Source organism: Chlamydotis macqueenii, chromosome 1 (genome assembly GCF_036417535.1).
Source record: "Chlamydotis macqueenii isolate bChlMac1 chromosome 1, bChlMac1.mat, whole genome shotgun sequence".
Classification (NCBI taxonomy): domain Eukaryota; kingdom Metazoa; phylum Chordata; class Aves; order Otidiformes; family Otididae; genus Chlamydotis; species Chlamydotis macqueenii.
The window spans coordinates 138,971,268-139,259,625 of record NC_141556.1 but is presented as its reverse complement, the minus strand read 5'-3'; the positions used below and the strand labels follow the sequence as shown (position 1 = coordinate 139,259,625).

At 37.4% G+C, this 288,358-nt stretch overlaps 2 protein-coding genes and 1 long non-coding RNA gene across 15 annotated transcripts; 2 read left to right on the top strand and 1 right to left on the bottom strand.

Annotated features, from left to right (window-relative positions):
- Positions 1 to 64,803: 64,803 nt before the first annotated feature.
- Positions 64,804 to 84,370, top strand: LOC147602294 (uncharacterized). Its single transcript, XR_015261252.1, has 3 exons — positions 64,804 to 64,870; positions 65,437 to 65,532; positions 82,671 to 84,370. It is a non-coding gene; the product is annotated as an uncharacterized LOC147602294 (long non-coding RNA).
- Positions 84,371 to 86,061: 1,691 nt separating this feature from the next.
- PUDP (pseudouridine 5'-phosphatase) lies at positions 86,062 to 167,796 on the bottom strand. Of its 2 annotated transcripts, none has more exons than XM_086768403.1 (4): positions 167,626 to 167,796; positions 133,171 to 133,389; positions 121,004 to 121,233; positions 86,062 to 86,461 (listed from the first exon to the last, which is right to left on the bottom strand). In XM_086768403.1, the coding sequence occupies exons 1-4, from the start codon at positions 167,696 to 167,698 to the stop codon at positions 86,285 to 86,287; spliced, it is 699 nt and encodes a 232-aa protein (XP_086624529.1). In that variant the 5' UTR covers positions 167,699 to 167,796; the 3' UTR covers positions 86,062 to 86,284. The 2 variants fall into 2 exon arrangements, with proteins under 2 accessions (XP_086624529.1, XP_086624538.1); XM_086768412.1 differs by lacking the exon at positions 167,626 to 167,796 and adding an exon at positions 166,574 to 166,601.
- STS (steroid sulfatase) lies at positions 167,038 to 278,932 on the top strand. Of its 12 annotated transcripts, none has more exons than XM_086768313.1 (14): positions 167,038 to 167,075; positions 167,450 to 167,656; positions 168,450 to 168,633; positions 181,907 to 182,044; positions 193,381 to 193,533; positions 195,204 to 195,325; positions 197,773 to 197,895; positions 202,803 to 203,226; positions 212,088 to 212,224; positions 237,372 to 237,509; positions 247,681 to 247,840; positions 248,404 to 248,463; positions 250,455 to 250,576; positions 277,824 to 278,932. In XM_086768313.1, the coding sequence occupies exons 5-14, from the start codon at positions 193,388 to 193,390 to the stop codon at positions 278,204 to 278,206; spliced, it is 1,815 nt and encodes a 604-aa protein (XP_086624439.1). In that variant the 5' UTR covers positions 167,038 to 167,075; positions 167,450 to 167,656; positions 168,450 to 168,633; positions 181,907 to 182,044; positions 193,381 to 193,387; the 3' UTR covers positions 278,207 to 278,932. The 12 variants fall into 12 exon arrangements, 11 of the variants coding, with proteins under 11 accessions (XP_086624439.1, XP_086624447.1, XP_086624432.1 ...); XR_015261248.1 differs by adding an exon at positions 254,514 to 254,598 and having other exon boundaries at positions 167,047 to 167,656; positions 277,824 to 277,955; XM_086768329.1 differs by lacking the exons at positions 167,038 to 167,075; positions 167,450 to 167,656 and adding an exon at positions 168,058 to 168,192.
- The last annotated feature ends 9,426 nt before the right edge of the window (positions 278,933 to 288,358 follow it).

Below are 288,358 nucleotides of genomic sequence, written 5' to 3'. Positions count from 1 at the left end.
AGAAGATATGGTCTTACACATCAATTGCCAAAATCTTTCCCTACAGAAAGGAAACCGTTCAAGAAGAGAAATATAATTTTTCTCTTCTTAAACACGCCGTAACAGTAGTTACTAGATACAAATTTGTGGGCTTAAATTTAAAATATATGTTAGTACATGGTGCTGTTGAAAATCCAATGTTGCATGAATTCTTTGTTTTTGAAAATAAGAAAGTAAATCACTGTTCCAAAGAAAAGAGAAAAAAAGGAACAGCCGCAGGAGATGAACACTACACCACTGGAATAAAAGATGGAAATCCAGTATCTATCAGCCTTTTTATTTCAATGCCATTTAAATTGAGATTAAATATTTTTTTTTAAATATACATCAGGGACAAAATAATTCTTAAAATTGATTCAGATTTTTTTTTTTTAAAGAACGATGGTAAAAGTGTACAAAAGTTAACTAGTATTTGATTAATATTTCTTCTTTTTATTTCCAGTTTTAATGGTGTACTCAGAGCTTACAATTTATAACAAGTTTTCCACTTTTACAGTAGTCCACATGGACACAAAGAGAACAACAGCTTTCAAAATAGGCTAAATTAGATTAGTAGCTCTTCATTATTTTAAAAGAATAGGTTGAAAGTCACTCTTAGAAATCAGTGACTAAAAAAAAGGAAAAAAAGGCCAAGACCCATTTCAGCGTGGAACTCAACTCTTGAATGAGTTTAATCAGAGAAGGGATGACTTTTAGGAGTTTAGAATAACTGTGAACTAATATTTTAGCTACTTTATGTCTGCAAAGTATGCAAATAAAGAACTGTGTAATCTACTTATTCTGAATTCTGAGTATGTATTAGATACTATTACGTACTATCTATGGAGCTAAAATCATCATCAGCAACTGGTATTTTTGTGCACAATGTTCCAGAAGGGCAAAATATTGGTATTGTTTTCGGAAGTATCTTCCTCCTGAAATAGATAGAACATGCATTACAATGACTTACTAAACTGATTTTCCAGAGCAAGCCATTACTTAAGGATTCTGTTCCCGCAGGAATTTTACTTTTAAGAAAACTAAGTGATATTTATCTGAACTTATATTTCCAGTATGATATATATCTTGTTCATTACTCATTGTACACCATTTCTGAAAAGAATTTTGAGAGATTATACATAATATTGGCTGTCATAGGATTCAGCACCGCAGAGCACCTGTTTAAAAAGTCTAATAGTGTTAAAAAAGAGATTAATTATATGCCATTTTCTTAAATCCCATGTCATACACCAAAAGCTGAGGATGGTACAGTCAGAATGAGAAAATAAGCTTACTGTAGTAAATACTAGCAATTAAAGAACGTTAAATGATCAACTAATGTCTGTAGGGTCTCAGAGCTCCATGACAGCACTTTCTGGTATTACTGAATCTCTTCCTGAGTGGTCACCATAACATTAACAGAAGGTGCCGGGAATTAAAGAACTCGTGACAAAATATTTCAGCTTGTATAATGTATCTGAACTGTTAAAATTGCTTTGAAAATTAAGTGGGTACATATTCTTGTATGTCTATTAAATGATAAAAAGACCTACTGAAAGACAGTTATGTGTCTGCTCTCTGGGAGAGATTAAAATTGGGAATGTATGTACAACAAAGTATAAGACTCAAATATTCAACCTGAGGGTTGACCAGAAGATGAACTAGTACAAATTCTAAATTTTATTTCTGACCTTTGCTCATGTAAAAACATGCTGAGACAAATTAAAATCTTTCCTAAAAATCTCTGATCTAAAAACTTGTTCCAATTTATCTTTGGGATTCAAGGCCACAGTTGTATATCCAGGCTACACCTCTAATTACAGGTTTAAATGTTTAAAAAGAATACTTTTGCATCATTTTAAGCTTTTACAGAAACCTTTAACCCTGATTATGTAAAGCTTCTAGTTTCTTGTCTTTCTATTAAGGAAAAGAAATGCATTAGAATATTAGCCCTTGATATATTCCAACTCCTAATGTGCTGTAGCATGCCATACTGCACACACTGTGATAAGACTGACCTTTTGTATGAAACCATGACACTTTTTAATAGGGTAACATCCCAACTGTTCTATTTGCTGGAGTTTTACATCAGAATTACCCTGGAAACCTTATGCTGCATGACCTCAGAAGTAGACCAGAATGGAAAAACCCACTGCTTATTCTTAGCAACCAGTTCAGAAATTGTATGCATTTTAACATTATTACAACAAAAACTCTTTAAAGTCAAGGTTGGTAAAATACATTAAAATGGTATGAAAATATGTACAGTAGATTATACAATAGAATTGAACAAGTTTTGACTATTTCCTTCTAGGTCGAGCTGATACATGCTAGTTAAAAAAAAAATTCTCTTTATGATTTAATACAGCCAGTAGTCAGTAAAATAATTAAGGCTTCTGTAAAATCAGTTTGTGACTACTTAACAATAAGATTCCTAAACATTTAGTGTTAAATCCATGAATGTTGACTGAGTCTTGGTATTAAAATTTTTAGATGCTCTCCAGTAGTGGAATCTCAAACTTGAATTTAGATAGTTATGTTATAAACCTAACTAAAATTAACAGTGAGAGAACTGGGAAACCTGAGCTTCATATACTCATGGTATATCATGCAGGTGTATCACACCAATTCTGCCTGTGCTGTCCAGCCTGGCTGCCCATAAGTCAGCTCCAGCTTAGAAAGCATTAACAGAAGGTGACAGGGGTCACAATTACCAGACCTAACTACCAACTGCTCCTCAACATAGCTGAAACTATAGCATGATGGTGGCACAGCTCTTTGACCAAAGTTGATCTGTATATCAGAGCAAAGGTGAAACATAGATCTTTCTACACCAGCTGGTCAACAAACAATCTAAGGATAGGATCCATTTTGTGAAGCCTACCTACTAACTGGATGTTTTCCTCAGCAGAAAATACCAAAAGCTTAACTCTCACCCTTACAAAGAAATATAGACCATAATATCAAAATTATCACAAATATTTCTGCTAAACAGTATTAGTTTGATAACTATATAGCTTACTTTCCAATTAGCTTGATGGAATTGTAATCATCTTGCTTAAGTGATTAATTATGTCATATTTCATTTTTGTTTGTTGTCGTTCATAACCGTCATAAAAGCATATTTAAGTAATCTCTTCTGTCAGTAATGAATTGGGGAGATACTAAGGAAGAGTACCCAAGAGAATCAGCAGTTCCACCTGGGAAGATAGGCATTGCTTTTTATTCAGCCCTCTAGTTCTCACATTCATCAGCCTGTAGAACTGTCAGCCATTAAAATTTGCATTTGCACTGTTAGCTAAAGGAACAAATGGAAGAAAACTAGGCAGTACAAAAGACTAGATTTCAAAATTTATTCTATTGTGGCATGGCTATCATTTTGTCTGGAGGATCATTATCTTATCTTGCTAACATTTTAGGCAATATGAATTCCCTGAACTAGATGCATAAGTCTTACTAGACTAGAGAGAGTTCTGAGGGTGGGACCTATAACATACTATCTGCAGAAAAGCAAAGGAAGAAGTTACACAGTGATTAGTAGCTTCTAAGCAAACCTTTTAAAAGCATGACAGCTTCTTTTGATTTACCTTAATAAAATAGAAAAGATTAGAAGGCTTCTGTTTTCCAGAAATAATTTCCTTGATTTGAGGGTGTTTCTTTAAAAAAAAAAAAAAAAAAGGAAAATTAAGATTGTGGAAAAACTCAGAGCACACTGAAGTTCAAATCTCTATCATTTTAAGAGTTTCAGGAATTTGTGGGAAAGTTTAGCATTTTTTCTAATCGTATTAAGAACTTGTGATTCTTGATGATTGCCTACAGAAGCTATCCAGTGTTCCACAGAATCCTATTTTCTGAAGCACAATTGTCAAGCAAAGGCAAACTAATGGTAACATTAATATTCTTTACATGCTCCAATATTGTGATGATGAATGCCATAAAGAAGCCTATAAATAAAAAAAATAATGAAGCAATAACATAAATGGAGGTCATGGGTGTTCTTTCCACCTCCCTCACTATTATTAGCGAAGCACTTAAACATGTCCTTAGCTTTAGGTATGTGAATAGTCACATCAAAGTTAATAGCACTATTCACATGTTTAAAATTAAACATTTGCATAAAGGCTTTCCAGACTTAAAAGCTTTAACTGAAATATTTTACCAAAACAGAACTCATCTTTGTTTTAAGAACAAGAGCAGTGACATGAAAATAAGTTTCCAAGCCCTATGTCATCAGCCACTCTGACCTGCCATCTAGAAAAGCAGTGATGGCAGGTGGAGTAATCAGTCAGAGGTCACACTGGAAACCTATTACTATAATCACAAAATGGCTTTTTTTTTTTTCTTATCCTTTAGAAACTGAGTGTCTACAAAAAGATTTCCTCTCAAGGAGAAGTGCTGAAAAGGAGGGACTGTAGATCTACAACGTATTTACTTAAGAATGTTGGAGTGTAGTTGACACTTTGTGTTGGCCAAGACCTGAAATGCTGTACTTCAGGAAGTGGCCAGAGAGACAGGTTTCTGCTTTTCAGTGCCTCACTGACACTTGTCTAGACCCCTCAAAATCAACACCTACGTTAAGAGCTTGTTCTCATGGTAGCTTTCCATCATTATGACATTATTTATTGGAGCAAGAGGTATAGATACCTGCTAGGGTAGAGATGAGACATATGTATTGCTTATCTGAGTGACTGAGCATCTCACTTAAACAAGGGTGTCTAAAGAAATCATGGAATCATAGAATGTCAAGATTGGAAGAGACTTCCAAGATCATCAAGTCCAACCATCAGCCTAACATCACCATGCCCTGAAGTGCTATGTCTACACGTTCTTTGAACACCTCCAGGGATGGTGACTCCACCACTTCCTTTGGCAGCCTGTTCCAATGCCTGACCACTCTTTCAGTAAAGAAGTGTTTCCTAATATGCAATCTAAACCTCCCCTGCTGAAACTTGAGGCCATTTGGTCTTGTCCATCACAAGTTATTTGGGAGAACAGACCAACACCTGCCTCCCTACAACCTCCTTTCTGGTAGATGTAGAGAGCGATGAGGTCTCCCCTCAGCCTCCTCTTCTCCAGAGTAAACAATCCCAGTTCCCTCAGCCACTCCCCATAAGACTTGTTCTCCAGACCCCTCACCAGCTTCACTGCCTTTCTCTGGACACGCTCCCGCAACTCAACATCCTTCTTGTACTGAGGGGCCCAAAACTGCACACAGTACTCGAGGTGCAGCCTCACCAGTGCCGAGTACAGGGGCACGATCCCTTCCCTACTCCTGCTGACCACACTGTTCCTGATGCAAGCCAGAATGCTGTTGGCCTTCTTGGTCACCTGGCACACTGCTGGTTCAAGTTCAGGTGGCTGTCAACCAGCACCCCAGGTCCCTTTCTGCTGAGCAGCTTTCCAGACACTCTTCCCCAAGCGTGTAGTGTTGCATGGGGTTGTTGTGACACATGTGCAGGACCCAGCACTTGTTGAGCCTCATACAGTTCACCTCAGCCCGTCAGTTCACCTGGTCTAGATCCCTCTGCAGATCCTTCCTACCCTCGAGCAGATCAACACTCCCGCCCAGTTTGTTGTCATCTGCAAACTTATTGAGGGAGCACTCAATCCCCTCATCCAGATTGTTGATAAATATATTCAACAGAACTGGCCCAGTACTGAGCCCTGGGGAACACCGCTTGTGACCAGCCGCCAACTGGATTTAACTCCAGTCACCACAACTCTATGGGCTCAGCCATCCAGCCAGTTTTTAACCCATCACAGGGTACACCTCTCCAAACCATGAGCTGCCAGCTTCTCTAGGAGAATGCTGTGGGAAACAGTGTCAAAGGCTTTGCTGAAGTCCAGGTAGATAACACCCACAGCCTTCCCTAAGTGGGTCATCTGGTCACAGAAGGAGATGAGTTTGGTCAAGCAGGATCTGCCCTTCATCAACCCATGCTGGCTGGGCCTGATCCCCTGGTTGTTCTGCATGTGCCAGATGAGAGCACTCAAGATGAACTGGTCCATAACCTTCCCCAGCACTGAGGTCAGGCTGACAGGCCTGTAGTTACCTGGATCCCCCTTCTGTCCCTTCTTGTAGATGGGCGTCACATTGGCAAGCCTTCAGTCATCTGGGATCTCTCCTGTTAAACAGGACTGCTGATGAATGATGGAGAGTGGCTTGTAAAGCTCCTTTGCCAGCTCCCACAGCACCCTCGGGTGAATCCCATCCGGCCCCATAGACCTGTGTGTGTCGAGGTATCGTAGCAGGTTGATAACTGCTTCCTCCTGCATTGTGGGAGTTTCATCCAGCCCTTCTTCCCTGTCTTGCAGTCCAGGGGCCGAACACCCTGGGGATAACTGGTCTGACTTTTAAAGACTGAGGCAAAGAAGGAATTAAGAAATTAGAGCCTAAGGAGTAAAAAGGGAGAGAACTGCCAAATTTCTCCCCTGTGTAACTCTTCTGATATCAATCTTTCTCCGAGTTGTTTTGGTTCTTGAAAAGTTGACTGAAATAAGAACTTCTCCTGATTCTAGCAATATTTCAGAAACTTATTTTCCAACCCAACACATGAAGGACAGTTTTAGTTTTGATAGAATTTAAATGCCTGTACATTGTATACATCGTCCATACAATTCCTTAAAGAAAGTGTTAACCTTGCAATGTATTTATCATGTTTGAGCACCGCAACAAACATTAACGAGTTAAAAAAATAATGTGTTGCTATTAAGCTCTTATTGCTATTAAGCAATACACTGAATGGTCAAAAGGCTGTAATATGTTCCTGCTCAGAGAATAATAGACGTATAATCTGCTTGTGTTTATTCTGTTGTACTACCCTAGGTAAAACAGATTTTGGAAAACAGCCAGATGAACTTTATAGATCTGATCCTCCATTGGGCTGATTAACTGTAATAACATGGATGTGTTAACTGTCAGACCTTTACTGGGTGATGAATTACATAGCTCTTACGCCTGCAGTTGCTGTTGCCTGACCCAATAATATACTAGAAAATAATGTAAATATCATTTAGCACCTGAGATGTTCTAAATATGACCATTTTAAAAAGCTAACCTGAATTTATTTATTTAAGAAAGTTATACCAAGAAAAAATATACATGTGGAAATAAATAATTCAGACCAAATCTGACTTCTGTTATCCCAATCAGAAAACTGCATAAATCTGGAGGAATAGTGTGGCTTCTGTTGCAGAATTTATCTAATTTTTAAGTTTTTTTTTTTTTTGTGAGAGATTGCCATGTTGCCAGTCAGAATGCAGCTCTAACTTTTCATGCTTATCTTATCCTAAACAATTTTAGGTTGAAAACTCTTCTTCCTCTTCTAAAGAAACATCTTAGCCAATATGACTTGATATCCCATGTCTCACATCCCACCCTAGCATCTGTTTATATATAGAACACACTTCAGTTTCAGATTTTGTCATAGGACCACTATATCATGGGCTCCAAGAAAAAGTCAATGCTCACACACTGAAGGAGCAGCTGGCAGCTGGTTTTAGGTTTTTGTTTTGGGTTTGTTTTTTTTTTTTTTTAAGTTGGGGATATATGAATTTCCCCTATTCAGAATATCTTTCTGAATTAGTTCAATTTCAAACTGCACTGAAGGCCAAAAATGATGTTAAAGAGGAGCATATTCACTAGGACTCACTTAAGTCAACAAAGTCGATTGAGTTATCTGACTTGAACCAGCTGGGATATCAGCCTCTAATTTTTGAGATTCGTGTTGTAGCAATTCTGGAGGTATATGCTTTGCAAACTATGGTGAATAATTATCATATTACATATTGTTCATTTTTTTTTAAAAGATACCTTGAGAAAATGATGTTAATTTTAAATAATATTCTCAAAAATATATTATGTTTTATTTATTTAACACTTTAAAATTACAGTTCAGCAATTTTATGGGAGCTTAAATTTCTTGCTGTGTCTTTCTGACTGGGTAGGAAGCAGAGAGGAAAAGGCATGTTTTTTCTTATTTTCTTTCTACTGCTGTGGACTATAGAGACCGGTGACTAAGAAGAATTACTGAAACATCGACTTTTCTGAGCAGTTTGAATAAAAATTTTTTTTTTTATTCTAGTAAATCCAGAAACTGCCTACAGTTTAAAACTCAAAACAAATTCCAAGCAATTAAGTATACACTTTAGAAAAGCAGACATCATTCAGACTAACAACACCTTTCTGCTTCATCTATTTCACTAACAGTTATTCCCCTTTTTTCTTCTGGTGTTTCACTTAACATTTTTTTTATATGAGGTAATAGTTATAGGAGAAAAACCAAACCAAACCAAACCAGAAATAAGAAGAGAAAAATATAGCCAAGAAACCAATTAGCATGATGTCACCTTAAAGAAACTTTGAGAGAATACAGTTATGAACTGGTACAGCTGCACTTCAACATGATCTGTTGCTACAGAGTAGTATTAGTCTTCAACTATTCTACTGTCACATGTATAAGCACTCAGGCAAATTATATGAGTTTAAAAGACTTTCTAGTTAACCTACAGAAAACAATCAAAATTACAAAAATAGGGTATTTGAAAGGAAGAGCCATGTCTGCAATATACATTTGTCCTATAACTTATTTCTACTATTCTTTTATTCTTGTCTTCACCTAAAATCATACCGCAAAACATCGAGTATCAGCAAATGGTAGACTTTTTAAAACTATATGTGAAGAAAAGTCTAAGGACTTGGAAAATACAGTTGTACAAGGAGGGAAAAAAAAGGTATGCATATATACATACAGTTTTTCCAGAGTATTTTTTTCCACTTCTAACTTTCCCATTTTTTTTCTACATTTGACTTCTGAAATGTTTTGGTTAGCTTTTTCTTTGCTATTCTTACAACATATCTTGGATACATGCTAAATCGAAATAAAATATTGAATTTGTGATTTCACTGTTCTGTTAATCTGTAATTTTAAAATCTCATATTAAATTGATATTCATTCATTAAATGTATTTTATACGTGTTGAGAGTAAGTCAAGAAAAAAAGAAAAATCTAACTGGCAATATTTTCATTGAAATACATTTATTTGCAATTATGTGAAAAGGTTCCCTAAAGCTGTTAAAAAAGGTCAGCCTACCAGGTCCTAAAAATGGCCCTGAGGATATCCTTCACTGAGATTTAATAAAGCTATTAAAAAATTGAGGAGGAAAGTTATATTTTAAATGTTTTTTTCCTTCCTTTTAGTTTGAATTTCAACCTGTCCTTTACACTGGAAATAAAAGAAATGAAAGCAGTCTCTTGATTATCATCAAATGTCACTCATTTAATCTGATATCTAGGTCTATCTTTTAAAATTTCCTTTTTGAGGTGTTGACATTGATCTTCTTCAGACAATTTTAATGATGAAGTAATCAACATACTATGAGATACTGAGGTTTCAACTTTTCCTTTTGAGGAACACATATTGCCTGAAATGTAAGTGAAAATATATTTTCCCACAGCCTCTCCTGTCTTCAAATTTGGCCACAGATGTATAGATCAACAATGGTAGATTTTCTTTTCTGAGCACAAGCAGAAAAGGAGGAAACACTTAAATAAATTGTTATACTTACAATATAATCAATCAGACAATTATAAATGTCTGTGGCATATAGTGATAAAAGTAGCCACCATATGTTTCTGAAGGAATCACATAAAATACCTCGTTTGCTTCTTTCGATCAGTTAACTAACCCAACGGCAAGCAGGTAAATACCAGATGTGATTGACATACTTTGACTTCAGGAAGGGCTAGTTTAAAGGATATTTCTCATAATAATTCTAAAATCTATGGTCTGACTCAAACCACCATAAATTAAATACACAACTGCTTGAATATATCACACTCATTGGTTTGCTATCTAAATGGACATGTAATTAAAGTGGGATCTCCAAAGAGTCAGAATAACTCATTATTTTCAGTAATGACTTTGATGATGGAGAGCTGAATATAATTACAAAATATTACCACAATAAATGGTTAATAAATCACAAGTTTTATTTGACAGTACCATCATCCTACTGGAAAAAAAAATTACAAATCTCATATAAAAGAAACAAAAGGCAGTTATGTCATCTGATACATTGCTAATGAAGCCTCAAAAGAAATACTGCATCTAAATTTCAGCCTTGCATTTCAAGATTTTGGACAAGCTAGGTAATGTCCAATCACGGACAACAAAAAATAGCTAAGAAAAGAAACTGAAAGAACTGGACTTGTTAAATATACAGTTAAATACATAAGTAAGTTTAAATATGCAAAAATTAAAGAGCAGGGACAGGACAATAGTTTTCCACTAACTGACTAATATACAGATACAGAAATGTTAAAGATTTTTTCCATGTTCTTAGGGCCTGAACTAGAAGAAAACTATCCTTTTTATTTCCCTTATAAGAAAAATTCAGAAGACATATTAGAAAATATAAGGCTCTTTAGACTGTTCCAGATATTAATGAGAAAGGTTATACCTTCATAAAAGGTTATGAAAAAGAGGTTAGACAAATATCTTCCAGAAAGGTTTCACTGTACGTGATACTATTTCAGTGCACAGACATGGCTAAATTATCTGCAATTGTCTCTTTTCTAGCTGTGATTTTCCTGACACTGTAACCCAACAATTATCTCAGTTATCAGAAAAATGTTCATTAAAGGAAAGAGATGCTGAACAGTATCCACAAAACACCAAGGTTCGTAACATTACAATCTACGATGCTAATGATGCCTGTCAAAATAGGCCTGTTTTTAACATCGTGTGGCCTGGTGTCATTTTCTTTTAATTTTGCTCAACTTTAACTGATGGCATTTTCAATGCTCAGAATGTTGTTCTAACAGATCAACTAAAACGGATCTGTCTTTTAGATAACGGCTGGGAGATTGTCTCCATTATGAAAATATTTTCCTGATTTTTTTTCTCGAACTGTCTGCAGAGGTCTAGAGCCCTCCCCACCCCCATTTTAGAAAAGGAAATTTATGTAATGGACTCTGCTGTGAATTTTTATCGGTTACAGCTCATTGCTATTCGAAGGTCAAACAAGTTTAGGTCTGGGTGTCTACACTGAGGGAACTTGCTTTCCCTGTACCTTGAATATCTTTCCCTTACATCTTATTTTCTTCTTTTTTGATGCTCACTCACTACTTTCCTTTCCTTTTCAGGGCAGTACAGTGAAAGAAGCCATCACCAGAACAAAAGGCAGACAGAAGAGGGACTGCACTTGTAATACACTTGGAGATAGCATCCTTCATAGAAGCTGAGAACAGCAGCTGAGAGGATGTCAGGGACAACGAGTATCAGAAGCCATGAGAATGAGAAAGAAGAAGCCATGGGAATGAGAAACAAGAGGCCATGGGATTGAGAAACAAGGGACTTCCTGAGAGAAGGAAAACGATATAAAGGACACCTGGTGGTGGATGGGCGATCAGAGGGTATATATGCACATAAGCTGTAACAATAAATGATTTGCGCTTAGCATGCAGTGGGGGTCCGTGACTACGTTCCCACAAGAGGAGGTCATGGTAGACAAAGCTCTCCAGTCCAGTTCTGGGCTCCCCGGTACAAGAGAGATGTGGACATACTGGAGAGTCCAACAAAGGGCCACAGATCTGATTAAGGGACTGGAGCATCTCTTCTATGAGGAAAGGATGACACAGCTGGGATTGTTTGCCCTGAAGAGGAGAAGGTTCAGGGGGTTCTCATCAGTATATATAAATAGTTGAAGGGAGACTGTAAAGGAAATAGAGCCAGCCTCTTCAGTGGTGCCCAGTGACAAGACAAGCAATGGTAGACAGAAACTGAAAGACAGAAGGCTCTGTCTGAGCATTAGGAAACACTTTTTTTACTGTAAAGGTGAACAAGTACTGGCATAGGCTGCTCAGAGAGGTGGCAGAGTCTTCCTTTTTAGAGATATTCAAAAGCTGTCTGGACACAGTCCTGGATAACAGACTCCAGGTGGCCATGCTTGCACCGAGGGGTTGGACCAGATGAGCTCCAGAGTTACCTTCCAACCTCAACCTTTCTGTGATTCTGTGACATGGAACAAAGCCCAGGCGGGCGCTGGCTGCCATCTCCTGCCCCACTGCTAGGAACATTCTGCCCACTCTTGACCTTTGAGAGGAAGAGGGAAAAGGAAAAGGAGCATGCTGCAAATCCAGCCCTCATGGATTTCTTCTGAATTCAACCACAACCATTTTTGTCTTGTTTTGTTGTTTTGTTTTTGTCACTTATTATAAGGGAAATTTACAGTTTCTTCAAAACCAGTTCTCTCAAATATTTCACTATATTTTCTCAGGTTATAATTTCATGTAGACATCAAGTAAGAATGGAGGAGGCAAACTATGGAAAAATAGATCAAATTAACTAACAAGAAGAATCTGATAGCCTTAATTGCTTGTTCAAATGAATCTCCATGATATGTACTTTTGTCACAATTTATTTATTTATTCTTAATAATTTAAAGAACTAAACAAACTTAATCACATAAAAAGTTAATTCCCATATTCTTTACTACCAATTTCTAAGAGACTGAAAGCAGATCAGATTAAAATATTCAGAAAGAGATTGCTCTTCCAAAATTCCCAGATCACTTAGGCAGACAAAATGTTTCTTGGACTTTTGGAACAAGAGGCTAGCACAGATTCAAATTCATTTCCATAATTTGTGCTATCAGACATATTTCCACTTATTTCCATTAAATTTTGCCAAATGGCTCATCCCACATGCACAATTTATCTTTTATTTCAGATACTGAATTCTGCTATTTATTTTCCCTTTCAGAATCTCTCTTTTGAAAAATATCAAGAAACTTGTTGACTTAAGAATGACAAGATGTTTAAAGCTGAAGAAAAGTGGTAACAAGCATTCTTAGCATGAAGATAAGATGCTAAAGCTAAAATATTTTCCTGTGTTAGAAAGTCTCAAATGAATATGAGTTAAGCCTAAAAATCAATATGAAATTCATATATTTCAACATTTCAATAGTTCCTATGCAGCTACCACATAAAATTTGGTTTCTTCTTAGAGGTAGTTGGTAGTAAATATGGACTAAATCCAGTGGCTTGAAAATTACCTGTACTGAGCCAAAAATTCCATTTATACCACTCTTAATCTATTTCTAGATTCAAAGGAGTGTCACTCCTTATCATAAAAAAAAAAAATAAAACTGAACTGAAATAGTATTTTGGAATTCCAGTACTCAATTCAAATATTTTTGCTTTGTATAGTACATTTGTTATAATACAGTACATATTATTTTTCCAGATAAAGTAACATTTATGCTTTGAGAGTAACAATTAAAATGACCCCCAAAAAAAGTTTTCTCATATGACATAATTAAATAACAGCTTTTTACTTATTGCTGCTCAAGGGTTTAAACTGGTTATTGAAATAAACCTTGTTTTCCATATTCCAGTATTTATTAATTCTTTATTTTATTTTTTTATTTGTACCCAGCTGTTCAGCATAATTTAGACTACTTAGACATAAGATATGTGAAGATCTGATCTTAGTCTCAGTACCTTACTACTTTTATTCAGTTTGTTAAAGGAATCTTTAAATCAAGCAATGTGGTTTAATGTCAAGACTTTAACATATACCTGGAGTATTTGCTGCCAAACAATGTTTCTCTGTTAGATGAGTTTGCCTGACTTTTTTTTTTATTTATTCCAGCAGCAATCAAGGAAAAGGAATCTTAGTCAATCAAACATAATAAGACTGAAAAAAAAAAAAGAAGGAATGAGTTGCTAGGAAATTAATCTAACAAAAACAAAACTTTTCCTACAGAGACAACACCCATTGAGTTTTAAAAGTGATAATCAAGATACAGTAACAACTGAAGAAGTCAGAGGGTTTGGAACGTGTGAGAAGGTCATGGCATTCATGCAAACATGTAAAGAAAGTGGCAGGAAAATAAGCAGACGTTAAAATACTTTGCTAAAATATTTCCCAAATGCAAAAGTGCTGGTTTGTTTTTTTCCTTTTATAGCCTTGATGGAGATCTCATGTCCCTCTTTCCACCCTATACTCATTTGGAATAAGGACATCAGGAAGCACTCAGCCATGACCCATCCCTTAATCCACTGCTTAAACTAGTGGAAATTTCTTCAAAATTCTAAAATTCTCCAAATTCTAGATTTTTTTTTGCCTTAAAGCTGCTGAGAAGTTCCTTCTTTTGTCTTAAGAAGTAAAACCTGTGAGTTGATACTAAGAGACACAGCTTTAACACGCACAGTCGTAGTGATAATCAGTTGCCTTGAAGTCCCTAGCACTTGATCTCAATCTCACAAAATAAACACTTTTACTAACAGCTGTTTCTGAAGCTGACACACCTAGTTCTCTGGCAGATACATTGTAACAGAATTTCAATGAAAAGCTTTTCACAGCTGAGCTTTGGTGACATTTGGATTTAAACTCAAATGTTTTGATTAAGAATGGAGGTAACTGATCACAGACATTAAAAAATCTCAGCTTCATCCAGCTGTTCCATCTCGTGTTTCCTGTATGATTGCTTGAATGATGTTCTTTTTTCTTTCTGCCAGCTGTGTTGTATTTATAGACTTTAATAAAATTTTAACAATTGTTACATACATACCTTCTGACTCACTATCTTAATTTACTTTCTTGTTAGTGAAGTATTTAATAAATCTAGTTTCCTATTTTGACGTCACTACTGTTTCACAGCTCTTATAGAGTTGTTTTTAAGTGCCTATTGTTGCCATAATAATTAATCTTTGTGTCTCTAGCTTTTTCTTTTAAATTGTTTTTAGAAATTTATTATTATGATTTTGAAATTTATCTATCACAAAGAAAATTTATGATAGTCTTCATGATATATGTTTGATCTGAGTACGAGGATATTAACGCCTAATTGTTCAAATGTTTGGAACTCACTTTATCTGTACTTGTAAACTAAATATGGACAGATTGCAACCCCAAATACTGCCAAATAAGCATCCATATTATTAACTTGTTAGCACTATTCTCAGGACATTTTGGGTCTGGACTATCTAGCACCCTCTCAGGAGGTGCTTGGGCATCGACAGTGCTTAGACTAATTGGGCTCTCTGGGTCAGGAACAATATTAACCCACTTTATCGATCGGTATAGAGGCTGCTCATAAATATATGTGGTGTTAGAGAGAGGAGGATTTTTCAGAGAGTTTATTGTTTTGACGTATTTTCACTTTAACTTCACGCAAAGATTCCAAAGGTCTACTGAGCATCCAAAACAGGAGGCCATATTCCAAAAGCAATTTAATCAGTACCAAGTAGAAGGGAATAAATCCTTTTCCTCATTAGGATTACTGCGAGTTTCACGTCTTAGTTTTTCCCAAACCCGTAGAACATAGCTATCCATTAATATTTTTATTAGGCCTAGCAAAGATGCTGGAAAGAGGTGTGAGATCAGTAATTTGATACACAATTAATCCTAAATAACATGTCTGATGACAGCCTTATAGGGCATTTATGGAAATTTAATCATAATTCAGAAGTGGTCCAGCAGATAAAAGCATCTGTCTTAACTTCATTTAAAGTATGTGGAAAATCATATCTAAGTAATAGGATTGTAGGACAACCCATGTTGAAATGACCTTGGGAGATTATGTAGTCCCACCTTCTGCTCAAAGTAAGCTTGAGGTGAGACCAGGTTACTTAGGTAATTTAAATGAAAATTATGTTGAACTTGTTTTTCAGTTTGGTTTCCCTCCTTTTCCAGAAACCTTTCAATTGAGATTGAAGCAAGAAACTAATTTTCAATTTTTTTCATAGCATTATTAGTGCTTTTAAAAAATAAATAATTCTCAATACTTTAACTTTATATTGCCAATATTTCAACCTAAAATAAAAGCAAAGTATTATCTGTAATATAATAACAAATTCCAACTACAATGTGCTTTTCTCAATAACACTGTTTTTTCTAAGAAGATCATAATTTATTTCTCATCAATCTTAGTCCCTAACTGAAGAGTGTTAGAGTTAGTACACAATGTTTTTGTGAACACTTATTTTAAGAATCACTTTTCTATCAGCTAGTTGAATTTTTATATATTAGATGAGGTATACTTTTATGGTCACTCAAAAAGACCACATGTTAAGTAAAAACATTGACAAGAAAAAAAGATCCAGAGGAGGAGAAAATCTCCACCTACTGGGCTACTCGGTGCTAGTACTTCAATATATGAAGGACAGGGAAAAATGCACAGTGCAAGGCTAATTCTGAATATCTCCTCAGCTACATGAAATACTGACAGAATCCTCTGAGAGACATGAGGCTTGATCCTCTAAATGTAATGTGTGTTGCTGTCAAGGACAACTGAAGATGCTGTATTATTTGCAAATAAGTATTTGTACTTGTAATGCAAAAAAAAAAAAAACCACCAAACCCCACTTCACATCAAGAAACTGTGATTCATAGACCATCTTTGATGATACACAAAAAGCTCTAGCTTTGTTAATATTATCTCATTACATTGTTCTTTCAGCTATTTGAAGCATAAAGTAAGGTTTATATATGATTTTTGGATTCTTGCATTTCTATTTGCATTGACCACAAGATAGTAATGAATTATATGAATAGAAATTTTATAGCAGGTAAGATACTACCTTTGTATCTTCAGTCACAGTAGACATTTTCTTGCCATAGGCGATATTGTCATAGAAATTAATTACTAATGCAAAAAAAAAAAAAACAAAAATTGTTTTCAAGTGAGTTTATTCAAAGCAGAAAAAGATTTCCCAAAGAGGAAGATTCATGGTAGAAGTGTTGTGTCCAGGATCATATAACAGTGAGGCATCCACGCTCATAAAATTTGGTGGCTTTCTACGATGGCATTACAGTGTTGCCGGATAAGGAAAGAGCAACTGATGTCATCTACCTGGACTTGTGCAAAGCATTTGATGCTGTCCCATGTGACATCCTTTTCTCTAAACTTGAGAGACATGGATTTGACGGGTGCACCACTCAGTGAATAAGAAATTGTCTGGATGGCCATACTCAAAGAGTTGTGGTCAACAGTTCAATGTTCAGTCGAAACCGGTGACAAGTAGTGTTCCTCAGGGGTCGCTACTGGGACTAGTCCTGTTTAACATCTTTGCTGGTGACAAGGACAGTGGGATGGAGTGCACCTTCAGCAAGTTCATGGATTACATCAAGCTGTGTGGTGTGGTCGACCTGCTGGATGGAAGGGATGCCATCCAGAGGGACCTCGACAGGCTGGAGAGGTGGGCCTGTGAGAACCTCATGAAGTTCAACCAGGGCAAGTGCAAGGTCCTGCATGTGGGTTGGGGCAATCCCAAGTGCAGTACAGGCTGGGTGGAGAATGGATTGAGAGCAGCCATGAGGAGAAGGACTTGGGGATACTAGTGGTTGAGAAGCTCAACGTGTATCTTGAGCTGCATCAAAAGAAGCGTCACCAGAAAGTCAAGGAAGGGGATTCTGCCCCTCTATTCTGCTCTCGTGAGACCCCACCTGGAGTACTGTGTCCAGTTCTGGAGCCCCCAACATAAGAAGGACGTGTTGGAGAACGTCCAGAGGAGGGCCACGAAGATGATCAGAGGGCTGGAGCACCTCTCCTATGAGGACAGGCTGAGAGAGCTGGAGCTGTTCAGGCTGGAGAAGAGGAGGCTCCAGGGAGACCTTATTGTGGCCTTTCAATACTTAAAAGGGGCTTCTAAGGAAGATGGGGAGAAACATTTTAGCAACACCTGTGGCAACAGGACAAGAGGTAATGGTTTTAAAATAGAAGGATGTAGATTTATATTAGATATAAGGAAGACATTATTTACTGTGAGGGTGGTGGAACACTGGAAGATATTTCCCAGAGAGGTTGTAGGTGCCTCATCCCTGGAAACATTCAAGGCTAGGTTGAAGGGGCTCTGAGCAACCTGATCTAGTTGAAGATGTCCGTGCTTCTTGCAGGGGGTTTGGACTAGATGACCTTTAAACGTCCCTTCCAACCCAAACTCTTCTATGATTCTATGATCTATAGAGTACTTGTATTCAACTCTTTTACATAACTACAGATATGAATGGATTAAGGTGAAATGCATCAGAGAAAAAGAATATTCCAAAACAAATAATTTATGAAATTTTAATCTGTTCTGCTCTATAGGTGACAAATAATAATATGAGTTTCTGAGTTAAAACCTTTTATTTAGCATATTGATAGATAATAAATGGTGTTCCATTTTAGAGAAATCATGTTAACTTGTCAAAGATTTATATAAAAGTTTAGTCCTGTTCTGGGTAGGTTTAGGCAGATATAATAGAGCTACAAAGTCAAAACAGGACACTAGCTTTTTCAGCTCCATGCTTAGAATCACTTGCACTCTGTTATGGGCTCTTTGGCGGGAAGAGACCCCCAAAAAAAAGCTCTGTAGAAGCAAAACTCAAGGATAAAATTCATTTTGGAGTAAACTCTCAACACTAAAATTTATGAAAAGTTTTTTAAAACCCTTGAAACTAAAATTTAGAGAAAGATATTCCTTTAGTCTTCCACTGGCCTTAGCAAGCCAAAAATAGGTTCTTGTACTGACTGGAAGTACAAGCAGTTTAACTCAAAATATGATTTACACATTTTCTGAGCTTTCTGTGAGAAGTAGAAGCCTATTCAGCAGTCATCATATATCACAGATGCTGTATATTCAGAAAATGTAAGAATATTCAGAAACAATAAAATAATGAATCTTTGATATTATTTCAATACAAAAGGATCTTGAGGATCTTGACATAAGTTACAGAGATTATTTAAATAAAAAATATTCTTTAATGCAATAATACATAATTCAGTAATCAAAAATATTTAATTCAATGGCCAATGTCATAGGAACATAATGCCACAGTATGGGTTTTACAGCTTGATAAACTGAGGCAAAAATACATTAAGAGATTTACCCCGAATCACAAAACAACAAATTACCGATAGGTTGAAAAAAAAAAAAACAAAAACAAACCCCCCAAAAATCAACGTAATTTATTTGGGATATGCACAGTCTTATTAATCTGAGTAGTTTCCTTCACTTAAACAAGAAGAAGCTTCCCATGATATCTTGTGAATGATGAAGATGTGGTTATGCTGAGGACTTATGGATGCCTGGGAACAACATATCTTAATGGTTTCTATGTTCTAGAGGCTGGGTCCTACAAACCAGTCAATACCTCACACAACATTTCTGCTAGCCAGAGTATATACTTCTATGCATGCAAGGGTCTTCTTTTCATTCTTTGAATTCTGGGATTCCCATTCACTGAGGCTTCAAGTGGTACTTGTTCTGAAGCTTAGTTAAAGCTACCTGAGCTGTGAGATGTCCTAGCTGTAGCTTCCCTGCCATGTATTTTGTACAATTCACCACAGGGTGAATTGAACACCACAGGGAATAATAATTCTTGAGTTTCATTACAAAATAAACAAAAAAAAAACCTCCCCAAAAAGTAAAAAAAAAAATCTGTGTGGCTCCCCTTTTGGCTGAGGTACAGGAGATCCTAGGAGACTGCCTCCTTTTCCTGATACAGAATTCACAACAGACACTGTGCTATCAGCTGTGAACACATTCAAAGTATGGATGAGGACTTCATTTTTCTCTATGATACAAAAGAGCTTCCTTACGTAAGAGACGCACAGAAAACTTACCTAGAAATGAGAGGGCTGCCTTGTGGCCTACCTTGTGTGAACGTCTACAGTAAAAAGCCAAGGTCAAGGCAGCATCAACAATGTGGTTCAGGCTTGAGGGCATGGGAAGACATGAAAGGAGCACTATGAACTGGCTTTAACTAGTATGGTTCTGGTCATCATACAGTCTGCAGGGAAAAGACTTTAATGCAGTCCCTTAATTTTCTGCCAGGGAAGGCAGTTGGCTCACTCAGGAGTAGAATCCGAATGTCAGCTGACATATAAGAATAGGACTGACTGGGGCTTGTGTTTGAAGCAAAACTGGAACCCACATTAGTATAAACATGTAGCAGCTGTGCAATCAGCTGTACCGTAGGTTAAATTCACAACAAAATTTGCAATTGTGTAAGTTTCTGTAGCTGGATAATTTTGTCTGTTAATATCTTTTCTCTCCTTTCCATACCAAAAAAAAGAAAAAGTCTGAAGAATATCCCAAAAGGTAAACTCCCAAAACAATTTCCTACACTGAAAGATAAGCCTCACTGGGTAGAAGACACAGATCATTTGGCTATGACTAGAGCTTTCAAGATAAACTGCAGAGATTGTTTTTAAGAGAAAAAAAGCTAAAAGAACAATATTGAAATAAGATTAATGAGATTAAGCTCCTGAAACAACAGCGGTGTGCAAAATACTGTTGAAATAAAAGTTTATCTGTCATCAATGAGAGAAAAATGTCTTATGTTTCTACAGTTTGGAGCAAGGTCTGTCTAACTGACAAGATTAGAAATTATGTCATTTTGCTTTAGAAACTATGCAGAAATTTGGGGATAATATATAAAAACAGGCTCCTCTTCTTGGCTACTTAACTTAAAAGATAGTTAAAAACAATAATTTCTCAAGCTGCACATATGCATTTCAAACCCATGCATAAATATTCATAAATTGCAGACATTGAGTGAAAACAGCACAGAAAAGCTCTCTTGAGCTCTGAGGGTCAACAGGATTTTTTGAATGTTCACAGGGAATTAACTTATCAGAGATCAAAAGAATATTCATAGACACTCATCAGAAAAATATTTTCTTATCACTTCTCTCTCCACAAGCACTGTTACATAGCAACTTTCCTCCCTAGGAGTACCAATTCCCTCAGGACTTCAGTCTTACATTCACAAGTTTCACAATCCTTCAAGGTAGGAAACGCGTGAATGTGTTATACAGGAAATTTTATTTATGGATTAGGATATTATTTGTTTTAAAAAAAATGGACTGGACAATGTAATGAAAACTGCATTATTGAGACCAGTCTCATCTTGGCAGGGGTATGGCATAGACAATATCACAGTAGTACTGATTGACTATTCCCCACAGCTGAAATTTTGCAAATATGAAGAATGAATTTATAGAAAGAAATGCAAGGGGAAAACTCTTTAATATAAGTCAATATTGTTGACAACTCACTTGGATTTGTTACTAGTTAAAGAGTTTCTCCAATGGAGGTGGCGTACTCTAGAGAGATATCAGTTCAGATGGGAAATAAATAAATAGAGAAGGACTGCAATGGGATGCTCTAGTAAGGTAATTCCGTAAAATGTGTGAGCTGTAAGCCAAATCAAATTGTTTAACACCATCCAGTACTAGTAGCTCTTAGCACATAACTCTAAATTTGTCAATGGTAAAATAAACTCTGCAGCCTAATCTCCTCTGTGGGTTTTTTGTTTGTTTGTTTGTTTTCTTTTTTATTTATTATTTTCTGGTACTAATTCTTAATCCTCCATCTCTAATAAAATGAGCTCTCTACAAACAAAGCATAAGCTCTGACTAAGCCTAGTATTACTGCCAGTGACAGTGGCTCATCTCTAAAATTGGAACCAGAGAAGAAAAGAGCAATAGGGGTCTTAAGTCTCAAAGGAGTATGATTGAATTGCATCAGAAGAGGGTAAGTGCATGACTCACAATTTTCTGACATCATTACCAGCTGTTGCAGAAAGAGTGTAGTTCATGGTCTAGGCTCTGACATAGGGCCTAGGATGTTGGTTTCTGGTCCTAATCCTGCTCTCAGGTGATCAAAATACTTTTAAAAACTATTTTCCACTTTTTTTTTCCCTGTCATACTTTTTACATTGCCACTTCTTTGTTGAGCAGGCTATAGGGATCTCATTGTAATAGGAAAAAAAAAAATGTTAATAATAGATTTAAACAAATCAGTGAGTTGCTAGTTCAGCAACTTGGGGCAAATAATTTTTAAAAAATCAGCTGTCTTAAGTTAATATTATCCTCATGTTCTCAAATAGATAGTAGATTTTTATTAGATCTAAAGACATTCTGCACGGTGAGGGTGGTGGAACACTGGAACAGGTTGCCCATCCCTGGAAACATTTGAGGTTTGGTGGAACAGGGCTCTGAGCAACCTGATCTAGTTGAAGATGTCCCTGCTTCTTGCAGGGGAGGTTGAACTAAATGATCTTTAAAGGTCTCTTCCAAGCCAAACTATTCTATGATTCTGTGGCTCTATGACGAGGCTTTGAGCAACTTGGTCTAGTGGAAGGTGTCCCTGCCCATAGCAGGGAGGCTGGAACTAGTTGCAAGCCAAATCATTCTATGATTCTATGATATACAAATGTCAACAGTATTTCTAATGAAAATGAAATGCACATTATGTTTACTGCTGTTAAAATCACTGTAAAACATTTAATTTGTCCTCTCAGAATTTGGCCAAAGATTGGTAAACCTGCATAAAAGCTAACAGTAACCTCTTGTAAAATACCTAGGGAGACTCTTTCTGTTCTAAGACCATAGTATTTCCCTTAGGTTTATGAGAAATACCTGGTGCTGGCTGCATTTGTAAATGATACATTGTGTTAGATAGTATTTCATTCTTAACAAATATGGCAATTACTGTGTCTCTCTTCCCTGAAGAGTGACTAGGGCTGCCCAGGTAAGTAGCAATGTACTGTTATGGCCCCTTATAAAATAATTTAACACTGCTGAAAAACAGTAGCATCCATCACTAAATGGATTAATAATAGCTATTTCTCAGTTTCCTTCTCATTCACAATGTTGGAAAATAGCACCTTTAGACATTCTTATTTTCATCTGCTAGCAGAAGTGTGTTTACTGACAGTTGACGTTACAGTAGTTATCTTACATTTGCCAAACCCAACTTTGATCTTTCTCAGTGACTATTCCAGAATGTTGTCATATATTACAGTGAAATGAAGAAAATCTAATCCATGACACTGAGAATTAATATCAAGAAAGTGTATGAAAGTTCAGTACATTACCTGTAAAAAACAACAGGACAAAGTACTTAAGAGGTGGTTGATGTCTCAATCTGTAGTACCTGAAGAGCCAAAAGGAGAAGTAGCACTGGGAATCTCAGATTCTTGCAAGCTCTTCCAGATTTCACCTGCAGATGTTGCTGATGGACAATAGAGCTGCTGCCTTCTACCACAGAATTCAGTAGAATTTTTGAGTTCATTGTAATGATGCAGTTTCATTAATATGCACACAGTACACCTTTAGTATGGCACTCTACCACTATATAACTTTCTTCCATTTACATTGCTTCCAAAGCACCATGATTTGAAATGATGTAGCTTCTGGACACAGACAGTATACTTTTTAAAAGTATAAGTTCAGTTTCTGTCACTGGCATGTGGCATGATAAAGGACATGTGTACTCCTTCTCTGAGACTCCACTTTCCATTTTAAAATACACAGAAAGGCAACCGTTTCCTCATCAAACAAGGAAACAATGGCAAAGTTTGATATAAGTATTGACTGATTTTGAGAAAGTGTCTAGAATTGTGTCCACAACATAAGCACATCCAAAAGAGATAAAAACTTTATCTTAATCAGGAGCTATGAGGAGTGGTTCAAAAGATTTTGACCTTTTTCCTGTTGTAACTGTGAAGCCCAAGAAGATATTTTGCCTTCAAAATCCCTATAGTCTCACTGCCTGCCATTAGCTAGAGAACAACATTCTTTCTCCCTAGAGAAGACCTTGTCTGCAGTATTATACTCTGCACAGTGCAGAGCACATTTTTGGCAATGACTGATCATAATAAAGGCATATGACTTCTGAATATGGCAGTTAAATGGGTATAAAAACTGACTCTACTGGGTAAAGGAGAACAGGCAATTTCCAAAAAGTTCTGCTCCTGATGTGTGTTAAAGTTTCTGGCTGTGTAGGTTGAGTGGACTGCAGCACCCACAGAGGTTTGTGAGGTTTGTGCCAGAATGCACTGATGAGTGAAAGTTTGGGAGCAAGCTTCAGAGGAAAAGAATGAAGTATTTTCAAAAGTATTCCAGATGACTGAGGATGTACATGACAAGTCATTTTGAAAGTCAGAGTAGTTAGCTGAAAATCCTCCACAAACCTCTTACTTCTGTAGACATAGATACATGTCCCTATATACATATTCACTCCACACCTTAAGCATTGTTGCTCGTTGTTCTTTTCATTGAGAAAAACATTTTTCTCAGTGTTACGCACAATAATGGATTGGGACACAGCTATGTAAAAGACAGTTTTGATTTAAAAACGGACAACTGTGCTCTTCTGGGATAATACAAATTCTGGAGTCAAAAGGAAAAAACATGAAGTAAGGAATAAAAAGAGGAAATATAAAAAAACCTACCAAAAAAAAAAAAAAAGATGACAGATAGCAGTCTGATTCACTTTACATACATCTTTCTGGGGAAACTACAGCCATAAGCAGAACAGCGTTTGTAACACTGATACCTCACCCCGCTTCTTAGAGTTACCTGCAAGACAAATCTCTAAGTGATGTATAAAAAATAATTAGAGGTGAAATCCATGACACTTAAGCATCTAAAAGCTGTATCTCTGAATCTGAGTTAGTATATCTATATCTATTAGCATATCTTATCTATTCCTATAAGAGAGCTGCTTATAGGAAAGACGGAGAAACTCTTTAGCAGGGCTTGTTGTGATAGGAGGCAGGGTAGTGGTTTTAAAATAGAACAAATCAGATTTAGACTGGACAGAAGGAAAAACATTTTTACAGTGAGGGTGGTGGAACACTGGAGCAGATTGCCCAGAAAGGTGGTGGATGCCCCATCCCTGGAAACATTCAAGGCCAGGCTGGACGGGGCTCTGAGCAACCTGATCTAGTCAGGGATGTCCCTGCTCCTTGCAGGGGGGTTGGACTAGATGACCTTTGAAGGTCCCTTCCAATCCTAACTATTCTATGAATCTACGATTCTATGATTCTATCTCGATTTCTTTCATAATCTGTAGTGAGAATTAGATAATGGGAATGACTTATCCTTTCTTAAAATAAAATGAGTGTAAACCGATGTAGCTAGTTGGTTTTTGAATTGATGATAAAGAGGGTCTGGTGGACCAACTAAGACTTATCCTTTTCAGGTTGGGGCTGCTAGACTAGGTAAGATGAATGCCACCATGCATCTTTAAATGCATGTGGAGAATAAGACCTCAATAACTGCAGCAACGGTCACCAAAAAGAGCTGAAAGCTCTGAAAAGATGAATGAGAGGCAAAGCTGAAGGCATAAACCATGAATGAGAGAGAGAGATAGATAGTAAGAGGAGCATACAAACAAGAAACCAATGACTTTCTCTAAAGGTATTTGAAACATGGCAAATTTAGCTTAAGTGGTTAAATTTCTCACTGTTGAGGTAAAGCTTATAGTGATTTGGTTTTCGGTTGAGGTTTTTTTACATTTGAGACATGACTTGTTATGCGTTAACCAAATTCCTGTGTTCAGGTGCAAAATGAGATGAAGTTTTGCTTTTTCATGTGTATGTAAACTGCCCTACTTCTTCTAAGATCAGTAGAGCCATACCAACATAATTCTGCTAAGGACCTCTCTACAGCCTTAAAAATAGGAGTGTTGTGGTTTAAGCCCAGAAGACAACCGAGCCCCACACAGCCACTCGCTCACACTCTGGTGAGATGAAGGAGAGAACTGGAAGAGTAAAAGTGAGAAAACTCATGGGTTGAGATAAAGACAGTTTAATAAATAAAGTAAAAACCACGCACACAAGCAAAGGAAAACAAGGAATTATTTCACTGCTTCCCATCAGCAGGTATGTGTTCAGCCATCTCCAGGAAAGCAGGAAATCATGTGCATGATTACTTGGGAAGACAAATCGCTCCAAAGGTCTCCCCCTTCATTCTTCTTTCCCCAGCTTTATAAGCTGAGCATGACATTATATGGTATGGAATATCCCTTTGATCAGTTGGGGACAGCTAACCCAGCTGTGTTCCCTCCCAGGTTCTCATGCACTCCCAGCCTACTCACTGGTGGAGTGATGTGAGAAGCAGAGAAGGCCTTGACTCTGTGCAAGCACTGCTCAGCAGTAACTAGAACATCTCTCTGTTACCAACACTGTTTTCAGCACAAATCCAAAACATAGTCCTGTACTAGCTAGTATGAAAAAAATTAACTGTATCCTAGCTGAAACCAGCACAAGGAAGAAGGATCACAGTTGTGAAAAACAAATAACTGAGCGAAAAAAAAAAAAGACAGCATTCAAATGCAAGATTAAGTACAAAAAAAAAAATTATTCATAATCAAAGCACCATACAAAAGGGATGTTAGTGATGTACTTTAAAGAAATTATTCTAGCAACACAAAAGGAAATCAACTGAGAGATATGGAAAGGCAACTATTCACATGGAAATTTAAATTTCATTTCTATTTGATACAGAGTTGCTATGATATTTTCTTGGAAGTACTACTTTTCAGAGGTTAAATCAAAATGGAATAATTCTTACTGACTCTGAAGAAACTGCACATGCTACAGTGATGCTCATGAAGATGCACAATGAAAAGCAGAATGATGCCTAGGGGAAAACTAGACTAGCCCACAAAGGTGTCTATCTTTATTGGAAGAGTAAAGGCAAGAGTATTTAGCAGGCACATATTTATGAGTGCTTGTTTATGTAAATGTTTGAAAGGGAAGCATAACCCAAAAGTGGATATGCCCTACTAAATCCATTATTAACTCTCCCAGATACAGCAACCTTAATGTTTCACATGAGCAGATACCTCTTCAGACTCATGTGGAGAAACAGGCTCTCCTGCATCCCATCATCTATCATAATCCATGTCTATCTGATGATAAATTGCTCTCACCAAAAGGGCCCTATTGTTGATTAAATGTGTGATGTGCATATTTCAGCAGCTTGTATTTAAAGGCTGAGGTTTTGTACATTTTTGCTTTCTTCCCTCACTCTTTTTAGAAATAATGAACATATTCTCGAAGCAACATCTTTAACCTTCATTTTGACTCCTCAAAGATACTGTGCCAGCTTCTCTAGTCAGTTACGTTATAGTATCAAATTGAGGTTACTGTCACAGCAACATCTGTCACAGAGGACAGATGTCTTGTAAAGAGTAGGAAGCTATGTTTCAAAAGTCAAAAGGTCCCATGATCTATAGCAATATAAGATATGCACTTCTGGAAACTAACTTTGCTTTTCAGGTGCTTTTTTCTAACAAGATGAGGCTAAAAAAAAGCGTAAAGGTGAAATTGACTTAAAAATGAATTCTTTATGCAAATGCCACATTTTACTTTCAAATTCCTAGGTACAATTATCCATCATGTTCCAGAAAAATTGTGATAACTAAAAAAAGCAGATAATGGATAAGTACTGTAGCAGATCAATTATAGTGAATGCTAAAAATTACTTCTTTACAAACTCATTCTCAGCCCCTTCTGTTCTTTTGATTTATGTGTCATATGACTTCTTAATCTCTAGATTTTATCCTTTTTTGGAGATACTCCACTAAGCAGCTTACATTTAAGGGAGAGTGGGAAATGGAATTGGCTTTATTTCTGTACAAGGCAGATTGTATCTTCCCCAAAGACTTTTTTATGGTAGTTCTTTGAAAAAGATACTGCTTGTGCTCTGTGGATACCTGTAGTGTTCATCCAAATTAGTCTTGATGTTATACAAGAAGTTTCTCATTAAAGGTATAGGCAACAACTGTTTGCTTTTTCCTTCAAAGATTATATCAGCAACATAACATATCAAAACTACGTAGCAAAACTGTGATGTTTCTGTGAAATGAGGAGACAGATGAAGGAATGCTTTTGGTTGAATGGATGAATAGTAGCTCTCAAAACTTGCTGGAACAAACAAATATCTTGAACTATTTTAGCACGGAACTTACAGAACAGTATCAGGTTATCACTGTGTGCCAAGATCTAATGCTGAGGTCAAAAGGCTGTATCCTACAATCAGGTTTAAAGGAGCTGGTCATACAAAACACAACTGCATGTAACTTCACAAATATGCCTGCCCACAGTACTTGTAAGAACATCTTACAAAGTTCTAAATAATTTATTTTTCTCTTTTATGTATATCTAATTTTGAAAATTTAGAATTAACACTTACTGCATAGATGTTCAATCTAATTCCAGTTAAAAAGCCAGAAAGTACATTCCAAGTCAATTAACTGGAGGTAGATTTGTGTTCTGTGTATTTCATCAAGTTATCATCTCTTAGAACCTAACAGATAATGAGGAAAAGTGTTTTCATTCAGATACCTTATTTAGCATTAGTAAGAAAATCCTTGCATGTCTGTGCTTCATGAGTACCTGCAACACTTTGTAAGGGTATAGCATTAAAAAAAAAAAAAAAAGATTGCAGAAAAGAGGGCAGACTTCACATTAAGGCCCTCTGGGTCTTCTGTCAATATCTTGCAATTGTAGACAGATATTAGTCTCTCAAGATCTCATTCCTACTACACATTCTGCCTGCTGTGTCAGCACTTATTACTGAGGCAGTCATTACAACTTGTTTAATGTATTCATGAAACAACCAAATCTATTATGTGAGGATTCACAAAGAGTAAAGAGGTTTCAGATGAAAACAAAATTGAAAAGTAATCATTGTTTTCTGTGACAATGTCTGTTTTCTTTGTGGTCACCAGCAATGGCTGATATATGAGAGCTCTATGTACAAAAAAAAAAAAAAAAAAGACCCCTATCCACCTCCTCAACTGTAATTTGAACAAGAATTATTTTATTGGGCAGATTATATTGTAATGGCCTTTCCATTAATGGATGGAGTTATAACCTGCAAAAATAAAAACATTTCCATCTAGAAAAGTAAAAGCAGTAAATTTCAGTGATTCTAGTTATGGTGAGACCTGGTTTGCACCAGTCAAAACTTAAGATTAATATATGCTAGCAAATCTGAAAAAAAAAAAAAGAAATCTGACAAAAAAAAAAAAAGGAAGAAGAACAAAAAAAACCCTCTCACTATGTAATTTCTGACTAATTGGTGATGAAGAACACTAGCTCGTTAACATTGTAGTGGGAACTTTCTAATTATCCACAGGACAGAATATTAACTAGGTCAAGTTCCAATCACACAAGTTACATATCACTATAGCATTCAATCACTCCGTCATAATTCCTTCTACCTAGTTCTTGGAAAGACTGTGTTCTTACTGCTTCTCAAGAAATATCATGCCAGCATCTGATTTTTAAAAAATTGAGCCATTTCTGCTATATTCTTTGTAGTGTTTTTCAATGGACAATTTCCAGTGGAAAAACAAAATCAATCCAGGACAGGAGTGTTGTAACTAGAGAGAAAACATATCACATAATTATTTGGTGCGATATTCTGCATATATAGTGCAATACTTATTAATATTTCCAGTGTTTAAAATATTTATCCTGACTACTAAAGATCCTCCTTCATGTAACATAGAAGCTCAGTACATACTGAGAAAACACAGTGCAAAGAAATCTATTTGCTTTATGGCTAAAATGCATTGAGTGCTGTACAATGGTACCACAAGATATCGGTGTAATATATGAGATACATATACGCATATAATATCATTACCAATATACATAGTAATCTAACTAGTTTTTTATCTTCTTAAGCATTGCTTTGATAGGTTGCAACTGTTATTTTGTATTTAAATAGTTTAGGGAAAACAAGAGCAAAGAACTTACGCAACTATTTTTTAACATTGCAGAGAAGTCTGCATTACATTATCCAAAAACTGATTTTCAATACAGATACTTGGTATTTCTTATTCTTCTTGCTTTCTCTCCATTTTATTACTGAAAGTATGCAAGTAGTGAGAAAGAAAGGGGAGGGGAAAATTAAAATCAATAAACCAGAAATGAATACATGACTCTTTCACTTTTCTGTTTCTTAGCAAGATAAGACTTCAGAATTAAGAACACTTAGATCATTTAATTGTTGCATTAAATGTTTTTTACCAGCTCTGTCACTTATATAACCTTGTATTCTACTTTCCAAAAATATAAGTAGGACAAGTCCTTTGGTCAAAAAGCTCAAAATCAGGCAAATATCAAATGTACAGCAGCTGTTCTGCCTGCACTAGGTTCCACTAACTAGGGAGACTTCAGTATTAGACTGCAATGACGTTGGGAGGAGTCAGAAATAATCACTGCCATTTGACTTGCTTAGAGACTCCATTAAAATGCTCCCACTGGGAATCACATTTGCCTACCTCCTAAAGCCAAGATATTGACACCTACACCTGGGTCAATCTGGACATGCAGGAAGAACGGCTTCGTGAAGCTGTAGGGGCTTTGCTGAGTAAAAAAGGACTCCCTGGAAGAGTCATCAGAGCTCTATTTACAAAAAAAAAAAAAGCTAACACAGGAAGAGATGTAATGAAAATGCAGGTGAAATAACTTTTTTTCCCCTTTTTTTAGTTGTACTTTTTGTCCCTGACATCTTTGTTTCAGAAGGTTTCCAGGTAATACCATCTTGTATATACAATATTCAAGCAGTATGAGGGAAAGGTGAAAAAATCCACCAACGTAGCTTCTGACCTTTTCCCAGTATTTAATGCTGCTGCAAATAAAAAAGATGAACTCATTCTGGAGAGAAAGAAAAACTTCCTTCTGTTCTGTCATACAAAAGCAGTATTTTTTTTCAATTAATCAGCTGAAAGCTAAACTGAAATTATTCTTTTTTCAAGCATAAGTCCTCTAGTAAAGAGGTGTGGTAGAGAGACAGATCACCTTTGTCAATCACCATCTGAAAACTGGCCACTGAGTAAAACTGTTATCTTGTTTCCTTGTGGTTGATAAGTCAGTTCCACGAACCTCACAGAAGACACATAGAAAATGAGATAAATGAGATAAATCCCTCCCTTTTATCTAAACTCATGAAAAGAAAGTTGAGTTTAAAAGATGACTTAAACTTTAAAGATTTAGTTATTTGTTCTCCAAAAGAAGGGAGACAGAAAAACATGCAGAAATCTAAACAAAGGGAGCTGCCTTTCTCAAATTGTGATTGAAGTAGCATTGTGTCTTTGAGTATTGATTAGTATTAATTGGCATCAATCTGTACATGCGTTTTTATTCTATGTTAAACTATCATCCTGTTTGCAATACAGATCATGCTCTGATACTATCAGGAAGTCTTAGAGCTGGCCCTATTTAATATTATTGAAGACTCCTACACCCTTTCACTTGGCCTGTCTCTCCTGAAGTGATGTAGCTGTTTATAACACTGGGATTTACGGAGAAGTTTTCAAACTATTTATATGGCATTAATTCTGTTTTTTTCTTCCATCTTTGTAAGTCAGGTTGGTCTAGACATATTAATTTACAATTCAAGTCTGAAAACAGAGGTTTTTAGTCTTAAATAATCTGAACTCTCTTTCCAGTCAATCAGTGGTACTAAACCTTAAACCTCAATGCCTTTTTCTACAAACATCTACAAAGATATATACAAGCTAACTTTTTAAAGTAATATAAAAACATACAGTGCTAAGCCTTTATATTGTGGGATATACACTTCATGCAATGGAGCATGATAAGAGAGCTCCTCATGCAAGATGCTTACCAACTTGGTTTATCCACTCAGTGCTACACAAAGATTGATCATCTGGAGCCTTCCAGCTAAACAGCAGCCTTACCCCTAACTGCGCCTGAGCTGGAGCTGTCTGCCCTTCAGGGCTGATGGGGAAGGCCTCCACTCACTTTCCCTCCTTTCGTGTATAATCTGCTTCCTAAGTAGGACAAGCATTAATATGCTTTCCTGAGAATTGATAAGAAAGTCTTCCCAATTAGCACTTATCACCACTTTAGATGGCAGTGCAGAAGGGAGGGAAAGATTATACATCTTGGAGCACAACTCATTGTTTTGAGGTTAACAGTGACAGACACGTAACCAAAAGTTAGTTATAAGTAAAAGCCCAGCAAAAATGCATGGTTGTGTTCCCTGTTATATAACATTTTGAATATTTATTAGCAAGTTTAAACAGACCTAAATCTTGCACTGCTACATAACGTAAAATGTTTATAACAAATAGAAACCATCACCATAGGCAGTCAGACTTCAAGGTTCTTGTGTTTTTCTATGGCACACAGCTCTGACACCAAATGGGCATTTATCAAATCACAGCTTCACTCTATAGTAAATTCTGAATGATGATGCTAATTTTTTTTTGTGCTAAATTTTGATGATGTTAAATAATGATGATGAGATTCAACCTGTATTTATGTTGCAAGGTGTGTGTGAGGTCCCTGAGAGCACCACCAGCCCTCTGTGTCCCTGCCCAGCCCGCCTCAGGGCTTTTCCCACCCTGCCCAGGGTCCAGGATCCCACATCAGCCCCCTGGGGTCAGCAGCCCCTGCCCCAGTGACACCACAGCAGGGCTGGTCTCCAGCTCCCCACAGCCTTGCCCTTCCCAGGCATCGGCCCCAGCGAGCTGGGCCCACCCACAGACATGTGTCCAGGCCCAGCTTCAGCCTGTCCCCAGGGAGGTGCCCGATATTTGGGACCGGGGTTGCCCTCGTGCCCCGCAGCTGCCCTGTTCCTGGCCGGGGCTCAGACAGGCCCTGGCTGCCAGGCCCTGCCATCACCCACCATGGGGAGTCCCCACTACTACTGGCTCCTGGGAGCCATCAGTGCCAAGGGGTCATGGCAGTGAGCTATGGTTATTTTGGGTATGTCCAACAGACAGAGTGAATAAACGAAAACCAACAGGACATTTCAGGTCTTCTTTATCTATGATTCAAAGAGGAAGATAGATAATTGTTTTCCTTTTGTAAGTAATCTTCCCAACTGAATAGATGAAGACATTTTCTCAATATTTTTAAAGATAATTGAAACCTCCAGAAAATCCTCCATCCCTCTGAAGAACCATATACCAAATAAAAGAACAAATGTAGGCCTCCATAGTTTTTTATTTTGTCCCTAGCAGATTGCCAGTTGCTGCAATCAATCCTTTGTTTTTACACACACCACTTGGAATTTTTTTTTTAATAGAATCCAGTGGGACTGCATATTGGAGAACCATATCCATCACATTGAAAGACCAAGACTTCATGTATAAACCAAGCCTCTCACCTCAAAACAACAGAAAAAATCAAAAGCCAATGAAAGAGTTGATAGGAGAATGACTTTTCCAGTACAGTCCTTCTTTTTTTTTTTTTTGCTTTTAACATCATAAATTGTTCATTCTTTGAAACAGAGGAGTCTGAATGCATTGCTTCACAGACACAGTGAATACTACAAAATACAAGAAGTCTCTTAATATTTCTATCATTCCTAATGAGCAGAATATTCTGCATTAACCTTTCCCCATCATTGGCTTGAAAAGCTATCAAAACTAGGCCAGGGCAAGAAGTATGGAGCTTGGCAGTCCTCAAATCTCTGGTGAACTATTTCAGGGAGTGCTAATTACAATGCAATAGTGAGAGCAGGAGCCGCTCATCACTGCAGAAGCACAAGTCAGCATTTGTAAATGGTTCACTCTGACAGCTGTCTGCTATCTGCACTCCATCTCCCTTTTAATGTACTAAAGCACATCCAATAGCAAATTCCTTGCCCTTTTTGCACATTTACCATTAAATGCACGTAGTCTTGTTTGATTTGCCCACATAGCTAGTTAAAATGGTGGTCCATATGCTTATCATAGCTGCACACATAGTTAATTAATTAATCAACATGCAAGTAAAATACAAAACCAGATGTTCCTACAGGCACCTAGGAATAGTCTGTCCCTACAGCATCTTTAACCATATCATTGGACTGGTTCATACTTCTTTCAATGTCCTTATTTTTATGTCTCTCACATATAATGTTGATGAAAGTTAAAAGACAAATTAATATTCTTTGTTTTATAAATTATTTGCTCACAAGAAGGAAAAGTCTCCTTGAACTTTTTTTTAAAGCTAGCTGAAAAAGTTAGCAGTGGAGTAAAAGTTGAATCAAGCTTAGTTAAAAGGACAACTCATTACTGAAGATTTTACAGTTAATGGCGATAACATGAGAAGCATCATTCCAGAGGACTTGCAAGACGAAAAAACATGCTAATCTTTAACCAGGATCACTCAATGACTAAATGGTGTTTGGTGTTCATTAAATGGAGAGGTAGCTCATAATCTTTAACTGATGAATGATTAAACTAACACTGAGTTGTTAGATTAAATTTTGGATGATTGGAAAAACTTTTAACCAGAGGCAAGTCAAATCAGTAGAAAGTAAATTAAATTATCTCAGGGGAAAATAAATTGCTTTAATGGTCATTATATAAGGGTCTTCATTAATCTCTTTATTCTTGGTTTTGTTTTGAATACTTTTTTTTTTTTCTGACAGAGTCTGATACACTAAATAAGAGATCATCCTGCCATCTGTAAAATATTACGAAAAGGAAGCAGGATTTTAAAGTTTATTCCACCTCTGCTTTTGTTTGTTAGTAGACAGAAATGAACAATCTCTGTCATCTTGAAAATCATTGGCCACTGGAGATACAGAGACAAACTTTGTGTGTTTCTTTTATATATGTCCCAAGTTACCCAGCAAACATATAGAGTTCTTTATAAGAAGGAATGACTGCAGAGTTTTGATTGCCATGGTTATTACATTCTCAGTACAACTTTCTCCTGGGAAATGGAACAAGAGGTCCCTGGTTGTTTCTGCCAAACTTCAATATATGTTTATGGCATGAAGCACAACATAATTCATAACATTAAAGAAGAAAAAATAGAGGGGAAGAGCTACTGTACAAGAGGACAGAATGAAAAAGAATTTTGAAGGTATACATCCTTCAAAAGTGGGAAGAGAAAACAACTAAGAATAAAATTGAGATTTCAAAAGTTCCTGATTTTGACCTAGTTCTATTTCCATGAAATCCTTTGTTGGTAGTCTTAATGGGAATAGAAGTAAACCAATGCTGAGCACTTAAAGTATAGCATGGTGAGAAAACAGTCAATGGGGAACATTTTTTCTCTGTCTTTTCTAATCTAAGATCCATAAATATGAAACTAAATTATTTTATTTCAGATTTAAAACAAGAAAAAGTATGATTTCTTCACACAATGAGTAGTTAAGTTATATTTTTACTACAGGATGTTGTGGAAGCAAAATCTTTATGACTCAACAAACTCGCAGCAGAAAATCCATCAGGATTATTAAACACAAAACCAATACCTCTCACTTCAGGCACTCACTCTTACCCCTGTTACAAATTCCTGAAGACTGGGAGAATATCTCAGTAAAATATTATAATCTGATTTTTCTGATCTTATATTATTCACTTATTATTCTCCTAGTATTTAGTATTAAATTGTTGGAGACAGGAGCCTGAGCAGTAGGAAATTTCAGCTTGATTTATGCAACTGTCACATGTTTCTGAAAATAAATAAATATGTCTACCTGAAGTTGATGCCTTTCTCAGATGACAATTTTTTTTTCATTACAAGTGATCAAATATTTAGGATCGAATATATCTTAGAAATTTATTTTGTTGTTTTAGTGTGTTTGGGCAACTCAAAGCATTTAATCATTGTAATTGAAATTACTTTCAGTCATATTCTTGCAGACTGTAAACTGAGAATCAAAAACAATTTGAATTCTCACAGTCAAGGATATAAAGGAACTGCTACTTTATGTACCCATAATATTACAAGCTGTTTGAAGAACTAGGAAAAAAAGAAAAACAAACATTACCTTATTCCATTCAGTTCAAGATAATCTATTCTTGAATGCAATAGGTTTCTCTGGCCTGGAAGACTGAACTTTCCTTTTATGTTTTAAGGGTACCGATCACTCAGGAAGAAGTTCTGTTCCAGACATGTAGTAGTAATGTAATTGAAATAGCTAGTGCCCTTGTAATACACATCAAGTAATTCACATGTTTTCACTTTATGAACCACATTTTTTTGTCTGAAGCTAGCTGGCAAAAAGAATAGAATTATACTGGTAACAGTACTGACAGTAAAGTCTTTGAGCTTGCAACAAGGAGAACAGCTTTGATGTGCTCTTGTCAGGCAATGGATGTAAAAGAAACATGGTGAACTCATAAAGGCAGATGAATTAAAGAAAGTGCATGCCATGAGAAGTTATACTATGCTGATGTAGCAATAGAAAACTAACTCATTTCAGATTTTACTGAAGTTCTGCAGTTGTTAAAAGCATAAAAATGCCAGCTGTTTTGAATTTTCCAATGAATCAGATTTTTTAATTTTAAACATTTCCACAAAATAGTATCAATTAATAAAACCTTCAGGAGTGCAAGTAGAATTAATTCTAAGTTTTTCCTGGTTTCGTGTCGGCTCACATGCCACACCACCAAAGAACTAGACCAAGTTAATTCTGCTAAATAGAAGAGGACTGATCCATGACCCTGAAATTAAGTGGCAAGAACTGATTCCCATCTGCGCTCGTTAAAGCTAGTCTTGTGTAAAGCAAATTGCCCATGTATGTACTGAAAAGGACTCTGCCTTGAATCTCCCCTGGGTCCTTTGTGCTCTATTTGACAAAATTAGTATTTTTTTTCTGGAAATGTGGGGTATGAGGCCCTACGGGTTGCTTGAGCATACAAAGTTGTTGGGAGAGACCTGGAGGACTGTCTAAGGGAAAAAAAAAACAAGACTGGTGGTCTCGGCATTGTCAGTAGTGCCTTTTGAGATCTGTCAGAGCCATGAGTGCAGCACCCGGCTCTGCCACCCTTTCCCTCTCCTCAGGCTCTGGCTGCCTGCGCTTAAGCCAGCTCTGCTGCAGCCTGGCTGGGTAACCTGGGATCAAACTGCTGGGACTGAGACAGGGCAGGAAACCCTTGGAAATTACTTGTCAGGGTCTACCCCTGGACCTTGGCTCAGGAGGTGCACCTGAGCTCCATGCCATTGGTGCTTGCCTTAGCTATGCCTAGCATAGGCTTGAACCTTGCCAATCCTGCTCTGACTCACCACCTTGGCATCCGTTAGCCTTGGACCTGCCTTGTCACTACAGACTTATCCAGCAATCACTGGATGGTGGCTGGCCCTGATATCATTGCCCTGCTTTTCTTGCAGGCTCTTGTTGCTCAGGCTGTTGTCCCATGTGCCTTGCTGTCACTTTGGCTCCCTATTCCCTTTCCCTTGCAGAGCAGCCAGCCCTTGCTGCTGCCTGGCATAGGTTCCCAGAGCACAGCCGCACAGGACCACATCTAGGAATTGTGTTAGCGAGCGCAACTCAGAGCAAGCCTAAACGGAAACAGGAAAAAAATTAACAGCTGAGTTGCGTGGGTAATCAGTGCATGTGTCCTCAAGCTTATTCCCTGTCCCCTTTTTCTCTAGCAAACCCGCCTGGTCTGTGATTCTGCCTTGCTTCACAGTGCAGAGCCCTTCAATACTGCACAGCTGGGAGCCTGGCATCTGCAAACCCCTCGCTGTGCTTGCTCCAGCCTCCACTTCCACGTTGGCAGCAGATGGCCTACAAATGGTGAGCCTGTGCCTCACACACTCGCAGGGGAATTGTCTCTCTATAGCATGCCTCCAGCCTTCTGGAGCAGAGACCTTGCCTGAACACAGCAGCTCATTTCCAGAGTAGATTTTCTGAGGAAATCAGATCACCGATATAAAGGAAGACAATGTAGGGTAAAATCTTGTTTTAACATGAGGTAAGGATGAAGTTTGGCTATTTCTGGCATTTTCAAGGTATTAGTTCCTGGAGGTACAGCAAGGAATCTAGAAGGAGTGAAAGCCCAGCTGTGAATTAGGGTTAATCAGGCTTCTAATTTCTAACACTAAGATGCTAATCCTAAGAGATTCACTAAGCTGGATCCTGTGGGCTCAGTTTCAAAGGGTTTGAGGATTTTTGAGTAATCTGTGGCTCAAAAAAATATTCATCTCCCAGTGCTCCTTTGTTAGTGCTGACATTAAGCTAGGAGTCTGGAGGGCCTTGAATGGACCAAAAACACCTTGAGGGCTTCCCACTGAGTACTTCTTCATACAGGAGAAGCCTTGTATAGAGCCAAATGCTGGATGAATGCCATTGATCAGTAAATCCTATCATCATATCTGATTACTAGATAGGTAAAATAGTGTTTCACTCTACAGTGCTGTAGATGAACTTGGAATAAATACATAATATAGCATGATAATTTGTTTCTTACATAAAAATTAATTAATTATTTGAATAAACTATTTGGAAAACATTATTCCAGTATTTCTAGCTAAAGTTAGAGATTTTTTTCATCAAATTCATTCTTTTTGGCTAATAGGAATTTTTTATCCAGAAAAGAATAATTTTGAGTTGAAAGCCAAAATTGAAAGAAGAAAATAAGATGGATATAAAGAGTTTAACAGCTACTGGTTCTCAAATTAAAATATAATTTAAAGTTGAAATCCAAAATCTTTTTTTTTTTTCCCCAAAAATGTGGCAAAGAGAAAACACTGGGAGTTGGACTTGATCATCCTTATGGATCCCTTCCATCTTGAGATATTCTATGATACTATGATTTCATAACACTACTTTGAGGACATTTGCAATATTTATAGAATGTATAGAAATAGCACCTTACTGCTGGTTTTGAATGTGGTTGATTTCTCAATCAAAAAATTACTCATTTTCTTAACTATAACCTTTCTTAATTAGCCTGTAAGTAACAACTTAATAACAGTAATTTAATTAAAAATGACATTTTTGAACAGTTGAGGCACACTGAGTAAAAGCCACATTTACTTAATTCCAGCTACAGTAAAGAAAGAAAAGTCTAATAATATCTAAAGTAAAAAGTCACTCTGGACATTGCCAGAAGACTGTCAGAGTACACTTTTACACCTGATTAAACTAAGGTTTTGCTAGTATCAGGAGTCATAATATACTAATCACAACATCTGTAATTAAGCCGTTTATCTCACCAGCTAATGAAAGACGTTCACAAATGCCTCAATGTAATGAGGATAGCGTGGGCTTTTTGAGCACAGAGAGTTTTTAATATGATAGTTCATGTCTATATTGTATTGTGGGTTTTAGTCAGGTGGGAGATACAGGCGATCACTAAGAACGCATAAAACTGCTACTGAGATAGCAATGCATTGAATTGACATGACACAATTCTATAAATTGCATGTGTCAGAAGTAAGAAATGGCTGATTTTTTTTTTCTGCTGCAATATTTTCCATTGGAAAATGCCAATTCAGCAAAATCAACTCATTCCACAAGAATATCCATTTCATTGACACTCCTGTTGAAGCACTGTACAAATGATTCATTTCAATAAGGTCAAAGAAATAGATCATTTTGACTTCTATATTAATATAATACAATCATTTGTGTCATAAAAACAAAACATTTCAGCCTTACCAAAACAAACTTATTTTAAGTACACTTAAGTGGAACTTTTTTATAAAGCCAAATAAAATGTTTTCAGTTTCCTAGAATGCTACTTTTGAGTTCCATATTTTTAATTCCTTTTAGTTCAAAAAATGCCACTGTCAAATATTATAAGTGTTGGGCTTTATGAAACTATTATTCCATGCTCTGATGAGCTATGCCTAGAGGAGAAAAAATTAAGACTTCAAGAAACCAGTAATAGGATCGCAGTTGTCTATAATGACTAATACTTCTGAGTGTTTGATTTGGCTTTGAAAGTGCCAGTTTCTCAGAAAGGGATGGGCCATATACACCAGGCTTTCTCTTTAACATGTGGTTTGTAAACTTCTCCAGGCTCCCCACAACTGACGTAACCAAAATAATTTATGTCTTAGTTAAGAAATAAAGTTAAGTAAAGAGGTAAAGTTAAATAAAGTTTATATGTTAGGTAAAATAATTTGCTTCCAGGACTTCAAATAAGGAGCATATACAAATGCAGTACAGGGGACTGTAATTAAACCCAATTTCAAGATCCATTAACTGTTTTTCAACCCTATCAATTTCTGGTTCACCCTCAATTTTTTTCCCCTTCAGTGGAGCTGTAGACTGTTTCAGAAGTTCTTTACATAAATTGCATCACATTTATAAATTTAGTTTTCTCAACTGCCTTTCACAGAACCCTTTTAAACAGCCTAGACAAACCCTACATTTTAAATTACTGAATACCAAGTCAGTATTCACTGAAGGCAACAGTAACGTACTCCATAAACCTCTTTTTTACAGATTTTGCTGTTTTCCTCAGAATGCAAGCTTTCATGTAAAAATAAATTCTCACACCCTTTGGATGTGGAAACAGCCTTCATTCTCTAAATCGGTAGATTTCTGCCATGTTCAGTCTGCAGTCAAGACAGACTGAACAATATAACACCTGCAGACATGTGGATGTCTTTCATTTGAACAGAATTTTAACTTCAGACTCAGTGTTTGACTCTTTAAATGCTTAGGGCTCAATTTTCAGTTTGTAAGAAACTGCAGAGAGTTTGCGACCAGAATAATAGTTTAGTTTCCAGTTATTCCTATTTCAGCAGGAGTAAATCTGATACCACTTACTTCCCAACGTACCTGCATGGAACTACAGTCTCATCACCTCGATAAGCACCCCAGGGAGCAGCTTTCTGCCCAGCTTGTGCTGCAATTGCAGTAAGGCTATTCTGGCAGGGAGAGAGCAAGTTCCTTCAGCCTCTTTCCTGCACAGCTCTGTCGAGGGAATTATAGCCTTGTCCCAAGGTTCACAAGGCAATTTAACAAATAGATTCCAGGTGGCCAAACCTGTATTTTTACTTGCAGTATCTGACACATACACGGAATGCTATGCAATCTCACTCAGAACAAATAATAAAAATGTCTTTTTGTTTTGTTTTGTTTTACACAGGTAAGTAAAAACAAAATCAAACTGAACTGCATGCAAATGAATTTTGCCCTTCATTCTACACAGTTCTTAAGTCCAGTCATAGTGATAATTATTTTTACAGTGCTAAAGACTCACTGACTTCTCATGGAAAGTAATGACAAACATTCAACACTGGGAAATAATCTGCCCCCTCATGAATTATAATGACAAACAGCCGCCACTCTATACTGATTGAAACAGTGATTAAAACAATTTTGCTTATGTTTCACACCTAGGACAAAAATATTTTATATAGATTTTCTTGCAAAAGAAGACAGGCTATCTTGAAAGATGTGTGAGTATCTAATATTATTTCTGACAGCATATTATGCATTTAAGATATTTAAAGTAGAAAATATTTGAGACAAAATTTAATGTAGTATTAAAATTATAAGGGAACTTTCTGAAAACACTGTAAAATAAAATAAAGCTGAGATTGTCTATTGGATTCCAAGTGATACGGATAAGTATCTGAAGTGTGATGCCATACCTCCAAACTCAACTTATGCTTATGCTATATGACTGCTTAGGCTCCATGTATTCCCATTTTTGAGGACTGTTCACATCTTGTGGCTCTTAATTTCTTTAGGCACCAAAAATTAACCTAAATTTCCCTGAACCAGTGACCCAGACAGACTCAGGAGAGTGTCCCTGCTCTGAGAAGGTATTTACCTCCATATTGCTGGGCACAGATAAGTTAGTTTTGATGAAGCCTGTGACAGACGCCTGAGAGGTTAGATGTGGTTAAATATTTCCCACACAGGATGTGGAAAATTTGAGCACGAGGTTTTGTTAAGCCTGAAGAGCATGCACTCCCAAAGGACCACCAGTCTGTGGGTTATCCTTGGTAAAGATTGCCAGGAAGAGTGACTTTTTGGTCAGGATAGGCATTTCTGTAACTATAAAATTAATCATGTGCTATTTAAATTTTTCACACTTCACACAGAAAAAAGGAGTGTAAGTAATATAAAGAAAACATACAGTATGACTACAACATTTTTTTTTTTTAAAAGTAACTTAAATAAAATGGCATACTCCTGATATCATTTTTGGGTGACTTCCAAAAAGAGGCTCTTAAATATCACTAGAAGTCTCAGAAAGTCCTCAAAAGGATAACACATATTAACCAAATTCATTAGTTTGATTAGGCAGGGCTAACAGCCCATATCGCAGAAGAGGTAGAGATTAGGAGAACAAGGTTGTATGGATACAATTGTCTACTCACAGAATATAAGCTTAAATCTAAATCAAGAAATTAACACTCAAAAATTCTTTTCCTGTCATTTGATCACTGTGGTGGAAATAGCACTCTTCCAATTAGAAACCTGAACAGGTTGTGAATTTTAGATTCAAAAATTAATATCAAATATTGTGTCCAAAATAATAACTAGAACCAATCTTCACAGAAAATTATGCTTTCAACTAAATGAAGGTATTTTTGTTTCAAGAATTTCATAGCATAACTTTTAAAATCTAAGTTTTGTTACTCTGGTGAGTTGACCTCAGCCAACTGCTAGACACCCACCCAGACACTCTCTCACTCCCCCTCTTCAATAGGACAGGGGGAGAAAATAAGATGAAAAAGCTCATGAGTTGAGACAAAGACAGGGAGACCCTGTACCAGTTACTGTCACAGATAAAACAGATTTGACTTGGGGAAAATTAATTTAATTTATCAGCAATTAAAATAGATATGGATGGTGAGATTAAATTAAAAAAAAAAAAAAAAAAAAAACCAACCCAAAAACCCTAAACAACTTTCCCTCTACCCCTTTGTCCCAGGCTTAACTTCACTCCTTCATTCTCAGCTCTTTGGCCTCACCTCTTCCTGAGAAGCAGCACAGGGGGGATGGGGAATGGGAGTTATGGTCAATTCATAACAGTTCCTCTCTGCCACTCCTTCTTCCTCACACTCTGCCCTTGCTCCTGTGTAAGCTCCTCTCCATGGGCTGCAGCTAGTGCCAGGAACCTGTTCCAGTGGGGTCTCCACTGGCTGCAGCTTCCTTCAAGGGAATATCCATCTGCTGCAGCTTGGGGTTCTCCACGGGCTGCCGTGTGGATCTCTGCTTCACCATGGCTCTCCATAGGCTTCAGAGGGACAACCTATTTCACCTCAGCCTCTCCAAGGGCCGCAGGAGAATCTCGCCTCTGTCATCTGGAGCACCTTCTCTCCCTCTTTTTTCACCGACCTTGGTTGTCTGCATAGTTGTTTCTCACTTTTTTTTTTCTTACTCCTTTCTTTCACAGAGTGCCATGCAGTGTTTTGCCCTTTCTTAAATATGTTTTCCCAGAGGTTCTGCTAGCGTCACTGGGACAACTGGCTAGAGTGTCCAGCATGGAGCAGCCCCTGACCTTTTCTCGCAGAGGTCAGCCCTGCTGTCACCCCCTTCTACCAACACCTGTACACCTACACCCAATGCAGTTGACAAATACTTCCTGAAAAACAGAAAATAGTTTTGAATTAGCGTTTTTACTTCTTCACTAAAAACTTCCCAGAAAGGAATGAGTTGTTTTTACATCATACTGAAACTTTCTTCCTTCCTTGCATTTTAGTGCTCACAAGATTACTTTTTTTCTTTTTCCATTTGCCAAAAGAAAAAGCAGACTTTTTCCTGTCTGTGATTAAAAGCACCATAAAATTGTAGTTTAAGAACCATAAAATTACGGCTTAAAAATCCCCATGCATTCTATTCTATATTCTGCAAATGTTTCTAATTAGCTGATTGTCCGAAGTGGTAAGATTCATTAACAAAAGACAGGTGTTTTGTTTTCCTAATTAGAGGTCAAAAATCTCTGGAACAGTGACAAACACTAACAGACGTAGGACATACCTATAAGGCACAAGAAGCATACTGCTCATAGCCATTGGAATATGTGCAAGGGAAAATGTATATTTATTTTTAGAAGAAAGAGCCAATAGAGGCTGTTAGAAACAAGGATTCCACTCCAGCTTTTTCAGCAGATAACATAATTCTAATGACACATAACTCCTTTTTTTCTAAGTACAAGAATAATTAATAGGTTAGGACTGAACAGAAAATGAAGAGTACCTGCTGGTCTGTTTATTCCTGTGACACTAATAACTCCAACAGTGTCCCATCTTTGTAAGACTTAACTGAGATACACACTGTTTTGCCATTTGTGCAATTAATAAAATTAATTTCAGCAGAGAATGACCCCCAAAATAATTCTGTTCTCAGGAATGGGAAGGAGGAAAAGCTATAGATTAGGAACAGAGAAACAGAGACTGATGGAGGACAAGTTTAAAAATTACAAATGTAAAATAATTCACCTTTGTGTCTCCTTCTGTGCTTGATGGTGCATTTCAGACTGATTTTAGATGTGAAGAGCTGCAGTAGCTGACCTTGAAAACCTAAAGAAAAGTTGTACCAGTTTTCCCTTCAACCATGTGTCAAAGAGGTTTAGTTCCTAATTCCAGACAAGGTGAGGTAATTGTTTTGACTATGATATATGCAGAGTTCCTTATTTGGGAAAAGACAGTAGCATTTGTTCTGTATTTTCAATCTGTCTAGAAGAGTGCACAAAGCAACTGTAGTCTATAACTACAGCCTCTTCGGTAATAATGCAGCCAATAACAATATATTATATCATCTGTACTATATAAAACCTAACTTTTCTTTCAGGAGCCAGATGCACTGTTCAACAATCACTAGGAGCAAGAGAGTTTTACACTTTTAAACCTCAATGCCTAAGTTCTAGCTGATCTAGCTGATTTTATGACTTCAATATCTGTGTACTCCAATTGGTTTCAAATACCTTTTTTAAAAAGCATTTATTTGATTTGAGTTGCAGAGGCAATTTAGCAGCAACCTTACACTGCTATTTTTAGTCTCACTTTAGATTAAACCAAACCTTGTTCATTCAAGCAAATCTACACCACTAGGTTGATTATAATTTGGATTAGTGACAGTAGCTACCGTTTCACTGGCAATGCTGAAGAACTAGAAAGGCACAAAGGGCAAGATTTTCAAAGTGGACTTGAATGTGTGTTTGAGTTGTTAGGTGCCACTGGTAATGATGAGATCCAAATTATTTACCACCTACAATCCTAAATTTTTCTTTATGCAGTGAATAATTGAACAGATTTTATGCTTGCTTTACAGCTAAGTTTGAGACTGATCTGCGAAACAACCGTTCTTATTATTCCTCTTTCCTACATACTCTGATTTGGTAGGAATGTTCAGAGCTTCTGCCTGCATAAATAATGCCAAGAAACTACTTCTCAATAAGTAATTAGAGTTTGTATATGAAGTATGGAAGATCAGATTAAATTCCTTTCTTTACTCTTTGATCTGGAGTATGAATTTGTACTTCAGTTTCTCACATCCTCCTTCCTTGAAGGTAATCTAGCACAGGCAGCAACCTACTTATTCTTACTCTGCTCTGCTTTTTGCATGCTAAAACACTTGCTTTGCCAGAAAATAACAATGACAGTGTGGACAGATGATTAGCACAATCACCGGCGCTCCAGAGCCTTATTAACATCGTCCTCACTGCAGAGAAGTTTAACAAGAGAGACTTTGCCACACCATAATATACCTCAGAGACGTATAGAGTCAATTCATGCATTAAAGCATATTTCACATGGCTCAAATGAAGATTAAAATTAATAGAATATGGGAAACCAAAATCTTAATTAGGAGAAAAATCTGTCAAGTGTCCGAAGTGGGAATACTGTTACGCAGCCAGAAAGACTTCTCCCTAAAAGTCAGATGTCTAGTTACTGGAGTCATCAGTTAGACTCTGTCCATAGTGTTTCCTAGTAGTTGGTGTACATGACTCCCTAGTGAGCATATGGATTTACCTAAGCCTCATATCTAGGTGTCTGCCACCTCCTGTGCTCATAAAGTATATATACCTATACATTCACGGACCTTGTACATATATTCTTATTCATGTATTATCAGGGCCTTGAGAGCACCACCAGGCCTTATTGTCCCTGTTCAGTACCAGCTGCTCCCCACTCCATCGTCCATGGGCCCAGGAGCCCTGTTTCAGCCCATTCTGGGATCATCTGGGTGCTCGTCTCCAGCCCCCTCTCTGTCCCTGTCTTCTGGCACAACCTTGGCTCTATTCTGCAGGTAGCTCATCTCCTGGGTGCCCACCTCCTTTTACCCCTCACTAGTGCCCCTGGATGGCCTCTGGCCCTGCCTTATTACTTGTCATGCCTGGGGTTGTCAATGACCTTGTTACGAGCACCTGGTGCTCCCCACTTGTGCAGGCCCTGTGGGGCTGGCCCCATTGGAGAGGGTACAACCTGTGATGGGGTCACCTTCGGCTCCCAGCTCCCTGTCCCTCGGAGCTGCTGGCCCTCACTGTGCTCTTACAGTAGTACATAAGTAAATAAGCGTATGAGCTTAATCGAGAGGTGTGTATTTCATTAACTACATTTGCATGATATTGTGACACTTAGACTAAATTTCTGTTGAAATTATAGATCCAGCTACCTACTGAAAAACAAGTCCACCAAAGTTCCTCAGGGAGGACAAAATAAACCCGAGTTAATCTAGGCCTGAAGAGAGACAACAGCTGGAAGCACATGTTTGATTTCCAAATGAGATTCTTGATTAGGGGAACAATTCACCTGTATAGAGTATGTCAGTAAATCCTCACTGGGAGAAAAAATGTGACAGAAAGCTCCTTAGTCTTGAACGGACAGAGAAAAGCTTAGTATCCAATGGGAATTGTTTGCATATTTCTAAAAGGCTGAAAGTTATAGGCTTCTTTCCAGAGCATACAGAAGTGTCTGTTATATTCCCTCACTTCTTAGGTATCTAAGCGTGAAACCAAATGTTTCAAAGATGTCACCAACTTAACCTCTTTTCTGCCCTTTTTGACTGAAAAGAGCATTTAGGCACAAAACCTGTACAAACATTCATCTTGAGTTTCATTTGGGGTGTGTAGCCAGCTAACAATATCCTGGGCTTCAAGGGTTATGGGCACTGTGCTAACACCAAGAAACACATTGAGGTTCTTTGTCTTTGGATAGCTGTCCCTGAAGCTTGGCAGCCAACTCTGAAAACATCTTGGTTTTCTCCCAGGAGTTGATAGTCAATTAGAGCTACTTCACACAAAAAAAAAATCTAAAAACCTCAGACATACTCAGGTGTATACCTACCTAAATATCAAGTTTCTACTACGATCCATATAATCAATGCCACTTACTTCTCCTTATAGTCATGTTTCTGCCACCAGACAGCAAAGTCAGTGCTGCCTTCAAGTCAGTAAGCTGCTCAGAGCTCAGCTCAACCTGAAGCTTATTTAGTCCTCCAAATCAGTCTTGCCAGTGGCCTGAATCAATAGCAGATATCAAATATACCTAAAGACAGAATCTTCCTAAAGCACTGCTGAACATCTGATTGCGTTACTCTAGAAAAGTTATATATCTAAAATATAGTAATTTGACACTGTAATTGTGAAAACAAGAGAGAATTCCTGCCTAACCAGAGCTAGACAAATGACAGACCTGTTCCTTCCCAGCAGTTCAGCCCTGGCTTGCCGAAGGCAGTTGCCTTCTGAAAAATCTTGGCTTTGGCATGTACCTTGTGGCAACAAGACAACTAGGAATTGGCACTGCAAAGCCAAAATGCCTTCAAGGACTTGGACCTACAATGTTATTTCCCCTAGATTACTTGTTTTCTTCAGGTATGTGTTTCAGTGGATTTCTGAGCTTCATCTGGGAGCACAGGAAATTACCATATCTATTGAAGTTTCTGATGCCTGAGACCTTTGTTACAATATGCTCCAAAATGTGTTTCAGAAATATGCTCTGTGACCTCCACTGGTCATAAATTGCACTCTGTCTGACAAATGGAATAACTACTAACTTGAAATGTTTGTAAATTGTCTATAATTCTACTAGGTTTTGCAATTAAGGTAGGTCTACACATCTTTTGTCTTAACAGTACTCCCCCTCTACTCAAATATAAAATTTGTATATTTTGATGCTAAAACACACTGCAGGCTACTGTGGCACTCCAGTTAGGTGAAGAGAACAGAGTGGCCCTTTTTTTCACATTTATTGCTATTTGTCTGAAACTCTCCTGGTATTTTACAGGCAATAGAGAAAGCAATGAACCTTATTTTCTGAAACATCTGCAGTTCAAGGGCTTTGTTTGTTTAAAAGAAAGGTTTGTCCTTTGTAAAAGAAATTATAATCATACATCTTGCCTACTCTGTTCTCACCATTGGTTCCAATATACACAATAAAGAATTCAGATGTAGCAGAAACTTCCAAGTTACTAAATCCTTCTTTTCATTTAAATCTTGTATTTTAATAAAACACTCCTTGATGAAACTCAGAAACTACTGGCCAATTAATAGATACATCATATTAAGCATCACTGTAGAATGCAGGAAACATTTTAGGACATGCTAGACACTTATAAAGTCATGAGATTCCAGAAAAGATTCAGATCAGAAAAAAAAATGCCGTTCTCCAAGTAAGTTTTAAAATAGTCTTGACTTAGCAGATGTCCTCCATGAATCCTGGATATTTAAAACTCCATTAAAGAATCTACTTTTTTTTTTCATCTGGGAACTGGTTAAATTAAAGAGTAGAAAGCTCTCAATTTATTAAGTATCTGGTAATTAGAATCATAGAATCATAGAATCATAGAATGGTTAGAGTTGGAAGGGACCTACAAAGGTCACCTAGTCCAACCTGCCTGCAAGGAGCAGGGACATCCCCAACAAGATCAGGTTGCTCAGAGCTTCATGCAGCCTGGCCTTGAACGTTTCCAGGGATGGGGCATCCACCACCTCTCTGGGCAACGTGTTCCAGTGTTCTATAACTCACATTGTAAAAAATTTATTCCTAATTTCCAATCTAAATCTACCCCCCTCTATTTTAAAACCATTACCCCTCGTCCTATTGCAACAGGCCCTACTGAACAGCCTCTCCCCATCTTTCCTATAGACCCCCTTGAGGTACTGGAAGACCCTGAGGTACAGGTCTCCCCAGAGCCTCCTCTTCTACAGGCTGAACAGCACCAACTCTCTCAGCCTGTCCTCATAAGAAAGGTGCTCCAGCCCTCTTACCACCTTTGTGGCCCTCCTCTGGACCTTCTCCAACTGGTCCATGTCCTTCTTATGTTGGGGGCTCCAGAACTGGACACAGTACTCCAGGTGGGGTCTCACCAGGGCAGAGTAGAGGGGGAGAATCACCTCCCTCGACCTGCTGGCCACGCTCCTCTTGATGCAGCCCAGGATGCGGTTGGCCTTCTGGGCCACAAGGGCGCATTGCCGGCTCATGTTGAGCTTCTCATCCACCAGCACTCCCAAGTCCTTCTCCTCAGGGCTGCTCTCAATCCATTCCCCGCCCAGCCTGTATTTGTGCCTGGGATTGCCACTGCCCAGGTGCAGGACCTTGCACTTGGCCTGATTGAACTTCATGAGGTTCTCACAGGCCCACCTCTCCAGCCTGTCCAGGTCCCTCTGGATGGCATCCCTCCCTTCTAGCGTGTCAACGGCACCACACAGCTTGGTGTCATCAGCAAACTTGCTGTATCTCATCTTATTAAGCACTGTTTTTTTCATGGCTTTGTATCCCATTTTCAATGTAAGACATGATCAATGAATTATTATTTTGAAATTATTTGAAACACTGCTAACAAATTGAAAGGTATTTTGTCTCAAAACTGGATGAAAATATATTGTTTTAAAGAGAGAGGCAATATCAGAAAAAGGAGTGGAGGAGTGACAAAGTTGACCAGGTTCAGTTCAGTTGTTGATGCCATGTTTAATAACACTCTCAGTTATTAAATTCTGGGAACCAACGGGTCTACATGTAAGTCAGTTATGATCTTCAACGTGAACAAAAATAAATAGGACAAGGTCTAAGTTCAAAAGTGGATCAGTAACTTTTACCTGGAGCTGGCAGAAAATGGCATCAATAAATCTTATACTTCAGTTGACTTAGCGTGATGCTTTTATTTGTGTCAAAATGAAATAAGCTTTGTGTGCTACTTGGATTTTAAGGTATTTGGACATAGGCTTTTTTCCCCTGTTTTTGTTTTGTCCTCAGAAAAAGTTCTATTGTAATCCATACTAATTAAGTCAGGCAGAAAATACAAATCAGTGACTTTGAAACAGCAGCAGTCTCTCCTGAAAATGACAGGACCTGGGGACATGCAAGTCTGTAAAGGCACACAGTCATCTTCAAGCATGGCACAGAATTCTTTAATGATTATTCACTGCAGTTATATACTTGATATGATGACTCAAAATAATGATTTGGTGAATGGAAGAGTAGACTAAATAGACTGATAACATCAGAAATTCGTAAGTTCCAAGGCAGAAGATCTAAATTTGTCTTGAAAGTTATTTGGCATGCTTCCTAGTACCATATAGTCGTGTAGGATATTAAAGAAATTAAAACAAAGTAATTCATAAAATAGATTGTGAGTTTAAAAAAAAAATCACAGAATGATTGGGATGCTTGATATTATCAAATAAATGTAAACTATTCCAACACAAGAACTGCCTCAAACCTGTCAAACTCAGAGTCTTTTGTGGATATTCACAGAGTACCCTGTGAGATTTTACCTTCTCAATAAATTAAAACATTATTAAAGCTGCACTAATTATCTGTATGCTTTCACTGTCACATGATTATACTCTTTAAAGCAAAATAGCAACAAGAACATCTTGCTGTGTCAGGATAATAAAGTCTTCATTACACTCTACTCTAGTTCAATTTTTCTTCTTTTTTTTTTTTTTTTAAATGGGGAAAGGTATAGCGATCTTTGCTAATGTTAATATGCAGTGGAGAGACTTAAAATAAGCATGTACTCTAGGGATATGCATTAAAAAATAAGCTCATGCATTTTTCACCCTGGAGGAGGTGTTAGGTTTGTGGGTCACTGATTCAGCAAGATTGAGATAGAAGAAGGTGACCTGGACACCAACTGTTGCAATAGCTAGAGAGAGAGGTTAAAGAAGAGCTGGTTAACCTTTACAACACTAACCACTATATATAAATTCTTTTAACAAAACTCTGCTTCCTGAAGGTGATGGCATTCAGTGCCTTTCCCATACCAAAGCATTCTACTTCCCTGAGAAGCTAGAATTTTGTCTTTAGTAACAATTCAGACTTCCTTTTTTTTTCTTTTTTTTTTTTCCCCTGCCCAAAGGCTGGTTAAAAAGGCTAACAAGAAGGAACAACCACCACATTGCTGCCAAGAATACTAATTGACTATTTATGATTGAAGTGAGCCATGGCCCAAGCATGCTTCCCACAGTTTTCTTTTGTATCTAGGGACAAGAGCAAGGTTTTACTCACAAGTGTTTCCAAGATTTCTACAGATTCCAGTGAGGACAGAGTTAAAAGCATTTCTTTTTTCTCCCTTTTAAGTTAAGCTTCTTTTCCACTTGGGAAATTGACATTTGTTCCCTTGTCCATCAACTTCATCAGGTTTCTGAAAAGATGCTGGTGAAAATACGATCACAAGCTCTCCTCTCATTACCTTATAGCCTCACATGATATGAAAGAAAGTATGTGGATGGTCTTGTGAGATATTCCTTAATAACTCTTCTTTGGGACAGACAGGCAATAAATAAAATTGAAATCTACATATAGTTATTTTACATTCCTAGAGCTTCTAAGTTAAGATACTTAATGGTCCAGACAATGCTTTTTAAGTCAAATTATATATTTATTTCTTATGATCTTCATTTTTTCAGATGAGAAAAATGGCTGGAAAATCAGTGAAGCAAAATTTTGCTTCCGATCTTGACATCATAGTACTGGGAGTGTTAACTTACCTCTGCCATGGTAGAAAACAGTGGTTGGAGTAGCATTTTGGAAGTCCTTCTCTCAGAATTATTGAAGATCTCTCTGAAGAACGACTAGAACTGAGACTCAGAAGCCCCTTGAATGTAGTCATCAGCAAATTATTTGTTGACAGAGTTTATACTGGAAAACTGATTAAAAAACACAACAAAACAAAACCACACTTCTGGTTATGAGAAATTCAAGCAGTAGTTTTGGATTACTAAAAGAGAAAAGGGTAAAAAATGAAATATTGAAATAGCTCATCCTAGTAATTCCGAAACACTGGTTTTTGTTCATGTAAAAGTGAAATTATTTTGGCGAATAGAATGATCCCTAGGAAACCTAATTAAGCAATCTAGTCTCATCTTCTTCACTTACCTAATTCAAAATAGGTCCTTTGACCAATTTTTCTCATTGTGTTAATGATTTATTTTAATATTAGTCTGAAAACATTTTTATATGAAATCAGTTTCAATATAAGCTATGCAAACAACTCAGTATTTCTTACAGCCCAACTGGTAGTTGCTGTAAGGAAGAAGAAGGCTTCAGAGACCGAGATAAAAATATAGGCTTTGTACTGGGTTTCCAATATGACATTCTAACAAGATAACCACTTGGTTGGAAGAGGAAAGGGAGATCACATTCATATTTCTCGTGTGGCATGTGGCCACATTGATCTAAACTTTTACTTTTCCTAGAAATATCCAGGGAGGGAAAAAAAAAGTGTCTTAAACCACTAGCTTTTAAATGAGTTGCTGGTCAAGAAACAAAGTTTAGAGTGATCCTTAACTGGTCTCTTTTTTTAGCTCTTTCATTCTTCTTAGGTCTGCCTGAAAATTATTACTATAAAACTAACTTACATTACCAGTAGTCACCATTCTCATTTTCCAGAGGGAAAAAAAAAATCCATTATTTTCCTGTATAAAATTAACATATTTTAGGCAAATTTTACTTAAATATTGATACACCTCCAACTTGTTTTATCATAGTACTGGGCTTTGCATTTAGACTGGGAAGTGGTGAATCTTAAAGTCCTTCTCAGTTTTTCCAAGCAATGAATTCCATTATTTTACTCTGAGCTCCAAAAATATGATGACTCACCTCATTTCTCATGGAGTTAGGTAGCTGAATTCTGAAGGTCAGAGTAACCCTGGCCCTGCTCAGTCAGAGACTGGAAAACACTAGATGAAACATTAAATGTGACTCAGTGTTCATTCTGTAAGGAGTTGGTGCCAAAAGTAGAACAGTGGGTGTGGGTACTTACTGTGTTCAGGCTTCAGTAAGCTTCATTGTTATAATTAATTCATGAGATAAGGAAGGTATACATGATTAAGGTCATTTCATCACCAAACAAAAAGTTGAGAAGAGATGTCTTAGTTCTGATGTTCGTGTATAAGTTGCTATTTATAAGTCTGAGTTCAGAGGGGATTCTAGAAACCAAAGGCTGTTTTGATGATTTGTGCTACATGTCTTCAAATGGAGAAGCAAATATGATGGAAAGCTCCCTAGGGGTTTTCTTCTGCCTGCAGGCATAACCTCTCTCTTACCTGGATTTAGTTTCAATTAACTCCTTGTCAGCTGTGTGCTGAGCTCAGCCTGGCACCAGACCAGTCAGCAGCCTTCATAAGTTGTGACAAATAAACAGATTTGAATATAATCTGAACAGTGTTCCAAAGTCCATCAAATTCTAGCCTTTCTTCCATGTTTGGTTGCTAACCACAGGTATCCTGATTCAGCATTACGCTGTATTTTCACATGGTTATTTATGCTCCCACACAGTGTCTGCAAAAGGTGCCTTCTCTAATCTGATCGTATATTGCATCAATTTTTTTTTTCAGTGGCAGTGAATGGATCTCTAGATATTTGGTTTATATGCTTGTATAGTTTACATTGTTTTACTTTCTACTTTTCTTTAGGTTTGCTAAGTAACATCTAAATCAGTGTATCCCCAAGACATGTAAATCACAATAATCTATATACATATTTATTATTGTAAAAAGGTTTGACCCAGGTGGCTCATTTAAATGCAATCATAAAAATATGTTTATCCAGAACAAGGTGCCTCTTAGAATGTATTTGAAAACTGCCTGGAGCTGACCTGACAAAATAAAAATTTTTAAATGTTACCTCTAGTCATGATCTGATATTACAATACATTTTATTTACTGTCACTTGAAAGTCAGCTTCTGCTTTACTTTCACAGGGTTGTTTGGTATGTCAGAAACTGTGATAAAAGACATTACTTAGGAAGAAGCTATCTGCCAAAAAAATCAGCATCTCATTCAAGAAAAGCCTGATGATGAAACAAACTTTTTAAAATAAGCTCAAAACTCTAATCAGGAGAGTGCCTTAGGGTACCTTGGTGATCTGGACTTAAGCTAATGGAATGGGAACCTAGACAGGTATTCGTAGTATGGGAAAGAGATTTATCTCAGAAATTACATAAGAAGTCCTTGTATGTAGCTAATATGTTCTTACAGACAATGTCTGTCCATAAAACTTTGCATGAATATTCCAGAAGCCTAGGAAAAATCTTTACAGAATTCCTCAGCACATATAGGCTTATTTTTTCTTTCACTAGTTAACACCTGAGAAGGTCCTAAGAAACCTAGAGTGGCAGCCAGTTTCTGCTTACTTATCAAGTAGGATATAAGGAAGTTATTGAGCTAGTTGTAGAGGCCCATCATGCAGAAGATGGTCTTCACAAAAATCAGAATGGAAGATGGGAATGACATCTCCCCTTCCAACAACATTTTACTGAGTAGTCTAAGATACCACTTCCCTCCAAACAATGAGTTATTTTTGCTATACTGATTGTACAAGTTAATATCAACCTAGTATTGTAATGTTAACAATTTCCAAGTGTGTTTGTTACTACTGGAAAGGGTTTTTTTTGTGCCTTTTAGATATTACAGAGGAATGCAAAATACAGTGCAGACTGAGTTGTTTACTGGCTTTTGTCTAACATAGCAGTGAGGATATTGCATGATAAATTGTGCCCTAAGAAAAACTTAGAGGAAGCACTGAATGTTACAGCTTGTCTTTGAGAATTCATGAAGACCAGGTGACATCCCAGATGCCTGCAGAAGGTGCCTTGAGGAGGATCCCTATTGATATACTATTAACTGGTCATTTTCTAAGCAGTGTGTAGCAATTTAATGCAGTTTTATGTTAAGGAGAAGGAAAGAACCAGTAAAGTTTCAATCTGTATCTTTTCTTTTTTTTTTTTTTTTTTTTGGTGACAATTATCGTATTCCCATGAGCAAGAGGGAAAGTAGATTAAATTAACCAAAAGCAAGTACAGAATCTACTAAAAGTGGTAAATATCAGTAGCATAGTGGCATAAATACCAGTGGCAGAGCAGAATCTAGCTACTGCAGGACTGTGGATATGCTTATTTTCTAGGTCTGTTAGTGCTTAGTATTTTCATTAATAACAAAGACAGTGGAATAAAGTGATGAGAAAACGTTAAAATTCCTGACATATTGCTTCCTGACATGTTCACGAAGGAATGTTCCTTCCTGACATTCTTCAGGAAGGCAACTCAGGCCCTTTGGAAGACATCCTCAAAGTTCAAAATGACCTCTGCAATTTGCCATGATCATCAGTTGATACTAATGATAACACTAAATGGACAGTATCTATTAGATAGACAAGCAAAGGAGAGTGAGATTACAGTAAGAGATAGCTAATGAGCACTAGTAGCAATCGAAAGGCCTTTGCTGGGTATTATATATTGATTTCACATTGCCATTTAGGAAAAATTTTGAACCAAAATGACACCATCAAAATCACTAAAAAATTTTGAAAATTTGAATGTGAAGATGGGTTAAAGGAATTTGCCTCTGACTAAAAAAAAACTCAGACTGAATCTTCCAGTATAAAAGGTTGCTATTAATGAGCATGATCAATTGTTCTTTATATCCCCTGAGTGCAGTACATTAAGCATTCAGCTTAATTTACAGCAAATAAAATTTTTGATAGATCAGAAAACATGCTTCTAAGTATAAGGATAGTTAAAACTCAGAACAGGCTGTTTAAAGGGCTGCAGCAACAGTATATTTTCAAGTTTTAAAAGAAGTCATATGAACTTCTGTCAGGGACAGAAGTTGAATTGAGGTAAGGGTTGCTGGTTTTTGTGGTTTTTTTTTTTTTTATTTCTGTGCTTTTCCTTTTTAGGAAGGTTTCTATTTAACAGACAAAATTTACTTTTTTGTTTGACATTGTTTTTCCCACAAGCCCGTGACAATTTTTCAGGTTCAAAGCATCACATCCCATTTATCAAGCAATCTGGGAGCTACTAGGCTTATAGAAAATTCCCTCTATCTTGCTAAGCTGTTCTTGACACAGCAGTAATAATGAAGCCAATATGTTTTTGCTTGATCAGCTATTGGTAATCACTAACACACAGAAAGATTCTAAATAAAAATATTTTTAAAAAGCATATAGATGATAAACATAAATTATAGAAATGGAGGCAGAAATGATCAGTTATTAGTATATTCGAAGCATTAAAGGGAATCTTAATGTAAAAGTAATGTAGGATTGAGTGAAAAATCTTTAGAAAATATTTTAAAACCCCGTGAAAACTACAGAACAAAAGATGTCAACCTTTGAAACATTATCTGAGGAATATCATGTAGCCAGAAGGGTATCAACAAAGCCTGAAGGATATATCTAAGAGGGAAACAAAGAAGCTTTAGAACTGCATGCAATTCTTAATTAAACTGTCGATCATGCTGAAGCTATCAGTCAAAAACACAGGAAGACGATACACACGGAGAAGAAACGATAAGTCTTCCACAAGAAGAAGGAGGAGCTGTAGAGTGGAATTCTGTGAGACTGAGAAATGATCTAAATACTCTATAGCATAAAAAAAAAAAAAAGTTTTTTTTTTTTCATCATGTCAGGAATAGAAAATTCTGTATTTGGAAAGTCAGAAGGCCAATAAATTTGGGCAAAATGTTTCCATCACATGGAACAAAGTGGAAAACACCAGCATTCAGAGAAGTTGGTGGAAATGGACACACACTAGTATTTTGAGTTCAAGAGAATTCTGAACTTATTATTGCTCTGATAATTTATGAGTACATTAAATGTTTTACCCTATCACATTGCCAAGTGTAACTGTAAGTAAAGAGATAGTCCTGCACCAAAATCCCCTTCTAATTCATTTTACATCACAGTATTGGAACATGGATTAAGAATTTTTAAAATCTATTGCGATTTTTTTTCCACAGGTGCACACTGCTGAAATGCTAAAATTTCTTATTTTGCAATAAAAAAGCATGAAAACAAAGAAACTAAAATGATTTACTTAACTGCATCTTCTTGAATTACCATCTCTGCAACATTTTCTTGTCATACAGAAAACCACTTCAGTTTCTGTCCTGTCAGAGATCCAACTTTCCTTTTATTGTGCCACAACAAATACATTTTAAGGAACTGTGTCTATCTTTTAACATCCATCATTCTTTTATTGTTCTGATAAAGAAATTATATACAGAGACAAAATTTTCAGTTCAGCAGGAAAAAAATAGGATAAACTTAGTAAAGAAACAAGATCTCTGAGACAACTATAGAACTGCAGAAGAGAAGGAAACTGAAAAAAAAAAAAAGCAAAAAAAGTACAGTTACTTTTAGATGTCCAAACTGAGAAAACTGCAGTATATTTTTACACCAGAAAAGTGCTCAGTATTCTCCGGAACATGAAATATCTTCAGCTGAGCCGCAAGAAATCCTAATTGCTTTTGATTTTGAAAAAATCCATACTTTCTGCAGAAGAAATGACACTTTTCCCCATCACTTTTGAACAAGTCTTTTATAAAAATCCACATGAGCATCTGTGAAGGAGTACAGCATTTCATCTATACAAGCTGAGTTCATCAACTTAGCTTGATACCAGAAGAGCATCATCAAATTAAACCCAGGCAGTAATTTAAACCTATTTAAAACAAATAAAAATAGTTATTTTCTTGTCCTACTTAAAATACTTGTGATTTTATTTATTAAATTTACAAGACTTTTTTTTTATTTATTTATTCTACCTAGTACTAGGATTAGATCACCACTGTTGCTCTCCTCACAAGCTATTTTAGTATAAACTGGAAATGTGTAATGGCAAATAAATCCCACTGTTGCTTTTTCATGCAGGTGTATCCTGTGAATATGAATTGTAATCTTTCCATATTCTCAGTCTTTTCATTTTATCATTTAACATCACTGAAATTCAAGATGTAATTGTAAGGTTTTAGCCAGGGGAGAAAGGATGAAGGCAGCCAAACAGGGACTTAGATCTTGAGGGAAAGAAGGGGAAACACTGCACTGCATCCTTCTACAGGGCTTTACATGTTCAAAGTGCTGTACAAGCATTCATTAGTGAAAATTGTCTCCTTTCATCCTCTCACACTAATTACTGAGAGAAGTAGCAAAATGTTAGTAGCGCTAATGTGCATATACGCTGCACAATATAGTACTCTACCACGTATTAATTAGCATGAGGGTAGGAGAGAATATTTTATTGGAAATATTCCAGGAAGGCAAAAGCAGGAGGAAGGGGAAAGATGTTCCAAAGTACTTGAAGGTAACAAGACATAAAAGCCAAATAAAATAGCAAATCTGAAGAAAATAGCTGGCTGCAGTGTTTTGAGGGGTTTTTTTATTGTCATAGGGAAAGGGGAAGTATTTTTTTAATGATGGATCTCAATTCATTCTCATTCAATTTGTTGCCTGTATTCACAGAAAAGTGCAACTGTCTCTTGGCTGAATCTCAATTAAATATCATTAGTTAGTAATCTTCCATTATAACTCTGTTTGTTTGTTCCCCATAGTGAGCTTGTAAATCACACAAGTTGAGCACTATGTCTTTCCCAGATGCTGTGCTGGGTGAAGATTGTGGTGTCTCAAATATTTCTTGGAATTTCTCTCTTCCCCTAGGCAGTCTCTAATTGGAATTTTAATGTGATTTTCCACTGGTTTGTTTTATTTTACAAGTCTTTGGCAACATTTCTTTTTTATTTTAATCAATTTTTCCTCACTAATTTTCTTTTTCAATGCGAAATGCAAAACTTCATAATACTTTTAAGAATAACATCTGTTCATTTCCATAGGGAAAATCTTCTTTTCTCTGTTATTTTCCCATTCCACTGGTAAATAATGAGTGAGGAGAACTGCACTTTTCTGTCAGAAGGGAGGGAAATAAGAATTTTTTCCCCTATATCTATATGAAGCTAAAGTTACATAGTTATTTAAAATTCTACTAGAGAAGTTGTAATGAAATATTTTCAAACAAACAAAAGCAAGAAATTATAACTGTTGAAAGATATAGTCTAAATACCATCAAATATTATGATTCTAAACAAGTATTTTCATTAAATAAAAATAGCCATTCCTGTACCTCAGTCTTAAGTTCTTCAAAGCCTTCAAATATGCAGTTAAATTTTTCAGTAAAAATTATAGTTAGTCTAGTAGGAGGTAGCTTTTCTTCCACCACCTTCTTTGAGGTTTCAGATCTTCATAGTATGGAATACTTAAAAATGTAATTCACATCTGTGTTCTGAAGTTTTTAAGCAAATGAAGGAAGACAGAATATCCTAGCAAAAGTCAGAGTTAATTAAGAGAAGAAAGCAGTCATGTGGAAAACCTTATTACCATATATGATATAAAAACATGAATAAGGACTTGACAAAATAGAGTAATAATCCGATGTTTGTTCACCCAGAGATGCAAGGGCATGCCTTTAACATTGGAAATTGATTAAACGGACTAATATACTGTAAATATTAGTTATTCACATTCCTTCTTACTTATTTGTCAGAAGGCTTCTTCCCTGGCAAAATTTCTTCTTTTTTTTTTCTTTTTTCTTTCTTTCTTTCTTTTTTTTTTTTTTTAAAAGCTTAATTCAGTTTCTACCTCTTTCATGTCCCTGTCAGTAAAATGGCTAATTGCTATCAATTGGTCTGGTATATTTCTTCCATAAGTACTTCATAATCTATTGCTTAAGTGCTGTCTTAATCATATCCCAAATGTGGTATATTTTGGACCAAAGAGGTAACAAGCACAGTTAGTTCTCTCTAAAGCCCCAATACACATCTATGATATTACATAAACAATTGATAAAAAGCAAATATCACTAATAAATGGTGCTGATCAATATATCTATGCATTTCAAAGAACTGAATTTAGGATGATGGTCTCTTGTGTTCTGTAGTGAGTCTCCAGGATACGGAGATATCTATGGTCATTTTCTAGGATTTTTTGTGCTTTCTAATTATCTATCTTTCCCAAGGGAATCAAAAATTCATCTCCATTGTAGAAAAATATAAGATTACTAGTATACTGCACTGAGCTCTCCTACTACTGTAGCAGAGTCATATTTGGCATGCAAGTAAAATTATTTATTTACAAGATTTCAGTGACTTTGTCAACTGTGAACATTAGAGCTTGGAACACAGTAAAATAAACAAATAAATGGAAATATTTAGATGACATAATCTTCTTCTTTTACATCATATATCCCATATTCGCTTGCATCTTAACAATGCTGCTGGTAAGAAAAAGCTCCAAATACTTTTCTTACCTGAAAGAGGACATTAAAATATCAGCCATAAATTAAGTAAAACAATGAACATTTCTTCCTTGTTCATATGCTCAAATAAGAGAACTGTACAATGTAACTGTTGTGGAGGTGTTGTTGGTTTGGTGGGATTTTTTTCCCTCTTTTGATACTTTAAGAACATTATTTCAAAAGTATGAAATAATAAAATAGATAGATATATTTTGTTCTCTGACATATTCAGAGAGGTTTATTTAAATATATACATACACCCTGAGAATATGGATACTGTTTTAAGAAGACTCAAGAGACACATTTAGGACCTCATGTTACCATCAGACTTACTGCCCAAAGTATCAAAAAGTGGACAATTTTATCTTTTGAAGGTGATTTTGCTTTCATTGTTTGTACATTGACTTTCTTAGACTACAGCATTTATTCTATAGAGATGATTCTACAAAATACTACAGTTAAAAAAACATGCAAGGCATTCATAAGCACATACAAGAGATGCCATCTAAAACAAGCATCACCCCTAAGAAATTGTCAGACAGGATATCTATTGGAAACTAGTATCATAAAAATCCATACAACTTTTATCACAAAGTCATTCATATCTTGCACACACCATCCCTGGGATTCCAGCATCTGGAAAAAAGCCAGTGGGAAAACCTAGACTCAGAAATCGTTAGTATTTTCCATTACTGGAGACATCAGCTCGCAGTGACTTTGCTCCAGTTCTGTGCTGTGCATTGTGCCATAGTTTCTTTGCTCTATTTATTAAGCTGGCAACACAGGCAGTGTTAACTCTAGCATTGCAATTCTGTTTGTAGTCAAAATTGGCTTTTCCCATCAGAAAAGCTAAGCTGAGAAGGTGGCAGCATACTGATCATTTCTCAACAACTCTCTATCCAAACTTTCTCAGGGAATGTGAGAGAGGAAGGAGACTTTTCAGTGTGCAACCAGTGAATGCACTGTTCAACTGGAAAACCAAGCTTTCAGTCAGCGTAGATCTTATCCTCTCTTCTAACCTGGGGATCTGGCAGGTCCAGTGTAGTAGAAGGAGAAGTAGTGGCAATGGAAAACTGCCTGTGAAGGCGGTGGTGGAGAGGGGAGATGCTCAAAAGAGCAAGGACGCCAAGGTCCTGTCAGCAAAACTTTTCATGTTGTTTTTTTTTGTGTTTCTATGTCCTGTTACACCATATGCAACTGTGCAAGATCCATTCAAACTGTCATAGGCAGAAGCAGTTTATTTACACTTATAGAATAAATAAAGATATTTGGATGTCATCTAGCCCATTCCCTGGTCAAAAGACAGGGTCCACTCAAAGGATTCAATAGGTGGAGCTGACGGCAATATTGAGCCGCAGTCAGCTCAACATGTCATGTCAGCATCTGCTCTGACAGGACGACATGAGACATAAAGATCTAATCACAAATACACACTGTCTTCACGGTTCTTTGCTAGTTGCATCTATACTAGTAAATTAAGCCTGGCTAAGGCACAGTCTGAAGTACAGGCATTTGAGCATCCCTCCCATCCAGCGGTTAGCTTGCTTTTGGGCATTGTTGTGGCTTGTGCCAAATAACCTTCTTCTGAACCCTATTCAAGAGATACCACAAGTCAGAGATGCTTCCCAGTGTGCAAACAGTAGACCCTATGGAAAGATGAGAGTTTAGTTAAGCTGTGCTGCACCAGGACGACAGAAGAGGATGCAGCGAGCTATTTTTATATTGGCACAGTTATAGTCAGTAGGAAAATGAGCCACAAATCTAATTTTCCTTAAACTTTTATCATCCTTTGTGGTCTAGGATTGATAATTTATTTCTTTCAGCTCCAATTTCCATACTTCCTGTTGCAGAAGCAAGGTTACATCTTGTCCATCTGTAAACTCATATTTCCAACATCACTCATGGATTTTCAGTACTCAGACCACATAAAAAGGAGGTTCACAGCAGGACCTGAGTCTGGGTCCATATTCTTGGAATTCCGTTCCAATAACTGAATCTCAAGGTTCACAGCAGGACCTGAGTCTGGGTCCATATTCTTGGAATTCCGTTCCAATAACTGAATCTCAAGACTCCCTATTCTACCTAATAAGCATTTACTGCTTGACTCTGTCTTCATGGCAAGTCATTAAAAAGGTGATGTTGCATTTGTATCCCACATCCTTTAGTGCACTCTGAAATCTGTCAAATCATTCGTGTTTCCATATCCACAGCATTTCACAAACAACCCAGGACAACTTGACTGCATGAATTACATGTCAAAGAGGCACAGCACAGTCCCCATAATGTGAAGATAACAGCACACCCAAGGTTGCCTGTGACAATCAGATGCAAGTATAGGGAGGTGTTTATTTATTTTTCAGGAAAAAAAAAAAAAGAAGTTTATGCACTACGATAAGGAGATTGTACGTTATGTATACCTGTGCAACAACTGCATTTTGAAATAATTACTGAACATTCATATTTTGTTCCAAGTAGTTCCATATCATGCTTTAATTCTGCCAAAGGCCATCAGGATACTTCATAATGTTGACTTCTTCCTATTCAATAATCACAAGAGCCACTGCACCATCAATACACAATTATATAACATTCCTATGGCAACTACAGCAACTGCTTACATGGAAAATTAATATTAGGAAAGTAACATATTTTTAGCCATCTTCTAATATGATTTTGCTGCTGGAAATCCCAGAGGAATGATACCACTGTGAGATGGTGCAGCTCCCCGTGGCACTTCAAGGACTGCTCTTTGAAACTGAGAACTGCTATGTTAAGTGGCCACTAGGAGCCTAATTAACATTTTCACTTAGTACTACTCTCTTAATCTGAGAGTCAAATCAGAGTTCTATCCCAAGGCATTGCTTCTAAAACAATAAAAAAAAAATGAAATACTTGCCATCTTCCAATGAGCTGCTAACTGCTATTTGCCTCCAAAACCCAGAAATCAGCATCACTCTCAGTGGAGAAAAAAAAAATCATAATAAAAATAATAAATTAATAAAGCTGTTGTGTGTCAGTATATTGTCTCTAATTATCTATGCTTTCCGTTCGCTCTGTCAGTGTCATTTTCAAATGTTCTAAAGCACTGCTGAAGAGCAAGAGACAGGTGAAGATCCCTTGTAATCTTAATTTAAAAACATCATTATCTTTACAGTGATTTCAAGACCTCAGTCCATCAATCCTTACACAAAATCCTGAAAGAGCAACATATTAGATTATCTAGGTGCTGATTAGGCAGTATTATGTCATTGTGCACCAATTGACATCTAGTGCATTACATTTCATAGAATCATAACATCATAGAACGGTTTGGGTTGGAAGGGACAATAAAGATCCTCTAGTTCCAACCCCCCTGCCCTGGGTAGGGACACCTTCCACTAGATCAGGTATCTCAACGTCTTGTCCAACTTGGCCTTGAACACTCCCAGGGACAGGGCATCCAGAACTTCTCTGGGCAAGCTGTTCCAGTGCCTCACCACCCTCACAGTAAATAATTTCTTCCTTATATCTAACATAAATCTACCCTCTTTCAGTTTAAAGCTATTACACCTTGTCCTATCTCAATAGGTCCTGTTAAAAAGTTTCTCCCCATCTTTCTTGTAGGCCCCCCTGAGGTACTGGAAGACCGCTATCAGGTCTCCCCGGAGCCTCCTCTTCTCCAGGCTGAACAGCCTCAACTCTCTCTGCCTGTCCTCGTAGGAAAGGTGCTCCAGCCCTCTGATCATCTTCCTTTTGCAAACTATAGGTGCAAAGTTTGGGGCTGCGCTAGCCCTGATGTTGAGTAGGCAGATATATGTTTCATGTAACAAACTGTTGTCTGTTTGTATTTTTTTTAGCCTAGTAGCTAGGCAGATACGAAACTCAAGTATCTACTCTATCATTTAGGAACAGTTTTTGAATTTGCTACAGTCCCTTGAGGATTTTGGGCCTTCTAAACTCATCAAGGATTTATGAGACATAAATACTATATTATGTCTGTGACAGATGATTTTTACTCCCCACTGACAACCCCTGGCCAGTCTAAGAACTGAGGAATGTTGTTGGATGAGAAATAGATATTGTAATGCATTGCCTGAAGGAAGTTATACCAGAGAGAGAAATGCAGGAGGACCTTATCCATGGATGGTCATACAACTGTAAAATAGACATGTATTTAGATATTGTGATGGTAGAATATTGTTTGAATTGTAATGAATACTAAAACTGCTTTTTGGTCAACAACTTTGTTAACTGCACAAAATTCCACATTGTGCAGGACATCTAAGGAAAAGATTCAGATCCTAAATTAATATTAAAAAGCTCCATTGGCACAGAGGAAGTCACAATAGTTTATACCAACTGAGAATCTATCACAAAAATGAGATGTGGCTAATGGTTGTGAAGTGCACCTCTTTTTGTAAATTATGCAAGACAAAAATGTTTTATTTTTAGTAGTAATATTGTAAAAGACAATTTATATATACATGATATTAATGGCATCAGACATTAAGCTCTGACTGATTACTTTTCCCCGCTTGCATACCAATGCATGATTTGATATATAACTGATATCTCAGATGAGTATCTGTTCTTTCACCTTCTTTATGTATCTAAGATGATTTCTCTTTTTCTCTTTTGTAGATTTTGTTTGTTTGCCTTGATATTTTTAGGGTCTGCACATTTATTCTGGGAACAGGTTTTGTTTGTCAGAATGAGTCATACCAACTGTCTTTCTCTCATCCATACAAGCACACAAGCAGAACTGAAATATCCCTTATGTCTTCAGAGCAGGAAGACATTCTCTTGGTACCATATAATTCATTTCATCTAATAGAGCTCTTATCACAGGTGTACAGTGAACAAGAGCTGCTTCTGAGTCCTTTACAGGTGGGTTTGGTTTTGGTTTGTTTTCTTTTCAGTCCCAATGGAGATAATCTTTACTAGATTCACATTTCTTTTATGACCTGTGGGCTAATGCAAATGCTGTTGAGCTCCTTACTGTTTAGGAAAATACGTATTTATTTATGCTTACATAATTTTTCCCTGATTCTCACATGGAGACGTTAATATTCAGTGCATGACCATACACTGCTTTATAGACAGTGTGTTATATGTCTCCATTGAGAATTTTATGTTTCATGATTTTTGTAATAACACTCAAGTTTTTAGTACTACTGTCCATTTTTGTATGCAAGTAATATTTCATTCAGTTGCATCTTTCTATATTTCCCTTGAACTGAAATGTACGCATGATTGTTCTTAGTTATTGTAACTGTAATATCTCTTGCACTTAAGACAGTGGTACTTATGCTTCCTTGACACATGTACATGCATGTGATGTACACATGTAATCGACAGGAAAGAGGCAATTCCTAAAGACAACATATTGGAAATATTTCTTGTTTTATAAGTATGTGTAGCTATCTTAATCAGCATTTTTACTTTTTTTTTAGAGATATATTTATGGATAAAACCTCACAGTAAAACTGCAGCTATTCACTAGAATGAGAAAGTAGATTTCTTTGGATAATTAAATCAGCATAACCACTGTAAGTATAAGTTACTTTTTTATTTTCTTTTTTTTTTTTTTTTTTTTAAATTTCAGTCATGGTCACAATATGTAAGATAACCTTCCTGTTCCACTTTCAACTCCCACATATCATTCAATTTTTCTCCTTAAACTGGATTAGAATCTCTTGAGTGGAAGCAATCACCTTGAGTTTTTAAATCCTCTGTTAAAGAAAGAAGGTCTCTGAAACAGAGTGGAAGGAAACATCTTCAAGTTTTTCTGTTCTTTGTTGTGAAATCTGCCAATCATTTTCCAGTGAGAATGTGAAAATAGGAGGAGGAGGTTAGCAGGGCAACAAAAAACATGTCAGAAAATACACATGCATTTCTGTTTGTATTTTACTTTTTTAACTTCATGGTCATAAGATCAAAACTATAATTGGTTTAAATATGTGTAATTTGCAGTCTTTTAGCCCTTTCAGTTTATATGCACTGCTCTGTGTGAGGTAGACTCACAAGGACATTATCCTCACCTAGTGTAAATCACAATAGTGATTGTATGTACAAAGTCTGTAAATAAATATATTTTTGAAACTTCAGAGTCACAGGCATATACTGAAATCACAGGCATACATGGAAATGTAGCTTTCAGCCTTCTTATCATCTCCAGATTTGTCCACTGGTTCTAGCTGAAGTTGGGAAACTGAGCTTGTATGAGTTGCATGTGGAAGGATTGAGAGAGAGATGTAGAAGGGAAAGCAAATGTATAATGCATATGCATCAGTTCAGTGCACAAAAGTGATCTGATGAATACCTTATCGGTCTGTTTTACAAGTGTGCCCTGATTCCCTCAGTGTGCATTGTTTAAATTCAAGGTTTGTGCATCCTGTATGGCATACCCAGACTGTATCAACACCTCAGAGTGGTTTGTTTCATTCCCAGCACCGGAATGTGATGCTTCTACACATTTTGCAGAGTAAAATGAGCCCTGATGTTAAGACACACAAAGAGGATAATGCTGTGAACTTCAAAGTGTATTGGCTCATTTCCTTCATTTCTTCTCATTGCTTAAAATTCAAATACGTATGAGAATTTTTATCAGCTTAGTTACAATGTTACTGTTAATCACTTGATGAAAAAGTTGCAGATCTCATGCACAGCTAATGCAGGCTAAGACACAGCAGCTGGGTTATGAGGACTACATCAGTGGATGTATTATAATTTACATTTCGGCTGCCTTCTTGAATGCAGCTTGAATGTAAAGGGAAGGATGGAGATGAGTTGATTTCTCTAAGAAGTGACAGGGAGAACATCTGTCTTTATGGAAGAGTGATACTTCCAAAAGTGTACCTTAAAAATACCTCCCTTAGGAATGGCATGTTCTAACCACAGAGGAAGCCATACCTCCTCATCCATAGATTACTCCAACAAAGAAAGCATAAGTAGTGCCTGAAAACTTACAGGTACAAAAGCTTCAGCAGGAATGAGAGTCTTAAGTGAATCAGCTGCATTCATTTTCAGGTCAAAAAGAAGTGTATATTGAGAAGGATTCTTGTCTCTCAAGCAATGGTTAGCTGATTCATAACTACTGTCATGAAATGTACAAAGCTAAGGATACAAAATATTATGGGCACGTCCATGGAGCTACACATTTGTCCAATGTCTGACTTCAGCTCCAGAGGTGGAGGAGTTCCATGAAAACTGAAAGACTATCATTAAAGGTAAGCAGTGTGTGTACAAAAGCATGTATCCTGATCTGTGTCACTAACAAGACATTCTGCCAGCAAGAATCACCAACAAAAGCCATCTTTTTTTATGCACTGAAGAATACATGCTCTCAGATCTTTTCCAAATCAAACATACTCTTATAATTTATTTTAGATTTACATGTTTTTACTTCTCTAAGCTTGGGCATATTGAAAAACTAAATTAATTTAGCTTTCCAATCAAATTACTTTTTAAAGTTTTCACACCATAGTTAAGTTTTTTTTTTTCTGTAAATTCTACAGCTTTATCTTATAAATGCCTCAAACCCTGGGTTATCTTTTTAACATTATTTAAAAAGTTTCACAACAGGATTTTTTTTTTTCATCTTGAAATGTCTAAGTCCATCAAATTGGGTCATATAATCTCATTTCTAAGGAAACACTGAAGAATTAAACAATCAAAACAACAATTTAAGCAATCAAAATTTAGGATGCTAAATTTCACAAATTATTTAAAGAGTACAAAATTATGACAGATACACCGGCTGCTATATCTTTTAATTTTAACATTGCTCTTCTTTATTCTTTTTCTTGACTTCAAAAAAAAATGAATAGTATTCCAATAAAGAAGTTTGTGTTTACTTCGGAAATCTGACATGACAATCTGATAAAATTATTTTAATCACTGAAGCACTGTCTAACTAATCCATATTTAACTGATGGTTTAGTTAAATCAGAAGTATCAGGATCTACATCCTTCACCAGCAAGGGTGAATCTAGTGGCAGTGTTGCCAGGATGCTCTAAGAGCATAAGAAAAATGGTGTTTGTAGGGAAAGGAAATAACAAGCAAGAGGCACATGTAAGGAGATTTGCTGCCAAATTAACATTGTGATTATAAGTATTAAAAGCCTACAGAGATAAATGATGATAGTTTGCAGCCATTTTTTGTATAGCACAGAGAATGAAATAAACCCAGAGCAGTGAGTTGACAGAGCTCCTGTCGAGCAAAGGTATGGTCTGGGTCCTCATGCCTGTGAAGAGTAACTTACATGATTCCCAGCACACAGCTTCAGATCTCAGGTCTCTCGGCTTAGGGAGCTGCCATGTATAAAAACGCTGTAACTGTTTTGCATCTATGAAAATACAAACTGCAAATTCAAGTATATGAAAACCTGTACATCTTAGAAGATCCACTACAGAAGGTTACATTTTCTGTTTCTGTTGGTGAGGGCAGAAGCAATACCTTCTGTTTTATCAAAATGAGGAGAAAAGTGTCTCAGCAGAGTATTTTGGAGTCCGTAGCCCTTTGGAGGAGAATGACATTTTCTGTGGAACAATTGTGCTACACTATTAGCACAATATACAGATTAAAATACATGAGGCAGGTACATACTCAAGGCCATAATATATGCATGATGGAATAGATAAGAAATGTCACTGTAGCACAAAGAAGTTAGTAGAGGTGTTTCTCCTAAAATCTTTCAGATCCAGGGGAAGAGGGGAGGGAGGCTTCTTTTATATCAAAAGGTCATTTTGGTCTGGCAGTCTAGAGCTATTCTGCAAGAAAATCCCATTTGCCCTCCATTTTTTTCCATTCTTTCAAGTCAGTGTCTTTAGCACTCAAAACCAGGTGGAAGGAAATGTTTACTTCGGAATGTTAAGTGATTGCTTTTTTTTTTTTTTTTTTTTACAAAAAAAAAAATGGTATGCTAAAATAGATATATTATGAACACATACACGCATATAATGTACATATATACACATACATAGTATTTCTTATGTTGACTTATGAACTATTTAAAATAATCCTATATTAGCTTGATTAATTTAAATATAACATAGTGAATTTGATAAAATTTAGAAACAGTAGTCCCCACTCATCAAACTTTTAAATATCATTACAGATGAGCTAGACAAAATATTTTCCACTTCCCATCAACTCTAATATGACCATCTAATGCATTTTTTTAAATTATATGTGCTTTAATAAAAATAAATAAAAGGGTCGGGAGATTTTTTTAAGCGAAATAAGAAAATTACCCCTTGAATTCTTGCCTCCCCTCCCCCAGTCATGGTTTTTTCATTTTTGTAACTATGCTATTAAAAATGATTGCAAAAGGATTAATATTTTTATAGAGCTTTTATATCAGTGGTTGCATTATATCACTATGGGGGCAACACTTTCATTTACCTTACTATTTCTTTCTCCAAACTGAAAAAAAATGATGGTTTGTCTTTTCTTGGGGGAGGTAAAATGATGGCTATATTGCCACCACTGTTCTCAACATTCTTGCGAGCAGGGATATTTCTGAAATTCCTATTTGGACAAAAAAAAAATCCCCATAAAACCCAAATCCATGAAAATTCATTGTCAAGGCATTTCCTGAGATATTGTTTTACATATTATACCCTTCTATCTAATTTGGAAAAGTGAGATTGTATTTTATGGTGAAGATTTCACAATACAGCCATGTGTCTCTAATACCCATAAAGAATGATAGTTGTCCAGACAGCCATATTATTTATTTTTTAATTGCTGAATTGTTTTTGAGATTAATTTATATATCTGGTACTAAAAACGCATAAAAGATTATGTCTGGCTGGTTTTTGTTAGTAAAAAAACATTCACTTAGCAAACATGGACATGATGCAAAAGGATGTTTCAACTTAATGTTTCCACATGATGAAAGACTGGGAACATTTTTCAGCAGGACTAAACAGCTGCTAAAGCCCATTTTCATAGATTATAAGGCAAAGTAAAAATATCATGATCTTCAGATCTGACCTACTTCTTGACAGACTATGAAATATTTCCCTGAATTAGGTCTTTCACGAAGACCAAAATCCTTTCTAGTCCTGATTTCAACATCTTGAGAAATAGTGAATTCAACACGTCAATTGACAAGTTGTCCTAGCAAAAACATCCTGTTCCAAACATGCCTACTTTCTAATCTTAATTTATATAGCTTCAAATTTAAGATTTCTAGCTCACAAAAGCCCTGCTAAACTGAAAAGCTTCTTAATTTTTCCTTTCTTATAGTGGTGGCACCAGTACCAAACCCAGAGGCTGTTCTGCACCTGCTTGATGCTTCTCCGGGCACGTGCGAAAGGCTGGCTTCAGCCTTTCTGGTCATGGCGGTTCTGCCTCTTGTGCCGGGGAGGGATGCACAAGGCAGCCCCTCAAGCACAGGTGCCCTTCTGCACAGGGGGAGCCAGCATGACAAGTGCCCTCCAGCCTGGGAGCCAAGGATGCCTCTGCTGGAAATAGGGGCACATGGAGGGGTTGATGGTGTGTTCCCAGTTCTGGCTTGAAAATTAAAGTGTTGCTGGGTCTCAGAGTGCAGATATTGTTCAGCTGTGTGACAAAAAACTCTTGTGGGCAGACTGGCTGTCTGAGCCGAGTTGCTGGAGGGATCCGCATTGGGCATGTGTACCTATGTATTCTCAGAAGCTGACCTCCATCCACCCTGCTCAGGCAGAGAAGGGGACACAATGAGCCCCTCAGTGCTGCCTGTGTTCATGGGAGAGCTCTGTGTGTCTGTCTGTGTTACCTGTATGGTTGGCAATTTACTGAACTATACATGTGATGTATATCTGTTCTCTGTGTGTGTGCCTGCTGAGAACACATGCTCAGCCTCACTGCTGGTTGGTCCTTGGGGCATGGAGCCGCAGGTGCCTCCCCACGGTAAGATTTGGCAACTCCTAACCCATATGCCTGCTGCTGCACTGGACTTTCATTTCCTGTGGACCCATTCAGTGTGATCTTGCGTGTTTTCAAAGGTGTGGTTTACCAGGACAGAGTTCTCCATCCTGTGGGAACAGACTACATTCATAAACACTTTGCCGAGAGGCATAGTCAGTAACCTGTGAAGATTTTTCTTGACCAGTTGTCGTAGTTCAGCCCCAACGGGGACCAGACTACGCAGTCTCTCTCTCACTCCCCCCACTCTCCGAGAGAATAGGAGGAGATTTGACAAACAAAAGAGAACCAGGAAAAAAAAACCAAACATGCGGGTTGAGATTGAACAAAAAGTAAATTTAACAGTAATGACAGAAGAAAACAAGAGAGTGATGGAACACAAATACAGTACAATAGCTCACAACAGATCTCCACATCCAGTCTCTTCCAACTAGCAGGGCCTCTCTTCAGCACCCTCCTCACTTATATACTGAGCATGATGTCAGATGGGATGGAATAGCCCTTTGGCTAATTTGGGTAAATTAACCCCAGCTGTTAGCTAATTAGTTAACTATCCCAGCCATAGGGGCTACCAGCTTCAGTTCTCCACCCAGCTCAGGTAAATATTAACTCTATCCTGGCCAGAACCAGGACACCAGTATCCAGTCATTCTTCTGCCTCCACCTGCCTGTTCCCTCCTTCTGCAATTTGTGCATCATTTGAAGACTGTATCAGTAACGATTTTCCCCCATGACATTCACCACCTCCTTAAATAGCTTAGAGCCAAAAACTGATTGCTGTGAATCAGTCTCTGTAGCCAATTAATAATGAGTCCTGAGCTATTATTTTGATAACTTTTAATAGACTTTATGTATAGCATGCAGATTTTTTAATTATTTCACATTATTTATCAAGATACTGTGCCATATCAGGTCAGAATAGAAATCCAAGAATATTACAGCAGCAGTACCTTTACAAGTCAAATTTGTATATGTCAAAAAAGCCTCCAAGTTACTTTGACAAGTTCTGTTTTCCAGAAACCTGTGTTGATTTGCATTAATTAGATAACTCTCTTTTAATTCTTTATAAATTGAGTCCCACATTAGGTGTTTCTTTTTTTTTTTTCTCAGACTGATTTTATGATGACAAGCTTATAGCTAAATAGGTCATTCTATTTATTCTTTTTTAAGTATTGCTACAATATTCATTTTTCTTCCAGACGTTTCCTGAATGTCTTCCATGTTCCAATACTTTTGAAAATCAACCTTGACAGTGTAGACAACTCCTTTGACACTTGTGTTATAATTCTTTGATGTAAATTACATAGACATGCTGCTGGTACATCCAAGCGAGAGGGAGGAAAATCTTAACATCCTTCAGAGAAACTTTTGTAATGGGAATTTTTTTATCATTGACTATGATGGGACTATATTACCCGGATGTTTCTCTAAAGAGAACAGAGATACTGAAGGAAATCTTTTACATTGTTCAGTGTCAATCATCATTAATTAATTATAATATATTTTATTCTTTGTTCAAACACAAAAAAGTCATGCCCCAAGCAGAAAATTAGCCACATATTTTCTTTGCCAATTTGCTACCCTGTAAGCTTTGGGTCCATGACTTAGGACAGTGTGTTGAAACATCTTTGCCATGGTGCGCATGGACGGGAGCGTTCCCAGGGGGCTGCCTGAAGCTCCGCAGTCACATTAGCCCACAGCCAACGCCTAGCAGGGAAAGGCACAGAAACATTAATTTCACTAAGCAGCTGAAGGGTTGCAATTACATTCAGCTCACTTCACTCTTTCCTTATTTTACTTCATGGTTGGTCACATTTGCACTGGAACAAAACTCAAAAAGAAACTGAATCAACAATCTAAATAAAATCCACTCAACGGGTACCTTAACCTTTCTCCACCCAGCTGAGATGTGAAGTATGCATTACTCCTATCCACAGTGTGGAAAGTCAGCTCAACTGCATGGATTCCAGTTACCCAGGCTTTACGTAGGCAAAGAGATTCTTTTTTTTTCTTCAGTCTTTAATAATTTTTATTATTTTGAGATGCTAACTTCTTACTGTGTTGATCAGAAGTACACATAGCAATCCCAGGTGATTAAGTTCCATATTTGAAGGGATAAAAGGGAAAGGGAGATAAAGAAAAAAAAAAAAAAGAGATAAAAGAGCTGTCTCTTTGTAAAGAGAATGGACAGCTAGGGATTTACATGTATTCTAGACTTAGGAGCCTTTTTTTGTTTGTTATTACAGATTTTACTTTATTTTATATTAGTTTTCAATCTTAACTAGAAGTTTGTCTTTGGAAAATTTACATCTATAAAAATGAAATTATTTGGAAATAGGCAAAATACAGTATTTGGGTAAATTTGACATTTTTCTTTCAATGGTAATGAAGATGTGCAGTTATAGTTATAATATCCCTGACAGCAATGGTCTTATAAGAAAAACAATTACAAACTGTTTACTTAAAATATTTCATAATAATATTAAAGAAAATTTCCTGTTAAGAAATCCAAATGCATCACTAATATTTTCCCAATATTTCAAATCCCTGTTTGCATTCTGGCTTACACATTTTTATCTTTTATGACGCAGAATTATATTTTTGTGGGTGTGTTTTGTGATTAATTGCATCTGGAAAGCTCATGTCTGCTGATTGTTTACATCTGCAATCAGCTGTGCAATCAGACGACTAAAGAAGTTCAATAACTCAACTACTTTACATGCACTTCCAAAAAAAATCTTCAAGTACAAGAGGGGAAAAGTATCATGCTATCATTAGTGAAGTATAATCAAAGAGTTTACAGCTATGCTTTGGACTTTAGGAAGAGGTAAAACTCTGCAATGGTGACGATTCTTACTTCAAGCATTTAGGGTACGCAGGCAGTTCTGCTTTTCTGGCAGAAGGAGCTCTGTGCACTGAAGGTGGCGACTGATACCGAAGGGGATTCAACGAGGTCTGAGTTGCCATCTGGCCACTCTGCAGTGACCAGTTGATCACTGATTGCATGCACATTTTGCTCACAGTTGTTGATACCTTTTTCCTGTCTTTCCCTTCAGAGAACATGACTAATGGCAGCTATTTTACCATGTAGAAGCTCTTCTAGCATGCAACAGTCTAGTTATTCACCCTGACTGCACATGGCAGGTGTGGCCCACACAATGGGGTTGGCTTTCTACTTCTAGGAGTCCCAGTGTATTAGTTTTAATCTTCAACATCAAAAGTGATTTGTGTTCAGATTAATAGGGATAACTGTCCCAGCGTGCTGGGCTGTAAAGCGAGAAATCTGAGGATGAGATTCACTGTAAAACAAAGATCTAGGTAGTGTTTCCTCAACAGACCCCTTGATGAGATGACAAATTTTACCTTTTGAAAAATAAATCTCAGGTTGCTTTTCATTTAATTAGTAGAATGCACTTTTTCCCTTTTCACATTTGAAATGGCTTGTGTTTTGCCTGGGTAACTTTTAGGTCAGAATCTCCGTATAATGTGTAAGTGCAAACAACTGTGGTTACCTGAATTCTTGGAATCTTTAGTTTTGAACAGATTGTCTAAAATTTTATCAGGTGTTTCTTTGGACATTTTACTTACAAAGATATGAATTACTGAATAAAACAGAAAAGAGCAATAAATTTTTATTTTTTATACAGGTACAAATCTCAAATATAAAAAAATAAAAATAATTTGGCAAGAATAGTTGGAAGATTTTTGTAATTATCAGAGCAGGTAGGGTATTTATCCAGATGAACATCCATACATTTGAAGAGAGCATTTATCTTAATACTTCTGGTGTAAATCTAACAGAACTGAAAAATACCATAGAAAGAATGACACCTTGGCTGTGGAAGCCAGAAGGGAAGATAGCATTTAATCACTAGTATTACAGTCACATATATGTTGATGACTTCTTACCTTTAAAGATGAATTCATATGAGCCATAGCATTCAATCATGTCAAAAGTATTGATCTAGTGTTAGGAATTTAAAATATATTGTAATCCTTGCATTTAACTTTTAGCACAAGCTAAACCCAAATGTTTATATGTGGCAGGGGGAGGGGAAGAAGAAGGTAACAGGGGAGAGAGGGAGATGGGCTAAAAGGAAATTGCCTGCACATACTTGTGTGATGTATAGCCCATTTAACAAAGGATTTTATGAGCTGCAATTACCTGTACCTCTCATGAGAGATATTTTTCCTTCATTCTAGCCATCATAGTCAAACAAGAAATGTGTGTGGCACTCTTTTAGTCTTACCATTACCACTGAACAAGGTAGGAAGATGGTATCATGATTTGTTACAAATTGTCAGTCTGTTGTATTGTTTTAAAATTTTCTATAGAATTGTACAAACAATTCTACAGCATATGTTAATTTACATCAATTAAGGGTTGATGACGTTTGCTTACTGTCATAGCACAAAGTGGATTGAAAATTTAGCTATAGAACAATTTTAGTGCAAAACAGTTTTGAAAGTCTTCCAGGAAAAGCCACCCCTCCTGGTATGAGAGGTTGTCTACTCTCTAACATTCATTTGCCCCTAACAGGGGCTTAGAAACAGCATGTCTGAGAAAAAACATTTTACTGACACTTCTACGAAGTGACTACTTTGTTCCGCAGTTAGTTAGCTCTTATAAAAAAAACCCAAAAACAAAACAACCAAACAAAAATCAACCAACCAAGCGCAAACCAAACAAAAAACCTCATACTCCTGTGAAAAAAAAACTCTCACTCCTGGAGGGGTGGCTTTTCCTGGAAGTCTTTCAAAACTGTTTTGCACAATAACAACCAACAAGGCCAATACTGTGATAGTATCTCCAGGTGGCTTAATGGAAGGAAAGGTGTAAGCAGAAAGGTTTGTAAATTATTGAACTAAGAATGTAGGGAGTTGTATAAAAATCACAGGCAGACTAGAATAAATAAATATGATAGTTCCCAATGGATGCTCCTAATAGCTAGATTGGGTACTGATACTATCACGGAAGTGTAGAGGTAGAGGTAGTTGTAAATCTTAGACCACAAGTAAGGTGCAGTTAGCATGCTCTGAAAAGAAGGCTGCTTCATGTTACGTGCTGTTATTTGCTAAACATCAGACTAGGTAGTCTACATCTGGTTCAGTACCACTGGAAAAGGGAATGTAAACCTCCCTGTGGGGTGCTCATAGTAAGTGTTTAGCCCTTTAAGCAGTGTCTCTCTTTAAAGCAGAATTTATGGTGATAAGGATTTACTTCCATTTCCTGGGGAAGGTTGGTAATCTAAGTAAATGTCATTGAGAAATATCCTGTAATTTTAAAGCCCATGGATCTTGGAAGGAGAAGAGACAAACAGATCTCATAATCACAGACGTCTTCCACGTCCAAACTGATGATTCTCTTGACTGAGGAGGCCTGGAGTCAATCCAGTGGGCAGGGCGGCGTTCTGCTGCTTCCTTTTCCTTCTTCTCTTCCTCCCTTCCTTCCTTCATAGAACTAGATTTGGCTGTTCATTTCCCTTCAGCAAAATTTACACAGGTGTGAACTTCACTCAAGATAAAGCACTCCCTGCTGAGTTTATAAGAAGTATTAATTTCATATCAGATACAGCAATGGTTTTAAGGAGCGCATAGATGACAACTGTGCACTGGCTCCTTTAATCCAGATACCAAAAAGTCCTGCATATCAGAAGAGGTTTACAAGCTGTTCCTAATATAGTTGAGCCTTTACTAGAAAATCAGATCTGAAAGGACCTATGTCCCTTATACAATTTCACAAGCCACCTTGCTTCACCCACACCACCAAAAAATTAACAATAATTTGATAAGATAGCCACGGAATGCGTTTAGTACACTCTAGACAAATAAATTCAGTTCCAGACACCATTTTCTGTTACATTATATGCTTTGTACCTTTGACAAAATCATTACTAACCAGAGTTACATGACATTAGCTAAGGAAATATGACAGGATGAAACGATAAGATTAATTAATTTATTTACAGTAAGATTTGCTTTAGAAAGGGGAAAAAATCCACCATGTTTTCCTGCTTCATACTGCACTGAAAAACATGACGTCACTTTCCTAATGTGTTTGGTCCGAAGAAAGTGAATGTCATGGGTTTTACAATGTTTCAGATGCAGCTATCAATAAGAACAATGTTGAGGGCCAAAATCGATAAGTTTACAAGGCTGCAGTCATAGGCCACCAGGAAATCCATTTTGACTTAATCAGCTTTCCAGTTTTTTAGGTAAAATATAGCACTTCTGGATCATATCCAAGCAATGAAGACACAGTAATAAAATGATTTGATACAGTTTGCACAGTCTTCACGATTTTTAAATCAAGATGGTATTGTAGCAAAGATTAACACTTGGTTTCACTCATCTTGTGTAACCTATTCCTCCCTCTTTTTTGATACTGCCATGAAAACTGTGCTCTCCCTACTTAAAAGGAGCTTATAACATCCATGTCTCTGTCTGTGGATATTCTGCAGTAGGTTAAATGTGTGAAATATTAGTATGTGATAAAACTATTGTGCTGAAATTACATTCTGCTACAGCAAAAAGACATTTCACAAAGTGCAACACTACTGAATGATTTTCAGCATTTTCTGAAAAGGGAAAACATTATTTCCTTTTTTTTTTTTTTTTTTTTCTTTTTTTTCCCCAGTGTAGCACTTGCCTTCTCTTTCTTGAGCTTACCTACCATGGCTGAGTGTTTGAGATGCTGAGTGTCTCAGCTGACTAAAGAGCATGAAAAGTGACAGCTGTGGCAACCATTGAGAACAGGAGTTGTACTGGTATGTCACAGAGATGCTTGTTTGCATTTCTGTCAATGTATACAGAGAATTTTCTGCAACTGAAGCCCAGCTGCATTTCCCATATTTTTGTTTACCTCTAAAGATCATATGCAACAGAGAAAACTGTGAGAACAGAGATAAAATTTGTGTATCTGAATTTGTTACGCCAAAACAATACTTTGGTTAACAGCTGGAAGAATTCCTCTCCTTTTCTTGGTCTCAGGCAACCCTTCTGGGAGAACCAAAGGAGGCTCAGAATGGTTGATCGGTGAATGTCTTCCTCTTGCCCCCACACATTTGAAGTCTATCTTTGGAAAAATTAATTGAGAATAAAACTATTTTGTGGAACTATCACATTTACATTCGTCCCCAAACAAGCTGCATCTTTCTATGAGGAGCCTGTGGAGAGTGCATTTTTCTGACTATCAGCTGTAGATCTACATGATACCCTACTAAACACTTCCTTTTCACAGGAAGTAGGAGGATGATCTGGACAGCGAACCTCTAGTTTGAAGTTTCTAATTATTTGATTTTATCACACTTGAGTGTAAGTTAGCTGTTTTACCTGCAGTCATACAGTGAATTGGATTGGCTATTGTTACTATTAGACACTTTGCCCACACCCTAGGTATGTAGGTAGTAGTAATAAACTACTATCAAGATATCGAGATGAAACAGTGGAAACTGCTTTGTTAAATCCACAGGAACATAATTAAACCTCTGTTTTCCAGCTTCCAAAGTTCTCTAAATGAGGACGAGTTGCTTGTTATACAGTATTATTGCTTTTTGCGAAATGAGGAATAAATTACACCACCACAATACACTTTTAAAAAGTAACCATGATATCATGGATAAAAGACAGTTAAAAGTCAATTTCCAATATCCCTTCCTATGAGCAAATTGCACTAGTTGCCATAGGGCTGTTGTTGACTTCAAAGAAACGAAGAATCCACTTCATCAATATGCAGTTTGAGCTAAAGCTGATGGAGAAAAATGGGCTGTACTAAGTTTTTTTCAGTTGTCTTCAAGCTGATGCAGTTGTTCAACAAATCCAAAATCTTGAAGTCAGATTTGAAATAATTTCACAATCTTACCAGCACTCAGGCATCTACTGATATATTTTCTACATCTATTTGTGCTCTGATGCTCATCAGAGGCGATTTACACAACTTCTTTGATTCTCGATTACAACTGCTTCATTTTCTTTGGACCTTGGTTCTAAGAAACGTGCTTCAGGAGATTGACTCTTATCTCTGCAAATCTCATTGCCTCATAACATGTCTTTGAATATGTTTTTGATCTGGGTTTTGCTTCTGTTAATGCAAAGATTTTCCCTCCATAATTACTGGGTTTACATTTTTGCTAAGGACAAGTGGAAGACTTGGCTCTTCTGTTTCCTTTTCCTTCATTTCATTGGAGTGTTTGGTTCCAGATGGTTTATAGTACAGGTTGCTTCCTTGTCTCCAGCTCCTTTCTTCTACCACTTTGTTTTTCTCCATTCAATAACGCACTCTCTGCTATTTTTTTTTTTTAATCAAAGGAACCTTGGCTCTGGACAATGATGCCGTTAATATTTCACTTCATGTTCCAGTTTCACATAGCAGATATTTTGGGGAAAGAGTTGTAAAGAGAGGAGTGAGAGCTGAAATGCTTTCTCCCTGATAAGGCTTGTTTTAATAACAAGAGCAAGCCAGTCCGTAACATTTTTAATACGATGGCTTAGAGCCCATAGGTCAAAGGGCTGAAGAACAGAAGAGACAAACAGACTTTCTCATGCTACCCCCTGCCCTCTAAAATCTATTTTTTCTTTGTTACTCTGAGCTACCTGGTGTGGACACAGCTACCAGCACACTCCGGGAGCCCTGCTGCTGGGGCAGGCTCTTCAGCTCTTGGAAGTTCTGCTATGGGCTTTAGTTTGAGTTCTTGTCCTCCTTCTGTTCTCCACTTTAATAAGCTGATGAGACCCACAAATTGTGAAGTGTCAGCCAAAGGGAAGTGTTGATGACAGACTTATTTCTCTTGGGACAGAGAAGTGTCCTGAGAGACCCACTTTTCCTCCACTCTAATCTTTCCATTTATTTCCACTAATTTGGAAAAAACTCAGTTCCACCTTCTCAATGTCAAAACACAGGAAGTTCAGTGAAGCTACAAAGTAGTATATTAGAAACAAATAAATCAAAACAAATTAATTAGGAAAAAAAGGTTTATATTTTTCCATTTATTGTTAATACTATTCTAATATTAAATATTGGAAACAAAGAAACTTAAAAAGTGGATTTCTGAATGTAGCCAGTATTTAGAGCTAGTAATAAAGCAGAAAATTTCAAGCTTCATTCTCTAATTGTTAAAGATACGGAAGAATTTTAATGCAGTAGGAAACCTTATCCTTTCTTCTTACTACAAAGTTTCTTGCAACTTTTTCCAATTTATCTAGTTTGGTTTCTGCTGAAGAATTTTTTTTTTTAATATAAAATCATAGCATCTTTAAGGTTGGAAAAGACCTCCAAGATCATCAAGTCCAACCATGAACCTAACTAAACCATATCCTGAAGCACCACATCTACACATTTTTTGAAGACCACCAAGGATGGTGACTCCACCATTTCCTTGGGAAGCCTGCTCTAATGCTTGACCACTCTTTCAGTAAAGAATTTTTTCCTAATATCCAATCTAAACCTCCCCTGCCACAACTTGAGGCCATTTCCTTGTGTCCTATTACTAGCTACTTGGGAGAAGAGACCGACACCCACCTCCCTACAACCTCCTTTCACGTAGTTGTAGAGAGAGCAATGAGGTCTCCCCTCAGCCTCCTCTTCTCTAGACTAAACAATCCCAGCTCCCTCAGCCACTCCTCATAAGACTTGTGCTCCAGACCCCTCACCAGCTTCGTTGACCTTCTCTGGACATGCTCCAGCAGCTCAACATCCTTCTTGTACTGAGGGGTCCAAAACTAAACACAGTACTCAAGATGCAGCCTCACCAGTGCCGAGTACTTCCCTACTCCTTCTGGCCATACTGTTCCTGATGCAAGCCAGGATGCTATTGGCCTTCTTGGCCACCTGGGCACACTCCTGGCTCTTGTTCAGCCAGCTATCTACCAGCACCTCCAGGTCCCTTTCTGCTGGGCAGCTTTCCAGATGCTCTTCCTCAAGCCTGTAGTGTTGCATGGGGTTGTTGTGACCCAAGTGCAGGATCTGGCACTTGGCCTTGTTGAATCTCATACAGTTCACCTTGGCCCATCAGTCCAGACTGTCCAGATCCCAGATCACTGATAAAGATATTTAATAAGACTGGCCCCAGCACTGGGGAACATCGTTTGTGACCAGCTGTCAACTGGATTTAACTCCATTCACCACAAGTCTCCGGGCCTGGCCATCCAGACAGTTTTTTACCCATTGCAGGAAACACCTGTCCAAGCCATGAGCTGCCAGCTTCTCTAAAATTCTGTAAGAGATGGTATCAAAGGCTTTGCTAAAGTTCAGGTAGATAACATCCACAGCCTTCCCGTCATCCACTAAGTGGGTCACTTGGTTATAGAAGGAGATCAAGTCGGTCAAGCAGGACCTGCCCTTCAGGAACCTATGGTGGCTGGGCCTGATTCCCTGGTAGTTCTACACATGCCTGGTGAGCACACCCAAGATGAACCGGTCCATAATCTTCTCCGGCACTGAGGTCAGGCTGACAGGCCTGTAGTTCCCTGGATCCACCTTCTGGCCCTTCTTGTAGATAGGCATCACATTGGCAAGCCTCCAGTCATCTGGGACCTCCCCTGTTAACCAGAACTGCTGATAGATGATGGAGAGTGGCTTGGCAAGCTCCTCTGCCAGCTCCCTTAGTACTCTCAGGTGGATCCCATCCAGCCCCATAGACTTGTGCATGTCCAGGTGGCCTAGTGGTCATTAACTGCTTCCTCCTGGATTGTGGGGGGTTTATTCTGCTCTCTGTCCCTGTCTTCCACCTCACGGGGCTGAACAGCTTGTGGATAACTGGTCTTACTGTTAAAGACTGAGTCAAAGAAGGCACTAAGTACCTCAGTCTTTCCTCATCCTTGGCGACAATATTCCCCTCCACATCCAATAAAGGATGGAAATTCTCCTTGGCTCTCTTTTTGTTGTTAATGTATTTGTAAAAACATTTCTTATTATCCTTAACAACAGTGGCCAGATTGAGTTGTAGGTGGGCTTTTGCCCTTCTAATTTTCTCTCTGCATGATGTAATATATGCAACATGAGCTTGATTCAGGGCAGAGGTTTCTATGGTTTAACTATAGCATTCTTTAGAAAGACATCTAATCCAAATGACGAATGAACATCTCAGTTTTTTTTCTAATCTTTATTTGTAGAAGGCAAACGTCAAGCTTCATAGAAGTCAGACTACATTTTGAAATTAATCCTGTTCCTATGCAGTCCATTTTCACCTGAATATATGGAATGAACTCCTGTTTATGTGTATCTTTGCAACCTGGAAATTATATAAAAATTAATCCCATAGGAGTTCCAGTAAATTTTTTTTGTTTATATATATATATATATTTTTTCCATGGCTGAATTTAGCTCCATCTTTCTGCATTTGTCCTATTTTCTAATGGTAAAAACTTGGTCACGAAGTTTTGCTTTTATTTTGTGGAGGCTGGAATTCTTCTCAGGTTACGCTTGAAGCACATGTTCTATATTAAGACAAATAAAACTACACATATCCTTAAAATTAAGCTGGTGCTTAATTTCTATGCTTAATAAAAATTAATTAAGCATGCGCTTAGGTATTTGTTAGGATTGAAGTCTGTTTGCTGAGTTAGAGTTTTTGGATTCATTTTTAACAGTTCTCTTCATACAAACACAGATGGAGCATTCAAATATCCTGATTGCTCACATGTCCTCATGATCTGCAGCAAGGATCTGGTATGGATTTTTTTAGTTCAGTCAGAACAAGAGTTCATCTAGAAAGCAGCAGATGGAAGGATGGGAAGGGATCCAAGTTTTTAAACATTTTTTTTCTTTTCTGAACAGATGTTGTTGAGATGATCAAGCTACAGAGCCACAAATCCAACCAAAAAGTAGGTAAAGAAATATATACAAACATATGTTGGTATTTGGTACATGATTAATCAGGCAGGCTACAGTCACCTACTGCTGACATGAACATCCACCTCGCATATGATGGTGATGACAGGATTTTTAATATTACTATAAATGAAGAATTTAATTTTGTGTACTCTTTTCATTTTTCATTTAGTCAAGAAAAAAGCTAACCATAACACTGACATTTACTTTAATAACAGTCAAAAACATTCAGCACAGGACCAGAAAGTTGGCCAACAGCAACTAGTAAAGTTATGGGAGGGAATTTTAATAAAAGGAGGGGAAGGTTGTATCATACAGCTTAGGTTCACAGATTTCAGTCTGGGGGATAATCTCAGTGACAACTGTAAGGTGGTATACTAAATGCAAGAAAGAATAACTGTATGGGATAGGATTTACTGTTGAGTTAAGAAGTGATAGTTTTCCAACTATTAATTCTCTGCAAAAGACAAAGCTATTGAACTAGAACTGCAGGGTATGCTGATCTCATCATGGTGGTCATGATGAAGTAATTCTGATTTTGTCAGTGATATATTTATTAATGTTTCTACATCTTAAAAAGAAAATTCAAGTCTTTGATGACAGTTCCTTCGAAGTAAACTGTAAATGAGACGTGTTTCATTTTTATTTTTTGTAAAACTCCCCAGTTAAATTAAATATATGCAAAACTTTGAAAAAGTAACTAATTACAGCTTATTCTACCTAGTAACTTCCCCGTTGGAATTCAGTAATTATGAATGAAGAAGATCCCAACAGGCACCTGTTTTACACTTGAAAGCTCAGAATTATTGCTCTACAGTAACACTTTGTGTTATGTAACACAAGTCAAAGGAGAAATTACAGAGCAATATTTTTGTTACCTTGTCTGGAAAGACCAGAAATGGAATTCATACTGGATGGGACAAGTTGTTGCCGTCCAGAAATGCCTAGAGAAGATTTTTTTGAGAAATACCATAGATAAACAGATGATATTGAAAAAAAAAAAAGAAAAAACAAGGTCAGAGAAGTCTTATAATACATGGAAATTATCTTATTTGAAATATTCCATGTTCCTTGTCTTTATAGAGTTTGATATTTTACCAAGATTTTGGAGTACCTTATGGACATTCAAATAGAAATTTAGTTTTTAAAATGGTGAATACAATCATTCATTTTATAAAAATCAGGAACCCTACATAATATAGCTTTCTTTAGACAAAGTAAAACACTTTGTTTCCACCATGTCATATATGACTTGTGGATTCCACCAAAACCTGTCTACTTGTCTAGCATTTTCTAAAGAGAACCTTACCCTTGCCCTGACGAGATGCCAGAAACACACAGAAGTAAGAGGAACAGAGGACAACATAAACATTTTGTGGAAATTATGGTAGACAGGAAAATAAATTTTAAGTATTTAAATAAACCAAAACTATGATTTCTGTACTTTAAAAACTGATAGTAAAACTCTCTGTAGGGACCTTGGCAAAAAAAAAACCAACAAAACAGGGCTCAAGAAAGAGGTATGGATGGAAAAGTAAGGATGGCCTAGAGAAAGCTATTTGGATACCAAGGAGCTAAGGCCATAACTTCATCAGAATTGAAGCAGGAAGACAGGATGGATTCATTTTACATTAATCAAAGGGAAGGCTACATGGAAATATGGAAAATTAAAAGAATATAAGCAAATGAAAGAAGGAAGATGCAAAGCATTTTGGTTTAACTGTAGGATCACATAACATTGTATAGCTCCTAGCACGTGATCACTATGCCAAAAAAAAATGACAGAATTATGGAAAAATGGAGGTTGTAAGGGACCTCTCAAAGTCATCTCATTCAATCCCCAAGAGGAAAACAAAATAAGAAAAAACAGAAAGTACAACAAAAAACCTGCAAACTGTTAAAAAAAAAAAAAAAAGACAATGGGATACAAAGGAGAATAGATGGGCAAGTACAAGATGAGTGTTCTGGTTTTGTTTAGTGAGGGGGGGCCTAAGGTGGTAGCTTCTGTAGGAAACTGCTAGAAGTCGCTCCCCTTTGTTCAGTGGACTCGGCCGGGCCTAGGGCAGACCCGCTGCTGGCCAAGGCCAAGCCAATTGGTAGCAGAATGCTCTGTGATAACTCCTCTGCGATAACGTATTTAAGAAGAGGAAAACAGAAAAAAAAAAAAAGAGAAGAGAAGATGTGAAGAAGCTGAGCGGGGGCAGAGGCACAGAGGGGGAGGCACAGGCCTCATGGGCCTTGCAGGCCTCACCCTCTGGCCTCTTGCCAGGCAGCCGACTGGGCCCGACTCGGCCTGGCCTGGCTGCAAGAAGTGGAGAGGAGATGAGATGGATGATGCTAAGAGATTCTGAGAGGCCTCTGCCAGCCTGTTGTGAAGAACTTTTCTTGTGAGAGGAACGGCTGCAGACGCCAAAGTCAGTGAAGAAGGAGGGGGAGGAGTAATGCGGCTCCTGGCCAAGGTTCCGCTGCAGCCTGTGGTGACGACCATGGTGGAGCAGGTTGTCCCCCTGCAGCCCATGGAGGTCCACGGAGGAGCAGAGATCCACTTGGAGCCCCCCTCATTGGGGGAGGTGGATGCCTGAAGGAGGCTGTGGCCCGTGGACGGCCCGCTGGAACAGCCGTTCTGGAGAGACTGCACCCCGTGGAAGAGATGACCCATGCCGGAGCAGTTTCACGAAGGACTGTGGTGTATGGGTGGGACCCCACAACAGAGCAGGGGAGGAATGTAAGAAGTTCTTCCCCCAACCATGAAGCAGCGGTGTGAAACAACACGTGATGAACTGACCGCAGCCCCCATTCCCTCTTCCCCCCTGTGCTGCTCGGGGTGGAAAGGTAGTAGAGATAATGTTAAGTTTGGGAAGAGGGAGGGGTGGAGGGAGGTTATCTTGTTCTCTGTCTCTTTATCCTGCTGTCTGTAGTAATAAATGAATAGTTTTCCCCAAGTTGAGTCTGTTTTGCCTGTGACGGTAACTTTAAGGATTTTCTCCCTGTCCTTATCGCAAACCTCGAGCCGTTTTTCCTTATATTATCTCTCCCCCTATTCTCTCAGAGGGTGGGGGAAGCAAGAGAGAGACTGCGTAGTCTGGTCCCGATCGGGGCTGAACTACGACAATGAGGAAACAGATAAACATGTTGATAGTGATAACTGTATCAAAAACAATGTAATGGGATAAAACTCAATCCAGAACAGATTTCTGGTTAAGATCTAAACAGTAAGTCATTTAAGTGGAAATAGAACACAAAGCTTCCAATGCAGTTACAATAAACTGTCTAAATGGTTTCATAATATTCCCAGAAAACATTATGATGTACAAAGAATAGGGCTGGATTCACTTCACAGGATGAAACACTGCTTTAATTTAGCATTTATCACAAGGACAAATCATAAACATTCCAATCAACTTTCAAAGGTACTGTGTGGAAGACTTGGTGTTAACAGGATTTTTGTGTTCTAGTTTTAAGGAAGAGAGGAAAAGATGCAAAACAATCATAAAACCATAACAAAATTTCATTCCACTTCCCTGATCTGCAGTCAAGTGCATGTTCATAGATGTTAGGCATTAATCATATGCTGGTAAACCAAACAGTTCTGGTTTGAAATCCTCCATGGAGTTCAGCAGTAGTGTTGCCTCCTTTTTAAGATCTGGATCTAATTTTTCATCTGGAATCATAACCACTTGCATTCCTGCTGCCAGGGCTCCTTTGACTCCGAGTGGTGAATCTTCAAACACAAGACACTGAGAAACAAGAAGGTGAGGGGAAAAAATTAAACAATATTATTATAATGAACTTGTAATCTTTTGTTTTAAAAGAGAGAATGATCCCAAATAAAACTTTATAGGAAAGCTAAATTCAATTCCAGGCTTAGACACCCCTACTTAGAACAAAGGCAAACCTCTCAATTCAAACATCGGCATGTTAATTAACTTTAAATTTATTTCAATTCAAAAGAACTTCAACATGAGTACTTAAATCCCAGCAACTGATTATCCAGGTGTTCCTAAGTTATTTGCTTTCTATGGATGGATTTAAGCACATTCTTAAAATTAAGCAACTTTATAAGCAGGCAATTTAACTCTTCAAGACCATCTACACAACCTGCAAAATGGCAAAAATAGGGCTTTCACTTACAGGTGTGGCATTTCCTACATGCATGAGAGGGGGAAGACTACACTACCTAGGTCAATATTAGGACTTTGGATGAGTGCAAAGTAAGACAGAAGTCACTTGTCAGAAGACTGCTGTCGAATACATGCCCTATTTGCTTAATTCTTCCAAAGCAGCGGTGAGAAAGAAAATCAGCAATTATATTGGAAGGTTACTTTTAGAGCAGAGAGAGCTTAGTCAGGTAAAAGTTCCATGTCTTACAATAGTCACAGTAAGTCGAGATCACAGTTTGGAAGTAAAGTTGTTAAAAAGAATAAATACATTATTTATGTGAATTTTGTAATTTAACATCAGATCATTGAATAATAAATATATAACATAAATAAACATGTAACAAATCATCTAGTTTGAACTTTTATATAAGAAAAGATAATGCTTCTGAAGTTAATTCCAGAACGTATATAATGAAGCATCTCTTCCTGACATCACTCAGTCTTAAGTTTGAATTTTTGGCCACAGACAATCCAAAGCAACCCTTGGCATCCAACCATCTGAAAAACTCTGACCTACACTGCCAAGTTTTTTCTAACACTTCTGTAACTCAGACTGCATTTATTATCAATATTATTAGCACTTGCTACTACTAATACCAAAAGTACTGCCACAAGTAATTTCAGGAATTCAACACAGATGTTGGGATGGTTAGTGTAATTTTCCTTACTCTTCAGACAGTGCAACTCTGCTGTATCACAAATTTCTCTCTCATGCATGAAACCCTTCCCTACACTCATTATCAATCTACCAAATCCCTTCCTACATACCCAGGATTGATTTTCTTATCCTTTTCTTCACAATACAATAGACTGTGGCAACTAATACTGAATGGGTATGAGTAACGATTTGCTTTAACTTTTGACTGAATTCAGATATGACACCCCTGGAGAACATATAACAGCATACTTACTGCATCTTTTAGGCTCTCTAACACACAGCTGTTTCAGCAGGGAAGACTAGGGATGCATAATGTTTGTCTGTTCTGTCTGTGCTCTAAGAAAATCAAGTTGCAACCTGCAAAAATGTTATGTTCAAAGAAAATATTTTTGCAAGATGTATTAAATATCTGCACTCTATATACCCATCTGTATCAGAGAATATGGAAGAGGAAATGAACCTTTCTTTCTGCTTTCTTTTCTTTTAACCATATTGATTCTTGCCCATCAGCATGTCAGCAAACACTGTCTGCCAAGAGAAAGTAAGAGGTGCTTTCTACCTTGCGTGTAATAAAGTAAAACTTAATTAATGATTTTTAGCGAGCCAATGGAATCACACCAATCTCTTTTGTGCTCATTTCCTTTATACAGTCACTAAATTCCAGTTTGAATAATGTGATATTTTCAAATGTTGATCATTATCACTATTACTAACTACAAACATGTAACCAGTTGATCCTGCAAAGTTTGAAAAAACTGCTGTTAGAATGGAAGCACGGTTCTGCCTACAGGCTTTGTTCTTAACAATACCTTAGTTTGTGACCTAAGCACTGTGAGGACAGTAAATGAAACCCTGATAGGCTTTGCCTTTTGAAGAGTAAGCTTAAATGTTGCACAAAACAGCATTATCAAGGCCTTTCAGAAACCTTTTCTAATCCAACCCATACAAAGAAATGTACTTCACTGCTTTGCCTTGAAAGACCTAATTGACTTCCATGATGTCACTAAGCTTACTGTACAAGAGGAGACGATGATTATGGAAGGCAATATGCATAATGAAAAGCTTAACTAATTCCCTGGAACCAGAAGCAATTAAAACTCTTAATTACCAAAGAAGCCAGGCAAATGACCCATAATTACAGTGGCTTTAATGTTACAGGAAATAAGTGTATTAGGTCTTCCTCCAGTCTTTCTTACTACTGACAATTATCGTCAACAGCACAGCAACATTTTTAATGGATGACGAAAGGTTTACAGAGATTCACATACAAAATGGATTTATTAACTTTGCTGCACAGAGATGTTATAAGCTGTTCACTGTCATGGCCCACCCACATACTAAATTTAGAGACACGAAAGCAGCCAAGTTCTTCCTCATTTTATATAAGTATTGCAACATCAGCATCACTCCAACTGAGAGAGACAGATGAGATTTATACAGACTTCAGCTGAGATTCTGCTTGCTTCTCTGCATTATTTCTAAAACTTGTGTCACTGATCAAGACTACTGCTATGAGATCTCTCAAAAGGTGATACTAATATAGAACACTTCTCATTTTAGAATGAACTAGATGCTTAAAAAGTAAAGTAGTAAAGCATACAAATTTACATGTCCCTCTAAGAAGCTAGAAAAAGAAAAATTAGTAACTTAACCAAAGGAAGAAATAATAAAATCACTGCAGCACTTAATGTCTTTATCTTCCTACATTAAATTTAAGAATATAAGAAAAGAGTGTTAGTTAGACCCTTGGTACGTACAGCAGACCCTCTTCAATCTATATACTGTAAATGTCTGGATGCAATATTTATGTACTTAACAGGGATATCCATAAGTGTCATTGCTATTAGTGATACTCAAGAAGTCTGGAAGGCGGAAAAATTAAAACTAGTTTTGAAATTAAGTTTTTGAAAAACCTGTGTAAATAATACAGATGCATGGGGAGTACTTACCGAACAAATATCCTGGACCACATATGATACTACTGTATCAATTCTAAAACAGAATGGTGAGACTAAAGATGGTGTAACTTATACACAAAGAACTCATCTGTAGATTAAACACTACCACCTATTGTTCTATAAAGAAACAATGAAAAGAAAATTTTCATCATCTTTAAAACAGTAAATATAGCCTCAAATTCTTACATATTGTACTAGAAACATCTTCTCTTTGCTGGTTTTGGTCTGGTCTGGTTAGGTCCTTAATCTCAGTGAAATCCTTTGCAGACATGGGGACTAAACCACACATTTTAGCATTTTGTCTTTGAACCAGAGTCTTACTGCTAAGATTATCGAGTATTTCATTCCCTTTGATAAAAAGAGTGAGAAGAAAAAAAACCTAAGTGTTTGTTAAGTCCTTCCTTTTCTTCCACAAACATTTTCTTGTAATATATTATTATTTTCACATTGTATTCTCTATATGCTTCACAGGAAACAGCTACTATGGAATTGATGAGAAAATATTAAACTTCAGTTTTCTTTTTTTTCCCCTGTTATTATTATTACATTTACTTTGTGGTTTGTTCAAATTGAAGCTAACATGGGCAAAATATACTTTAAAAAATTTCAGTCTCATTGAGTCTTACACAGAACTAAATTAAAACTACCCTGTCTTCTGAGGAACTACTGACAGAATGCCTCTCCCACCATGCGTAAAACCTCATTTCAAAACCACAGCATGCATGTACTCTAACTTAAAAAAAAAACAGAACAGAAAAATAAAAAGGCATTCTCAGGACAGAAGTCAATAAAAATTAAAGACTAATAATGCATTTTATTTTTCTCTTCTGCTGAATGAAAGCAAAAAGGGAAAGCTGGAATTTTGAGGTTTCAAATCACGATTTCAAAAAGGGCTGGTAAGACCTCTGAGAGGTTATCTATACGTTCATTCTCCAGCTTCTGAATAGACTTTTCTGTCCTTGGTGAGAAGGGACAGTAGAAGCTTGTTGTATCCTCTGTCCTCAAATGACACAGAAACATTTGGTATCAGAATGTGACATACTATGTTTGGGACTTTTTACAGATTGCATATTATATTCCTGTAACTTATTTATTTATCATTTATTTTTCTCCTTCATGATCAAATCAACTGGTCAAAAGCACGATATATTTTTTGTAAAATCTGCACTCTGGAAACATTTGGTCACTTCATACATTAATTTAGGTATACACACACAATGAAGCCTTCTATAAGCATTTAAGGTCTAATTCAAGTTCCATCATATCACTAAAAAATATCCCCATTGATTTCAATGGGCATCAAAGTGACCCCCAAAACAGGCTGCAGGAAGAAATCCACCAAGTACAGCCAGCTCACGTTGATTTCAGAATGACATTGTTTGCAGAGATGAACAATCTCTCTCAAACCCACAGCTAACTTGTTGACTGTTCACCTCCAAAAGTATTTTTACTTTCGTTATTGCGAAAAACTAGCTCATACTCTGTGGTCATAATTCAAAACTAGGTAGTATCTAAGAAATAAATTATCAGTCTGAAAGATACTATGACTGCAATCATGGTTTTTGTTTTGTTCAACAACTTTTGTTTCTTTTTCCTTGCTGGCTCAGTTTTTTTCAGATTTTCAAAATAATTCCACTACTGACCAACTATGTTACTAGTGTGAGTCACCCAGGAATTTTCAAGAACCATCATATAATTCAGAAAACAACACAGACCATCTATATCCCTTAAGAAACGTTGGGATGCTGAAAATATGCTGTTTATAATTTATGGGAGGTTGTGGAAATACACAAAAAGAGAGATGAGACACCATCCACTTCACTAACATGTCATAACACAGATGCTCGGCTATTTTTTAGGTAACTTGTGTTCTCTTTTTTCCTACATTTTCATATACAAACTACCTAAGAAAATGTATTTCTGGGTGACCCATTTACCACCAGAGTTACTTAAACATTATTGAATAAATGCATTTTAAGTAGCTACAGTATTTGCAATTTTGGCCTCCCACTGTGTTAACTCTCCGAAGAATTAACAAAAAAACAATAATGAAATAACTTGATTAATGTTTCTCTCCTAATCTTTGGACTTACACTCTTTCCAGAAATAGTTGGAGAAAGTCTTAGTAGCAATAATGAATTACTCTTCATTTTATTTTAAGCACATATACCAATTTGACTAGCCAGGGATAACGGAATCATACTAAATATGCTGTTTAAGAAAGTCAAACAGCTTACAGCTTCATGACTTATTTCCATTAAGGAAAAGGAGGAGTAAGCCAAGGTGTTTTTAAGTGCTATAACAAATGAAGAAACAAGCTGGAAATTTATAATCAAATGAATTAAGCATTAGAGTATCCAGAATACTAACTACCAGCCACCATTCCTTATGATTCAATGACTCATATTAAGAACCGTATGGAAATTTTACGCACACATGCTTTTTGATCCAGATTTTTATTAACTTGCTACATGGAGTATGTTACAGACCAGTACAAGAATCAAAGTATTTACCAGAAGACTTAGAAGATAAATACAAAAAACCATTAGCATAATTTAAAAAAAAATGAAAAAAAAGGAAGTGTGTTACATCTGTACATAATTAGATTACTCTGCTTTTTCAGCTCTTGCATAAATCCCACTTTACATTTCAGCCCACACCAGCAGCTGTTCTCTGACAAACCAGTTCACAGGACATTATCTTAAGGTAGGCCAGAACGAGTAAAACAGTTTGGATGGGGAAAAGGGAGGAGAAATTTCAAATTTCTTGCTTGTTTTCAAGACTTGATCAAGTGAAAGAAAGTGCTTCTGTGAGTGACAGTCAGACCCAGACACAGTGGCTCTGTGAGGCAGGGAGAAGGTCACATTTACATGTGGGGTTACTCTGATCATTCCGGATGGCTGGAGCACTCTTTTCACAGAGGATTGTGTGTTTAGAGGGCAGCACACTAGGAACTTTGTATGGCAACTTGTGTTACAAGCCCCAAGAAATTCCCAGGCGTTTCTGAAACAGTGTCCAATTATCCCGGCAGCAGAAATCTAACTCAATCAACTGCAGCTTAGATTTGCCATAGAAGAGTATTGTTCTTCTTCGGAGGACACAAGGCAAATACTCAAGATGATCTCTGCTGAGGCTCCTCATACTGTGTAACATACTGGGGTTTACACCACTTATCTCTAAAAGTGGCCTAAACAGGAATTCTGTGCAATGAAAAAATTAATCTGTGTTGTCTTCCCTTACACAGAAGTACCTACTCTAAAACCACTGACTTCCTTGACATGTAATACACAACACATTCAAGTGACTGAATCTTGCATGCGGAGATCAGAATCATAGGATTATTTATACTGGAAGGGATCCCTGGAGGCCATTTAGAAATACCCTTACTGAGTCCACGTCCAGCCAGAGCAGGCTGCTCATGGCCTTGACCAAGTGAGCTCTGAGTATCTTTAAGGCTGCAGATTCCACATACCTCCTGGGCAACCTGTTTCCATATTTCAGCACCCTATGGTGGAAATGGTTTTCTGAGCATCTAGCAGGAGTTTCTTGTGTTCCAGCTTGTGCTTGTTGCCTACTGCATGACCACTCTGTACCTCAACGAGGCTGTCCCCATCGCATGAGCAAACACATCAGAGATATGAATCAGGTACATCCAAAGGAGAAGCTGTTTTGATTAATCCTAATTTTAAGTTTCAAACTGAAATTGAAAGTACGTATGAAAAGTATTTCCTGCATTTTTGCCACAGGAAACGTCTACAAAGTCACAGGTGCAGCACAGCACAGTAGGCTGATGATGGCAGGTACCCTGCCTGTTCTGTGTAACTGGACATCACCACTTCCCTATAACCAGCTCAGCAGGTGCTGCAGAAGGCAGCTGATTCTCATGGAGCAATCAATTTTTTTTTCAAGTGGCAAAACTTTCTGGCAATAGTTTCTTCTTGTTCTATAATGTTTCATTGACCAGTGTTATTTTCCCGCACAGAAAGACCAGCCTACATACTGAAATGTACCTTAATCTGATCTAAACATCACCTTAATTATTGCATATTATTTGACAGAAGTGTTAGTAACAGCCCACATACGCTTCAGACACAAAGTCATTTCCTGAGTTCTTTGATAAAGAAAGAAAGGGTGAGAAGAGGCATTCACCTTTAAACAAGTTTTAATTGGGAGTGAAAAAAAGTCATGGAAAAGGTCTGTTTTTTCTATTCACTACAAGCTTCTCACTGAACCGTACACGGCACAGTGTCACCGGTTTGGAGCGACTTGGTGAGAGGTAGCTGTGTTACATTTTAATTCTTCATTATCAGGAAGAAAAGTGGTTTCCTTTCAAACTTCAAACAGTCAAAAGTTATCTTTTAGAGAATATTTAAGATAAGTACTCCAAGCATAAAACTCCAAGCATGAAGCCACAAACTAGTACCTTTTAGTAAACCACACAAAACACTAACAAAATTTTAATTATAATTTTCTACATATTTCAACCACGGGAAACAAATACTTATATTAAAAATGGCAATTCTCTGTTCTCAATATAGAATTTCTAAGAGGAAGGTGGACAACAAAGTACAGAAGTAAGTTGGAAAAAATATTAAATCCTAATTTGTTGAATTTGGGTAAACACTTGAACTGAATCTTAAAGACTTTCTGTTGGAAATTGGCTTTTGTACCTTTTACAAGAAAAACAATAAACCATTTTTTATTACATTGCTTGGAAGAATAACTTAACAGCCCTGGTTTCACAAACACCAATAGAACGAAAGCAGGAAATTAAAACTAGTTTTACTCCAGTACAAATCAAAACCAAGAACAACTCCTAAAATCTTTAAAAAATGTAATATCTTGGAAAGTCACATCTCATAAGAGGGTTAAAGAAACAGAAGAGTCAAAGAAGAGGAATAAGCTTAAAATAATCAGCACTAGGAAGAACCATTAGAATCTGAAATAAACACACTATTTTGAAAAAGGAAATAAATTAACAGAGATACAAACTTATAAAGCTTCAGATTTCGAAGCACAATTGTATGAAGTTTTGACTCTGGGTCATTTCAAGGGACATTTGCTAAAACAGAATAACTTCAATGTTTTCTTTTGAACTCATTGATATTCAAAGTACTATTTCCACTAAAATATGAACTTGTAAAACAGCAATAGTATTAACAGTAATTGTTATAAAATTAGTCTTACATCTATGCAATGATAATATGTGCTTCAATTTAATGTATTTCCATCATATGCCATTAGATTAAATTCCATGTAGACGTTTAAGACAAAAGCAAAGGTGACCAAATTAGACAATTTTCTCCTAATCAGCCTCCTAACCTCTTCCTAGAAGGTAGTTTCAAAAATAGCTGAGCCAATTTCATTGCTAGCAATGAAAGGTTGCTTCTTCCCTCTCTTTCTTTAATCTCCTGTTAACATATGTATGCTTCCATCTGTCTCCTAGTGATGGGTGTTGTGTTTGTGTGCCCTTCTGTGAATCAAATCTGTACCCTAATAGAAAATTATTCTCCTATTAGGCTCATAAATGGGAGAACAACCATATAACAGCTGCGAGTGAACAGGAAGACTGAAAAGGAACAGAAATCCTCCTTTTGGAGCAGTGTTTAATCATAGAGGTGATAATCCCTTCAATCTACAGTCTTATTCCTGGCATGCCTTGCATTTGCTTCAAGCAGATCGTATGTTTAAAACCACCAAGTGGTTGTGCAAAGTTTTGCAGAACCTGCTCTTTCAACACAAGCCCAACTGTGGTCATGGGACTACAGGTATGAACGTCACAATTCCAAAATTTATTTTGCCATAGCAATCTAAAAATATCACATTTGAAATGAAATGCCTCATTACATCTATAATCAGATCTATTTCAGTAACTGCCCTCATGGTTTCTAAAGATGATTTATCAGTCTCTTAGTGGGCAAAGCTGCTTTGACTGTGCAGGTAAACAGAGCTCAGAACTCAAAATTGCCTACAACATTTTCTCTACCTGAGAAAGTATTTCTGTGTGATAAATACAGTATTTCTAAAGAACAGGAAACCTACCATCAAAAGTAACAGAATTAACAATAAACACCTTATTTCTACATATACTATGTATGATATACCCTTTTTGAATTCTTTATTATGAGAAATAATTAATTCAATGGAGAGCACTGTCTTAACTCTGAATGAGGGATTAACCTTAAGTGCACAGCAAGATCCACCAGATCAACACAATTATTATTGGTAGAAAATATGTGTTAAGAATATGAGGAAAGTTAAAAAGGAAATGTCAAAATTATTATTTTAAGAGTTCAGTAGAGAAGTAATCTCTGTCATATTAATCTCTAGTTTGTTTTTATCAGCTTGCTTTGTTTATTTTAGGGAAGCAATAATTATCCAGGTATTTCAAGCTACGAAAACTGTAAGATGGAAAGTCAGTGAATATCAAGCAGTTTTATGTGAATCAATCACTAAAACAGACTACTCTAAAAAATTTATTTCCACTGTAAACTCCAAGTTCAAATATTTCTATAAATATGAAAACTAATACACTCTTAAAATGAATTCACACGTAGAAAGTTGTTTAAGTCTTAATCTCCTGTTGCAATATATTTCAAAACATTTCTGTCAAAATTTCCCTAATAATATCATCTAGCTATTTAAAATACTAGAAACACTTTTTTTTTTAAATGCATTGATGACCCATTTACCAAGCTGTCCCTATTTTTCTATTAGACCAGCTCTGCCAGATAAGAGAATGCTACTAGCTGCCTCAACCAAAGGCTATCGGTTCTTATTTTGACTGAAGCATGCTTACAGGCAGAATAACCAGTCATTTTCAGTGAAAGGAATAAGAGGCATAAGATGCATGTGAATGCTTCAGAGTAAACAATGAATAGAAATAGAAAAACATGCTTATTTAACTCAGTGTAGGTACGACTGTGTATAAATACATGGTGTATATATGGCCTCTACAGAGACAGTTTCTTTCTCTGTGGCCTAAGGCTCATGCAGTTTAATATATATTAGAGCAGTAACTAACACAGCCATGACACTGGCTTAACATTAACATTAGTTTGGGAATACCAGCCATGGTATCAGCAACTACTAACTATGCCTGTCGCACAACTTCTGACATTACTAACTTCTCTGGGGTGCTCAGTTCTTCAAAGAAACAAGTTTATCATTATCTAGGTTCTCATCAGCTTTTTCTTAATATCATTTTTATTTAAAAAAAAAGCTCTCATCTGTATATTTCAATCAGAAATAATGTCCAGATGTCAACAGGGTATAAAGCTAACAGACGGCAGACTAATTTAAAAGGAAAACTACCACCTATCTGCTTGTAAATCAACCTCTCATGGAAAAAATCCTCAAAACACTGCAACAGGCCATATGCTTAAGTGAAAACTACTTGCTCATCCAACATAATAATGACTTTATATTAAAAGTGAGAATCACCACTTACCTAACGAATCCACTGATCGGAAGTATCCTGCATTTACTGACTTTCAGCAGTCTGAGTGAGTCTTTGGAAAAGGGATGGGTGCTGATTTTCCATTTAAATGAAACGTGTCCATTTGTCTGTGACTGTTGGAATTGTTACTCTAAAGCTTGCTGTCATGTTATTGTGCTACTATGTTATAGATTACAGGTGCCAACATATAATACACATACACACACAGAAAACAAGCAAATGCTAGAAAAATCTCATATGGACTCACAGAATCACAGGATCCCAGAATGACTGAGGTTGAAAGGGAGGTCACCTGGTCCACCGCCCTGCTGATGCAGAGACACCTACAGCTAGTTGCCCAGGACCATGTCCACACAGCATCTGACTATCTTCAAGGAAGGAGACTCCATCACCTCTCTGGGCAACCTACACCAGTGCTCGGTCACCCTCATGGTAAAAAAAAGTGCTTCCTGATGCTCAGAGGGAACCTTCTGTGTTTCAATTTGTGTCCACTGCTTCTGGTTCTGTCACTGGACACCACTGAAAAGAGCCTGGCTCCGTCCCCTTTGCACCCTCCCTTCAGGTGTTTATATACACTAATAAGATCCCTCCTGAGCTTTCCCTTCTCCAAGCTAAACAGTCCCAGCTCACTCAGCCTTTCCTCACACGAGAGATGCTCTTTGGCCCTTAATCACCGCTGTGGCCTTTTGCTGGACTCCCTCCAGTAGCTGCATATGTCTCTTGTCTCTTGTCTCAGCCCCAGAACTGGACACAACACTCCAGGTATGGTCTCACCAGTGCTGAGTAGAGGGGCAGGATCACCTCCTCCAACCTGCTGGCAACGCTCCTCATCATCAGCCACCTTTGCCACAATGGTACATTGCTTGCTCATGGTCAACTTGGTGTCCACCAGCCACCATAATTATCTTTTTGAGTGTATGAAATCAATTTGCTTTTCTTTCCTGTTCAAAGTGTGCAGCCACATTCAGTGGTGCAGAGCCAGATGTCACAGTAATGGAACTTCTACATTTAAAGGTTTGAATGACAAATGTGTAAAAAATACAGACAAAACGTATTGCTAAGTGACCATTAGAAAACCTATGATGAGAATATAAAACACTCCATTATGAAGAGCCTCAGTCACCCCAATACTGATATAAATACACTTCTTCACAGTTAAGTCAAAGGCAAATTGCCTTCTCTATAAATGACTGCAGTCAACTTGCAAACAAGCACCTGAATGAGAGTTAATGTGCTTATAACACATACTCATTTTGGGAAAAAAACAAAGTCATCTCTGCCCAAGCACAGATAATCCTTCTTTTATTCTTTTAAAAATGAAATTATGTGTATTTATATATTTACATATTAGTAAGATTACCATGGCATATTGCAAACAGTGATTTTACATTGCTCTAACCATTACAACACATGACCTGATGTCGTAGTTCAGCCCTGATCAGGACCAGACTACACAGTCTCTGTCTCACTTCCCCCACCCTCCGAGAGAACAGGGAGAGATAATATAAGAAAAATGGCTCGAGGTTTGAGATAAGGACAGGGAGAAATCCTTAAAGTTACCATCACGGGCAAAACAGACTCGACTTGGGGAAAACTATTCATTTATTACTACAAACAGCAGGATAATGAGACAGAGAACAAGATAACCTCCCCCCACCCCTCCCTCTTCCCAAGCTTAACATTATCTCTACTACCTTCCCCCCGCTGAGCAGCACAGGGGGAAAGAGGGAATGGGGGTTGCAGTCAGTTCATCACACGTTGTTTCATGCCGCTGCTTCATGGTCAGGGGAAGAACTCCTCACATTCCTCCCCTGCTCCAGCGTGGGGTCCCTCCCACGGGCCACAGTCCTTCGTGGAACTGCTCCAGCGTGGGTCATCTCTTCCACATGTGCAGTCCCTCTAGAACAGCTGTCCCAGCGGTCCCTCCACGGGCCACAGCTGCCTTCAGGCATCCACCTCCCCCGGTACAGGGTCATTCACGGGCTCCAAGTGGATCTCTGCTCCTCCGTGGACCTCCATGGGTTGCAGGGGGACAACCTGCTCCACCATGGTCGTCACCACAGGCTGCAGGGGAATCTTGGCCAGGAGCTGCATTATTCCTCCCCCTCCTTCTGAACTGACCTTGGCGTCTGCAGCCGTTCCTCACAACAGGCTGGTAGATGTCTCTCAGGATCTTTTTTACATCTTATTCACTTCTCATCTCCTCTCCACTTCTTGCAGCCGGGCTGGACCGAGTCGGGCCCAGTCGGCTGCCTGGCGAGAGGCCAGAGGGTAAGGCCTGCAAGGCCCATGAGGCCTGTGCCTCCCCCTCTGTGCCTCTGCCCCCACTCAGCTCCTTCACATCTTCTCTTCTCTCTCTTTTTTTTTCTGTTTTCCCCTTCTTAAATACGTTATCGCAGAGGCATTATCACGGGACATTCTGCTACCAATCGGCTCGGCCTTGGCCAGCAGCAGGTCCGCCCTAGGCCTGGCCGAATCCACTGAACAAAGGGGAGCGACTTCTAGCAGTTTCCTACAGAAGCTACCACCTTAGGCCCCCCCTCACTAACAAAACCACGACACCTGAAAGAAATCACTTTTAGTGCAGCAACATGATCAGTTCAGAAATAGATGCTGCCACGGGTATTGGCACGAATCTGGATAAATTGATAGGCAGCTGAGTGCTACGAGCAGCATTTTGCTGATAACTTGGAAGCTTCAGCTCCCAGACAGTATATAAGGATTCCCTGGGGAAACCAGACTGCAGCAGGTATGTCAAGGTGACAAAGTATCACTGCCACACGATTCACTGAAAGATATGTTCTGGCTACCAAGTAAAATATGCTGTGACTACACAAAAAAAAAAAGGAGGACAGGCTGTCAGGTGAAGAAGCAAAAGAGAATCCCTAACATCATGATTCAGTATACAGGAAATATCTTCAAGTAATTTTTCCCCATTTTTTCCCCGATTAGAAGTTGTAGTGTTTTCTCTTTATTATATTTTAAAACTTTGTTAATTAATTTCAACTACTTCTAGTGAGATACAGGTAAGATTCATTACTGAATAGAAAAAATTTATAAATCAGATGACAAATATGTCTAAAGAGTGAGGACTGAAATTTCTCATCCATACATAAAGATTGTCTTGGGGATACATGCTCTGGATTTGCAGGTTCTGAAGGTGTAGCTAAACACATCTGTTTTGTCTTCTTCAAAGGTTTTAAAGTTCAAGTCTTAGCAAGGAAAACAATGTGAGAAAAGACATGAAAACGTCTGTTTTCTCCATTCACCCTGCATCTGCAGACAAAACACTTAAATTGGTTTCAAAGCCATAGAGAACAGTTTCCTCAGTGAAAATTAAAGTAGTAATTTAACAAGTAGTTAAATGGAATATCAAGAGATAATGGGTTAAAACCAGAAAGAAACAATTACTCTGTCTAGAACTACTGTTATTATAATCTCAATCAGGTCAAGTTTTAACTTAGTTACCAAAAGAAACAGGAAGAAAATCTTACAAAATCAAGTGACAATTGCCATTTTGAGCTTCTTCAGATTACCAGTATCTTGCATCTAGATGGAGAGCAAAGATGTTGCTCATGGCACTCTAAATGCTTTTCTCAGTCTAATGTTCTTGTGTTCAGCAGTGGCAGTGCTGCAGGCTGCCAGCTGAGGTTCTTCACTCCCACATGTTCTCCTACTTCCCTACCAACTAAAAAAGTTTTTCTCCCTGCTTTGGGTGCCTTCCTAACTACCCTCCTTGGAGAACAGGAACATAGATTTAGGTAGACAGTATTTAATTAGTAAGAAACTTTCCTTCCAAATCTTCTGTGGTTATGAAACATGACATTACTAGTAAGTCCAAAGAGCATCTACGGAGCATTAGCAGTATCTAGAGAGAGGGATTTCTACATTTTCATATCTAGAAATACATATATATGCACACACTTATACACAGACACACATTAATTTATGCGATAGAAGTGCTTGTCTTTGCACTCAGGAAGAAGCACGGCAGGAGCAACAAGGGCAGGTGAGGGAGTCTGAATCACACCCTGCCTGGCTGCTCCTAGGCCCACCACAGCAGCCATTAGCCTACTGGAAGCTCATCCCCGTGCTGCCTGATGGGGCAGGAGGCCCAGGGGCAGGGGACCCCCAGCAGCAGCCCTCTGAGGGCAGCGGTGTCCCTGGGCCCAGCCACTCCTGCTCCCAACAGGAGCCCCCGGGAGGCCATGGGGCAGGGCCAGACCCACCGAGACGCACCAGCTCCATGGGTCGTGGCACCTCGTGGGTATGGCAGACAGAAGGGGCTGGTGGGGTGTGAGCAGAGGCCATCAGCCTACGTGCCTGGCCACGTCTTCGCCAGCCAGCGCAGCCTGTCCTGTCTCCTCTAATTAAACTCCATTCCTGGCAGTTTTCCTGGGCAAGGACTAACTATTGTACCTGCACACGTGCGTGGAGGTTCCAGTGCCAGCCCTGCTGTGGGACTAGGGGTCCCACGTGCCTACAGTGCAGCACCTGCAGAGAGGGTGGGTGTGCAAGTGAGCATGCGAGCACTAATGAGGGGCATGCTGGACTAGCTGGCAAGTAGGTGAAGTAGCCTGGGAGCCAGGCAGGTTTCTATGGGTGACAGCAGAGGCAGTGCTGGCTCTTGGTGGGACAGTGTAAGCATAGGTAGCCCTGGCCAGCTCTTGTAGAGACCATGGCATGTGGGGTTGTCTGAGACCCATCTGTGTGTGCACGAGAGACTCTCTGTGTAAGGTGGTAGAGGTGGGCACAAGGATCCAGGACCACCAGATGGGCTGTGTCTAAGCCATCCACGGCATGGGTGTGGGTGAGAGGAAGGGAAGGGGAGAAGGATCTGCGCCAAGGGCTAGAGTGGGGCTGTGGCCTTGGGGGCTCATGCCTCTAGGTGCCAACAACCGGGGAGACTGGGATCCGGGGATAGCTGAGTGCCTAAATCCAGCTGCCGGAGGGATCCTCATTGCACATACATACATAGTTTGCACTAGCAGATCTTCATTCTGACCAGCCAGAGGAGAACAGGATGAGGTTGCTGCTGCTCTCTGTGCTTGTGTGAGCGCTGAGTGTTTCTGCTGTGCCGTTGTGTGGGGCTGGCACATATACATGTGTATACATGTGTCGTATATGCTCTATATGCTCGTGTGACTACTGGAAATATGTTTTCAGCCTCGCTGCTGGCTGGATTTGGGATCATGCAGCTGCAGCAGCCTCACTGCTATCGGGCTCCTGGATTCAACACATTTGTTATATACAAATGCAGCATGTATGTAGTATATATAGTTTAAAATATCTATCTGCATATATCTCTGGAGAGAGAGAGAGGTATACACACAGATGCATTTATAAAGCTAACATCAAATGCAGTAAAATGTCAAGAACAGTAACTCAGGAAGGTCTGAAGAGAAAAAGGTGACTTCCGTGATACTTTGTCGGACTGAACCAAACCCTCAGGATGATGAGGACTTGGCAGGAACTAAAACTGTTCTTCAGTTCAATATAAAAGTACCACCAGCACAGCATCAAACATGTTTCAGGAAAGCACTGATTAAACCAAAGTTAGCAGTCTTATACTGTACATTATCTGATAATGTTCAATCTAACTCAAACTGACACTTTGCCTATCTGAATGATACCTAATTGGAAAATGCATTGGATGAGGTCCTTGCTAAACTTCCTAACAGATTAAGCAAAATAAGCAGTAATTCATGTCTCACACTTCCATGTGACATTGCTGATACACACTAAAGGATCTCCAACATGACTGAATTTATGTATCTGACACAGTACAGCGTACTACTGATGTTTATACCCACTTTCCTATTGTTTTCTCCAATTGGTTCCATACCAGAAACTGTTGCTGCATCTGAAGAAGGCACACAGGAAAAATTAAGACAGATTTCTATTTTTATTCATCCCAGCGTCCTTCACATTCCACTAAAAATCTGTTTCTAAACAACTAACAAATAATTTTCCACTTTTTAAATTAATCACGACATCAATAACGAAGCCCTAAATACTTTTACAATACTGCTTCCCAAGTCTTTTAACAAAAAATATCCTAGCCAATTGTTGTTGTAGTTGGAATATATGGTAGACTTATCTTGTATGCCTGTGCATAAAAGTGACAAAACAGATGAATCCACAAGTTCAACAAAGGTGTAGGTTTGAAATCATAAATTTAAGTTCTATAACATTCATAAGCGTATTGATACGAACAAAAGCTTATGAAGTCAACAAAGGTTTGGCACTTCATTGTCTGCACCATGAACACATGTACTTGTTGAAGAACCACAGCATTTGTAAATTTTTGCCAATTATGGTGATTTTTGTTTACGCTCTCCACAAAACAAAACAAAACAAAACCAAAACAAAACATAAATAAAGGCACCTGCAAATAAAATGAGTGCCACAGTCATCTGGCATAGTACTGCGCCCTTTGCTGTATTTATAAAGAAATGCAAAGTGGTGGTTGGTTGGTTCGTTTGTTTTTGTCAGGCAGCACAAGCTTTTAATATCTCCAGTCATTCAGACTTTCAGTTGAGATTAACCTGTCAAACAAAAGCAATTTTACAACATATACAATTGCAGTTCATTTCAGCACATTTATTGCTCTGTAAACAGAAAATCCAGATTCTCCTTAAACAATCTGTGCCTTTTCTTCTCCTTGAAGCAAGGATGGCATGGTAGAGAAAGACTGACACAGAAAGAAGTACTAATGAACTTATTTACAGAAAGATATAAAAAACAAAGTTAGAAATTAAAACAGACTTCTACAGTGACTACCTCTATTGAAAAAAAAAAAAAAATCTTTGGTGCCAGTAATTTACATCAAACAAAATCAAACAGGGGCACAGAAATGAGAAACAGTTTAAATTCAAGGTGGTCACGATACTGAAAGAAGGATGGTCTTTGTGCAGCAGACGATGTAGAACACCCCCCACATTTGGGCAATATGGATGAGAGAGGAAGGGAAAACAGAACACCTTCATGTTTACTTTGTGTATTTTGTGCTATGCAACTCCCTGGCCGTGAGCTAAAGCTAAAAATAGTGGCATGTTCCTGTGTGCTTTTCAAGTCTTTAAACACAGAACCAAATGACAACTCCAGGGAAATCTAAATAATTCTGGAAGGCTATTTGTCTCATGATTTAAATGAATAGTATCTGTTGAGCAGAAGCTTGACTACGAAATTCTGTTCCTGGTTGATACCATAATTCTCAAATACACAAGGATTATGTTTGAAAAGTTCATTAGTCATTAAAAATAGGAAAGAAGAAAATGGAAGGATGACTATAAACTTCAGGAAGTCCAGCAAAGGGCCACCAAGATGGCTGGGGTTGTAGCGACTTGCCTCATGAGGAAAAGTTGAAGGATAACTTGGCTCGTTCAGCCCAGAGAAGATGCCATCAGGGCCAAACAGCAGCTGCCCAGTATCTCTGAGGACATTACTAAAAAGATGGAGACAGTCTCTTTACCCAGGTGCATAGTATATACATGAGATAATGGTCCTAAATTGAAATAGGAGAGGTGCTGTCTGATTAGATATAAAGAGAGAAGGAAAGAAAAAAAAAAAAAAAGAAAAAAAACAATCACAGCAAGAATTAAGCACTGGAAAGCGCTGCCCAGAGAAGCTGTGTGGTCTCCACCCTTGGAGACTTTTAAAACCTGCCTGGACAAGCCTGGACCAACCTGGTCTGAATTCAGTATTGACCTGCTCTCAGAAGGCTGGATTAGTTACTTTGCAAGGATCATTCCAACCAGAATAACTACAGAAGAGTTAAAACAATCTATTAAGTACCTTTAAGCATTCCTCTGCTTCACTTTTCAATTTCTGAAAGCATTAAGAATAATTTCTAGAATGCTACCAGTACACTGGATATTGACCTTTTGTACCTATTGTATGTTAGAGTAATTATTACCCAAAAGAAACTCTGCTCACACATTAAAGGGAAATAATTTATTTCTTGTACACTCCACTTCCTGGCATCTCTGCAATATCAACAGATATCTGAACAACTGAAAGATTTTTCCTACCATGAACTAAGATGATTCTGTGATAATATAATCAATACTAACTTTTGACATTTTTTTATCTCTTAGTCTATGTCTAGACCATGAGGACATCCCATTTCCTGAGTCAGGAGGTGGGGGAAGTATGTAGAATAAGGTGATGTTCCCAGATGAGAACAAATGGGACAAGACTTGTCCCAGCAGAACTGCAACAGAAAATATGGGAGAAGATACAATACTGTAGATGTACTGTAGATCCTACAGTAGAAACTAGAATCTGTCCACTGGAACTGCAGATGCATGGGCTAGGCCCCTGTGGTCTGCGGTTCCATGCCAGGGGCTGGTATTTGGTTTCGCCTTGTCGTCGACACCCTGTGATGGTTTAGCCCGAAACACCACACAGTTTCTCTCTCACCCTCCCCCTCCCCAGTGGGATGGGGGAGAGAATTGGGAAGGAAGGAGAACTTGTGGGTTGAGATAAAGATAATTTACTAAAATAAAAAGGGAAAACTACAATAATAACAGAATATAAGGATATTAAAAATATACAAAGTGAACAATATGTGTTTTCTCACCACCCGATGTCCCAATGACCGATACAGCCCGTCCCGAGCAGCGATCACGGAAACAAAACCGAGCAGCAAGCAAAGGAGCAAAAGGGAGCCAGCAAGGTAGGGGGAACAATGCCAGCAAAACGAGCAGGAAAGATGGATGCCAGGAAGGCAGACACCCACCCTCGCCTGCCCCCATGAGCATGACGTTTATGGCATGGAATACTCTCTTTGGCCAGTTTGGGTCAATTATTCTGTCTGTCTTTCTCCCAGCTTCCTGCATCTGCAAATTAGCGAGACTTGGAAAGCAGGACGGTGTCCTTGGTCTCATTCACAACAACTGGTATCATCAGGGTGTTTATCAACATTCTTCACATACGAAATCCAAAACATACCGGCTACTGAGAGGAAAACTTAACTCCATCCCTGCCAAAACCAGGACACATCCAGACCTGGGCTTGCTCCAGCCCTGGCACTGAGGACACATGGGCCTCTTCCTGAGGTCTGACTCCAGTTGCTGGCCACATAGACACACACACAGACACAGAAAACAGATGCCCTTCAGCTAGGAAAAGAGTTAGAAGTGGAATTTGATAAGATAGGACAGACTGTGAGGAGCAGGGCATGGCCAGACAAGTGTGACACCTATTTACACACATTCCCTTATTATCCCCTTATCCCTCTATTTCTCTATAATAAATTCTGAGCAATCCCAAAATGCTCTTCCCCTGCATCCTACACTCTGCCATGCTCTGGGCAGCATCTCCCCTCAGTCCAAAAGGGGATCCAGAGTTGATTCACCTTGATGGGTCTCATGGCTGGATGATTCACCCTGATGGCTCTACTGGAACAGTCCTGGGAGGGCCCAGACAGGCTGTCCCTCCCTCTGAGTCCCTATCTGGGCTCTCGTCTGCCTTTGAGACTCTTCTCCCTTGGCCTTGTGGAGTGAGGCCTCTGATCAGCTGATGGCTCCTGTGGTGGGCCTCGGAGCAGACGAGTAGGGTGTGATCTGGTATCCCCCACCTGCTATTGCCTCTCTGAGGTCTTTCATGGGTGTGTAAACGAGCTTTTATCACACAACCTAACAGCTGCATCTTGTGGCAGATCTTCCTTAGGATCTATTCAATTCTACCCAAGTTTATGCATCATACGCTGCTTGATTCCTAGCATGAAAGGCCAGGAATTCAAGTAGTTTCTTTCACAGGTCTTTATAACTAGGGCCTGGCATACCATACACTAAATGTAGAAATCAATAGGAGAAAAAGAGATGCTTAAATCAGACATCCTATTTTTTCTTTCTTCTCAATGCTGCTATTATTCCAATGTTCAGTCTCATCCTAAAGCAATACAGCACAGCATGTCACAAGCATTATTATGTCTTCATACTGCCGAGTAACTGAAATCCTTTTATTAAAATACAGCATTCTGTGATGGATTTCTTCATCCTTCGACTGACATTGAGCCTGAAGCTCTTACTAGTAATCACTTTACACAAAGCCAGATCACATCCTCAACTCAGACAGAGAAGCTAAGGACTCAATTCAGATTTTTAAAAATGGTATGAAAGCTGGTGAGACTGAATTGTTCCTGAAAAGAATGGATACATTTCAAAATTTCTGAGAGAAACTACACTGGAGGTCTTGTCTGACTTATGGAACATTTTATTCAACCTTCATTAACACTGTAGTATTAAAACAAAATCCGTTTCCAAGAACATCAGAGAAACAAGAAAGTTATTCCACTGAATATTAATGATCTTAAAGGAATTTAAGGCTGTCATGTACTAACACCACAGCTGTAAAGAAGAGCTGTAAATAGTACGACATCAGTAAAACAGTCTTCCAGCAGCCTACTCAAAGTCAGCCACCATCTATCAAGTCTGGTTGCTCTTCAACTGATTTCTAAGATGATAAGAAAAAAAAATCAAAGGACAAGAGAAAAGGACAGTAATAAATTGTCCAAATGCCTTAGAATTACTAGTTAATGCAAGACAGAATAGAAGATGAAACTCCGACATCAGTGGTTCTAAAAGAAAACCTCTCTGAGAGACAAGCTAAAGCACACATTTGCAGCTGACTCTTCTTTCCACTATCTTCATGAGCTTTTAAATTTAGACATGTAGTACCCTAAATGTTTGAAGAGTTTTTGCTGTAATGTTAGCCCTGTCACATCTACCAATTCCCTCGAGACAGAATGCTTACCCTCAAAAAACTAAATGCTTTTACTATTTCAGTATATACATCATTAACTTATCTACTGTTTCCTCATTCTTCATCTACACTTCCTAAAAAATGTTTGGGAAAGCGTTAAGGACAAATGGACTACTGCGCACTATTAACTCTTCATAATTTATAATGAAGCTATATAGATTATTTAATGTAGTCACAAATTCAAGTTTTAATTTTCATCTTCAAGGTCCTATATTATCTTACCCGCAATCACTGTATGTTTTGGTTTTATTTCCTTCTACTCCCTAGACATCTTCTATCCTTTCAGTTAATCGCATTCTTTATCTCTTTCTCCCACTTTCAGCAGTATGTCTTATAGCATGCTGACCTCTGTGCCTTGTACAATCTCCATGCCTACACTCTTCATTCTTCTTGTGCAGTATCTTTAAAAATACACTCTTTTAGGAATCACTGGTACATTTTCTCCTTCCTCCTTTTCTTATTTATGAGCTATTAACTGAAATTTGTCTTCTTAAACCACTTTTGCTATTTGCTGGACCAGGGTAGCAAAGAATACAGCTGAAAGCTAATGCAGAGCTGGCTGATTCACTTAATTCTATCACAAATGACCTCTGTTAACTCTTCAACTCTGAGGAAAATTGAGGTACAATACTTGCTTGACTCCCGGCTTCCCAAACTTCAAACACCTGTTCTACACAATATAACTCTTCATGGAAATTATTATATGACCATTGTACTAGTTATCACTATAATTAGAAAATATTAATATCTTCTGAGGAAAACATTAAAATAGTTACAAACACTTTGCTGAAGTTTAAGGAAAAAAAAAATCTTCTCAATGAAAATTTTGGCCTGAAAAGTTAAAAACTCACAACTGAAACCAGTCTTCAAACGATATAGAATCACAGAATCATAGAATGGTTAGAGTTGGAAGGGACCTTCAAAGGTCATCTAGTCCAACCCCCCTGCAAGGAGCAGGGACATCCCCAACTAGATCGGGTTGCTCAGAGCCTCATCCAGCCTGGCCTTGAACGTTTCCAGGGATGGGGCCTCCACCACTTTTCTGGGCAACCTGTTCCACTGTTCTATAACTCGCATCGTAAAAAATTTTTTCCTGATTTCCAATCTAAATCTACGTCCCTCTATTTTAAAACCATTACCCCTCGTCCTATCACAACAGGGCCTACTAAACAGCTTTTCCCCATCTTTCTTGTAGGCCCCCTTTACATACTGGAAGACCGCTATCAGGTCTCCCCGGAGCCTCCTCTTCTCCAGGCTGAACAGACCCAACTCTCTCAGCCTGTCCTCATAAGAGAGGTGCTCCAGCCCTCTGATCATCTTCGTGGCCCTCCTCTGGACCCTTTCCAACTGGTCCATGTCCTTCTTGTGTTGGGGGCTCCAGAACTGGACACAGTACTCCAGGTGGGGTCTCACCAGGGCAGAGTAGAGGGGGAGAATCACCTCCCTCGACCTGCTGGCCACGCTCCTCTTGATGCAGCCCAGGATGCGGTTGGCCTTCTGGGCCGCAAGGGCGCATTGCCTGCTCATGTTAAGCTTCTCATCCACCAGCACTCCCAAGTCCTTCTCCTCAGAGCTGCTCTCAATCCATTCCCCGCCCAGCCTGTATTTGTGCCTGGGATTGCCATGACCCAGGTGCAGGACCTTGCACTTGGCCTGGTTGAACTTCATGAGGTTGGCACGGGCCCAACTCTCCAGCCTGTCAAGGTCCCTCTGGATGGCATCCCTCCCTTCCAGCGTGTCGGCGGCACCACACAACTTGGTGTCGTCGGCGAACTTGCTGAGGGTGCACTCTATCCCACTGTCCATGTCGCCGACAAAGATGTTGAACAGGGCCGGGCCCAGCACGGACCCCTGAGGGATGCCACTCGTGACTGGTCTCCACATGGACATTGAGCCGTTGACCACCACTCTCTGAGTGCAGCCATCCAGCCAACTCCTTATCCACCGAGTGGTCCGTCCATCAAACCCATGTCTCTCTAGTTTAGAGAGAAGGAGATCATGCGGGACAGTGTCAAAAGCTTTGCACAAGTCCAGGTAGATGATGTCTGTTAGTCGTCCCTTGTCCACCGATGCCGTCACCCCGTCATAGAAGCCCACCAAATTGGTCAGGCACGATCTGCCCTTGGTGAAGCCATGTTGGCTGTCACCAACCACCTCCTTGCTCTCCATGTGCCTTAGCATGGTTTCCAGGAGAATCTGCTCCATGACCTTGCCAGGCACAGAGGTGAGGCTGACCGGCCTGTAGTTACCCAGGTCTTCCTTATTCCCCTTTTTAAAAATTGGGGTTATGTTCCCTCTCTTCCAGTCATCGGGGACCTCACCAGACCGCCACGACTTCTCAAATACGATAGCCAGTGGCTTGGCAACTTCATCTGCCAGTTCCCTCAGGACCCGCGGATGGATCTCGTCAGGTTCCATGGACTTGTGCACCTTTAGGTTCCTCAGATGATCCCGAACCTGCTCTTCGAGTACAATGGGCGGTTCTTCGTTCTCACAGTCCCTGCTTGCACCTTCTACAGCTTGGGTGGTGGGACAGGAACTCTTGTCGGTGAAGACTGAGGCAAAAAAGTCATTGAGAACCTCAGCCTTCTCCATGTCCTGGGTAACCAGGACACCAGTTCCCTTCTGGAGGGGGCCTACATTTTCCCTGGACTTTCTTTTGTCCCCTACGTACCTATAAAAGCTCTTCTTGTTGTATTTTATATCCCTGGCCAGATTCAGTTCTGCCAGGGCTTTGGCCTTCCTTACCTTATCCCTGGCCACTCGCGGCTAATCTTAAAGCGGCAAATGCATTCTACCTAAGACACATGATCATTCTTTGTAGCATAAAAGCTTCTGTTGGCTTTCTCTTGGGATAAATGCATTACTGAAAGTGGAAAGCAGTAAGATAAGTTACATACTATTATGCTTTTTGCCCATGGCACTTTTTTTGAATCAGTAATATTTTGAGTCTGTAATAGCTTTGACGTTCAGGACAATAGGCCGCAATCTCTAATGTTTCCACTCTTTCGTCTGAAGCTACAGGATGCAATAATGTGTTTTGGAGACAGCAATTGAATGGGTCACTGTGACCAGGTACCTGTTCAGGAGAAAAGGCCATTTCCCCATGGAGGAAAACGTGTTCTGTAACAGAAGATATTTTCAGTAATGTATGAAAACGTATCAGTTAGTCTTTGCTAGTCAGCAAGACCTCGAGGCTTTGAAGCAAGTAAACTATGAAGTGGAGGAGTTACTAACATTAAAAAAACCACATTTCTCATTACCATGCTACTATTTTAGAAAGTAGTTGCAGATGCATTTTAAAAGTATACTGGTGTTACTCAGGGAAATACTGACTAGTAATCCTTACCTCTATTCTTGGTAAAATCTGCTGACACAAAGTTATGTAGATTAGCCGGGAAAAGAAACATCTGTAAGAAACTTGGAGTGACAAGGTAGGCTACTGGGCAGTGAAGTGTCAAATTAAATAAAATAGTCAAGAAGTGTAAGCAATAGATATTAGCTGGAAAGAATAAATGACATGTACATCTTGTAACATTCAGTTTAAGTATTGGACATCACTGTAGACAGCTCAGTGAAAACTCAGAGCTTGGGTGATATTGTATATATTAATAGACAGATATAATGCTGTCTCATCTGGAATACTTTATGTACTGTATGCCACAGACAATATTCCATGTAAAATGTTTTTGATTAGAAAGGGTCTGAAGAAATGCAATCAGAATGCTTATGAGGGAAAAAAAACCAAAAACAACACAAAACCACTCCCCACCATCCCAAAAAAATCCCAAATACAACTCTTTCAGATGGTGAGAGTCTGCACAGACTGTGAAGTTTTTTACTTAAGGAGTAAGAAATAAAAAGGGATATGATGAGTAGTACTTAAAATATTGAGTGGCAGATCAATTACTTCTTATCTTTCTCACTCATAACACACACAAAAAGCTGACATTCAAAGAAGTTAAAAGGTGAGAAATTCAGAACATGTGCAAAAGGTTTACAGAATTAATTGTCCCAGTCCTTGCAGTCATCAGCATCAAGAAAAAAACAAACACTGTGAAAAGGTTACCAAAGCCCCTCTCTCCCTTTTTATTTATTTTTTTTTTTTTTGTTAAAAAAGAGCCTTCAATTACTTGGTATGGGAGCAACAGAATTTAAGTAGATAAATTATCCAGCTCTAGCTAAAAGGTGATTATTACGTCTCTGCTATTAGCTGTCATTAGAGATAGATAGTACTGTATAAGATGAACACTGAGCATGAACAGCAATTCCTATATTCAGTATTATTTAGAAAAAAAAATACAAAGTTTATTTGATGGAATAGGAGGACAGAATTTCTACTACTGCTTGGAATTATTTTCTACTGTAAATCAGAATCATTTCAGTCTTACTGAATCTTAACTTGAACCATTCCCTTCTTGGCTTTGAATCACACTATTATTCTAAGATAAAGAGATGCTGGAATGGAAATGTTAAGCACCCTTTTTTAGCAGATAAAGCTGTCACTCCTTCAGCTCTTGTGTGTGCTACAAGGTCTTTTATCTTTATACCACCAGTCTACCACAGTAATAATAATAAAAAATTCTCAAACATTGCTTTATGGAGTACACTTTGTAATCATCTTGTAAGTGCACTTATTTTGTGATAGAGCCATCAGCCTGAGCAAAATGCTTTGCCTTGTTTACACTATTAATAATTTGTCAGTGTTAATTGATGGTCCTGTATGTAGGTTTTCTGCAACTGTGCCAAAAAACCAGACTCTAATAAATTCTTCACCACACAACAGAATAAGCAGAACCCTACCATGAATAGTAGCTCTCAGAAAATTACTTACAACTGCATCTCCACAAAGAGTAACTAACTTAGGAAAAAAAAAGAAGAACTTAAAAAAGAAGCAAACAAATGAACTCTCCTTCTCCTAGCCTGAGCGCATTAAAACAACACATAGTTGACCTTAGTCTTTCAAAGGTTTCCGGAGGTCTCTCCATTACAATAATTTACAAAGAAGCAATAAAAAAATTCTGCTAACAACTAAATTCCTTGTTTCAGTCTTCATTCTTTGTCCCGAAACTGTTGAAAAGCATTGTTACAACAAGCTCTGGGGTGATTACAAAGGTAACTTGAGATACAGACAGGATCAGTGCACTAGATCTTTTTGAAAGTGGATTTATTCATGCTTGCTATAACCCAAAAGACATTAAAAACATTTTTTTGGTGAAAATTCCTGTTAATTAAAATCTAATTATTCAATGACTACTCTGTTTGGCATCTCCAAAAAATGCTCAAGGTCTTGAAAGAAAGAAAAGATAACTCAATGAGTAATTTATCATAAAAGAAGGATTTGCCCCTCTCTTTTTCACTACTTACCATGCATAACTAATATGTGATAATACCCATAATGAGTTCCCTAAAACAATTAGCAATGCATCTCTAGTGACCTGCTAATCTGAATATAATGCTTTCAGAATTTGGAGGTGTACCAGTCTCTGCGCTTAAACACTCACCTCACGTAGAAGCAAAGAAAGCTGCAGAACGTAATTTATTATTCTGCATCACATTTCATCAAGTCCCTTAGCAGCTACTTGATACATTATCAAGACAAATGCAAGGAAAAAAAAATTATTCCTGCCTTCCCACCCCGTAAGAGGGTACCCCAAAGACTAAGAACCAATTATAATCCTTCTTTCCTTTTCCAATCAGATACATTAAGTGAAGGCAAACCTTGACCAGGTTATTTTTTGCATGGAATTTCAATGACTTTTTTCATCTCCATAAGACAAATACATCCATAAATAAACATGCACTGCAGTAACAAGGGCAGTGTCTGGAACACTTAAGAGCTAAATTACTTTCAAGCCATGCAACATCTCATTTTTCTTCCACAAATATACAATAAAGATTCCCAGCATGGCTGGGGGGGAGAGGGGGAGGGGTGCACACACACAAGCACACACGCCTCAGGAGAAGAGGGAGGAAGAAAATCAACCATGTGAACTGAGAGCATGATAACTGAAAATAAAAGAAAATAAACAACTTTATAACTGTCTCCTTCCTTTAATTGTCTTGTAAATATAAAATAGTGATCTTTTATGGATTTGGGGAAAAAAGTGCATGTGTATAGCAGAACTTCAGAAGTCCTGGATTATTAGATGTCATGAAATCTCTCACATTCTTCTCTCTAGAGCCATGTCTGTTCACCTACAAAGCTGGAAGTTGAGCTTCATAATCACAGACTTCATCATCCAGTCTGGGAGACACAAACTAGGGCTACATGTGTAGACTATGTAGATACTGAGGAAGGTGCAAGATTCAGCAAATAGACTGCTAGAGTGCTGTGATCTTTGTATCCCAAGCTGTAAGCTTCTTGCAGTATTTTAAGAGGGAGGTCTTAACACATAAATCTCTATATTGTTCAATACCTACTTACTTTAAATTGCCTAATAGGCAAATTAAAGATATAATTTACTAATAATTTATTCTTTTAAATTTCTCTGGTGTCTATCTGAAATCAATAGATTCTCCAGCAGGAGGGGGAAAGAACCGTTAAAAAGTTATGCTGTTATTTTGTGGTGCCCCACAGTAGCAGGAATGCAAGAGGTAAGCCAGCAACACATACTAAATATTCAAATCAGAACTTGCCATCTAGAAATAAGTCTTCAGTCACACGGTAGAGCAGGAAAAGTAAAGGCTTTATGAGTTCATGAAAAAGTTCCATTCAAGAACCTTCCTGAGCAAACAGCCGGTGTACCATGTGGTAAGTAGGACAATCCCCAAGGAAACTCAAAAACTGGAAGACTGAACACCTCAGGTTAAAGAGTGCTCAAAAAGCTGTTTCCTCCAATTTTTTCAGGAAGTATTCCACACAGTGGACAAGATAAGGACAACTTTCTCTTCTAATCTGCTTTAAAAAGAAAACAGAAGTCCCAGATTGCTGTTATGTTCTCTTTGGAGCCAATTTTTCTTGACATTTGAGGAACGCGCTGGGACTACTTTTCCAATTATGCTTTACAAAAGACTAACTGCAAGAGATGTTTAGTTCATGACAAATAGACACAAGCTGTTGAGATTGGGCAATTTTGGATGCACATGTGAAAGCAAAAAACTAGCTTCTCAAAAAACTGTAAAGACAGAAAGGGAGGTTCCTACTGAACTTGGCATCTCATCTTAGTTAGAAGGCAGGCAACTGGAAATGTCCTGTTCTCAAGCCAACAGATACACTCTTTCAGATTTCACTTGCTATCCACTCTCAACACTTAAGGGTATGTCTGCATGGAACAACTAAGCCAATGTGGGTGCACACAAACAACGTGACATGCTTCATTCACCTTTCAATCACCCCATGTACAGTAACAGTAAGAGCTGCCATATGTAATCTAAATTCATCAAGGAAGTGAAATTGCTGTAAACTTAAGCGCGCCAGAGAGCAATTTCAAGCTCTCATAGCACTGAACCAGTTGCTCAACAGTTTCACCACGTCCCAGGGAGAACCATCTCCACCACACAACACACTTCTGCCAAGGGATAATCTTCTCCCCCATGTTTGAAAGCTGGCTACTGTGCAGCACAGGATGCAAGGCTAACAAGAATGCTGAGGGAGCACAACCTTGCAGGTAAGGGACTGCAAAGGGGCTCTCAGTGCAAGCAGTGAGGAAATTCTTTCTAAAAAAGTCCAACAAGAAAACACAGACACCAGAAACACTCAAACATCCCAGACCTTCAGTCAGTGTACTAACCACCTGGCTACACAGGAGTTGGCTCCAACAAATCAGACAACACAGGATTCTTTATTGGCTCTAACCCATCAACCGCCTAATTTGAATGAATTAATGATCTGTAATTACATCAGTACAGACAAGAAAGTCAAGTGGCTTCCGAAAAGAAAGCCCAAATTCTGCTTTCTACTTCAAAATGCACCAGCAGCTAGAGTGGTGGAGCAACACTCATTCCTCTTCATGCAGTAAGTGGTCGCTGGCATGCGTTGTATCTGCTTCTATACAGACCGCAGTGTATGTGAACAGCAGTGATCTATGACAAACTCTTCTCCACCTGTGCCACTGAATGCAGCCTAATGCTTTAAAAGTCAGGTCTGCTATGACCAGTACCATCACAGGCTATACCACTGGAAAAAGCAAACATCCAGCAATATGCTAAAATAACTGGCAAAAATTGTGAATCAAAGGAGATAAGACAGCAGAGCTTGTGTAAATCAGAATGGTTTATAGCATGAACAGCTGTTTAGAAGAGTGTTTCAGCTGAGCAAAAACTGTCAACATAGGGCTATTCAAAGGATAGACTAGAGTCAAGTTTGAAGAGAGAGTCACTGATGTAGGTTTGAACTAAGTTGAAAAATGTCTATGTATTTTTACATTTAATGCTTTTGCTATTTCTAAAATAAAATGTCTGATTTGTGAATTGTACACATTCAGGAACAAGTGCAAGTCAATTTATTTACAAAATGGAAAAGGGGTAGCTTTGTGATGACTACAACGTGGTTTCAACAGCAGGGATTCCAATTTACAGCTCAATACATCACCTAGAATGGCTGTACTTGCCTTTGCAATTTCTGTAGCTTATTTAAAGTACTCCTAATAAATGCAAACTCCAGGTATACATAAGGAATAACAGAAACATCATTAATAAAATAACTGTTTATCTGAAAACCATAGTAAGTGAAATACATACACTACATGCATACACTAAAAGTGGTGCAGTTGAAGTGGAAAAAAAAAATAGAGAAAGGAAAAAAATAAGAGGGGATAAAAAATAAAAATCGGATTTTGGCATCTTTTTTACACAAGCTCACAATAATGGTGGTCACGTTAAGTGCTAAACCAGCCTTCTTCACCCTCTGTTTTCTTTGTACAATACAGACTAAAATTACAAAATGGTCATAATGTTCTGAATCTCTATTACTCTTTCACTACATCTTTTGTAGAAAAAAGTCTCAGAAAATTTCTCTTTAAACTTCCATTTTCTGTGACATATAAAGTCCACTGAGACTCATAAATCCTAATGTCATTTAATCAGTCTGAAAAATTTTAACGAGCTCTCACTAGATTTGGTTCCTAACTAGGGGATCAATTAATTAATTAGAAATTGAAGAAATGACAAAGAAATAGGGTTTTAAATTAAGGTGGTGATTTACACGACTTGGAATTTTTTTTAATAGAATAGACCAATTCTTCATAAGAGAGTTATGACCATTTGTATTACTACATTTTCCTCTTTTTAAACAATGGATATAAATAGTATTGATTTTTAAACTACACTACGAGAAGGTCTTTTATTTTCCAGAAAAGCTACAGGCAAAATAACTAAAATACTGTAAAGGCCAGCTTCAACCTGCCACATGCTCAAGTAGGTAAATAATTAATTCATGTGGTTTTAATGACATGAGTATATTGGAGGTACGTATAAATGTTTGTATGGGAATGTCTGAAACTCTCTGAGTTAGAGTTATATTTGAAATAAATTTAGTATATAACATTTTTTTTCTTCCTATGAAATAAAATTGCTTCAAGGTAACACTGAAAACTCATAGTTGAGATATATCTCTTACATACAAATACACACAGAAACACACAAACAGTAAGTTTTTTATGAAGTCTTTTGAAGTAAAAATTAATATTCTAATATTTATAAATTCCAAAAGCACGATTTTAAATATTTTATGCCCTTTAAATCAAAACAGATTAGAGAAATATTGTTTAGCAAAAGCACTTTTGTTTCCTTTTTTTTTTCCTCCAGATCAAACCTGTGAAATGTATCACCAAATCACAGGATGATTGAGTTTGGAAGGGATCTCAGGAGCTCATCTGCTCCAACCCCCCTGTTCAAGGAGGGCCACCTAGAGCCTGTTGCCCAGGACCATATCTAGATGGCTTTTAAACATCTCCAACGTGGGAGACTCCATCACCTCTCTTGGCAACCTCTTCTAGCACTCAGTTACCCTCACAGAAAAGAAGTATTTTCTTGTGCTCAGACAGAACCTCCTATGTTTGTGCCCATTACCTCTGGTTCCATCACTGGGCCCCCACTGAAAAGAGCATGTCTCTGTCTTCTTTACACTCTCCCTTCAGGTATTTATATACATTAATAAGATGCTCCTGAGCATTCCCTTCTCTTCATCAGCAAACTGCCCCATCAATCACATCATTAAAAAAGATGTAAAACAGGACTGGATAGGGTATTGACCCCTGGGGCACACTGCTAGCCACTAGCATCCAACTACACTTTGTGCTGGTGACAACCACCCTCTGGGCTCAGCTGTTCAGACAGTTTTCAATCCACCTTGCTGCTCATCCAACCCATCCATCAACACCTACTCTATGAGGATCTTACAGGAGAGAGTGTCAAAGGCCTTACTGTAGTCCAGGTAGACAACAGTCACTGCTCTCCCCTCATCTGCCAGGCCAGTCATCTCGTTGCAGAAACTTATCAAGTTGGTCAAGCATGATTTCCTCTTGGTTAAGTCATGCTGACTGCTCCTGATTTGCTTGTCCCTAGTGTGCCTGGAGATGGTTTTCAGGACTACTTGCTCCATCATCTTTTCAAGGATTGAGATGAGGCTGAGAAGCCTGTAGTTCCCTGTGTCCTCCTTCTCGCCCTTCTTCAAGATAGGAGTGACATTTCCTTTACTCCAATCTCTGGGCACTTCTCCCAGTGGCCATAATTGATCAAAGATTATCAGGAGTGACCCCGCAATTACATCTGTCAGCTCCCTCAGCTCTCAAGGGTGCATCCCATCAGGGCCTATGGATTCATCCATGTCCTGTCTGCTTACATACACCCTGACTTGATTCTCTTTCACCAACAGTACGTATTCCTTGCTCCAACCCTTCCCTGTGATCTCTTGGACCTGGCGTTTCTGACTTGCTACATTCACTACTTCATCCTTTTTCATGTCCTATGTAACCAAGTCCCCCATCTCATTCAGCAATGGGCTCACATGTTCCCTAGTCCTCCTTTTGTCTCCTATGTACTTACAGAAGCCCTTCTTGTTGTCTTTGACATCCCTGGGCATATAGAGCTGAAATTACCAAATTCCAAAGTAGTGTCATCAATTAAACTCCGATTTTGCCTCTGCAGCACATTTTAAAGGATCCCTTTGTCAGGGACTGAAAGAGTTAATGTCGCAAACGTTGTGGCTGTGGTGCCACAGGGTGCAGTCTGCAGTCTGCATAGGGGAGGTGGGGGCTGCATGGGGGATGTGCAGCTCCCCAGGCCCCTGTCCAACACAGGAGATGGAGGTGGAGGCCGCATGGGTGATGTGTAGCTCCCCAGGCCCTTGTTAATAACTTGCCAAATATGGCCAGGGGTCACACAGGGTCATCTGAGGAGCGGGCTTCCGACCACTCCTCACATTTAGTGCCTGCTTCACCACCTGTGCAGAGGACTCAGAACTTTCTGGAACCAGATGCTTCAAGAGGCAGAACTGGAGGCGGGGATTAGCCTATAAAAGACACTGCCTCAGGGAGCCGTGGGGCGAGCCCCCCTCCACCAGAAGGCCATCACGGCTGCCCGCCAGCAGAAGCCACGCGCCCGCTACCCTACTGGAGGATCCGCACACCCACCCATCATTGTCGTCGCTGGATCCAAGGGTGGTGATATCTCTTTCCCTCTTTTCCTCTGTCTCTTTTCTATTTTCCTTTTCCATCTTAGAAATACTCTGATAAAAGCGCCGGCTATCAAACCCCTTTATGCCTTACAAGTTTTCAAAGTTAAGTCGTTCCTCCAAATGTTAAATAAGATCCTAAATCGATTGTTTGGTGTCGGTTCACCTTAATTTAGTTCGAGGGAATCACAAACCTGCTATGCCTCCAGGCCGTAACACCCTAAAAAGGAATTCCTGTTATAAAAATTTGAAACATAGTAATATACTAAGTAACTAAGCAAGAAAGAATAATTTTATATGAAAATGACATTAAGCTGTGGTTTAAGTTTGTTTTCAATGCCTCTCTTACTCCCTTCAAAACCTTGGTCTGCTTCCCAGTATTTTCTCCCAATTGAGTATTAACATGTTCAAAATTCATAACTACTTGACTCTAAGGTGAGATTTACAGCCTTGCTGCTCAGAGTCTTCAACATTTGGAAGGTACCATACAAGGCCTACTCACACAACTACCTAACATGTTCACACAACTGCCATCTGCATGAACATGAAGATGTACATTTGGTGTTATCTTTCCTAAACATCAAGTTTCCAAATGAAGTTGATGAACATACACAGAATGTCAACAGAACTTGCAAAAGAAAAAAAAAATCTCAAAAACTAAAACTAGTTTGGTTAACACTGTTGATAGCATGCCACACTGCATCAAACTTATTTCACTTTGTATTCCCAGGCAACACAAGTACCATTTAGACTCTGGATGAGAAGTATGACAGGCTGAAGAACCTTAGCTAATAATTCTGTATATATTTCTGTAATCATTTTTGCCTCAATAATCCTACTGAGAAAACAGTAATTACAGTGTAATCCACCTAAAGTTGTTTCTTAAAAATTAGTATGTAATGCATTTTTTTGCTGTAATAAAACTCCAAAACTTCAGAACTTACGTTCCACTCAGGATAGACAAGAAGTGAGAAAGATATTTTAGGAAGAAAGGCAATTTAATTTAAAATAAAATGTCAAAGACATTATTTTAACTAACTCTCAACTTAGCTTTCAAATATTCTCCCTGCAGATTTCTATTTCAGAATCAAGTCTGGAAAGTTATATAGAAGGGAGACAAATTAAACACCTCTTCTATTCCAGAAAGATTGCTCAAACCAATCGGTTTTAAATTAGAAAACAAGAATTATGATCTCAGATATTTAGAATTCAAGAGGAAAGAGATGGCTTCAGAAAAATATATGCCCTCTTTACAAAGAAGTATCTTTAATGTTTAGACAGTAAGGAGGTAAATCAGCCATGAACGTATGAAAAATAAACTGATATGTGTTTAAATAACTGTTTCCAAACTTTGAGTAGTGAAGTTAAGCTTTTAGATTTATGCATAGAGCAGAAAATCATTACATGTTCCTATTACTGCACACCACCACGCAGTAAATCACAGCAATCTGCATTACAAACATTATATGTAGTGGTGGGAAATGATGCTTTCCAACAATCTCTTGCTTCAACATCATAAACATCTTTGAAAACAGAGGTTGCTGATTTTTAAATGTTTATATTAAATCTTAAAGTATTTATCAAGTTAAAAAAAAATCCAAATACAGCCTAAACAGAATATTCCTAACTGTTCAGATAATTTGTTCCCTTTCCTTCTTACCTTCTCTGGCGGTGCAGGAGGGTGAAATCTCTTTGCACAAACTAGAAATACATCAGGCTGTGGCTTGCCATGCTTCACCTCGGGGTCATCTCCCAACACAATATGATTAAAAAGACCAAAGAAGTCTTTGTGTCTGGCTGTTTTCATCTGAAATGTCATTTCAGCTGAGCTGGTGGCAACAGCAATGGGTATGTTGTGTTTGTGCAAATGACGAATCAGTTTATCAACCCCTGCAAGACAAATATACAGATTTATATATACATATATGCATATATGTAGGTATATATATTAATATGTATACCTACTTACAACGTATATTTAGAAATATTTCAACTATGTTGTTTCACTGAGTATAACAACCCATTCCAATCAGTCAGTGTAGAAGAAAATTCTTGCTATATCTGAAATATTCCTTCTCAACATAAAAATCATGGAACATTCCTTAAGGTATATACTTGTTCTGTCATCAAATGATGCTTTTCTCAAAATATGCCAAAAATAGGTTCAACATCATTGCATAAGTACACCGACGAGAAGCTCATTAAGCAATGTCCCCAACATTAGGTATGTTCATTATTTCAAACCCTCTGTAAGTGAGAGAAAAGCACACAAGGGAACATTTTCTTTTATACACACTTAACAGTCCTGAAAAAAAAAAAAAGAAAAAAGAAAAAAAAATCAAAGTCAAAGAAACACACTCTTCTCATTGAATGGTATAGTTTTAATTTCTGAAACAGGTATCCAACTGGCTTAAACCAGTCCCTAAGAGAGCTCAGTTTCTCTCTTTTGCAATTACTAAAGCTAGTAACACTGGGCAGAGGAGAGGAGCTGTCAGTCACAGTTGGTAATACCAGAGCTTTATCTATTGATGCTGTGAACTCAGAGTAATGAACACCTCAAGCCTAATGGGTAGAAACTTCAATCTGATCTAGTCTTCTAGGGAAGGTTAATGCAGCGAACAGTGAAAACCCAGCAGTCTGTGTAAGACAGAAACATTCATTATTTGGGGCAAGTTTTTAATTTCACATATAGAAGCTTCAATGGTTCTTTGCTGCAGTGTTCTGAATCCTGGATACCTCTCCCACACTAAACAATTAGCAGTGTCTAATAGAGAATAAGAGTGGACATCCGGTCTTCACCGATTCACAGAGAAAATCCCTTCGTATCTGTAAAATCATTTGAGCTCTGTCTCTTGGCATGACTCCAAACTGTCAGACACAGGATATTAGTTTCAGATAGATAAGCCTCCAGTTAGTTTTGGCTCTTTGAACCAACCTGAGAACAATTCTTTTTTTTTTTCATCGTCCAATTGCATGAATTCTTGTCCTACTTTTCATGCCTGGCTGTACTAAAGTAATCTTATTCTCTTCCTCCTGATTCACTGTCATACTTATGCCTGGTCCCTGCTACCTCAAAACATTACTACTCCTCACATCTGTTTAATTCTTTCCTTTGCCACTCCAGCATCTCTGATTGGCATTTCCCATATGATCCACCCTTTCTACTCCATTGTTCCATTTTGACAATCTCTATAAACAACAATCTTATCTGCAATACATTTTTCCCAAATATAGTCATATGCCCAACTTTGAGAAGTTATAATTAGTATTGATAATAAAGTGTGCAGACGAGTAAATGTGTGCATTAACTAACCCATCTACATGGAAATGACCTGTAGATGTGGCCCTCCACAGATTCCTTCTTTATTCTCTAGGATCTAATCAACTAATTAATAACTGACATTTCCAGCTCCATGCTTGTATTTGAAGACAGACTGTAAACGATAAATACATGCACTCTGTGATGTTAGATTTTCAGCTGGATAGAAATAAGAGCAGTGTTACTCCTCCTGTAATGTCAATGCACCACCCATTTAAAAGCCTTCCTATGCCCCCTTAAATGGTTGCATTAATACAAGTGCATTTTTTCCCAAATGATGTCCTCTCATTGAAATATGATGCTAAATACAAGTTAATTTATTGTTCCAGATACAGATTATGTCTTCATTCTGAAACATGTGAAGCTCATATTAAATTAATGGAAGTACTAAGATGTCTTAATGTAAAGCACTAGCCCAAATGTTTCTTTTTAAAAATAAAATGCATTAATTCAAAAGTATTTATTCTAAATAATCTGCAACATTAAGCAAGGCTAGCATATCGTGTCTGTAGTAATATAAAGGAGAAGTATAAAGATTACACAAGTAAGAAGACTTTTCCTATCTCCTGTGTTCTTGTTATAATGTAGTTAGTTTTCTCTAAAGTTGTGTTCTTTTCAAATAGCTAATTTTCTTTAGTCCCACTGCATCAGTTCATCTGTCACAGGGTGTGTTTATTCTACGTTTCTATTGGAGGTAGTCAGCCACAGAAAAGCACTGTTGCAAAAAGGTTATTTCCCCAGAGTTCTCTCTTATATTCCCCCAGCACATCATGATTTTGGTGTATAAATGTGTGTGTGCATGTGTGTTTACTTTCTCTCTTTTTTGGCTTTCCTTGCTCCAAGGGAGCTAAAATTCAGCTGTCCCTAATAGCTCCGAAGAGCAAAGATTTACATTATTCAGAAAATGCACTTTAATAAAAATATTCTATTTTAAAAATTATTATTTGCATATGTACAAACATAGCAGGATAGTTTAGAAAAAAAAAGAAGGGGAAAATCAGTTGCATGGAAAAAAATAAATTGCATATGGAAGAATTGCTAGCATAACTTAACAAGCTCAAGACAGTAGCATTTGAAACATATTTTCATTCCAGGTTTGTTATTTCTTTGTAAAAGCTACAGATCAACAAAATCCATTTTTGTTTGCATCAATTACCATCAATATAGCTCTAGTTACCTTGCTACCACATCAAATTACTGACAGAATTATTGCACTAATTCAGTATACAAATTTTCATTAGGAAGATAATGTTTCTTAGTATCTTGCTTGTGCTTTTTTTTACAGAAAATGTCAACAGAAGGGGAACTGGAGAACTTTAATTGCTTTAAAGATCTGCAATAAACTTACCCTGACACATATTTTGTCATTATACCCCCCACAGCTACATAGATTTTTCAATCAAATGAAGACTTCAGTTACATCAAAAATAATAAATTAATAAATCAATGGCTATGAAGAAACATGGTGAAAATTTCTGTGAACTTGCTAACTTCTAACCTACTTGTAGCTACCACGTAAGGGATTTGGGCTCATTGGGATCATCCTCTGCCCCTCTTACTGAAAGCCTAGCCACATGTAGCAAGTTTTGGTTTTGTTTTTTTTTTTTTTTTTAGCATCTTTGATTATAAACAAAAAATAAAGAAAGATTAAAAGAAATGAGGATCTATCTTTTTCCAGCCTAAGGATACACTTCTACTGCAGCACACATGCAATAACAATCTTAGGCAGTACAACACAAATTCTTCAAGTAACCATAAAAAAAAATAGGAATAAATATTGCACATTGCTGTGCTCTATTGCCAAATGTGCTTTCATTTCAAATAATTAAAAAGGTAAATACTGTTTCTTTCCTCTATGTCTTTAAATTCTAAGTTTTAGAACAGACAACAGAAGCATACTATGTTCTAAATGTAATATTAAACATTGGTGACTATTGGAAAGAAAAACAGGTGAAAAGAAATGTAAGATAAATTTAGTTACAGAAGCTGAAAAAAAGAAGGATCAACTTTACATGTCAGCATTTTTAAAACTCGATTAATCACAAATGTGAATAAAGTTACTAACTTTGGGAAAAGAAAAAGAAAAAGATAACAAACTGTATCAACAGAAAGGACTTATTTCTTCTGAGACCACGGATGCATTTTAAAGGAAGAGATCAGCACTTTTACTCTGAAAGTTGCAGAAAACGATATATTTATATATATGTTTGTTTTTTTTTTAAGGAAGTATTATTCCTCCTTTAGACTCCCAATGTAGTCTTTGTTCTCTTTAGATTCAGCTGAAACCATGGCGACTAATACATTGGGTCAACTGACAAACTAAAATTAAGACTTATACTGAACAACAAAACCCTTGGGCTAACTGTCTCATTTTCCTTTTCATTGACTAACACAAACATGTTCAGCAAGAGTTCAGGAAACCAAATAAAGCTACGCTAAAATGATCTAACGGTAGTCCCCATCTAATTATTTATATGCTGTTACAACACTGTTTTCTACATGATTTTTTTTCAGTTATCACATTTTATAATCAAATGGCATTATTCATTATGAAGTGAAAATTACCAAGACATAACTCCTGAGAGCTAATTCAAAACGATGGAAAACAAAGGGACTTTTTATTTTCCTTTTAGCTTTATACAAACACAAGCTCTGTACCACACAGAATACTGCAGAATGGTGAACAACACATTTTTGCTTCATTTTATTAATAAACTTTCAAATTTTCATACAATCCCTTTTCTTGTGTTTGTCTACCATGGAACAGAACACTGTTCTTAACTTACATCATTTCTGGAACTGCAGATTCAGAACTACTTCTTGTGAAACCCCTCGAGACAAATAAGGAGATAATATCAAGCTCTTCTATTTTTTTTCTAATACAAGCCTCCAACTAAACTTTTGTCTTACAAAGCATTTTTTATTTTTCTCTTTTCCCAAAGTGAAGTTCCTATGAACATCTCATAGTAGACTATAAGAATGCTTTTGAAGATAGAAAAGAAAGTTATCTCCATCATAAACTGGGCAAACATATGAGACAGGGAAGAGGTTTATTCATGTCACTTCAGTACTGAACCATAATTTCAGTTTCCTCTGTTCACCAGTTGAATGATTTCTGATGTTCATATTTCTGCTTACAGTCTATTCATTTGAAGGCATAACTACTCCATCAGGCAGACAATCACACACTAAGCTCTGCCAGTACCTTGACTTGAAAATCCACTGTTTGATGGTCTTACAAGCATGGACAAATTCCTATGGTCTTACAGCTTCAGGAATACAGCTGTCTTGGGTAATGCCAGCACAGAGTGCAGGAAAAAAGCCGCATAAATGCCCAGGCCTACACAGACAATCCCACTGTCTTTTCTGATGTCTGTTTCAATCATAAAAAGATGAACATAAGCTATGTAAGAAAAAGCCCTTGAAAAATGAATGAAACTACCCAAGGCCTTCTCTTAGGCAAAAGCATACATTGTAAATAGAACCACAAGGCGTTAGTAACCTAAAATTTACAAGGTAGCTTTTATGAAAGTTAAGCTTCCACATTACATTATAGGACCTCCTAATTGGCTGAGAAGGCCTCAGCTAAACAAACAATGGTATTTTCAGTGGCAAATCCTTTAATGAACATCACAGTGTTCCATACCTCTCTTGCATCTCTTTAGTTCATCCTTTTGTGCCACCTAATACTAATTACATCTAATTTTTAACTAATAGTATTTTAACCATTATGCAATCCTGGGAAGAGAAACAGGAAATCAGCGGACAATAGAGAAGACAATATGTGTGTCATATCTTTTAAAAAAATTATTATTTGAAAGCTATCATATTCTGCTAGATAAGACATTTAGCAGACACATCTTCATTTTTCCCACCCTCAAACAAAACCCAAACAGCTCACAGAAGTGTCAGTTCTGCACCAGCCATCATAGATAATATTTCTTTATATTTTCCTACTAATTTAGCTATGGTGTTAGCCAAATCTGGATCAGAGAGCCACTGTATACTTTAATACCTTATATTCTTCCAGATGAGTGTTGTCCTTATTGAAACAATCTAATAACCAGAGAAATAGTATAGCATAGGATTACTTTAGTTCCAGACAGTAAATAATGAAACAAAACACCATAAATACATCATATTCCTTACACTAATGAAATACAAGCATCAAGCAGACAACAAAGTCAAGTTACATTGTGGAGTTTCCATAAATTCTGCCTCTTCATTTCCAGATTCAAGTGGAAGTTCAAGCTAAACTATAACAGAAAGCTAAAGCCTACATGTACAAAAATTATAAAAGCTTTGGATAGATTTAAAATAATTATTTTGTGTTTTTCTTTTCATAGTTGCTTTTTTAGAAAGCAAACAGATGTGAATTCTTAAAAAACTACAAAATAGCACATGGATATTTTAAGACTGATATAAAGATGAATTTATATGTCCATAAGCTTGTCCACAGTTCAATTAATGAGATATTACTTCTAATTTAAAACCTTCTCTCACATAGGCCTCAAATCATCATGATTATAGTAACAACGTTACTGCTGTCTACAACTGCTGTTTATCTTTGACATAGTTTTGGGGACTACAGAAATACTTTAGAAAAAATGAGTTATTTAGGACATTTTACTTATTAAATTGCCTTATCCTCCCCCCCCCCAGTTAGTTGCTGGTTATTTGATTATTTACTCAGTTAAATACCTGTGCTATTCTTATTTTTTTTCTCTGTATTTTGTAATCAGACTATGTAATTTGGTCTCCAGATAATTTTAATTGTTGAAAAGATACTCATTCTTCTTACTTCAATAAGCTATACAGGCCACTCTCATTGGACAATTCAATCATGAGTGCTGTTAGTCACATTTATTTTATTTTCAGCTGTAATTCTAAGACAAAGGAACTAGTCTCTACCTAAACGTCTTTATAAGAAATGTGCTTCTTTGAAAAATGGGGTGGTCATTGAAACATGCCATAACGCTTTTTTTAATGGAGAAAAAACACTGTACTTGGTGCTAGTGGTGGTGTAATTTATTGATTTATTTATTTACTCTGAGCTACTTACTCTCATCCAAAAAGTATTCATTTTTGTTTTCCTTTATGTATCATGTTTGATTAGTCTGTTAATCTACTACCTCTTTTATACATTTTTCCTTTTCCTTCACTGGTGTACATCCATGTTTGGTTTCTCTCTCCCTGCTATACTTTTGGAGCTCATCAACACTATGAAGCCTGTGCTATTATAACCATACTTGCTAAGTATTATAGCTGCGATGCAGCATCTTCTGCAGAAGACAACATGACTTTTTTAGAGACCACTGTCTTGATCAACAGACTTTTGCCCTGTGGACTGAAATTTTTGTGGAAGAACTATACTGGTCACCATGCTCTTTCTTTACTCCCTCCCTTTGTTTACTTTCAATGGTCTAAGAAGATCTTAGATCTTCATATACATCTATCACAGTGTTGCTTGTCATTCACCACTGTGTAGATACTGTTAGCTTTCTACTCACACTAGCAGCATGAGAACAAATGACACCTGACCTCCAGGGTGCCAAAATCAAGGCTCTTTAGATATCTGTATTCAAGTCCACTTCATTTTGCTGCAACTGTCCGAGAGTGCTCAGTGTGTATTTGAAAGAAAAGTCTTAACTCCTGATAAAAAGACTAAAGGAAACCAAAGTGCCCCATGCATTGTTTAAATTAACTGTGTACATGCATTATGCATGTCTTGATGATTTATGTTCAGTTGTGCACAAATGGAAACCTTAAGGATAAATATAGCTTCTGTACGAAAAAAAACTGCTCCTCCTTTTCAAAATCATTTAGAGTTCCTACACTGGATGTGATATCAGACCAAACTTGAAGCTCTTCAAGATTTCATCGCTCTCTTTAATCAAAGAAAAGCTAACATTACCACTCAGAGTTTTGTCAAGTTGATTGGATTTCTAGCCAATTTGATGATAATCCTTTAAGCTCATAAAAGCAATTCTACGGTAAAAAACTCAGCAGCCTCCTAGCACTAAAAGCACTCAACCGGAAAAAAAAAAAAAAAAAAAATCTCACTTAGAACAAGAAGTAGCCGTCTGTTCTCTTAAGTCACAAACTATTTTTTTTTAATGTAGTCTAGTGTGCTGCAACAGTTGCAAGCCCATCAGCACAGTGCTGTTAATTATCTAATTATCTACACTTGCTCTCAATCCTCCAGTGAAGTCAGCATTGCTGCTGGGAAGGTGACAATGTGACAGAGGTCAGGCTATCCAATACTTGGTGTAATTGCCATGAATGCTTTAACTTGGTCAGCCCTGAATTGGTCAGGCAGTTGGACTAGATGATCATTGTAGGTCCCTTCCAACCAAAATATTCTCCTCTCCTGCTCTCTTTCTGAATCTCATGAGACTATGGAAACATAACTCTCAGATCCACTTGTTTCTATTTCGTTCTGAGATATCGTTTAAAAATGCTGTCTGCAATGGTATGTTATCCTTTCACTGGGCTACAAAAGTGGACGTGGAAATTAATAACCCACTCTCCACTTTGAAAGGTAATTGGTTATTAATAAAGAATTCTATCTTCTCATCCTATTGCTCTCTAAAAATTACCAGAGATCCTTCTAGTGGCAGACTTCCTGTTCACCAAATCAATTTAATTTTAGTCTGGACACACTGACACATGCATGGCCATGGAAAAAATAGAAGTACTAAATTTTACATAATTCAGAACAACTGTGTTGCTGACTTCCTGATAAAAGCATTTTTGGGTTGGAGTCCTTTAGGACTTAATGCAAAGGCCAAATGTTTGAAATCAGCCAAACAGACAGTATCATTCAGAGTTTGCAGCTAACTGACTGATCTCTAGGGGTTACAGGCTCACTGAGCCCAGCACGGACTCACTTGATTTTCCTACCATTAAAACAATAACAATAAGGAAAAGAAAAGACAAGATGGTAGGATGACTGTTAAACTGTTAAGGGCACGACATGAATCAAAGAAATGATAGCTAAACAAACTAGACTGCTGGTTGAGTGGAACTGTTTATGAAAGAAAAAATACATATGACTTTAGAGAGAGTTGCCGTTGGAACTTGAATTCTTTTTCTTTCTTCTCTTTTTGTGATTTCTGACTAGCTTCATTTGGTACTAAAACCGAGCTATGAAATTACCTCCTCACATCTGCAAGAGATAGTCAACTGTACTTGAACTGGAAAATAGCTTGCACATCACATTCTGCACTGGCTGAAGAGAAGCCGCAACAAAGAAAGCCCAGTTATCATAAAAACAAGACAGGAATGGAAAACTTCTGAAAGGTATATACAATCACAAATCCTTAAGGATCTGTGCTTTATGATGATAGTAAGCCAAAAAACAGACACTGCTATAAAAGAATGGCATTAATTTCATAACCCTGACATGATTATAGTAACTGTTGGCAGCTGTGTAACTTGGAGTTCGGTTTTTCTGGCCCTGCGTATGTCCTCGGTGTATGTTAAGCAAAAATACACCTATACATGTATAGGTAAATGTACATATGCAAGGTTTTCCTCTCATCCACTTGTCAGTCCTTATTCTTCTGCCCTGCAAAGCAATACTGCATTTGCAGAAACAGAAAGCCTACTATGTTACTCTTGTAGATAACAATGTACTCTGATAGAAATATTTAGAAAAGCAGCACAAAGGACAAGCCTGTCATTTTGTTTTGTCAGCGTTGTCTCTGATTAATTCCTTTCTCCACTGAATCAAAACTAGCCTTCCCTGAGATTCTTTCAAAAGTAAAAATAAATCTAACTGTGAAAAACTTTCAAATAGTTACTGGAAAATTCCTTATTAGAAATGGATATATCCTCTTCATGGATGAAATTTGTATTTTGACCACAGCCTGATGTACTGAAGCTTGTCAGTCGGTTCAGCCATCCTGAAATAGCCAAAATTCTGTCTTCAATCACTACTGTGTCAGAACTGTTGTACATTAAGTGGCATGGCTGTGGTATAGCCTGTCAGGCAAAGAACTGCTTTCACAATTGTATGTTCATACAACTTCCACAGCAGCCTTAACCATCATTACATACCTGGCAATTACTTGATTTGGGAATTAACAGAGTTATCATCACTGACAAAAACATGTACATAGCTCATTCTGTGTCCAGAAATAAGCGCTACTTTGCTTGAGTCACTTTTTCTAACAATGTTCAGCACTGCTCTCCACCAAATCAAATTTGAATCTTATTTTTTTGGAAAAACTGTAGAAATTGATTGAAAAATAGAACCTCACCTGACTATTAACTGCCAAAAGACAATAAGAGACTCAGCATGTCAGAGTCATCTTATGCCATTAATAAATATGACAACTAACTTTCACTTTCACTGTATTTACCTGTAACTGAAAGATCAGTTTAGTCAGAGAATACTGTAAACTCAAAATGTCACCCAGTCTTACATCTTACACAACACTTGCACAAAGTCCATTCTTAAAGAACATTAAGAGGCTGTAGAATAAAGCCAGCAGGATTACATTAATAACTATCCTCAGAAGATACAAAAGGACAGAAGAAAAGTATCAGATTAAAAAATCTGGTTATCAGATTGAAGAACAGGTCAGTCCTTAAAGAAACTAAATAGTAAGTAGTTGGAGCCACTTCTTTCTAGACTATTAGCTGACATCAACCTGGTTTTCTCAAAACACATGGCAATTCAGCTTCTATCTCATTTGCTGCTACCAACTAAAGTACAGATCCCATTACTTCAGTGACCAAGGCTGCCTTTGCTCCCCACAACGGTCAGTGAGCATAAAGTATTTAAGCTCACATCAATTCTGCTTTAGAAAACAGCCTGAAGAAAGATATCACATGTATTTAGCTGAACCGAAAAGATAATCAGTTGAACAATTCCAACAATGATAAAAACGTTTGCTTGCTTGTCCTAGTAAGAATTTTGCTTGTTTCATCAATAATAGATCAGCCTCAGTGAGTCCAGAATTCACAAGGCAGGAACAGCACAGAACTTCACGTTTCCTTCGGCTAATCTGTTCCATCATCTCTCTGCAACTCTGTTCAAGCCAGCTCAGCCAAATTATCACAGTCCTCAGCAGGCACAGAATATCCACTTAATGGCATCTATTACCCTTTCTGTTACATTACAGTGACTCTTCTCTGTGCCTCCTAACACTTCACCCAGTCTGTTTATCCGGCATTTTCTAAGACGAGACTAGAGGGTGGTTTTTTTTTGTCTTGCAAAAGATATAGCTGCAAAGTTAGTACCAGAAGTTTTACATGAAAAATGAAGAACATATCCCTCCATCTTTCTTGTTTTCCTGGAGAGTTTAACTAGGCTTACAGTTTTATGTGGAACCATAAATGAGAAAGACGTAATTTGAAAAATCTTGCATATAAAAGACATCAGAGAGACAAATAATACATACAATGCACAAAATACTCAAGTTTTTAAGCTGCTTAAAAATTACATATTTTATTTTTGCTGCTTGCTATTTATTCCTAATATATCATGTATTTTTAAATTTCATACTCTTAATGCATTATGAAACTAGGTATAGAAAAGCATCTAAAATTAAAACATCATTAATGTGCTATAGAGATTGTCAGAACAAACAAGCACATATTCAAAGAGAAAAAAAATATAATAGATTTGCTACAGTCACATGGAGTTATTTCACTTCTAGCACTTTTTTAAATTCCTCCTCCTCTCCTCCCTCTTCCTTTTTTTTTTTTTCCTTCATAAATTATTGATATTTGTTCCAGGAAGTTTAACATTGTACAAAAAGTTAACAAGCAACCCTATCTTTAGTTATTGCTTGTCTTGCATGGCTGATGATTTTTCTCTAAGCTTTTCAGATGTAAATGTAACGGCATATAAAAGTATAAGTTCACATCACAGAAAAGATTCTTCCTCTTGCTTATCTTGAGGTACCTGGTTTAAGCCACTCATTCAGCCTTCGTGCACAATCACTGGTAAAAGACGTGTATCTTCAGAAGGTGATTAAACTTACTTGTCTTAGGATAACCTCAGGAACCTCCCCTCAACACTGACACACAGCTGGGAAAGATGCCATGCTTAAGTTTCAATGTTCAGGTTAGGTGAGATGAATCCCAGCTGAAAGAATCCATGGGCTCATAAATGTGCCTGCACATTCAAAACTGTATATTTAGTTAACAAAGTTGGACTATGCTGATAGCCAGAGAAAACTAACTTGCTGAGTTACACAGCTGCCAACAACAATAACAAAGAATGTCAGGTTTATAAAGCAGAATTCATGCACATTTATCTAGTCTCTTTTTCTTCTTTTAAAAGATACAGAAAAAAAAAGCTGTTCTCCAAGTAAACAAGGAAAAAAAATGTTTTCAGTATCCTTTAAAAGGTAAAATACCTTTTTAACAGGTAAATAACAGGTAGATTTGAATAAAGCTTGCTAAAACAAAAGCGATGAGATGTAGAAGACAGATTAAAACCTTCTACCATAGTAATTCCATGAACAGGTTATAAATATTGAAGAGAAACATACCTGGCATCAATTTAGCAGTAGGGAATATCTTCTCCTGCTTCATTATACTTTCACGTAATAACTCTTCTTTGGTTATCGGAAGATCTAGAACATCTCGAATAATCTGCGCCCCTTCTAGGGCTTTTTTACCCATGACCAGGGATTTCACTTCCCAGGTATAGGTCTTTCCAAAACGCCCACAGATCTCTTCGAACACTACTGTATAGAGATGCTCCGTATCTGTCAAAAAAGTAATTAAAAAAAAAAAAAGATTAAAACCAGGTACAGCCAGCTGAGCAGCCAGTCTTACAAGAAGGACCACATAAATGGTCGCAGAGTGAACTGTCAGGAGCCAGAGGGCATATCAAAGTGGACAAAGCAGCCTTCCTTTTTTTCTCCCAGAGGTGAACCCAGACTTCTCAGATCACCTCAGAGGCACCTAGATTTTTCAAGCTTTCACTTCTGTGTTAAGAAAAGGTTACTAAGGGTCACAATAAAGAACTATCTGGACCTGCTCTTTCATCACCTTCTTTACTGTACAGGTTACCAAGCAGTGTCTTAATTAAAATACTCTATTTATTCTTTGCATGAGAAAGAAAAGAAGGGAAGGAAATCTGGTACTTGGGGGATGCAATTACATATTCCATGCAAATTGAAAAGAAAAAAAAAAAGATTTAATTATTTAAGAGTGTCTTTGAACGGAAGCTTCAGAGTGCCTTCAAAGACACTATAGTCATTATTATAGTGCTGCTGGCACCTCTGGATTTACATGTGATTACTGAAGCAGAACACACCCACTTGTATTTCCAGGGGGTTTCTGGAAAGAGTAAATTTCAGGCTGAATTTTGCCACTGAAACTACCAGTTTCTACGTCAAAAGTGTTTTTAGTTTTCAAACACTTTTTAAAAATTTAAATACAAACAAACAATTCTTCCTGTCTTTCCTCCCAGCCAAATTGTTTAAAAAGAAGGTCAATATAATTTAATTTAATACTAAAAAGGGGTAGAAAAGTCCTTTCAGCTCTTGGTTTAATTTCAGCAAAGATCTTGAACAGTGGCTTTTCGACCAATCTGTTTATCTTTTTAAGTAGTTTCCTTTGAAATGCCAGGTACTACTGTTAGCCATGCTTTAATTTCCTTCTTATGCACGTCTTTGCCTTCTGTGTCTCTAAAAGAATGTTTATTATTATCTCTTTAGCAATGAAAGGCAAAAGTGAGGAACAAAAAATGTTGCCCTTATGAACTTCACTTATCAACATGTCCTTTGCCATGTAAAAGCATTTTCAATAGGGATAATAAAAGTGAAATTATTCATACAGACATTGTCTCACTTTCTGAATATATAATTGGCATGCAGTAGAGTTTAAACTCTAAGCTTTAATATAGATATTATGAAAAAGACAGACTGAAGAAAGAAGACCAGAGCCCATGACTACAGTATACACAAAGACTTTCCCCGCACTCTGACAAATGCTTGCCGCTTAACCACGGTAATCTGCTTGTCCTGAGATCAGCACATTGTTCTGATCTGAAATCAAATGAGAAACACCGGGGGTGTTTCCCATCATCACACCCACCATCACGTGAACACATAGCAGTGCAGAAGACACGCTCTGCAGCCTGCCAGAGTACTCTTCTCCATGTTCCCCTTCAGTAACTAGAAGGGACATTGAGGCAAAAGATTAGCTAAAGACCCAACATACTTTTCTAGACTGCTTAACAGGGCAGCAAATGGTTCACAAAAACCTCTTAGTTTAAAAATGAAAGAAAAAAAAAATAGCACCTTTACTACTCTTTGCAAACGTTTCTTAAACAACAACAGTTATGGAAAAAAGTTAAGAGTAATCCTAGAGACCCATAAAACACACAGGAAAGGTATCACAGCAGAAATACAAGAAACTGGGCTTTATAAAGTATTAAGCTCGCGAACACCAGGAAGGAAAAAAAAAAACAACAACAACAAAAATTCCCCAGTTTGCTTGATACTGCTAGGTGCTACTCCCTGTGAGCTGAGAAGGTGAATTAAGAATAGGTTGTTAAAAATTTCACAGTTCTCTCTGATACACTAGTTTTCCTTCTCTATCTCAGAATCACCAAGTGAAAGACATACAATTCTTACTCTTAAGTTTAAAATTAAAACTGAAAATTAATCTTCATCCTATTAAGTAATACACAGCAAACTAAGCAGAAATAAAACAAAACAAGGAATCAAAAAGTGTAATTGTAGAACATGAAAATTTTCCTACAGATCTCTACGACAATTACACTTTAATCTATTTTAAAGTGAAAGACTCAACTATATAGGTAAAGACACTCAACTTAATATAACCACAGAATCATAGAATTGTTAGGGTTGGAAGGGACCTTTAAAGGTCATCTAGTCCAAACCTCCTACAAGGCACAGGGACATCCCCAACTAGATCAGGTTGCTCAGAGCCCTGTCCAACCTGGCCTTGAGTGTTTCCAGGGATGGGGCATCCACCACCTCTCTGGGCAACCTGGGCCAGTGTTCTACCACCCTCACTGTAAAAATTTTTTTCCTAATGTCTAATTTGAATCTACCTCCCTCTACGTTGAAACCATTACCCCTTCTAATTTAACAGCATTTTAGATATCACATGCCAGACTTGTGAATGGAATTTTCTTTTTCTTCTTAAAGAAATGCTTAATAATGTCCAGATTGTGGACCTAAATATAATCTGTTGTGCAATGCTGCAGCTTGCCAACTGAAGAGCACTCAAACAGGTTTGAGTCAAATCCATTAAAACAATTAATTGTTATCCTACTTATATTATATTAGAATTTAGATTTCTCAGTGCTGTGGAAAAAAAAACAAACAACCAAATCTCAAAACAAACAAACAAATTCCCAAACTAGTCAATACACCACAAATGATCACTGCCTACATTTAATTTAAATGTCAGTCTTACATATTACTCAAGTGAATCATATTGAGAAACAATACGATTTTAATTCTCATGATTGGATGAAAAAAGTATAGATGTGGACATTTTATCGGCTCAAATAGATATGTTTCACTACAGCACATGAATAAAAACTGACATCTGAGGAAAAAAAATTACACACACATGAGCGCACACACACACTGCAAAATCTCCAATCAGAATCTGACTCCACTGCTGAAAAAGCTGCACTACCTACATACCTGTTCAAGAGCTAAGAACATATGCCTCATTTGATTGAAGACAAAAGAAAATTTGTATGTCCTCCTTATAATTAGACAGCAGTAAATAGATACTAAATACAGTTTCAAGATTTCTTATTCCCATTGAAATGGAGAAATTAAAAAAAAAAAACAACTTAACAAATATGAGGTAGGACAGGTTTTTTTTTGCCATTGTAAAATAAGCCATAGCACAACTGATTGATCAGAGCAAAGAGTCATAATTTCAAACTACTATAAAACTGCAACACAATAAGAAACTAAATTTCATGCACACTCATGAATATAACACATCAATGAAAGAAAATAAGCAAGAGGAATTAGAAATTCAATTCCAGTGCCTACTGATAGGCACCTGCTGGTATCTTAGACACCCTAGTATGTCTAAGACAAACACACACAGCTGACATTAAAAAAAGTAATCTAGGTGAGACTCACACCTTGCTGCATGAGCAGCCGGATGCCCTCCAGCAACCCAAGTGGTAATAAACGCATACATTTCAACAAGTGAATCCAATCCAGTCCCTGCTGCTAGCCCCCATCAGGAATACAAGCTGAGATCACAGCAGGACACACATGACAGTGCTCTGTTCTAACAGGGCAAAGGAAAAGCAAGACTTCTTAGCTCCTGCAATTTGCAGTAAATGAATAATCTCAGCTTCATTCTCTTCTGCCTTTCAAAATACTCTTCATCTTTCTAGCTCTCATCCCTTGATAGATCTTTTACATGGACATTATCAGCACAACCTACTGTCCATCCACTCACTACATTTCACTGGGAATGAGTGATATTCATTCCCTAGCCACAGATCATCTTCTAGTCATTTTTATAGCAACCCTTCACCTATACAAAAGCACAGTCAACTCCACTGGTGCTGTCTACAGCGTGTAAAAGCCAGCTACCATAAATACAAATAAACTGACAAGAATGACAGAGGCACTGGATTACTCAATTTGTGATCTGGCACAAAAATATGTTCATGTATATTCAGAAAAACCTACAGGTCACTTGGCATCAGACAAAGTGCATAACTGGAGTGTATGATCTGCTCCAATCACTGCAGACTCGGATTTAGAAGTGCAGATCTACCTAGGTTGGGAATACAGCAAGCATCAATGCAGTATCTAAACCTCAGCTTTGTCAATCACTTACACATGAAGACAGCTTAAGACAGAAGATTATGATTTAATGAATGAATATGGAACTTGATTTTTTCAGAAGGTTATACACTTCCTGAATTTATTAAAATTATTTTATTGTAATTCTAAAATAATCTCTAGTTTATCAAGGAGATGAGGTTACTAGGCATGAAAATTTATCTTAGCCATAGCTCATTTTAACCATTGGTTCCGAGTTCTTTGTTTGAATAACCCATCCCATCTTTGCATCAAGTTTCCCAGACTAAATACAACTACAATTTATTCTTCTGCTAGGAGTCTAAACTGAATTTTAACTGTGTACATTCAATATATTCCAGTAAGTCAAAATCAGATCCTGGACACCTAAATTCTGCAAGATTTTTATTTTGATGGGGGACGGAGAAATGGTTAAAGGGAAGAATTTCAATAGGTTTCCTGTATCTGTACCTGCGAGGCAGATTTCTATTCATATATAGAAGAGAACTATCTTCGGCATTCAGTTTAGCCAAAATCAAACACAATTAGTCATTTTTACCAAGATTTTGGCCTAAGATTGAGAAAAATCTCATTCGATTTTGTCACCATAAATACTGAATGAACACACAGATGACTACGATTTTGCTTTTCTACAGTCTTTCATAATATTCCTTTAACCTCTTTAGGGTATGCAACAGTGTAAGAAGTCATACAAATTACTCAAATGCTCATTTGGGGTACAAGAGATGAAAATAATTACAAAGTAGAACATAATTCTAGAAACTGAAATTTTTGCTTTGCTTTTTTGCAATTCTGTTGGTGGTATTTAGCACACTATAAAGTGTTAACTTGCAAACGAATCGATGCAATTGTTGACATGGTGGGAGCAATCAACATTCCAGAGAGTATCAGATGTTTCTTCTACTCATGGATTTATAGTAATAGCAATGACAATTACATTTTTTTCTCATTCCTGGATTTAAATGTAACACAGACCTTTAAGTGTTCATTTTCCAAATATAGCAACTGAACAGCGTTAAAAACCACAGGTTTTAAATACAGTAATGGCAAAACCAAAATAGTGACAAGTTTCCCATCAGAAAGACTAACTTTGTCAAGCCTTGAATATCACATACAGAAATCACCAATGGTCCTCCAAGTTTCATGCCCACCTACTTCAACAACTGCAAAATTATGAACTCATGGTTCCCTTCCCTTCCCTCTCTCTCCAGAATACAAAAGACCCAGCCAATCAGCTTGTGGAACAGTTGTGTCAACTCTGTGAGACTCAGGAGTGTAACAAATACTGCAGCACTGCGTGAAAGCTAGGGAACAGATGTCTCTCAGTAAAGCTCTAAAGTGATCTACCATCAAGCATGCTTCTCTACAACAGCTCCACCCACGGGCAGTACATGCTTTTAGCATGTTTGATCACGCAGTGCCAAGCCACTGGCCATTGTATTTGAAAAGTCGTGGCAGTCTGGTGAGGCCCCCGATGACTGGAAGAGAGGGAACATAACCCCCATTTTTAAAAAGGGGAATAAGGAGGACCCGGGTAACTACAGGCTGGTCAGCCTCACCTCTGTGCCTGGCAAGGTCATGGAGCAGATTCTCCTGGAAACCATGCTAAGGCACATGGAGAGCAAGGAGGTGGTTGGTGACAGCCAACATGGCTTCACCAAGGGCAGATCGTGCCTGACCAATTTGGTGGGCTTCTATGACGGGGTGACGGCATCGGTGGACAAGGGACGACTAACAGACATCATCTACCTGGACTTGTGCAAAGCTTTTTACACTGTCCCGCACGACATCCTTCTCTCTAAACTAGAGAGACATGGGTTTGATGGACGGACCACTCGGTGGATAAGGAGTTGGCTGGATGGCTGCACTCAGAGAGTGGTGGTCAACGGCTCGATGTCCAAGTGGAGACTGGTCATGAGTGGCATCCCTCAGGGGTCCGTGCTGGGCCCGGCCCTGTTCAACATCTTTGTCGGCGACATGGACAGTGGGATAGAGTGCACCCTCAGCAAGTTCGCCGATGACACCAAGTTGTGTGGTGCCATCGACACGCTGGAAGGGAGGGATGCCATCCAGAGGGACCTTGACAGGCTGGAGAGGTGGGCCCGTGCCAACCTCATGAAGTTCAACCAGGCCAAGTGCAAGGTCCTGCACCTGGGTCATGGCAATCCCAGGCACAAATACAGGCTGGGCGGAGAATGGATTGAGAGCAGCCCTGAGGAGAAGGACTTGGGAGTGCTGGTGGATAAGAAGCTCAACATGAGCCGGCAATGCACCCTTGCGGCCCAGAAGGTCAACCACATCCTGGGCTGCATCAAGAGGAGCGTGGCCAGCAGGTCGAGGGAGGTGATTCTCCCCCTCTACTCTGCCCTGGTGAGACCCCACCTGGAGTACTGTGTCCAGTTCTGGAGCCCCCAACATAAGAAGGACATGGACCAGTTGCAGAAGGTCCAGAGGAGGGCCACGAAGATGATCAGAGGGCTGGAGCACCTTTCCTATCAGGACAGGTTTAGAGAGTTGGGGCTGCGCAGCCTGGAGAAGAGGAGGCTCCGGGGAGGCCTGATAGCGGTCTTCCAGTACCTCAAGGGGGCCTACAAGAAAGATGGAGAGAGGCTGTTCAGTAGGGCCTGTTGTGATAGGACGAGGGGTAATGGTTTTAAAATAGAGGGGGGTAGATTTAGATTGGATATTAGGAAAAAATTTTTTACAATACAAGTTGTAGAACACTGGAACAGGTTGCCCAGAGAGGTGGTGGAAGCCCCATCCCCGGAAACATTCAAGGCCAGGCTGGATGAGACTCTGAGCAACCTGATCTAGTCAGGGATGTCCCTGCTCCTTGCAGGGGGGTTGGACCAGATGACCTTTGTAGGTCCCTTCCAACTCTAAGCATTCTATGATTCTATGATTCAATTCTTGAAATATCCATATAACTGAGGATATCAACATCAAACAGTGGTACACTCACCACATTTCCAAATGTTATATGGATTACCACAGATTTTAAGAAACACCACTGCCAAGATAAAACCCACATAACTATACACAAAACTGGCAAGATCCTTATAGTGATTTTAGTAAGCAGGGAAGAAGAGTGGGAAACCAATGGCCTCTGAATAGCAAACTTAGAATGGAACAAAGAATATCCTCTCAGCCCAAAGAATATTTCAACGTATTACAATCCACAGTTTACCAATCACAGCTCCATCTCAAAAAAATCAAGAAGGAATAATACATTATAACAAACTGCTGAAACATAAAAATACAACAGCATTGTAAAAATCGGTCACTGAGAGAGTAATAGACTATGCTACTGAATAAAGCATGGTGCATAATTATTCATTCACCATTCCTTTTCTATCTTTACCATGTATTTCCATGGGAATCTGAGACTTTCCCCTTAAGATAACAGCAGCCAAATAAGACAGATAAAACCAGAAAAAGCAATGCAAAAGACTAGCAACTATATAACTATCACTGGAACAGGTCTGAAATTGCAAAAATTAGTTTAAACTGCCCAGAACCACTGAAGAATTAGAGCTGTAAGCTCCTGAGTTAGCCACACAAACAGAAAAAAAAATGAAAGGAGAATTTGAAGATTTTTTTTTTCAAATAAACAATGTTTAGTGGACACATATCTTGCAATCTGTGGCAAAAGGTCAGTCTTGCAGTTCCCTCCCAATATCCTTTCATTCACACTTTCACTACTGTGAAAGCTAGTTTAAAAATGCATGACTATGGTTACCTACGATGGATAAGAGAAGAAAGAAACAGCAGCTTAACAGCTGACCTCAAAATCACTTACAGCAGCTTAGCAAGAGTGGGGATGAGGAAGGCAGGCAACAGAAATTAATTTTTGCACAAGAGCGTAAGTGTTATAGCACTAGTCCAGAAAACGAACCTCAGCCTTCCAGTCTACCCTTAGGGATGGAGCCTACTTCTCTAACATCCCATAACATTTTTTTATGCTATTATGTTATATACATTTATATATACACATATGAACCATTTATATGCTTGTAAATATGTATATATAAAGCATATAAGCATATATTTTATACAAATACAAAGATATTGTGTGTGTGTGTATAGTACTGTGTTTTAAAGGAAAAAGCTGCCTTTCAAAGAATAAAACTCTGATTTGTATTCACTGGCTGGCACTCATCTATCTGGAGCCTGCTGACTTAAAGGCTTATTAAAGGGATTGTCAGTTCAAACCTCTTAGCAAAGGCGGCCTCCTGAGGATATGAAGAACAGGAATGTTCTGTTCTTTGTTGTAGTATTCCTCCCATTCCATCCAAATGAACCTGCTTATGAAAAAAATGAAATCTAAATTTATCACCTTACAGAGACACCCACTTCAGTCACTTTAACAGGAAGAAATAAGCTCTGCTTTTATGCATGCTCAGCCAAAATATCTGAGCCATGCCTGAATTTCAAGGCATGTGGTGCTGATGTACCCAACTAAGTAGGCTGAACTTAAACACAGTCTGGCCCATAAAACCAAAGGAAATGCTGCTGTAGTATTCATGTCTTCTACCTTTTGATTGATCTACTGTCATAACCAGTACCATTTAAGTTCATCTTACTGTTACTTGGAAGTTAAAGGAAAGTAAAGCTTCTACTGAAATAAATAGAAAGCAGCAAATAATGGCTACTTCAAAATTATAAAGAGCAAGTTATTCAGTAAACCATTTTGTATGACCAATAAACCATAACTTCCAAAGATAAAGAAAAAAAATGACTACAATTGCTGAAAATTAAAACTACTGCTTCCAATTTAATTGAGTCATGATTTGCAAATTATTATATTTTTGATTAGCACTTAGAAAAAATCACTGAAATAATCCATTATTCATTTTAGTAGGGAGCAGGTGGAAGTCTGTTCTGGAGCTTTAATTCTTGCAAATCTATTTCTTTTTTTTTTCTGATGTACTAGAATATTAATATAAGTACACTCCAAGATATACGAATATGCTACACAGTGATTACTTCACTAAGTCGAGAGAATCACACTGCCACTGGCTAACTCGCTCAAAATGCTGTCAGTCTGTTTGCCCTTCTCTGACATGACACATCCTACCATGAATTCAAGTTATTGCTAACAGGCTTAAAAAGAAAGTAAATTCAGTGCCCCCAAAATAATAGCTGCATAGAACTGTTCCCAAACAAGTATTACATATTTTCCCCTCTGGGCTTATACTACTGGGAGATTTCTTCAATGGCAGCTGCAGAGGAAGCCAGTTTCCCATTTTATATGCAAAGAAACATTTTACTTCTATGGGAAGGGGAAGAAGCTTCTGAAGAAATACAAAAGGCTCTTAGTTTATATTAATACAGTAGACATATCACAATGCTATCTTGTAGTCACATATGCACCTTATCCTTCTTTTTAATGCCACAGGGAACTGAAAGAAACAGTTCACAAATAAACCATGCAAACACTCCTCTGATGTGGAGCTATAAACAAATACTCCACCACCAATACAAAATAGCATATGAAAAAGTAAAGAAAAGTCTATGTTTCAATTCCAGAGCATGAGGGAACTCAACTTTGAAATAGTATGCAACATACATGACTTAATTCAAAACATCATAAAGTTGTACTTACTGAACATCAACTATGTGACAGCATCTCATTAGTTTAAAAATAGAAAAGCTATTGATTCCTAAAAACTGCCTGATATGCTTTCTTGGGCATTCATGTAGGCTCTTAACTATTAAAAATTGAACTACGCAAACAGCAGTTGATAAGGTGCCTACACAGTACTCCTTGTGGGCCCAAAACCTACGGCTAACACAGACATGGCTTCTTGTAATACGTACAACAAGGCATAGTCAGGTAACAGTTACGCTGTCGTTAGCATATGAGCTACTATAAAAAGGCAACAGTATTATACAACGACCGTTCTCATCGAGACGAGCAATTACTAGCTCTGCAAAGAACAGCTTATAGCATGCTCAAAAGGAAGTTAGCCTTTCACCAGGGGAGCGTCTCTTCTTCTTGAGATATTGCTGACAACGCATGGCAGCAGTTCACTGACCTGAGGAATGCAAAAGAGGGTTTAAAGAGTTGTTTTGAAATGAGATGCTCCAAGGCACTTCGATAAAACTACCAGACAAGCTAGATGAAACCAAAAGGGTCACTATGTTATCAAAATCAGCAGAAAAATAACCAAGTATCTTCTTAACGAAGACATATTTTCTCCAGGAAAAGCTATAAGAAACATAACCTTCCCTGAACAGATATCCCACAACCTAAAGCATCAACAACAGAAAAAAAAAGAGTAGTCAAGAGAGGGGAAAGAAAAAAAGTCAGAAAACTTTATTCCTCTTCCCTAAAAAAAAACCCCAATAAAATGCGATCAAAGAGGAAATTATCTTCAGCATGCCATAGTTCTCTTCTAATACAGATTTCCTTATTCTCAGAAAGCTTCTGCTTGCCCAAGAGACTAGATATATATAAAGACGTAGGCGAATTGTGAATTCAAGTTGTTTGACTTTCAGTGTTACATGTTTCTAAATCACTTTCTGTAATACTGACCAAAAAGTCAGTTTCCTAAACAGTGGAAACATTTCAAAAGACAGAGTAACTTTAATAGAAAAGAAAAACATTACTTTTCCAGTGTGGCCTTGGACAATGTTCTAAACTTAATTGCAGCAATGTATCAAACATACTACCACGAAGGAAGTGTATAGAACTACAGATTAACAAAGTTAATCTCTTCCACCCACTCAAGAGCACCTGAAATTTTTGAAGTAAATCTGCTGATGGAGTAATTTCTCTGTTGTGGTAACGCTAAGAGGAGAAAACCAAACATCATCAATGTGTTTGATTTTTGGAGAGGACATTTCATCATGGCTGACCACCTACAGTCAAGAGGAAAGTGTTAGAGATACTGCAAGACCTTATCATAGTATCTGTCTAATAGTTGTATACCAAGAACTTGTAATCAAATCCTAACTAGAATCTAAAACACAAAAAATAATCAGACCTTTGAGATTCATGAGGCAAACATGATACAGTAAACTGAAAATTATGTTTTACGAGCCGTAATCACTGTTTGCAAACTGCAGATGAAACCTCAAAACCATGGTATAGATACCAATTTAAGGGACTTCCAACACCATATGATAACTGTGGGCATCCACACAGGTGAGTCACAGGCTTCTCTGAAGTTGCATGACCACAGCCTTCGCCTCCCACACAGGGCTGAGGATGAGAGTAGAGGGCTTTTCTCATAGAGCACTGAAAAACCTCACATGGTGACAGCAAGAGTTGTCCTACCTCCAGATTTGGCAGTAAGCCAGAGGCACGTCCTAAATGACTCCTAGATCAAATACAGCCTACAGCCCAGAGCGGGACCACTCAAAGTTACTGGACTATCACAACTGATGGTACCCGAGCTCTTTTTGTTTCCTAACACCATGGGTAGAAGCCCAGAACCACTAGAAGACTGTAATTTGTTTTAGACTATAATCAGCTTGCTTCCAATTGGCATGGTAAATCAAAACTTACACTTGGCCATAGAAGCTTTTAACTAAGTCACATTGAACCCAATGAGAGACAGGTACTTAAATCATAGAATGGTTTGAGTTGGAAGAGACCTTTAAATACCACCTAGTTCAACCCCCTTGCCACAGGCGGGGACATCTTTCACTAGAATGGGTTGCTTAAAACACCATCCAACACACAATGCTTTTATGTTTCGGAGCTCAAACATCATTTGCACTCCCACACATGAACAGCAGATGCTGTGTGCTGAGGATATCTTGTACTGCAAAAGGAACTTTTCCTGTTCCCAAGAAATTAAGCAAGTCTGCCACTAAACTGCAGTCAGACTGTATCAGTACTAGATTTTTTAATTAATATTTCCCAATAAACTGCCACTTACAGAGTTCAGTATCCAATAACAGTTCTTTAACAGGATTCTTTTATTTTCTTCATGAGTATTTACAGTAATTATCAGTCCTGCTGCTGAAGATCTGTACAGTTTTCCTCCCAGGACACATTTGAAATCTTGCCGAAAATCTTTAGCCTCTCTGCATAGATGATATAGTCTACTAGTAATACTAGTACATACAATCACAGTAAACATAGAGAATATGTTAGTCTTTATTAACTGTGAAATCTTATCAGCATATTTTGAGCTAGGCTTCTTTTGTGTAAATCGTTGTACAAAGCTGCGTGATCTGCCCAAGAACTCTATCTCTCATCACACAAAGTCTACACTTAATATGGCAGATGCAGACTGATTAGGAAGCCTGAAAAACAAATGCAAATATGAGGTATACTGGTTTTGGTTGGGATAGAGTTAATTTTCTTCATAGTAGCTAGCAGGAGGCTATGGTTTGGATTTGTGTTTTGGATTTGTACTGAAAACAGTGATAATACTACAGGGACGTTTTAGTTATTGCCGAGCAGTGCTTACAGAGAGTCAAGGTCGTCTCTGCTTCTCATATGACCCCACCATCAAGTCAGCTATAGGTGCACAAGAAGTTGGGAGGGAACACAGTTGGGACAGCTGACCCCAACTGACCAAAGAGATATTCCATACCATACGATGTCATGCTCAGTACACAAAACCAAAGGAAGAAGAAGGAAGGGGAGGTAGTGGGGATGTTCAGAGTTATGGCATTTGTCTTTCCAAGTAACCCTGCACGTGATGGAGCCCTGCTTTCCTGGAAATGGCTGAACACCTGCCTGTCAATGGGAAGCAGGGAATGAATTCCTTGTTTTGCTTTGCTAGTGTGTGTGGCTTTTGCTTTACCTAAAACTGATATCAAGCTACGAGTTTTCTCACTTTTACACTTCCGATTCTCTCCTCCATCCCACTGAGGGAGGAGTGAGTGAGCGTCTATGTGGTGCTTTAGGTGCTGGCTGGGGTTAAATCACAACACAAGGCATCAAGTACAGTCTTATAAAACACGGAAGAATATATTTCAAAAGTAAACATTTAGTACAAAATACTTGTGAATGGGTTTCAAGTTATCTCAGTTTGAAACCACTACAGGGACCTTGATCTGGAAAAAAAAAAAGCATCAATCTTTTCACTGCACATAAAAATAATTTTATTTTAGCAGAAGTGCTACAGAGAACACTTAAAAATTTGGCATGTATCAGGTATGTAAAGGTGGATGTACTGGACTCAGTCCCAATTTTCAAGTAAAATATTTTCACTTTTAATGCTTTTCTAAGAGTGGCATTTCCTGCCAGAGAGAAGGTGACTGAGAACAGATCGGCATCTTAAGTCCTGTGCTTGGATCAAACTGACCTAGTATGATTTTAGCACATTATGACAATTCTGAACTAGCATAAGGTCTTCTAAACTAGCATAAGGTCTTCAAATATCAAAATTCATTTAAACTAAAACTCTCCTAACTCTTGTTTAAAACAGAAGAAAAAAAATAACAAATAGTACCAAGGATGTTTTAAAAACAAAACAACAACAAAAAAAAAAAAAACCAAGAAACCCAAACTTATCCACACTACAATCCTGTGAGAATAAAGAGAATACAAAAAAGTTCAAACCGAGAACCTCACTAACACATCACTGAACCCAATTCACATGAGGACTATAGATGAAATAGCTGGAAGAAGACTCTCCAATGGTAGCTATTAAGGTTATATTTTTAGTTATCTCAGTGGAGAAGCTGAATCTTATTTTGCTAGAAAGTGGTTGTGGGCATAATGGAAATGTTATATTATGACTCTGTTTTGAATGTGACAGCTTGGAGTTACAAGAAATGCCACTGTGTATCCTACTAAATAAAATAAATAATATGTGTTCAGAGACTCAAAGAGTGCAAGAAACTTTAGTCCGTCATTTAATTCTTCCACAGGATTAATGTGCTAAAAATAAAAACAGATATTGTGAACTGAACTAGGAGTCATTCCACTTACACTCAATCTTTGTTCCCTTCTGCCTCAGTTCTGCAAGCTGAGGTCAAAGTTTACATCTTGAGATACAAGCAGCTTCACTCTCCTTCATCTGGAATTTAATAAGCCTGACACAAGAGTTACTTTGCTGCGGTGTGCTTAGTTCTACTGCAACAGAACTTGCAAAAGACAGGCTGGCAAAGTATATGCTCAAGGAGCTGGTAAGAGGAGATTTTTTACTTTATTTCCAAAAATGGCCCTAACTTCCTTCCCTCTATCCAAAAACTGAAGAAGAAAAAAAAAATAAATCCACTAACCTTTCTCCCACTACTCAGAATTAAGTACAAATCTGCTGAAATCAATTAAGTCACAGTGGTACAAGCAAGAGACAATCAAGCTCACAGCTTCTGAATATAAATACGTTAGATAAGGTCCGCATTTCCAATTCCACAGTAACTAACCTGAAATTAGATTTACAAAAAAAAAAATCTTTGCCCAATAGGAACAAAGTGATATCATTCTGCTTGTAAACATAGAAATTGTTTTTGGAGTTGCATTGCAGGCACCTTCATAGTTAGAAAGGGGTAAGAAGTTTAAGGAAATTAGGAAAAAAATTAGTCTCATTAACACCCGACAAGGTGTGGCAAAAATAATAACTAGAAACAATTATATAAGCATCACTAATGCAACTATATATAGTAACTATTTAAAAAAAATATGAACTGTTGTATTCAGCAGTATCCAAACAGATCTGACACAAAAAAATATAGAATGAAGTAAAAATTACTAACACTTGAATACAAAATAGCTTTGAAAAATGCCTTTTGTAACAGACACTGTTCAATAAATAGTTTCCCTACCCCATTCCATTAATTTCCTTTTGCTTGATCTAAAAATCAAGCTTACAATCAGCAAAATAAAAAGTGTCTGCTTCATTTGCTGAATATACTGAACTGAGCCACTGGAACTTAAATGATTTTTAGACAAAAAGTGGAAGTCCTAAGCCTATATCTTGTTTAAACAGGGTAACTTACATGTTTCCTAAATGTAAGGGAAAAGGATTAGAAGGTATACAAGTTGCAATAACAATAAACCGGCTGGTCACTTGTGGCAGGTACACCTGCCCTAAGCTAGGAAGTCTTTAGAACCACGTAGCTGCTGTAAAGTGGAGTCTTCAGCCAATGAGAACTGAAGTGACCACCTATGACCTTGGATCACATTTGACTAGGGTATAAATGGAGCCCTCACCCTGAGCTTGAGCCAGTCCTCCTCAGAACAGTGGGTCTACAGTCAGGGACTCTCCCCTTAGGTTGAGACACCACCTAAGGAGACTCCTTGTGGTTGAGAGCCCTCCCTTTGAGAGGTGAGTGATCGTGCATTTTGGATCATTGGAATTCCTGAGTGCAATACTAATTCCTGACTGACATTTTGAACCTGTAGATCGTTAATGTTATTGGAGTTTTAAAGCAATTTCAGTTAAAGTAGAGCTAAATTTGAATTTGTTATTAGTTTGTTACAAATAAATCCCATTGGAGTTTATCACCTCATCTAATTTAATTTTTGCGAGTTTCTGTGACAATGAAATTGGTGCAGTCGGCAGGGTAGCAGGCAGTATCGCCTATTGTTTACGGAGGTGTGGAGTGCCGATTCTCCAGGCAGTAAATAACCAAGTGCACCCTGCTATTGAATCTCGTTTCCATCGAAACTCACTATTTTATATCAGAAAAGTTGTATTGTTGCTTAACTCCATACACAACAATGTCAATAGCGGAATTATTATAGACGCACAGCTGTAGCTCTTCTCCTCGTACGACAGGTGAAGGAGGAGTGGTTCAACCCAGCAGCGGTTGTAGAGAAAACAGAACAATGCTGCTTACTTATGTGTGCCATCCTCGATATCTGCTTGATTATGTGTGCCATCCTAGGTGCCTGCTTGACTTGAGCCAAGGACAATTCAAAGAAACAATAAAAAATACACTGTTTAAAAGGGGAACTGAAAAGAGCAAGAGCGGACATGTCTATTAGAACAAAAAAAAATGAGATCATGCTAGCACAAGCAAAAAAGCCCCCAGTATTGTCCAAATTTGAAAGTTAATTGTGGGCATAGACCCTAGAGCATTAGGATGGAAACATCTGGGGAGACTCTGAGGAAGATAGCTCCAAAGAAGCAGACAAGCTGGAGGAAAGATATGTGTGATCCCTTATTAAAACAGAAAGGCATATATGTCCCTAAGGCAGGAACCTCCAAACCACTGTCTGTACAACCCCCTGGGCAGAACCCAAGCTCAGCAAATTGCAAACTAAGTTTTCACGCAGACTGGGAGAAAAAGAGACTGAATACCTGTGACTTGTCTCTTTAATGTGGGGAGGACTGGATACTGTTAAGTGATGAAAAAGCTACAGGATTTTGGGGACCTGGAGTGTTTCTACGCAACAGGCTGGCAGGTGACCAGTCAATAATGTCCTAAGTGGCTTATTGGGCTGTGGATGTGGACCCCAAAGAGCAAGAGGAACTTGTTATTATTTAAGGGATTATCGGAGCTAGCAGAAGGAGTGTAAAAAGCTGCTTGTATTCAGGCTATGTACGTGAGAGGGCAGCAAGGGGTTGGCTGCACTGGTGGACCCCCGCCACCTTAGACTTCTCATTAGAGGGCTACCAGATGCTTTAAAAATACATGCTTAGGCCATAAGAGAAAGGATTCAGAGAGCCATAGAGCAAAACCATTGCAATCCACACACCTATGTGTTAACTTGGGATGTTACACAATATGGTGACTTCCAGGCATGAGCTGGGATTGGCCAATATGGGCAGCAGTGCAAAAAGAAGCAGGAGGGTCTAATGGGCCGTCACAAACCTCAACCCAGTTGGGTCCCCCCTCAGAGAGTCTAAACCCTCCTGAGGTAAACTGAATTGAACCTAAGCTAAGTTCGCATTCGTTATCAGTTTGTAACAAATAAATATTGTTTGAGTTTATAACTCACTCTAATTTAATTTTTGTGAGTTTCCAAGACAATTAAATTGGTGTAGTCAGTAGAATCCTAAACCAGGATTTTGCGTATCACCAAAGGCCTTTCTCTTCCGATGAGGCAAGTGTACCACACACCACATCTTTCTAATAGCCTCTGGATTGTAGTTTTCGAAGAGATTGAAAATTCTGCACAAAAATGCAAATCTGGTATTCCATCAACAAGCTGAAAAGCTTTTTGGTTTTGTCTGTTGTCTGAAGAGCAAATCTAACTAGTAATAGAACAATCCAAGTGTATGAACACGGCTGCAGTCTACCCTCTAAAAGGAAAGGGCAGCTTTATTCACTCAGCTTGTCATAATCAAAGAGGATGGAGTTTTTTTTTCTTGTGTTAGGTTGATATGATTCATGGTGGTATTGCTACAGGGCTGTACATAGAATCATCGAATCTTTAAGGTTGGAAAAGACCTCCAACATCATCAAGTCCAACCATCAACCTAACACCACCATGCCTACTAAACCATGTCCTGAAGTGCCACATCTACATGTTCTTTGAACACCTCCAGGGATGGTGACTCCACCACTTCCTTGGGCAGCCTGTTCTAATGCTTGACCACTCTTTCAGTAAATAATTTTTTCCTAATATCCAATCTAAACCTCCCCTGCCACAACTTGAGGCCACTTCCTCTTATCCTATCACTAGCTACTTGGGAGAAGAGACTAACACCCACCTCCCTACAACCTCCTTTCAGGTAGTTAAGGAGAGTGATGAGGTCTCCCCTCAGCCTCCTCTTCTCCAGAGTAAACAATCCCAATTCCCTCAGCTGCTCTTCATAAGACTTGTGCTCCAGACCTTCAGCAGCTTTGTTGCCCCTCTCTGGACATGCTCCAGCACCTCAATGTTCTTCTTGTACTGAGGGGCCTAAAACTGCACACAGTGTTTGAGGTGCAGCCTCACCAGCACCAAATATAGGGGCACAATCACTTCTCTGCTCCTGCTGGCCACACTGTTCCTGATACAAGCTGTCTACCAGCACCCCCAGGGCCCTTTCTGCCAGGCAGCTTTCCACTCTTCCCCAAGCCTGTAGCGTTGCATGGGGTTGTTGTGACCCAAGTGCAGGACTCGGCACTTGGCCTTGTTGAACCTCATACAGTTCACCTCAGCCCATCGATCCAGCCTGTTGAGATCCCTCTGCAGAGCCTTCCTACCCTCACGCAGACTGACACTCCCGCCCAGTTTGGTGCCATCTGTAAACTTACTGAGGAAGCACTCAATCCCCTCATCCAGATCGTTGATAAATATATTCAACAGAACTGTTCCAGTACTGAGCCCTGCAGAATGTTGTTTGTGACCAGTCACCAACTGGACTTAACTCCATTCACCACAACACTCTGGGCTTGGCCATCCAGCCAGTTTTTAACCCATCGCAGGAAACACCTGTCCAAGCCAGCCTCTCTAGGGGAATGCCGTGCAAGACGGTATCAAAGGCTTTGCTAAAATCCAGTTAGGCAACATCTGCAGTCTTTCTGTCATCCACTAGGCGAGTCACCTGGTCATAGAAGGAGATCAAGTTGGTCAAGTAGGACCTGCCCTTCATCAACCCATGCTGGCTGGGTCTGATTCCCTGGTTGTCCTGCACATGCCAGGTGAAACCACTGCTCCATAGTCTTCCCCGGCACTGAGGTCAGGCTGACAGGCCTGTAGTTCCCTGGATCCTCCTTCTCACCCTTCTTGTAGATGGGCGTCATATTGGCAAGCCTCCAGTCAGCTGGGACCTCCCCTGTTAACCAGAACTGCTGACAAATGATGGAGAGTGGCTTGGCAAGCTGCTCAGTCAGCTCCCTCAGTACTCTCGGCTGGATCCCGGCTCTGTAGACTTGTGCGTGTCCTGGTGGCATAGCAGGTCGTTAACTGCTTCCTCCTGGACTGTGGGGAGTTCATTCTGCTGTCTCCCTCTTCCAGCTTAGGGGGCTGAACACCCAGGGGATAACTGGTCTTACTGTTAAAGACTGAGGCAAAGAAGGCACTTAGTACCTCAGCCTTTTCCTCATCCTTGGTGACAATGTTCCCCCTGGCATCCAAAAAAGGATGGAGATTCTCTTTGGCTCTCTTTTTGTTGTTAATGTATTTGTAAAAACATTTCTTACTATCCTTAACAACAGTGGTCAGACTGAGTTCTAGCTGGGCTTTTGCCTTTCTAATTTTCTCTCCGCATGTCCAACAAGCTCCCTGTACTCTTCTTGAGTTGCCTGCCCCTTCTTCCAAAAGTGGTAGACTCTCCTTTTTTCCCTAAGTCCCAGCAAAAGCTGCCTGTTCAGCCAGGCCAGTTGTCTCCCCCGCCAGTTTGTCTTATGGCACATGGGGACATCCTGCTCCTGCACCTTTAAGACTTCCTTCTTGAAGAATGTCCAGCCTTCCTGGACCCCTTTGCCCTTCAGGACTGCCTCCCAAGGGACTCTGTCAACCAGTGTCCTGAGCAGGCCAAAGTCTGCCCTCTGGAAGTCTATGGTAGTGGTTTTCCTGATCCCCCTCCTTATTTCTCCAATAACTGAAAACTCTATAATTTCATGGTCACTAAACCCAAGATGGCTGCTGACCACTACACCTCCCACTAGCTCTTCTCTGTTTCTAAACAGCAGGTTGAGCAAGGCACCTTCCCTGGTAGGCTCACTCACCAGCTGTGTCAGGAAGTTATCTTCCACACACTCCAGGAACCTCCTAGACTGTTTCTTCTCTGCTGTGTTTTATTTCCAGCAGACATCCGGTAAGTTGAATTCCCCCAAGGAGAACAAGGGCTAGCGATCGTGAGACTTCTGCCAGCCACTTGTAGAACACTTCGTCTACTTGCCATCACCTCTGTTACAAACTTGTATTTTCTAGAGCTTTGAAACTTTGCCAGGAACAGATAAATTAAATGAAATTACATAAGAATTAAAGCTATTTTCTTCAGGAAAGGGATTTATTCTGATACTATCCTCCATCTTATTATTATTTATAGAAAATCTAGCATATCTCTTGAGAATTTAACTCCCTCCCATGGACTGTCAGAGGAGCTTAAGTAGGTCTTGAATTGGAAATGGAAGCATCTACATTGTCAATACTGAAGCCATTAAAATGCAGCATCATCACTCTGTGAAAAAAATAATTTCCTTGGCAGTCTGTAATTGTCTCAAAGGCTCCATTATAGACAATTCAAGTGGGTCATAAATTTTTCAAATTTAGACTACCACTAAGTACAGTTACACAATATCTGTAATCATTGAACTTTGTAAACTATGTTGTTGAATACTTGATTTATGCTTCTGGGTCTATGCTATCGATAAAAACTTTCATAGCTTGGAGGAAAGGAATAGATACTGTTATTTCAACAGAAATGCAGGATTTTGTAACATCTGTGTCACTCCTTTACTTCTATCCAAGGAAAGAGCGATTTCTGTAAGATACACCTTATCACACCTTTGATACGGTACAAACCATAACAGTTATGTACTGGGCACCCTGTAACCCCTCATGAGTACAAATATAATCTTTCTGAATGATGCATTTCCATGCTGCGCTCATTTCTTTTTAGAGAATCGCATGAAAAAACACAAGGTTTTGGGGAAAAGTTATTGATAAGCACTATCAAAGTCAAGAAGACTCAGGTAAGACGAGGATTTCAAGACTTTAGCAAGAACAATTTCTAGGAAAACCAGATCAAATCTCAGCTGGGCCTAAACTTACAGAGTATTTTTTTTTCAAAAGTAAGTCTGATTTTAATTCACAGCACAAAAAGACTACTTTAAAGAAACAGAAGGAAAGAAAGAAAGGCAAATCTAGGATCCCATCCAGAAAGAATGAATGGGTGCTGGAAGTATTTTTCTTATTGTAACTCTTTTGAGATATACTTAGGAATAACATTAGAACAGCAAATGAAACATGATTTCTTGTACATACAATTAGAATATAAAGCAGAGAACTGAAGCTCACAATTTCAGTATGCAAGATGCTATGAAGAGAAAGGTAAACTAAATATCTACTGAGGAGTACACAGAGGAAAAAAGTATTCTGCCTTCCTTTTCTTACAGACAAATACAGAAATACATGGATCAAATAGGAATATTTGTTTTAGTCTCCTGAAAGCTGCAATTATAACAGAAGGAAGAAAAAGAAAACATGGATCTATTCCATGTTCAACTACAGTATTAGAAAAGGGAATGGATGAAGAAGGGAAATAAATTCCATGGTTTTGCTATAAATCTCAGAATACGGCATTACTTTTTCCCCTCTAGTAGAAACTTCTAAAAATATATCACCATTTCTCAATTAACTAGGGCAATGAGGAGAGAAAAACCACACTAAGACACCACTTAATCATCTTATATTCTTTCCTGGGGGAGAGGTGGGGAGAACATAGAAAGCCTTAGGTAAAGAACAGCTTTAACCAGTATAATGTAGACAGGTACCAGCTACAGATCCTGAAACACCAACTCTTAAAGCCAAGAGCTTTGATTAGGGAAAAACAAGGCCTAGTTAATTCATAAATCATATAATCTAGTTTTATCATTAACTCTCCATTATGGAAAGGGACCTCTTTAAGAAAGTTTTTACATATTTTTAAGGCATTTTTCTTTGTCAACTTCAGAGTTACTGAAGTGCTGCTCATTATCTTAAAGTTACTTTAAATGGAAGAAATCCTTTTCTTCGCATACATACACACACATGGAAAGACATGCCCTGTATCTCTAAAGTTTATAGGGTTTTGTACAGCACGGGAAATTTACAAACTGAAATAATATTATTTGAAAGATTCTGAAGTTTGTAAAACACATAGATAGCTAAAAAAAAATAGTATATGCAGAAAGTCTAATATTACGATGAACACTTCACTGACTTTCTTCTATTTATGAAATATTATAGAATCATAGAATAGTTTGGGTTAGCAGGGACCTTTAAAGGTCACCTAGTCCAACCACCCAATATATTTGAAATAAAAGCAATACTAACATAATATATCCAAGGAATGATATTCAAGGAGTGATAATAGCAGAATTTAGACTATAATACTAAAAAAAAAAAAAACAACTTAGCAACAAAAATCAACAAAAGAAGAAAATTCCTATCACTATGACACTTCCTAAGATGCCATCAAAATTCAGAAGTTTTCTCAGAGACCAAGAAGCCACATGAAGACTGCTATACAAAGTATAATTACATATATGCTCAAGTATTGGGATAAACTCCTACATGTTGTTAACACTGCCATCAGTAAGTACAGTTAATTCTGTAAGTTCAATGTATACATTTTGAAAATTATAGGCTATTTCTAAACCCTGGGACCCAGAAGCACTCAGGCCATATGTTATATCAAATCTTGTACCAACATATGCATAGACTGCCTCTTCTCTCCATTCTGCTTTCCATAGGAAAAGAATGGTCTGGACAGTGGTAATGGTGCTATAATAGACTCCAGAAAGCTCATCTCTAAGGGCAATTCAGGGACCAGCCTGGACAGGGGAGGCTCTGTGTGACAGATCACAGCCACCCCAAAATTTTGCGGTAATATAGCATGAGATTTTTAGGAGATACAGCTGTTTCTAAAGGCATAAAGACTCATTCAGGTAATAGGCAGCTAAAAAACACACCAAAAGTTCTTTAAAACTTTTTGAATACAATTAGCAGGTGACACCAAAACCTTCTTTTTTAATCTGTAAAAGAGAACTCCAGGGTATTTTAAATGGGAAAAAAAAAAAAAAAAAAAAAGAACTCGTATTCATATAATAGAAGGCTATAAAGATGTAGAACTTTTTTTTTTTTAAACTTGATCCTTAGAACCTAGAACTTTTATCCTCTTATTCTACAGTGTTTTTAAGTGCACGCGCTAAATACCTGCTCTCTGTAACAAGTTCCAAAAGAGGGAAGGGGAATAGGCCACTTATTTTTTGTAAAAGGCAAATCCATGATTAACAGTAAGCTATACAAAGTTAGCAGTGAGTCAGACACTTCAAGAAAATAAATTTTACAATACTGTACAATGTAGAATCAACTGCCACATAAATATTTTAAAATTCTAGGATACACAAAAACAGAATACCAACACTACTTCTTGCTCTTTACCCTTAGATGTCTTCATTCATGGAAAACGGAGACATTTAAATTAAAAATAGAAGGATAAATATCATAAAAACATGATCTACAACAATAATAACAATGCAAGTTATTAGGCAGCTGAGTAGCAATTAGATATACTACAATACCTTAGTGGCCCAAATATTTTCATTTTCCTGAGATGTGTTCCCCCTGAAACACTGTTTTTAATTTTTAAAGACTAGACATTTATTACATTGTGACAAAAGCAAATAATGTTTTGTTAGTCCAATAATATAATGCTATAGAGAAGATTCAATCCTAGCATAAAAAGATCGACCATTTCACACAGTGTAATTTTTTGAAGTAATGGTCTTGTAGTAGAATTATGACATCCAAAGTTATGTCACTTTACAGATATACAGGGGCCTACTCTTTTGCCCTGAAAAGACAGGTAAAAGGAGCTTTGTGTATGTAAATTACAAAACAAACAAACAAAAAAATAGAATTATTTATTCAAATGAAATTATGTCTCAGTGTATTCACGCTCCAAAATAAGAAGGAGGACATGGACCTTTTGGAGGGAGTCCAGAGGAGGGCCATAAAGACGGTAAGAGGGCTGGAGCACCTTTCCTGTGAGGACAGGCTGAGAGAGTTGGGGCTGTTCAGCCTGCAGAAGAGAAGGCTCTGGTGAGACCTTATAGCAGCCTTCCAGTACCTAAAGGGGACCTACAGCAAAGATGGGGAGAAACTCTTTAGCAGGGCCTGTGTGATAGGACAAGGGGTAATAGTTTTAAACTAGAAGGGAGTAGATTTATTCTAGATAAATGGAAAAAAAAATTTTTACAGTGAGGGTGGTGGAACACTGGAACAGGTTGCCCAGAAAGGTGGTGGATGCCCCATCCCTGGAAACATTCAAGGCCAGGTTGGACAGGGCTCTGAGCAACCTGATCTGGTTGGAGATGTCCTTGCTCCTTGGAGGGGCATTGGACTAGATGACCTTTAGAGCTCTCTTCCAACCCAAACTATTCTGTTATTCTATGATTAGGGCATTTCTTTTTGCTCTTCTTTAGAAACGTTCCCAAATATACCAGCGTCAGACTCATAAAAAATCCCAGTCTAACAAAGACACTTCCTCTCATGACTGGTCAGTAATCAAATAAGGGTCTATTAGTTTGAATACGTACTCTGTGGCAGTTTACATGACATCTAAATGGATCAACTAAAGCAGAACACAGTTTGAAAGAAATAATGTTCAAAAAGATTCCCTCGCATGAGTGGGCAATTTGCAGTATATTGTGATACTGAGTGAACTAATATTTATGCACAGTAGACAATCAATGCCCAGGAGTGAACAAGAGGGCTGAGCTGCTTGGCAGCAAACCCAGTCAGATCAGCACCCGCAAGCACAGGACTGCTGCAAAGGACTAGCACAAATCTATCCTTCAGAGAGTAGAAGTTATACAGAGGTGGCTGTAACTGTTACACCAGGTCAGAGAATGCTGATTAACAAGCTGGGAGAATGAGACACTGTATAACACCGTACATGTTATACAATGACAAAGGTCATGAGTCAATTCTTACAGATGTTAGACAGAAAGACTGGGCTGACAAATAATAAACTGGGCCTTCCTCTCAGTTGTCTTGCATTATCCTGAGGCAAACTGAATATGAAACTTGCCAAAAAGAACCACACACAGGCATAGTAGAGGTGAAAACTAACAGTGGAGGGAAAGAGAGTCCTAGAAATAGGACTTATTTGATGACTTTTACAAAAATACTTCATATACCTCAAAAAGGGAAGAAGAAAGAAAAGCAAGAATACATTCTATAAAGAAACCAGCTATTACATAAAATAGCTATAATTATATATATAGCTATTATATATGAAAACAGCAAAACCATACTTGGGAAACAGCAGTGTCCACTTAGAGGCAAGTTTTTCCAAATTACAGCATCAGATTTATTGCCAAACTACTATGGAAAATGCTTTTTATTAAAGAGGAATTAAAAATTATTAAAAGCTGCACAAGAACAGAAAGCATACATAGAGACAGCAAACATTGAAACATTGATACTGCCAATAGGCACGCAACCCCTCGAGAAGAAAAAGATTGCCCCCCCCCCCAAAAAAAAAACAAACAAAAAAAAACAGCAACAAGCATTCCTTACTGGTTATTGAAGGAAAGGAAGTCAAAAGCGATAAAAAAATAAAATCTCAATAAGGGTTGGAAGTACCTCAGTGAACTCTGAGTAAGAAAACTGATTTTATTATTATTATTGAGGGGGAGGAAAAAGATAAATTAAGGGAAAGAGTCTCTGTCAGAACCACTGTAAGACACAAAGAAAGATCTTGGTTAAATACTTCTTAGTAGTCTTTTGAAAGAAATGAGGATCAATACAGAGAGGTACAGAAACACAGAACAGAAGCAGCAACAATCACTATCGGTGTCTACATTGTGCAAAAGAAAATCAGTTGTCCATAATGAAAGCAACAGATAGGAGGTCTGAAGGGAAAATATATTTAGATTAATTACTTTTGTGTTGTTACTTAACACAGTTCCTGATCTTTAAAAGAGCAATGATCATATTGTGAAAGTCATCATGACCATTAAGGTCTACTGCCAATAAAACAAATAACCTCCAGTGCAACATCAAACGTGTACATGCCAGTATTCAAGAACAAGATTGTCTCTTGGAGAAAACATTCCAGCAGTACTCAACAGAGCAGAATTTTGCAGGCAAACTGTCCTACCCAGATAAATTAAAGTGTCCTTAAAAATTCCGCTCTCAAGAGTTCAATTAGCGAACTCACAACAAGGCTACAAGAATGAATTACAACTACTTAGAACAAGAGCTGCAGAGTTGGGCACAAGATGGCATACGGTGTAACTACTGCCAGTACGCAGAGTAATAAATCCAGGGTCGTTAATGTTGTTTTTCTTCTTAAGTAAGAAGAAAATTGGAATGCAGCAGCTAGAACTAATGTTATTATAAGGGAAAATTCTGTGTACCTTTTCTTTGTGTGAAATTCTGTTCCATTTACAACACCTTATTATTTACATTCAAAGCGAAATAATTGCAACTTCATACACAAAACAGTGTATGTATCCAACAAATGTAAAGCCTTATCATAGAAAAACAGATTCAAAAATCTGCATTTAGGCACAGAAAAAGACTAATTTTTATAAAAACTGGTCAAACTGCTGTGTGCACCTTTAAAATCACTAAACAGAACCTTTAAACTCCCAGCACCTTCAAAACATACCTCATCACTTGCTAAAGGCCCTCTATACAATTGAATGCATGTAAGAGTCAGAAAATGAAAGCCACATTATTAAGAGTGGAAATTTGAAATCTCTTGGGATTCATTTAGTTAGCACTTTTTTTTTTTTTTCCTTTAAAACCAGATGTTTTGGGTCTGGTGCAACTAATAAATAAACAAGCACCAAAAAACGTATTGCATTTGTATGTAATTTATGTTCAATAATAAAACTTAATCATGGGTCTTTCAGCGTGGGAGCATTCCTCTGTTAATTCCCACATGGAAAGAAAGATCATCGCTAATGCTGCCCATGGCATTTTGAAATGTAGTAACCATTACAGAAATGAAAAAAAAAAAAAAAAAAAAAAAAAAAAAGAAATCCACACAAAAAAACCTGTTCTACAGATGCTGAAATAAGCCCTGAATCTGGATTATTCTAACCACAAACAACAGGCTATGATGTGGACAATTTGCAAATTACAGAATCATAGAATGGTTAGGGTTGGAAGGGACCTTCAAAGGTCATCTAGTCCAATGCCCCTCCAAGGAGCAGGGGCATCTCTGACTAGATCAGGTTGCTCAGAGCCCTGTCCAACCTGGCCTTGAGTGTTTCCAGGGATGGGGCATCCACCACCAATCTGGGCAACCTGTTTCAGGGCTTCACCATGCTCACTGTAAGAAATTTTATCCTCATGTCTAGCCTGAATCTACCTCCCTCTATTTTAAAACCATCACCCCTCATCCTATCGCAACAGGCCCTGCTAAAGAGTTTCTCCCTATCTTTCCTGTAGCCCCCTTTAGGTACTGGAAGGCTGCTAGAAGGTTTCCCTGGAGTCTCCTCTTCTGCAGGCTGAACAGCCCCAACTCTCTCAGCCTGTCCTCATAGGAGAGGTGCTCCAGCTCTCTGGTCATCTTTGTGGCCCTCCTCTGGACTGTCTCCAATTGGTCCACATCCTTCTTATGTTGGAGGCTCCAGAGCTGGATGCAGTACTCCAGGTGGGTGCAGTACTCTCACGAGAGCAGAATAGAGGGGCAGAATCACCTCCTTCAGCCTGCTGGCCACGCTTCTCTTGATGCAGCCCAGGATGTGGTTGCCTTTCTGGGCTGCAAGCGCACATTGCCAGATCAGGTCGAGCTTCTTATCCACTAGTAACTCCAAGTCCCTCTCCTCAGGGCTGCTCTCAATCCATTCCCCGCCCAGCCTGTATTTGTGCTTGGGATTGCCCTGACCCAGGTGCAGGACCTTGCACTTGGCCCCGTTGAACTTCATGAGGTTTGCATGGGCCCACCTCTCCAGCCTGTCAACAGCACCACACAGCTTGGTGTTGTTGGCGAACTTGCTGAGAGTACACTCCATCCCACTATCCATATTGCTGACAAAGATGTTATACAGCGCCAATCCCAGTACGCCTGGGACGCCACTCATCACCAGTCTCCACCTGGACACTGAGCCATTGACCACCACTCTCTGAGTGCAGCCATCCAGCCAATTTCTTATCCACTGAGTGCTCCATCCATCAAACCTATGTGTCTCCAGTGTAGAGAGAAAGATGTCGTACAGGACAGTGTCAAATGTTTTGCACAAGTCCAGGTAGATGACGTCAGTTGCTCTTCCCTTATTCACCAATGCTGTAACCCCATCATAGAAGGCCATTGAATTTGTCAAGCCCGATTTTCCTTAGTGAAGTCATGCTGGCTGTCACAAATCACCTCCTCATTTTCCATGTGCCTTAGTATAGCTTCCAGGAGGATCTGCTCCATGACCTTGCCAGGTACAGAGGTAAGACTGATCAGCCTGTAGTTCCCTGGGTCTTCTTTGTTTTCCTTTTTAAAAACAGGGGTTACGTTACACATTTTCCAGTCGGTGGAATCTCACTGGACTGCCATGACTTCTCAAATATGATGGACAGTGGCTTGGCAAATTCATCTGTCAGTTCCCTCAGGACCCACAGATGCATCTCATTAGGTCCCATGGACTTGTGCACCTTCAGGTTCCTTAGATGGTCTTGAACCTCATCTTCTTCTACAGTGGGTGGTTCTTCGTTCTCTCAATCCCTGCTTTTGCCTTCTGTGACTTAGGTGATGTGGCTAGAGCACGCATCGGTGAAGCCCGAGGCAAAAAAAAAAAAAAAAATCATTGAGTGCTTCAGCTTTCTCCATGTCCCAGGTAATCAGGTCTCCCATTTCCTTCCAGAGAAGGACCACATTCTCCCTCGTCTTCCTTTTATCCCCAACATATCTATAGAAGCTTTTCTTGGTGCCCTTGATATCCCTGGCCAGATTTAATTCTGTCAGGGCTTTAGCCTTCCTTACCTGATCCCTGGCCACTCAGACAAGCTCTCTGTATTCCTCCTAGGCTATCTGTCCTTGCTTCCACTCTCTGTAGGCCTCCTTTTTGTTTTTCAGTTGGTCCAGGAATCAATCATGCAAATATTACAATTCACACTCTAAGCTAATACATTTGTTATGCCTTTGCCAAAACTTCCCTTCCTGTTAAATTAAAATGTTAGCTTTCAAGCATATGACAAAACTTATTTACTCTATTTCTGGTTAGTTAACTCTTAATGAGGAGCTCTTTTACCTATCTTCAAAATTTCCCCATGAAGCATCTATGAGGTATTTTAATCTAATAATATCCTTAATCTCTTTTGTTTTTGCAACAAGATACAAGTACAGAACATAGGGGCAAGACAGTATTTTTGTTTCCTTCTTTGTTCCCCAAAATCAGATGGATATGGAGAATGACAAGAAGGCAAGCTTCCACTACCTAGAAGCAGAAAACAGGCTTACAAGATTGTCAGTTTATAGCCTAAGAAGATTAATTCCTGCACTTAAGCCATAATAGAGGACAATGTAGAGAGGACTGATGTTTAGTTGAATTGGTGCTATTTGCTCTGATGCAGAAGAAATAGGAAGCTGTTTTAACTTCCTATTCACACTGTAAAATAAAAGACAGCATGCATATAAGCAAACTCCAGCACAGAAGCCTTACCAGTTTTCTTTTAACTGCTATCTCCTAGGCAACTTGTGCAATGAAATGAAAGTAAGAGTATATTTTTGACTTCTGACCTTGTGACAATGGGTAAGTAACACTGAGGAGAAAGAAAACATGCCAAACTTCTCGTGAATTTCACAACACCACAATGAATTTAACTGCAAATTGATTTATTCTGTATTGTGGACCAGAGATCACGTGTATGACTAGCCACACAGGAGTTGCTTAGAAGTGGCACACAAGAACCAGCAGTCTTCTCCACACAAAGGAGACAGCAGCTGCAAAAGCAGCAACTTCTGATTCCAGTTGCCTGCACTACTTCCTGCCCCTCTGCAAATGGTCAGAACAAGATGGCATATCTCTGCCTGTACACTGCAGAACGGCTTTGACTTACGGTAAAGTTATCTTGCAAAATCAAGCTGCTTCAGAAATGCTTTCTCTTTTAGATCTACTGGAATATGCTGTCTTATCTTATGTGAAGAATCTATGTCACAACACTAAAGGAAACCAGCAAGATAATAATTTACATAAAACAGTCACTACCCCTAACAAAAACTTAAACAAAAATAAATACATGACTAAACTTTCTATACTGAAGTGTCATGTTCCTTGCATGTCAATCTAGCTTTAGGTCAGCTTTAAGCAGAATGCTAAGAAAAATCTTATCTTTGCAGCAGTTTTTCAAAGTTCATTTGTCAGTTAGGAAAGGTTAGTATTACACATGCAGATTGCAGAGAATAAAATTTCTAATTTAAAATATTTTCAGCCTTGTACAAATTTAGGCACAGATCAACAAAGCCAACATTCAATCCTGTGTACTGGCAGTGGGGTAGCTATTGGCCACAAATACATAACAAAACCACTTGTCATAGTTCAAAATACAACCTGTGCAGTAACTTGAGAAGATATAGATCGGAAGGGGTATTACCCTAGTCATATATTTTTGTACAAATTCAATAGATTTTTTCCTCTGTATCTTCAATGTTGTTTTAAAATGTTTTTACAATATGCTAAAATGCCAGGACCAGATATTAAACAGTACAACAAAAGTATTATTTAGTATCAAAGATCTCTAGCTTCTCTTCTGTTTTTTTTTTCATTCTTTATTTCAGCCAGCTAACCCTGTACTGTGTGTGTCAGAAAAGTGCACATATAAGTAGGTTTAATAGTTTTAATTATACTACATACTAGAAGTTAGAACAGTAGTATTCCGTAGGAAAAGACTAAACCATTTTAAGAAAAAGCAACCTACTGTGCAAGTTTCGAGCATTTATTGTTAGGATTTGCTGTAGGAAAAGAAGCAGAAATTCAACACTACAAAGTGTTGGTTTAAAAAAATAAAAAAAAAAAATTAAAAGTACAGTAGCACACCAAAAATTAAAACTTAGTTACTTTTTCCTCTGGTTTATACTACCCAGTGAAGTGAGGACCACTTACAAACTACACTAACTAAATCTTGCTGCATTTGTATAATAAAGCAGGATGTAACTGTAATACACTAGCATAAAGAATGTTTTTTCTATTCCTGCTGGAGTTTCCTACAAAAAAAAAAAAAAAAGTCCTTCAATTAATTTTGCCTATTAAATAACAAGCTGTCTACAGGTGTGGTTTACATATTTTACTTACTAAATGAAAGCACTATTTTCCACTATGCTAATTTTCTGGCAACTGGAAGGACAGACAAAAAAACCCTAAAATTTCATCCAACAGCTAAAAGGGAAAGAGAAGGTAATCCAGAAGGAGAAAACTTCAAAAGAAGGGTAAACCACATTGATTATAAGTGCTGAAAAAAGGGTGTTAGGTAACACTTCAAGTAATGATACAGAAGCACTATGAATGAAAGGGATGAAGTACTTCCATCAGCAGTTCAGGGGCAAGAACTTCCCTATCTAAGGTAAGCTGATATATCAAGGTGGGACTCAAGGACAACTTAATCAGTCTCAATTATGTTAAAGAGATGTGGGAGATGAAGTCACAGAAGATCAGATTCAGCAACACCTTCACACAGCCTAGCGTTACCCACTAAAGTATATGGACGTAGGTTCTATAGGATAACACTTGGATTGTTTCCAAAGTCAAGAACCTTGTAACTGCTTGAGACCTCATTTAAAGATTTTACACTCACAGTTAAGAAGTATTCATGAATATTTTGCAAATCTTCCTATCAGAAGATATCTAATTTTCTTTAATCAGAAGCAAGTATGTGACCTATGGAAAGCAAGTTCATGGCATCAATTTAATGTTCAATTATCCATCATTTATAGATCAACTAATATTTGTTCTATAGTATCAGCAAGGTCTAGATGAAATCTTCCAAAACCAGTCACATACATTTGCACACACTACCTTGTTGTGAAAATCATTGCAATACCTAAAGTTTCAGATTCTGAAAAATGCCATCTGCTACGGAGGTACTTTAAAAAGTTACAAAAGTGTAGTTACAGATATCCAATACAAAAAAATTTGTTTGTGCACTTCCAAAATAAGTAATTTGACATAGATTTCTATAGCTTCTAGAAATACGCGTGTAATTAATTTTAACATCTTTGATAATCACTAAGTGACACAGTAAAAATTTTGTTTAAAAAATTAAAGATCTTTAATATCCCATCCCTGGAAACATTCAAGGTCAGGTTGGATGAGGCTCTGAGCAACCTGATCTAGCAAAAGATGTCCCTGCTCCTTGCAGGGGGGTTGGACTCAACGACCTTTAAAGGTCCCTTGCAACCCAAACTATTCTATGATTCTATCTTATTTCTCATGTAGGTTTACATCAGTAGAACCACTTGTCTCATTCAGAAGATGTACAGTAGACAGGTTGGGCAGAAAGCATCCAACCTGTGCGCCCCTTATTTCATTCCTTCCCTCAAACTACTTCAAATTTCTCAAAACATTTAGCAATCTTGGGGAAGTCCAAGCAGCCTCTTGATTGCCTTTTTGCCTCCTAAGGGTTACCGCTTCCCATGAAACAAACAGGTTCACCAAAAATTATGTTAAAGCTGTGACAGTTGTGGAAAGTTGTGGAAACACAACACAACAAACACCTATCAGTGCAAAGAATGCCTTGTATATAGGGATAAAAATAAATTATACCAACATGCATAAACTTTTCATATATTTTATATATAAGCACAGAAAATGCAGTAATTTATGTCTGCTATTTTACTTGAACTCAGAAAGTGACAAAGTATTTCTCTGAAGCTGTACTTTACAACAGTTAAATTTAGTAATAGCAAGGAGTAGATTTATACCTTGAGCGTCTCCATCTTGGAAAACTTAGGTCCAAGAATTACGGATCTTTTATAATAACTTTCCCAGTATGAGGTACAGTTCATAATCTAGAGTATTTTTAATTCTTCTTCACTGCATGAATTCTGAGCTGGGAGCTCAGAACCTCGATTTGTATTGTTTTTGCCCGTTTGGAATGTTACAGAAAGGCAATTTTTACATTTAAACAGGATAGCATCTGAGAAAAACGTATTTAGTTTCTAAAATACTGTCCAAAGCTAAAACATCTATCCTGTGAATACGTGTGCATAATAAATCTTACGTATCCATATCAATACCTAAATATTGATATTGCTTGCTTAGCCAGTCCTGCTGAGTATTGTGTGAAGCAGATTTTCAAATTATGCTAAAAAAGCAGTAGCAACTAAAAAAAGCTTTCCTGAAACTTCTAAATAAGAATGAAACTAGTAATTGGTTCTGGATTTGGAAAAAAAAAAAAATAAAAATCACATAGCCCCAGACTATTTGAGACTCCAGTGGTGAAACTGAAAATGAAACTGAAATAACTCACTCAATCACTGTTTTGCATGGCATATTGAGAGTGCAGATGAAACAAACAGAAACCAAAGGCTCTAAAATCCTTCAAACTATTTGTGATAGTGAGTAAAGTCGTTTTTCCTTTAAACCACAATAACTGAATTGTTTTCACCTGTTATAGGCATATGGAGAAAAAAAAAGCTCACATTTCTTGAAAAGAGTCATTCATTAGACTTCACAGCAGTCTTTCCAGAAACTGCAACAATTTTGGTCTTGCAGAAGGCACGTGCCTCAAGTTCACACTTCTCAAGAATTCACCCACGTCCAAAGCTGCTTCCTGTGCAACAATCCACACAGCCTATTTCAAAAAACAAACTCATACACAAAAATATTCCATTATTCCACAGGAGACACACAGGTAAGGCCCTGATTCTGCAAAGAGTTAAGAGCAGGCTTCAATACTGTTCTGGTCATGCTGACTATTCAAAACCTCAAGATCCAATCTAGCTGTAGCGCGAAGGACCGGTAGATTTCAGGATAACCCTGCAAGTCTACTGATACAAAAACTAGGAGATGACCGTCACAGCGGTTTCCAGCCTTTTCCGTTGGAGACTGCAGCTCTAAACGCTCAACATCTCTCTCCTGTGCCCCGCACAGCAGGAGCAACCCCCGGGGTAAGGGACTCGCTGTTCTCCCGCAGAGCTCCAGGGGCAGGAGCTCCTCCAGCTCTGCAAACGGGAAACCCACCCTGCGTCCCCGCTTTCCCTGGCTTTTAACCCCACGGCCAGCCTAACCTCCTTCAGTCCGCCACCATTAGGGGGAAGCGCCCTTTTCAAGCTCAGCCTCGGATCTTTTAATTCAGGGCGAAAACTGCCTGCGAAAGGCAGGGGATGGCGGGGAGGAGGAAATAAAACGTTTCCTGTTGCTTTAATCCCTTCAGCCGGGTTTAAGCAACGCCGCCCGGGGTGCCCTGGCTGCCCGCCCGCAGCGGGCCCTCCTGGGCCGCTGACGAGCGGCTGAAGGGGCCGGCCCGCTCCGCTCCCCCCAGCCCCGGGAGGCGCCTCGGCGGAGGGGCGGCGCTGGGGAGGTGAGGGGGCTGCCCGTCGCCAGCTATGGCCTTTTGTTGCCCCCCGCCCCTTGCCCCGGAAAGGCGGCGCAGTGGGACCGGCCAGCACGGGGCGGGGGTCAGGCCGGGGTCAGGGGAGAGGGGCGATGGCTACACACCCAGCAGAAGGCCGTCCATGTCAAAGATCAGGTGCGTGACCGGCCGCAGCGCGGAGGAGGACGGAGCGGACATGGCGAGGCCGGAGCAGCCGGGAGCCCGCGCGGTGGCGGCGCAGGCGCTCTCTGCGGCGGCGGCCGGAGCCGAGTGGGAGCGGGGCAGCGGTGCCGCCGAGGCCGAGCCGAGCCGGGCCGGGCCGCAGCCCTGAAGCGGCCGCGAGCGGGTGTTCGTGGCGGGAGCGCCGTTGGGCAGGGCGGGGCTGAGGAGCGTCGGTTATTTGGTTTGTGGGTTTTTTGGGGGTTTTTTTGTTGGTTTTTTTTTTTATTAAAAAAAAAAACTAAGTTCGTTTCTCCTCGTGGGCCTCTGGTGGTGGAGGGCTTCTGTTTTTAAATCCCCCTTGGCACTGCTGGCGGAAGGGAGTGAGGGGTTGCCAGCGTTTTGACGTTTCAGACAGCGTTTCCTCGCAAAACTTTTGCGTGCCTGTGTAGAGATTGACCAGGGTGATGTTACCGATGGATCATAACTGGAGCCATAAACAGAAAGGTGCAAAACTGTGAGGAAAAAGTAAGGTAGTGGTACATAAATCCATCTCTTAAGGGTTGCTGAGTGTGAGAATAGTTAATTTTGGGTTGTGTAGTGTTGTGGTGTTTATGTTTTTTCCCCCTGAAATGTTCAAGAAGTTCTGAAGTTCAAGAAACAAGCCAGAGTTCTTGAGATGAAGCAAAACCTTCCTGCACGGACACACCATCCGATTTCGGCTGGGCAGTGGTGAGGGAAGGAGGTGACTTTCCTCATCAGTCTTCTCTCTTTCGTTTTTTTCACGCAGTTAACTCACTGTTGGGCATCAAGATCGTTGAAACACCCCTTGCAGAAGCAGACGTGAAAAGAGCTGTATCAGGCTCCCAAGGTGACACGCTGGCTTGAAGACTTGTACCACTTTGCAGTCCTGTGTGAAGGCAACAGTTAGTTGCAGCTTCGCCTAAGGGAAGGCCTGTCTCTCTTGTCTGTAGGTAGGCCTCTCAGCCATTCATTTTTTTCTGACGGTGCCTTCATTTGAATTGGCAATACTTCACCATTTTAGCAAGTTAGTGGTGATTTTTAAAGCCTTAACTGTAGGTGTCCTACAATCATATTTGAATTTTAATTTAGCCCCCTTACATATCTTACCTACCCCAAAACCTATCCCTTAAATGAACTCTCACCTTACATTTGTGAGAAATAGCATAGATAGAAAGTCCTCATACCTCCTTGTATCTTGGAAATCAGAAGACAGATAGAACATCCTTGGCCTTTACTTTTACCTTTTTAATAATAAAACTTGACTTTCAAACAAAGTTGTTTGAGTTTTGGGTTGGTTTTCATTTATTTTTTTAACTTGTCTCATTTTGTAATGATTATGTTTGATAATACTGCTTCGGCCTTGCCTGTGTAGGCTAAGAAGAAGACTGCGCAGTGTCTTAAATGTCTTTTAAAAATGTCAAGCGTAGTCATGACATGCATCTGTTAGTTCTTGCGTAGATTTAAGAAAATAGGTCCTGTGCTTCCAGATCAAATTCTTCTCTGTAACCTTACAATATGAATGTCAAGAATGCCCACAGCTGTTTTTTTTTCTTCAGTAAACATTGTGCAACAAGTCAATGTTCCAGCTTTGTTTTAGATGGCAAATGTGTTTGTTTCCTTAGTAGTTTGCTTAGATGGGAGCATAGCTGGAATCAAAAGAAAGGTAAAATCTTTAACACCTTTTTGGGCATAATATATTTATCTATTAAAAGGAATAAAATGTCATTATATTAATTTCAGTACTTGTAATGGTAGTATTCTGCTGTTCTAAGACAGAATGTGTATCTGCTGTAAGAGTGTACAGTACTGTAGCAAAAATTTCAAGAGGGTGATTAATGAGGTTGTATGGCACTTGTACCTGAGGTGCATTTATCCACTTCCTAATTATCAAATATTCTAAAAAAAAATCCATCTTTAATTGTATTTTCTGGCATAGTAATACCTTTACTTGTTAACAAGAAAAAGCTGCATCTGTCGCGTGTCTTGATTCATTGTTCTAATTAGAGAAAAAAAAGTATGACCACAACTCCACCTCCTCCACCCTGCTGGTTCAAGCCTGTAAACCACCAGTTCATCTCAGAAAACGAAGGCTTATGCAAAACCTTTGAATATTTGAAGTGCAAATAAATCCTAAAGATAACCCTAAAAAGGTTCATCTTGTGTATTCCACTTTAATTTTGTAGGCTTTTTTTCATAATGGTTAAGTGGTCTGTGTTACAAATCTTATTGTGCACATTTCAAGACAGTCAGGTTACCTGACATGCTGATGACCTCAATTTGCTTTGCTTTACTCTGGCTCATCAGTGATAATCAGTGTAATGTTGGCTTACTTGATTCTTCAAAGCTACATTCAAACACAGGAAAATCTTCCCAATATAGACAAACTTTTTAGGTTTATTCAGTGTGACTAAGTCTCCTTACTAACAGAATGAAATGGGATTAAAGTCTAAGCAGAACTTTTGATTCATGCTGATCTAAGTTTTATTTGAGCTGTCTTATATTTGTCTCAGATGTCTCGGCAGTAGTATTGTTTGTTTGGTTTGGGGTTTTTTTGTTTGGTTGGTTTTTGGTTTTTTTGGTTTTTTTTTTTTTTTTAGGAAGGCATGAAAAGAAGCTGAGATTGAGAATTGTGCAATTGATTGAGTTTTTCTTTTTGTTTGCTACTTTAAAAAAAAATGTTTATTTTCAGCCTGTTTCAAGTGATAGTGACTTTATTTTAATAACTTTTGAGTTGTGGGAAGCGTACTGTGGTGAAGGTACAGTAACCATGAAAACCGATAGTTCATTATATGCCTACGAACCTGATGACTGCTTGTTGAGAAGGTTGAACTTCGGTTTCTGAGATGTAGTCATACAAGTAGACTTGAATCCTGCGAAGTCTGAAGAACACAGTTAACTTCATATACATTTTTAATTTAACTTGCTATCTGGGCACATATGAAAGCAGATGAATAGATCTTTGTCGAGTTTGAAATTTTATGGTGTTACATGGTATATATCCATGCTGGATGTCTGGGTTTTTGAATGACTGTAAATTAGCTGCCTATAGGTAGCCCTTCGTATCCAAAACAATTCTATTTTCTCTGACTTTGTAATAATATGATAAAATAACTTTGTTTTTATTGTTCCTGCTTGTGAGATAAGGTGAAAATACTCAGGTCCACATCTATGGAGTTATTAAGTATACAGCACAATGTTTTACATACACAATCCTCAATCTTTTTTTAACCTTTATGTTTTTGTTTGGATTTTCTTACCTTGAAGCTAAAAAGTTTTCCACATCACTGAAACCTAAGTGACTAAGTTATTTTCCTGGAGATCAAAAGATTCAGAATATGCTTAAGTGTTTTCTTAGGTAATGCACTTGTCTTAAAAATTGCAGTTTCCTATTTTCCTACTTCATTTTATACCTGAAACATGGATTCACTTACATGTTTTTAAACTGTTGATAGGAGCATCATGCACTATGTGTTTCACACAGAAGTGACTGACTTCATTTTTCTTGTTCTGCAGGTGCCTTGGCAAAGAGGATAAACAGATTATAATCCATTTTGGTTTGAATATTAAAAAAGAATCTAAAGACTTGAATAAATCCAGTAATTTAAAAGCTTTCACAATGATTTACATCATCAGCTGTTAAAACCACTATCAGTAACAAAATACTTGGAATGACTTAGAGTCAAATGTCATTTAATTCAGGTATCAGCTGAGATTCGCAAGAGTTGCTGTAGTTGAGCCTATAAACCCTCAGAAAATGAAACACCTCCCAGTGCTGGATGCCACCAAACAAGAGCTCTCCACCCTAAGAATATGAATGAAATGAATTTTATTGTTTCAGTTCATGTTTTTATGGTTGCAAAAGGGAAAATGAGGAATGTCTTAAGGCAATGAAATAATACCATACACTTGCTGATTTAAGTTGTGCTTTGTTGATTATGTAAGTCAAAATGTATATAGTCTTTAATGAATCATATGAGTCTTCTTACAGCCAAGCAGGTAGGGAGAGGAAAGCCATGCATCTTCTGGAGTTTTGAATTTGTTGCCAATTAAAGTGAGTTAGTTAAAAAGGCAAGAAAGATAAGGTGTTATGTTTCAGGAGAACAAAGTGAGGAAGATGTACATTGGTCATTTATAAATTTAAATGAGGCACTATAAAAAGGTTCTTAAGAAGCAACGAGGGGTGAAATTCTAGAAAAGCCAACCAAGCACACAAGAGGGAACGAGGTATCTAAGATAGTTTTAGATGTCAGTTGATGTAGTTATTGATGAGATCGTCCAACAGAATGAACAGTTTCTGAAACTGAAAAGTGAAGGCTTAATGCCATGCTTTGGGGCCTTTTTTGTTTCCATTAAGTCAGTGAGAATTATTTTTTGTCCTCTAGGGCTTGAGAATTAGCTTTTTAACATCATTTTTGGTCTTCCAGTAAAATATTGGCTGGACACAGGTGAAATGATCAAGTGATTAGCGATGCCATTGCAGTTGAAATCCTGAAGTGCTTAATGGACGGGTCCCGCTTAGCCTTAAACTTTCAGAAAGATTAGGGCAGAAGAGAATGCATCCCCAGATAAGATCTCAAGTGTTGTATAGTGTTTTGCTTTTCCTGTGTGATATGGACTTCCTCTGTAGGATTTGCAACTTTTACTTCTCTAAATTTCCATTGTTTCAGGAACTTAAAATATTATTGTTTTAGTTTTCTTTCTTGTCTGCATGTAAATTTTATGGCTATTTTTTTTTTCATTTTACTACAGTTTGATTGTTACGGATAATAGGAAAAAAATTTGTACTATCTATCTAAGCCAGAGAAGCCATAACACCATGCTGGAACATATGAAGTAGCTACTCTGATCAGGAAGGAGAAATGGTGAGAAGGGAGAGGAGAGGGAACAGTGTCAAGCAGACTTAGCCAGCTGCTTCCTGACTTCCTATTGCAACTGAGTTACGTTAGATATATAGGCTGTTCTTGACGGAGTGAGCTGGGATTTTGCCTTGGCTGCAGGAGTTGGCATACCTCCCAACCCTTTTGGGAATTTCTCTCTCCCTTCCTGAAGCTACTGCCTTCTCTTCCCCCCAACATGTGCAGACATGCAAACACGCACTGGTGGTATACAATTGTGGACAGCCAATGTCAAATACTTTTTGTGAGTACTAGCATGTAGGGCACTGACAAATTTTGGGGTGGGGAAATAGCCCCCTCATTAGGTTGTCCACCTACTTTAATTTAAGCATATGTTTACATGCCTTGAGGAATTACGTTCAAAGTGTTATAACAAAATATATGAGAAAATAACGTAGCGTTACTTCTTAATCTATACTTTGAACTAAAATTTTCTTAGCAGAAGATCAGTAACAGATACTTGTTTTCATAAAACATTTGTAAAACAAGAAACACCACTTGTAAATACTGATTCAGTTAGATATTAGGGATAGCTACAAGGAAGTGTTGTAGTTGAGTGCTGCCAAGCCAGTAAGAACCTGGTTCTTTTTTTTTTTTTTCTTTCTTTTTTTTCTTCCCCTCCCCCGGCCCCCAAAGCCACCTAGCTCCACCTACTAAGTTCATCTCAAACATTTCATCTTGGGTCCTGTAAGGTGAATCATTGCTCACAGTGCTACTGCAGGATTGAAAAATTCCTAGATTCCATTTCATGTGTTTACATATAGGTAAGACCACAATAAATGTTCATTATCTAGATTAATTATTTGCATTGAGACAGAATTGTATATCCTTAAAATGTCCGTCCAGACATTATGCTTAAAATTTTCTAAATCTTTTCGTGAATCTTTTGCTGTAATAGGATATCCCGTGTTCTTCCTCTACTCTTTTTTTTTTTTTTTTTTTCATTTAATAGAGTTTATTCCTTTAACCTTTCCTCATAATTTATGCTTTCTGAAGCTTTTCACATCTTGATTACTCTTCAAGATTCTAGTTTTTCTGTATCCTTAGTGAAGTCCAGCGCTCAGGTAAATTTTTGTAGCTGTGTGTTTTATAAATGGCAAATAGAAAGGCCATCTACTAATTGACTGCCATCTTAGTCCCAGATACAAAATTCCTTTGAATTAACATAAGAACTGAATTACCATTTTTGCCATAGTTTTATTTTGTTCACTAATGAATTATTTGTAATTCTTACAAATATTTTTTACTCCTGCTGCTTAGTCAGGTTGTTCCCCGTTTTGTACCAACCCAAAAGCTGAAAACTGTTGTTGCCACTTGTGCCATTTCATATTTTCCATATGGATCAATTCTAGCTGTAGGCTCATTAATTAAGAATGGTTAGTATTCTCTTTCAGTGAAGTATAACACCAGCAACATATCTAGCCCATGAAGAGCTTAATACCTCTTCATACAGTTTGAAATAGTTTTCTGCATGTTTAAGTATGAAAAATTATTATCTTGTAAGCCTGGCAAGGCAGCTATCTGCAAGAAGCTGTGTTACAGAATGAGTTGTTGTATCACTGTTTCAGAAATGTTGTGTGTGTCATTTAAACCAGTGGCTGCTACAAGCAATAGGGAGTTATCATATTAGTGACCACGTTTGACAACCTGGCTCCATAATCTGTTTCTCACTGACTTTTCTTTTTTTAGGCCAACAATTATGCTCTCATCTGGAAAAAAAAATAGACTAATGTAATTATCCAAAAGCTATTAACAAGACTTATAATATAAAGATGGCTGTATATCCTAATTAAGTAGGATGTGCCATCCAGAGACTAGCCACCTTGTGTTGTGGTAATGAAATAAGGTAGAGTTGGGTTGTATTCTTGAGTTGCAGAGCTTGGAGGAAAGCCTAGGTGCTTCAGGAAGCATAGAGCTTCACTGGGTAGATCCTCTTGACACTGTATCTCTACCAGCGTCTTCTGGGGTGATGTCTGCACTAAAATTTTCTAAAGTTGGTGGATATATAGTAAACCCTTGCCCACCTGCAATTTTTCAGTATATTTGGCTGGGTGATTAGTGCTTTTTGAAGGACCTTACAAAGGACTTTATCTGAACCTTCATCTGCTTTTTCTGACTTCATCACATCCAGGAACTAAAATAAAATACATTATCTAGTAGATCCAATGAAATATATTTTTCCTGTCTGGTCAAGCTCATCTTTCTTTAAAGATCCTGTTCTATATGTGACTTGAGATAGCTTAGACAAGTAGTGTTTGATAGTCAGAAACTGGGTGTAGCAACTACAAAACCCGACCTGTATCTTTATTCTGGTATGGCATAGCTGATATATTCTTCCAGCTAAACTCCTATATGTAACTCTTAACTAAGCACAACCATGGGAAAAACAAACAAACAAACAAACAAACCAAAAGCGTTAGACCATGTCCCTGAGTTCCATCCCTAAAAGCCACAGATGTTACAAATTCATGTAATAGTACTCCTACATCCTTCAGGATAACTACATGGCTACAGATTTTTTAGAGTGAAACTTGTCACTGGTGTTTTTGGACTAAGCTGAAGAATGAATGATGTTTAAACATATTTTTTTACTGAAGATTTCTTGCAGACTAAGTAACCTCTAACAACCAATAATCCGATTTGTATGTACAAAGAACAGCAGAGCTCTACCTTTTAATTCTGGATATGTGTGACTTTAAAAAAATATCTTCTGAAATTAAATAAATTCCTTGGGTTTTAAGAAATTAACAAATGTCCTTTATTCCATTTTTAGCTCTGTTATTGCTGTATTTCATTGGAATCCCTGTTAAATACAAGTTTGTATTGGCAGATTTAGCATAAGCATTCAGATGTGCACCAACATTCAACCAGTCTAAGACAGCGGTGTTATTATTGTGATTCATTTTTACAAAGATGTATGTACTGTACCTGGTAGATGAACAATTAGTGGTATGATTAAGTTCGATCCTAAACTTTTAAAGCTTTGGCAGAGATGTTTTGATGAACTGAACTGAAAGGTCTGCCTTACTGCAGCTCTGTCCTTCCACTAGAATCAGTAAATCCAGTCTTTCATCCTTCAATCTCCTTTTCTTCCCAAACGCTATTTAATAAATAATTTCCTTTACCAATTTCCTTTACTGATGAGTTGAACTATATTATACATATGAATGTTCATATATAAATTTGTAGACACTGTCTCCCACTGGATGACCAAAAGACCAAAGTATTTTAAAACAAATTATGAAAGAAAAAACACAGTTGGACTCTGTGTTCATATCCGTGTGGAAAACAAACCAACCACGAAAACACCTGTTGGTCAAACCAGATAATGTAATCCATTAACAACATAGATCTGCTCCATATCATTGGAGAATACGTTGCTGGGGAACATAGTACTCTACCATAGCCTAAATACAGCCTCCCCGTTGGCATTTCAGTTGTCAGTCCTACTTATACTTTGAAGTCATTGAGTAACTATCACTTTAGCAGTCTTTAGTGATTTCTAATCAAACACGGAGAAGAAATCCAAACAAAGAAAAATGCTCGGTTCAGTCTTCATTCAGTGCTCAGGTTTGGATAGAGGAGAGGGAGGATGTTTGTTTTTTCACTCATTAACTCATTGTAATTTGTTGCATACTGGTTTAGCTAGAATGAATCAATCTTTTTACACTGTGTTTTGTTTTTCTATATCAAATGCCTTGAATTGTCACATTAATTAGCACAGGGAAGTCTGCTTTTCATTCAATTCATCTCTATTTTGACATACATATCTTTGTTTTATCACTGCTTTCTTCTAATTTACATGATCACAAGTTTTTTAATTAATGTTGCTTAATAATAATTTGTTCTAATAGAATTTACTAAGTAAATAGTTATTATACACCTCTGAAGAGTCGCAGTGTATGTACTTAGAAAACTTGATGAAGTACAAAGATTTCTGTGTTTTGCCAGTGGATGTTGCATCTCATCTCTTGTTCCTCTCATAGTGCTTCTTATGTCTATACGAAGGATTTTTTCTCAGTACCTTCTAAAATATAATTTATCTAAATATGATTAATCAAAGAGATTAAAAACTAGCTGGCTGTTTACTTCAGGGAAATTGACAAAATTTTAAAAAATTATATTTATTTTCAACTGTTAATGTTTTCGACAACTGCAAGACATGACCTGCAGAGTTTTTCAAAGGTTTAAGGCAGAGCTAGCATTTCCTGTTTGTATTTGAGATAGAGAAAATGTTGATAATTTAAAATTGTTTTAAAATTGTTACAGTACAATGCTCTTTTAAAGTAGAGGGAGGAGAAAAGCTCTGAACAAGCTGTACTGATTTCTTGAACCACAGAAAAACATAATGTAAACTTTGCATTTAGACAGCTGTTCCAAAACTTTGGTTCAATTTCATTTTTCCCAATCATTATTAACTTCAATATTGTGCCTGGAAGAAAAGTAAAATTTTATGTTTTAATTTAAGGCTTAAATTCTGTTAAGTTTCATTGGCACAGATTGTCACATATCTTTGGACATACGTCTTTCTTTTCCTGATCAAGTTTCCTTATGAAAAATACATAAACTGAGGTAGAGAGAGGAGAATAATACATAAACTAGCTAGCACTTTTCGAAGTTTAATGAATGATTTTTCATATCAGGGTCCTTGAACTTCCTGGGAGCAGTCATTTTCTGGAGTCACATATCTAAGAAACTGCGTAGTGAGCAAACCAGGATGAGCAATGCTGTATATTGTACTGCAATACAGTATTTATGTAGAGAGAATTTCTAAATAGTTCTGTGCCTCAAATGGAAAAGTTTGAAAACCACTGATCTGAAATTATACTGAAAAAGATGTTTTAATGTGGTTTCTCAGAAGTTGCTGTGTGGATATTCTGCAGGAATACTTACTGTGTGTACTGAAGGCAGAAATGTACCCAAGATTCTGGCACTGCACTTGTTTTCCAAAAATACGATGCAAAGTCACTAGCATTTGAAAAGCCTAACAGGAGATATTCAGCAACAAACTAAAACAAGCACCTTGGTTATGCATGGGTATATATAGATTATGAAAACACGTTGAGATTGTTTCCTACTATTGAAGTAGTGTATTATCAAGAAGTGCTGTCAGCATTGTAGAACAATAAGTTGTCTTTTTCACTGTTTTCCTTTCTTCCCCTCCACCCTTCTCTTTCGGTTCATGTGACTGGACTTTGTACCCATTTTGTTTGAAACCTAGGGACAGAAACTGAAACAATTCCGTGCTGCAAGGTAAAATGCCCCTCCTGCTCCTAAGTCTATAATTTATATATAGGTTTTTTGTAAACGTTGAGGTCACATATAATTGGAGTTCATATTCTTTCATAGCTCAAAGCAAATTCTTCATCACAGGAAATTAGCAATTATGAGAAGTAATAACATATGCTGTGGTGTCTTTTCCTCATTAACTTAATGCAATGTATTTTATATAAGAAAGAAAAAAGGATGCTAATACTGTCTACTCATATATGTAAGATACTGTCAGCTGTAGTGGCAAATTATTTTGTAACAAAATGCACTTTGTTATTAGGTATTGCAGTGGAGTAGAACATTCCCTGTCTACAATGGGTTAAGAAGAGTATAAGCTTTACTTGAATTGTGAAAGCATTTTGAACAAAAAGGAAATCAGAGTGTTTGTGAACTAGAACATTTTCCAGCTGTGCGACAGTGATTTTTCTGTTACCACTTAAGCTCTGGTTGTTTAAAAAGTAATGCTAAAAGTGTATGTAATATTGATTACAGACTCTGTTTCAAGAATCAAATGGAAATAAATTGTTAAATAGTTTTGGAGGGCATTACGTTCTGAAATAAGTTTGTGGTTTTGAAGTAACTCTGGTTTGTGGAAGTGTATGTAATCTGACAAAATCGATTTGATTCAAAGGTGGAACCTGGCAAGACTTAACTGTAACTTTTTAAGTGATATTAAATAAATCTAATCTCTTCCATTGTGATCACATGGACATGCAACCTGCTTATTGGGGGTAAACACAGCTACTGAGGGGCTGGTATCTATACAAGGAATCAGTGAGATAGAGAGAATGAGAAGGAATAATAGAGAAAGAGAAAAGGTAAGGAAAAAATCGTTACTTCTGAATAAAATGTGTCTGCCAGGCTTAGACAGAAAGACTACATTCGGGCAACTGCATTGAGACAAGAAGGAAGATGAAAGAGGAGAAGCCTGTTGAACCAAAACAAGTGTTGAACAGAGTCTGACCACGCATATTGCTTGCTCTCCGATTTTGTAATGACTTGTTAATAATATGGATTCCGTACATCCTATTTTCTCACAAACATACGTTTTGCTTCTGCCCTTAGGTGCTCTCTAGGTGGATTTTATTAAGTGCAGACCTATATTAAATCCCTGTCAGTCCAGCAGCTGAGGCTTCTGTAATACCAGGAGCGCCACAGTTGCCAATAGGGAGCACTGTGTACTGCTGGCTGGTGGAAGAGCCGCTGTTGTAGGGAGAGAGACGCGAGAAGGAGCAGCATCAAGAGTGGTAGTGGTAGACTGGGAGTGATGATAGTGGTACCTGGGGAGGCAGATTTGGCAGAGTCGAGCAGCTGTATACAAAAGAGATTCAGTGTGAGTTTAGATGGATGGCACATTCATATGGGATTCTTGAGTAGGAAAGGATTTGGAGTAGAGTAGGGCATGGTTTAGAAAGGTTAGGATTGCAGAAGAGTTTGTGACGTGGCTTCTTAATTGTATGAGAGGAAGTTTGGAGATGAGGAGGAATGAAATAAAATTAATTCAGAGTGAGAAGTTTAGGGTGAGAAGAGGGACAGGAGGAAGACGACATTTGAGATGGATTGTTAAGAAGTGCTTAACAAGAATTGTGGCTATAGCACTCTCGGCTGTGAACATACAAGTTTGAACTGCTTTGGGTTTGCAGTGATAATGATCTTTTCACATCCTGGAATAATGTTTTAAATTAAAAGATAATGGTTTAATAATGGCCTCTCCTTTTTTTTTCTACCATGCTAAAGAATCAGTTTATCAGTGATAGTCATAAGAAAATCTTAGAGTACAGAGCTCAGGCAGACTTGTTTTCCTCTGACATTGTCTTAAACTAGACAGATTAGTGGTTGTATAGTGTTGTATGCAAACATGCTTTCTTCAGGAATCCCCAGTATTACAAAATTTGTTTAATTAGAAGTCAAAGTCAGTAAACTAGAAGGTTTCATTGTCCTCTTTCTTTTTGGTCAGCGTTTATATTCTGCACTGCTGACAGAACTGGCAATCATTATAAAGAAAATTAGAAGCTGTTGACATGGATTAGTCATTTACAAAAGTTACTCTTAGATATGTAAGAAGCGTCCCGTCTCCAGTTCATGTAAGTTAATGTAATAGACAGCTGGATATGTTGTCTGTTAGAGCAGTTGTCTAATAATAGCAGTAAAGAATTTGTCCTGAAAAATACGTATTGAACAGAGGGAGTGGAATGTTCTTTCTCACTGACGTGCAGAATCCAGTGATGTACCTAAAGGCACAGAGTGATCTAGTCGAGGATGTCCCAGCACCTTGCAGGGGGGTTGGACTAGATGACCTTTGAAGGTCCCTTCCAACCCTAACCATTCTATGATTCTATGATTCTATAAAAGTCCTTTCTAAAAAACTTACTTGAAGACATTCTGATATGATTGAAAAAGTATATTATTCGCTTCAAACATACTTGCAGTGTGCTCCAGTCCAGGAAAAATGATAATGAGACCCCTGGAGCTGTTATTGAGAAACTTAAAAGGAAATTAATACTGGTGTACCACAAGAAAATGTGTACCACAAGAAGATGGAAAAAATGCCTTTTTGGAATACTTCTTATATTTATTTATGTTTTTAAAATGTCATACAAAATAAGGTGAAAATGAATTGAATTACTATAGTATTGAGCTAATGATAATTTTCATTTTGTTGTATTGGGATTTTGCCTCTTAGCTCCTATGTGTGAAGGGATGATGTTCTGTTCTAATAGCAAGAATTTACAAGTTTCCTAGAGTGTCTATGAAAGACAGAAAGAAAGAACTAGAGAAAAAAAGGGAAGGGGAAGGAGAGGGAAGGAGGAGGGGAGGGAAGGAGCAAGAGTTCTCACACATGGCAGAAGGAACCTTGATACTTTGTGGCTTAAATTACTGTTTTTCCTGTATTGCTGTAGTATAATATTTGCATTTCTGTACTATTTGTCCGAGACTTTTCTTTTCCTTGTCAGGTTCTGAGAACTCACTTAGCCTCTTCTTGTATTGCATGCAAATATTTTTAGTCTTAGAATTATTTATCGGTTTAAATATCCTTCATTTTAATACTTTCATTCTAATTTATTGTTGCCTAATCCTATGATATTTAATTTCTATCCCTCAAGTATTTTCTAAGCTAAGTATATTCAGAATTTTCTTTTTTTTTTTTTCTCTTGATGAGGGAGTAAGTTGGTTACTCCTTTATATGCTTACTGAAATTTATAAATGATCAAATCTTCTAATTGGGATAAAAAGTTGGCTAATGTATATGCCTTATTTTGTTAATGTCTTTGCCCTTTGGCTTCCAGATTTTTTAGAAGATTCTGATCTGTGTAGTTTGCAAACAGGCAGCTAAATAACCACTATGCAGCTCATAATCCTTTTCCTAATTGTACAACTGTTCTTTCCAGGGTAATTATTTTTCTGGTTTGTAAGACCTCCTAATTTCCTGAACCTTGCTATTCGTTTTCAAATCTGTTTTCCAATAATTGTATTTGATTTTAAAGCTCTTTTCTACTTTTAGTGTTTACAATAGGTAATGCTAGTGGAGTATCTCTGCATTACAGCTGGTTAGAAAATGACTTACTATCTTACTCCCTGCCCTCCCCCTCACCCCCATCATTTGTGAAGCTTTTTTAATCACAATGCTATTTTGGTAGAAATAAAAATTATGAATGGATAATTCTGTTGTCTTTGTTCTAATTTTGCATTAGGTCATTAAAAATGGGTCGTTTGGGGATTAATATTTTAACACTGTTCAAAATAACATAGTAAAAATATCTCCCACTCCAAAAGAAGAAAAAAAAAGTGATTTGGTTTCACCTTGTAAATGTTAAACAGACTATTTTTCTAGGTGTAAAAGTAAAGTGGAACCATTTCATTTTTAAATTGCTACATTTTAAAAAACTTTTTACTTTAAAATTCCTTTTTCCCCCAACTAGAAAGACTTTTGTTGAAAAAATGCCAAACAGTTTGTAATGAGACGTGTTCATGACTGTTTACAGAATGAGGACGTACCATTCCCTGAGTATTAGTTGTATGATAGAAGAAACATAACCCAGGTTTTCCTTTTTTTCAGAAGCTGTGGAGAAGGAACTTGGTCTTCCATAAGCAGCTATACTTGTTTATTATAAATGTCTCCTAGTTGTGTAAATTAAGAGGAAGGAGAAGCTGTTCCTTTATGTCTTGTGAGCCTACTTTTTGCACAAGCAACACTGTAAGTAATTTGATCTCAAACTGAATTATTTTTTAGTTAAAAAGCTTTGCCATTTCTATCCTTGGTAAAAGGTTAACTTTCAGAATCTAGATGGATTGGATCACAGGAAATAAAGTTTTGGCTAATGGTAATCAATGAAAGTAATTTGCTATTGGATCCATTCATACTTTTTTCCTTTTAAATGTGGTTGGTTGGCCCTGGCTAACAGCCAAGCACCCACACAGCTGCTTGCTTGCTTCCTTTCTCCCCTCTCCAGTGAGATGGGAACGAAAATAGGAGGATGAGGAGTGAGAAGATTCATGGGTTGAAATAAAGACAAGGAAATAATTTGCCAAGTACTGTCATGGGCAAAACAACTTGGGGAATTTAACTTAATTTATTGCCAGGTAGCATAAATATTGAATTACTTATTGGAGTATTGGGAAACAAAAAAGGACAAAGATTTAAACATGCAAGAAAAACACCTTTCCTCTCACTTTCCTCACCTCAGCTTCAGATTCTTCTCTTCCACCTTCCTAGTCTCCACTTCACACCTTCACTCCAGACACCTCCTCCTGCTGCATTAGTGCCACAGATCACACTCAGTCCCTTCAGAGAGGCACAGAGGTGGCACAGGAAGGCCATATGAGTGCTTAGCCATTTCCTTCTGCCGTTCCTTGTTGCTCACTTTTTTCATGTCTTCTGGTGTGGACTCTCCATGGTTTGAAGTCTGTTTGGGCGCATACCTGCTCTTGTGCCCTCCTCCTCTCTCTCTCTGCCCCCCACCACCCCACTGTGTGGGAAAGAACACAAAGGTTGGACATAAGTAGTAGTCCAGACGCAACTATTTCCTCTCAGTTAGTTTATGTATCTTCTAATACAGCTGTACTCCGTCTCTGCAATGGGACAGATTGAACTGCTCCTTGTGGACAAATGAGAGGGCTGCTTGCAGTATCCCATTCTCCATCAAATGATTTGGGCATATCTATATCATACAATAAGTACACCATTACTATCTCTTCTCCTACCTCTTATGTGACAGGACAAACTTGTGTGTCACTGTCCTGTGATAAGAATGAATGCATCCCCCATGGTGTGATGAGGGTCAGGGGAATACATGTGATACATGAGCATGTGAGTAGATGCATTCCAGTGACATGACCAAAATGTACACTCTCCATGTGAATTGTTGAACAGTGCCCATGCACATTAACAGACTTGTTCTTCTCATATGTCAGGAGATCAAGTGTGTTTTCTTCTGTGACAAAGACCTCATGGAAGAAGATTATAGGATCTAGCAATGACTGGCCAGTCATAGGCTGTTTTGGTTGCCTTGTAAGTGTGTAGCCCTTAGGCAAGAGAGCAACAGGGAGTAGGCTGAGCACCACAGCCAGGCTGAGCTCACAGTCTGTTGGTTGATCACTTCTGACAACAGCTTGCTTGATACATCATCTGGCTTGCGTAACAGTGGGGAATGTAATTTCTATTCTGTCAGAACTCTGTCACAGATAAAGTTTATTTGTCTGATCAGACTTCTGATTGTAACCTAAATATAGGGTTGACTATAGCTGACTTCAATCAGAGAATTAGCAATATTCCTATAAAATAATCTTTGCTGTTGGATTATACTCTTATATCAAATATCTTTTAATTTGAGAGTAATGAAAGAATAAAATATTTAAGATGGAATATTCATCAGATTGCTATACAATCTGGAAAGGAAAAATACTTATATGCATCCCTGGGAACAAAATTTTGCAACTAAAACTTATGAAGAGTTGTTCCTAGTTCTCAGATTTCAGTGGAATTACTCCAGAGTAAGAAACTGTTCCACCAGTAAGACTGGTAGAGCACGTTATACTAACTGAAAAATGTATTGGTTTTTTATTACACAAAGGTTTTTTTCGTATCTAATGCTGAGCACATAGAGGCAACCAACTCTCTATCAAAGTGGGATTTATTTTATGTAACTTTATTCTTTCTGTATACATCTAGTGTAAACAAGGTGTTTAGGATCTCTTTCTAGTCTGTGGAAAAAGATCATGTGCATTAATTCCAATATTTCATTATACCAATCTTAAGAAGACAGGAAGCATAGAATCATAGAATAGTTTGGGTTGGAAGGGACCTTTAAAGGTCATCTAGTCCAACCCCCCTGCAAAGAGCAGAGGCATCTCCAACTAGATCAGGTTGCTCAGAGCCATGTCCAACCTGGCCTTGAATGTTTCCAGGGATGGGTCATCTACCACCTCTTTGGGCAACCTGTTCCAGTGCTTCACCATCCTCACTGTAAAAAATTTCTTTCTTATATGAAGTCTAAATCTATCCCCTTCTAGTTTAAAACTATTACATCTTGTCCTGTCATAACAGGCTCTGCTAAAATGTTTCTCCCTGTCTTTCCTATAAGCCACCATCAGGTACTGGAAGGCTGCTAGAAGGTCTCCCTGGAGTCTCCTCTTCTCCAGGCTGAACAGCCCCAACTCTCTCAGCCTTTCTTTGTAGGAGAGGTCCTCCAGCCCTCTAATCATCTTTGTGGCCCCCCTCTGGACTCACTCCAAAAGGTCCATGTGCTTATGTTGTGGGCTCCAGAGCTGGACACAGTACGCCGGGTAGCATCTCATGAGACCAGAGCAGAGGGGGAGAATCACCTCCTTCAGCCTGCTGGCCACGCTTCTCTTGGTGCAGCCCAGGATGTGGTTGCCTTTCTGCGCCAAGAAAGTTGCCAGATCAGGTCGAGCTTCTTATCCACTAGTAACTCCAAATCCCTCTCCTCAGGGCTTCTCTCAATCCATTCCCCGCCCAGCCTGTATTTGTGCTTGAGATTGCCCTGACCCAGGTGCAGGACCTTGCACTTGGCCCCGTTGAACTTCATGAGGTTTGCATGGGCCCACCTCTCCAGCCTGTCAAGGTCCCTCTGAATGCCATCTTTTCCCTCCAGCGTCTTGATTGCACTACACAGCTTGGTATCGTCAGCAAACTTGCTGAGGGTGCACTCTATCCCACTATCCATGTCGCCGACAAAGATGTTAAATGGGAATGATCCCAATACCGGCCTCAGAGAAACACCAGTTGTCACTAATTTCCACTTGGACATTGAGCCATTGATTGCAACTTTCTGAGTCTGGCTGTCCAGCCAGTTTCTTATCCACTGAGTGGTCCATCCATCAAACACGTCTCTCCTGTTTAGAGACAAGGATGTTGTGCGGCACAGTGTCAAATACTTTGCACAAGTCCAAGTAGATCATCCTCTTAAGGTGCCTGTCTCTTCCTGTTAATTGGAGAGGAAGCCTAGCTAATTAGCTCAGACTAAATCCATAACTGAAAGATGAATAAATTCAGAGGGCTTGTTTTACTCTGAGTGCCTAGTTGATATGGACAATCTAGGCATTCAGCTTCTACATGGGTAAAATTAATACTGGCTGAATGCAGCCTTTTCTCAGTTTCTGCATTTGGTACAATCAGTTGTATTGAGAGCCCTTAGGTGTTGTCATAATGCAAGTATAAATAACAATAGAGCTGTTTGAAAAATAATAATCCCACAGTTTGAGAACAAATTAATGCAAATGCAACTTCTGCTTTCTTTAAGTAAAACATCTTTTTGGAAATGGTATAACATACAGGATCATGTTATTTATGTGCTACTTGCTGGCTTTATGTAAGAAAGAAAAATTAACTGTTCATTTCACTAAATTTTCTCTGGTTAACCACTTTGATTAGAAAAGTAGTTGTAAATAGGGGAAAATGCAATAATTTTACATTATAAAATCCAAAGCTTTGATCTTGACAGAATCCAGGGGATACCAGTGAGTAACTCGGGAGAAAGATGGGGATATTTGGGTTTTGAGGTTTTTTTCCCTCCTATTGTGTTTCGTATTTTCCTCTTACAGGCATTTGACGACTACCATTTCAGTGAAAATGCCTAGAAACTGCTTTCAAATTAAACTCTCCTGTTAAATGGTTGGCCTTTTGTCTTACTGGCCCGCCAAAGACTTACAGCAAGACTTGCACAGCAACCTTCTAATTTGTGCAGTATCCCTGTGAAGGCAGTCTGTTGGTGGAGTTTACTGTCTTAGTTCAATATTATGTGTAACTAGACTTTTTTTTTCCTTTTTAAATGTTTTGTAGACTAATCCTTTGAATACGAATGGAAACTCAGAAGAGACTGGTTTGGCTGTAATTGGGTGAAGGTGAAGAGACTGTAACCAATCAATGAGGCAAAGCTATGGTTCATGTGTTGGTAGAAATCAAATGAACATAATGAAACTCTTCTGTTAATTCCATGTCTAAGACTCACAGTCCTGTAGAGCTGTACAGTTTTTATCTGCTTGCTCATCGTAAAAACAGAAGCACAAAGTTTTAATCACAGGAGTTTTTTTTTTTTCCTTGTGTCCCTTTGACACTCTTGAAAAAGGCAGTATGAGGAATATTCATTTCACACATCATCTAGTTCTGGTATATTAAAAAAAGAAAACTATGATGGCTTTCAAGACTATTAATAGCTAGCTATCATGGATCAGTTTAGCTAAGCCCTCGAAGTATGTAAGCAAGTGTCTTATTACATTTGCTAATATAGCATTATAAAGTTCTTATTCTAATAGGCATACACATCAAAACAGATACTTAATGATAGCATATGTCAGCAGCTTCACACATGTTGTCAGTCAGTGTCATGTGATATTTACTGAGGTTGATACGGATTTCAGAAATGAGGCTTTCTTATCTCTCTCATCTTTCTGTACCATCAACATCTAATAGTAATTTTTAATATATTTATACTAAACACGAAATGTACACGGAGAGATACAGACCTAAAATCCTTGGGAAGTGATGAACTGAAAAGACAGAGCAGAGGTGCATCTTTCATACATGCTCACATGTTTTAGTAATAGCAATGTGCAATTACTAAGTCTGAAAGATTTAATTGTTTAGAACACTTGTCTGGTTTCCAGGAAGTGACATGACACAGTCACTAGTAGTTAATCATGATTAGTTGTTTTTTGTCTTTTTTTTTTCCATAGAATCATGGAATCATTTAGGTTGGAAAAGACTTTTAAGATCATCTAGTCCAACCATGAACCTGACGCTGCTAACCATGTCTCTGAGCTCCAGTTTGCATCTCTTTTAAATACCTCCAGGGATGATGACTCAACCGCTTCCCTGGGCAGCCGATTCCATGCTTGATAACCCTTTCAGTGAAGAACTTTTTCGTAATATCCAATGTAAACCTCCTCTGGCACAACTTAAGACTGTTTCCGCTCAGCCATTTTTTTAAATGAAAAGATTTTTCTCTTTTAGTATGGTACATAACTGGCAAATAGGATGTCTACCTGTGTTATCTTGTGATTCTCCTTTATTATATTGCTGACCAGAGCCCATATTAAAAATTAAATTTCTAATGAGCATTTGGCTAACAGAAGGAATATTGTGAAACAGTAATCATGGAAAAGAGTACATGCTCTAATGTGTATGCAATTATACAGGTTTTTTATTACAAATAAAATACTGGCATTATATAAAAAAAATATAGTATTTTCTTCCATTCAGGTAATAATTTACTACCAGAAATAATTTTTATTATTTATTTATAGTGTCATTAAGTTTTGTAATTTAATTGAGATTAAACTAACAAATTCATAAGAAACCAGTTTTAAAATATACTTAAATTGAACTTATATATGGTGGAGGCTGTATGGCTTCGTCTCTTTGATTCAGAGCCAGTTATTAGTCATGGTTAACAAGAAACATGATTATTTGTTCTGGTGGTTTTCCCAGCTCGTGTTAAGTGAAATTTCTGTCTTGGAATAGGACAATTTTTAATATATTAAGTATAGATTTTAATTTATATACATAGTTACCTGAAGTTTAATATTAACATCTAATGGCACTTTTCAGAAAAGTAGTCCAGCTTTTTTACCGGCACAGATATCAGTTTACAGATGCAGACAAACCCAGCCCTCTTTGCCCACGCCGTGAGAGGGCTGAATGCAAATCAGTTCCAACCTGGAAAACAAATAGTCATCCTAATCTGACACAGAATGTGAATTGCCTGACCAGTAGGTAGGATGGAAGATTTCTTTGTCGCTTAGATTTTTCCAGAAAAAAAACAAACAACTAATAAGTGTGTGAAATGTGCCTGGACCTGAGGAAATGGGAGGAGCACGTCTGACTCTAAGGGCTGGAGAAGATTCTGAGAAGGTATCTTAACAGGGAGGAGAAATAGCAAATACTGAAAAATCAGCATTAAAGAAATTGTGAGTTTACACTATTAAAAAATATATATATTAGAAGTAATCCTATTAGTGAGATTGATTTACCAGTGATCAATTAGGATGCTGTAATTGACTTTTTGCGTGGTCTTGCCTTGTTGCAAATGCAAAGTAATGTTTGTCTAAATGAATTAGCATTAGGAGGAGGCCAAAAGCATATGATTTTATTTCTCTTTTCACGCTCATATGACATAGAAGATCAGCAGATATGACTGACTTATAAGAGAATAATTAATTAGGAGATTTGTATAAATCTTAAGCTGATACAAAAAATTATTAATTGTATATGATATTACTTTACAATTTATTACAGTTTTAAAACTTTTTTTTTTGTTTCTCATAAAGCTGAGGAATTTTTTCTTTACAGAATCTTTCTTGTTTATTTACAGTATAGTTTTTATAACTCTTAGGGAAATTTTTGGAGTTCTGACGTTAGTTAAGTGAGGAGGTTTTTTTGTGGTATTTTGGGGTTTTTTTTGCATACCGCTTAAGGATAGCACAGCATTTTTTAATGAGATTAATATCTTTAAATGGTGCTTATTTCATCAGAAAATACTATACCTTCAAGGATAAGGTGTATTAAGCATTTTCTCAAAGGATTCTTTTATATTAAAAAAGTAGTTCAGAGATGAATTGCTTAATCAAACTAAATAAAAATGCTGGGATGATTCAGTCGGGAAGAGGGGTTTGAAAGATTTTCATATCATTGTTCTTGTAAGAGATGCATGTGTCTGTAGTAATCAGGATAAGGATGAAACAACTAGCAATATCTTGAGCCAATTATGCCGAGGGAGGGGGAAAAAAAAGAACTCTTTGACTTCTATATGATCTGCCAAAATTTTTTAATGTAGAAAACTAAAAAGTTTTGGGTAAATGCATATGAAATATCCACAAATAGTGCATTATATCTATTTTTTTTTTCATCCATTTGTTCTTATGTATTTACATTTAATTTTTTTAATAGAAATAAAAAATATGTATTAGAATCCAAATAATGTAATTTGAAGATACATAGAAAAAGTAGGATATATGTGTATATGCACCCACATGCCTATGCAGATGTGTGTATCTATGTATGTATGCATGTATATATGTTCGTATACAATAATTAAAGTATGTAGTTTGAAATGGCATGTATGAAATCTGAATTCTTATATGACTCTTGCTGTAGCAAATTAAGCACTTTCTTAAATCTGTTCAATTTAGCAGCAACCTTGGGAAGAGAGGAGGTAGTGTTAGTCCTGCTCTATCACAGGGGAAGTGAAGCAGGGATTAAAAATTGTAATTATGTGTCCTACAGGCAGTCAAGGAAAAATCTTGCCACCTCAATCTAGAACTTAAGTCTTCAAAGCTGGAGTCTATTGCAGGAACATCTAAAGGATGTTGAGGAAGCAGAAAAATAGCAAATTGATTCAAAGCAAAAAAAAAAAAAGAAAAAAGTTAATTGGTTAAAAGTGGACTAAAACAAATTTATTAAGATAAAAAGATCCATGAGGACCTATTGAATACAGTGTTCTTCTGTCCAAAATATCCTAAATATTGACTGCCAAAAGCTAGAAGGGCACAGTAGTAGAAGAATATACTTGCCAAGTTTCTTATGTTCTTTCCTTAAGCATTTGGAGTGGCTGCTGTTGGAGATTAAATACTGGGTTAAGCGAAAGCTTTGATAAAATCAGTTTCATGTTAGGTCTGCATATACCTGTCTTTTCACCATTAGAAACCCTGGTATGACACAGACAAGCCTCAGCATTCTCAGAGCTTCGTTCTTCTGACGTCCTTCCCTTTTTATTCCTCCAAATTTCTTTGCTGTTGTCCGTTCCACTCAATTTCATCCATCCAATTTTTCTTACTTTGCAAGCACATCCTTTTAACACGCATGGAAGTCTGCTGCAGGGAGAGTACACCAGAGAAATCATAGTTGTTGGGATTAGTTGTTTTTCCTGTTTCCTTGTTGATTTCACTTCAGGGACATGATATCAGGTGGAGGCAAATAGCCCAGTGTGTTAGAGTGTCTACAGATACTCTTTCAGACTGGAGGAGTATCCAGCAATATTGTGACAGAGGCATCTTTCAGTGAGATTTGTTTTTTGTTGATTAGCAAAATGAGAAATGGAAGTACTAAATGAGGCTAACGTCTCCAGGAATAGATCCAGACAGTAAGAGATTTTCAGCCACTTTGCAGATAACAATGATCTAGTTGATATTTGGCATGACTATTGTTAATTTTGCTGTTTAGATTTGTTTAAAAATATTATAGGAAGAGGCTATATAACATGTACAGCTGAAGACTGTAAATTTTGACCAAGGTGATTAATATTCTTAAATATTTTGGTGAATAGGTTATTTTCCTGCTGATGTGTCTCTACACAGACTTGAAATTGCTTTAAAATTCAGATAAGTGGTAGACAATTGATTTCTAAGATATTTCACTCATTTTTGAGATTTCTTTCATTATGGAAAAAAAAAAATACAACTACTACTCTGGTTTCCAGCAATAACTTTGCTCAGTAAAAGGAAAATTAATTTGCTCTGTTCACTAGTGGTGAAAGACCCCACATATATTCAGGAAGACTACTCTCCATAGTTCCATACCTTCGAATTAAAACACAGGATGTTTTGCTTGGACCAGTTGAGTTAAACCTTGGAATTACGGTTTGTAAAACTTGCAAAACAGCTAGCTTTGTGCCTTTAAAATGATAATTTTATTAGTGGCAGAAGTATGTATTTCTAGGTTTTATTCTGACAGTGTGAAGCCTACAACAAAACTGAGGGCACTTGGTAGTAGTGTGGAATAAACGTGCAGGTCCTGTGAGCAACCACGCAACTCTGTATACAATGTCACCAACATATATGTCACCCTTTTCAACATCCCTGTTACCATGGGCCTTGAGACCCGTGCAGTCTGAGCCGTGGAGTAGGAATATAAGATAGGGCAGCAGGTTGTTCCTGTCCTGTGGGGTCAATGTGTTAGCTGTTTCTTGCAACACGTGGGAAGCAATTCATGCTTGTTTATCCTTTCAGGAAAGAGTGGTAAATCTACAGCACAGATTAAAATCTGTACTGTGGCAGGTGCTACACAGCTTCATTAGTACGGTAATTTGATGAAGTGTTGGTTAGGTGCATCCTGTCAAGCAGAATTGTGTTTAGTGTTTTAGTCTTAAAGTTTGTGTATGTATTTTTCATGTCTGAAGCAAAGTAGATTGCTTCTCTTGAAGTGAACCAGGCAATGATCTGTTCCCACAATGGTAAAGCTGGGATCTTTAGGTGTTGTCATCTGAAGTCTAAACCAGAACTGTTGTCATCAAAGTAAGGTCAATGGGTTATAAAGTGTACATTAAGCAGTAAAAAATCAGCTTATATACTTATTAGTCTTTTCTCTGTATGTGAATAAGCGCTAAAAGAGTTAAAATTCTCTTTGCACCTGTACTTTCTGACAGAATGGCAAGAGTGAAGGTTGGGAATAGCTTGTCTTGATTGATCCCCACTATCCTGATCTCTTCTCACTCGTGTCAGTCTTACCAGCACAGGCTCTTCTTTCCAATCAGTTCCTTTATCTTCTTAAATCATAACTCCTCAGTTCTTTCATTCCAGACACTCCCAGTTTTCTCACCTCTTTCCCTCAATTTGTTTTCCTATCCACTGTCATACTGCCCCTTCCGGTTTCTTAAACCCTCAACCAGTTCTCCTCATTTCAGCCTGTAGTTCTCATTCCAGCTGGATCTCAAGCTTCCCTTCTTGCTTTTTATTCAAGTCAGTGCAAGCTCTTCCAATTTGGACTACTTCATCTTGTCTAGAGATACTTTTACCCACCACACCTCACTGATTTATGAATCTGTCTCTCTTGATGTCTAGTCTCTTTGTACCAGCTCTTCCAGTTCTGACTTCTTTATCTTCACTCCAGTTACTTTTATCTACTATAACTCACTGATTTACAAGTTTTTTTTCTTTCTTGACGTACTGTCCCCATTCTCTCTGGAAATTCTTGTTTCTAGTTCCTTTTCCTGCTCTGTCACTTTCAAATTTCTACCTCGGTCTTGGTTTCATCTGCTTTCCTTCTTGTCCCAGCATAATCCAGAGTACAGGTGTGACTCATGCCTCATCTGCATTTGAAAAAGGCTACCTGCATCCAGAAAAGATGAGAGTATTACTTGGGGCAAAAGAGAGAGAATCTCTGGTCTTTTTTGATATGTATGCCTGGCGCAGTCCATCACAGCCTAGAGGCACTAAATTTCAAAGAGAGCATAGTCAATTCAGTTTAAAACAGAGACATGACAAATCCTTGTGTAGGTAAAATAGCATTCATAGCATGCGCAGCTGCAAATAGAATGTGCTTCTGTCATAAAACCATATAATGGTAGGTAGCATTGTGTAGAATGCATTCTTCTTCCTGATATAAGTTGGATTTAGCATAAGCATTTTTTATAGAACACTGATATCAAATATTTTTACATAATTTTGCTGTAAGCCCTGATATTTAACATGTTTGTGAAAAGTTTTTGCTTAAATATGCCCTTCAATAATTTGACAGTACATCTCTTCATCCCCTTTTGAGAAACTGGAGCAGCATTTTTTTTTTTCCTTGCTGAAGGAGAAAATCAGTCATTTAATTCAATAGCAGAATTGATTAACTTTTTTTTCTGCAATGAACCTTGGAAATTTTGATTCTAAATTATTTCAGTTTCTGAAATCTGTTCAAATTGCATTTATACCTAAAGAAAAGAAAAAAAGCCTTATTTGCTGTCATGGTTTACTGCTGTGTAGTGCATCTATGTATGCAAAAGTATTGTCACTGAGCTTTTCACTAGTTCTTTGTTATTTAAAGTCTTTGTCTATGTAAAAGTGTGGAAGGAAAGACTAGCTATATACTAAAAGATGCACTTTTATTTTTTTAAAAATATGACAGAGAAAACAATGTAAAAAAAAAAAACCTCTTGAGAAAAAAAATACAAATGAAAATATATAATCTAGTTTTCTTGCTGTCTTCTACTATATAATCCAGGGCAAAAATAGATCTAAATTAAATAAACAGTCAATTTTTTTTTAAAAAAAGATCTTTATCTGTTATGTTTTTCCCTTGTTCTTACACACCAGGAAGAAGATGAGCCTCCTTTTATTCCTAATAATTTGTCAGTGTGCCATAAACAGTGTCAATACTCACCATGTTGCAAATCCCAATGTCATTTTACTCATGGCTGATGATCTTGGTATTGGAGACCTGGGATGTTATGGGAACAGAACCTTAAGGTATGATGATACATTTGGGGGAGTCATAGCTTTTTTTTCTTTCTTTTTTATGTAGTTATTTTTTATATTTAGTTCTTTATATTTTAGATTTTTATATTTGTAAGGTTAAAAACCCCCAAACATGCAGAGATTTGGTTGATTTCTTTATAAGTAGCCAGGGCTAATAACCTTTCCAGAGAATAGAACATTCATTCTTTGTTTTCTTTTCTTAATAAGAAAAAAAAAATACTTCTCTAATGTATTTATCCTGCTGAAAGGTTGCATCATAGAGAATTAAGCAACCAACGAAATAAGAATGAGCCTAGAGAAGCGAGGTATAATCAACAATTTTATTTTGAAATATACGATGCAAGTACAACTATGTATTATGCATATTTTGAGGCACTCATGATTTGCGATAAGCTTGTCACTTACAAATTGGAAAGTTTTCCTTCATTTCTTTTATGCTGTACTCAATAAATTCATTAAAACAAATGTTAATGTACCTGAGTAGTTTGTCAGTGTTCCCCAGTATGATCCTTATTACCAGCTTAGGTATGATGGTCGTGTGAACAGCACAAATTGTACCTAGTCATTGTGTTTCAGCAGTGTAAAGTCTTTGATCAAGTTAAATAAAATATTCAGACTAAAAGCACTGTCCTGTCAAATGTTAAATACTCTTGTTCCTGCTGAAGTTTGTTGGAAGTAAAGCTCCCCGTAACTCAAATGCAACAAAAATGCATGCGCAATAAAAAAGTATACACAACACTGATGCTTGGATCACTCTGCTTCCACGGACTGGAACTGCTCCAGGAACTGTGTTCTCTGATGTGACAATTAAGAATTAGATCTTTGGAGTATGAAAACATTTCACCATACTGTTTGTTATCAGTAGGTGATGTTAGAGACAGCAAAGTAGTCTGTGGAAAGTTAATTAATGTTTCTGACTATTCAGACCTAGATGGTGGGAGGACTACTGTGCCTTGAGGTCGTGGTCATTAATCTACTGCAGCTCCTGGCCAGTCTGCATTTCTAGTTTCTGTTTGCAGAACCAAGGCCACAGGATTTCTTCCGGCAGGAACCAATTTTCGTCTGCATGATAAGCCGGGTCACAGACAAGTTTCCCATGCAGATATAGAAAATTGGAGGTGCTCCTGGATCTAATATTGTAGATATAGTCATGTCAGACATGTAAACATCATTAATATAGAGCCTAACTCAGAGTCGTAACCATTTGAATCTCTTCTGATATTTGATACCACCACACGCTATTACTCCTACCTTAAAGAACTTTTGCTGGGGAAAGAGTAGGGGGTGAGGAAGCACAACCTTTCTCCAGTCTCTCCTCTCTCCATTACTGAAGCAGGGAGCCCCTGCAAGTAGGCGAGTTACAGTTCTGGCAGTGAAGAGCACAGCCATGAAGAGTAGACGTAAGTGGGGAAAAAGATTTTTGTCTCAATGCCACAGTATCTCAGTTCAGTGTTGACACCTAATCTAAAAATATTTGACATAATAGTATATAGAATTGCAACACCAGCACGTCTTTGATAATCTGCATATAAAAACATTCTTGCAGTCTTAACTTGATTTTCCTGATAGTGTTTGCCTCAAATGCCTTGATCTCACCAAGCCCATTTCCAAATAATCATCTTTGTTATTCATTTATTTTTCCTCCTGCTTATATTTTTTAGAACCCCTAATATTGGCAGGCTAGCAGAGGAAGGAGTGACACTTACTCAGCATATAGCAGCATCCCCACTTTGTACTCCAAGCAGGGCAGCTTTCCTGACAGGGCGATATCCTATCAGATCAGGTAAAATCTCATTACTTTGTTTATATATAAATATCATATTTTGTTTTCAGTAAACTGTATGCTTTCTTTTCTCTGGCCTTTCTTGATATCTTTATCATTACCAGGTTAGGTACTAATTTCAGTGACTCAGCATAGTTGGTCAGCTTTTGAAATCTTCCATATTTATGGGAAATTCTCACACTTAGAAGCCTTAATGCAAAAAATAAAGCTTTTTTTATTGCTTTTTTTTTAAATACTGAGGTTAAAATCTGATTATGGTTATTTAATGGAAGGTGGAGCCAAATTCCATAGACTTCCTTCACTGCCCAAATGACCATGGGCTCTTTCACTGCCTCACCAGTTGTATTCAGGCTACTTCCAGGATGTTGGTGGGCAGCGTGAGTGTTGAACATCACAGAGATGTATCTAGAAAGATACCATGGAAGAATCCAGTGTAAACCCTTCTGCTCAGACATTCCTGTTTCTACAAAACCTTTTGGTTTAGATGAGTTGTTATTTTTATCAAGGGGGAGGGGGGGAAGTACAGTTCATTAAGGTGTTCCAGCAACCCTTAAATCTGGGAAAAGAAAAGCAAAAATTTCTCCCTTCTTTCTAAGCATTTTTGTTCCGTATCTACCCATACACAGTGTTAAGTATCCCATGAATTCATGCATTTGATAACTTCTCTTACTTTTAAAGTCCCTGATCCAAAGCTCGTTTGAGTCAGTAAAGATGCAGTCTGTTTATTTTAGTGCACTGGGACTAAGCCCCTCAGCGCTTAGCTATGCAACTTTAACATTCCCTTAACTTCATTTTTAGCAAGGATCATTATACATTAATCAGATCACTTGTTCATTAGTGATAAAACATCCTGTCCTTGCTTCTGGAAGTGAAAGCAAAGCAAGACTCTGGAGCCTACTTGATACGTTCTTGCACATTCAAATCAAGTAACAAGTTTCTGCAAAAGTGCCAGCTAATATAACTTGCTAAGTTTTCCATTACTGCAAAGGAAAATTTTACATACCTGTTACAGCTATATTGCTATTAATATTTACTGTAGGTAAAGTCACAGGTCACTTTCCATTACGATCCTTGTTCTTATTTCTGAAAAATTAGCATTTGAACTGATTTTTTTCTTAACTGATCTGCTCTCAGTCAGACCTAATCATTTCCATGTAGGTGCAAAAATTGAACTTTCTCTTAATTAAATTATGAAATTGCTAAATGTGATCTACTTCCAAACATCAGTGAAGAACCACTAAAGGATTATTATAGAAGATACTAGAATTACAATGTGAAAAAAAAAGTTAGAAATTTAAAACTCCTGCTAATAAAACTGAGAAAAAATATTCCAAACTGCAGTATTTGGTGAGACATACATTCAGAGAAAGGTAATGGTGAAAAAAATAAAATCATGGTTCTGTGCTTTGATTATGGTACAAGAGATTGAAGTTCATGAAAATAAATATAAATAAATAATAGTAAATAAATTATAGAGATGTGTAAATGACTACAGCTAGCTAAACTGTTGGTCAATAAAGCTATCTGGGGTGAAAAACTGAAGTCAACATCTGAAGGGTAGATTGAGCTTTCTTTAATAAACCAGTCTAACAAGTCTTTTTCTCATCTAACCACAAGGGATACCTGAGGGAAGATTCTGGTTGTCTACATTAGTCATATAACTTTGGCACTGCAGTCATCCACTTGCATAATTCAGACTTCCTGGAGATACATCTGCACAGATTTGCATAGATATTTTATGTTCTCCCTGTCTATACTCAGAGCCAGCTCTCATCTGGAAGCCTAGTAATCTAATTTTCATGAACCTGAGCTCTCAAGTTCCTCATTCTGAGAGCAGTTTATAAGCTCGTGTTCCTCAGACTCTCAATATATAGAAATTACTGTGCCTTATTTAGATGTTGTCTTGTTAGCTGATACCTGATACTGTTTTAATGTGCTCTGTGTGCATTAAATCATGTGTCTCCATGCCATTGGAACACTGATTGTCTCCCATCAAAGCTGAGTGCTCTAGGCATGCTGTTTCCAGAATCAGACTCTCTCATTTTTTACTTCATCATACTTGCATGCCCAGCTGCAAGACTACCCAACTTCAACTCAGCTCCATTTCTTCCCCATGTACAAGAAAAATAAATTATGCAAGCTCAACTTTTTTCAGCTATATTATACCTTAGAACATCTACGGAAGGGGCTGCAGCTGTTTTTGTGATGGCTGGCACCATTGATTTAAGCAGAGAATTTTTTCTCCACTTCTCAATTTCTGGTGTCAATATAAAAAAGACCTCACTCAGCTAAATGGGTGATTGTATCTCTCACTTGCAACATCTAGCATCTGGTGGTAATATGTCATTTCACTGATACCTCCTAAAGCAAAAAAAGTGCATGCAGAAAGAAAGAATAGAAATTGTTCTGTATATTCTCTGAATCTCATTCATTTTCATTTTATTTAGGAATGGCTTCCTTCTCACGAGTTGGTGTTTTCTTATTTTCTGCCTCTTCTGGAGGACTTCCTTCTGAAGAAATAACTTTTTCCAAACTCCTGAAGCAGAGAGGTTATGCAACAGCTCTAATAGGTAAAATTGCATACATGCACAGCATTATTGTTCATTCATTTCAATCAAAAGAACATTAGCTTTCCATATAGATTTTTAAGGATCTACATAAAGCTTATTTCCCTCACAGCATAATGAGTTTATTTTTCTGGTACAAAGCTAAGCACATCCCCAAGCATAAGTGAAGCACTCATCAGGTAAGTATGTCTAACTCACTTGTGCAGTTATAGTCTCGTTGTGCAAGGTACTGAAGAAATGTAATGAACAAATTGAAAATTAGTCCAGCTCTTGGAAGATTTTCAGTATAAATAGGAGTTTGATTACAACAGAGAGACGATGAGGGATCGATCGCAGGGTACAAGTCAACACAGTGGTGGGATTCATTTCACCAGTTTTCAAATATCCATAACGTAAGTAATGTAGTACCTGGGTAGTAGTAGACCATCTGGATTCTCTTCTTAGTGATCAGACAGAAATGGGCATTTCTAGGTAATTTGTCTAGTCCTGTGGTAGATGTCTAATGTAAAAATGTGTTTCTCTCTCACTATGAACTATGAAGTAGACAACTAACTGCAGCATTCAGTGGTGAGTTAAAGGAATCCCACTAGATTAATATTAAACAGAATTGGGCTGAATATCATAAAGGTATAACATTTAAATAATTTTGGGGGTTTTTTTCTTGGTTTTACCACTAACTTAGTCCACAGTGTTTAGATTCTTGTGAAATACAACTTATATTGCATAATGTATTTCTGCACTGGAATAGCCAGGAAGTAGTTGTTTAGAGAACATCATAACAGAATGTTACTACATTAACTTAAATGATAGATGCACCCAATTTGATTTTTAAATGTAACAAAAGCTTATAATTCTGGGAGTAATTTTTGTTTAAAAAATTAGTCTGTTTAGCAAGGCTAGCAATTCACATCACTGTTCAAAAAATACCTGTTACGTAGACAACCAATGTCAATATTCCTAACTAAAACTCCTACTTAGCTATACCCCAGTCTTAGAGAGCATAAAATACCATTATATCCTCACAGATTGAAAACAGAAACCTAGAAAATCTTAGCAGAAGTATATTTAGCACAGATATATTTGAACCATCTTGCAAAAAAGGCATTCATAATTTGTCATGTTCATCATGGAGTTAATTCCTATTGCTCCATATGCAATTGAAGACTGCAAAAAAAAAAATTTTTCTATTTGTAACAAGCACTGTAATACAACTCATTTTCTTGGGCTGACCTAGTTAACGTTCTTTTTTTAACTATTTTCACTGCAACATGACAGCTTACCATTTAGATCTCCAGAAATTGTCTCCATGATGCTTGATGAATAGTTCTTCCAAGTGGCCTGAATGATAGCTATGAAACCATGAGATGTAATATTACCATATCCTTAGAGTATAATGAAGGCTTCCAGAAATCAATAAGTGCATTAAAATTAAGGATAAAGCATATGTAAATGACAGAAAGAAAAATTATGTAGATTTGAAGACTGGATAAGCAGACTCTGATTCCCAACCAGCCCATTTTCTGCCTCTGCTGGTATTCTTACCACATCATACTCATCTAGATATAGGGAGTCTTTGCTTGGTTCAGTCTAACTCAGGAGTTCCCAAACAATTAATTGGCAAATCCTGCATCAGTGATGGATTGGCATAAGGGTAATTTGAAACCTTTCAGTTCCTTAAGCCTGTACTGTCACATCTTTTTTTTTTATTTTTTTTTTTCCAATTTCTCTCTCCTTTACACTCTCAGGACATTTTTTTCTTCCCTAAATGCATTTTCCTTTCTTTTAATTTTTTTTTTTATTTCCTCCTGCTTGATACATCTCTAAATATATTTTAGATATAAATCTACTTCATGTGTACACTTTTTACCTCATTGTTTTTCCCGATGGCAATAAAGAAGGTGACATCCAATAGGTCTGGCAGGAAGAGACACAGTCAGAAGATCTGCAACAAAACCGAGTTTTCTTAAAAAAGGCATTGAATATGTAATATTTCACCAGTTAAGGATCCTAAAGAGTAGCAAGAAATGTTGTTGGTTTATAGGAAACAGCTGTTCATAATGCAAAAATTCCACTGAAAGTACATGGGTATTATTTTGACTACTGCTATACTCAGTTACAGTTGAGTAAAGGTCAACTTTTCCTCACTACTGTTATCTAGTGTGCTGTCTAGCATCCAGATAAGTTTAAAATCGCCCTATGTGGTTTATCTCCAAATTTTAAAATACTAGCAGATAAATAGACTTGTATTTGTCATCCAGAATGAAAACATCCAGATGTTTTAATATTTGGACACATCACAGTAGTGATTGACAAGACTGGCAAGGTCATGGAGCAGATTCTCCTGGAAACCATGCTAAGGCACATGGAGAGCAAAGAGGTGGTTGGTGACAGCCAACATGGCTTCACCAAGGGCAGATCGTGCCTGACCAATTTGGTGGCCTTCTATGAGGGGGTGACGGCATCGGTGGACAAGGGACGACTAACAGACATCATCTACCTGGACTTGTGCAAGGCTTTTGACACTGTCCCGCATGACATCCTTCTCTCTAAACTAGAGAGACATGGGTTTGATGGACAGAGCACTCGGTGGATAAGGAGTTGGCTGGATGGCCGCACTCAGAGTGTGGTGGTCAACGGCTCAATGTCCATGTGGAGACTGGTCACGAGTGGCGTCCCTCAGGGGTCCGTGCTGGGCCCGGCCCTGTTCAACATCTTTGTCGGTGACATGGACAGTGGGATAGAGTGCACCCTCAGCAAGTTCGCCGATGACACCAAGTTGTGTGGTGCCGTCGGCACACTGGAAGGGAGGGATGCCATCCTGAGGGACCTTGACAGGCTGGAGAGGTGGGCCCGTGCAAACCTCATGAAGTTTAACCAGGCCAAGTGCAAGGTCCTGCACCTGGGTCCTGGCAATCCCAGGCACAAATACAGGCTGGGCGGGGAATGGATTGAGAGCATCCCTGAGGAGAAGGACTTGGGAGTGCTGGTGGATGAGAAGCTCAACATGAGCCAGCAATGCGCCCTTGCGGCCCAGAAGGCCAACCACATCCTGGGCTGCATCAAGAGGAGCGTGGCCAGCAGGTTGAGGAAGGTGATTCTCCCCCTCTACTCTGCCCTGGTGAGACCCCACCTGGAGTACTGCGTCCAGTTCTGGAGCCTCCAACACAAGAAGGACATGGACCAGTTGGAGAAGGTCCAGAGGAGGGCCACAAAGATGATAAAAGGGCTGGAGCACCTCTCTTATGAGGACAGGCTGAGAGAGTTGGGGCTGTTCAGCCTGGAGAAGAGGAGGCTCCGGGGAGACCTGATAGCGGTCTTCCAGTATGTAAAGGGGGCCTACACGAAAGATGGGGAGAGGCTGTTCAGTAGGGCCTGTTGCGCTAGGACAAGGAGTAATGGTTTTAAAATAGAGGGACGTAGATTTAGATTGGAAATTAGGAAAAAATTTTTTACAATGCGAGTTGTAGAACACTGGAACAGGTTGCCCAGAGAGGTGGTGGAAGCCCCATCCCTGGGAACATTCAAGGCCAGGCTGGATGAGGCTCTGAGCAACCTGATCTAGTCGGGGATGTCGCTGCTCCTTGCAGGGGTGTTGGACTAGATGACCTTTGAAGGTCCCTTCCAAACCAAACCATTCTATGATTCTATGATTCTCCTGGAGTCTCTAGAACAAAATATTTACAATTTCTTTGGGCTAGGTTATGGGGTTGAGTACTTACTGGGCTTGCAGGTTTTTTTGTTTATTTCTTTTAAGATCACAACTCCTGAATTATGCTGATCATTTTTAGGTATTTGATTCATAAAAAATAAATATAATTTGATCCAGCAATGTATATTGTCATCTGTTTTGTCAAGGGTGACATATTTTGTCAAATATTCAACACATTTCTTTACTGAGACCAAAGAGCATAGCTCTAGCCATAATTTATGTCAAGTTTAGGCTTAACTGAATTTGAATTTTTTGAAATTGTATATTTGAATTTAAATGAGACCTCCAAAACAGTTAAGTCTCTTGTACTAAGCAATGCATAAACATATGGTAAGGGATTGTACCTGAGTCACAGAATGAATTATCTAGATACTTACTGTAATCAGCACGAACATAGATTATGATACTATAATGCAAATCAGACTAATTTTTTTTGTTGTGTCAGTCAGTGTCCAACATTATTGCAGAATTAGAATGATTTCCTAGTGAGACAAAATGCTGAGAGTGAGAGTGTTTGGTGGCAATTTTTTTGTTAAGGTTGGGGTTTAAAAATTATTTTTCTATATATAAAATAGAGAAAAATAAAATGTATTCTCCCTCATTTTATATATATATATATACGCAGATACATATATAGATAGGGAGATTGGCAATTTCAGAGATTTTGCAATCATTGAAATAATAAATGCTTGATAAATTCACTATTCTTGATTTATTTCCTGTTTGTTACTCTTTTCTTGTTTTTTTTTTGTTAAACTAGTTAAATGTAAATGATTTGCTAGAAAAATTTTAGAAAATTTATTTCGTAACTCCATATTGGCTTTTTCTAAGAAAGCAGTAACTGCTCCAAAATAATACTTTCTTATGGCTACTTAACTACATGTGCACAAAGGCTTCATTTTCAAAGTTAACTGTCAGGGCTCTGTTGCTCCTCAGTGACCTGCTAGCCCACTCATAATTTAATGGTCTCCATCAGGAGCTGTGCTAAACTATTTCTAAGTAAAACAAAGAGGCAGACATGAAACAAAGTCGTTGATGAAGGCATAAAGAAAGATTAGATAGAAAACAGGGATCCACACAATAAATGCTAGGGATGAGGAGGATATCAGTCAGATAGTGACAGTTTCATGTTTGGAATAGTGCACATTATAAGTTTGATGATTTACCTACAAAAATACTCCCTGTCTTTCTCTCTTTGTAGGAAAGTGGCATCTTGGGATGAACTGTGAAAGCAGTAATGACTTCTGTCACCACCCCCTCAGTCATGGATTTGATTATTTTTATGGGCTTACCGTGACCAATTTTAGAGACTGCAAACCTGGCCAAGGCAGTGTATTTTTTAAAGGGGTTCAAAAATCCCTTGTTATCCCAATCCAAATTGCTGGAATCACCCTGGTCTCGTTGGCAATAGTGCAGTACGTTGGCCTCCTCAAAGTACCTTTCCAAGCATTGGGTTACTGCTTGTTAATAACCGCTATTTCACTTGCGGTTTTGATTTTTTTCTTTTATCATTTTCGACACTTGAACTGCTTCTTAATGAGGGACCATCAGATTGTCCAGCAACCACTATCCTATGAGAACCTTACTCAGAGGCTGACAAAGGAAGCCATGCAGTTTATAGGGAGGTAGGTTTATAACTGTCTTATAAATTAATACTGGCATTTCCCAATGACAATGCTTCTGAAAAAGTAGGAAAAAAATATGAACTGGTGGGCACATGGAATATGTCATTGTATGTTATTGTAATTTTTTTCCTTTAAAAGATGACTGACTGAAGTTAATCTTTTTAGTGAAAGTGACTTATTTTCTTTCAGATATGTTATAACTTTCTCTATAAAAATTAAAAACTATTTGTATTTACATACTTCAGATTTTATTTTTCAAAAAATGTATAACTTTGTTAGCACTTTCATGCTTGAAAATTTAATGGAACTTGAAATATGAAAAATCTTTTGTAGTGTGACTTAATTATGTGAAAGCACAATGCAGAGTCCTAATCCATGACTGTTCTGGAATGGGAAACTTTTCATCACCATTAATTTGATGCATCCATTAAATGGCATTCATACAGCCACTTTTTTAAGAGACTGTCATTTTAGGTGCCTCAACTTTTATGCCAGATTCATTTTGAAAAGACTTGATTTACAGAACTTAGGAAATAAATGTTTTCTGAAAACTATGATTTTTTAATAGCCATCACATTGAATCACCTGAATATTTTATGTACAAAATCATCCTAAGTCATTCTTCATTTTTGCTAAGTTAGCTACTTTGGCGTAATTGTCACGACAGGGCCTTTAATGGGATCAAATCATAAAAGTATACATTTGTATGTTCTGAAGTATAAATTGAAAGGAAAAATATTTCATCCATTTAGCTTATTGAAAAGTATGCCAAAATATATTTCTCAGTCACTTTTGAAACAAGTTGCAGGATTTCTAAAAGCAGTTAATCAAAAGTAAAAACATGTTTTAAGACAAAGAAGTCCCTTAATTACTATTCTGAAATGTACCAGGTAGTTACTGTGAGTATATTGCTGAGTGAACATTGCTGAATGAAAACTTATACCAAAGAATCAGAGGCTAAATTTTCTAGAATGGATGTCTGCATGCAGTAGTTATCAAGACTATTAGCAAAAAAAGATGTTTATCTAAAATCTTAATCTCGTACTGCAATTTTTCTATCATTATAAATATTTGATGTGGCCATTTCTACTCATCATGCCAAAATAAAATGGTTCTGTATCAAATTTGTTTAAGTGAGTAAGTCTTCCCAACAGTCAACATTCTCGTGACTATTTATAAATAAACTAAAACATGTTCATTTTTTCTTGGCAAAGGTGATAGGTATAAAGATGCCTTCTCATCTAGATTCTAATTAATTTAACAGTGAAGCTGTTTGTTCACTACAAACTAAAACACACACGCATACCCTTCTTTGAAAATTGTTTAGAGGTTATTTCTTTGTGACCAAGTGTTTGGAGATTTTAAAAGACTCTTGAGTACATTAACTCTCTGTTGCAGATCTTCCATGATTTACAAGTATGTAATGTGCCTCTAATGATGTTTTGGATATTTCTGAATGTGTCATGGATTTCAATGCAATGATAGTAAAATGGTAGCCCCAAAACAGATGAGGTGGAGATTGGAAATCAATGCTAGAAAACTAGAAACTCTTTAAACTTTATTAATATTCATAACGTGCACAGTGTTATTGTGTAGCTTAGTGCAAAACAGTGTATCATCTAAGTCAGCAAAGCTTTGTTGACTCAGCTGGAGGTAAGCAGCTTTACATCATCTGGGCACTTGATCCCAGTTCTAAATGTAGTTTCCAGACAAAAGTGATGTTAAATTGAAGTCAAGGTTAATAGAACATATTTGTAGTTTACAGTAAACTTCATTAGAGGAATGCTGCAATTATAGTAAGAACTATAACCTAGATAATTTGAGGTCAATGTTAAAGAATATGAAAGCACATTAAGGTATTGAGAAGCAATCAGGGCATTGGAGCAATCTTAACTGTGCCCTGTAGTGAATTCACAGCGAAGTATATGACCATAAAACTTGCTCCTGGGGGTAGGAGTAATTAGATTAATATTCACTGAACTAGTCTGTCCCATATATTAGTGTGAGCAACAAAATCGATATTTGTTTTGACACACTGGTTCTGACATTATGTAGTTCATGTCTGTCAACTCCGGTGCACCAATAAACCGTTACTTTTATGACTAGTCTAATGACTTTGGTCATTTGTGAGGGAACGGCCGTCAAGCGACAGCCAAGTTGCAGTAGCAATCAGACATCTTGCACTCAGAAGTGAATGGCCACCAGGTTTTTGGAAGCCACAGTTACTCCACAGCATTCTTTTCATTGCACTTCTTTCAGCAAACAATCTTTCAACCCTCCTTTAGCCGCACATTTGACTCAACACTTGATTTGTCATACAGGCTTCTTTTGTCTAAATAATACAATAAGCAGCAAGCTCAGTCCTGTACACCATTAATCCCCATGCACAAGTATACCAGAGTTGAAACAATCCTGAATTTGAAGAATTCAGAGTAATTGGCCTTAAGTGATGCTGAATACATTTTGTCATCAAACTAAAAATCATCAGCTATCATATATGTTTTAATTGGTTAATTATCTTTACAGTAAGTATATAATGAAGCCCCAATCTTCAACAGCACTGCTACTTTCTGTATAGCCCTTTATGCTATATTTATATATAATATATGTGGATGTATATGTAGTTATATGCATATAACAATTACAAGAAAAATGTTTTATCTATCTAAGTTTATAGTACCTATTACCTATATTACCTTTGTAAGTTCTTCAGAGTTCAGGCAATGGATTTCCTGACATTATTCTCTTTTCTAGCTACTTCTCAGTCATATTGTCAGCTTTATGACTTCTTACCATGTATATAATAATTACATTTTTTATTTTTAAAGTCTTCTTATAATTTCTTCATAGTATATAGCTAGGTGCTGTTACACTTGCTTTGGTCTGTTCTTTACAGAGGTGATATTGTGTTTGTTCATCCTTAGTTTAGGATGTGTATATTATGGTTTTTCGTTTGTTCCTAGGTAGATTGAAAGAGAGCAAATACAATATTCAATGTTCAGAAGTGGCACTGGAGAAGAATATATACAATATACAATTTAAAATGTCAGATCCAGTGCATGAAAACAAATACTAATTTAGTTGCTCACCATAATTGTAAATGGGTAGGTCAGCTCAGTGTATGTTAATTTTAATTACTTTTTCTCAAAAGTGAGTGTGTGTACATATTGTAACCCTGTAAGAACACTTTCTAGGCTTTACAGTGTATTTGAAAGTCAAAGAGATGCTAATTATTTTGTGTCAAGTTCAATGTGGTTGTCACTCGTGTCTTCAGCATGTCCATTAATGACCAGCTGCACAGACAATCTGGATTTGGAAAATGCCAGAAACTTGTTTTTAACTTATCAGAAATTAACAAAACAAAAGTACCACTGCGTGATACAGAGTACATCTCTGACAATTTTGGATAGCTGATCACAGTTTTTTTTTTTTTTAATCCCAATGAAATCTAACTTCTGGAAAGCAGTATTTGCATCCAAACATGTTTATATTCAAACATATGGTGAAGATGATATTGAAGAATTTTCATGCAGAATTATTTTTTCAGTCATAGATTACATAGCCATAATATTAAAAATTTTGTGATGACAGTTAATACATATTTTTATTTTCTTTTTATCTGTTCTATTTCAGTCCTTGAAACAGTGTTACAACACATGTTCAAATTTATTTCTGTCTAATTTACCAGACTGGGGTTTAGAAGTTTTGCATATATCACTAGGTCTTAAGATCAGGCAGTTAACGTGTTGTACTGGAGCTAGAATTCTGAAATCAAGTCTTTCTATGAATTCTACAAGAAGATTCCTTAGAATTTACAGCAAAGCACCGATTATGGAGAAGAGTGTGTGTATCTTTATAGACACGACGTATATGTGCACATATATTAAAAAAGGTAGCAAATTATAAGCCATAACAACTCTACTGGATCTTCATCCCTTTTTCGCAGCCTTCTGCTTGTTCCTTTTGGACAGAAGAGCTATAATATTTATTCAAATACTTTAGGGTCATCTGAAAATGAAAGATTTTAGCCACTTAAGTTACTTAAAATTATTAAGGACCTAACTAGTCCTGCAGTGAGTGACAGATTGCTTTTTAAATCAAATACTTCTAAAAAGCAGCATATCTGTATACTGGGCTCCAAAGATTTGCAGGGGAGAGGGATTTAGTAATGAGTATAATTTGCAGTACGTGAGAAATTTCTGGTTTTTTCTCCGTGCTTACAAGAATGTACGTTTTGAAGGGGAGAGAAAAGGTTCTGTGTAAAGGAAATAAAAACATATATGAATTGTGTACTGTAAGCATTTAAATGAAGAAATAGGTATGAAATTAGAGATGTCAAAAGTGTCTTGGCTACTTGCATGGAAGAATCATTTCATAAATGAAGATATAGTAGTAACGAATCCTACTTTTAATATCTTTTGGAAAGAGTCAGATTTGCCATGATTTTATGTTTTAATCCCTCTCTCATTCAATTTTCAACACCTTTTTTCTGGTTTTGATAAATTACCCTCAAGTGGTCTGGAGTTCTCTTATGATTTTGAAAAATTTTGAAAATATGAGATTTGTGTTTTAGTATGTGTCCGCTGAAAGAGTAAGACAAATATTCATTCATAAATTCATTCACGATAACAAGGATTTTATCACTGTTAGCAGTCAGAACAAAGCAAGATGCAGCTTGTAGGACAAAGTCGTGCTTTGAGACAACTAAGCCAAGGTTTGCCTTTTCCTTCTGCAGGAACAAGGCTTAATGAAGTGGCTTCCACCAGTTCAGTCAGACAGAGCACTGTCTAATTGGTGATCTGATCTGGAAGCAGATGAGGGAGCCATGGGGAGTCAGCATTGAAGGAACTTATCCACTGAGGGGACATTGTATAAAAAGAATTATTTTAGTATAAGGAAGGTGATGGGAAAGGAAAAGTTAGGTTTGAATCTGCCTGTATCAGCACATTGTTACATATTTGTGCTGAAAATATATCTTCAGATTATATACTGCAACATTTCTGTTTTCTTTCATCTCAGTTGTGATTCTGGTGTACTGTGACTATGGGAAAATTACATTCTCATTCAATAAGTTTTATTAAACCATATGTACTTATTCTTATAAGAGGTAACACATTTTACTGCTGTATCTATTTCAAATAGTTCTTTGCAGGCTATTTCAGTCTTATGGGTGAATTACCTGTAATTTATAAGACTTTGGGGATTACAGAAACAATTATTAACCCAATTTTAACATAGCACAGTGTTTGCTCAGCTCAGGAAAAGCCAACTATATCTGTTTTCATAGCCAGGTGCTGTGAATCATAGAACCTCCGCTGGTATAGGGGATGTAGTGGTCTAATGGGTTAAAAAAAACATACTTTGTGACAGAATGTGAAGATAATTTGACAGGTAGCAAAAAAAAAAAAGTTGTTCAAAAAGATCATACTTGTACATCATATTAAAGGTTAATTTAGAATTTATTGTGAAAAAGTAAAATGGATCCCTGTCATGGCATGTTTCCATCTTGTTTCCAGTGAAGAATCACTCTTGATATCTCTGTTTAATTTGACAAGTCCAAGTCAACAAATTCAGAGCCCCACCTGATGCTCTGCTTCAGTGGTCTTAGATTGACATCAATGCATAGAAAAGAAAACAGAAGTACTCAAGGAGTTTTCAGTGCAGCAAGTATTTAGAGCAGAATTGCAGTAAAAAATTTAAAAGACCCCTATGTCAAGTCAAACTAGCTGTAACTAGTTCTCTCATCCACTGGTTGGTGAGGCACTGGAATGGGTTTTCCAGAGAAGTTGTGGATGCCCCATCCCTGGAAGTGTTCAAGGCCAGGTTGGTTGGGGCTTTGAGCAACCTGACCTAGTGGAAGGTGTCCCTGCCCAGGGCTGGGGGCTTGGAACTAGATGACCTTTAAGGTCCCTTCCAACTCAAACCAGTCTATGATTCTATGATTTAAAGCTGTGTTTTACAGTTCAAGCCTGAACTAAATCCTTGAGTAAGGTAAAGACTCCTTACACTAAATAATGAGAATCTAGTACTATGCAATGCAGAATAGTCACCAACATGATGCTTTTAGATGTTTTCAAGATCAGTTAAGCATGCATTAAAGAATGTCTTACGTCAGATATGGCTCTTTGGCTACTCAGGAAATTGAAAAGACTATGTGATTCACATTAGGATAATTTTTTTTTACTATGTTTGAGTAAGTGAATCTCAGATCATTTGAAAGTGAAGTTCCCTGAGTTTGAACTGTGTAAAAGATAGTGGCAATACAATTTGAAGGAGCTGTTTACTGAAGTGCTTCAGGAGTTAAGCTGTTATTGTCAAATTTCTCTCCTACCTACTAGCTGATATTGTCATTCCATTTTCAAGGTTGCAGTAAAAGTAGTCAGTTATGGTTCTCCTTAAAGAGTTTTGGCAGGAGATAAATAGCTGCCTGTGATCTTTTATAGGATATTAATAGATGAGACACTTCACCTGACAACGAGCTGTCAATCAGAACCTGTCAATTTGAGTTGCCAAGAAGAGAATGATGTAGTGCCTTTCCATATCAATCATTGGTTCGACAAATCTTCATGAAAGTTAGATATTTTGTCAGTTCCATTAAAAAAAAAAAACAACAAAAAAAACCCACCAAGCAAAACAAACCTGACTTGTTATGTCTTGAAAATAATGTTTATAGGAGAGGCTTTAAATACTTAATTTTAGCAATGTAGATATACATTTAGAAGTCTGCACTATTTCTGTGACATTAGAACAAGGCAGTTTTCAAGAAAAGTAAATGGTGCGTACACCATTATAAGTATAAAGTAATTTTTTGTGCGTGTGTTTTACCCTAGAACTTGTGTATTACTCTCAATTCAGTGAACTGTGTTTGTGGAAAATGTCAAAGATAATCCCATGCACTAAAAAATGCAGGTTGTAAAACAAAAACCTTGCAGAAATGTTCTTTTATGAAAGATCAGTGTTGCATTAATATGCATATGAAATATTAAACTTACTATTAAACACATCTTTTCTTTTACTCAAAATGCTGACATTTTCCGTCTTTTTAATTGACTGAGAAGTCTCATGTTATTTGTTGCTACAGTATTGAAAGGCTCTCACGTATATGTCCTCTCGAATAGCAACAAACACAACTTCGTGGAAAGTATATCTTTTATGAAAAATATTGTACTTTTTCTTTATATTTTTAATCTGTACTTTATAATACTAAGATAATACAGGATACATGCACAAATATTTTATTTCCATTTTTCCTGTGAAAAATGTTCTATTTATTCTGTCATTGTTTTTAAAAAGGAAAATCTTTTTATGAAGAAAAAGTCCCAGACAGAAATACACTTATCAAGTGAATAGTCTGGATAAAACCTTCCCGTTTTTTTGTTATGTACTGCTGCCTATGCTGGTAAAAAAAAAAAAAAAAAAAAAGCATTAACCATACAACTTTTGCAAAAACAGGTCCAACCAAGGAGAGAGGAAAAATGGATCATAAATATACCAGGTTAAACCTGGTCATTTTTCCTTAAGAGTAAAGTATTGTTATCATACGAATCCCCTTCATTAAAAGACTTTGTTTTCAGGTTCTAATGTGAGTTGGTTTTTTTATTATTATTTATTTTAAAGAAACAGTTTGTATGTTCTTGTCTGTTTTGTTCCTCCTTTCTTTAAAGGGTGAATGAATCAGCTGCATGAGGAAATATATAGTGTCTCTTTAATGTTGACATGAGTCACAGGTATTATTCACTACAGATTGGCGAGGGAAAATACAGTAAATAAAGACAAAAATACTCTATAATTAGCCATGTGCTTTAAGGTGATATCCGGACAAGATTTCTGGGTAGTGCTTTTGTGATTCAACTGATATTTACAATATATGTAATGTACTACAAATGCTGTTAGAGTGTATAGCAGTAAACTTGGCTAGTACTACACAATTTTAAATAATGTTCTGTAAATAAAGCATAAGAAAAAGTTCATACTTGAGCTATGCTTTCACAGCCTGCTGGAACTGATCCTAAATATCGTGTTGACAGATCACATGGACAGCAAAATTTACCGAAAGTCTATTTATTGCCCTCTTTCTTTTGTATCAGTTCAGGAAATTGACTGAAGACAATGGAGATTGTTCATTACTGTGAGAGGAAAAATATTTCTTTTTACTATTATGTACTTTGAGATTACTTATTCTTTGGTGCAACATACTTATAGTGTTGGCTACTGATCACATGCATACACACACAGAGCATTAAATGACAAGAGAAGGTTTGGTCATATACCTTAATCCAGGATAAAGAAGGACAAAAAGTACCAGTATACTTGATTTAGTGTAGTTACTGATATTATGGTACGCTTGACCCTGGTCCTCATAACAGTCTAGTTGATTAGCTTCCATATGACCTTGTGAGGAATATGTTTCACATATGTATGTAGTTCTGAAGGTATGTTTTTGAATAGCAATTGTATTTGGGCTTTTAAATATCTACTTGTAAAATTAAGAGAAGTGCTTGTAGCCAAAAAGCACTAGGTTCCTGGCTTTAAAGAAGCCCTATTTCAATATATATGGCAAACACTAATTAGATTTTGTTGTTTATTTTTGCTTTCAATTCAGTATACAGTTAAGAATGGCATTTTGTGTGTGTGTGTCTGTGTGTTCAGGATTACGCTGTAATCAGTTACAGTATTACTTTTCCACCGCCTTTTTTTTTTTTTTTGTGAGGGGGAGATGTTGGGTTTTGGGTTTTTTTTTTTTTTTTTTTTGAGCTCTACTATCTAGGAAGATTTCTACTATCCAGGAAGATTTGTTTCTAGAAAGTTTCTTACAAAATATACTAAGGGTTTGGGGTTTTGTTTGTTTTGATTTTTTCCAGGAACACTGAAGCACCATTTCTTCTTATCCTGTCTTATCTTCATGTCCATACTGCCCTATATGCATCAGAAAATTTCAGAGGAAAGAGCAAGCACGGTTTATATGGGGATGCAGTGGAGGAAATGGACTGGAGTGTAGGTATGTTATATATGCTTCTAACATCAATGGAGGAAATTAATGGAAGACTTACTTTCACGTCTGCTGAATGTAGAAGTAGAGTATTTGAATCCAATCCCGTGGGTGCCATCTAGCCTCTGCAAGTTATCCTTGTAAAACAGTATACTAACTCAAAAAGTGACCACATGTTCTTGATATAAAAATATTTTTTTTAAGTAAAGGGACTACAATATGCAGTTTTGCGAAAGTATGCAAATGTAATTTACTAATTATTTTAGTAAGTTCTCTGAATTAGTGAAATCACTCAGGTGAGGTCCACTTCTGTTCATGAAGAACAGGCAAAACGAAACAATTTGCCTTTCAGCTCTTCCATTCTCTCTGAGGCTGGAGAGCAGTTGATTGTTACATCTTTCAACAGGCTTCCCTTATCTCTAGATGTGTTGGAGTTACTCTCTGGTTCCAGAGATAATCACCTGTGAAAACAACTAACAGTTCATATTTGAAAATAAACACATTGGAGAATGACAGTATTAGGAGCTAAAGATGAGCTTACCTTCCTTCTTCCCATATACCCCAAGTTGATTCTGTTCTAAGTACAACTGATTGCAAATTGGCTTTCTTCGAGAAAATGTTGCTTCCTTATTAAGTTGCTATAAACAGATACTCAGCTTTGGTGCATACGTATTTTTAAACTATGCAAGCATGTGCAGTTAAACATCACGTATATATCTTTACATATTTTGCATCAAGAAGTGCAGTTGCAGAAGCTACAGGACAAAAGGCAGCACAGTACATTTAGAGATTTATAACGTATTTAATGCAATATTTGCAAAAAATGGGGAGAACTCTTGTGGAAAACTGTGACACACTTAAGATGAGTTTTCAATGTAGGAGATAGATAACAGAAAAAAAACCCTGTTTTGTAAATCAGATTTTGTAAAGAGAGAATCGCTTTCATTCCAGTTGTATTACACCCTGAATCTTTATCACTTCTTTCAGTGGCCACCAGCATTTGGGCAATCAAGTGCTTGCATTACATAAAAGTATGCATGTGTTTTCATTTCTGTTCGCATTCGTATTGCAGTAAGATGCTGAGCATTAGCTGGTCATACTGTCTATCTTTATTCTAGCCTAATCGATCACTTGTTGCTGCTGTTACATTTTGCTGCCTCCTTCAGGAGAGTGGCTCCAAGGTTTAAGCAGCAAGTTGGAAACCAAGGCAGCTGACATGCTGCTGTTTCAGGCTATTTAACGATGCAAAGGTAGTAACAGATTGAAAACCACTACTGTCTTCCAGAATGACCACAGGCTCTTAGGACAGAGGCATATTATTAAAAAAGCTTGGGAGAAATCAGAGATAGAAATTTAGTGATGATAACATAGGAATTTCAAACAAACTCAGAGAGGAGATACATGAGTATTGTGTATTGTCATAGAATCATAGAATGGTTTGGTTTGGAAGGGACCTTCAAAGGTCATCTAGTCCAAGCCCCTTGCAAGGAGCAGGGACATCTCCAACCAGATCAGGTTGCTCAGAGCCTCATCCAACCTGGCCTTGAACGTTTCCAGGGATGGGGCATCCACCACCTCTCTGGGCAACCTGTTCCAGTGTTCCACCACCCTCAGTGTAAAAAATTTCTTCCTAATATCTAATCTAAATCTACCTCCCTCTATTTTAAAACCGTTATCCCTCGTCCTATCACAACAGGCCCTACTGAACAGTCTCTCCCCATTTTTCCTGTAGGCCCCCTTGTCCTTTACAATCCATTGCAGGAACTTCAGGGGCAGCAGACCTGGCTTAATCAATCAGGAAACAGATCTTCATCGGTCATAAACTAGTGTACAAGCATCAAATTTTTTTTTCAGCTGGGGATCTGGTTACTTGGTTTTGCTTATGTCTTCTAAGACTCCTCTGTTAACAAATTGCATATTTACTCCAGGTGGTACAAAATATGTTTAGTTCCTCTGTTAATTTCTCCTCCATTATTAGAATGATGAAAAGAAGTTATGGCTGACATTTTTAGAAGAATCTGAAGAAGTAGTATAGCTTTTTTTTCTTTTTTTTTCAGTTGAAGGGAGTACTTGCTTCCATTAACTTCCACTGGAAATTCCAGTCTTAATGCATCAACTGTGTCAGACAAAGTAGATTTATTCACTATACTACTTATGTCAGTAACCAGTATTTTCTTGGAATGCCTCTGAAGATGTTACAGTAGAAAAGTCAAACAAAATTGCCTGGAAAAGCTGAAAAAGTGAAAATGATAAGCTTTCCACAAAGGAAGGTTTTATCATTCACTGGAAATAAATTAGTATGTATGCATAGATGCATGTTACTTGCAAAAGCAATAAGAACAAAATAGCTCAGATATAACAATATGCGGCAAAAACTTCCAATTAAAGACAACGCAAGCATAGGAAGAAAAAATGAGTGTATGGAAAACTGCATTATAGAACAACATCAGAAATGTTTGGCATCTGATAGGAAAAGAAGCACCAACTTTAACTCAGTTCTAAAAGAAACTTAAAATGTGTTATCTGCTGAGTGGGAAGCATTGTGGAAAACCCTTGTGAATGATTAAAAAAAGAAAGAGTAGAAGAGAGGTCAGAAGTAGAAGTAGAAGTCAGGATTGTCAGCTACCAGTGATGAAAAAGTTATATCAATATTGGACTATTAGATGCAAATGAAATATTATTCCTGATTTGAGAGATCAGCTGTAATCAGAAAGAAGGCTTTGGCTGCCGTTTGCAAGAGAAAAAGCAACAGCCTTTCTAGTAAGACAGAGAAGTCCACTCAGACTAAGAATTCTAAAAGGCAATTCTGCATTTTCCTTTGTTTATTTATTGAGAATCAATTACGTATTTGGCAATAATTCAATTATAGAGCAATCTCCATGCTAGGAGGAGAAAAACCTGTAAGACAAGTGAATAAAATACTTCTTGGAATGTTTCATGTTTGTGACTTGTTAAACCAATGCTGAAGAGTATGATTACAGTCCATGTCAAAAATATGAAATACAAAGTCTCTGAGTAAGCTTTGGGACTATGTATGCCTACTGCTTTTACATACTGATGTGTGTTTAATAGAATTCAGTGTTTAAAATGTTCACAGTTATAATGTTACTGCATGTGACATGCCTTAGAGAGTTATTCTCTGGCTAATAATATTAATTTTCTTTCAGTGTAGGCTAAGGACCTTATTAATACTGTTAATTATAATTCATATGAGAGCAGATGAAATAATCTTACAGTCTAAAAATGGAAAAATAAATGATGAATGTATGAATGAATGCAATATTATCCTTTTCTTCCTTCCTCCCTTCTTCCTTGCCTTCATTCCTTCATTCCTTATTGACTATAGGAAGAGAAATGGATATGTTCAGAAATTGTTTTTACTGTAAATTGCACTACACTAATTTAATCTGAAACAGATCACTGCAGAGGGTTTTGGAGCCCCCTGTAGACTTGCATGCCTTGCAATCTGTGTGGAAATACACTAATTCAACACCCCTTTTGCAAATGGATGTTTACTGTTCTGTTAAAAGTGGCAAAACTACGTATCAATTCTTAATCCTTTGTGGAACAATCACAACTGAATGGTTTAAGTGTAAAAAGTCTCAGAAATTGTAGTCTGGCACAAGCTAGGAAACTGTAGAGTGATGGCCTTGTCTGGATATCTTCATTATGTGAATTAAGGGACTGGAGTATCTCTCCTATGAGGAAAGACTGAGAGAGCTGGGAGTAGAGCTCTGTTCTGCCTCGAGACGAGAAGGCTGAAGGCAGATCGTATTAGTGTGTATAAATACCTGAAGGGAGGGTACAAAGAGGATGAGGCCAGGCTGCTCTCATTGGTTCCCAGTAACAAAAAGCAATGGTCACAAACTGAGACACAGGAGGTTTTCTTTGAATATAAGGAAATACATTTTTTACTGTGAAGGTGACAAAGCACTGGCACAGTTTGTCCAGAGAGGTGGGAGAGTCTCAAACCTTGGATATTGTCCTGGGCTCCAGGTAGCCCTGCTTGGGCAGGGGGGTTGGACAGGATAAGCTCTAGAGGTCCCTTCCAACCTCAACCGTTTCGTGTTCCTCTGAGATGCTGAAGAAAAGAAAAAAACTATTTGCTAAAATTAATTCATATTTTGAAACAAAATCAGATATGACCTTTAAAAGTCAGTCTAGAGGAACAAAGGAACTTGTCACTGAAGCAAACAGAAGCAAGAGACTCTCATGCTACACTCCTCCTCTATTCCATTCTCGTGAGACCCTACCTGGGTATTACATTCAGTTCTGGGTTCCTCAGCACAAGACAGACTTAGACCTGTTAGAGCAGGTGCAGAGGAGGACGATGAAAATGGTCAGAGGGCTGGTGCACCTCTCCCATGAAGAAAGGCTGAGAGAGTTGGGTTTGTTCAGCCTGGAGAAGAGAAGGCTCCGAGGAGACCTTATTGTGGCCTTTCAGTACTTAAAAGGGGCTTATAAGACAGTCAGAGAGAGACTTTTTATCAGAAGCTGCAGTGACAGGACAAGAGGCAACATTTTTAAACTGAAAGGGCTTAGATATTAGGAAGCATTTTTTTACAATGAGGATGGTGAAACACTGGAACAAGTTACTCAGAGAGGCTGTAGATGCCCGATTACTGAAAGTGTTCAAGGTCAGTTGAACGGGGCTTTGAGCAACCTGATTTAGTGAAAGATGTCCCTGCCCATGGCAGGGGGGATTGGACTAGGTGATCTTTAAAGGTCCCTTCCAGCTCAAACCATTCTATGATTCTATAATTCTGTGATACTACAGTGATGACAAATTCTGAAGATGCTAATGGTATCTTAAATAGGTTTTCTTTACTAAATAATACAGTGCTCTCTTGCTACATTTAATGTTACATGAGAAAAATTAAGCTGTTTAATCTAGAAGAGAAATTGTAACCCTTAAGTCTGTTAAATGAATTCAGGAAAATTTTACAGTCTCATTACATTTCAATAGCCAGAGTGTTACTGAAATTTGGAGTTGAATTTCCACTGGTATCTATCTTCAGAAAAAATATTTTGTTTGAAACCATTTTAATGTATAAATGTAAAACAGGCACCTAAAAAATAAATAAAAAATGAAACAAACTGCAGATGAGGAAGCAAGTTTTTTGAGGAAACGTTTAGATGACATCTAAATGTTGATCTTTTTCTTAAGAATAAGACCATATTTTGCTTTGTGCAGAGATCTATAACATAGAATTGTATTAAATTTCTGTCTTTTGTCCCAGTTTTTTTTTTTTTTTAATTTTGGTATGTAATCTTAGTTCCTGTTTAAAAAAGAGTTCAGTACTGCATTGATTTTCTTTTCCACTGACTCACAGAATCTCTTTGACTGAAATGAAATGCAGAAGGGTTTCTGTATTTAATCTGTGAATACAGAGAGGAGACCATGCCATTGCTCCACTTGATAGGTGTGCGTGGGCTTTTTTTCTGATTTATTGTCACAGTTAGAAAATAGTGATGACAAATGTAGTGACCACTTGGAACTCATCTGGTAGCATACATGACCATGAGTATTTAGAACTCCTGGTTTTCCTCCTCCTCCTTTGGCTAGGAGGCTTCCTGCCTTTTTTTTCAGATGGCTAGTCAAGCCAGTCTAATTGTTCATCATTTTCAGATCAGATTTTTTTAAATTACTGAGCTTGATCCTCAACAAATCTTCACTGACTTAGTTAACTTCAAACCAGTAATTGATTTAGCCCAAGGTAAATGGCTCAGAAGGTAAAAGCAGTAGTGCAAGATTTGGTAATATTTCCTTGACTCAATAAGTGATGTGGAAGTCTTAACTGTAATATCTGGATCATTGTGCTGGATGAGGGCACTGTGCCTAAAACTGCTTATGTAATTGAGATCTTAGATATCTGAATAAATTGAACCTTACCTAAGGAACATTTATGACTTGTCCAAGCATTTGTGATACTCTGCTACATAACCCTCTGGGGCGATATGTGGCCTGTAATGAAATACTGCAAGACAGAAGTAAAGTATATTTCATTGAGAAATGACAACTAGTTTACAGTCTGGTATGACTAACTGAAAATCAGACCACTTTTCACACTGTTTTTCTTTGATTCAGCTGTTATCATGATAAAGAATTGTTTGTAAACATGTATCTTCACATGGCACTTTCAAGGAGGAAGGGAAGGGCAAAAGTTCCGCCAACTCAACTCCAGACCTTTGTGGAAACATCTAATTTACTTGTTCCGTAATTAGATTTCTCAGTGTTGTAAAATATATTATATCAATACATATGAGCAGAATTATGCTGTAGCTCTTAAGTCCTACAGTGCCTAAATATGAGGTGATAAAAAATAAATGCTTATATGCCTTTTATCTGAAGAATGTGTGTACGTTTAAATAGATAATATATGTAGATTCATCACCTCCCCTACTTTTAACTTCTGTTCAGCTCTGGAGTGATGTGAACAAGGGTCCAAGTGGAAACCATTCCAATTCAATATGAACCATTTTTGGTGACCCTTGTGTCTTTTTTCTCTGTTTTAGTAATAGATGTACCACTGTTTTACTTAAATGCAAAGTATGTTTTCAGAAACAAAATGAAAGCTACTTTTGGGAAATTGTAAGATATTTAGGAGACAGAAAACTGAACTATGCCCACAAGACTTTTAGTAAAATTCTTGCTCTCATTAAAGGTATCGTAGTCTAAAGCATTCACAAAACAAAAAGAAATGTCTAAATGTTACAGCCAAGGAGTGTTTGAGATTCTGAAGCATTTTACATTCCCCTAATTTCTCAATTTTTATATGCCTTCATAATAGCCTTTCATCTGTCTTCAGTTTCTTAGTAAAAGCATTTTCTTTCTCATTTTAATATAGTTATTTTAAACATACTAGCCTGTGAGCTTTTAAAATGGACTTATTATTTTTAATTACAAAGTAAGTAAAATATAATTGTAATATGCATTTCAAGTTATTCTGCCCTGAAATTGTATTCCTAGATGCGAGGTTTTTTTAATGTTGTTTCCCGGATTGAGCAGTAACTATTCTCTTTCTGGGAAACAGCATAGTATTGGTAAGTTTCATCTGAAATCTGTGCCTTTTCATTTACATATAATTGTTAGTGGATGTTACTGTGAATTCTTAGATCTTTATTTTAATTTATAGTTTTATAATTTTATAATTTTTTAACCTCTGTTTAGGATCCTGCTCTATTAGGATCAATCTAAAAATATACCAGAAATCTTCTGAGAATTCTGAATTATGCTAAAAATCAACATAAACGTTAGTAATACAAAAGGAAAAGAAAAAAAAATCCTGTTGCTTTGAGAAAAAAAAAATGAGCTATCCTTATTTTTTTTTTTCAGAAAAAAAAAGTCTTTTACACAGAGATAAATCTAATTTATCATTGTTTTTCACCTGATGTAGTCATTTGTAACAGTGCAAAGTCAATTTAACAGATAAGCAAAGCAGAATGATGCCACATTATCAGAAGTGGCAGATAATCAGATAGTTTTATCTAGCTATTATGAATGTAACATAAACTTAGCTGAGCCTGAAAACTTGAAAGATGGAACTAAAAATCTGGAAAGTGATGACTGATTCTAATAGGGCACTCCTTAACCTTGCTTTCCTGAATTTATACTGGTATACGTCTCAAGTATGGAAGATTTATTTTTAAGCTGTTTTTGTTATCATGAAAGATGTTCAGCCAACATCTCTGGCAAAGAAGATATTCAGCCAGTGCAGGTACTTTGTGACTAGAACAGCATTTCCCTACCCTGTTCTGCCATCCTGCTCTTACATGAAGAGACGGTTTCTTCAGCTAAGACGGTAGTTAAGCTCTGGAAGCACATTCACTGTTTAGGTCAGATCTGGGAAAATTGTCAATAAGCGTGCAGATTAAAGACATTTGTGGTTCTGCCTTTTATGATGTGGATGCTTTCCAGTTACAATCTGGGCTAAAACCCAAACTCATTTCATATGTCACTAAGCAGCAATGATTTTCAGTCACTACTGAACAGGACTGAATTTAAGAGGTGACTAAGTGATAAAAGACCCCTATTTCCACTATGATAAGCCTCCTGAGCTACCTAATCCTCCTGAAGTACAGTTTCCTTTTTCTATATTAGATCTTTGTACACAGCAAAGCTCCTTCTCAGAACATTTACAGGATTACAAAGCACATCTTAAGCAGACATTCTTCCAGCATTCTTTTAATCAGTCAAGTTTAAATAATATCTTAGTAATGCGCACTTCATGATGGAGAACTTCAGTGTAATGCAGCTTGTGGTAGTAGGGCTGCATTGTTCAAAATTTGCTGCCAGCTGCTGAACAGATTTCATTTCATTTGCATCTGATATTGCAGGAGTTAAACTGTCAGCACGAGATGTGTTAGTGCCTTGTGCATTTTACTTTACAAAAATGGAATCATATAACTTTCAAAATTTTAAAGGCTTTCTGTTAGTTATGAACCTGTGAAAATTGGGTCTAATACAAAACCAGTGAAATTATATGTAATGTGATCAAAATGCTCTAATAAATGAAAAAAAAAATAGCATTACTCTTGAGACAAGCTAATTTCCATTAGCAGAAGAAAACTTAAAGCTTCTTTTACATAAGATAGGGATAAGAGAATCCCAATGACTCTCCAGGCAATGAAAATAGGAAGTTCTGTAATGAAATATAATGCCAACCTTTTGTCTAACCTTTACCACTAAAATTTAATTTCACATATAAATGGTATGATTGGATTTTGCTCCTTGTTTAAGGTAGGTGGGGAAAGTCATAATCAGTGACTTAAAGATTTAAGCCAAAATTGACCTGAAGAAATACAGTGATTTTTATGTATACTTGGATGAAGATTGCAAAGAGGAAACTGAATGGGGCTAACTTTGTCCACATTGTATATAATCTCCAAAATACAGACTGGGAAAGCAGTTTAAAGGAAGGTACAAAAGATTTTACTGATAGAGTGCCTCTGCATAGCAACGTTTTTAGCACAGATTATGTGAAGCTGTTAAGGGGAATTGCATTTGCTGTGTCCCAAGGAAACTCTACATGAATTTACTAAGTCAATCATCCAGAGCAAGGGATCAGGATGGCGGAGAGAGACATGATTTACAGCTCCCTTTGCTCGCTTCGGCGAAAGTGTCCCTGTTGTGAACCTGAAACCTTCAGCACTGACTTATGAACATGATTTTGCCATCCTTTTTCTTCAACACTTGGACACTGAAAGCAATATCTGTCTAGATATTTATAGAGCTTGTATTCATGGTTTTAATAAAGGATGCAACTGAGCTACTAGGTGAAGGATGTTGCTGGTAGAAGTTACATCTCTGTGAAGAAAGCCTAAACAAGAAACAAAGGAGCAGAGAAAATAAAAAAATTAAGGATTTTTAATCTGTCTGTTTAAACCTTCCCACCCACACCCCTTCCTTGTACCTTCAGACAGTTTTGTAGTGGATTACGCAATACCTTAATATAACTGATAGAGTTTGCGAATACATTCATATATTCATGCAGAAGGCACAAGTGAACATTTTAAGGCTATGAAGTCAAGTGCTCAAAAATAGGAAAAATCTATCTTCCTGTGCTTGTATCTTATGGTACAGTTTTTAACCATATGTTTATATGTCATTTCTTTTCCCCGTTGGAACCCTGTCTCCTCATCACAGAGTGTCTTCTTAATGAGCAGCTACCCAACAATAGGTGTATTCCTCATTGTTAAATATACATTCTCATGTTTTATGTAACACACACTATTGAAGTCTTGTTTTGAAGGCAGATTTCTCTGACATCTCTCATCTTCTCTGTGGCATTACTTCACCAGAGTATATAACAGATTTGTAAATAAGCATTTTCACAAAGTCTTTGTAAGATGGAGAGATCTCATTCATCTATTTCCCAGAAGAAAAACTGAGGCACAGAGATGATATTCAGATTTACCTACTGAGGTATAACTTTGTTACCAGTCACCCCACTAATCCAGCTCTGGGTCTATAGTAAAGCATTAGGACTTTAATTCAGATGGTATGGGAATGGCGGCGGGGGAAAGGAAGCCATTTGTCTTTCCAGGTCTTGATCCACGTTGGAGGTGAAAAATGGTTAGAACATGTACCTAGATGCAGGAACTCAGGTTTTCTTCTGGTCTTGGGGATTAGATGGTGTTTTTTAAGGATATTTAAATACTTTCAGCAACATATGAACTATAATGAGGTGAACAGTTTCTGTGATGACTCAGGAAATGTTTTCCAGCCTTTTACCGTTTATTCATAGTGTCTGCATCTCAATTTAACTGTAGAAAAACCCTAAAATTGACCACGTGCATTTCAGTTTCAGTGGTGATACTGAGTATCCTAGAGATTCTTTTAAAATCATCCCTGCTGTTTCTTGGAGAGACAAATTAAACTTTTTCATGCTTCTTTTGAGATGTATGTTAATTATTTTGAAACCATACTGTTAAAAAAGAGGGGAACTAATTCTCAGTGAAAACAATAATCATACAATAAAGCTTATCGATTCTGTGTTGTAAATGAATGTTCATTGGCAGGCTGGTTCCTATTAGTGAATTGCTGTGCAGAAATTTCAAACAACTGAATCACAAGGCTCAAATTCCAGGTGGTAATAAGCTCTTATTGATGAGGTTGGTAGAACTGCCTTTTTATTGACTATGGCTGGGTTTTTTCAATTATACCTCTGACTGCTTAAACAACCACACTATATAATACGCAAGCTGGTAATACTACCAAAGATCATTATTTTTTTAGAAACAAATTTTGTATTTTGTATTACAGAAAGCATTTTATTACTTTCTGTATAGTAATGAAATAGAATAATTAGATAAATAATGACATTTTTAAGATTAGGGAAAGCAGTACCATAATGATGCTGTGATTAGTGAAAGACAGGCTGATAAAGTGACAAATTTGTTCTTCTCCAGCTTTTTCCCTCACTACTTGATTGTAAAATAAGGCATTTATGTTCCAATTTATGGTGCTGTTTAAGAAAAACTGATACTGAATCTTTATTATGCCTTCCTACCTGTTATTGCTTAATGTTACTGTTTTGAGGGGTTTTTTTTCAGACTTCATTTAGTGTACGCATGGTATTTTTTACTATTTTGAGTGCTTTCTTTTTGTTTTCTCTTTCTTTTGGCTTAGTTCTTGTATTTTCTGTACACATTTCTCTTTTAAAATCATTCCCTCTCCCTACCCACCCATGGAAGCTTCTTTATAACATTTCCTCCTGAAGAGCACATTGTAGTAACCCAAAGAACATCTAACAGATTTTGTGTTACAGTGGCAAGCTCAATATCCAAAGGAACATCTGACCCCTAAAGGGCTGAGTTGCTTGCTTGAGATGATGAAAGAGAGACTCCAGGATAACCAAATCCCTACCTTAGACTAGCATGAAGTTATATTCCAGAGCTTCTGTGCATCTTGAAGCTTGCTGCTACCGTAAGAGGGAAGACAGAGCACCCTTCCCACCCTTACCTCATTTTTCCAGCTTTTTACTAGCTTCCAGGGAAAGCAAAATGGAGGAAAAATAAGAGACTCATCTTCCTTTCTCAGCAAGCACCCTTTTAAGAAGCTACTAGATTTTCTCATCTATAAGGTCACACTTATTTTGCCTAATATTTATATGTGATTAACTTGGCCCTTAAGTGCTTTGGTTTGCATATTTTTAAAGTACCACTACCATTTCTGTGTTAAGAGGATAAAGGATTTAGGCTCTTTAGGCTCTTGTATTTCAGTGGATGAGGTATTTTTGTGTTAGAAATTCATTTTGCTTCCATTTCTGAGTCGGACTAGAATTTTAAAACAAGAAATAATAGAAATGTAAATGTGCTTTAATCTTAGAGAAAGGAATAGCCTGGCCCAGAAAAGCTATGTTAATTTTGTGATCCTGCAAACCCAAACTTAGTCCTAGATGTTTGAAATAAATGAGTAGCTCAGGATGCCTCAATATTACTAGCAAAGTCATGGAAGATATTATTTTTGGCAGTGTGAAAAGTATAGCTGTGTGTATAGTATATGGCTGTGTGAAAGGTGTCAAAGTGCATCTAATCCAGAGTACAGTTGATTTTGACACAACAAAACAGCAGAGTATACGTTAAATAAGTAATAAATGGGGTTTTTTTCTTCATTTACAATTTGAACAGATATAATTTATCTATTGAATTTGGTGGGTGAAAAATTTGACATGACCCAACAATGTCCACTTGCAGCCCAGAAAGCCTGTCATACCCTGGGCTACCTCAAAAGAAGTGTGAACGGCAGGTTGAGGGAGGTGATTCTGGCCTTCTACTCTGCTTTTGGGAGACCCCACCAGGGTACTACATTCACTTCTGGGGTCCTCAGCACAAGGCAGTCATAGATCTGTTAGAGAAGGTCCAGAGGAGGACCATGAAAATGGCCAGAGGGCTGGAGCACCTCTCCTCTGAAGAAAGGCTGAGAGAGTTGCAGTTGTTCAGCCTGAAGAAGAGGAGGCTCTGAGGAGACCTTATTGCAACCATTCAATATATAAAGAGGGCTTATAAGAAAGACGGAGAGAGACATTTTACCTGTGCCTATATTGACAAGACAAGGGGAAATGGTTTTAAACAGCAAGAGGGTAGATTTAGATTGGACATAAGGAAGACATTTTTTTTTACAATGAGGGTGGTAAGACACTGGACCAGGTTGCCCAGAGAAGTTGTGGATGCGCCATTACTGGAAATGTTTGAGATAAGGTTGGATGAACCTTTGAGCAACCTGCTCTAGTAGAGATATCCCTGCCCAAGGCAGCGGGAATTGAACTATACGACCTTTGAAGTTCTCTTCCAACCCAAACTGTTCTGTGATTCTATGATTCTATGATCTTTGTAAAATCATCACGACATACTGAAACTTTCAGAAACATTTAATAAAGTACAATGTAAAAACAAAATACTAAAAAGCCATTGTTACTACTTTTTTTTTTTTTCCAAAGGATCATTTTGTAAAATTCTGGGACTTTTAAACTCTGACTTGTAAAACTGAAGTTAGATTTTCTTTTGTCAGCTAAGGAAGTCTGTGGTTCCATTTCTTGCTGACAAGTGGTGTCAATAAGAAACCTTTCATGAATGTATTCAAGTTTGCTATGGGTGTTAAATAGTAAATAGCATTTTATTTAAAATGGAGACAAGGGTTAAAAAAATAAAATACAATACCTTAAGAATATCAGAAGCTTTGATAACCAATGTATGCAAACAGATGTGTTCTGTTCATAAAACTCTTTTCATGCATAATTAAGCTACTTTGGTGGCAGCCAGGAAATGGATTTTAACAAAATGTCTGTGTTAGGTCTGTTACCATCTCTGAGGATGAGACTTCTTTCCCTTTTGGTAGATTCTTTTCTTTCCTTAGATCTCAAAAGAGATCTTGGCCCATCCAGTAGTATACATGTAGAAATATCATTATGATGCAGTCGTCCAAAAACAGAGCCTTAGCACCAGGTTCCTCTCTCCCATATTAGTATGAACAGACCCATCAAACTAAGTAATCAGGATAACTTTAATGTAGTTCCATATTTGCAATACAGTTTTTATCTTCCTTTAAATAACTTTTTGCCTTCCTGCTGTGAGACATGCACTTTCATCTAAGAGTCGAATCAGGCCTTCTTTTCTTGTCAGCTCCTCGTATGCCACAAGCAGATAATTTATTTCTTTTCTTTTTTTTGCTGTTATTCTTTGCTAGTTCTTCCCAGTGGATCATCACAGGAGATCACACCATATTTTTTCCTTCCACTCGGCTGCTTTTCATTACTTGGCATCTCCTACAGTGATCAGTCCCTATTGATAATAGCTTATCGGAACGTCATTGTTTAAGCAGTTCTGGAAAGACTAGATTTTGAGAAGGAGGAACAAAAGTGTCATACAACTGAGAAAAAAAGAGCAATATCAATTTGACTTACTTTAATATTACATCTCCTTTTGGAAGGTGTCTCTTTTTAGATGAGCTAACAGAACTTTTTTATTTAATATCTAACCTTTCCTTTTATATATAAACCTTTCTCAGTTTCGTGCAACTCATGTATTAGTTATTTTTCCCTAAAAGTTGAAGAAAGTATCTTCCTAAATCCACAGAAAATTAGATTAAATTAAGAAGATCAGGATCTTTATATAGCAATATATAAGTATTTCTAGTTGGCAGATACTCAGGTCTCTCAAACTACTTTTGTTTTTTTAAAAAGAGACGTTTTTTAGGGACTTGGTTGGAAAAAAAAGAAAGCAGTCACTTGACTAAGCAAGATGAAAAATATCCTGATAAATATCTGTTCTTTTTAACCATACTGGGATAGGTCTCCTGTTTGCACAGGATGACGTAACTGCACTGAAGTCAGCGGAACAGGGCTGACTTAAAGTCAACAACCATGGATGTTGTATGAAAAGATTGTGGGTCTTTTAAAAAAATGGAATCATGGCCTTCCAAAAATCTGTATTTTCTGGTGATTTATTTTTAATAAAAAGGAAAAATAAAGAAGTGAAAACCATATGATAGAAGTGTATACTTAGTTTCAAAGTTTAACATAGTATGAGAACAAATGGTCCGCCTTTCTAATATGTGCAAGACAATGCTAAGTATGTGGCTGGCAAGAGCTGGCAAAGCAGAGTAGCAAAGCAGAGGGGGGTGCCAGAAGCTTGCAGGCAGGGAGCAACGCCATACAAGTGTCAAATGACCATTAGCAGAAAGGTAGAGGGAAAATCAAAGTCAAAGGTAAGGATGATGTCTTTGCAGCTGAAAGCAAGGTTAAATGTCCCATCTGTCTCATGAAGTCCTGATTGGGGCCAAGGTTTCCAACAACATAAAAACATGTGATTCAAGACGGAGTGAAACATAATGTAGTTCTTTTTTATCCACCACAGCATATCCTATAGGACACACTTTGAACATATCAGCATGGTGTTAAGGGCAAAGTGCTGCAATGTTGGCTTTTTTACCAGTATTATTTTAATAGGGCACAAAATTGGCAACTGTCCTAAAAAAAAAAAATCCCTAAAACATTTCTACAGGACATGTCCTAAATGTTCTTGCCAATTTGGAGCTGAGGTAGTCAAGCTCCATATCCAAAATTTCTCAGTCCATTCACATTTCAGCTTTTGTGTGGTTCTGCCGTAGTTCATTCATTCTTGCAATAACTCCCAGGTGCTTCCCATAAAAGATAGATGGGGAAGTTAAAGAGAGCTTTGACGACTTTCTTGGCAAAAAAAATACTAGGGAATAATATCATATTTCTCTCTCAGAATGTAAACTGATTTTCTGATGCTACATGTAATTGCTTCTCTTGTTCTATATTAAGTTTAGGAACACAGAGAGAGCAGAAAATTATTGTTTTAAATAGCAGGTACTGATATAATACATACACACTCATGAAATGCATGCAATTTTTTAATCCTACTGTTGTCATATTTAATTGTTGAACCTTGATAACAATACAGTCAGTTGTTGAGTATGGCTAGCCATGCTTCTACAGTGCCTTTCAGAGCAGAAATCTATTTGCTGTTGTGTACTTCTCTCTGTATGTGATACTGGAACACCAGTCTGTTACAAAATTATTCATGTGAAATGTGGAGATTTCAAATCTTTCCTGTTCGAAGATCTCTGTCTATATACAATGTTCACAGATTTGATGTTATAGGTTCAGAAAGAACTAGTCCTTTTACAAAATACATTGTTTTTTGTATACATTGTATACATTAATAGGTAGGGACTAAGCCTGTACCTGCTTTTCTATCTATAGGAGTAGTGCTATTCCCATATGTAAGAAACATGCTGGTTAGTGCCTTCCAGTGAGTATTTGCCATCTACGCTTTGACAAATTTACCTTGACAATAACCCTTCTGTTCCCCAAATGCTATCTATTTAGTTAAATTTGTTCTTTTTATCTTTGTTAATATTTCAGCTGTCTGTGGTGGTGTTACGTAAATGATCCTTTCTCATCTCAAATTTAGCCTTCAGATTTATCCTAAAAAAACATATCTCACTGTGATCCTTCTGTGCAAAGCAGAGCCCTCCAGAAACCTGTCTTGCTTTCAACAGGAAAGTCTCATAACTCCTTTTTTCTAACTTCCTGTTACAAACCAAATGACACATAGCATTCATGTTGTTGAATCTTTGTAAACTCTGATTATTAACTATATTAATAATTTCACATGTCACATATTTGCTTTATTCATGACTTATAATTAGGTGGAGAAAAGGCAAAGAAATGGACCTGATGATCTGAGGGCCCTCCATGTTCTCATGCCCCAATCATGTCTTGCAGGGCTCAGTACATCTTGGCCTAAGCAGAGACCTCAAGTATTTCCAAACCAATTTAAGATGTGAGTAGCATAATTCTCTTTCCAGGCCTCAGACCAGAAAAAGGTAGACATCTGCTGTGCTACTGAATGCTACTCTGAAACTTCAACAAAAGCTCTTTCAAGAATAGTCTGGGAATATTTTTTCAAGAACACTTAGAAGAATTAAGGAATCAAATTCCTATTTCATAAGCTAGTGAGCAATCTTCTGAGCTAGTCATCTATGATCAATGAGGATGACTTGAAAAATTATGTGCCTGCCCTTCTCAAAGGATCCTCTAGAGTTTTAATCAGCATAGATACTGTCATAGTGAACACACACATATACCAGGAAAAAAAAAAAAAGGAAATAGGGAGAATAAGTTGGAAAAAAAAATCATAAAGATTTGTGACCTATTTGTTGGTTTTAGTAAGTTCAGAATGTCATCTAGAGAAGGTAGATTGGAGTTTACATTCATTAGTGGAAAATTGAGGACAATTTTCACAGTCAAGCTTGCTTTCTTATTGGCATTAACAGTGTCTGTACAGAGGTTCATTCACAGCTACCATGGTTTGGAGATGGTGATTGCACAGTAGGCTTCAAGTGGCACAAAAGCCACCGAGTTGCCCAAAAGCAATTAGAGGAGTAGGTGAATTAGCAAGTGTGTGCGGTGATAGTCATGTCAAGGGGGAAAAAAAGCATCTTGTGTTTTGGGGATGAGTTAATGCACAGATACTTTCATATAAGATTAGATTTGCAGAAATAAAATCAGAAAACTAGGAAATTAAAAGAATCAAGATTTCATGAGGAATATTAATTTGATCTTGATAAAACTCCTCTTAACTTTATGGTGTATGATTTCTAGCAAGTGTTTAAAACCTGCTTCCAAATTCAGCAAAGGTTAAAAAGTTTGGCTGTTGACAGATGAGGAATGCTTAGGCTCTAATGTAAACCAATTTTATCGCAGTTCCAATTTTATTTAATAAAAGTTATAAAGATGAAACGAACACACTGACAAATACTTTGAAATTTTCAGAAAAGTTCAGAAGATTAAAATGTGGGGTTAAATTACTTGCCCTGTTTTAAATTCTTCATAATTCTTCGTACTTTAATCTGGCAAAATGTTGGCATTATACATTTGGATCTAAGCACATATACATATTCAGTTTAAAACTGAGTCTGATATTAATAAATGTTTAAACCTTTGAAGATACAGAGAAGAGTTTCTTTTATCACTCCACAATTATTGAATCAATCACCATCAGCATATATTAGAATGATCAAATAGCTGAAGTCTTAACTTCACCTGACAGTCTAATTCAAAAATAAATAGCATCCTTCAGTTGTCATTACAGTTTCCCTAGCTCCTTCCTAAAGAAATCCCCTCCAAAATTTGAAAGAAAACATGGGAGACCTCGAAGTAGGGAACTAGACAGTGTCTTCTGCATTATGTGTCTTAGTTGTATGTGTGAAATGGCATCTTATTCTCAGATATGTGCGAATTAAGATGCAAATTTCCCCAAAAAGTTATCACAGCTGTCATGCAAAATGCAAATGCAACGGACCCTCCTAAAATTGCATGACCATCTTTCATATTTTAGCATTTTAAGCAGGCTAAAAATTAAGATTTACATTAGGAATACATAGCCTTATGTTCAACAGATGTAAGGTCTAAAAGTTAATTTCAAGCAATGCATTTATTAGCTAATTTAAATGCTAACAAGGAGATAGCCACCAAATAGTTATGCTTTTGACCTTTAGTGATCCATCATTAGTGTTGTAGTACTGATGTAAGTATGAAAACCTTTCCATCCTGCATTGCCTGTATTGCAGCTATACTTGCAGGTCTTCACAACTTTCATAATCACATCTCAGCTCTGTGCTTTATTATCCACATGTATTTGTTTAAAACTAAAGTATCACTCCAACTTTCATGATTAGAAAATAATTTGGGTCCTATATGAATAAGAAAAATAAGAGATGTGGTACTTATCTCTAGGAAAAACTTATGCATAATTATAAGTCAAAATTTGGTTGATTTATTCATAGCTGCTAAGCAGTGCATGCCTAATCTGCTGTGCACTGTGCTGAAAATTTATCCTGAGGGTCTGAAAGACACATTATACTTATAAGACTGTATAAACAGTCACAAGCCAATTACAAGTTTACAATTACATGGCAATCCAAATCCAAACAGAAAGCAAATAAATAGATAGCTTAGCTGACCCCACACAGAAGTTTCTTTATTTTTTTAAAAAAAGACTGCTCTTCTCTGAACCCTTACATGGATTTTACTTGTCTTACCCTGAGTCTAGGAGAATCCAACAGAAAAGTGTTTAATGTTCTACAGGCTATCTGGACCTAGCAACTACTGATTTGAATGGTAAATATAGGTAGTTAAATCTGGGGCAATTGCCTCACCTTACCTCATTGTGAAAAGAATTCAGAATTTTTGCGGCCAAATTCATTCGTCTTAAGATAGTTGAGCTGCATATGAAAATGCTTCTTTTGCTTCATTGACTTTAAAATGTTTATAGTAACTATGTCAGCTGTCGATGTGTACACTGTAAATCCCACCATTTATGTATCTACAATAGGCACAGGTGCAGCTTGATTGTGCTAGTACCAGAGTTTCCATGTAGAATTCATCAATCCTGCCACGTTTTGAGCTGCCAATAGTGGCACGTCTGTACTGTCTTCCAAGCTGGACAGAGACTGTCAGCACACCAGCAGAGACAGGAAAACCACTTCAGATCAGCTCTACTGTGGTCCCATAGGCTGAATGCCCATCAGTAATGCAAATGCCTAAGGTGCATTCCCGGAGTCCATCCTCGAGTTTAGTTTAATTTGAAATGGATCGAGGTCATGAAATCCAAGAGGGCTTTGCTATGCAAACAGAAATATATTAGCTGTTTGTGATTGGATTTACTGTAAATATACACTCCTGATCTGAATTAAAACACAGATATAGATGTGCTTTTTCAGAACCAAATGCTACTTGTTTGGCAGAATGTCCTGTTGACATTGAAGATCCCGCTAACCTATCGTAGTAAGGAACTTAGCACATTTTAGACTCTAGTTTTGCACTTTGGAGAAGACTTCATTTTATGGGCCTTTCCTTAGCGTAATTTTAAAAATAATGATAGCACAGTAGGACTGATTAAAGATTTTGCACTAAATCTACACTCCACTTTCTTCCTGCAGGAACTGTACATTTTGTAATTAGTTATGCATTTATTTTCTGTTCTAGTCAAACAGTATACTAACTAGTATTCACTCTCACCTTTGATATTCATATGCTAATGCTCCCACTATGTAGAATCACTTGTCTTCTTAGATGTTTTCTGTTGACTGGCTAGATAATGTGCCCTAACATCAACCTACTGCTTCATCCCAGAATTTCCACTTTGTAGTGGTTGTGCTCTAGCTCTGCGTGTTAAACAAGTTGCATGCAGAGTTTATGTACTGTTCACCAAATGTGCAACCACTTCTTGTGTTGCTGTCAATGGTTTTATTATTTTCCATCTTTACCTCAAGTGTTGTGCTCAATGACTAGATCTGAAAGTGATAATTACTTCCCCACTGCAGAGACAAACTGATTTACATATTTATCAAGGGGAAACTGGATGGCTCTCAGCATACCACAGCACAGAAATATTTGCATATTTATAACCTGAAATGTACAAAAGCTAAAATTAAGATAGGGATGTCTTGGTCTTAGTTACTAAGCTTGTTTTTATACAAAGGTTTTAGTCAGCGGATTTTGTAATCAGATCAGTGCATTAAAGAGTGAAGTATCTTTTTTAATCACACAAAATCAACATAGAGATTAAAATGATTGTTAGCTTGTGAATGATGGTATGCAGAAGTTGCAACATTAAGTTTTCATAAGGTGAAAATCTTAGCCTTTGAGCTCTGAAGAGATGATGAACTGTGGAATTACCTTAATTTAACTCGTGTAGTAGAAAGAGAGTCCCAAGAGGCTTACTATGCAGTGGCTGTATAGATGAATGGCATTGATATGTTTTCTGGGAGAAATATGGGCTTCAAGGTACTTATGCATGTAGGGTTAATTTGTAGAAGTTTATGCATGTATTCAAAGCGCTCCTGGCTTGCCAGTTACGGGGATGAACCCCTTCAACTGACTACAAGTTAATTGTGATTCTAGTTAATGATGCTATTCAAAACCAAACATTAATATCAGTAGGGAATTGTGAAGCAGCAAATTTAAAAAACTCAAAAAAACCAAACTACCTCTTCTGGCAGAGATGTGATGACTGATCTTCCCAGATCACTCTTTGTGCAGTAATTGTCTGAAGCTTACTGTAACCTTCTGGATACAACAGAGACACATGTAAGTCTGCTGGAGTGGGAAAAGAATAATATATTTACAGTATTTCCCTTTATTGTCAGCTGTCTTGTCCTAAGGCAGATCCTTAACCTTCCTGAAACCTGTTGTTTCTTCAAATCTGGCAAACTGGTCTAAAGCTTTCCTCACAAATAGAGAGACTATTTTGTCCTAATGCCTAGGCTACACAGAGATATTCTTTATTCTAGAGCTTTTTATTCATAATGTCAGCAAGACTTTAAATTATTACAAATTAATACAAATAACATTTCTGTCATATTGGCTTCAAATGACAGTAAGCTAATTTCTGAATCAAATGCATTTGTTCATATGCTTGCTTGACTAAACCTTTAAACAATTTTCCGAATCACTAACATGTTTGTAAACACATTATTGTTTTTCAATATATCTTAATGTAGATGAGTGCGGTAGGAGTTTTACATGGTTCAAAGCTCCAGCAATTACATTCAGCATTAGAGAGACTGGCTCAGCTGCCATTCATACTATGTAGAGAAGTTGAAGAGTGGCGTGATGCAGTTTCCTTCTAAAGAGCAGTCATTTGCTCTTATCGCTTTCACATGGCTATCACTCCACTGAAATTGACATTTTCACTTTAAGAATGAAGCAACTCTTTATAATTTAGTATAGCTTGAAGCAAGAGTGGAGAGGAGAATGTAGAGAGCAGTCCTCAGTATATTTTAGAGGAAGCTTTACTTAAGTTTTGGAATGTTGACATACTAATTAAAACAACTAGCATCTTAATGCTGTCCTTAATCTGTTTGATACCTTAAAAAATACAAATGAAAGAAGAGTGTCCAATGATCTAATGCCTTTTTTTCTGCAACGATGTTAGCCACCTACATTTGGGGATACATTCCTAGAATGGCAATAGTAGGAGAAACTTAATCTGAAATTCTAGTTGATAAATAGCTTCAGAAATTATGCAGCTCCTTCAGTGTTAGATTGATTTTGTTGTTCAGAAGTGTTGTCTTTCCAAACCTGTTCTGTTCAAATCAGAAAAAATTTAGATGGTAGCATCCAGAGAGATCAGTGCAGCTGTGAATTTTTTAGAACATGGTTTTCAAATGAGTCTTTTCAGTCAAGAATCCTTCAATTTTTATTGATAATTTCCTACACTGGGGAGAGCAAGCTATTGTTGCTTGAACTACAGTTGAGCTACAGTTTTACCAATGTTTTGACTTATTTATCCTACAGTTTCATCTTCCCTATAAACTCTTTACATCCAAAAAGTCTTTTAAAATTTGTATTGCTTTCTGCCACCAGCAATGGGACTCAAAGGGGATATTAAAACAGCTGAAGCCTCATTCTTGTAATTCAAGAGCGTATGACATATGATACCCTTCCAATTATATTTTATGGGTGAAGCAATACAGTTTTACCATCTTCTCCTAGTCAGACATCATTAGTCCATTCACCATAAAGTGTATTACTCATGTACTTGTATGTCTAGGATTTTGGGAAGGATTAATCTTACGGTCCTTGATGTTTAATATGAAGACATTTACTTTTGAGCTAATTGTTGCCCATCTTCTCTTTTTTAGTCAACAGGTAAAAAAAGGCCTTTTTACAGTTGTGATTCACCTCTTTCAAAATTAGGTAGCTAAAATAGGCTAGTGAAACTCCTCCTTAAGCAGTAATTGCATTGCCTGGGAAGGTTTATACATCAATTTTAACTTTATTCTAAAGTCTCTGTGAAATCTACAAAAATAATAAGAGAGGAGGAGTTACAGTAAAAAAAATAAACTAAATTGTTATAAGAAAACAGCAAAGGATATATTTTGCCTACATTGTAGTATTTGCTTTTTGCTTCCAAAATTGATATAATAATGCATGTGAAATGTATCTGTTCATAGAAATCCACAATACATTCTTTGTATTTTTTATTCTGTAGTGGTTACTGTTTAGAAGTGCTAAGAAGTGACTGTATTGCTTGTGTTAACAGTAACCACATCATTCAAATGTACTTTAATGGGCCTTATCTCCTGGTAGCACACACTTTTTTGCTTATTTATAATTTTCGTTCTAGAAGGTGTCAATGTGCAAGATGAAAATAGAAGTGGAAGATTGGCTTCATTCCTGCAAGTGCAATGTGATTGCCATTCTCTCCCAATAGTGTTATTTGAATTACCACTTTTATTCCATTGGTACTGAAAAATGTTGTTGCTAAAATAAATTGTCATTTTAGCATTTGTTAATTAACCCTAATGTAGCCAATCCTCTTTGTGTTTAATAATCCAAATGACGGAAATGGAAGTTTTATCACTGAATTCAACAAGATTTGGATGAAATTTTCTATACATTTTATTGGAGTTGGTTTTTTTTCTGAAATGGGTAATGTTTGAGTGTCAGATTTTTTTTTTCTTTTTTTTTTTTCAGGACAAGTCAAGCTACTCAACCTTGTTTCAAAAAAAAAGTTATCAAAATGATAACAGCTTTATTTAATTAATGGTGATAGCAAGACATTTTTCATTGCTTCTCATTTTTTCCCAGATTGATTAGGAAATCAAAATGGCCATTATTGAATGACTGCAGATGTCTCCGATCACCAGAGATCATTTAATGTGACGTACTATGTGGAATTCTTGTTTTATTTTCATTTTGTTTTATTTACAAGACAAATTTGAAAATCCAATTTTATCAAAGAAAACTGTGTAGGTTAAAAAAATGCATTTGTGCATGTCATTGTACATACATTTCTTTTTTCATTCCCATTTATTATTATTATAATAGAATCATAAAATCATAGATTGTTACAAGTTGGAAGGGAACTCTGGAGGTTATGTGATGGAATACCCACACATAATGTCCTAATTTATCTATATACTCCACTTCTTTATAATCATTTCCGCCTTTCCAAGCGATCTTATAATTACTTAGCAAGTACATTCTCAAACAATCTCAGTAGCCAATGGGAAATTGCCTCTTTCCTGGCACTAAGTACACCTGCTGCAGCAAGCGAATGGCTTGTCAGATGGATCTGCATGATTTTCCCTCAATCCACCAACTTCAAAATGTCAGCTTTTGTAACAGATTTTCCTCAGCTCTGTTGGGAAATTTCAACTCCCATGAAGTTTCAAAATTTACATAAACAAATTCTCCTGCTCTTACATTTCTTGTTTGATCCTAGTTTACACACAAGATAGATATCACCTATTTAACTGCTGATGTTCCTTTATTCATGACCCAGTCATTTGAGCTGATGAGAAATAAAGAGAGTCAGCCTTTTTAACAAGGCACTTTTGAGTGCTATAACATTAAAAAACTAGAAAAAATAGTAGCAATAAGGTAAGGTAACTACTTCTTATACAGCAGAAGAGCATAGCAACAGAAATGATCTCAAAGTCATTAAAGAAAGCTCTGTATTTCAAAGCTCTTATCTTGTACTCTTTGACACAATAATAGGGCATAAACTGATGAATTAATTCTTAGTGGACAGGTGAGCAAATCAAAATTAACATTTAAATTGGAACATTCTTGGATGTTTAAGTAAAATGAATAAAGATAAAATGGTTGTGAAGACAGAATTATCTTTACATGCTCTGAGATCCCTAAAGGAGAAGGTTAAAGCTCATTTGCAGGCTGATGTGAAGAAGTATATTCTTAAACTTTGGTCAGTTTCCAGGACCAATAATTTTAGATTCCTAATCAGTATAAAATTCACTGGGCAAGTTACAAAGAGCAGCTTCACTCTCATTCATAAAGAAAGCCTCTTTAAAGAACTCGGTCTAAATAGATTTGAGTTTAATTTATGTGCACTGCAAGGCTCTCCACAGTGCCAAGGTAGTGTGAGGAGCTCTTTGTGAAAATGAAACCTGAGCCCACAGTGCCTTGGAGTTTCAGAGCATGTCTGTGTGAATTCCTCTTTTAAATACGTGCACTTGTGTGTGTTTATTACCTTGCACATTTTGGGTTTGATCGATGTCTATTCTTTATAAGACAAGAAATTAAGGACTAATTAATAGGGTTCATAATGAAACTGTCTGGCTTCCAGAGACGCTACATACATTAACTTCTTTTTCTTAGGATGTCTTATTCTAATACTCACACTGACATTTTTGCCATAGTGCCTCTATAGGTTGCTAGACAGCAAAGCTTTACCTGCAAACTGTTAGCTCTGTTCTGCATGCTGAGACTCTTTCAGATATCCTTAGTGGTTTGAATCTTCTTGCTGAGAGGTTTTGTTGATTGAGAGCAACTGCTTCCAAAGGTCACTAGCTCTCTGTGGATCAGCCCTTTTCTCCTGATGTGCGCAAATCTTCTCATTTTATACTTCAAGAAACCCTGCAGCAAATGAACCATGGTCCTGATTGCAACAAGCCTTGTGCAATTGTACCCTACTGTATGCTGCATGGTGGCAATTGCTACGTGTAATATTTTTTTACAGGGAAAGTGATCTTAAAAAGGCATAAGGACAAAAATATTTGTATGTGCCAAGGCTAATGAAAAAGTCACTTGAAGACATTAAAGCTGTTCTTTTTTTCTTAGTTTTTCTTTTTGTTTTTGTTTTTGTTTTTTAGGGCAGGTTCTGGATGTGCTGGAGAAATACAATCTGAGCGATAAAACTCTTGTATACTTTACATCTGACCAAGGGGCTCATGTTGAAGAAATCTCCAGTTCTGGAGAAGTCCATGGAGGATACAATGGCATATATAAAGGTGAACATTATCTGATAATTTTGAAAAATAGTGTTAGAAACTATCTCATTTTTGCTCCAAAACTGTAGTGCACTCTATGTCCAAGAAGGTTAAAACTTGATTCCTTACTAGTAAGCTTTTAATTACTTTCATTCTAAATTCAAACATACGCAGCTCAAATACAGCAGCTCAATGAGAGTACATACTCAAGTCTGTAGAGTTGAGTATGTACTAGCTAGTTAATACTAGCAAATATACTCTTAAACTGGCCAGAGATAGAGCTTTGGAAGTGTGTCAGTTCATAGTACTTTACTATCATGACTGGATAGCAGAATAGAAGGGAAAAAAAGGGGGGGTTGTGAGTCATCAGGAATCATGAATGAGAGCTAAGTACCATGGAGCAAGTGGGATCACTTAAAGAGGAAATAAAGAGAAGATGCGAGAACAAGCAACAGAGTCTGGTGTGTTCATTACAGAAAAAGTAGAAAAGATAACTGAGATTTAGAAAGAAAAATGAGGAGCTAGATTGAGTTTGGAATGGGCAAGTTCAACGACAGCCAGAAGAAAACAAGATTTCCAGGAGAAAAATCTGAGTTGGAGAAGAGAGTTTGAAAATAATGCATAACAGGCTTACTGAATTGAAGACTGATTTGGAAATTGAGAGACTTTAGTTAAAAGGACAGAGTTTAGTTGTATTCTTTTAGTGCAGATCTTGGTAAGATTAAAAGTCCAAAATCTGTTTATTCTGTGGAGACTTAAAATGTGTTTAAAGTCTACTTTAGAATCATAGAATAGTTAGGGTTGGAAGGGACCTTTAAAGGTCATCTAGTCCAACCCCCTGCAAGGATCAGGGACATCCCCGACTAGATCAGGTTGCTCAGAACCCTGTCCAACCTGGCCTTGAATGTTTCCAGGGATGGGGCATCCACCACCTCTCTGGGCAACCCATTCCAGTGTTCGACCACTCTCAGTGTAAAAAACTTCTTCCTAATATCTAATCTGAATCTGCTTGCATTTTGAAACCGTTACCCCTTGTCCTATCACAACAGGCCCTACTGAAGAGTTTTTCCCTATCTTTCCTGTAGGCCCCCTTTAGGTGTTGGAAGGTGACTATAAGATCTCCCCGGAGCCTTCTCTTCTGCAGGCTGAACACTCCCAGCTCTCTCAGCCTCTCTTTGTATGTCAAATGCTCCAACCACTTAATCATTTTAATGGCCCTTGTTTAAACTCACTCCAGTATGTCCATGTCTCTCTTGCACTGAGGAGCTCTGCACTTGAACCCAGCACTCCAAGTGTGTCTCAGCAGGGCTGAGGATCACCTCCCTCAACTTCCTCGAAACCTTCTTCCTACTGCAACCCAGGATGCTGTTGGCCTTCCTTGTCATCAGGACACATTACTGGCTCACGTTCAGGTAGTTGTCCACCAGGACTCCCAGGTCCTTCTCTGCAGAGATGCTTTCTGCCAGTCAGCCCTTAGCCTTTGCTGGTGCTAGAGTCTATTCCTCTGCAGATACAGGACTTGATATTTCCCTTTTATGAATTTGATGAGACTACTTTTGGCCCATTTCTCCAACCTGTCGAGGTCTCTCTGGATAGTAGCACAACCATCAGCATATTAGCCACTCCTCCCAGTTTTTTATCACCTGCAAAATTGCAAAAAGGAAGGAAGATAGACATATATAGTAAAGAATAGAAATACAGTGAGGTTTTCAAGTGAGAAGACTCCTCAGTTTTTAGTCAGTAGGTATCTGCGAGAAATTACCCTTATATTTTAAGAGCTGCAAAGAAAATGCTACACAAGCAAAACAAGCAATGCCAAAGTCATAAGGTTACAAACTCAGATGGGTCCCCTTGGGCTAACACCAGAGTGAAATGTATCATGAACATTGGCACTTAGGCCTTACATAGTGATTTAAGTAATTAAGGAACCATATGGTCACATATCTGTAGCTCTAGGCACAGCCTGAGGTGTTTTAGAAGCTCTAAAAGAGATTTGCCTTCTAGAATGCCAGACATAAGATACAGGATAAATGATGAGGAAGAAAAAAAAGACAAATACACTAGGGAATATGCCTTCCTGAAGACCTTTGATTGAATGAAGTATTTTTTTATCCAGCCTTGCAAAATTTTGTATTCATACTTACAGAATGGAGAACAATTTGAAATAAATCTTAACTGAATTAATAAAAAACCTGATTATTAGGGTTACTTGGGGAGTGATGGGACTTTTTCTTTTAAAATGAATTATGTGGATTAGAGTTGCACCTATGCTATGCTGGCAAATGTTGTAATATACTACAGGAAAGAAAATAATCACTATATAAGAAACAAAATAATTATTCAATGAGATATATTCTTAATAAAATAAAAATAAATTAAAAGGCCCATCCAATCAGTTGAATATACTTTTACCACTTAAAAATACAATGAAATTTGTTTTATATTCCACTCTGTTCATCTCCATATCAGTCCTCAACTTAACCAGTATGTTTATGCATCATTTTCAAAAGGGCAGAAGTGGAAGTGATGAATAATTGCATAATTAGCAATTTTCATACATAAGAATTTATTCATATTAACAGTCATGTACAAGGAGATGTGTTAGAGGTCTGTACATCTCTGGCAGATTTAATGAAAACCAGACCTGTGAAGCCCTAATTCTCAGGCAATGATGTAGCAATGAGCCTGAAAAAAAGCAAAAGGACGACCTTCATGCTGCTTGTGCTCATGTATGCACACACTAGGAATTCACTTAATCTGATGAGCAGTTTACAGAACTGGGAGATATGCATGTCCTTTCTCCCTGTCTCTGCTGGACAATTTCCATTACTGGCCTTTTCGTATATGAGCACTGTATGAATGCGAATATGAATCAAGCCTCTTGTCAGAGCTGGAGCAGTATGCTCAGCAATAATTGGTTCTGCCTTAAAATCAAAAGCTCTCAATAGATCTCCACAATTCCAAATCACTAATTTGTCTTGATACCCAGCCAAATGAGCACCAATAATAAAATTTGAGAGGAGTTTGGAGACTTAGGCTAGCGCTGCATGACTGAATGCAAAAAGGGGAAATTGTTATTTGAAGGTTTTATTACTCCTAATTCTGACTGTGGAATCGTTACCATAAATTTGGATAGCCCTTGAAATTAGAAACCAGAGCTAACACAGTGTTTAACTGGTTTCTGTCATGCACAGTCTAGTTTATCTCTTCAGTATCCTTTTTTTTAGAAGACATTAATATAGTAATATTGAAGTGGTGGATCAAAATCATGACCTCTCTTTCCAGTGGCTTTTTTCTGACAGTTGTCAGGATTGGAAGCCTTGTAGGAAGATGCAGGAGCTGTGTAGTGAATAAAGAAGATCCCTAAGAAGATCTCCTCCTAATCCTAGATAGTATGACCTTGGTTTAAGATCTGAATCCTGAAAATTTAGATTCTACAAAGAGTTTTAGCATTAGTTACATAAATTTTCATCATATAAAGATGAAATTCCACTTTGAGTCTTTCTAAATTCTTAGCAGAGCCTAAATGCTTTGTCAATGAGAACATGGTGCTTTCATTTACTTTTTTGAAAAGGGGCAGTTGCAAATTTAATGGAACATCTTGAAATTTAATTCTGTTTCCTCACTGATATAGGATAAAGAAGGGAAAACTTACTATACCTTCCCTAGTTTACTTTTTTTTTCCTATACTTCTATTACATCTCTATCCCTTTATTACATCATTCAGAAAATAATTATTTGATTAATCTCTTATCAGTCTTAACTGATGCCTTTTTCTTGTCTCTATTTTCTTGTTATCTTCTGTGAGCTATTTCTAATTGTGCAGTATATTCTTTTGCCATGCATTATCGATACATGTTTATATACTTACTTTTTAATATTAACCATTTCATCCTATAGACTGCCTTTTGTGTCTGTATCTTACTAATTACAGATATGCATTAGGCATTAGTCTTTACGTAGGTCCTTTTTCTTAAGTATTCAGTGAAGGTTATGATATGAAAAACTAAGACCATAGGCCCTAGTTCAGTTGTATTTTTCTCTAGTGTTCATTGTACTGCCAAGATTTTTACAGAATTTGAACTTGCATCTTGTTTCCTACTCATCCATCTTTGTGTTGAGTCCATTATCTTTTCTTCTGAATTTGATCAGCCTGTGATACTTTGTGTCAGGTGTGGATTTTTTCAGTTCCACAGCTCACTTCCCTTCCAAAATTGAAGTAAATATATTAAAATAGCAAGAGACCTAATACAAAGTGGCATGAGGGTACCTTAGTCTTGACTTTTTTTCCAAATTGTCACAGGCTGTTTGTTTCATCTCTTTGTTTCCTGCTTGTTAGTCAGATTTTGACAACCTTTTGTCTCCTAATCTGTGATTAATGTTCCACAAACTTTTCCTGAATGTCCTTGTCAAAGATCTTTCAAAGGTTTAAATCTAGATAAAACAAAAAACAGTGGTTATTTTAGTAATATTTTCTTCCCATCAACTCAAAACCTTCTTACCTCAACTCCTGCGTACATGATAATGTCTTTTTCCTGACTACTTTGTGTTTTGATCAGAAACTGATCAGAGAAATTATCAGTTTCTCTCAGAAACCTAGTAGTTCCTGTGAATCTACTGGGCCAATAAGTCCTTTGAGTCATTTGGGCCTGTTAATTCCTTTGGAAGCTTCCTATTCATGATATTTTTTTTTTTTAAATCTTTATTTCTGTGTATTTTTTTTAGCTTTTTATCATTCATAAGAGATCACCGAAAGCTTTTCATATATTGGCATATAACTCATATCTGATGTATAATTTATAACATCTAAATTCTTTATAATATACAAGTTATTATGACTTATAACATATAAATTGTGGTCCTTTTTATCTTGTTAATATTCGCATTTTCAGATTGAAATATGGAAATTATTGTGTTTAATGGAAGTCTCTTCTTAAAACTTTCTATGCAATTTTTTCCAGCATTTTTTTCAGTTCTGTGACATTTCTCTGTTAAAAGGTATGGAACTTCAAGGTATTGATTTGGCATTGATTTGATATTGATATGAGGATACCTGCACTGACTTCTTTTTAGGTGTTTTTCACTAGCTTTCGCATTAGTAGGACATTTGCAATTTAAGCATGTCACCTTAGCTTTCCTTTAGGAATAGAAATAAGATTAGTTTTTCAAAATACCATAGATCTCTACTTTAGAAATAGATGAATAGAACAAATAGATTAATTCTCTCAATTGATCAAACAAGCAGCTTAAGGTGATTTGTCTAAAGGATGTCATTATATTGTTCTTTGGTAACCTGAAATATTGAATCTAATTATTTTGTGGTGATTTTTATTTCGTTGCTTAGTGACTTGTTTCTTGAATTAGCTTCAGCGTGTTATAAAATTTCTGTCCTGTTACATACTTTATACAAGTAAACAGTGAAGGCATTTAAAACTTTTCTGCACACTTCTCACTATACTATTTCACTGGTACACATGCAGACACTGGTAGTCCTCCCTTGTTATCACTTGTTGACATTTCTCCCACTCTGTTACCAATAGGATTTTCTATGGAGTCTCCTTGCATCTCTTAATACTTTTACTGTCAGCTTCTTTTGGATATATAGCTAAATATATTGTGCCTGTACCTTGGACCTGCCCATTAGAATCATTGTCTGTCTTTGTATTTATGAAACATTTAGTACAATGACAGACACTTGGCTGCTGTCATGCTGCTAAAGTGGGTCATGAGTTCTAGTGCTAATGGAAATGGAGTCAAATGCTGATAATGGCAACCATTAGAACAACATTCATTTTAAGTGCTTTGTGCCTTAGAAATCAGTATATTCATAATTACTTTGTTAATATCAATGAAAAATAACAATGAATGTTTCTTAAGGACTTAGACCTTGGGTTTTTTTAAATCTACTTCAGATCTGTGAGAGTTAAACAAGGTCAGGAGGAATCAATTACCCCATACTTTATTGAAATTTATTATTTTTACACAATTTCATATAGTGCAGTGATAAGTTCATTCAGCAGTGTTTCTTGAAGCTATTAGTAAACCTTTCCCTATCTGTAAGCCACAGATAAATTAATAAGAACAGAAATTGACCTTTTTTTTCAAATGTACTGTATTTTTATATTCTCTCTGAAGTGATCTACATTTTTAAATGATCAACCCATCTTGTAATTTTAACTGAAACAGAAAATATCGTGAGAGACCATTTCATTTGATTGGAAGAAAGATCAGATGAGAAGGTGTCCAAATGAGTTATGTCTATTACATTCATCTATACAAGAACAGCTCAGGTTGAAAATTAACAAAAGCAATACATGAAACAGATCAAAAATCAGTAAAATAAAGAGTGAGCTTGCCATGAAAATAAATTGCTGTTTAATCGTTTAATAATGTAAGCAATAATAACCAGTTTTACTTGTCAAAATTTGTAGCATAAAGTCCACTGTAGATAGGTAGAACAATTGATTTCCTTATATTTCTCTGTCATTCAAAAGAACAAATTGGGTTTAGAAGCTTTGATTTTAGAAGAATATAAGAAGGAAGGAAAGGTTAATATGGTTATAATCCAAATGATCTAAGGAAGTTATTTTAAAGAGTTTTCATCATTCATCATTCAAAATACTAATAGTGATATAGTACAGGGTTCTCCCTTATATGTCAACCTTTGCAAAAGCTCTATTCTCAGAGTTGGGTAATTGCAGTCAATTTAACCCAGAGGGAGAAAAAAAAAAAAAAGATATATTCTTTTAGCTAAGATTTGAAATGCGGTTAAAATGGAAATTTGACATCATGTTGTGGATAACTGCAGAGTTATGTCTGTCCTTTGTCTGCTCCTGCAGATTTTTCAGGAAAGGTTAGCGTAGGCTATTGTTCAATATAACACTGAAGGGCGCAACTACTAAGAGAGTATAGATAGCTAAGCTTAAAAATACAGCCTGGGGTGCTTTATGCTGTGTCCAAAACATTTTTAGAAGAATTTAAGAGAACAAAAATAATGTATAGCTAGGTTGCCTAGAGTTTGTGAGGCATGCAGACTACTAGGTTGCTGCCTTTTCTCTCTTTCAGTGTTGTCAAGTCCAAGCATAATACTGAACTAATGAGTCAGATCCTGAAATATTAAGAACTTTTATTTTTAAATAATGACCTTTTGTGGATTTTTTATTTTACTTCTAATATTTTAGCCATTTGAATGCTTGTTCCATGTTTCAAGCATTACTAGTGAAACCTTGATTTATTTTTTAAGGAAAAGAGAATGCAGATAGCTTGAACAGTGTTTAACAGCTGAAGTTTTAAAGACAATGTGTATCAAGGGATTTGTAATCATATAATGATATTAAGCAACTCTGGTGATGTCACTAAACACATTTCTAATAAAGATGAACACCAACTAGGCATAGATAATAGAAGACAGTCTTCCGCAATGACCTGTTATTCCTGCCCTGGTTCCCTGCTATTGCTAACCTCCAGAGATATAAAAAAATTATGCTCCAATTAGTCTTTTGAAAGGAAAACAGTAGTCATTTCTTCATACACATAAGCAAGGAGATAGCCCTGCTGTGGAGTCCATTTTGCTTTTTATACCTCACAGTGGGGAGGCAGAGTTTGCCGAGTGCTCCCTTTGTGCTTGGGAAATGTGCAAGTTTTCTGTCCTGTCCTGTAGTGATTCAGGAAAATTATACTGTGAACCTAGGAACTGTGAAAGTGATCCAATATCTAGGTTTTAAGAATTGCATCATGTGTGGGAATGGGATTCACCACTTACCTTGAAATTGCTGTCTTCAGATAAAACAGGAGGCAACAGTAAAATGGGAATTTATTTAAGCAATCCAATCTAGCTAACACTGTTACTAGGTTCAGACTGGTATACAGAAATAAAAGGAACCTTACACTTAAAGCTACCTGTGCTGTAGATAAACTTCTGGAGTTTTCTGTCTGTCCATACTGTCCAGCCAACAAGCTGCTGTGATGTGTACACAGAACTAGGATCTGGCTCATGAACTAAAGCATCTCCCTGGCATAACTGCTCACAGAAAAATATCTAAATTTGAAGATATCTGTAATTTTATGTCCTTATACTTTTCCCAGATTTTTATTCAGATTTAACTCCTCCCACTCAGCAGGATTTTATGTGAACTCAGTCAGAATATTAATCTTGACACTTTACTGCTAGGTAACATAGCATTTGACACAGTCCCGCATGATGTCTTTGTCTCTAAGCTGGAGAGACATGGGTTTGATGGACGGACCACTTGGTGGATAAGGAATTGTCTGGATGGCTGCACTGAAAGAGTTGTGGTTAACGACTTGATGTCTACGTGGAGAATGGTGATGAATGGCATTTGTCAGGGGTTGATATTGGGACTGGCCCTGTTTAACGTCTTTGTTGACAACACAGTGTCAACAGATAGAGTGTACCCCCAGCAAGTTTACTGATGACACCAAGCTGTGTGGTATGGTTGACACACTGCAGGGAAGGGATGCCATCCAGAGGGACCTTGACAGGCTGGAAAGGTGGGCCCATGCAAACTTCAAGAAGTTCAACCAAGCCAAGTGCAAGATCCTGCATATGGATCAGGGCAATCTCAAGCATAAATACAGGCTGAGTGGAGAATGAATTGACTGCAGCCCTGAGGAGAAGGACTTGGGGATACTGGTGTATGAGAAGCTCAACATGAACCAGCAATGTGCGCTTGCAGCCCAGAATGCCAACTGCATCCTGGGCTGCATTGAAAGAATTGTGACCAGCAGGTCGAGGGAGGTGATTCTGCACCTCTACTCTGCTCTGGTGAGACCCCACCTGGAGTACTGCATGCAGCTCTGGAGCCCCCAACATAAGAAGGACATAGACTCATTAGAGCGAGTCCAGAGGAGGGTCATGAAGACAATCAGAGGGCTGGAGCACCTCTCCTATGAAGACAGGCTGAGAGAGTTGGGACTGTTCAGCCTGGAGAAGAGGAGGCTCCAGGGAAACCTTAGAGCAGCCTTCCAGTACCTGAAGGGGCTTATGAGAAAGATGGGGAGAAACTCTTTAGCAGGGCCTGTTGTGATAGGACAAGGGGTAATAGTTTTAAAATAGAGGGAGGTAGATTTAGATTAGAAATTAGGAAAAAATTATTTACAATAAGGGTGGTGGAACACTGGAACAGGTTGTCCAGAGAGGTGGTAGATGCCCCATGCCTGGAAGCATTCAAGGCCAGGCTGGATGAGGCTCTGAGCGACCTGATCTAGTTAGAGATGCCCCTGCTCCTTGTAGGGGAGCTGGACTAGATGACCTTTGAAGGTCCCTTCCAACTGTAATGATTATATGATTCTATAATCCTCACCAAACTCTTAAATACATTAACAGAGTCATCTTTTCTATAGAAGATGCACAGTCTATTGACATCTAAGCTGGACTCGATCCAACTGTATTAACAACCTATTAGCACACTGTTGGGTGAATACTTCCTTCTGCTTATGTGTGTTTTTAAATCTCACTAAATAACACCTTTATAAATATAAATCTACATTTTCTTTAGTTTTTTGTTTTGAAAATATATTTTTAAATTTATTTATTTATTTATTTTACATACAATTATGTAAACAAAAATAATTCACGCATCTCATTCCTGAATTTTAGAATAGGTAGCCACGCACTTTTTGGTGAATGAGAAAAAGAATTGTGTTTGATGCAGTGACAAGAGTAAATTTTTAAGACTACTACAGAAGATGGATAGTCTTACTGAACTTGGCACTGCTTTCCAAAAACATCTTAAAGAAAGATTGTTGCTTGACATAATGTTGGATATTAGAAAGTCTACATTTTCTGATGTCAGACTAGATAATTATGTGTCCCTGACTATTCAATAGTATGAATTCTGATAAAACCCATGAAAAAAATAAGCAAAAATTTAGTATAGCAAATAATCATGAGCTGAAGTTTTTTCAGCCACAAAACTGTATGTATGGGTAAAGATCTACACAAAAGAGTTTTCTCTCTTGAAGTTGCCACTTATGCTTATGAACAGTGAAAAATCTGTAGAACAACAGGTAGATCCTGAATCCCCCAATGCTGAAATAGCAAATTGAAAATAAGTTATGAAAAGATTCTAGTTAGACAGTATGTGTAATATTTGGAAATTATATCTTGCAAGGGAAGGTATTTTTCTAAGAAGAAATTGTTTTCTTATGAAACAAAACTTTAATTTTTCAGGTGGAAAATCAACGAACTGGGAAGGAGGTATTCGTGTACCAGGGCTTTTCCGCTGGCCTGGAGTGATACAGGCTGGTGCCTATATTGATGAGCCAACAAGTAATATGGATATATTTCCTACCATAGTCAAACTTGCCGAGGCACAATTACCCTCTGACAGGTATGCTCTGTAGTTATCTCTATTTTAGAGAAAGTCTTATGAGTGTTCCATATATTCTGGTGATGTCTATTAAGATAGAGATGAGAATGAAAAGACATAAGTACATTTTCAAAGCACTTTTTTGTCATTACTTACAGTAGTATGTTGTCTCTTTTCATATTGACATAATGATATATTTTACAGAAACATTGTACTTAAATACAGCTTAACTTGCAGAACAAGCACCAAGGAACAAGCGAGTAAGAGAATATCACCAAAAGCAACATACTGTCAATTCGTGGCCTAGAATTATTTACTAAAAGCAAAAATGAATGTATCAGAAAAAGCTCTGTTCTGTGAATGTGATAGAAAAAAGAAATGCAAGTGTAAATTACTTTAAACCTTATGAACTCAACCTTGGCGTACTTGCCAGCTAGGCTTTTCTCACAGTTTTTTTTTGTTCTCTACCAAGTTAGTGAAAATAATCCCTTACAGAGTTTTATAACCTGATAAGAAAACCCACCTAAAATTTTTAAGATGCTTTTTTTTGACACACCTACATCCCTATTCTTAGTCTTGCTCAGGAGATACTCAATCTCAGCAGCAAGGTGCCTCCACCTAAAGTCTGTTGCCATCCAAGTCCAGTAAGTGGAGAAACCTGCTGGCACGCATTTGCTGTGAACACATTTACTATACACAAACAGCTTTTGAGCACAAAGCATCCAGAACCCACGTGCGAAAAACCAGTAGTGAGCAGAAACACTCTGCTAATGATGAATCATTGAGTGCTTAAAGGAAATGGCAGGGCAGGACATGTGTAAGGTATGGAAAATTAGTCAGACTATTTCTGAGGGATCCCCTTCAAGCAGCAGCTCTGTCGAACCTAAGCAGTTCAGATTGTTCTTAATGTGGGTAGATATTATTTATGCATTTTGTTTTCATATTGCTTGAGTGAAGAGTAAGCACTGATGTTTTATTTTGGTCTCTTTACTAGAAATCCCAATATACATGTGTAACTTCCACTTGCAAGTTGCTCCACTCTGAATCTTCTGTGTAGATTAGATGCTATAATTACTGCTTTATGGTAGGTCAGAGTGGGATACCATGGACTAGCTTGAAGTATTTTTGATCCAGCAGCTGAATTCCTGTCACTCCATTGAATTCTTCCTGAGAAATAAGCGAAACTACTACAATTAGGATTCAGTCAGTAGAAGGGAGCAGGTTAAAAAGGAAAGGAGGAGATGCTCCTAGTTAAAGAAGAAAAATAAGCCATCAGAAAGAAAAGTCTCATATATTCCCCTGAAACCAGCAGATGTGGGAATGCAAAAGTACAGGAGACATTACTAAAGACACCCTTTTCCCCATCAACAGGCTGTAGAACAGAAAGTGTACAGTAGACACACAGCTGTCCTGCTCTCAGCTTGATAGCAAGCAAACCTGCAGGGGCAAGACAAGAGTGCAGTTACTTAGGCAAGAAAACATGACAACTTGAGAATGGGAAAGACCCTAATTCAACAGACCTCTACAGACAGGGATGCACCAGAAAGCAGAGTTATCAGACAACACTGCTTTAGGAACTCCAGTATGTTTTCCTGCCCATCCTTTAAAAAGAGTTCTGCTCAAAATGATGGTGTTGCATACAACTGCTGCCAAGAATTTTATAGTCATGCCCAACTCATGGCTTAAAAAAGTGAACTTAGTACCTGTTTTGTAGTAGTTACACTAATGAGACAAGGGTTTTACATGGTAATGAAAATTAACATAGAGATTGTTAAGCTTTTACAAAGTTTCAAAAAAGTTTTTATAAGATGTTGCTCAAAATGCTTTAAAAATTACCTGCTGATCTATGTATCAACAAAAAGTAATTTCCTATAAAACTTCTTGTAAAATTTGTAATTTATACCAGGTCAAAAATGCAGATTGTGATTTTTCCCTCGCCAGCTGATTCTAGCAATTCAAAGGCTTCATTTATGGAAACTTTTAAATGCCTTGCTTATTTTCTCACTCCATTTTGATGTAAATTGACTGACTCCTTCAAAGAATGAACAAAATTGTCCAGCAGCATTTAGAGAATTTATATATATAAACATCTATCTCTGTGTGCATGTGTAGGTGATAAACACATATTTAAACCTAGTTCCTTTTCAATTTTGAAATCACTAGTTCTGTGTTACATTTCAGCATGTATAATTTGCTGGACAGAGTTCTTACCATTACTTCCAAGGACACTAACACAGCACATCGTACATTTCTCTTGTTTTAAAATTGCTTTGGCCAGACTACTCCCAAACAGCCTGAACAGGTATATGTATTTGTATACCTGGAGGACTGTGTTGTAGCAATTTATTCAGATGTATCAGATCACTTTCTCAGGGGGAAAAAAAAAAAAAAGAAAAAAGATAAGAATGGGTTGAGAAAGCAACCATTCCTAATGGCAAAATGTAAAAATTAATGTTTCCTTAAATAGTGTAATAATCAAGGGGAAAAGCACCTGAAGATTTTTGTCTGAATTGACAAACTGGAGGTGGCCATTCAGATTTTTTTTTTTTAGGGAGTAGAAAGGCAGAGTTATAATATCTTCTCAGAAAAGTGACATTGGATTATTCTTCTGATTTTGAAATGCCTTATTACTCAGAATTATTGATGGACATGATCTGATGCCCTTACTTCAAGGAAAAGTTACCCGATCCAAGCATGAATTTCTCTTCCATTACTGTAATGCATATTTAAATGCAGTGCGCTGGCATCCAGGAAACAGTAAGTAAACTTGCCTGTTCACATTTTAAATGTTTCATGTATTTTTTATTGCAACTTGAAAAGAATCAGGAAAAAGCCTTAGGCTATAGTAACAAATACATTGTTTAAAATATCTAGCCATTTTCCTTCTTTTTCACTTTTCTTTTTGCTAGAACACACCTATTCACCATTTCAGTGTTTGACATCAGTTTGTGGCTCTGCATTAATGTTGCATATCAATACAATATTGAGATCTATAGTATCTGAAACTATTTTTTTTTTAAAACTTGCCCGAGAGAGAGAGTCTGTGTTACAGAATGAAGCAGTCAAGGTTAACTGTTACATCTTCCTGAAAATGTACAGGTAATAGGATGGCTTGCTAAATAATAGCACAAGTATGATGTCAGCCTGACCATTTTTTTATTATTGCAGTAGCAAAGTATGGAAGAATCACTGAGTCAAAGTCATAACTATCCAATCAATTAATAGAGTATTATAGAGGTCCTCTTCATGCTTTTTATGGGTGATATAATTCCACTTTGTAGGCATTTCCCCCGATCTGCTCCTTTTTAACTAACAACTCACCGTTTCTAGTAGCAACTTCAACACTAACCAAAGCATATTTCCTTTTCTGTAAAAATCTCTGAGCTGAATGAAGTCAGATACACATTTGTCTCATCTCAGTTGACAGTCAAAGTGTCATCTTGTGCTACAGCTTCAAAATGATGATCCAAGATGAGCTTTCCTGTAGCATTTTTTTATTTAAGGACCTTGGGAATGGACTTGCTTAATACTGATTTTGCAAACTTAAAGGGAGTTGGAAACTTTGTCTTCTTGGTCATCTGTAGGTTCACTCTCTACCTGTCTTGTGCTGTAAACTAGGAAAAGGGAAATTATTACATATAACATTTCTTTACCACATCTTTGCCATTATATCTTACATTCGATAAGTAATCATAAGGAAGATGTAGTTATCTAGTACCATTTTGTATCTGAGATTGGAGGAGATTTTTCTGCACTATAAGGAGAGAAGTAGGCAGTGCTCCGTGCAGGCAGGGAAGCTGTTTTTCTCCAATATATACTTTTGCAAGATGAAGTACCCGTTGTCTAAGGAAAGGGTCAACTTTGTTTTACTCACTGAATAGGAGTTTAATGGGAAATGAAGGGGAGCAATGATGAGGGTCTAGTCTGCTGTATTTACTGAGGGGCAACAATGTAGATTGTGATTCTCCCTTTATCCTTTATTCAAGGCAGTCAAAACAGAAAGCCCACTCAGAACCTGGCAGTAATATTTTCATAACATTGGGGTGATTTTTGTATGGAAGCTTTTTTTATATGCTACCTCATCAGCTTACATTGTAGTGTGAGAGCAGGCAATAGCCAAAAATTCCTTTCTACTCTCTTTTGTTCCAATCCCCTGGCAGTGCTCAACGCCTGCTTCTTTCTAACTTGTCCAATCTCAGATCTTCAGCAATGCCTTTTCCATGTAGACAATGCAATCATATTTGTAAAGATATTTGTTGCAGTCATCTAAAGGTTTGCCCCTGTTTATCTGTCTCCCATGTGCTATTGTTGTATAGAGATAAATATACTTGCATTACAGCTATATGCACCTGATACTATCAGCATTGCTGTGGGTACTCGTGGAAAAATGAGTATGATTGTTTTTTCTTCTGATATCTCAGCAGCTCTATATGAAGCAACTGATAAGGGTAAAGTATGTTACGTTACTAGTTAGAGTATTGTTGTCTTCTAGCCTCCAACTACAGCTAATCTCAGAGTCCATCCACAGTTCCTATTTCTGGTACTTTTAAATTATATTTCAGTATGTGACAATGAACACAAGTAAAGCGGAAATATAGTGCAGTGGGTTTGTTTTTTTTTTTTCTTTTTTCTGGAGAAGAAATTATTTCAAACATTTAATTCAAAATGTTGCAGAGCTTTTGCCTAGCAGCAAGGAGCTAAATTAGAAGTATCCTGTAGCAACAATTCATTCCCTATACTTAGGAATACATCCAAGAAAGTGAATGAGTCCATATTCAATAAAGGCAGACTAGAAAGCTGGAAAACTGGGCAACTTTCATTTAACCTCAGCATGATACTATTATCAGTTACAAGACTGTAAGTCTTCAGGGCCTGGATGTAGACTGATCACCATTCCTAACTTTACATGCATACCATGTCTAACACACTTTATGGCCTAAATAAGTACCACATTCCTCCATGATTGCATACATTTTCCAGTATCCAGAAATGGCTGTAGGATTTCTCATCTTTTAGTTGCACCTTGCCGATGACTGTAGTCAGGTGAATAGCACTCAATTCACAGAGGACTACCAGAAGCAAATACTTAATATTCTTAAGAACAGTCTTGAAGAGGTGATATTGCTTATCTAAGAAAAATCAGGAAATAATTGAAAAAAATGTCATCAGGAACAGTTGTCTCTTTCTGTGCATTGTAAATGATCTTTTAGACCAGGGAAGACTTGTATTGTTCTTGATCTGTATTCCCCAGATGGTTAACTAGATTGACGAAAGCTACTGTGGAACTGTGTAGAAACATGCCACCTGCAGATTATGCCTGTTCATATGGGCCAAAACCCTCTCACTGGACCTGAGGCTTAGCAGAAGAAACCATGATAGTGTGAAATGAATAACCCCAGCCATGTTCAGCATCCTCAGCACTGCTCTGGACATGAGCCCTTATTAGAAGGATCCAGCTGTCCAACTAGTCTGGGACTACATTATAGATTGCTGATCTCTTCATTAAATTAGCAATCTCTATTAATTTTAAAGATGCACTTTTTGAAGAACAAAGCAGCAACAGGTAGAAATTCATAGAAGAGAAAGCCTACAGCTGCTAAGGAAAATGCTATTTATTTATTTATTTACTAAATAAAGAACAATCTAAATAAAGGGTAAAGGTGCATATATAGCATATATGCACTTATTGATGCATATATTCTTATATTTATTACCATATATTTTTTAGGAACTCTTAGTTTTTATGTCAGCTTCAGGTTATGTATTCCACTTTTCTTTGTAAGTACTCAAAGTGTAGGATTAGCTTTGATCCTGAGGAAAAATCCATATATCAGGAAGTGAGAAGAAAGCAAAAGTTCTACTTATTCATTTGATACCTTGTTGCCTCCATGACTCTATAGTTCCCTTAGAAACTATAGTTGCCATTGTTAGATTTCTACTGTGCTTCACGCTGAAAAAAATAATTTTGGTTTAATTTTTCACTCTTAGGCTATATATATATGAAACAGGTAAATTCAGTGTATGTGAAATTTATACTACTTGTACACCTTTCGCTTGCTTGCAAGCTTCTGAAGTCTGACTTAAGCAGATGTGTTTCTCACTTCATCCAGGGAAGGTCACAAGCTCCAGAGTGAACAATTGCCATTTTACATTTATATATTCGGAGGCTAAGTATTCCTCATAACCAAATCAATACACATCTTCATTAAGGTGTATTAGTTAGGTTAGTTACTACATTCACAATATACTTTCCCCTTCATCAGCCTTCTGAAGGAGCATTTAGAGAATGTGTGCTGTGCTTCTCAACTAACACTTCAAAATTTAAGCCTTAACCTTTCTAGAGACACATGGGGAAAAGAATCTCTTTCCTCTACCTTTCTTCTCTTTCTCGGTCAAAGAAAATAAGCTAACATCTTTTTTTTTAATCTCTTTTTGATTCACTTACATTTTACCTTATACTAAAAAAAAAAGGCACATTAATCTTCACATTCTGAATTTTAAAAGGAATGTCATATTAGGCAATTTTCTTTGCTCATGATTCATGTCTCACTCTCACAGACTCATGCATGCTGACATTTGTAATCAGTGCCTTGGAAACAGCCATGACATACAGTCCTAGTCCTTGGAGGATGATTTCCTGTTATTTTGAAACCTTATAAATATGTGTAATTTAATTGATCTGTTAAAAATACAGAGAGGAAGACATGGTAAAACAGTCAGCAAAGTACTGTGATTTCCCATTATTAACGCTTGTTCTCTAAGGCTGCCTGGTGTACCATGTAAGTACCAATATATGAAAGCAACGCCACTGGGGAAAAAAAATACCAATGTTTTTCTTTCTGCCTAATAGGTGTAATCATTCAGGTTTTTTAATCATTCAACATTTACGTTTAAAAGACAACAGGTGTAGGATTTGCCTTTACTTTCTTGAGCTGAACTACCACAAGTCGTACATAACTTTCTGTTAGTTGCGTATGTCAGATAATGCTTTGTTTTAATTTAACTCTTATCATATGTTCCTCTGCTAGTGCAAGTAGACTAGTACTTGTATATTTGCTAAAGTTATAATTTAGCATAACTGAATCCTAAAAAACTATTGAGATCTCTGTCTCCAGAACATTACTGGCATGTGAATCAGTACTATTAAAAATGCATTGCTATGACAAGTTAATTATAAGGAGAGAATTAATCAGATACAGCACATGTACAGTTGAATGGAACTACAGCATCTTTCAGTCTTCTCTGATTGTGCACAAAATTTTCATTTGATAAGGAGGAAATATATTGTAATCCTGTGTCATAAACATTGAAAAATGTAATGCATGACAGTCAGTACTATCAAGACATAATAATCTTCACAGTATTTTGGTACTACTAATAAAAATATACTCATGTTTCTGATAATTGCTAGAGTGACTTTACTAGCAGCACTTGACATTTTATATTTCAGAATGGATTTCATTATTCAGTGGAAATATTCATTCAGTAGAGAGAAGAAAAAAGGACTTGCTATGGCAAGTTAAACTGAAGCTCAGTGGACAATAGAATCAAACTAGTCTAATCAGGCAAATATAATGCTTTTAAAGACAGTAGAAGTTCCCTGGAAAACTTCCTATAGAAATTTTCCATTTTGCGTCACTTAACAAATAGGATACATTTCAACTCGTGTTTGTTCTGAGTTTCTTCTATGTTGTGATCTACTGCAATTACTGAAAACAGTTCAATCAAATTCACCGACCAGGGAGTTTTTCTATATTATTGTAGAATTACAGAATTCTGTGATTTTATGAATTCATAGCTATTGTGATTCCTGGCAGTTGCAACATCCTCCAGCATCCAACTTTCTACAGTATTTATAGAATCATAGAATGGTTAGGGTTGGAAGTGACCTTCAAAGGTCACCTAGTCCAACACTCTGCAAGAAGCAGGGACATCCCCAACTAGATCAGGTTGCTCAGAGCCTCATCCAGCCTGGCCTTGAACATTTCCAGGGATGGGACTTCCACCACCTCTCTGGGCAACATGTTCCAGTGTTCTACAACTCGCATTGGATATTAGGGAAAAAAAAATTTACAATCTAAATCTACCCCCTACTATTTTAAAACAATTACTCCTTGTCCTATCGCAACAGGCCCTACTGAACAGCCTCTCTCCATCTTTCTTGTAGGCCCCCTTGAGGTACTGGAAGGCTGCTATAAGGTTTCCCTGGAGCCTCCTCTTCTCCAGGCTGAACAGCCCCAACTCTCTCAGCCTGTCCTCATAAGAGAGGTGCTCCAGCCCTTTTATCATCTTCGTGGCCCTCCTCTGGACCTTCTCCAACTGGTCCATGTCCTTCTTGTGTTGGGGTCTCCAGAACTGGACACAGTACTCCAGGTGGGGTCTCACCAGGGCAGAGTAGAGGGGGAGAATCACCTCCCTCAACCTGCTGGCCACGCTCCTCTTGATGCAGCCCAGCATGCGGTTGGCCTTCTGGGCCACAAGGGCACATTGCCAGCTCATGTAGAGCTTCTTGTCCACTAGCACTCCCAAGTCCTTCTCCTCAGGGCTGCTCTCAATCCATTCCCCGCCCAGCCTGTATTTGTGCCTGGGAGTGCCACAACCCAGGTGCAGATGTTTTGTTCTTTGACTAGGGATAAGATCTCCCTAGTCATGCATTTAGCCTTTTGTGCAGTATCAGCTGTTACACGTTAAAAACAACAACAAAAGAATAAGAAAGGAATATTCTCTAATTTTCAGCTTTTAGACTGAGTACATAGGATAAATTTACAGAAAAGGATTTTTCTTTAAGACGTTCCTCCATGTTCTGTTTGACTAAAGACATTAGAGCCATAATAGAGGACAAAGCAGGAAAAATCTACTTAGAAGGGCCATTTTGTAAAAACTTCTAGTTTGGACAGGTATAGTCTTTCATGTGAAACTGAATTAAAATAAGACATATTTCTGAAGAAATGGAAGTAAGAAGAGAAATACCTTGCACTTCTCCTTACCTCTCAAAAGGACTATAATATGCATACCTTAAGGGATAATAAGAGTTACCTTATTAATTAATAGGGCTTTCATTCTTTACAGTGCTATTCTTAGCTTAATTTTTGGTAATATCACATTGAATCTTAATAGTTAAAAACTGTAAACTGAATGCCTATGCTTAAAAAATTCTAACTTGTGAACACAATATTGTCCTGAGAAAGAGAGAGTGCAGGAGACAGAGTCTAGGCAGGTAGCAAAAACTGAGAAACCTCTACGAAGCTCTATAGAACCAGCTTAAAACTTTTTTTTTTCTACAGTTAAGTTTTCATTGTGAGAGTAGATGAGGCTAGTGGTTGTCAGTAGCAAATGGAAATGCATTAATGTGTATGTGAGAGATATTTTGGAGTGTAAGTGGTGACGATATACTTCTATTTGAAAATGCCAACCCTTTCTTCTTCAGTCCTCTTAGATCATTTAAGAAACATAATCATTCAGTTCTGAACATTCTGTTCAAAGAGTTCTGTTTTCTCTAAAGTAGAAAGTAATAGAGATAACACTTTTGTCTTAGAGAGCCATTCCCGCAGTGAAAGGCCATGGTAAATGTCCTTCGACATTGACATACACACAGACTTTCAGTGATCATATCATAGTGGTTTTTCTTCATATAAAAATAGCAACCATAACATACTGGTCTATTGAATCCAGGATATTCTGACCTAAATTGGTAATGTTCTTAGTGAACAGAGAAAGGTTGACAGGTTTCAGTGATCATATAAAGGCAAAGGCATTTAAAGTAGCTAATTCACTATTATTTAAACTTCAACTTGAATGGCTTGCTGTCAGATATTGTGTCATGCACTTTTGACAGTACAAAAGAAAAATCTTACAGATTTTTTTTTTCTGTATACTCCACAGCTAACACTTAAGTAGAAAAAAATATCTGAGTTAGAACAACTGTCTGCTAATTTTTTATCTATTTATAAAGTTAGCAGTTGTCAAAACAAATACAAATAACAACAACTACATAAAAGAATAGATAAAAGTGCACTGCAACTTTAAAAAAATGAATTTCAGCTTACCAAGTAACATAAAAAATGAATCTTTAACAATTTCTGGAGCATTACACTTCCAAAAATATCTTTAGTTCACTATTGGATTTGAGCCTGCAGCATTCTGTATGCTGCATTCAGAACATAACACTGATTCATCCTAATTTTAAAATCAGATTCAAATGGCATGTGTTGTCTTAGGCAGTGTTCTTCAAGGGAAGTCGTTAATGTATGCACAACCCACATAAAGTATTCTGTGTGCCACAGCCTCTAACAACCTATTACTCCTAGAAAATAAGGCAAAGTATTTGTTTATTAGAGAAATTGCCTGGAAATCTGACTGTCAAGAGAAAGATGACTTCTCAGTATGCTGTACAAGACCATGCCATGAAAGGCAGAAAAAAAAAGAATTATAGAATAAAACAGTGGGTGTTTGGAGGGTGGGTGCACTTGGACAATACTGTGCTGGAGGCCATTGTGCATCTGTGGATGATGTGCACTCTCTATTGTGTAGGTGCTTCTGAATGGTAGTCCTGATGAGTACTGTGGAAAGCCAACACAATCAGAAAGATTCAATAATAGGTGTAAGTCTCCTTAGTCTGAGAAAAGCTTATGTCCCAGAGCAAACAGTGACGTTCCTGTCGATTTCAGACCAATTTTTATTAGGTCTCAAACTATTAGAGGACACATAATGCATTACATTTTTCAAGTATCTTTTGTGAAGACATCCAGACTTTCCTAAAACTAAAGGGCAGGAAAAGCCACAGCTTTTAAAATTTGTTTCTTGTTTTGTTGTTCTTAGTAGAGAAATTTTGTAGGTGGATATCTGTAAAAGCTTTTTGAAACTGAAAGAGGCTGCATTTCACTAGTAATTTTTGTCATAGTTGTTGCAATACCATCTTAGTAGAAACGAAAAGACGATAAAGTAGTATAGAACAAGTTCCTACAGAATAAGATATTTTTGAAATGTATTAATTATGCCAAATTTTACCCAATGTTTGATTGAAAATAATTCTTCAGATGCAGTTCAGTCATATTAAGCAGAATAATAATTATAATGCATATATTTTTATTGACTCTGTTGTCTCCTAGATACGAGGCTCCAGTGCAAACCTGTGTGAGACTCATTCACTCCCTCACTCCCTCCTCTTCAACATTGACATTTTATAGAAGAATAGGTTTGTAGCATTCCTAGTAGGAGGGGAAAGTTAGAAATCATGATGCAGTCACAAAATTAAAAGTTAACAAGACCATAAGAAACACCATAAAGATCATGACAGTTTGGTACTTAGAATTAGCACTAGCGCAATGAAGAAAGGTTGACTCTTTTAGTATTAGGAAATGCTAGTCTTCCTTAAGATAATTTTGCCGTTACCAAGTGTGTGCTAATTTTTCATTTACAACCTGTTACCTGCATGTGGTATATTAATTTTTAAATGGTATGATAGCACAGAAGCAAGTTTCTCAGTCGGCTCGCTTGTTCAGTGAGAACATTAGAGTCTTCAAGATTAACTTAATTATATTATCTGGGCTCTCTTCAATGCTATAGTATGATGTACAAGCAGAGTTTCACTCTGTAGCTCTGATCCATCCATATGGTCCCATTTAGTGACAAGTGGAGATTGACTGTCAGTCCTAAAAGCATTATGGTTACCTTAGTGTCAGTTCATATCCTTGATAGCAAAACTACTCAGCCAGCAAAGCTTTATAGTTTAGGGTCAGCAATGTCTCGATCTATTGTACAGCTGTTGATTGCAAGCCAAGTGTAATTCTTTACTCTAGCCCCTCCTTATAGAATATTCATTTTGGAAGGTTTGAGTTGATTCATACCTTTTTCTTTTTTTTTTTTCTCAACAGACAAAATGCCATCCCCAGTTCCAAACTCTAAATACTATTTATATTCCAAAAGCCATCAGTATTAATTAATCATTTGGTGGAGCTGCTAAAAACCTACCGTGATACATGTACACAAAGTTGAGAAAGGGAATAGCAAAGTATAAGTGGCATTATGAAGATTTTGAGTCTAGCTCTACAAAAGTATGAGGTAGAAACGTGAGACAAGACAGCGTGAGTAAATAAATCTACCAGTGTGAAGAATTACTTATTCTCTAAAAATGATATCTCAACACTCTGTGGAGTTTCTTTTGAATACATTTTTCTACAGTTCTAGAATGCTATGGAAAATGTTAAAACTAGGACTCATTAGTTCCTCATGGCCATGGTGTCTTAGAACTGCAAATCCTTTAGTCTAACTAGGGTCTAGGTCTATTCTTTTTCCTACAGCTGGTCATGGAGCATTTTTGTGCCCGTTCTTTACTTCTCCATCTCTCAAATTATCCCAACATTCAGGCTGTGGATATTAAGGCATTTATATAAAAATGGAATTGCTGTAGCATTTTCCTTTTTGCATGAAATCCTTTTGCATGAAAGTTCTTCCCGTTTTTTAATCTGTATCAGGTGCATTCTACAATATGTTTTTATTGTTTGATTTCTTAAAGCCTAATCTCAAAACTTAATTTTGATTCAGAACTAGTATATAAAAGTTTAAAGTTATGAGTTACACCTACAGAAGATGATACTGACAGTTCTATAATACTAAGTGGTAAATTGCTTGTAGTATTTATAGTTGACAATGATTTTTGGATTCTGAAAACAATGCAGTTCCTACTAAAGCCAATTTTCAGCTGTAGCCAGAGGCTCTAAGAGCATATATCTTTATGATTCAGAAACAACTATAGCCCATGAGTGTTCAGGTCTGTTTTCAAAAAGCAACTTAGAAGAAAACCAAAGGTAAATGAAACTTCTTTTTTTTTTACAGAGAAAATTGATTTAATCAGTAAGGACTATTTGTATGTATGACATGAAGTCATAAGCTTATGTGTAAGTATGTGGAGAAACATATGCTTCACAGAAATGAAGATGGTTTGAGTTATGCTATGAGAGTGAAATTTTGCCATAAAAGCTTGGAATTTGCTAAAAACCCTAAATATCATCTGGAAGAATTAATCCTAACAGACCTAGTCAGCATAAGACTAAAGCTAGAATGAAGTGAATGACAGAGAGAAAAAAATGTAGCTGTTGTGTCATGCTGAAATTGAGAGTTTGAATAACTGACTTTTAAAAAACAAATATAGAAAGCACATAGAATTCTGTTTGAAGTCCTGTTTGCAATGGTCACTTTAAACTTTGAAGGAAAACTTTGAGACTTCACGTATTATTTTGATTTTCATTCTCTATTTTTATCTTTTTAGTATGGAAAAAATGTTAGTAATCTTTAGTTTATGTTTAGTTGTAGAAAATTCACTATGATACTTGAAATATGGACTATAATAAAAAAATCCTTTATGAAATATGGGTTATGATACTTGAAATATTTGGATTATGACATTTGAGTATATCAAAATCAGCAACATCTACATGTTTTTTAAAAACAAAAACTATTCTATTGAATATCATATTTTGACAGTTTGCAAGTTTATCCTTCTGAAAATCTTGCAAAGTCCATTAATAGACTTATCTTAGCACAAGAGTAAGTACTGAACGCAAATGTCTGAGTTTAGTTTCATGGTCAATGAAAATGTAATCAGTCAGTGGATAGAAAAGCAACTGGGAATTGCAAAAAATTGTACAAGAATAGAGGCTGTTCATTTATCTGCTTCAGTTCATTCAGCTCTGCCCTAGTGGAGCTGTGAGGTCATTTAGAAGTTCTGGTGATCTCAGGAATGCCAAGTAGCTCCAAACACCAGGACTATATAGTGGCAACAAAAATGCGGCTTAGAAGACCATGCTGGTGTTCACAGTGAGGCTGTAATAATCAAGAAAAATTGCTGAGAAATGCTTTAACTGGATTTTGGAACTTGATACTAAGTACAGTGCCTGTAGTTCCTGAGCATTATCGAAGGCCTCTTTTTTTATCCCTTTCACATGCCAAAATGTTTCAGGTCTCCAGTTAGGAAGTGGTTTAATTTCTGCCAGTGCTTTTAAATGGTTACAGCATATTGAGTTTTGGCCAAAAAAAAAAAAGTAGAACCAAGTTCTGAGAAGCATATTTGAATGTTTAGCAACTGGCAGACTGAACTAAAGAAAAGTAAATGAACTACTCATATTTCATAGAATATGTTTTCTTGAGTACATTTATTTGAAAATTAATCAAACTTTAAGTAAAAATGAGAAGTGCTTATATTTTGAAGATCAAAAATATGCAAAAGTCAGCATATTACTGTGTCTCTTTAACATAGCTTAAACATGAAAACCTTTATAAATTGTGTAATCAAGTGAAAAATTTAAGTATAAATTATTTGAATGCTGCAAAGGATTATGCTATTAGTGGGTACTCCTCAAACTTAGGATGCTGACAAAAGACTATAACTAGCAAGGACAATGTCTACAAGCACAACTGCCTGAGTATTCCCCACTAAGTATTTCTTCATGTTTGCAACGGGTGCGCTTGACTCCCTGACTAGACTGGTGGTGGTTTGATGCAGGGTCCGGAGGAAGTAAAAGCCTGAGCCATAGCTGAACCAAGAACTCCTCTCGTTTCAATGTGTTCTCTGAAAACCCACAAAGGAGCAGAGCAACACAATAAGAATCAAAGCATCTGAGCTTAGAACACTGATCATGCGATTAACGCGTAAGTAGCAAGTGGCTTTTCCAAGACTCATTTATCAAGGAACAAAGAAAGTTGTGGGTACAAGGAGTTTCATGCGTATCTTTTCCATCACATGCAATTTGACTATGAGCCAACCACTTTATCCCGCAAATATGACAGCCTAAGTGAGCCGCCTTTGAGCTCTGCCTGCTAGGCAGTGTGGCTGCACAGCGGTGATCTCCCCTTGAGCTGAGACACCTCTCAAGGTTGCTTCTTAAGACAGAGAGACCTTTTACCAATGGCAGATTTTTAGTAAGTGATCGGTATCGCGCATGACCTTGTAGGATGATATCTTTGGTTTTGCCTTGGTAAATTTATTGCATGCTGCATTGATGCTAATTACATATTATATAAACTTTGTATATATAATCCTTAAGACATAAACCATTGACTGAGTCTGAAACTAAGTCTGGATCCAGGCACACTTACACTCCTCTCTGAGAAGGAGTTTAGAAAGCAAGGGGATCCATTCTGAACCTCGTGACTCAGTGGGAGGGTCCTCCTTACCCTTTTGTGTCTCCAGTCTCTCTGTGAATCATTCTAACTCAAGTGTAACTCAGTTTTCCTGTGTATGTTTTTCCATGCCATAATTGAATGAACCTTGACATTGAACTTCGTTACGTCACACTTTTACAACTTCATATGAAAACCACTTTTACTAACACCTTTGACAGTGGTTCTTTAAGCAATCTAAAACATCCATTTGTGACAGTGTTGTCAAACTTGATAAATAAATATTAATTCTTTCATAGAGAAGGGTTATTGCCATGACATGAAAGAGCCAGCAACAGGTTTGTACCTCAATGACATGTGAACCTCAGTGGCTGGCTGAGCCCATCAATGCTGTTTTTGCCTAGACACAAAAGAATAAATTCCCATGAGAATTATACTTGATCTTTCCTAACCATTTTCAAGTGATTTGTTCACTTTGTGTACTAAATTGACCTCAGATATACCCTTACCAGTATTAATTGTTAGATTTTGTATTTCAGTTGCTACTTATTTTGACAACATGTATGAGAACACACTGTGTCTCAGGCAGGGAGAGGAGCACCTTTAGGAAGGCTTATATTATCTATGTCCTTTGGTCACACAAGGATCTACATGGCTGTGTAATATGCCTGTATAGGGGCATCTTATTCCTCCTGTGATAAATTTTGATCTTGGGGAGATGGTTTTGAAAGCAGACAACTTTTTTTTACATTTAAGTGTTTGATCTTTTTGTGTTAGATAAACAAGAAGAAAGTAGGGATCCAAATTCTGAAGTTACAAATATACAGACCTGTGAGATTCAGTAAGACAAGAAAACCTTTCAACATGAAAGTTGGATCTGGGTGATAGGAAAGTTGTTTACCAAGTCCATCTGCCTGGCTTGACTTCCATTTAAATCCTGTTTGATTGGGAGATTTCCTAATCTCTAATCCTAACTGAATTTCAGGTTCTTTTTTATGTCTACACAGCCTAAGTGCCACGACCTCAGTTAGGAATTGGTAAATTCAGTATTAGTGAGGAAACAGTTTAAGCCTGGACATGTTCAGCATGGATGCCAGCCAGTTAGAGACATCTTTGGAAGTGTAAGAGAAAGTTAGGCAACCACGTAAACGTTGCCTGAATTCATATCTTTTAATCAATCACTAGAGTGAGGTTATAGTAAATGTCAGTGTGCTATGTGCTATAGTATGAAGCAAAATGGATTACTGCAAACCACTTCTCAATGCTAAAACAAACCTGGTTTGCAACGGAAAAACATGTATATAATCCATTTTATTTTCCATTGTAATAGATGAGGAATGTGTATATGGTTACTTGCCTTGTGGAGAATAGCATAAAAATGCATAGAAGGAGCCATGGTAGTGAACACAATAGGAAAATATTTCCTGGTGTTTCCTGTTACTCACTGTTGTCACAGATCTTTAAAGAATATTTTGACAAAGAAACCAGCCAAAATTGAGAGGTGAAGACTGAATTTTGAATTTGCAGAATTATGAATTAATAAGTGAATGTAAGCTTCAAAAGCCAAAAAACAACTACTAGTATGTAGATGTTCATATATCACAATATCCCTTGAGTGCTGTCATCACTTAACTGCAGTGAGGAAGGAGGGCATATATAAAATTTATATCTTGTTGTGTAATGCCAAAAGCATTTTCAGTAGTTTTCTGGAAGTACAATGTGTAACTGAATGACTTCAGACTGCAAGCTGTTTTATAATCTATTTTTTTATGTTACTTCCTAAAATAATGAGTTAAAGCCCTTAAAGTAAACCATAGTCTATGAGAGCATACTCTTAGACCAGTAAAAAGATGTAGGATTTCATGCTCAAGGATGAGGCTGTCTTTGTTTAACTCGTCTTTGTAACTCTCTTGCGTAACAGAGCCTGGACCCCATAGCGCCACAGTAAATAATAATAATAAATGTTGGATTAAGTTTGTGGCATAAGTACTTTCTTCACAGACACTCCGAGGCATGCTAGAATTATTACATTGAATTATCTAGGTAGTTAAAAATAGGTGATCAAGCCACCTCATTCACAGCAGTAATCTACTTCCCCTCCTTCAACTCTGCTTCAGAGACTGAAGGGAAGAAAAAAATCAGAATTCATTTTGCCATTAATGTCTCATGGGAAAAAAAACCTCAAAAAACCCCACTCTTTGTGGCCCAAGAAAAGGATTGGCGAGAGGTATTAAGTTAGAATCTGGATTATAGTAATTTTTAGGAGAGAGATCAAACACTGCCTGAAGTCCTAGCAGTTTTGTCTTTTCTACACATAAAAGTGTAAGGATACATAACATACAGAATGAAGGACAATGGCTGGAATTTCCCAACTCCATTGCTGCTTTTTCTTCTAGTTTGAGATGAATTCACTCCCACGCTGATTACGTCTCAGCTGAGCACAGCTCTCTGGATGTTGTGTAGGACTTTTCTGTGTTCCTGAATCTCTCCAGCAGGCCCAAGAGGTGAGAAGGGCTTTGTTCAAATACTGCACCCAACTCCACGCACCACATAGCTCAAAAACAGCTGGACTTACCTGGATATACTAAGTAATATATCATATATACGTATCTGTGGATGTGCTAGAAGAAGAAAAGGCAACAAGATTTTACTGATGGGATGTTGAGTAACTGCGGAATTTATGTTTGGAGTTAGAGGATGTTGCTAAGCAGACATAAGTTTAATTTTCAGGGAGGTAAAATCTAAATGCTGAACACTGTTTTTTGTACAAGGCAGAGTTGTCTAATGAACAGGACAGTTGTCTTAGATTTGGTAAAAACTGATTCGGGTTTCTTTCTGTAGGCCTTGAGACAACATTAAATAAATCACTCACAGTGTATCCATCAGTATCAATGTAGCAAAGAAATAAAACAGTTTTCACAACAGCACAGATAACAGAAAAAAATAATTTACTCTTTTTTTTTTTTCTCAAATAGTTTGGAGTAGGAGATTTGATGAGAATTAAGGAGCATATGTAGATCCTTTCGTAAAAATCAATTAAGCACATAGCAGGTTCAGTCACAGATTACACTGTACTTTGCTAAATTTAAGCATGAGATTATTATCTGTATTCTTAAACTAAGGTAGAAATACTTTGTTGAACTGAAGGCAAACAAGATGAAATCATCCCCTCAATAAATTCACAGGGATATTATTCACTTCAGTGCATCCCAGCTCCACAAAAGTGTAGAGATGGAATTTAGCATAGACAATGCAACAGGTAAGTGAGAGATGGGGCAAACCAAATGAACTCTGAGACAATCATCTGCACCAAAATCTTTATTTAAACTCCAGCAAAACTTCGTGAAGGATTTGTATTTGGAAAAGTTAGTAGATAAAACACGAAGTGAAAGGAGTGTGCCAATAAAATGTCTTTGTCTTCCACAATAAAGGAAAGGAATGATAGTAGCACAAAAGTTACAATAGAAGATACCATCCATCAAGAGAGCTCTTAAAAAATACATTGTGGGGAACAATTGTGCAGTGGCAGGGGGATGAATTAGATGACAAAAGGAAATTTCATTTGAAATATCTGAAATGAGCTTTTGTTCTTATTTGCTACAACTGGAACAGAGGAAAGTGCATACATTAGTATGAGAAAGATAGAGGCATTGTGTAAGCGCAGAGGCAATGCAGATGTACTGTAGCCAGTGACTGTATTTCAAAGGTCATTGAATGATCATTAAGAATGAGCGAGACTCATTTTAAAAAGTATACAGAAGCAATATATATGAACAAGGAAGGCAAATCTCTCTGTATTTCTGGCCACATCGGTTAAATATGTAGGTTTTACACACACTTGAGAGGAGGAGATGTTTAACGCACTATCTATGAACACTGTGGGATCTTTCATAAGCAGCAGCATCTTGTAGATGGATATTTGATCTTAGAAAGCAAAATTAAAGATAGACTGGAGAATGCTGGAGAGACAACAAGTTCGACTCTAACTTGGGGTGACTCTTCCCTCTAAAAGTGATTCCAACAGAACTGTAAATGACCCCAGCAGTAGCACTGGCTTTACTGACAAAGCAACATCTTCCAGCACCCAAGCAGAGTTAGCGGAGCTGTGTGTTGATAACAGACCCACCAGTAGGCCCAGGCTAGGCAAAATGGTGATTCAAGTTCAAGGTCCATCCAGGGAGTCCACTCAGGAACACAAGGAGAGGGGAGCACAGACAGAACTGGAAGAAAGGCTACAACCTAGGGCCATTTAGAGACAGGGCTGGGAACTGGCACTCCTGCAGCACCACTCAGGCAGGAAGTGATGGCCTTGGGCTAGGCTGAAATGGGAATCCTGGTCCAAGGGCAGAGTGCATGGATGGGAGTCCACCCTAGGGCTGTGCTCCTTGGTGCTCTCATGGCTTTTGACACCTCAGATTTTTAGCAAATTCTGAGGATGGTGATGACAACATGTAGATGCCTACAGTGTAAACATCTACAGCTGAGCTAACTGGAGCTAATTACTCTCATCAAAAGAGGAAAAAGCAGATTACTTCTCACCCTAAAGCAGATTTCTAACAAAGGTAAGAAGCAGATCAGTATAGGCTGGTAACTTACATAAAGACCTCCACATTGCAGTGATGAAAAATCAAGTGAGGTGACCAGATTGTCAAATTGCATACTAAGTAGCAGCATAGTGATGAGCAGTAAATCCTACTCAGTACCTTGAACTGAAAATTAGAAATGCCTTGCCACCCTTTTCACAATGTGAAATATATTATTATTTTGCTAAGTGTCAGGAATAACATTATGGGAGTCTTTTTAAGTTGACTGGGAATTTTAGGATCATGCCACTTATTAGTGTCATTTTTCTTTTAAATTAGCAGAGGTTCAAATAAGGATGTGTCTACAAATATGCAATAAATAAGATAGCCAAGTTAGACTCTTCAGTAAAATACAAAAAGTTATTTCATTTTGTAGTACATAGCGACATTTTACCTGTGCACCACTGTCATGAAAGAACTGACAAGAATGGTCAGAAAAGAAAAACATGGATGAGATACAGATCTTGATTTGAGTTGCACTGGCATAAAGATCTTTAAAATCTAATTAAGAAAGTGTCACTTGCTTTACTTGTTCAATTTTCCTTTCAACACAAGACTAAAACACTCATTTACTTTCTCCATTCGCTATCAGCTCTCTGAGAACCTTTTTATTCTTTCTTACAGGTGTATTTGTGATTGGAGCAGCTCTTAATGTGGACACGAGTCCTTCCCCAAAATCACTTTATAAACTTCATTAAGTCTCATTAAACCTCACGCCTTGTCATCAGCCTTTGTCTTAATAGCAACACACAGTGGCAAAGTAATCTATCAGAGAAATTATACAGAAACTTGTAACAATAAGTAACAAGTTTCTATACATACATAGACATATCTTTCACTGATATTTATGTTTGCATGTTATAGTCTACAGCAAAGGTTTTTTTTCTTGAGATTTCCTCAACAGTAGAAACCACGTGCTACAGATCAGTTTTCTGGTTTTGAGGGTCATCATGCATGAAAAACACTGAAGTGTCAGCGTGGTGTGGATTTATATCTGTTCTCCACTGGTTCAGGTACACAATCCAATGAAAGACTTAAACAGCATCAAGTATCTAATTCACAACATGTAGGTCACGACAGAAAATTCACTTTTCCTTCAGTAGTAACTCATGAGTCTTCAGGTTACTTACACCACATTTTTGTTGGACAAAGGACAGCCCCTTCCTCTCCTCTGAACTGTGTCCTTTTACCCTGTTTTCATCCTTTTCCCATCTGTTTATTCCCCTTTCCCTCCCCATTTTTGAGCTTCTGCTCTGACTTATAGTTAATCTCCTTTTGATCCTCTTAATTGATCAAATCTTTGTGTGAGTCTTTCTCTTCTGCAACAGCAGAAGCCGTAATAAACTCTGACCCTCCTGAGGGTTTTCCTGTCATTTGCCATCTCTGTTTTTCAGTCTCACAAGTTCCTTCACTTCCACTGTTCTCTCTAGGGAAGTCTCTTATCTTACCAGTGGGTTTTTTTATGGGGAGGAGTGTTGGGTTTTTTAAGATCTTTTTGGCTTCTTTTTTTTTTTCTCCTGGTTTTCTTCTTTGATAATATAAAAAAGACATACCTTTTTGCACTGCAAGAAACATCTGAGTGTACTTACTACTGTTTTTTTGCTGGTCCATTATAATCTTTTCATCTTGAAGATATTTTGTTTCCCCTGCTTCCTAACTTGCTTTATGAGCATCATCTTCTCTCTTTCTTTGCCTGCTTTTTTTTTTTTTTTCTTCCCCACTCTCTCTCTGCCTGATCTTGTCCATTTTGTGGAGGCACCACAATCATGAAAAGCCTCCAAAAATCCTATATTGTCTCCCAGACCCCTCATTTGTGTTCAGTGTTTCAACCACAACAGCTGGAGGAAGCAGAAAAAGCATCAAGTGTCATTTACCTAAACTATTTATCTCATTAAGTATTTTAATTTGCTGTCATGATCCTCATATTGGAGCAGCTGCAGCTGAATTTGGGTGACACAGTATGGGCATATTATTTGGTAAGTGTGAAATAATGTAACTGCCAAAGGGGAGAAGAGCATTGGTAGCTTCAACAGACATCACAAAACTGTTTATATCAAGCTCAAGAAAATTAACCTAATCAATTGATACACTTTTCTGCTAACAATATTTTAGGTAGGTAAGTGTTTCCCCTGACAAGCATGACAAATACTGTTACAGTATTTTCTTGCTTCTGCTCTACTCTGTGACAGTGGCAGCAGAGTTATTGTTAGACTCAGACAGAGCTATTTATGCCCTGGGACTTCCAGCGCTCCACTCCCTACCAGCATTCTCCTACTTACTCTGGGAGAGAGAGATGCATAAAAGGAAGAGTGAAAAAAAAAAAAAAGTTCTGTCCTTTTTAAAAAATACTTATCCTATCCTAACCTTAGTAAGAACATAAGTCCAATTTCCTAGTCCAGTTGATTAAGTTGAAATTAATTAGAGACCTTCTCTTCTTTTTCTTTCTGTTTTGTTTGTTTGTTTGTTTGGTTGGTTGGTTGGTTTTTTGTTTCTTTTTTTCTTTTTTTTTGGTCTTATTTGCACTACATTTTCTCCTGGTTTACATTGCAAACTAAGGGACAGGACTGGCTATAGCATAAAAGGCACAAGCCAAACATCCTGTACACCAGATCCAATGAACCATTCCTTATTAAAAAAAAAAAAAAACCACACACACACCAAAAAAACCCCAAACAAACAAACCAACCCCCCAGAAAACTTGATTGTTTGGATTACTTCATGCATGACTGAACAGAGTTTACTAGCCAAAAGGATTTTATATTAATTGAGTGACACCCCTGAAGTAACCTTTCATCAAAACGATTCTGACCTCTCCATTTAAGTCCTATATAAGGAACAGTTAAAATGTGTTAATCTTATCTGCAGCCCCAGAAGACCCTTTTCTGTTATGGTTTTTAGTAGCAAGATTTTAGCAGGTTGTAGCACTTCAAAAGGGTGCTATATGCCACACGCATGTATTCCTTAAGCTGGAAATTAGGAGGAGAGAGTCAAGGTTCTTTCCCTGTCCCATCACTTACTGTCATCTGGAGAATAGCTGAAGATCTATGCATCCACCTTGTGTACCCTCAAGAAAATATTCCAGTTGCTTTCCAAAAATTCTTCTCTTCAAACTCAAGCATCCATGCTGTCTGCAGAACCTGTGAAATTAAGTTTATTTTTTGCATAGAGGTCCAGACTGGCAGACTACTGAATTACTCTGAAATAGTTTAACTTTGAAAAGGTCCGTGTGAAAATAGAATAAACTTAAGAATAAGTTTATATAAGAGTCCCTGCTGATAATCTTTAAAAGAACATCCTGTGATATGTCTTTTTGGTGTTTAGGTTTAATTCAGGTTTAGTTCAGGACCTTTGAAGGTCCCTTCCAACCCTAACCATTCTATGATTCTATGATTCTATGATTTTGAGGGATTTTTGCATTGTTTGAAAATGCGCTTATTAATCACATTATTCTGCATCACAGACCTTCAGTAAACTTCTACTTTCCATTTCCTTAAATGTACTACTTCTAAATGATAGGTTCATAAGAACCTTAAAGGTTTCTTTTAAACTCTAGTAGATTTAAACTTCTCTATGCACCTCAAGACTCAATTTCCATCTGAAATGGATGGATATCAGCACACCTCCAAGCTCTCAGGTAATATCCTTTTTTGTAGTTCTATTTGGCTTAATACTTGCACAATTACTTTCAGCTATTTACCCCAAATTTTAACAGCATTTGTAATCTTTAACTAGTTTCAGATTCTGGCAAAGACATGCATTTGCTAACAGTGGGACAAAAAATATTGTCATATATTTCAGATGCTAACTTACACTTACTATAGTCATTAGAATAAAACCAAAATTCAATCATTCAGAATTTTTTTTTTTAGTATTTAGAACTGACTGATACTGAGATTTTTGCACCATATCACTTAGAAATTATTTCTTTCTTTAACTCAATTTTTTTTTACTCTGATAAAAGGAACCTGTTACTATGTTATCATTTGCACTTAAGTGATATAATTTTCAAAACAAAATAAAAATATTGTTTTCAGAAGATTTCCTAAGTATCCTAGTAGCTTTTTAAAAGTAAAAAAAAAAATTAAAATTAAAAAAAAATTCAACTACCTGTGATACCTGTAAGGAAGCATAATTCACCTTTGTCCTCAACTTTTTAAAATAAAACAAATTAATATTCAGCATTCTTTGGCAGTGTACAAAATTCCAGACTACAGCATTTAGAAAATTTCTGCTTGTCACTTTTTAAGTAACTTTGCATACTTATTTATTTGTTTTTAGAGGTACTTCTTGCTATTTAAGTGTTAAACAGGCTATCAATTTCCAAATTAATGATTTGGAATACTTCATTAGCATTCTGTGTGTCAGGAGTTTTTTTGACATCCAAATTTTGAAAAATGTCTGGAGAAAATAATTTATAAACAAATTCCTGGGGATGTTTTTATTTTTGGTTGGTTCAATCTTGTCTGAAAATATTTGCAGAAGTTGCTTAGGACTTCCTTTCCATCTTTGTCTTGTACATTTGCTAGATATCGGGAAAATTGCAGTCTGAATCTTGTAGATCTGTTAATTTCACTCAGAATGGTTGCATTCACTTTATGTAAGAGAGTAATGATTTTCCTCTGTTTATTTTCTGTTAATAAAATGCAGTTTTGAAGGACAGAAAGAACAAAAGACACAACACAATTCTGTATAGGTTTCCGTATGTTTTTTGCCATCTTTGGCAAAGTGGCTATGCGTTGTTACATTCTGAAGTGTGTTGCTCTCTTGGTTCTTAACTGTATCTTTTATTGACTCCAGTAGAAAACCAGTACATGGAAATCAATACTGTTTCTCTCACAAGCAATAAAATAAGGGTTTACTGTTTTCAAGGACTTTTGAATATAGGTTGGAAATGACCAGTAATTTTTTTTTTGTACCAGCAATATCTTCTGTATTCAACATGCCATCAGCTGCTTGGATGAACTGAAAATTACATGGATCATTCAGCAAGTAAATAGATTTGTCAAACAAATCTTTAGCAAGTGTCTGGATTATGTGCATCAAATTACTGTGGATGGAATTTTTTTCCAGGGCAACATATATTCTTCCATGTTGCTGTTAACTAAGACTTCCAAATATGAGGCATAACATTGCATCAGAGCACTTCATATTTTAGCAGCGTAGCTTCTATATCCGTAGATTCTTCCCATTTAGGACTTTCTTCAACAAGAAAAGAAAATACTGTAAATGATCAATCCTTTCTGAAGATGATGATGAAGAATTTAACAAAATAATTCTTTGTCAGCTGCTGTTGTTCAGCAGATAATCTTGACTTTTGAACAGAATTTAGTGGAGGCTTTCCAAACCACAGCACTTACTCTAGATAATGAGATTGATCATGAGATTTCTGTCTTGACTTTACCAGCCTGAGCATGCTTTCACTGTATCTTGTATTTTTACTCCAATAGTTGTTCAGTACGATTATTAGGTATCCACCAATGTGCAATCCTGTGCAAACACTGCAGTTTCTATCCTTAAGATTTTAAAATCACTGCTACTACTGGGTTTTTTTTCATGTTTTACCTCAAATACTGTATGTTCTGTGCAGTTCATTATGTAAGTCTCTTCTAAGAACAACTGATTCTTATAAACTAATATTATATCTTTGAATATCACTCAGTTATTCTCCATCTACACTGGGACATAATGTTTTGACTGATACAGACATGTAACATCCTAAGATAGTTAAAATAATATAAAAAAAACCCACAAATTTTTACTGAAAGAACAACTAAGCTTACAAATTTTTAAACTGAAATAGCAGATTTTATTAGCTGTTTGAGGAATGCACATAGTCATAAAAATAATATGTATATTTTCTTTATAGTAACCAAATAGTATTCTCTATGTGCTATGTATAATTCTGCAAGAATTTAGCAACCAAAACTTTCCTAAATTGTTGAATTATTGAAGAGCTAAATATATGCACGTGTGTTATTTACTTTATATAAGATTAGCAGAGAACCTAATAATTCTAAATTATTCTAAAGATACAGGAAGTGGGAAGAAAGAATTCAATCTAATAACAAGAGTTATCTGAAGAATGTCATTTTCAAGTGAGTTGCAGCTTTCATCTGCTACTCTGTAGAAACATTGAGGAGCTGGCGTAAGTTAAAGCGTGGGAGCTGACAATGACTGCAGAGCACACTCGAGATACCGGAAAAGTCTGTGGGCAATTTACATCGCTACTGTATGCCCAAAGGGTTATGCTGAAAGGCATCTGAAGTCAAGGAGGGACCAGCTCCCAATTTACTGTGAAGAACAGACTTATTTAACTTGTTCTTCTACAGAAAGAATAAACAATAGGAACAAAGGAGATGACTGTAGCAGCAAACCTGTAAAGCTACTGTCATAGCTTAAATGCAATAAAAATAAGATCCAGGCAATAACACAGCAATAGCTTCCATTCACTTCAAGAACTGCTTATCAGAAAACACCATTTAGCCATCAGTGATTACGAACAGTGCTGTTATAATAGAAATGACATCCATATCCAGTGTGTCACTTCACCTTGGAAATATTAATATATCTTACCGAGATACTTTTATTTAATGTACTGGCTGCTACATGTCTGTTGAAGCTATGGTTGTCTGTATGAGTATGAGATAATAAATTAAAGGGTGAAGGATAATAAAACAGAAGAGGGTCCTGTTAGGGAGATGGAACTCTGAACAATTATGTTCATAGTCAATTTACTTGAACTAATAGCAACCTATTTTAATTTGAGACTATTTATAAGTACAGCTTCTATAATTTTTGGTATTTCTTTGTATGTGAAGGAAAGAGGTATTCTGAGCGCTGAATAGGTGAAATTGTTGGACAATTCAGAGAGCTGGAGAATTGCAGGAAAAATGGGCACTAAATAAAGTAGCTGTGAAACATTGGGACAGGATCTTGAAGGGTGCTGAAGGCTTAGGGCTTGCCAGCTGTTTTAGAAGGGACCTGATATACTCGGCTGTGGGGGAGCCCTGACAATTTTACTACTAACTTCACTGAGGAAGAAACATATATTTATCTTTTAGTATAAAGCGAGTTTACTATCCAGATGCTTTGCCGAACAAAGGTATCGTTAAGTACTGAGAGATTAATTTGATCCTTGTAGTTAACCCTCTGACAAAATGAGATTTTATATCAGCTGAAAAAGACTGGGAGAGAGCTCTCTTTTTTTAATAGCGAGCCTCATACAGTTCATCAACTTTACAGATTAGAAGTCTGACAGCTCTTTATGTCACCTAGTATATTACACTGGCTGCTCCACAGCCACAGACACTGACAGATATGCTGTAGTTTTTATAATGCTTAGGAAATCAGCAGTTAAAGTCTGTGTTACTGTTCCTCCAGTGCCACATGAAGTTCCAGATCCTCGCTGAAGCATTGCTGTGGTGTAACAGATGAATATGGTGCAATAACAGACTTTGGTCTCCCAGAGCTCAGTGTTTTGCGCAGTATGATTGTGACATTATACAGCTGTGTGGCTGATAAACTAGCATCAGCTCTTCAAAACACTAGCAATGTGATTCAGGTATGATGTCACACGTGCCCTGTCCCTAACCACACGCATGATTTTGCAACATGGTATATGCTCTGTATATAGGCAAACATAAAAAATTCTTTATTCTATGGGAAAAAAAAATCCTGGTGCAACTTCCTTATTTCTTTCTTTTCCCCAGATCTTACCTATATGAGCTGCTTGCACTGACTTGCATTAATTAAAAATGTCCCACCTTATATTGCTACCTGGAAGCCCTTGAACTGGCCTGGTGCTACAGTGCCCAACACCAAAAAAAAAAGTTTGCTGAAAATTTCTTTTCAATGTCATTCAGTACCAGTGTACCATCTAAGATAGATGGTGGTAAGACAGCCTGACCACAAAGTTCTCATGTGCATGGTCTTACTGGAATTTCTTTTAGTTGACATTTTAATAGCTATATAATTTTTTTCTACTCTTCTATCAAGGTGCCCTGAATCAAATTCCCAACTGGGGCAAATGTTGCGTGGTATACAAAGACACACGGAGCACTGATTAATAAAGCCTTTTGGCTTTTTCTGTTTTTCATTGTCCATCTTGCAAGCTAAACACTTTTAAGACCCTGAAGGAATGCTTGGTATAGAATTACATACCTTCCCAGAATGTAAATTCTAAATCTCAGTAAATGAGAAACATATTTCTTCTCTGGAAAATGTTCTGTGTATAAGTTCACAGAAATATGAGGATATGTTAGGTTTTGCTTGTTTATTTTAATTCAGAGAAAACAGCAAAGAATTCAAGTATCAAACAAACCTTTCAAAATGTTATTGGAAAGGTAGATGAAGGAATACTGCCTTGCTTTGTCTTGCCTTGCCTTGCCTTCCCTTCCCTTTTCCCCAATAAGATCGTGCCATCACTGCTGTCACAGCCGGAGCCTTTTAAAGCCTGCCACATCCTATTGTCTGTGCCAGCAAGTCACTCTCAGCCTTTAAAGCTCCTTCCCCTTTGCTGACTTTCAAGCAGCATTCGGAGGGTTCTCCCAATCTAATGTGTATACTAACCATCACCCCTCCGACCCTGATTTAAGTGCAGACTAAGTGAACTAGAACTCTCCAGGCACTGTCATTGAATTGATTCCTAAAGGTAAAATCTCTTATAATTTGAAAAATGCTGTGGGATACAAGAAGCTGTAAAGAATCTTAAGGTCACCTACTGTCCTTTAAATTAATGCTATAGACTAGAACTGCAGCTTGTGATTCTTTAGGCTTCTGAAACATTTCTTTCTTTAAACCTACTTTTATCTTCAAAAGTAGAGTGTGATGTAGTTATAGTATGGCATGTACCAGTTCATCTCTGCCCTTCTCACATTTTCTAGTGCTTTCGATTCTGTTGAATTGAATAATTGACTAATGAATATTAACCAGTGTAGCGCACATAAATGTGTGACAATCTGTTTCTAGATTAACAAGCTTTCTATGAATTTAACAAAATTCAACAAAATATCAAAAAGAGTTTTTCTCCCAGTATTTAAAAAATGAGGTGATACAAAAAATATTTTTTTTCAATAGGGTGCTAAGTAATGTAAATTACTCATGAATAAGTATTTCGGATGTCTGTATACATTCAGGTGGGTAAGCAGTCTGACATCATAGACCTCAGCTGTTTAGTATCCTACTTTTATTAAGAATAAAGTACAGATTTTTGACTCTAATCAATTCTTCTCTGGCCCATTTATGGAGAATGGTATGCTTCCCTGGCTGTGAGAGGACGGTGTGCTTCCCTGGAAGTATCTCTCTGTTCCTGTTTTTTCTGTCTGTTCCGTGATACTTGATGAAAATAGTATCCATTTTTTGTTTTCTCTTCTTGTTAAGTATTTTCAGATTCTCCAGTGTACCTTCTATTCAAGAGTGCTTCTTGGAGGAACTAACTGATATCTGCTTATTCTTAATCCAGGAAAGAACTAGTATTTTTAAACAGTGAAAACACTGTCTGAAGTTACACTAGTACAGACAGTTCAGTTTCTGTACACAACAAATTAAGATGAGAGAGAAAGATCAATCTATAAATGAAGACATTTGGTTCCTATTTTACAAAGCAGAATGTCACCTAAAAATTCCACTACCATACAGTTAGTTATTTTTGGAAAAAGGCTCTAGAGGCCTAAGACAGGAATTTAACATCCATTACAGCTTTTTATGTTATCACATTTAATAAAATGAGAAACTCTGTCTTCAGGTGTTTGCAATGAAAGCATGTGGCAGAGGGCGATGTGTTAATACAACAAAGATAGAAGAGAGAAAAAGGTAAAAATGAAATTATTTTGATTAGCAAAATGAGCAGTAGACATGGCCCAACATGTCTGGACATGGTCAAGGGGCAAAGGTGTATTTTAATAAGTCTCAAAGAAGACAATGCAATGGCTTATTAAATATTTATGCAAATCTTCTTAGCAATGTTTGTGTAAAAACATGAAGTTCTTTTAAGTCCTCTATGATTTAGTTAATCAGAATTCTTCCAAGGGAATGAAATGATCATAATTACATCATAAATGTGTGTTGCATGAAAATTGCTGTCTTTTGCTTATTTTTGTTTTGCTTATTTTCATTTTGCTCAATTTTTTTTTTTACAGTTTTAGAGTTTTTTACAGTTTTACAGTTTTTACAGTTTTTTTGCAGTTCCTGTACAATGTGAGGTTGTACAAAAAGATTGATTTCCCATGGTGTAAATTAGAGTTTCATAAGACTAGGGGACTTTCAGTTGCTCATTTTATCACCACCTTTGTGTCTGTAAATTGCAGGTGAATCTATCTGGAAGGTCTTCTTCTTCACTCCGAACTTCAGTCCTGAAGACTCCAATGGTTGCTACGATTCTCATGTTTGCTTCTGCCATGGCGGATTCATCACACGGCATGATCCCCCACTGCTCTTCGATCTTTCCAGAGACCCTGATGAGAAAGTCCCACTGACTCCAGAAACAGAGAGCCGTTTCTATGAAATCCTCCAGGCCATACATTTAGCAGTAGACAACCACACCAGATCCCTGCATGCTGTCCCTGACCAGCTGTCATGGGACAACCTTCTCTGGAAGCCGTGGCTCCAGCCATGCTGCTCATCTCTTTTTCAGTCTTGCTACTGTGACTATGACTCAGATGGGAGCCTGCTGCAGGTGCATTCAGGATAAACAAGCTGCAATTCCATTTCAGAAACTGGAACAAGAGAGTGTGAGTAGCTGACAAACCACTGCAGTACTAGCCTTCAGAAGGTTTTGTTATGTAGGAGGACCTGTCTTTAAATACATAATTGCGGTAGAAGTGAATTTCAGTCAAGAAAATGTGCCAAGAGAAGGAGGGCAAGACATACCTTTTCTGTCTTTATAATACAAGGATCAGTATGAAGCATATGTTGCTCCCTCATCTACAAATGGGTAGGCTGTATGCATTTTCTAGATGAGATTATTTTCTAGATCTTCAGCTTAGCTTTTTTTTTTCTTACACAGGAAGGAATTTACCTGTAGTTTCTGTCAATTACAGCCACTAAATGCACACTTTCCTATCATTTTTGCTAAGTATTATCCACCATTAGTAGGACATAGCACCAAGTAATTAAAAATAGAGATAATAGTGGAGAGGTCCACATGTGACTATAATTTGACAACTAATAGACAGGTAAAGAGCAAACCTCTAACAACATCTGTATCAGCAAGCATCACGGATATGAAATAATTCCCAACAATGTGACATTGCATGTGCCATAAAAATGTAGAGAGCTATATAGTGGAAGACCTCACATCCACATTAAAATGCTGCTCCGTAGCTCGTGTCCTACTGTGTGGTAGCAACCTTTGTTTCAAAAGGAAATCAGTCATGTGCTGGAGTGTGTACCATAAATCTCCATATATATATATATATATATACACACACATATATGCAAGCCAAATTCATAATGCCCCAAAACCCCACAAATCCTTCAATCCCTGATATAGGCACACCCTTATGGTCATAGCCCAGTTGCTAAAATGAAAGATTTGTCCATACTTGATATCTGAGTTCCAAATTCACATTATACTACAAAGATATCTTTCACTACCATACCTATTCTTCCCCTGATGGGTGTAAATAAAATCTGATCTTCCTTTAAATATTGTTGCCGTTATTTAAGCTCTCTGAATACAATCTATCATCTTCTGAGAAGAAACTTGGACTTGAGCACTTAAAGCCAATATAACCGTCTCTGAGTTCTTAGAAAGGCCTTGGGAAATCTACAGTACTTTAGGGCTAATTTCTGTATCCATATTTATCTGCATCTTATTCAGGCACATTTTCTTTCCACTCTACAGGCAGGCAAACTATTTTCTTTGGCAGATTGTACCAGAGAAGAACATATCAACGAAATGATTTGATGTCTGATAATAGAAGGTGACTTGCTCCTTATCAGAAAACACTATTTAATTCTAACATTATAATGTATTTAAATCTGTTTGATGGTATTATCACATTACAAATGCAAAAGTGATCTGTGATAATAGTAATGCAGTAGCTTCGGTCAGCCAACATTTAGGTTATGACCTAGCTTTTGGGAGGTATTGAAGCCTGTCCTATAAAAATATATTGTGATATATGGTATGTTTGTCTGTAAAATCTAGGCTTTGTTTGATTTATCTGCTGCAGTTTCATTCAAAATTTCGTTCTGTGCAAGATCCAGATGCCTGTCCTGGGAAATGTTGTACTCTTTCCTTGAAGTCCTATTTTTAATGTTTCACCTTGTGTTCATGATTGTGTATGTTAAGTGTGTGCTCTCCAAGCTCTCTGTAAGTAGCCAAGTCCTGTGGATGCTGATAAAGTGAGTCTGTTCAGGTATTTCCCTGATAACCACTCAGGACTGTTTCTGTTGTACCTGGAAAGCTGTCAGATGGCCATTCATGTGACATAATTCCCTCCCTGCTTTATTTAATCACTTAATGTACTACATAAACTTAAGAAGAAAGATGCCTGCAGTTTAAATATAAGTAGTCTTCTGCAGTGATCAGTGGCTGCCTCTCGACATCACGGTGTGATCCATGCATCCCAAATTTTTTGTTCTCACCATGTGGCCCAAGAACCCCTTGGGGAACAGCACTGGTGCCCGCATACCTCCCCCTGCAGCGGGTGGGTAGCCTGGGCTGCGGCCAGGGTGCTGCCCGCCCCGGCACTGAGCACCACATCATAGGGGGGTTCTCTCTCTAGCTCCCACAGCTCTGCTGCACCTTATACAAAACTTTTCAAGCAAATATTCCTACTAAAGCATATGGAAGAAAGTATATTGTGTGTTAGGTGTACAGCAGTAACTCAGACAAGGTGCTTGGTGTCATTGGATCTGTTTTGTTCCCACAGATGCTGGGCTGTGACCTTAACAGAGATCTGAATTTATACTCTCAAGGACATCCACGTCTACTTCTTTTCATCAGGAAGATGCTATGTTGCTATTATTTCTTTTCTTTCTGCAGGTGTGAGAATTGTTTGTTCTGTTAGGCACAGCAGCTGTTCTGTGCTGCCTGGCTGAGGTATCAAAAATTATAATTTTTCTACTGCTCTGATTCTTCTTGCCTCAGTATGGCCTTTCTTTTATACCCTCCTTGGCTTTTGGTGCTATCTCTAATCTCCTTTCTTAAAACATCCACATCCCTCAAATGTTTTTCCACCTATTTCTTTGCTAGTCAGTCCTCCTATTTGCTTTTCATCTAGATCGCGATGGCTACTTTGCCCTAATCAATCAGCAAATGAAAAGTGGTCTTTGAGAAAAGATTTTACTCTGCTAACCTCCTACTTATTTAAAGTCTAGCATGGATTAACTTTGCATTATGAAATCTAAGAAATTAATACACACCCAAGACACTCTGAATAATAGAAGTTATTTTCTGTTTGTGGCACAAGCTTCGTATTTTTCAAAATATAATTTAGTGCAACATTTAATATTTTGACTTAAGCAGTAAAATCTGAAATCCATTTTTACAATTGTTCCTTCAAGAAAGATTCTATTAAGTATAGAGCAATATTTTTCATACTCTATATTAATGTCATCTAATTTAATGCATTAAATAAACCATCTCTGTATTGCAAATGTGTTATACCTTTCAGTATTGTACCTTCTGTTCTGGAGATGGCGTGTCAGATTGTGGCAATTAAAGCAGTCTTGTTTATTTGCAAAATAAAATGAGAAGCACAATATACAATTTTTATAATGGCACTGCCTGATCTAACAAGGAAAAGTTTTGTTTTTCATAACAGTTCTTGATGGGATATAGGTGATTCACAATTTATTAAAAAGGAAGGCTCAAGGAGAATGTACTGCTCTGGTACTTCAAGACTGACTTTCAATCTATCATTTAATGAGCATCAGTATTGTAACGTGGTGCCTGTTTGTACAATATGTCATTTTAAAGTGGGAGTTAAGCTTCAGAGGGAAGTGTATTCCTCTACAGTATTATTTAACAGTATCACATCCCAGTTTGTCGCAGAGTCCCTGAATGGCCCAGAGGAAGCCATTTAACTCTGTTTCTCAGTTTCTCCTCTGTGCCAAAGAAGGATAACAGTATTTCTTTAACTGTTGGGAATACTGAAAGAACAAAAAATACTGAAAGCGGTAAGCTGGTAAAGGTGCACTTTCTAGCCAATAAGGCACTTTCTCTGCAGAAGGTATAGTTTAAGAGCTGGAAAACTAGAATGTGGAAGATCCCCCTATACTAGGAGGTATAAAGATACCCTTAACTTCAGGTTTGCAGATAGATAGGTTCTGTACCTACCGTTTAGCACATGTGGGATTGGGGCCCTGAGGACAGAGAACAGATGGCTAAAAAAGATGCACACTGGGGATTCAGAGAAAGATATTAGTCACATTTTTCTACTTACACTTATTCTCTCTTTTAGCAGACATAGGAGACTACATGGAATTATTTAAATAATATTTCCCCCGTGGGGACTGGATGTCACAGGTTGCTGGCTTTTAAAATAGAGCTGTCCTGACTTCCCTGAAATTACTGTGTCAGAAAAAGAAAAAGAAAAAAAAAAAAAAAAAAAAAGGGAAATATGGGCCTTTGGAGATAGGTGTCAGCTCACTGAAATCCAACTGAAAGTTTGCAGAGAACTATGTTAATATGGTCCATATCCTTCACCGCTCAGTGAGAATCATCACTTGCCAGCAATATTTTATGTCACACTGTGGTAATGGGTGTTCAGAGGTGTGGACAACATAAAAAATTTCACATAAGATATAGGAATAAATGGAAAAAGAAAGAAAAAGAGGACAAGCATGGCTACAAAGATCCTATGTTCTAATAGAGTTCATATATGAAAACATAGGGGTTTTTGACTTACATTAGCACATGATAGTTCTGTGCATAAGACAGATCTTTTCATCTTCTCTGTCATTTATCTTTTTTCCGGCATTGCCTGTGCAGCATCTGAAATATCCTCTGAGGACCTCACTTTCAAGAGGAGTCCACCCTGCCCAAATATGCTACAAGCAGAGTGGCCAGCCGTGTGGGCAGGAGGAAAGGCTGGCATAGCAAAACTCTGCTCTGGGAACCACCAGGGAGCAAATGGTTTCTAGGGGTTATTCCCAACCTGAAGACTGAAGCCTACAAATTTCTGGTTCTTCTGGGTCTGCCAGGGACTGCAGGTGACCAGGAGAAATGAGGATGCCTCTGCAGCTGGCTGGACTGCAGTGTATTCTGCAGCAGTATCCTTCAGTGTCAGACTGTCAGGTGGAAATTTGCTGAGGTCCCACAGGATGCAGGACCCCTTGCCTCTGTGTAAATACATCAAGCAGGCTACTCCCAAATCATCATTCAGGTGGTGACAGATCTTAATCTGAAGCTCTGAGTCTAAGATAGCAACAGTCACACATTTTGTTCCCTAGAAGACCATAAGACCTGCGCCAGGCTTTAGGGACTCACAGTTTTACAGGCTGCTAAAACTGCAAATGATTCAGGGAGTGCTGGAAACACTCTGATAGACCAAATGGCTTTTCCAAAACATTGTGGTGTTTTTCATGGCTTTTATTTACATCAAACCAAATAAGAATTTGCCTAAAACTTCACCCATACTGCAAACAAAGGATGTTGCAAATTATTCTTAAGACTATCCATAATAGCTTTAACCTGCTAGTTCCGTACTGGGAGCAGTGAGCTTGCACCAACAAAAGGTTCAACAGTTTATGCATATGGAAAGATGCTGAATTCCAGACTCCCACTGAGCCAGCACTGTGCTGGCTAGTAAGTTAGGAACTGGCTTTATTATCTTCTCATCTCTAATTGTACTGTCAAATTTATGAAACATTGCAGACCTTGGAGGATTATGGGCCTTGCAATGCTTATATAGCATCTCCTGAATACTTAAAAACCATTCATTTAGTATAAATCATCCTAGATTCCCTATATAAATTGTTAGTCTTACCTATTAAAGAATGATGCCACAGGTATTTTCCTTGAAAAAGGAAACTATATTTGAAGAGAACAGATTCAGCAGATGTGATTAGCTCAGTTGCAAAAACCCCTCCAACATTATCTTTTCTACAGTTATCAAATAATAAAGCCTTTTTATGCAGATGATATTTGATTGCATCTGATTTATATGAAAAATACTGTGAAGTAGTTGAAATTATAAGGCTCTTCATTGTGACACTTATTTTAAGAATTTGATATGAAGTTGCTTTGGGTAGCAATATTTATTATAAAAGATTAGACACAAAGCATCTCAAAAGCCTTATGGACTCAAGTTGGGCTCAGGAGAATAACTTTGGTTTAATATGGTCTTCATTGCTCACAGTTGAAAAACTAAGCTATGAAGAAAAAAAAAAAAAGACTTTAAAAATTGTTTGCCTGTGTTGATACTGATAAAAAGGATACTATAATTTTGTACCATATATGAGAACTTCTTTTATTTTTTCCTTATTTTCATCTTTTATGTTATACCTGCTCCTGTCAAGCAGACAAAATATTCAGGTTTAGGAAAATGTGTTGATTGGTTTGTAATTGTCAACCTTACACTGTCATATATAATGCATTGGGAAGTATCTGATTAATGCCACTGTCCAAATAACTGTTTAAGGGCTAGAGAGATTGTTGGAATAGGAATTTTAGATCCTAACACCCTATCTCATACACATGAAAAACACAGTCATCCAGTGACATGTCATCACTCACAAAGCTTTTAAAAAGTATATTATTCTGCAAAAGGAGTTGCTTCATGCCCCATCCTTCTCCCCTGTGATACTTACTAAAAATAAAGGGAAATCCTCTCTGATACCAAGATTTATGCTACTGAATAATAACCCTCTTCGATAATCTTTCAATAAAATTCAGTCACAAGAGGCCATCCCTAGCAGCTAGATGGCATTCTACCCTTTCTGGAAATTAATGATAATAATAAAATTCTTTTGCTACAGCTCAGGCAGCTGCATTAATGTACACTAATGAATGCTGCAGACACTTAGTTTTGCCTGTCAGTTCTTAAGCATTCAGTACCAGACTATGTAGAGGGATGCTATCTTCACATTTTAAACCTATGCTCACTTTCAGGCATCTTCTGTGTTTCTCCTTTTTTTGCTCTCCAGACTTGTGTTGGGGAATGCAGTTTTACTTTTAGAAGTTGGCTTGGCAGATTTACCTAAGAATATTTTATGAAAATGTAAACCCTTTCTTTACGTGAAAGGTTGTTACATTTCCATTGAGATCCAGACTCTAGCCTTCACAGATTAAAGCCAAGGTCTGAGTCTTAATGGATAATCGTCTTGATCTAACAGTAAAACGACCTCTCTTCATGTGAAGAAAGAGTTTGCGTCCATAAAATTGTCCTAGGTAAACCCACAGAAAGACAATATCATAGGAGCCTTTTGAGGAATTGTATCTTGAGGAATATTAAGCCAAAGTTCCTGTTATGTCTTGAAAGCAATGCAAATTGAAGCAGAATTTGTGCTATTCATCAAAATCTTCCTACCACTAAATCTCTGCTGATCAGAGACTCATAAGGCACCAACTCTCTAACATAAGCTGTGGCTTAAACTTTTATCCAATTGATTCAGGGTACTGAATCACCAGCTTTCCTGAAAGGAGCCTGTGTAGTTATACTAGCCTGACAAATCCAAAGGAAGATATACTCAGGAAAGAGGTAGAATAAGGAAGCATTTTAGGGGACACAGAGTATGTTTACAGACTGGGACCTTGGGCATGCTTTCCAACTTTTGACACTGGCTATGGGCCGCAGCCATGATCTCATTCCATACTGTCCCTTGCTCTGCTAGAGGAGAAGGTACAGAGTCTGTGGACCAAATGAACATGGGCAACCCCACATGGTTCCTAATTTAAAGAAAACTGTGAAGTTCATCACAGCATTCATCTACAAGCCAGTTTGGAGGAGGCAAGAATGTTATCAGGAGGCTGAGAGATGAAATCAAGAGCTAGGAAAGTGTACAGGCTAGGAATGAAAAAAATCACTCTTCATCTTCAGGTTGAAACTGTACCGCTGAGTAGTAAACAATTTTAAATCCAAGGAATCAGGAAGATAGTAATGTTCCCTAGCAGTAAGGACAATCATCTGAGTTGAGATGACAGCTTTGCTATGAAACTTCAAGACTGATTAAGTATTTTTAATCACACAAGGTACACAGATTACCTCTGGAGCAGAGAGGGACATGCCTTATAGCTACAAAGTCACATTCTGTCACGGTTACTCACTCCCTGACCTGGTGAGTCTAGGAATCTTTCCTGAAGAGTGGCAAAGCTTGTACAGGAAGGGCAGAAAGTGTGTGGTGCTTCTCCTTGACCATCCTCTTCTCACACCGAGCCAGCTGCTTAGGGATGCTTAGTTTTAACTGCATGTCCCATCCAGAAAAATGTTGAGGAAGGAAGGCTTGGAAGAATTATCTGTCTACTTTGATCCTAGAGTTTGAAAGAGAACTGCTTTTGTAGGAAGAACCTCATTCTTACATTGCCAGGAGTGCTTTGAAAGTAGGATCAGAGTCCTTAAATGTCAGAAGGAGGATGTAGCCCCTGGCTCCAGAAGGATTTAGAAATCACAGGCAGAAGTGTAGTTGTAGGTCTGAGATTTATCTTATTTAACTTTACATCTACAATGAAGATATCTAGAGCTGAGCTTGCCTCCATTTCTACCTAGGGGAGAGAAAAACAAGCTGTGTCTAGTTTAGTTTGTATGGCTACATGAAGGCTGTATCAGTCATGCCTAAGAATATTCTTTTTTTTTTTTCCTTTTTCATAGATTTTTTAAAAAGGCATAGGATGACCTGTATAAACAGCACAAATCTCAAGACATCTGTGTTCAGGGAATTGAAACCCGCTTCTGTCTCCTGGAATCTTTGAAATCTTTTTTTAAACAGTGAGGCATGTATGAAATTTAAATGCTTTCAACAGTGTCCAAATGGAGATTTTGTCAATCAGAATTTTTCAACTAAAGGCCTAAGTTTTCCTTAAAGTACTTTTTTTTTTTTTTTTTTTAAGGCTAAGATTGTTTGTTTGCTTGTTTTTTTGGCTCTGAGCTTCAGTTCTTTATGTGTCTACCATGCTCTGCAAATCAATGAAGAAATACCCTATTGAAAGTATTTAAAATAAGTCGTCATTGTACAGGTCAAGCAATTTGTTTTTAAGGTCATATTAATCATTTTGTATGCCAACATTTTAATTGTTTTACCAGGGTGAGATATTTAAATTAGAATAGAGTTTTGCCAACGGTAAATTAAGATCTTTTCCTATTTACATTTTCTGTTAGCATTAGTTATGGTTGTGTTGAAAGAACTTTACTCAAAGAATACTGCTCAATATCTGGAAAAAAGTAATGACATTTAATATACAACTGTCTCTACTATAGTAATGTCTACCTACCATGTTAAAAAGATTTTTGTTATATGCATATTGTACACTTTCCATCTTCTTATATCTTCAGAAATACTTCTTTACTAAGCAAACAAATAAATTGCTCTGAATTATGCATGAAAAATTATTTTAGGGCTCCATCTGCTAAGCATTTTTTAGAGTTTGTTTCTTAAGTAAAAAATTTTTACCCTGCATTATATTGGGTATAATTCTAGTTGCAGCACCTTAATGGATTTAATTTCTTAATATTCTGTATTATCACATGGCTAAGTACGTATCTAGTAAGGATACAAGGAGAAAGATTCTAGTTCAGCAAGGCATTTGAACACAGGCTATAGTGTTCAAGATAGTTTAGCTATCTATCTTCATCATCCCACTATGTTCAGGGATTTTGCTGAGTGAGACCCTTCACCAACAGAAGATACATAGATTGAGTAATGTATAATATTTCACTCTTACTGTCCATATCTTTCATTTACTCTAAACCAAAAATCTTGTGCATATTTTAAATGCCAGGTGTTTCCAACCTTTCCCGTTCCATAATTCCAGGCTGTATCTATCAGATATTTGTAAGCTTGCCACCAGCCTTGCTCTTTGTTGGAAATACAATGCAACCTAATATTTTTTTTTCTGAGTTCAACATCCAATTCCTTCTGTTACTAGGACACTGTTTACCATAACGATCATGATGTAGAATGTACTGGCTAAAAAAGATAATAAAAAACTAACAGAACAATGAAGAGCTTTCAGAGGGGATAAATCCAAAGGCACTGAGGGTCAACTACTATCCAGCTATAAAATGTACGTTTTTACATGAGTCACAAGAAGCTACACTGAATCTGTTAGATTTCACTGTTAAAACAGAGGACAAAAAATATTTAAATGAGAGATGAAAGAAGCATTTTTCACATAGATTTAGAAACAAGCGAAGTCCGGCATTAGCTAACATCACATTGGCTTATGACTCCATAGAAATAAAACACTGGCAGGATAGGAAATAAATTGAAAGACAGAAAAACTGAATGTAAGCATGAAGTATATGAATTACGCAAATAACCAGAGTAAGATACAAAAAAAAAGAAAAAAAATGTACACCGGCTCCACTGGCCTTCATAAGCAGAACAGAAAGGAAAATACAAAATTAAAAAATCTAGACCAGAATAAGAAAGCATGTTTACAAATATTACTGTGAGTGGTGCACTAGAGAGAAATATTTTTTTCACTGAAAAGAGCAGGGAAAGACAGATGCCTAAAATCTAGTACTTGTATGGGAAAAATCTATTTAGCTTAGACACCTATGAAGCACTATTATTGGGTGCACAGTGGAGGAAGGCCCTCTAAATGCCTGCTTTTCATACATATATTTAGTGCAGAAATGTAGATGCCTTTGAAGGTTGCCAGAGGAAGGTCGTATGTGTGTTAATTGTAAGCAACAAAATAAAACACATAGATTCCCTCTCTCCAGATATGCTG

Coding starts and splice junctions, on each gene's coding strand:
- PUDP (XM_086768403.1), bottom strand. CDS start 167,698: ATGTCCGCTCCGTCCTCCTCCGCGCTGCGGCCGGTCACGCACCTGATC. Junction 121,234..133,170: donor TACTGCTAAATTGATGCCAG/GTATGTTTCTCT, acceptor TTTGTCTTGCAG/GGGTTGATAAACTGATTCGT. Junction 86,462..121,003: donor CTCCTGCACCGCCAGAGAAG/GTAAGAAGGAAA, acceptor CTTGTTTCTCAG/TGTCTTGTGTTTGAAGATTC.
- STS (XM_086768313.1), top strand. CDS start 193,388: ATGAGCCTCCTTTTATTCCTAATAATTTGTCAGTGTGCCATAAACAGT. Junction 203,227..212,087: donor GCCATGCAGTTTATAGGGAG/GTAGGTTTATAA, acceptor GATTTTTTCCAG/GAACACTGAAGCACCATTTC. Junction 248,464..250,454: donor TCTGTTGCCATCCAAGTCCA/GTAAGTGGAGAA, acceptor CTTATTACTCAG/AATTATTGATGGACATGATC.